The sequence below is a fragment of the Mobula birostris genome, chromosome 11 (assembly GCF_030028105.1).
Source record: "Mobula birostris isolate sMobBir1 chromosome 11, sMobBir1.hap1, whole genome shotgun sequence".
NCBI classification, from domain to species: domain Eukaryota; kingdom Metazoa; phylum Chordata; class Chondrichthyes; order Myliobatiformes; family Myliobatidae; genus Mobula; species Mobula birostris.
This window is the reverse complement of record NC_092380.1, coordinates 34,002,678-34,291,035: the sequence shown is the minus strand read 5'-3', so window position 1 is coordinate 34,291,035 and position 288,358 is coordinate 34,002,678. Positions and strand designations below refer to the sequence as shown.

Below are 288,358 nucleotides of genomic sequence, written 5' to 3'. Positions count from 1 at the left end.
TGTACACAGACCTGTGTCTCTCAGGGGGAGATCTGTACACTGACCGGTGTCTCTCAGTGGGAGATCTGTAGACTGACCGGTGTCTCTCAGAGGGAGATCTGTACACTGACCGGTGTCTCTCAGGGGGAGATCTGTATACTGACCGGTGTCTCTCAGGGAGATCTGTACACTGACCGGTGTCTGTCTGTGGGAGGTCTGTACACTGACCATTGTCTCTCAGTGGGAGATCTGTACACTGACCAGTGTCTCTCAGTGGGAGATCTGTACACTGACCGATTTCTCTCAGGGGGAGATCTGTACACTGACCGATGTCTCTCAGTGGGAGATCTGTACACTGACCAGTTTTTCTCAGGGGGAGATCTGTACACTGACCGATGTCTCTCAGTGGGAGATCTGTACACTGACCAGTGTCTCTCAGTGGGGATCTGTACACTGACCGGTGTCTCTCAGTGGGAGATCTGTACACTGACCGGTGTCTCTCAGTGGGAGATCTGTACACTGACCGGTGTCTCTCCGGGGGAGATCTGTACACTGATCTGTGTCTCTCAGTGGGAGATCTGTACACTGACCGGTGTCTGTCAGTGAGATCTGTACACTGACACCCGGTGTCTCTCAGGGGGAGATCTATACACTGACCGGTGTCTCTCAGTGGGAGATCTGTACACTGACCGGTGTGTCTCAGTGGGAGATCTGTACACTGGCCGGTGTCTCTCAGAGGGGATCTGTACACTGACCGGTGACTCTCAGTGGGAGATCTGTACACTGACCGGTGTCTCTCAGTGGGAGATCCGTACTCTGACCGGTGTCTCTCAGTGGGAGATCTGTACACTGACCGGTGACTCTCAGTGGGAGATCTGTACACTGACCGGTGTCTCTCAGGGGGAGATCTGTACACTGACCGGTGTCTCTCTGGGAGAGATCTGTACAATGACCGGTGTCTCTCAGGGGGAGATCTGTACACTGACCGGTGTCTCTCAGGGGGAGATCTGTACACTGACCTGCGTCTCTCAGTGGGAGATCTGTACACTGACCAGTGTCTCTCAGTGGGAGATTTGTACACTGTCCAGTGTCTCTCAGTGGGAGATCTGTACAGTGACCGGTGTCTCTCAGGGGGAGATCTGTACACTGACCGGTGTCTCTCTGGGAGAGATCTGTACACTGACCGGTGTCTCTCAGGGGGAGATCTGTACACTGACCGGTGTCTCTCAGGGGGAGATCTGTACACTGACCGGTGACTCTCAGTGGGAGATCTGTACACTGACCGGTGTCTCTCAGTGGGAGATCTGTACAGTGAGCGGTGCCTCTCAGTGGGAGATCTGTACACTGACCGGTGTCTCTCAGTGGGAGATCTGTACACTGACCAGTGTCTCTCAGGGGGAGATCTGTACACTGACCGGTGCCTCTCAGTGGGAGATCTGTACACTGACCGGTGTCTCTCAGTGGGAGATCTGTACACTGACCGGTGACTCTCAGTGGGAGATCTGTACACTGACCGGTGTCTCTCAGTGGGAGATCTGTACAGTGAGCGGTGCCTCTCAGTGGGAGATCTGTACACTGACCGGTGTCTCTCAGTGGGAGATCTGTACACTGACCAGTGTCTCTCAGGGGGAGATCTGTACACTGACCGGTGTCTCTCAGTGGGAGATCTGTACACTGACTGGTGTCTCTCAGTGGGAGATCTGTACACTGACCGGTGTCTGTCAGAGAGATCTGTACACTGACCGGTGTCTCTCAGTGGGAGATCTGTACACTGACCGGTGTCTCTCAGGGGGAGATCTGTACACTGACCGGTGTCACTCAGGGGGAGATATGTACACTGACCGGTGTCTCTCACGGAGATCTGTACACAGACCTGTGTCTCTCAGGGGGAGATCTGTACACTGACCGGTGTCTCTCAGTGGGAGATCTGTAGACTGACCGGTGTCTCTCAGAGGGAAATCTGTACACTGACCGGTGTCTCTCAGGGGGAGATCTGTATACTGACCGGTGTCTCTCAGGGAGATCTGTACACTGACCGGTGTCTGTCTGTGGGAGGTCTGTACACTGACCGTTGTCTCTCAGTGGGAGATCTGTACACTGACCAGTGTCTCTCAGTGGGAGATCTGTACACTGACCGATTTCTCTCAGGGGGAGATCTGTACACTGACCAATGTCTCTCAGTGGGAGATCTGTACACTGACCAGTTTTTCTCAGGGGGAGATCTGTACACTGACCGATGTCTCTCAGTGGGAGATCTGTACACTGACCAGTGTCTCTCAGTGGGGATCTGTACACTGACCGGTGTCTCTCAGTGGGAGATCTGTACACTGACCGGTGTCTCTCAGTGGGAGATCTGTACACTGACCGGTGTCTCTCCGGGGGAGATCTGTACACTGACCTGTGTCTCTCAGTGGGAGATCTGTACACTGACCGGTGTCTGTCAGTGAGATCTGTACACTGACACCCGGTGTCTCTCAGGGGGAGATCTATACACTGACCGGTGTCTCTCAGTGGGAGATCTGTACACTGACCGGTGTGTCTCAGTGGGAGATCTGTACACTGGCCGGTGTCTCTCAGAGGGGATCTGTACACTGACCGGTGACTCTCAGTGGGAGATCTGTACACTGACCGGTGTCTCTCAGTGGGAGATCCGTACTCTGACCGGTGTCTCTCAGTGGGAGATCTGTACACTGACCGGTGACTCTCAGTGGGAGATCTGTACACTGACCGGTGTCTCTCAGGGGGAGATCTGTACACTGACCGGTGTCTCTCTGGGAGAGATCTGTACAATGACCGGTGTCTCTCAGGGGGAGATCTGTACACTGACCGGTGTCTCTCAGGGGGAGATCTGTACACTGACCTGCGTCTCTCAGTGGGAGATCTGTACACTGACCAGTGTCTCTCAGTGGGAGATTTGTACACTGTCCAGTGTCTCTCAGTGGGAGATCTGTACAGTGACCGGTGTCTCTCAGGGGGAGATCTGTACACTGACCGGTGTCTCTCTGGGAGAGATCTGTACACTGACCGGTGTCTCTCAGGGGGAGATCTGTACACTGACCATTGTCTCTCAGGGGGAGATCTGTACACTGACCGGTGACTCTCAGTGGGAGATCTGTACACTGACCGGTGTCTCTCAGAGGGGATCTGTACACTGACCGGTGACTCTCAGTGGGAGATCTGTACACTGACCGGTGTCTCTCAGGGCGAGATCTGTACACTGACCGGTATCTCTCAGGGGGAGATCTGTACTCTGACCGGTGCCTCTCAGTGGGAGATCTGTACACTGACCGGTGACTCTCAGTGGGAGATCTGTACACTGAGCGGTGTCTCTCAGGGGGATATCTGTACACTGACCGGTGTCTCTCAGGGGGAGATCTGTACACTGACCGGTGTCTCTCAGGGGGAGATCTGTACACTGACCTGCGTCTCTCAGTGGGAGATCTGTACACTGACCAGTGTCTCTCAGTGGGAGATTTGTACACTGACCAGTGTCTCTCAGTGGGAGATCTGTACAGTGACCGGTGTCTCTCAGTGGGAGATCTGTACACTGACCGGTGTCTCTGAGTGGGAGATCCGTACACTGACCGGTGCCTCTCTGCGGGAGATCCGTACACTGACCGGTGTCACTCAGGGGGAGATCCGTACACTGACCGGTGTCTCTCAGGGGGAGATCTGTACACTGACCGATGTCTCTCAGTGGGAGATCTGTACACTAACCGGTGTCTCTCAGTGGGAGATCTGTACACTGACCGGTGTCTCTCAGGGGGATATCTGTGCACTGACCGGTGTCTCTCAGTGGGAGATCCGTACACTGACCGGTGCCTCTCAGGGGGATATCCGTACACTGACCGGTGTCACTCAGGGGGAGATCCGTACACTGACCGGTGTCTCTCAGGGGGAGATCTGTACACTGACCGGTGACTCTCAGTGGGAGATCTGTAGACTGACCGGTGTCTCTCAGTGGGAGATCTGTATTCTGACCGGTGTCTCTCAGTGGGAGATCTGTACACTGACCGGTGACTCTCAGTGGGAGATCTGTACACTGACCGGTGTCTCTCAGGGGGAGATCTGTACACTGACCGGTGTCTCTCAGGGAGAGATCTGTACACTGACCGGTGTCTCTCAGGGGGAGATCTGTACACTGACCAGTGTCTCTCAGGGGGAGATCTGTACACTGACCGGTGACTCTCAGTGGGAGATCTGTACACTGACCGGTGTCTCTCAGGGGGAGATCTGTACACTGACCGGTATCTCTCAGGGGGAGATCTGTACACTGACCGGTGCCTCTCAGTGGGAGATCTGTACACTGACCGGTGTCTCTCAGGGGGAGATCTGTACACTGACCTGCATCTCTCAGTGGGAGATCTGTACACTGACTAGTGTCTCTCAGTGGGAGATTTGTACACTGACCAGTGTCTCTCAGTGGGAGATCTGTACAGTGAGCGGTGCCTCTCAGTGGGAGATCTGTACACTGACCGGTGTCTCTCAGTGGGAGATCTGTACACTGACCAGTGTCTCTCAGGGGGAGATCTGTACACTGACCGGTGTCTCTCAGTGGGAGATCTGTACACTGACCGGTGTCTCTCAGTGGGAGATCTGTACTCTGACCGGTGTCTCTCAGTGGGAGATCTGTACACTGACCGGTGATTCTCAGTGGGAGATCTGTACACTGACCGGTGTCTCTCAGGGGGAGATCTGTACACTGACCGGTGTCTCTCTGGGAGAGATCTGTACAATGACCGGTGTCTCTCAGGGGGAGATCTGTACACTGACCGGTGTCTCTCAGGGGGAGATCTGTACACTGACCTGCGTCTCTCAGTGGGAGATCTGTACACTGACCAGTGTCTCTCAGTGGGAGATTTGTACACTGTCCAGTGTCTCTCAGTGGGAGATCTGTACAGTGACCGGTGTCTCTCAGGGGGAGATCTGTACACTGACCGGTGTCTCTCTGGGAGAGATCTGTACACTGACCGGTGTCTCTCAGGGGGAGATCTGTACACTGACCGGTGACTCTCAGTGGGAGATCTGTACACTGACCGGTGTCTCTCAGAGGGGATCTGTACACTGACCGGTGACTCTCAGTGGGAGATCTGTACACTGACCGGTGTCTCTCAGGGCGAGATCTGTACACTGACCGGTATCTCTCAGGGGGAGATCTGTACTCTGACCGGTGCCTCTCAGTGGGAGATCTGTACACTGACCGGTGACTCTCAGTGGGAGATCTGTACACTGAGCGGTGTCTCTCAGGGGGATATCTGTACACTGACCGGTGTCTCTCAGGGGGAGATCTGTACACTGACCGGTGTCTCTCAGGGGGAGATCTGTACACTGACCTGCGTCTCTCAGTGGGAGATCTGTACACTGACCAGTGTCTCTCAGTGGGAGATTTGTACACTGACCAGTGTCTCTCAGTGGGAGATCTGTACAGTGACCGGTGTCTCTCAGTGGGAGAACTGTACACTGACCGGTGTCTCTGAGTGGGAGATCCGTACACTGACCGGTGCCTCTCTGCGGGAGATCCGTACACTGACCGGTGTCACTCAGGGGGAGATCCGTACACTGACCGGTGTCTCTCAGGGGGAGATCTGTACACTGACCGATGTCTCTCAGTGGGAGATCTGTACACTAACCGGTGTCTCTCAGTGGGAGATCTGTACACTGACCGGTGTCTCTCAGGGGGATATCTGTGCACTGACCGGTGTCTCTCAGTGGGAGATCCGTACACTGACCGGTGCCTCTCAGGGGGATATCCGTACACTGACCGGTGTCACTCAGGGGGAGATCCGTACACTGACCGGTGTCTCTCAGGGGGAGATCTGTACACTGACCGGTGACTCTCAGTGGGAGATCTGTAGACTGACCGGTGTCTCTCAGTGGGAGATCTGTATTCTGACCGGTGTCTCTCAGTGGGAGATCTGTACACTGACCGGTGACTCTCAGTGGGAGATCTGTACACTGACCGGTGTCTCTCAGGGGGAGATCTGTACACTGACCGGTGTCTCTCAGGGAGAGATCTGTACACTGACCGGTGTCTCTCAGGGGGAGATCTGTACACTGACCAGTGTCTCTCAGGGGGAGATCTGTACACTGACCGGTGACTCTCAGTGGGAGATCTGTACACTGACCGGTGTCTCTCAGGGGGAGATCTGTACACTGACCGGTATCTCTCAGGGGGAGATCTGTACACTGACCGGTGCCTCTCAGTGGGAGATCTGTACACTGACCGGTGTCTCTCAGGGGGAGATCTGTACACTGACCTGCATCTCTCAGTGGGAGATCTGTACACTGACTAGTGTCTCTCAGTGGGAGATTTGTACACTGACCAGTGTCTCTCAGTGGGAGATCTGTACAGTGAGCGGTGCCTCTCAGTGGGAGATCTGTACACTGACCGGTGTCTCTCAGTGGGAGATCTGTACACTGACCAGTGTCTCTCAGGGGGAGATCTGTACACTGACCGGTGTCTCTCAGTGGGAGATCTGTACACTGACCGGTGTCTCTCAGTGGGAGATCTGTACACTGACCGGTGTCTGTCAGAGAGATCTGTACACTGACCGGTGTCTCTCAGTGGGAGATCTGTACACTGACCGGTATCTCTCAGTGGGAGATCTGTACACTGACCGGTGTCTCTCAGGGGGAGATCTGTACACTGACCGGTGTCACTCAGGGGGAGATATGTACACTGACCGGTGTCTCTCACGGAGATCTGTACACAGACCTGTGTCTCTCAGGGGGAGATCTGTACACTGACCGGTGTCTCTCAGTGGGAGATCTGTAGACTGACCGGTGTCTCTCAGAGGGAGATCTGTACACTGACCGGTGTCTCTCAGGGCGAGATCTGTACACTGACCGGTGTCTCTCAGGGAGATCTGTACACTGACCGGTGTCTCTCTGTGGGAGGTATGTACACTGACCGTTGTCTCTCAGTGGGAGATCTGTACACTGACCAGTGTCTCTCAGTGGGAGATCTGTACACTGACCGATTTCTCTCAGGGGGAGATCTGTACACTGACCGATGTCTCTCAGTGGGAGATCTGTACACTGACCGGTTTTTCTCAGGGGGAGATCTGTACACTGACCGATGTCTCTCAGTGGGAGATCTGTACACTGACCAGTGTCTCTCAGTGGGGATCTGTACACTGACCGGTGTCTCTGAGTGGGAGATCTGTACACTGACCGGTGTCTCTCAGTGGGAGATCTGTACACTGACCGGTGTCTCTCCGGGGGAGATCTGTACACTGACCTGTGTCTCTCAGTGGGAGATCTGTACACTGACCGGTGTCTGTCAGTGAGATCTGTACACTGACACCCGGTGTCTCTCAGGGGGAGATCTATACACTGACCGGTGTCTATCAGTGGGAGATCTGTACACTGACCGGTGTGTCTCAGTGGGAGATCTGTACACTGGCCGGTGTCTCTCAGAGGGGATCTGTACACTGACCGGTGACTCTCAGTGGGAGATCTGTACACTGACCGGTGTCTCTCAGTGGGAGATCTGTACTCTGACCGGTGTCTCTCAGTGGGAGATCTGTACACTGACCGGTGATTCTCAGTGGGAGATCTGTACACTGACCGGTGTCTCTCAGGGGGAGATCTGTACACTGACCGGTGTCTCTCTGGGAGAGATCTGTACAATGACCGGTGTCTCTCAGGGGGAGATCTGTACACTGACCGGTGTCTCTCAGGGGGAGATCTGTACACTGACCTGAGTCTCTCAGTGGGAGATCTGTACACTGACCAGTGTCTCTCAGTGGGAGATTTGTACACTGTCCAGTGTCTCTCAGTGGGAGATCTGTACAGTGACCGGTGTCTCTCAGGGGGAGATCTGTACACTGACCGGTGTCTCTCTGGGAGAGATCTGTACACTGACCGGTGTCTCTCAGGGGGAGATCTGTACACTGACCGGTGTCTCTCAGGGGGAGATCTGTACACTGACCGGTGACTCTCAGTGGGAGATCTGTACACTGACCGGTGTCTCTCAGAGGGGATCTGTACACTGACCGGTGACTCTCAGTGGGAGATCTGTACACTGACCGGTGTCTCTCAGGGCGAGATCTGTACACTGACCGGTATCTCTCAGGGGGAGATCTGTACTCTGACCGGTGCCTCTCAGTGGGAGATCTGTACACTGACCGGTGACTCTCAGTGGGAGATCTGTACACTGAGCGGTGTCTCTCAGGGGGATATCTGTACACTGACCGGTGTCTCTCAGGGGGAGATCTGTACACTGACCGGTGTCTCTCAGGGGGAGATCTCTACACTGACCTGCGTCTCTCAGTGGGAGATCTGTACACTGACCAGTGTCTCTCAGTGGGAGATTTGTACACTGACCAGTGTCTCTCAGTGGGAGATCTGTACAGTGACCGGTGTCTCTCAGTGGGAGATCTGTACACTGACCGGTGTCTCTGAGTGGGAGATCCGTCACTGACCGGTGCCTCTCTGCGGGAGATCCGTACACTGACCGGTGTCACTCAGGGGGAGATCCGTACACTGACAGGTGTCTCTCAGGGGGAGATCTGTACACTGACCGATGTCTCTCAGTGGGAGATCTGTACACTAACCGGTGTCTCTCAGTGGGAGATCTGTACACTGACCGGTGTCTCTCAGGGGGATATCTGTACACTGACCGGTGTCTCTCAGGGGGAGATCTGTACACTGACCGGTGTCTCTCAGGGGGAGATCTGTACACTGACCGGTGTCTCGCAGGGGGAGATCTGTACACTGACCGGTTTCTCTCAGTGGGAGATCTGTACACTGACCGGTGTCTCTCAGGGAGATCTCTACACTGATCGGTGTCTCTCAGGGGGAGATCTGTACACTGACCGGTGTCTCTCAGGGGGAGATCTGTACACTGACCGGTGTCTCTCAGGGGGATATCTGTACACTGACCGGTGTCTCTCAGGGGGATATCTGTACACTGACCGGTGTCTCTCAGGGGGAGATCTGTACACTGACCAGTGTCTCTCAGTGGTAGATCTGTACACTGACCGCTGTCTCTCAGTGGGAGATCTGTACACTGACCAGTGCTTCTCAGTGGGAGATCTGTACACTGACCGATTTCTCTCAGGGGGAGATCTGTACACTGACCGATGTCTCTCAGTGGGAGATCTGTACACTGACCGGTTTTTCTCAGGGGGAGATCTGTACACTGACCGATGTCTCTCAGTGGGAGATCTGTACACTGACCGGTGTCTCTCAGTGGGGATCTGTACACTGACCGGTGTCTCTCAGTGGGAGATCTGTACACTGACCGGTGTCTCTCAGTGGGAGATCTGTACACTGACCGGTGTCTCTCCGGGGGAGATCTCTACACTGACCGGTGTCTCTCAGGGGGAGATCTGTACACTGACCGGTGTCTCTCAGTGAGATCTGTACACTGACACCCGGTGTCTCTCAGGGGGAGATCTGTACACTGACCGGTGTCTCTCACGGAGATCTGTACACTGACCGGAGTCTCTCAGGGGGAGATCTGTACACTGACCGGTGTCACTCATGGGGAGATCTGTACACTGACCGGTGTCTCTCACGGAGATCTGTACACTGACCTGTGTCTCTCAGGGGGAGTTCTGCACACTGACCGGTGTCTCTCAGTGGGAGATCTGTAGACTGATTGGTGTCTCTCAGAGGGAGATCTGTACACTGACCGGTGTCTCTCAGGGGGAGATCTGTACACTGACCGGTGTCTCTCAGGGAGATCTGTACACTGACCGGTGTCTCTCTGTGGGAGATCTGTACACTGACCGGTGTCTCTCAGGGGGAGATCTATACACTGACCGGTGTTTCTCAGTGGGAGATCTGTACACTGACCTGTGTGTCTCAGTGGGAGATCTGTACACTGACCGGTGTCTCTCAGAGGGGATCTGTACACTGTCCGGTGACTCTCAGTGGGAGATCTGTAGACTGACCGGTGTCTCTCAGTGGGAGATCTGTATTCTGACCAGTGTCTCTCAGTGGGAGATATGTACACTGACCGGTGACTCTCAGGGGGAGATCTGTACACTGACCGGTGTCTCTCAGGGAGAGATCTGTATTCTGACCAGTGTCTCTCAGTGGGAGATCTGTACACTGACCGGTGTCTCTCAGGGGGAGATCTGTACACTGACCGGTGTCTCTCAGGGAGAGATCTGTACACTGACCGGTGTCTCTCAGGGGGAGATCTGTACACTGACCAGTGTCTCTCAGGGGGAGATCTGTACACTGACCGGTGACTCTCAGTGGGAGATCTGTACACTGACCGGTGTCTCTCAGATGGGATCTGTACACTGACCGGTGACTCTCAGTGGGAGATCTGTACACTGACCGGTGTCTCTCAGGGGGAGATCTGTACTCTGACCGGTGTCTCTCAGGGGGAGATCTGTGTACTGACCGGTGTCTCTCAGTGGGAGATCTGTAGACTGACCGGTGTCTCTCAGAGGGAGATCTGTACACTGACCGGTGTCTCTCAGGGGGAGATCTGTACACTGACCGGTGTCTCTCAGGGAGATCTGTACACTGACCGGTGTCTCTCTGTGGGAGGTCTGTACACTGACCGTTGTCTCTCAGTGGGAGATCTGTACACTGACCAGTGTCTCTCAGTGGGAGATCTGTACACTGACCGATTTCTCTCAGGGGGAGATCTGTACACTGACCGATGTCTCTCAGTGGGAGATCTGTACACTGACCGGTTTTTCTCAGGGGGAGATCTGTACACTGACCGATGTCTCTCAGTGGGAGATCTGTACACTGACCAGTGTCTCTCAGTGGGGATCTGTACTCTGACCGGTGTCTCTGAGTGGGAGATCTGTACACTGACCGGTGTCTCTCAGTGGGAGATCTGTACACTGACCGGTGTCTCTCCGGGGGAGATCTGTACACTGACCTGTGTCTCTCAGTGGGAGATCTGTACACTGACCGGTGTCTGTCAGTGAGATCTGTACACTGACACCCGGTGTCTCTGAGGGGGAGATCTATACACTGACCGGTGTCTATCAGTGGGAGATCTGTACACTGAACGGTGTGTCTCAGTGGGAGATCTGTACACTGGCCGGTGTCTCTCAGAGGGGATCTGTACACTGACCGGTGACTCTCAGTGGGAGATCTGTACACTGACCGGTGTCTCTCAGTGGGAGATCTGTACTCTGACCGGTGTCTCTCAGTGGGAGATCTGTACACTGACCGGTGATTCTCAGTGGGAGATCTGTACACTGACCGGTGTCTCTCAGGGGGAGATCTGTACACTGACCGGTGTCTCTCTGGGAGAGATCTGTACAATGACCGGTGTCTCTCAGGGGGAGATCTGTACACTGACCGGTGTCTCTCAGGGGGAGATCTGTACACTGACCTGAGTCTCTCAGTGGGAGATCTGTACACTGACCAGTGTCTCTCAGTGGGAGATTTGTACACTGTCCAGTGTCTCTCAGTGGGAGATCTGTACAGTGACCGGTGTCTCTCAGGGGGAGATCTGTACACTGACCGGTGTCTCTCTGGGAGAGATCTGTACACTGACCGGTGTCTCTCAGGGGGAGATCTGTACACTGACCGGTGTCTCTCAGGGGGAGATCTGTACACTGACCGGTGACTCTCAGTGGGAGATCTGTACACTGACCGGTGTCTCTCAGAGGGGATCTGTACACTGACCGGTGACTCTCAGTGGGAGATCTGTACACTGACCGGTGTCTCTCAGGGCGAGATCTGTACACTGACCGGTATCTCTCAGGGGGAGATCTGTACTCTGACCGGTGCCTCTCAGTGGGAGATCTGTACACTGACCGGTGACTCTCAGTGGGAGATCTGTACACTGAGCGGTGTCTCTCAGGGGGATATCTGTACACTGACCGGTGTCTCTCAGGGGGAGATCTGTACACTGACCGGTGTCTCTCAGGGGGAGATCTGTACACTGACCTGCGTCTCTCAGTGGGAGATCTGTACACTGACCAGTGTCTCTCAGTGGGAGATTTGTACACTGACCAGTGTCTCTCAGTGGGAGATCTGTACAGTGACCGGTGTCTCTCAGTGGGAGATCTGTACACTGACCGGTGTCTCTGAGTGGGAGATCCGTCACTGACCGGTGCCTCTCTGCGGGAGATCCGTACACTGACCGGTGTCACTCAGGGGGAGATCCGTACACTGACAGGTGTCTCTCAGGGGGAGATCTGTACACTGACCGATGTCTCTCAGTGGGAGATCTGTACACTAACCGGTGTCTCTCAGTGGGAGATCTGTACACTGACCGGTGTCTCTCAGGGGGATATCTGTACACTGACCGGTGTCTCTCAGGGGGAGATCTGTACACTGACCGGTGTCTCTCAGGGGGAGATCTGTACACTGACCGGTGTCTCGCAGGGGGAGATCTGTACACTGACCGGTTTCTCTCAGTGGGAGATCTGTACACTGACCGGTGTCTCTCAGGGAGATCTCTACACTGATCGGTGTCTCTCAGGGGGAGATCTGTACACTGACCGGTGTCTCTCAGGGGGAGATCTGTACACTGACCGGTGTCTCTCAGGGGGAGATCTGTACACTGACCGGTGTCTCTCAGGGGGATATCTGTACACTGACCGGTGTCTCTCAGGGGGAGATCTGTACACTGACCAGTGTCTCTCAGTGGTAGATCTGTACACTGACCGCTGTCTCTCAGTGGGAGATCTGTACACTGACCAGTGCTTCTCAGTGGGAGATCTGTACACTGACCGATTTCTCTCAGGGGGAGATCTGTACACTGACCGATGTCTCTCAGTGGGAGATCTGTACACTGACCGGTTTTTCTCAGGGGGAGATCTGTACACTGACCGATGTCTCTCAGTGGGAGATCTGTACACTGACCGGTGTCTCTCAGTGGGGATCTGTACACTGACCGGTGTCTCTCAGTGGGAGATCTGTACACTGACCGGTGTCTCTCAGTGGGAGATCTGTACACTGACCGGTGTCTCTCCGGGGGAGATCTGTACACTGACCGGTGTCTCTCAGGGGGAGATCTGTACACTGACCGGTGTCTCTCAGTGAGATCTGTACACTGACACCCGGTGTCTCTCAGGGGGAGATCTGTACACTGACCGGTGTCTCTCACGGAGATCTGTACACTGACCGGAGTCTCTCAGGGGGAGATCTGTACACTGACCGGTGTCACTCATGGGGAGATCTGTACACTGACCGGTGTCTCTCACGGAGATCTGTACACTGACCTGTGTCTCTCAGGGGGAGTTCTGCACACTGACCGGTGTCTCTCAGTGGGAGATCTGTAGACTGATTGGTGTCTCTCAGAGGGAGATCTGTACACTGACCGGTGTCTCTCAGGGGGAGATCTGTACACTGACCGGTGTCTCTCAGGGAGATCTGTACACTGACCGGTGTCTCTCTGTGGGAGATCTGTACACTGACCGGTGTCTCTCAGGGGGAGATCTATACACTGACCGGTGTTTCTCAGTGGGAGATCTGTACACTGACCTGTGTGTCTCAGTGGGAGATCTGTACACTGACCGGTGTCTCTCAGAGGGGATCTGTACACTGTCCGGTGACTCTCAGTGGGAGATCTGTAGACTGACCGGTGTCTCTCAGTGGGAGATCTGTATTCTGACCAGTGTCTCTCAGTGGGAGATATGTACACTGACCGGTGACTCTCAGGGGGAGATCTGTACACTATCTGTACACTGACCGGTGTCTCTCAGGGAGAGATCTGTATTCTGACCAGTGTCTCTCAGTGGGAGATCTGTACACTGACCGGTGTCTCCTCAGGGGGAGATCTGTACACTGACCGTGTCTCTCAGGGAGAGATCTGTACACTGACCGGTGTCTCTCAGGGGGAGATCTGTACACTGACCAGTGTCTCTCAGGGGGAGATCTGTACACTGACCGGTGACTCTCAGTGGGAGATCTGTACACTGACCGGTGTCTCTCAGATGGGATCTGTACACTGACCGGTGACTCTCAGTGGGAGATCTGTACACTGACCGGTGTCTCTCAGGGGGAGATCTGTACTCTGACCGGTGTCTCTCAGGGGGAGATCTGTGCACTGACCGGTGTCTCTCAGGCGGAGATCTGTACACTGACCGGTGTCTCTCAGTGGGAGATCTGTACAGTGACCGCTGCCTCTCGATAGAGATCTGTACATTGACCGGTGTCTCTCAGTGGGAGATCTGTACACTGACCGGTGTCTCTCAGGGGGAGATCTGTACACTGACCGGTGCCCTCTCAGGGGGAGATCTGTACACTGACCGGTGTCTCTCTGTGGGAGATCTGTGCACTGACCGGTGTCTCTCATGTGGTGATCTGTACAGTGACCGGTGCCTCTCGGGGGAGATCTGTACATTGACCGGTGTCTCTCAGGGGGAGATCTGTACACTGACCGGTGTCTCTCAGGGAGAGATCTGTACACTGACCGGTGTCTCTCAGGGGGAGATCTGTACACTGACCGGTGTCACTCAGGGGGAGATCTGTACACTGACCGGTGTCTCTCAGGGGGAGATCTGTACTCTGACCGGTGTCTCTCAGGGGGAGATCTGTGCACTGACCGGTGTCTCTCAGGGGGAGATCTGTACACTGACCGGTGTCTCTCAGTGGGAGATCTGTACAGTGACCGCTGCCTCTCGGGAGAGATCTGTGCACTGACCGGTGTCTCTCAGGGGGAGATCTGTACACTGACCGGTGTCTCTCAGTGGGAGATCTGTACAGTGACCGCTGCCTCTTGGGAGAGATCTGTACATTGACCGGTGTCTCTCAGTGGGAGATCTGTACACTGACCGGTGTCTCTCAGGGGGAGATCTGTACACTGACCGGTGACTCTCAGGGGGAGATCTGTACACTGAACGGTGTCTCTCTGTGGGAGATCTGTACACTGACCGGTGTCTCTCAGTGGGTGATCTGTACAGTGACCGGTGCCTCTCAGGGGAGATCTGTACATTGACCGGTGCCTCTCAGTGGGAGATCTGTACACTGACCCGTGTCTCTCAGTGGGAGATCTGTACAGGGACCGGTGCCTCTCGGGGGAGATCTGTACACTGACCAGTGTCTCTCGTGGGACATCTGTAACACTGACCGGTGTCTCTCAGTGGGAGATCTGTACACTGACCGGTGCCTCTCAGTGGGAGATCTGTACACTGACCCGTGTCTCTCAGTGGGAGATCTGTACGGTGACCGGTCCCTCTCGGGGGAGATCTATACATTGACCGGTGTCTCTCAGGGGGAGATCTGTACACTGACCGGTGTCTCTCAGTAGGAGATCTGTACACTGACCGGTGTCTCTCAGGGGGAGATCTGTACACTGACCGGTGTCTCTGAGGGGGAGATCTGTACACTGACCGGTGTCTCTCAGTGGGAGATCTGTACACTGACCGGTGTATCTCAGAGGGAGATCTGTACACTGACCGGTGTCTCTCAGTGGGAGATCTGTACACTGACCGGTGTCTCTCAGTGGGAGATCTGTACACTAACCGGTGTCTCTCAGTGGGAGATCTGTACTCTGACCGGTGTCTCTCAGTGGGAGATCTGTACACTGACCGGTGTCTCTCAGTGGGAGATCTGTACAGGGACCGGTGCCTCTCGGGAGAGATCTGTACATTGACCGGTGCATCTCAGTGGGAGATCTGTACACTGACCGGTGTCTCTCAGTGGGAGATCTGTACACTGACCCGTGTCTCTCAGTGGGAGATCTGTACAGGGACCGGTCCCCTCTCGGGGGAGATCTGTACACTGACCAGTGTCTCTCTGTGGGAGATCTGTACACTGACCGGTGTCTCTCAGTGGGAGATCTGTACACTGACCGGTGCCTCTCAGTGGGAGATCTGTACACTGACCGGTGTCTCTCAGTGGGAGATCTGTACACTGACCGGTGTCTCTCAGTGGGAGATCCGTACACTGACCGGTGCCTCTCAGGGGGAGATCCGTACACTGACCGGTGTCACTCAGGGGGAGATCCGTACACTGACCGATGTCTCTCAGTGGGAGATCTGTACACTGACCGGTGTCTCTCAGGGGGAGATCTGTACACTGACCGGTGTCTCTCAGGGAGAGATCTGTACACTGACCGGTGTCTCTCAGGGGGAGATCTGTACACTGACCAGTGTCTCTCAGGGGAGATCTGTACACTGACCGGTGACTCTCAGTGGGAGATCTGTACACTGACCGGTGTCTCTCAGATGGGATCTGTACACTGACCGGGTGACTCTCAGTGGGAGATCTGTACACTGACCGGTGTCTCTCAGGGGGAGATCTGTACACTGACCGGTATCTCTCAGGGGGAGATCTGTACTCTGACCGGTGTCTCTCAGGGGGAGATCTGTGCACTGACCGGTGTCTCTCAGGCGGAGATCTGTACACTGATCGGTGTCTCTCAGTGGGAGATGTGTACAGTGACCGCTGCCTCTCGATAGAGATCTGTACATTGACCGGTGTCTCTCAGTGGGAGATCTGTACACTGACCGGTGTCTCTCAGGGGGAGATCTGTACACTGACCGGTGCCTCTCAGGGGGAGATCTGTACACTGACCGGTGTCTCTCTGTGGGAGATCTGTACACTGACCGGTGTCTCTCAGTGGGTGATCTGTACAGTGACCGGTGCCTCTCGGGGGAGATCTGTACATTGACCGGTGCCTCTCAGTGGGAGATCTGTACACTGACCGGTGTCTCTCAGTGGGAGATCTGTACACTGACCCGTGTCTCTCAGAGGGAGATCTGTACAGGGACCGGTGCCTCTCGGGGGAGATCTGTACACTGACCGGTGTCTCTCGTGGGACATCTGTACACTGACCGGTGTCTCTCAGTGGGAGATCTGTACACTGACCGGTGCCTCTCAGTGGGAGATCTGTACACTGACCCGTGTCTCTCAGGGGGAGATCTGTACACTGACCGGTGACTCTCAGTGGGAGATCTGTACACTGACTGGTGTCTCTCAGAGGGGATCTGTACACTGACCGGTGACTCTCAGTGGGAGGTCTGTACAATGACCGATGTCTCTCAGTGGGAGATCTGTACACTGACCGGTGTCTGTCAGTGGGAGATCTGTACACTGACCGGTGTCTCTCAGTGGGAGATCTGTACACTGACCGGTGACTCTCAGTGGGAGATCTGTACACTGACCGGTATATCTCAGAGGGGATCTGTACACTGACCGGTGACTCTCCAGTGGGAGATCTGTACACTGACCGGTGTCTCTCAGGGGGAGATCTGTACACTGACCGGTATCTCTGAGGGGGAGATCTGTACTCTGACCGGTGCCTCTCAGTGGGAGATCTGTACACTGACCGGTGACTCTCAGTGGGAGATCTGTACAGTGACCGGTGTCTCTCAGTGGGAGATCTGTACACTGACCGGTGTCTCTCAGTGGGAGATCCGTACACTGACCCGGTGCCTCTCAGGGGGAGATCCGTACACTGACCGGTGTCACTCAGGGGGAGATCCGTACACTGACTGATGTCTCTCAGTGGGAGATCTGTACACTGACCTGTGTCTCTCAGTGGGAGATCTGTACACTGACCAGTGTCTCTCAGTGGGAGATCTGTACACTGACCAGTGTCTCTCAGTGGGAGATCTGAACACTGACCGGTATCTCTCAGGGGGAGATCGGTACACTGACCGGTGTCTCTAAGGGGGAGATCTGTACACTGACCTGTGTCTCTAAGAGGGAAATCGGTACACTGACCGGTGTCTCTCAGGGGCAGATTTGTACACTGACCGGTGTCTCTCAGTGGGAGATCTGAACACTGACCGGTATCTCTCAGGGGGAGATCGGTACACTGACCGGTGTCTCTAAGGGGGAGATCTGTACACTGACCGGTGTCTCTAAGAGGGAAATCGGTACACTGACCGGTGTCTCTCAGGGGCAGATTTGTACACTGACCGGTGTCTCTCAGGGGGAGATCTGTACACTGACCGGTGTCACTCAGGGGAGATCTGTACACTGACCGGTGTCTCTCAGGGGGAGATCTGTACACTGACCGGTGTCTCTCAGTGGGAGATCTGTACAGTGATCGCTGCCTCTCGGGAGAGATCTGTACATTGACCGGTGTCTCTCAGTGGGAGATCTGTACACTGACCGGTGTCTCTCAGGGGGAGATCTGTACACTGACCGGTGCCTCTCAGGGGGAGATCTGTACACTGACCGGTGTCTCTCTGTGGGAGATCTGTACACTGACCGGTGTCTCTCAGTGGGAGATCTGTACACTGACCCGGTGTCTCTCAGGGGGAGATCTGTACACTGACCGGTGTCTCTGAGGGGGAGATCTGTACACTGACCGGTGTCTCTCAGTGGGAGATCTGTACACTGACCGGTGTATCTCAGAGGGAGATCTGTACACTGACCGGTGTCTCTCAGTGGGAGATCTGTACACTGACCGGTGTCTCTCAGTGGGAGATCTGTACACTAACCGGTGTCTCTCAGTGGGAGATCTGTACTCTGACCGGTGTCTCTCAGTGGGAGATCTGTACACTGACCGGTGTCTCTCAGTGGGAGATCTGTACACTGACCAGTGTCTCTCAGTGGGAGATCTGTACAGGGACCGGTGCCTCTCGGGGGAGATCTGTACATTGACCGGTGCATCTCAGTGGGAGATCTGTACACTGACCGGTGTCTCCTCAGTGGGAGATCTGTACACTGACCCGTGTCTCTCAGTGGGAGATCTGTACAGGGACCGGTGCCTCTCGGGGGAGATCTGTACACTGACCAGTGTCTCTCTGTGGGAGATCTGTACACTGACCGGTGTCTCTCAGTGGGAGATCTGTACACTGACCGGTGCCTCTCAGTGGGAGATCTGTACACTGACCGGTGGTCTCTCAGTGGGAGATCTGTACACTGACCGGTGTCTCTCAGTGGGAGATCCGTACACTGACCGGTGCCTCTCAGGGGGAGATCCGTACACTAACCGGTGTCACTCAGGGGGAGATCCGTACACTGACCGATGTCTCTCAGTGGGAGATCTGTACACTGACCGGTGTCTCTCAGGGGAGATCTGTACACTGACCGGTGTCTCTCAGGGAGAGATCTGTACACTGACCGGTGTCTCTCAGGGGGAGATCTGTACACTGACCAGTGTCTCTCAGGGGGAGATCTGTACACTGACCGGTGACTCTCAGTGGGAGATCTGTACACTGACCGGTGTCTCTCAGATGGGATCTGTACACTGACCGGTGACTCTCAGTGGGAGATCTGTACACTGACCGGTGTCTCTCAGGGGGAGATCTGTACACTGACCGGTATCTCTCAGGGGGAGATCTGTACTCTGACCGGTGTCTCTCAGGGGAGATCTGTGCACTGACCGGTGTCTCTCAGGCGGAGATCTGTACACTGACCGGTGTCTCTCAGTGGGAGATCTGTACAGTGACCGCTGCCTCTCGATAGAGATCTGTACATTGACCGGTGTCTCTCAGTGGGAGATCTGTACACTGACGGTGTCTCTCAGGGGGAGATCTGTACACTGACCGGTGCCTCTCAGGGGGAGATCTGTACACTGACCGGTGTCTCTCTGTGGGAGATCTGCACACTGACCGGTGTCTCTCAGTGGGTGATCTGTACAGTGACCGGTGCCTCTCGGGGGAGATCTGTACATTGACCGGTGCCTCTCAGTGGGAGATCTGTACACTGACCGGTGTCTCTCAGTGGGAGATCTGTACACTGACCCGTGTCTCTCAGAGGGAGATCTGTACAGGGACCGGTGCCTCTTGGGGGAGATCTGTACACTGACCGGTGTCTCTCGTGGGACATCTGTACACTGACCGGTGTCTCTCAGTGGGAGATCTGTACACTGACCGGTGCCTCTCAGTGGGAGATCTGTACACTGACCCGTGTCTCTCAGGGGGAGATCTGTACACTGACCCGTGTCTCTCAGGGGGAGATCTGTACACTGACCGGTGACTCTCAGTGGGAGATCTGTACACTGACTGGTGTCTCTCAGAGGGGATCTGTACACTGACCGGTGACTCTCAGTGGGAGGTCTGTACAATGACCGATGTCTCTCAGTGGGAGATCTGTACACTGACCGGTGTCTGTCAGTGGGAGATCTGTACACTGACCGGTGTCTCTCAGTGGGAGATCTGTACACTGACCGGTGACTCTCAGTGGGAGATCTGTACACTGACCGGTATATCTCAGAGGGGATCTGTACACTGACCGGTGACTCTCAGTGGGAGATCTGTACACTGACCGGTGTCTCTCAGGGGGAGATCTGTACACTGACCGGTATCTCTGAGGGGAGATCTGTACTCTGACCGGTGCCTCTCAGTGGGAGATCTTACACTGACCGGTGACTCTCAGTGGGAGATCTGTACAGTGCCGGTGTCTCTCAGTGGAGATCTGTACACTGACCGGTGTCTCTCAGTGGGAGATCCGTACACTGACCGGTGCCTCTCAGGGGGAGATCCGTACACTGACCGGTGTCACTCAGGGGGAGATCCGTACACTGACTGATGTCTCTCAGTGGGAGATCTGTACACTGACCTGTGTCTCTCAGTGGGAGATCTGTACACTGACCAGTGTCTCTCAGTGGGAGATCTGTACACTGACCAGTGTCTCTCAGTGGGAGATCTGAACACTGACCGGTATCTCTCAGGGGGAGATCGGTACACTGACCGGTGTCTCTAAGGGGGAGATCTGTACACTGACCTGTGTCTCTAAGAGGGAAATCGGTACACTGACCGGTGTCTCTCAGGGGCAGATTTGTACACTGACCGGTGTCTCTCAGTGGGAGATCTGAACACTGGACCGGTATCTCTCAGGGGGAGATCGGTACACTGACCGGTGTCTCTAAGGGGGAGATCTGTACACTGACCGGTGTCTCTAAGAGGGAAATCGGTACACTGACCGGTGTCTCTCAGGGGCAGATTTGTACACTGACCGGTGTCTCTCAGGGGGAGATCTGTACACTGACCGGTGTCACTCAGGGGGAGATCTGTACACTGACCGGTGTCTCTCAGGGGGAGATCTGTACACTGACCGTGTCTCTCAGTGGGAGATCTGTACAGTGATCGCTGCCTCTCGGGAGAGATCTGTACATGGACCGGTGTCTCTCAGTGGGAGATCTGTACACTGACCGGTGTCTCTCAGGGGGAGATCTGTACACTGACCGGTGCCTCTCAGGGGGAGATCTGTACACTGACCGGTGTCTCTCTGTGGGAGATCTGTACACTGACCGGTGTCTCTCAGTGGGAGATCTGTACACTGACCCGTGTCTCTCAGTGGGAGATCTGTACAGGGACCGGTGCCTCTCGGGGAGATCTGTACACTGACCAGTGTCTCTCTGTGGGAGATCTGTACACTGACCGTGTCTCTCAGTGGGAGATCTGTACACTGACCGGTGCCTCTCAGTGGGAGATCTGTACACTGACCGGTGTCTCTCAGTGGGAGATCTGTACACTGACCGGTGTCTCTCAGTGGGAGATCCGTACACTGACCGGTGCCTCTCAGGGGGAGATCCGTACACTGACCGGTGTCACTCAGGGGGAGATCCGTACACTGACCGATGTCTCTCAGTGGGAGATCTGTACACTGACCGGTGTCTCTCAGGGGGAGATCTGTACACTGACCGGTGTCTCTCAGGGAGAGATCTGTACACTGACCGGTGTCTCTCAGGGGGAGATCTGTACACTGACCAGTGTCTCTCAGGGGGAGATCTGTACACTGACCGGTGACTCTCAGTGGGAGATCTGTACACTGACCGGTGTCTCTCAGATGGGATCTGTACACTGACCGGTGACTCTCAGTGGGAGATCTGTACACTGACCGGTGTCTCTCAGGGGGAGATCTGTACACTGACCGGTATCTCTCAGGGGAGATCTGTACTCTGACCGGTGTCTCTCAGGGGGAGATCTGTGCACTGACCGGTGTCTCTCAGGCGAGAATCTGTACACTGACCGGTGTCTCTCAGTGGGAGATCTGTACAGTGACCGCTGCCTCTCGATAGAGATCTGTACATTGACCGGTGTCTCTCAGTGGGAGATCTGTACACTGACCGGTGTCTCTCAGGGGGAGATCTGTACACTGACCGGTGCCTCTCAGGGGGAGATCTGTACACTGACCGGTGTCTCTCTGTGGGAGATCTGCACACTGACCGGTGTCTCTCAGTGGGTGATCTGTACAGTGACCGGTGCCTCTCGGGGGAGATCTGTACATTGACCGGTGCCTCTCAGTGGGAGATCTGTACACTGACCGGTGTCTCTCAGTGGGAGATCTGTACACTGACCCGTGTCTCTCAGAGGGAGATCTGTACAGGGACCGGTGCCTCTCGGGGGAGATCTGTACACTGACCGGTGTCTCTCGTGGGACATCTGTACACTGACCGGTGTCTCTCAGTGGGAGATCTGTACACTGACCGGTGCCTCTCAGTGGGAGATCTGTACACTGACCCGTGTCTCTCAGGGGGAGATCTGTACACTGACCGGTGACTCTCAGTGGGAGATCTGCACACTGACTGGTGTCTCTCAGAGGGGATCTGTACACTGACCGGTGACTCTCAGTGGGAGGTCTGTACAATGACCGATGTCTCTCAGTGGGACATCTGTACACTGACCGGTGTCTGTCAGTGGGAGATCTGTACACTGACCGGTGTCTCTCAGTGGGAGATCTGTACACTGACCGGTGACTCTCAGTGGGAGATCTGTACACTGACCGGTATCTCTCAGAGGGGATCTGTACACTGACCGGTGACTCTCAGTGGGAGATCTGTACACTGACCGGTGTCTCTCAGGGGGAGATCTGTACACTGACCGGTATCTCTGAGGGGGAGATCTGTACTCTGACCGGTGCCTCTCAGTGGGAGATCTGTACACTGACCGGTGACTCTCAGTGGGAGATCTGTACAATGACCGGTGTCTCTCAGGGGAGATCTGTACACTGACCGGTGTCTCTCAGGGGGAGATTTGTACACTGACCGGTGTCTCTCAGGGGGAGATCTGTACACTGACCAGTGTCTCTCAGTGGGAGATTTGTACACTGATCAGTGTCTCTCAGTGGGAGATCTGTACAGTGACCGGTGTCTCTCAGTGGGAGATCCGTACACTGACCGGTGCCTCTCAGGGGGAGATCCGTACACTGACCGGTGTCACTCAGGGGGAGATCCGTACACTGACTGATGTCTCTCAGTGGGAGATCTGTACACTGACCTGTGTCTCTCAGTGGAGATCTGTACACTGACCAGTGTCTCTCAGTGGGAGATCTGTACTCTGGCCAGTGTCTCTCAGTGGAGATCTGTACACTGACCAGTGTCTCTCAGTGGGAGATCTGAACACTGACCGGTATCTCTCAGGGGGAGATCGGTGCACTGACCGGTGTCTCTAAGGGGGAGATCTGTACACTGACCGGTGTCTCTAAGAGGGAAATCGGTACACTGACCGGTGTCTCTCAGGGGCAGATTTGTACACTGACCGGTGTCTCTCAGGGGGAGATCTGTACACTGTCCGGTGTCACTCAGGGGGAGATCTGTACACTGACCGGTGTCTCTCAGGGGGAGATCTGTACACTGACCGGTGTCTCTCAGTGGGAGATCTGTACAGTGACCGCTGCCTCTCGGGAGAGATCTGTACATTGACCGGTGTCTCTCAGTGGGAGATCTGTACCCTGACCGGTGTCTCTCAGGGGGAGATCTGTACACTGACCGGTGCCTCTCAGGGGGAGATCTGTACACTGACCGGTGTCTCTCTGTGGGAGATCTGTACACTGACCAGTGTCTCTCAGTGGGAGATTTGTACACTGACCAGTGTCTCTCAGTGGGAGATCTGTACACTGACCGGTGACTCTCAGTGGGAGATCTGTACACTGACCGGTGTCTCTCAGATGGGATCTGTACACTGACCGGTGACTCTCAGTGGGAGATCTGTACACTGACCGGTGTCTCTCAGGGGGAGATCTGTACACTGACCGGTATCTCTCAGGGGGAGATCTGTACTCTGACCGGTGTCTCTCAGGGGAGATCTGTGCACTGACCGGTGTCTCTCAGGCGGAGATCTGTACACTGACCGGTGTCTCTCAGTGGGAGATCTGTACAGTGACCGCTGCCTCTCGATAGAGATCTGTACATTGACCGGTGTCTCTCAGTGGGAGATCTGTACACTGACCGGTGTCTCTCAGGGGGAGATCTGTACACTGACCGGTGCCTCTCAGGGGAGATCTGTACACTGACCGGTGTCTCTCTGTGGGAGATCTGCACACTGACCGGTGTCTCTCAGTGGGTGATCTGTACAGTGACCGGTGCCTCTCGGGGGAGATCTGTACATTGACCGGTGCCTCTCAGTGGGAGATCTGTACACTGACCGGTGTCTCTCAGTGGGAGATCTGTACACTGACCCGTGTCTCTCAGAGGGAGATCTGTACAGGGACCGGTGCCTCTCGGGGGAGATCTGTACACTGACCGGTGTCTCTCGTGGGACATCTGTACACTGACCGGTGTCTCTCAGTGGGAGATCTGTACACTGACCGGTGCCTCTCAGTGGGAGATCTGTACACTGACCCGTGTCTCTCAGGGGGAGATCTGTACACTGACCGGTGACTCTCAGTGGGAGATCTGCACACTGACTGGTGTCTCTCAGAGGGGATCTGTACACTGACCGGTGACTCTCAGTGGGAGGTCTGTACAATGACCGATGTCTCTCAGTGGGACATCTGTACACTGACCGGTGTCTGTCAGTGGGAGATCTGTACACTGACCGGTGTCTCTCAGTGGGAGATCTGTACACTGACCGGTGACTCTCAGTGGGAGATCTGTACACTGACCGGTATCTCTCAGAGGGGATCTGTACACTGACCGGTGACTCTCAGTGGGAGATCTGTACACTGACCGGTGTCTCTCAGGGGGAGATCTGTACACTGACCGGTATCTCTGAGGGGGAGATCTGTACTCTGACCGGTGCCTCTCAGTGGGAGATCTGTACACTGACCGGTGACTCTCAGTGGGAGATCTGTACAATGACCGGTGTCTCTCAGGGGGAGATCTGTACACTGACCGGTGTCTCTCAGGGGGAGATTTGTACACTGACCGGTGTCTCTCAGGGGGAGATCTGTACACTGACCAGTGTCTCTCAGTGGGAGATTTGTACACTGATCAGTGTCTCTCAGTGGGAGATCTGTACAGTGACCGGTGTCTCTCAGTGGGAGATCCGTACACTGACCGGTGCCTCTCAGGGGGAGATCCGTACACTGACCGGTGTCACTCAGGGGGAGATCCGTACACTGACTGATGTCTCTCAGTGGGAGATCTGTACACTGACCTGTGTCTCTCAGTGGGAGATCTGTACACTGACCAGTGTCTCTCAGTGGGAGATCTGTACTCTGGCCAGTGTCTCTCAGTGGGAGATCTGTACACTGACCAGTGTCTCTCAGTGGGAGATCTGAACACTGACCGGTATCTCTCAGGGGGAGATCGGTGCACTGACCGGTGTCTCTAAGGGGGAGATCTGTACACTGACCGGTGTCTCTAAGAGGGAAATCGGTACACTGACCGGTGTCTCTCAGGGGCAGATTTGTACACTGACCGGTGTCTCTCAGGGGGAGATCTGTACACTGTCCGGTGTCACTCAGGGGGAGATCTGTACACTGACCGGTGTCTCTCAGGGGGAGATCTGTACACTGACCGGTGTCTCTCAGTGGGAGATCTGTACAGTGACCGCTGCCTCTCGGGAGAGATCTGTACATTGACCGGTGTCTCTCAGTGGGAGATCTGTACCCTGACCGGTGTCTCTCAGGGGGAGATCTGTACACTGACCGGTGCCTCTCAGGGGGAGATCTGTACACTGACCGGTGTCTCTCTGTGGGAGATCTGTACACTGACCAGTGTCTCTCAGTGGGAGATTTGTACACTGACCAGTGTCTCTCAGTGGGAGATCTGAACACTGACCGGTATCTCTCAGGGGGAGATCGGTACACTGACCGGTGTCTCTAAGGGGGAGATCTGTACACTGACCGGTGTCTCTATGAGGGAAATCGGTACACTGACCGGTGTCTCTCAGGGGCAGATTTGTACACTGACCGGTGTCTCTCAGGGGGAGATCTGTACACTGACCGGTGTCACTCAGGGGGAGATCTGTACACTGACCGGTGTCTCTCAGGGGGAGATCTGTACACTGACCGGTGTCTCTCAGTGGGAGATCTGTACAGTGACCGCTGCCTCTCGGGAGAGATCTGTACATTGACCGGTGTCTCTCAGTGGGAGATCTGTACACTGACCGGTGTCTCTCAGGGGGAGATCTGTACACTGACCGGTGCCTCTCAGGGGGAGATCTGTACACTGACCGGTGTCTCTCTGTGGGAGATCTGTACACTGACCAGTGTCTCTCAGTGGGAGATCTGTACAGTGACCGGTGTCTCTCAGTGGGAGATCTGTACACTGACCGGTGTCTCTCAGTGGGAGATCCGTACACTGACCGGTGCCTCTCAGGGGGAGATCCGTACACTGACCGGTGTCACTCAGGGGGAGATCCGTACACTGACTGATGTCTCTCAGTGGGAGATCTGTACACTGACCTGTGTCTCTCAGTGGCAGATCTGTACACTGACCAGTGTCTCTCAGTGGGAGATTTGTACACTGACCAGTGTCTCTCAGTGGGAGATCTGTACAGTGACCGGTGTCTCTCAGTGGGAGATCTGTACACTGACCGGTGTCTCTCAGTGGGAGATCCGTACACTGACCGGTGCCTCTCAGGGGGAGATCCGTACACTGACCGGTGTCACTCAGGGGGAGATCCGTACACTGACTGATGTCTCTCAGTGGGAGATCTGTACACTGACCTGTGTCTCTCAGTGGGAGATCTGTACACTGACCAGTGTCTCTCAGTGGGAGATCTGTACTCTGGCCAGTGTCTCTCAGTGGGAGATCTGTACACTGACCAGTGTCTCTCAGTGGGAGATCTGAACACTGACCGGTATCTCTCAGGGGGAGATCGGTACACTGACCGGTGTCTCTAAGGGGGAGATGTGTACACTGACCGGTGTCTCTAAGAGGGAAATCGGTACACTGACCGGTGTCTCTCAGGGGCAGATTTGTACACTGACCGGTGTCTCTCAGGGGGAGATCTGTACACTGACCGGTGTCACTCAGGGGGAGATCTGTACACTGACCGGTGTCTCTCAGGGGGAGATCTGTACACTGACCAGTGTCTCTCAGTGGGAGATCTGTACAGTGACCGCTGCCTCTCGGGAGAGATCTGTACATTGACCGGTGTCTCTCAGTGGGAGATGTGTACACTGACCGGTGTCTCTCAGGGGGAGATCTGTACACTGACCGGTGCCTCTCAGGGGGAGATCTGTACACTGACCGGTGTCTCTCTGTGGGAGATCTGTACACTGACCAGTGTCTCTCAGTGGGAGATTTGTACACTGACCAGTGTCTCTCAGTGGGAGATCTGAACACTGACCGGTATCTCTCAGGGGGAGATCGGTACACTGACCGGTGTCTCTAAGGGGGAGATCTGTACACTGACCGGTGTCTCTAAGAGGGAAATCGGTACACTGACCGGTGTCTCTCAGGGGCAGATTTGTACACTGACCGGTGTCTCTCAGGGGGAGATCTGTACACTGACCGGTGTCTCTCAGTGGGAGATCTGTACAGTGACCGCTGCCTCTCGGGAGAGATCTGTACATTGACCGGTGTCTCTCAGTGGGAGATCTGTACACTGACCGGTGTCTCTCAGGGGGAGATCTGTACACTGACCGGAGCCTCTCAGGGGGAGATCTGTACACTGACCGGTGTCTCTCTGTGGGAGATCTGTACACTGACCAGTGTCTCTCAGTGGGAGATCTGTACAGTGACCGGTGTCTCTCAGTGGAAGATCTGTACACTGACCAGTGTCTATCAGTGGGAGATCCGTACACTGACCGGTGCCTCTCAGGGGGAGATCCGTACACTGACCGGTGTCACTCAGGGGGAGATCCGTACACTGACTGATGTCTCTCAGTGGGAGATCTGTACACTGACCTGTGTCTCTCAGTGGCAGATCTGTACACTGACTGGTGTCTCTCAGGGGGAGATCTGTACACTGACCGGTGTCACTCAGGGGGAGATCTGTACACTGACCGGTGTCTCTCAGGGGGAGATCTGTACTCTGACCGGTGTCTCTCAGGGGGAGATCTGTGCACAGCCCTGTGTCTCTCAGGGGGAGATCTGTACACTGACCGGTGTCTCTCAGTGGGAGATCTGTACAGTGACCGCTGCCTCTCGGGAGAGTTCTGTGCACTGACCGGTGTCTCTCAGGGGGAGATCTGTACACTGACCGGTGTCTCTCAGTGGGAGATCTCTACAGTGACCGCTGCCTCTTGGGAGAGATCTGTACATTGACCGGTGTCTCTCAGTGGGAGATCTGTACACTGACCGGTGTCTCTCAGGGGGAGATCTGTACACTGACCGGTGCCTCTCAGGGGGAGATCTGTACACTGACCGGTGTCTCTCTGTGGGAGATCTGTACACTGAACGGTGTCTCTCAGTGGGTGATCTGTACAGTGACCGGTGCCTCTCAGGGGAGATCTGTACATTGACCGGTGCCTCTCAGTGGGAGATCTGTACACTGACCGGTGTCTCTCAGTGGGAGATCTGTACACTGACCCGTGTCTCTCAGTGGGAGATCTGTACAGGGACCGGTGCCTCTCGGGGGAGATCTGTACACTGACCAGTGTCTCTCGTGGGACATCTGTACACTGACCGGTGTCTCTCAGTGGGAGATCTGTACACTGACCGGTGCCTCTCAGTGGGAGATCTGTACACTGACCCGTGTCTCTCAGTGGGAGATCTGTACGGTGACCGGTCCCTCTCGGGGGAGATCTGTACATTGACCGGTGTCTCTCAGGGGGAGATCTGTACACTGACCGGTGTCTCTCAGTGGGAGATCTGTACACTGACCGGTGTCTCTCAGGGGAGAATCTGTACACTGACCGGTGTCTCTGAGGGGGAGGTCTGTACACTGACCGGTGTCTCTCAGTGGGAGATCTGTACACTGACCGGTGTATCTCAGAGGGAGATCTGTACACTGACCGGTGTCTCTCAGTGGGAGATCTGTACACTGACCGGTGTCTCTCAGTGGGAGATCTGTACACTAACCGGTGTCTCTCAGTGGGAGATCTGTACTCTGACCGTTGTCTCTCAGTGGGAGATCTGTACACTGACCGGTGTCTCTCAGTGGGAGATCTGTACACTGACCAGTGTCTCTCAGTGGGAGATCTGTACAGGGACCGGTGCCTCTCGGGGGAGATCTGTACATAGACCGGTGCATCTCAGTGGGAGATCTGTACACTGACCGGTGTCTCTCAGTGGGAGATCTGTACACTGACCCGTGTCTCTCAGTGGGAGATCTGTACAGGGACCGGTGCCTCTCGGGGGAGATCTGTACACTGACCAGTGTCTCTCTGTGGGAGATCTGTACACTGACCGGTGTCTCTCAGTGGGAGATCTGTACACTGACCGGTGCCTCTCAGTGGTAGATCTGTACACTGACCGGTTTCTCTCAGTGGGAGATCTGTACACTGACCGGTGTCTCTCAGTGGGAGATCCTTACACTGACCGGTGCCTCTCAGGGGGAGATCCGTACACTGACCGGTGTCACTCAGGGGGAGATCCGTACACTGACCGATGTCTCTCAGTGGGGGATCTGTACACTGACCTGTGTCTCTCAGTGGGAGATCTGTACACTCACCAGTGTCTCTCAGTGGGAGATCTGTACACTGACCAGTGTCTCTCAGTGGGAGATCTGTACTCTGGCCAGTGTCTCTCAGTGGGAGATCTGTACACTGACCAGTGTCTCTCAGTGGGAGATCTGAACACTGACCGATATCTCTCATGGGGAGATCTGTACACTGACCGGTGTCTCTCAGGGGGAGATCGGTACACTGACCGGTGTCTCTGAGGGGCAGATCTGTACACTGACCGGTGTCTCTCAGGGGGAGATCTGTACACTGACCGGTGTCTCTCAGGGAGATCTGTACACTGACCGGTGTCTCTCAGGGGGAGATCTGTACACTGACCGGTGTCTCTCAGGGGGAGATCTGTGCACTGACCGGTGTCTCTCAGGGGGAGATCTGTACACTGACCGGTGTCTCTCAGTGGGAGATCCGTACAGTGACCGCTGCCTCTCGGGAGAGATCTGTACATTGACCGGTGTCTCTCAGTGGGATATCTGTACACTGACCGGTGTCTCTCAGGGGGAGATCTGTACACTGACCGGTGCCTCTCAGGGGGAGATTTGTACACTGACCGGTGTCTCTCTGTGGGAGATCTGTACACTGACCGGTGTCTCTCATTGGGTGATCTGTACAGTGACCGCTGCCTCTCGGGGGAGATCTGTACATTGACCGGTGCCTCTCAGGGGGAGATCTGTACACTGACCGGTGTCTCTCAGTGGGAGATCTGTACACTGACCCGTGTCTCTCAGTGGGAGATCAGTACACTGACCGGTGTCTCTCAGTGGGAGATCTGTACACTGACCTGTGTCTCTCAGAGGGAGATCTGTACACTGACCAGTGTCTCTCAGTGGGAGATCTGTATACTGACCAGTGTCTCTCAGTGGGAGATCTGTACACTGACCAGTGTCTCTCAGTGGGAGATCTGTACTCTGACCAGTGTCTTCTCAGTGGGAGATCTGTACACTGACCAGTGTCTCTCAGTGGGAGATCTGTACACTGACCGGTATCTCTCAGGGGGAGATTGGTACACTGACCGGTGTCTCTCAGGGGGAGATCTGTAAAGTGACCGGTGTCTCTCAGGGGGAGATCGGTACACTGACCGGTGTCTCTGAGGGGCAGATCTGTACACTGACCGGTGTCTCTCAGGGGGAGATCTGCACACTGACCTGTGTCTCTCAGGGAGATCTGTACTCTGACCGGTGTCTCTCAGGGGGAGATCTGTACCCTGACCGGTGTCTCTCAGGGGGAGAGCTGTACACTGACCAGTGTCTCTCAGGGGGAGATCTGTACTCTGACCGGTGTCTCTCAGGGGGAGATCTGTACACTGACCGGTGTCTCTCAGGGGGAGATCTGTACACTGACCGGTGTCTCTCATTCTCTCTCTCTCAGGGGTAGATCTGTACACTGACCGGTGACTCTCAGTGGGAGATCTGTACAATGACCGGTGTCTCTCAGGGGGATATCTGTACACTGACCGGTGTCTCTCAGGGGGAGATCTGTACACTGACCGGTGTCTCTCAGGGGAGATCTGTACACTGACCAGTGTCTCTCAGTGGGAGATTTGTACACTGACCAGTGTCTCTCAGTGGGAGATCTGTACAGTGACCGGTGTCTCTCAGTGGGAGATCTGTACACTGACCGGTGTCTCTCAGTGGGAGATCCGTACACTGACCGGTGCCTCTCAGGGGGAGATCCGTACACCGAACGGTGTCACTCAGGGGGATATCCGTACACTGACTGATGTATCTCAGTGGGAGATCTGTACACTGACCTGTGTCTCTCAGTGGGAGATCTGTACACTGACCAGTGTCTCTCAGTGGGAGATCTGTACTCTGGCCAGTGTCTCTCAGTGGGAGATCTGTAGACTGACCAGTGTCTCTCAGTGGGAGATCTGAACACTGACCGGTATCTCTCAGGGGGAGATCGGTACACTGACCGGTGTCTGTAAGGGGGAGATCTGTACACTGACCGGTGTCTCTAAGAGGGAAATCGGTACACTGACCGGTGACTCTCAGGGGCAGATCTGTACACTGACCGGTGTCTCTCAGGGGGAGATCTGTACACTGACCGGTGTCACTCAGGGGGAGATCTGTACACTGACCGGTGTCTCTCAGGGGGAGATCTGTACACTGACCGGTGTCTCTCAGTGGGAGATCTGTACAGTGACCGCTGCCTCTCGGGAGAGATCTGTACATTGACCGGTGTCTCTCAGGGGGAGATCTGTACACTGACCGGTGCCTCTCAGGGGGAGATCTGTACACTGACCGGTGTCTCTCTGTGGGAGATCTGTACACTGACCAGTGTCTCTCAGTGGGAGATTTGTACACTGACCAGTGTCTCTCAGTGGGAGATCTGTACAGTGACCGGTGTCTCTCAGTGGGAGATCTGTACACTGACCGGTGTCTCTCAGTGGGAGATCCGTACACTGACCGGTGCCTCTCAGGGGGAGATCCGTACACTGACCGGTGTCACTCAGGGGGAGATCCGTACACTGACTGATGTCTCTCAGTGGGAGATCTGTACACTGACCTGTGTCTCTCAGTGGGAGATCTGTACACTGACCAGTATCTCTCAGTGGGAGATCTGTACTCTGGCCAGTGTCTCTCAGTGGGAGATCTGTACACTGACCAGTGTCTCTCAGTGGGAGATCTGAACACTGACCGGTATCTCTCAGGGGGAGATCGGTACACTGACCGGTGTCTCTCAGGGGGAGATCTGTACACTGACCGGTGTCTCTAAGAGGGAAATCTGTACACTGACCAGTGTCTCTCAGTGGGAGATCGGTACACTGACCGGTGTCTCTCAGTGGGAGATCTGTACACTGACCTGTGTCTCTCAGAGGGTGATCTGTACACTGACCAGTGTCTCTCAATGGGAGATCTGTATACTGACCAGTGTCTCTCAGTGGGAGATCTGTACACTGACCAGTGTCTCTCAGTGGGAGATCTGTACTCTGACCAGTGTCTTCTCAGTGGGAGATCTGTACACTGACCAGTGTCTCTCAGTGGGAGATCTGTACACTGACCGGTATCTCTCAGGGGGAGATTGGTACACTGACCGGTGTCTCTCAGGGGGAGATCTGTACAGTGACCGGTGTCTCTCAGGGGGAGATCGGTACACTGACCGGTGTCTCTCTGTGGGAGATCTGTACACTGACCAGTGTCTCTCAGTGTGAGATTTGTATACTGACCAGTGTCTCTCAGTGGGAGATCTGTACAGTGACCGGTGTCTCTCAGTGGGAGATCTGTACACTGACCGGTGTCTCTCAGTGGGAGATCCGTACACTGACCGGTGTCACTCAGGGGGAGATCCGTACACTGACTGATGTCTCTCAGTGGGAGATCTGTACACTGACCTGTGTCTCTCAGTGTGAGATCTGTACACTGACCAGTGTCTCTCAGTGGGAGATCTGTATTCTGGCCAGTGTCTCTCAGTGGGAGATCTGTACACTGACCAGTGTCTCTCAGTGGGAGATCTGAACACTGACCGGTATCTCTCAGGGGGAGATCGGTACACTGACCGGTGTCTGTAAGGGGGAGATCTGTACACTGACCGGTGTCTCTAAGAGGGAAATCTGTACACTGACCAGTGTCTCTCAGTGGGAGATCGGTACACTGACCGGTGTCTCTCAGTGGGAGATCTGTACACTGACCTGTGTCTCTCAGAGGGAGATCTGTACACTGACCAGTGTCTCTCAATGGGAGATCTGTATACTGACCAGTGTCTCTCAGTGGGAGATCTGTACACTGACCAGTGTCTCTCAGTGGGAGATCTGTACTCTGACCAGTGTCTTCTCAGTGGGAGATCTGTACACTGACCAGTGTCTCTCAGTGGGAGATCTGTACACTGACCGGTATCTCTCAGGGGGAGATTGGTACACTGACCGGTGTCTCTCAGGGGGAGATCTGTACAGTGACCGGTGTCTCTCAGGGGGAGATCGGTACACTGACCGGTGTCTCTCAGGGGCAGATCTGTACACTGACCGGTGTCTCTCAGGGGGAGATCTGTACACTGACCTGTGTCTCTCAGGGAGATCTGTACACTGACCGGTGTCTCTCAGGGGGAGATCTGTACCCTGACCGGTGTCTCTCAGGGGGAGATCTGTACACTGACCAGTGTCTCTCAGGGGGAGATCTGTACTCTGACCGGTGTCTCTCAGGGGGAGATCTGTACACTGACCGGTGTCTCTCAGGGGGAGATCTGTACACTGACCGGTGTCTCTCATTCTCTCTCTCTCAGGGGCAGATCTGTACACTGACCGGTGTCTCTCAGTCCCTCACTTTCAGGGGGGATCTGTACACTGACCGGTGTCTCTCAGTCCCTCGCTTTCAGGGTGGATCTGTACACTGACCGGTGTCTCTCAGTCCCTCTCTCTCAGATGCAGATCGGTACATTAACTGGAGTCTCTCAGGGGGAGATCTGTACACTGACCAGTGTCTCTCAGTGGGAGATCTGTACACTGACCAGTGTCTCTCAGTGGGAGATCTGTACACTGACCAGTGTCTCTCAGTGGGAGATCTGTACACTGACCAGTGCCTCTCAGTGGGAGATCTGTAGTCTGACCGGTGTCTCTCAGTGGGAGATCTGTACTCTGACCGGTGTCTCTCAGGGGGAGATCTGTACACTGACCAGTGTCTCTCAGGGGGAGATCTGTACACTGACTGGTGTCTCTCAGGGTGAGAGCTGTACACTAACCAGTGTCTCTCAGGGAGATCTGTACACTGACCAGTGTCTCTCAGGGAGAGATCTGTACACTGACTGGTGCCTCTCAGTCCCTCTCTCTCAGAGGGAGATCTGTACACTGACCGGTCTCTCTCAGATCCTCTCTCTCAGGGGGAGATCTGTACCAGTGTCTCTCAAGGGGAGATCTGTACACTGACCCGCGGTCTCTCAATCCTTCTCTCTTGGGGAGATCAGTACACTGACCAACGCTCCTGTTTGTCTTGAACAGCTGACCTTAAATATCCTGGCTCGGTACTCCATTGGTTTTTTCTGCTCTCCAGAAGCTTCTGGATGTTTTCAATCAGTGGCTTGATGTGACTCAGCTTGTGGATGTTCTTCTGGATCTGGTCAAATGCTGAAAACATCTTCTTTGAGCTGAAATCAGAGAGGGGTGAAAGGGCCAGAACATATCGGAGAGGCGGTAAGACATCGTAAGGGTCTGTATCCTGTTCCCTGTGTCACTGACACACACAAACGCAGAGAGGGTCAGCTTTGGCACCTTGTCATGTGGTAAAGATTGCATCAGCCGTCAAGGAAGATGACACAAGACCGTGTCTGTGCCTTCAGGAAACACAAGAGATTCTGCAGATGTTAGAAATCTTGATCAACATGCACAAAATACTGGAGGAACTTCTCAGGTCAGGCTGAGGAAGGATGTCAGTTTGAAATATTGACTGTTTATTCCTCTCCATAGATGCTGCCTCACCTGCTGTGTTCCTCCAACACGGTGCTTATAAGAAAACATCTGGACTGGTTAAAGAGGAAGTTTTTTTAAGGAGGATTGTAGGGGAGGAGGGAGAGAAGGAGAGAGGATTTCAGAGGGATTCCTCATAATGGTCCTTGCACATTTTGTCTGCCTGTGCTGTACTTTCTCTGTAACTGTAACACTATGTTTTGCACCACGTTATTGCTTTTCCTTTTGTACTCTCTCGGTGAACTTGTGTAAAGAATGATATGTATTAATGACATGGAAATAAAGCTTTTCCTGTACCTAATAAAGTGACTACTGAACTTAGAAATGCTCTTCTGCACACCACTGTTTTAACAGTGGTTATTTGAGATATAGTTGCCTTCCTGTCAGCTTGAACCACTCTGATCACTCTCCTCTAACCTCAGTCATTACCTAGGCGCTTTCGCCCACAGAACTGCTGGTCGCTGTATGTATTTTCTTTTTTGCACCATCCTCTGTAAACTCTTGAGATGATAGTTGAGGCCATCAGGACATTCTGAACACCACAGTAGCTGAGGAGATGTTGGAATATGTATAATTGGGCACTTAGCAAGGGCCAATAAAAAGTAGTTAGGTTTAAGTGGAGCGGCCATTGTAGGGACGGGCTACTGTTAGAGTGGAGTGTTCAGGCTTTGGCTCATAAAGTCTCATAGAAGCTTTGGTAAGGAGAGGCAGAGGCTGCAGGTAGATTTTTTTTTCCATTTAATTTCCTTTGTTTTTTTCTCATCACACAGTTAGAGCAGTGGGGATGCCAGATAGGATAGTGAAATGCTCCTCTTGCAGGAAGTGGGTAGGCAGGGAGATCTCCAGTGTCCCTGATGACCATACCTGCAAGAAGTGAATCCAGCTGTAGCTTCTTTTAGACCATGTTAAGGATTTGTAGCTGGAACTAGATGAACTCCGAATCATTTGGGAGGCTGAGGAGTTGATCAACAGGACATACACGGAGGCAGTTACACCCGAGGTGCAGGACAACAGGGTGACCATCAGGAGGGGCAAAGGGAATATGCAGCCAGTACAGAGTACCCCAGTGGTCACCCCGCAACAACAGGTATACGGTTTTGGATGCTGTTGAACTTAAAGAGGGGTAACTTTGAAGGTATGAGATGTGAATTAGCTAAGATAGACTGGCAAATGACACTTAAAGGATTGATGGTGGATATGCAATGGCAAGCATTTAAAGGTTGCATGGATGAACTACAACAATTGTTCATCCCAGTTTGGCAAAAGAATAAATCAAGGAAGGTAGTGCACCCGTGGCTGACAAGAGAAATTAGGGATAGTATCAATTCCAAAGAAGAAGCGTACAAATTAGCCAGAGAAAGTGGCTCACCTGAGGACTGGGAGAAATTCAGAGTTCAGCAGAGGAGGACAAAGGGCTTAATTAGGAAGGGGAAAAAAGATTATGAGAGAAAACTGGCAGGGAACATAAAAACTGACTGTAAAAGCTTTTATAGATATGTAAAAAGGAAAAGACTGGTAAAGACAAATGTAGGTCCCCTGCAGACAGAAACAGGTGAATTGATTATGGGGAGCAAGGACATGGCAGACCAATTGAATAATTACTTTGGTTCTGTCTTCACTAAGGAGGACATAAATAATATTCCGGAAATAGTAGGGGACAGAGGGTCCAGTGAGATGGAGGAACTGAGCGAAATACATGTTAGTAGGGAAGTGGTGTTAGGTAAATTGAAGGGATTGAAGGCAGATAAATCCCCAGGGCCAGATGGTCTGCATCCTAGAGTGCTTAAGGAAGTAGCCCAAGAAATAGTGGATGCATTAGTGATAATTTTTCAAAACTCTTTAGATTCTGGACTAGATCCTGAGGATTGGAGGGTGGCTAATGTAACCCCACTTTTTAAAAAAGGAGGGAGAGAGAAACCGGGGAATTATAGACCAGTTAGCCTAATGTCGGTGGTGGGGAAACTGCTGGAGTCAGTTATCAAGGATGTGATAACAGCACATTTGGAAAGCGGTGAAATGATCGGACAAAGTCAGCATGGATTTGTGAAAGGAAAATCATGTCTGATGAATCTCATAGAATTTTTTGAGGATGTAACTAGTAGAGTGGATAGGGGAGAACCAGTGGATGTGGTATATTTGGATTTTCAAAAGGCTTTTGACAAGGTCCCACACAGGACATTAGTGTGCAAACTTAAAGCACATGGTATTGGGGGTAAGGTATTGGTGTGGGTGGAGAATTGGTTAGCAGACAGGAAGCAAAGAGTGGGAATAAACGGGACCTTTTCAGAATGGCAGGTGGTGACTAGTGGGGTACCGCAAGGCTCAGTGCTGGGACCCCAGTTGTTTACAATATATATTAATGAATTGGATGAGGGAATTAAATGCAGCATCTCCAAGTTTGCGGATGACACGAAGCTGGGTGGCAGTGTTGGCTGTGGGGAGGATGCTAAGAGGATGCAGAGTGACTTGGATAGGTTGGGTGAGTGGGCAAATTCATGGCAGATGCAATTTAATGTGGATAAATGTGAAGTTATCCACTTTGGTGGCAAAAATAGGAAAACAGATTATTATCTGAATGGTGGCCGATTAGGAAAAGGGGAGGTGCAACGAGACCTGGGTGTCATTATACACCAGTCATTGAAAGTGGGCATGCAGGTACAGCAGGCGGTGAAAAAGGCAAATGGTATGCTGGCATTTATAGCGAGAGGATTCGAGTACAGGAGCAGGGAGGTACTACTGCAGTTGTACAAGGCCTTGGTGAGACCACACCTGGAGTATTGTGTGCAGTTTTGGTCCCCTAATCTGAGGAAAGACATCCTTGCCATAGAGGGAGTACAAAGAAGGTTCACCAGATTGATTCCTGGGATGGCAGGACTTTCATATGAAGAAAGACTGGATGAACTGGGCTTGTACTCGTTGGAATTTAGAAGATTGAGGGGGGATCTGATTGAAACGTATAAAATCCTAAAGGGATTGGACAGGCTGGATGCAGGAAGATTGTTCCCAATGTTGGGGAAGTCCAGAACGAGGGGCCACAGTTTGAGGATAGAGGGGAAGCCTTTTAGGACTGAGATTAGGAAAAACTTCTTCACACAGAGAGTGGTGAATCTGTGGAATTCTCTGCCACAGGAAACAGTTGAGGCCAGTTCATTGGCTATATTTAAGAGGGAGTTAGATATGGCCCTTGTGGCTACGGGGGTCAGGGGGTATGGAGCGGGGTTCTGAGTTGGATGATCAGCCATGATCATAATAAATGGTGGTGCAGGCTCGAAGGGCCGAAGGGCCTACTCCTGCACCTATTTTCTATGTTGTGGGGTTGACCTAGCAGAGGAAAGCCACAGCTATCAGGTCTCTGGTATTGAGTTTGGCTCTGTAGCTCAGAAGAGGAGGAAGAGATGAGCTGTAGTGATAGGGGATTCAGTGGTTATGGGAACAGACAGGAGCTGTGATTAGCCTCACAGTCATCAGTATAACGTGAGGCAGGAGGCTAAGCCAGATGGCCTTGTGATGCTCCTGTGATTGTGGAGGAAACATTGTGGCCAATCTGAACTGACTGGGGATAGCAAGTGAGGAAATCCAGGATCCAATTGCACAAGGAGGTATTGAGGCCCAGGACTTCAATCTTACTGACTAGGTTTGAGAGGATGATGGTATTGAATGCCAAGCTGTAGTTGGTAAAGAACATCCTGACATATGCATCTTCATTGCCCAGATGTTCCAGGATTGAGTGAAAGTACTGGAGGAACTCCTCAGGTCAGGTGGTATCTATGGAGACCCTGGTGAAGGATCTCAGCTAGAAATGTTGACTGTTTATTCCTCTCCATAGATGCTGTGGCATCTGCTGTTGACTTGTTGCTCTGGTAGACAAATTGGAGTGGATCCATTGCTTCTCAGGCAGGAGGTGATATGTTTCATCACCAACCTCTCAAAGCACTTCATCACAGTGGATGTAGCTGCTGCTGGACGACAGTCATTGAGGCAGGTCACCACGTTTTTCTTAGGCACCGGTGTAACTGAAGTCTGTTTGAATCAGGTGTCGAAGTGAGAGGTTAAAGATACCGGTAAACACTCCAGCCAATTGATCAGCCCAGGCCTTTAGCATCTGGGCTGGATGCTTTTGGTGCGTTGACCCTCCTGAAGGATGTTTTCACATTGAACTCAGAGACTGAAGTCACAGGGTCATCGAGGAGCTGTGGGAGTTCATGAGAATGCCTCCATGCTTTGATGGTCAAAGTGAGCATAAGAATCATTGAGCTCATCTGGGAGTGAAACCTTGCTGGGGATTTTAAACTAGAGATGCAGTGGGATAGTAGTCAGAATGCTAGGATGTGATAAAGGGGGAGGGATTGCATTACTGGTCAGGGAAAACGTCATAGCAGTGCTCTGTCAGGACAGACTGGAGAGCTTGTCTACTGAGTCTATATGGGTGGAACTGAGGAAAAAGAAATGGATGACTACATTAATGGGATTATAATATAGATCACCGAACAGTCCACACGATTTAGGGGAGCAAATTTGTAGAGAGATCGCAGACTGTTGCAAGAAACTTAAGATTGTGATAGTAGGTGATCTTAACTCTCAACATAAACTAGAGGGAGTGCGATACTAGATCTCCTACGAGACAAGGCAGGCGAGAAGTTTATGTAGAGCAAAACTCTGCATCTATTGGTCATAATACCATTAGTTTCAAGATAATAATGGAGAATAGGTCTGGTCCTCGTGTTGAGATTCTATATTGGAGAAAGGCCATTTCTGATGGTTGCAGAAAGGACTAGGTCAGTATGGATTGGAACATGATGTTTTCTGGCAAAAGTGCACTTGGTAGGTGGGAGGCCTTCAAAAGTGAAATTTTGAGAGTACGGCATAAACACAGGAGGTTCTGCAGATGCTGAAAATCCAGAGTGACACATACAAGTGTGTTTGAGAGTATAGTTTGTAAGTTTCTGTCAGAATAAGAGGCAAGGATAACAGGTTTAGAGAACCTAGGTTTTTGAGAGATATTGAAGCCCTGGTTAAGAAAAAGAAGGAGGTGTATACCAGGTTTAGGCAGGAAGGAGCAAATGAGGTGCTTGAGGAGTAGAAGAAATGCAAACGAACACTTAAGAATGAAATCAGGAGGGTGAAAAGAAGACATGAGGTTGCTCTAGCAGACCAAGTGAAAGAGAATCCTAAGGACTTCTATTAAGAGCAAAAGGATAGCAAATGATAATATTGGTCTTCTGGAAGATCAGAGTGAATCCAAAAGAGATGGGCAAGGTCTTAATTGCAGTTTTTGCATTTGTATTCACTAGGGAGATGGACACAGAGTCTATAGAAGTGAGGCAAAGCAGCAGTGATGTCATGGACCCTATACAAATTACAGAGGAGGACGTGTTTGTTGTCTTGGGGAAAATTAGGGTGGATAAATCCCCAGGGCTTGAGAAGGTGTTTCCTCTGACCCTGTGGGAGGCAAGTGCAGAAATTGCAGAGACATTTAAAACATCCTTAGCTGGGGAGAGGTGTTGGGTGATTGGAGGATAGCTAATCTTGTTCAGTTGTTAAAGAAAGGCTCGAAGAATAAGCCAAGAAGTTGTAAGCCATTGAGCCTGACATCAGTAGTGGGAAAAGTTATTGGAAGGCATTCTAAGGGACCAGATATATAAGTATTTGGATAGACATGGACTGATTAGGGATTGTTAGCTTTGTGTGTTGCGGGTCATAGAAGAATGAGGGAAGATTTTCCCTATTCTGATGTTTGGTCTGACCAGCAACTAATCCTTTTGACCATGTCTGCATGCTTTTATGCATTGAGTTGCTGCTACATGATTGGCTGATTTGATATTTATATTCATGAGCAGGTGTTCAGGTGTACCTAATAAAGTGGTCACTGAGTGTATCTCAACAAATGGCAGTATTAAACCAATGATAATAATTTGAGTTGACTGAATAGCAACCGGAGGGAAATGACCATATTCCCCAGGGAGCTGATGCAGTCCCATCTCGGCACCGAGGGAGCAATGGAGGGTAGGACACTCACTTATTGGCGATACTGTCTATCTCCATCCTTAAGTCTCGCAGCATCTGGGTGGTGTGGCGATGCTCCTGCTGTGTCCACTCCCATTGCAGGCTGAGGGTCTCGAATTTTCCCTGGAAATCGCTCAGGGTCCTCACCTCCTCGTGCTGAAGGGAAGCTTTGCTTTGGTAACTGCTCTCCCTGTGTGTGAACACCGACACAAGCCATCACCCCACAGGAAGCTCCTCCCAAGGAGCAGCCTGAGCAGAAATAAAACCTCAGGAGCAGGGATGTGGCGCCACCACCAAGCTCTCTGGAGTTGGATACGGAGACCACTCAGCCCCTCAGTTCTGCCCAGCATTTACTTTGACATGTTTGATCTGTGTTCAAACCAGGCCTACACTGGTCATGTGTGTTATGGAGGGTTGTGTTCAATGCCTATCCGTGATGTATGTACATGTCTGTGTGTTTGTATGTGTGCAGCGTGTACATATGTGTGTTGCATATATGTATGGGTAGGTGTTGTTTGGTGTGTGTGTGTGTGTGAGAGAGAGAGAGAGAGAGCGAGGGAGAGATGTCATAGTCATAGAACTCTCCAGCATGCAACCAAGCACTTTGGCCAAATTTTTCCATTCTGACCAAGTTGTCTGCCTGCGTTATTTGCCTGCATTTGGCCTATATCCCTCTAAACCCTTCTTATCCATGTACCTGTCCAAGTGGCTTTTAAACATTGAGATTGTGCCCACCTCAACTACTTCCTCTGACAGCTCTTCCATACCCCCAATATTTATCCCAAGTTTCACTTTGGTAGGGCACTGAAGAGTGTGGTAGAACAGAGGGATCTGGGAATACAGATCCAGAATTCCTTGAAAGTGACGTCATGGATAGATAAGATTGTAAAGAAAGCTTTTGGTATGTTGGCCTTCATAAATCAAAGTACTGTCTACAGGAGATGGGATGTTATGTTGAAGTTGTATAAGACATTGGTGAGGTCTAATTTGGAGTAATGTGTGTAGTTTTGGTCAACTACCTACAGGAAAGATATGAATAAGATTGAAAAAGTACTGAAAAAAATTACAAGGTTATAGGATGGGCAGCTTGCAGTAAATGAGGTGCTCGAGGAATATAGGCAGCTTGGAGTAAAATTGGAGTAAATGAGGTGCTCGAAGAACATAAAGAATGTAAAAAGAATCTTAAGAAAGAAATTAGAAAAGCTAAAAGAAGATATGAGGTTGCTTTGGCAAGTAAGGTGAAAATAAATCCGGAGGGTTTCTACAGTTATAGTAATAGCAAAAGGATAGTGAGGGATAAAACTGGCCCCTTAGGGAATCAGAGTGGACAGCTATGCGCGGATCCAAAAGAGATGGGGGAGATTTTGAACAATTTCTTTTCTTCGGTATTCGCTAAGGAGAAGGATATTGAATTGTGTAAGGTAAGGGAAACAAGTAAGGTAGTTATGGAAACTATGATGATTAAAGAAGAGGAAGTACTGGTGCTTTCAAGGAATATAAAAGTGGATAAGTCTCCTGGTCCTGACAGGATATGCCCTAGGATGTTGAGGGAAGTTAGTGTAGAAATAGTAGGGGCTCTGACAGAAATATTTCAAATGTTATTAGAAATGGGGATGGTGCCGGAGGATTGGCGTACTGCTCATGTGGTTCCATTGTTTAAAAAGGGTTCTAAGAGTAAACCTAGCAATTATCAGCCTGTGAGTTTGATGTCAGTGGTGGGTAAATTAATGGAAAATATTTTTAGATAATTATCTGGATAGACAGGGTCTGATTAGAAACAGTCAACATGGATTTGTGCATGGAAAGTCATGTTTGACAAATCTCATTGAATTTTTTGAAGAGGTTACTAGGAAAGTTGACGAGGGTAAAGTGGCGGATGTTGTCTATATGTATGCAGATGATACTAAGATAGGTGGCGTTGTGGATAGTGAAGTAGGTTTTCAAAGCTTGCAGAGAGATTTAGGCCAGTTAGAAGAGTGGGCTGAAAGATGGCAGATGGAGTTTAATGCTGATAAGTGTGAGGTGCTACATTTTGGTAGGACTAATCAAAATAGGACATACATGGTAAATGATAGGGCATTGAAGAATGCAGTAGAACAGAGGGATCTAGGAATAATGGCGCATAGTTCCCTGAAGGTGGAAGCTTTTGGTATGCTGGCTTTTATAAATCAGAGCATTGAGTATAGGAGTTGGGATGTAATGTTAACATTGTACAAGGCATTGGTGAGGCCAAATTTGGAGTATTGTGTACAGCACCTAAGTTACAGAGAAAGGTTGAACAAGTTGGGTCTTTATTCTTTGGAGCGTAGAAGGTTGAGGGGGGACTTGATAGAGGTGTTTAAAATTATGAGGGGGATAGATAGAGTTGACGTGGATAGGCTTTTTCCATTGAGAGTCAGGGAGATTCAAACAAGAGGACATGAGTTGAGAGTTAAAGGGCAAAAGTTTAGGGGTAACACGTGGGGGAAGTTCTTTACTCAGAGCAGTGGCTCTGTGGAATGAGCTTCCAGTAGAAGTGGTAGAGGCAGGTTCGATGTTGTCATTTAAAAAAAAATTGGATAGGTATATGGACAGGAAAGGAATGGAGGGTTATGGGCTGAGTGCAGGTAGATAGGACTAGGTGAGAGTAAGCATTCGGCACGGACTAGAAGGGTGGAGATGGCCTGTTTCCGTGCTGTAATTGTTATATGGTTATATGGTTATTGCTGGGACTTGAGGACCTGAGCTATAGGGAATGGTTGAATAGGTTTTGGACCTCATTCCTTAGAATGTAGAAGATTGAGGTGAGATTTGATAGATATATACAAAAGTTATGAGGAGTATAGACAGGGTAAATGCAAGCACATCTTTTCTGCTGAGGTTGCGTGAGACAGCAACTAGAGGTCATGGGTTAAGAGGGAAAGATTAAATGTTTAAGGGAAACATGAAGGGAAACTTCTTCACTCAGAAGGTGGTGGTAGTGTGGAACAAGCTGCCAGCTCAAGTTGTGGACGTGGGGTCAATTTAAACATTTAAGAGAAATGTTTGGATAGGTACATGGATGGACTAGATGGGCTGAAGGACCTGTTTCTGTACTGTAGTGTTTTATGACTATGACTATATGACGCTATCTTTCAGATCCTCTTTAAATCTCTCCTCTCTTCTCTTAAACCTGTGATCTCCATCTCCATATCTATCCATAATCTATCCTGGATTATTCCTCCTATCTACAGTATGCATATATAATGTATGTGTATATTTCGCACCCACCTGACTTCACCTATCACCTTCAATAGTGGAGGAAAGGATCCCCCGTTCTTTGAAGAAGGTAATCTCTGATGACCTGGAAAGCATACCCTCATCCTGGGAACAGATGTTGGGAAATGAGGGAACTGAGAAAAGGGAATAGCATTTTTGTAAGAGGCAGGGTGGGAAGAAATAGTCAAGATAGTCGTAGGAATTGGTACGTTTATAAAAGATGTTGGTAAACAGTTTGTCTCCAAAGATAGACACAGAGAGTTGGACAAAGGAGCGAGATGTGTTACAAATGGACCAAGTCAATTTAAGGGCAGGGTGGAAGTGAGCTCATTATGGGGGCATGAAGCAGCAGCAATACAGTTGTCAATGTAGTGCAGAAAGATTTGGGGAGCATTACCAGGGAAGGTTTGGAACACAGACTGTTCCACACAGCCAACAAAAAAGCAGGCATACAATAGCTGGGGCCCACGGCTACCCCTTGAGTCTGGAGAAAGTGTGAAGAGCCAAAGGAAAAATTGTCAAGGGTGAGGACCAGTTCTATCAGACAGAGGAGGGTGGCGGTGGAAGGGAACTGGTTGCATCTTTTGTCAAGAAAGAAGTGGAGTGCTTTATGGTCTTCGTGATGGGGGATAGAAGTGTTCAGGGACTGGTTCCCCATTAGGGTCCCCATTTAGAAAATAAACTACACCTTTATTCCTTGAATCAAAGTCCATGACCATACACTTCCCTACATATATCTGAGTGTGTGTTGGGGGGGGGCGCGGTGGGAGAGAAGTGAGGACTGTGTTTGACACCAGCAGTGTGCCAGAGGTCTATGAGTGTCAGGGAGCAGGAGTGAGTGCCATGTTATTACAAAGGAAAAAGTGCAAGGCAAACTCAAATATCTTAAGGTGGACAAGACATCTGGACCAGATGGGCTACATCCTTGAGTCCTGAGAGAGGTTGATGAAGAGATGACGGGTGTATTGGTCATGATCTTTCAAGAATCACTTGACTTTAGCGTGGTCCCAGAAGACTGAAAGATTGCAAATGTCGCTCCACTCTTTAAGAAGGGAGGAAAGCAAAAGAAATGAAATTAGAGACCAGTCAGCCTAACCTCAATGGTTGGGAAAGTGTTGGAGTCTATTATTAAGGATGAAGTCTTGAGGCACTTGGAGACTAATGATAAAATAAGCCAAAGTCAGCATGGCTACTGTGAAAGGAAATCTTGACTGATAGATCTGTTAGAGTTCTTCGAGGAAGTAACAAGCAGGGTGGACAAAGGAGAGGTTGTGGATGTTATTTACTTGGATTTTCAGGAGGCATTTGATAAGGTGCCACACATGAGGCTGCTTAACAAGATAAAATCCCATGGCATTACAGGAAAGATACAGGCATGGATAGCGGAATGGCTGACAGGCAGGAGGCAGCGAGTGGGAATAAAAGGGGCCTTTTCTGATTGGCTGCCAGTGACTTGTGGTGTTCCTCAGGGGTCAGTATTGTGACCACTACTTTTCACATTGTTTGTCTTTGATTGGATAATGGAATTGATGGCTTTGTGGCAAAGATTATGGTTGATACGAAGATAGGTGGAGGGGTAGGTAGTGCTGAGGAAGTGATGTGATTGCGGAAGGACTTAGACAAATTGGATGTATGAGCAAAAAAGTGGCAGATGGAATACAGTGTTGGGAAATGTATAATAATGTATTTTGGTAAAAGGAATAATATTGCAGACTATTATCTAAATGGGGAGAAGGTTCAAACATCAGAGGTGCAGAGGGACTTGGGAGTCCTTGTGTAAGACTCCCAGAAGGTTAATTTACAGGTTGAGTCTGTGGTAAAGAAAGCAAATGCAATGTTGGCATTTATTTCAAGGGGAATAGGATATAAAAGCAAGGAGATAATGCTAGTCAGGCTACACTTGGAGTATTGTCAACAGTTTTGGGCCCCATATCTTAGAAAGGATGTGTTGTCATTGGAGAGAGTCCAAAGGAGGTTCATGAGAATGGTTCCTAGGAATGAAGGGGTTAACATATGAGGAGCGTTTGGCAGCTTTGGGCCTGTGCTCACTAGAATTTAGAAGAATGCCGGCAGGGTGGGGGGGGGGTGGAGGGGGACTGATTTCATTGAAACCTACCGAATGTTGAAAGGATTAGATAAGGTGGATGTGGAGAGGATGTTTCCTATGGTCGGGTATCCAGAACTAGAGGGCGCAGCCTCAAAATTGAGTGACGACCTTTTAGAACAGAGATAAGGAGGAATTTATTTTTAGACAGAGAGTAGTGAATCTGTGAAATACTCTTCCACAGACTGCGGTGGAGGCCAAGTCTGTGGAATATTTATGACAGAAGTCGATAGTTTTCTGATTGGTCAGGACATCATAGGATATGGTAGGTATATGGGGTTGAGTGGGATCTGGGATCAGCCATGATGGGACGGCAGAGCAGACTCAATGGGCTGAATGGCCTAATTCAATTCCTATGACTATAGTCTTACGGATATACAAGTATGGGGGGCTGATGTTCAATATTTCTTTCTTAGAGAGTCACTTCTGGTGTCTTTGCTTTCAGAACATCTATCAGAGACAGTCTACAGAGCTCCCATTGCTTTTCCACATCACGTTTGTAGGAGAGAATCCAAGAGCCTCTCCCTGTCCATCAGAAGTGAGCTCGTTTACCATGCCAAGTGCAGACACACAAAGACATTGACACACATGCACATGCGTACACACACACATACATATGCACACAAATGCACACACAGGCACACACACACACACACACACACACACACACTTTTGCACATATGCACACATATTTATACAAGTTCACACATGCACACAAATATACACACGTGCAAACACGTGCACATACTCACGTGCACACACATGCGCATGCACACACACACACACACATGCGCATGCACACACAAACACAGACAGACAGACAGACAGACACACACACACACACACACACACACACACACACACACACTCTGATATACAAAGGCCTCCCAGCAGGTTTCACTTGCAGCCCTCACTGGTACCTAATACAAGCCTTTGCTTCAAGCGTCCCTGGAGAGGATCTCTCTCACTGGCATCACATACAGAACCTACCTCACATTAACCACCTGAAGTGGCACTTTCCCCTCAAAGTCCATGGAGGTGGCTGGGCTGCCAATTCCCTTCATCTCGTTTAGCTGGGACGTTAGTACCTGTCTCAGGTCGCTCATTGACTGTGCTATCTGTACCAGCAATTGCTTCTGAGAGTTGCCCGGCTCAAGCTGCCTTCCTATCTTCAGCTCAGAAACGCTGGTGATCCTGTCTTCCAATTCCCTTGTCAGGATGTTTTGTCACTGCATGTTATTCTTCTTAATCTTCTGGCACAGGTTTTTTAGTTTCTCCTGAGAGCAGAGAGGGGGTCAATATTGTCAGAAGTATGGGTATTGGTACTGGCTTTATCATTGTGCTGTGTACCAAGATACAGGGAAAAGCTTGTCTGCATATTATTCTTATAAATGAAATCATTAAGGAATCAAGGATCAACTTTATTCCCCATATACACCTACATGTATTAGGAATTTGCTGTGGCGTGTTGATGCAACATGCAACAAGAATCAAAAGATCCAATAGTTATAAAGAATAAAGAATGATATAAAATATATATAGATAGACAGATAAAATGTGTATGAATACATAAATACCAGCATGCACTTACAAAGTAAACAGCATTATTAAAAGTGGTTTAAAATGTTTACTGTACAGTCATGGGCCAAACTACAGTAAAACAATAACATTGCAGAGTAAAATGTGAGAGGCACAGGTAAGGTGCAATGCAGGCAAATGATTATGTGCAAAATCATAATGAGGTAGATTACGAGGCCAACAGTTCATCTTATTATAAAAGGCATCCATTCAAGAGTCTGATAGATTTGGGGAAGAAGCTGTCCCTCAGCGTGGCGGGACGTGTTTTCAGGTTTTTGTATCCTCTGCCCGATGGCGGGGGGGTGGGGTGGATAAGACAGAATGTCCAGGGTGGGGGGAGTCTTCGATTATGCTGGCTGCTTTACTGAGACAGTGAGAAGTGTACAGAGCTGATTCCTGTAATGTGTTGAAACTTTACAGAAAAATTAAAGCTCTCCAATCCAAATCAAGGTCAGGTTTATTTTCTACATATAAGACCACAAAGCCATAAGAAACAGAGCAGAATTAGGCCATTTGGCCCATTGCGTCAGTTCTGCCGTTTCATCATGGCGGATCCAATTTCCTTCTCAGCTCCAATCTCCCTATTTCCCTTCATGCCTTGACCAATCAAGAATCTATCAATCTCTGCCTTAAAAATACATAAAGATTTGGCCTCCACAGCTGCCTGTAGCAAAGAATTCCACAGATTCACCACTCTCTGGCTAAAGAAATTCCTCCTCATTTTCATTCTAAAAGGACACCCCTCTATTCGGAGGTTGTGTTCTCTGGTCTTAGACTCTCCCACCACAGGAAACATCCTCTCCACATCCACTCTATCAAGGCCTTTCACCATTCCATAGAAAACCATAGAAACTACAGCACAGAAACAGGCCTTTTGGCCCTTCTTGGCTGTGCCGAACCATTTTCTGCCTAGTCCCACTGACCTGCACACGGCCCATATCCCTCCATACACCTCCCATCCATGTATCTGTCCAATTTATTCTCAAATGTTAATAAAGAACCCACATTTACCACCTCATCTGGCAGCTCATTCCACACTCCCACCACCCTCTGTGTGAAGAAGCCTCCCCAATGTTCCCTTTAAACTCCACCTCCCCTCACCCTTAACCCATGGCCTCTGGTTTTTTTCTCCCCTTGCCTCAGTGGAAAAAGCCTGCTTGCATTCATATTTGATAGGTTTCAATGAGGTGATCCCTCATTTATCTGAGTTCCAGTGAATACAGGCCCAGAACCATTCAATGCTCTTCACATGAGAAGCCATTCAATACTGAATCATTTTCGTGAACCTCCATTGAAACCTTTCCAATGTCAGCACATCCTTTCTAAAATAAGGGTCCAAAACTGCTCACAATACTCTAAGTGAGGCCCCATCAGTGCTTTATAAAGTCTCAACATTATATCCTTACTTTTATATTCTAGTCCTCTCGAATTGAATGCTAACATCACAATTGCCTTCCTCACCGAGACTCAGTCTGTAAATTAACCTTTAGGGAATCCCACACAAGGACCCACACGTCCCTTTACACCTCCATTTTTTTGTATTTTCTCTCCAGAGTAAATAGTCAACCCTTTCATTTCTTCAAATAAGTTGTGAAATTGTGAAATTTGTTGTTTTGTGGCAGCAGTACAGTGCAAAACATAAAATTTACCATAAATTACAAATAAATAAATAGCACAAAAGTGCATAACAAGGGAATTTTCATGGGTTCTGATGGCAGAGACAAAGAGGCTGTTCCTAAAATGTTGAGTGTTGCTCCAGGAAGCTGTGACACAACCAGTCTGAATGCTGTCCACCTGCACTGCAAACATTTCAAGTGCCCAGGTGCCTGCACTGTAGATTGGATTAAATCCAGTCCGGGACTGACGGGTTCCAGAGGTGGCTCAGCTTATGGAACAGGTAAGGTTCCAGTCGATCTACCTCAGCTGCTGGCTTCTGCTGGGGTGGGGGCGGAAGCTACTTGTGGTGAACACTGAGTGTGGTACAAAGCCCACTGTGGTGGAGGCGAGGAGCTGATGAATTACAGGAGAAGACAGTCACAGTGTGATACAGTACAACAGTAGGTCATTCTGTCCATTGTGTCCATGCTAACTATTGTGCTTATCTATGTGAATCCTATTTAACCTTCTATGCCATGGCGATTCAAGTGCTTACACTCAATGGCTACTTTATTGACCATAATACCATAAGACCTAGAAGAAGAATTAGGCCATTTGGCCCTTCAAATCTGCTGTGCCATTCCATCATGGCTGATTTATTATCTCTCTCAAACCCACTCTCCTGCCTTCTCCCTGTAACCTTTGAAGCCCTGACTAATCAAGAACCTACCAACTTAAGCCTTAAGTATACCCAATGACCGAGCCTGCACAGCTGTCTGTGGCAATGAATTCCATAGATTCAGTACCCCCTGGCTAGAGAATTTTTTCCTCATCTCTGTTCTAAATGGATGTTGCTCAATTCTGAGGCTGTGCCCTCTGGTCCTAGACTCTCTCACTATAGGAAACATCCCCTCCACATATACTCTAGACCTTTCAATATTCGATAAACTTCATTGAGTTACCCCGCTCCCCACCATTCTTCTAATGGCCCAGAGCAATCCTTTCATCCTGGAGTCATTCTCGTGACCCTCCCCTGGTCTTCCTCCAACGTCAACACATCCTAGGGCCCACAGCTGCTTACAATCCTCCAGGTGTGTTTTGATCAATGTGTTTAAAACCTCAGCATTGCATCCTCTTTTTAATATTCTAGCTCTCTCAGAACGAATGCTAATATTGTATTTGGCTTCCTTACCATCGATTCAACCTGGAAATTAATCTTTAGGGATTCCTACACAAGGACTTCCAAGACCCTTTGCACCTCTGAATTTTTTGAATTTTCTCCCTATTTACAAAATAGTCTACACCTTTATTCCCTCTGCCAAAGTTCAAGACCATACACTTCCCTGTATTCCATCTGCCACTTCTTTGTCCTTTCCCCCAATCTGTCCAAGCCCTTCTGCAGACTCCCTACTGCCTCAACACTCCCCTGCCCTTCCACCTATCTTCGTATCATCTGCAAAAGTGACCACAAGGCCATCAATTCTATCACTCAGATCATTGACATATAATGTGAAAAGAAGTGGTGGCAACGCCACCCCCTGTGGAACACCACAAGCCACCAGCAGCCAATCACAAAAGGCCTCCTTTATTCCCATTCTTTGCTTCCTGCCATTCAGCCAATCTTCCATCCATGTTAGTACCTTTTTCCATAATAGCATGGTGTCTTATTTTGTTAAGCAGCTTCATGTGCAGGACCTTATCAGAGGCCTTCTGAAAATCCAAATAAACAAGAACACCCACCGACTCTCTTTGTCTATCCTGCTTGTTATTTCCTCAAAGAATTCCAAAAGATTTGTCAAGCAAGGTTTCCCCTATAGAAAACCATGCTCACCTTAGGCTATTTTATCATGTGCCTCCAAGTACCATGAAATATCACCTTTAATAATAGATTCCAACATTTTTCCAACCACTGATGTCAGGCTAACTGGCCGTGGGTACTATCCTGTACCTAATAAAGTGATCACTGAGTGTACATTTGTGGTCTTCTGCTGCTGTAGCCCATCCACTTCAAAGTTTGATGTGTTGTGTGTTCAGAGATGCTCTTCTGCACACCACTGTTATAACGTGTGGTTATTTGAGTTACTGTCACCATCCTGTTAGCTGAACCAGTCTGGCCATTCTCCTCTGCCCTCTCCTATTAACAAGGTGTTTTCACCCACAGAACTGCCACTCACTCGATGTTTAGTTTTTTTTTTGTTTTTCACACTATTCTCTGTAAACTCTAGAGACTGTTGTGCATGAAAATCCCAGGAGGTCAGTAGTTTCTGAGATACTCAAACCACCCCACTTGACACTAAAAATCATTCCATGGCCAAAGTTCCTTAGATCACATTCCTTCCCCATTCTGAGGTTTGGTCTGAGCAATTGAATCTCTTGACCAGTCTGCATACTTTTATGCACAAAGTTGCTGCCACATGATTGGCTGAATAGATACAGATGTACCTAATATAGATGTAGATGCTTCTTCATGGTGTATACTCTGGAGTAAACTCACACGGGTATAAATTATAGGAAAGCTGTGATTGTATTGGGAAGAATGCAGAAGAGGGTACAAGGATGAGAAATAAAATACCGCAGATGCTGGAAATCTGAAATAAAAGCTAGTGGAAATGCTCAGCAATCCAGGCAGCATATGTGGAGAGGGAAATAGTTAATGTTTCAGGCGAGGTGTCACAAAGGGTCTTTGATCTGAAAATCTCACTCCACAGCTGCTGCCTGACCTGCTGAGTGTTTCCAGCATTTTCTGCTTTAAATTTCAGATCAATGAGAATGTTGTCAAGACTGGAGATGTGTGGTCAGGGGAGAAGATTGGATAGGTTGGGGGCTGGTTTGATTTGAATAGAGGGTCAGGGGAGACAATTAAGGAGGTTAAAAAGATGAAGAGTCTCCATAAAATAAATTGGAAAACCTATTTTCTAGGAGCAGAGGAATCAAAACGAGAGGCAGAGATTTCAAGTGTAGATTTAGAGAAAGAACATTATGCTGTGAAATATGTCATTTATTTTAACAACCTACACACCCAAGAATGTGTCATCACACACTCTGGTGTCAACATACCGTGCCTGCAATGTTCAGGTGAACAACACAAGCAACAACAACAAAACAAAACAATGACAACAACAGTGAAACAAACCCTTTCCCACCCTGACCTATCATTAATAGGACAGGGATTTACACTGGCAAACCAGCATTTTATTATTAAGCTCGATAGTCAATGATTTCTGCTGCATGATGTTACTCTCACTTTCTGCTCCCCCGCCTCTCCCTTCCTCTTTTCCCCACTATGATTCCTCTCTCCCTGCCCCCTTCCCACTCTCAGTCCACAATAGAGACCCATATCAGAATCAGGTTTATCATCACTCACATCTGTCATGAAGTCAGTTTTATTGTGGCAGCAGTTCAGTGCAATACATAAGATTAGGCACCCTAGCTGTATGTACGTGGCTAAGACTTTTGCACAGTACTGTACATTCTCACCTCCACTCCGTGTTGACAAATACAAAGGACTTAGGCACCCTAGCTATATCTACGTGCCTACAATTTTACACAGACATGGAGTCTGGTGATACATTGCTAAGGACGCATTGAATGTGGCAAGTATTACAACATAGAAATAGGCCCTTCTGCCCAACTCATCCATGCCGACTAAGATGCCCAACCAAGCTCAACTCCTTTAGCCACGAGTGTGGACCAAAAACCACTTTATCCAATTACTTCAGACAAATTTTTCACACACAGGACAGGGAATCTTTGAAATTTTTTACCCAAGAAACTCAGTTATGGGAGAGCTGGGGAGAAGTTACCAGGTGGATAGAGGAAGTCTCTTTGAATCCCTCCTGGGAATCTCTGGTTCCTGACCTCTCAAGGTGGGGCTGGAAATTTCAGGATGGGATTGAGGGCCTTAGGCAGACAGGAAAGCTGTGTTAAATGTCTGTAGGTGTGTGCACCACCTCTCCAACCTCCAGTCCATTCTGTCACCCACCTGCAGAACTCCCAATGACATAGAACATAGAGCTCCCACAGAGACTCTTCATTTGGACGGAAACATTGACAGGCAATTTTCCTCCACCAGTGCTGTCTGACCAGCATTTTGTGTGTTTCACTTTGCAAGTGTATCTTGCCAAAACAACTCCAATTGGTGTAGCTGCCATTTTGGAAATTATTAACTCTCACCACTGGTGCCATCCTTTTAAATCCCCTCTTACACCTTCTCAACAAGTTACATCCTCTACTAAGAGGGAAACATGGACTGTACATATATCCACCCCACCATGTCCCAACCAACACCCTGCTCCGCATACTATACAATCCAGACACGAGACCCAGGGGATAAATCACCTACCTCCAGATCCTGAGTGCTCTCTTTCAGTGCACTCACAGAATTCCTGCCCCTCTCCATTCTCCCGACAAGGTCAGTACACTGCAAATCACAAAGGTAAAAGTTATTGTAGACAACACATTTCAAAGGCATCATGTAGGTTTTGGGCATCAGTTCCAGTCATTCTCATTCACAGAGGTCACAGACAGGAGTCTCACCATCAGTCCCTCACAGACAGGGACTCACACTGAGACCCTCACAGACAGGGGTCTCACAGTCTGTCTCTCACAGACAGGGGACTCACAGTCCGTCTCTCACAGACAGGGGGCTCACAGTCTGTCTCTCACAGACAGGGGACTCACAGTCCGTCTCTCACAGACAGGGGGCTCACAGTCTGTCTCTCACAGACAGGGGACTCACAGTCCGTCTCTCACAGACAGGGGGCTCACAGTCTGTCTCTCACAGACAGGGGACTCACAGTCCGTCTCTCACAGACAGGGGGCTCACAGTCTGTCTCTCACAGACAGGGACTCACAGTCCGTCTCTCACAGACAGGGACTCACAGTCTGTCTCTCACAGACAGGGGGTTCACAGTCTGTCTCTCACAGACAGGGACTCACAGTCTGTCTCTCACAGACATGGACTCACAGTCTGTCTCTCACAGACAGGGGACTCACAGTCTGTCTCTCACAGACAGGGACTCACAGTCTGTCTCCCACAGACAGGGGACTCACAGTCTGTCTCTCATAGACAGGGGACTCACAGTCTGTCTCCCACAGACAGGGGTCCCACACTGAGCCCCTCACAGACAAGGGTCTCACAGTCTGTCCCTCACAGACAGGGGGCTCACAGTCCGTCTCTCACAGACAGGGGTCTCACACTGAGCCCCTCACAGACAAGGGTCTCACAGTCTGTCCCTCACAGACAGGGGGTTCACAGTCTGTCTCTCACAGACAGGAACTCACAGTCTGTCTCTCACAGACATGGACTCACAGTCTGTCTCTCACAGACAGGGGACTCACAGTCTGTCTCTCACAGGGACTCACAGTCTGTCTCCCACAGACAGGGGACTCACAGTCTGTCTCTCATAGACAGGGGACTCACAGTCTGTCTCCCACAGACAGGGGTCCCACACTGAGCCCCTCACAGACAAGGGTCTCACAGTCTGTCCCTCACAGACAGGAGGCTCACAGTCTGTCTCTCGCAGACAGAGGTCTCACAGTCCGTCTCCCACAGACAGGGGACTCACAGTCTGTCTCTCACAGACAAGGACTCACAGTCTGTCCCTCACAGACAGGGACTCACAGTCTGTTTCTCACAGACAGGGGGCTCACAGTCCGTCTCTCACAGACAGGGGTCTCACACTGAGCCCCTCACAGACAAGGGTCTCACAGTCTGTCCCTCACAGACAGGGGGCTCACAGTCTGTCTCTCACAGACAGGGGTCTCACATTGAGCCCCTCAGAGACAGGGGTCTCACAGTCTGTCCCTCACAGACAGGGGTCTCACACTGAGCCCCTCATAGACAGGGGGCTCACAGTCTGTCTCTCACAGACAGAGGACTCACAGTCTGTCCCTCACAGATAGGGGGGTCACAGTCTGTCCCTCACAGACAGGGGGCTCACAGTCTGTCTCTCACAGACAGGGGGCTCACAGTCTGTCCCTCACAGACAGGGACTCACAGTCTGTCTCTCACAGACAGGGGGCTCACAGTCTGTCTCTCACAGACAGAGGACTCACAGTCTGTTTCTCACAGACAGGGGGCTCACAGTCCGTCTCTCACAGACAGGGGTCTCACACTGAGCCCCTCACAGACAAGGGTCTCACAGTCTGTCCCTCACAGACAGGGGGCTCACAGTCTGTCTCTCACAGACAGGGGTCTCACATTGAGCCCCTCAGAGACAGGGGTCTCACAGTCTGTCCCTCACAGACAGGGGTCTCACACTGAGCCCCTCATAGACAGGGGGCTCACAGTCTGTCTCTCACAGACAGAGGACTCACAGTCTGTCTCTCACAGATAGGGGGCTCACAGTCTGTCCCTCACAGACAGGGACTCACAGTCTGTCTCTCACAGACAGGGGGCTCACAGTCTGTCTCTCACAGACAGAGGACTCACAGTCTGTCCCTCACAGACAGGGGAGTCACAGTCTGTCCCTCACAGACAGGGGGCTCACAGTCTGTCCCTCACAGACAGGGGGCTCACACTGAGCCCCTCACAGACAGGGACTCACAGTCTGTCCCTCACAGACGGGGACTCACAGTCTGTCTCTCACAGACAGGGGTCTCACAGTCCGTCTCTCACAGACAGGGACTCACAGTCTGTCCCTCACAGGGAAAGTGAAGAGGTGATAGACAGGAGCTACAGGGAGGTAGTCACCCCTAGGCTACAGGAGTCAGTAGTCATCCCTAGGCTACAGGAGTCAGAACACTGGGTCACTGTCAAGAGAGGGAAGGGAAATGCCCGGATAGTGGAGAGCACCCCTGTTGCTGTCCCCCTCAGCAACAAATATCTTGTTCTGGATGCTGTTGAGGGGGATGACCTGACGGGGGACGCCCACGGTGACCGGGTCTCTGGCACTGAGCCTGGCGCTGTTGTGCAGGAGAGAAGGAGGGAGAAGAGAAATGTGGTAGTCGTGGGGGATTCCATAGTCAGGGGAACAGACAGGAGATTCTGTGAGCCCGACAGAGATACCCGCATGGTGTGTTGCCTCCCAGGTGCCAGGGTACGGGATGTCTCGGATCGGGTCCTGAATATTCTAAAGGGGGAGGGTGAGCAGCCTGTTGTCTTGGTACATGTTGATACCAGTGACATAGATAGGACAAAGGAGGAGGTCCTGAAGAGAGATTTCCAGGGGTTAGGAAGGAAGCTGAGAAGCAGGACCTCCAGGGTAGTAATCTCGGGATTGCTACCTGTGCCACGTGCTAGCGAGGGCAAGAGTAGTCGGATCAGGCAGATGAATGCCTGGCTGAGAGACTGGTGTAGGGGGCAGGGCTTCAGATTCTTGGATAATTGGGATCTCTTCTGGGGAAAGTATGACCTGTTCAAAAAGGACAGGTTACACCTGAACCCGAAGGGGACCAATATCCTGGCGGGAAAGTTTAATAGAGCTGTTAGGGAGGGTTTAAACTAATTTGGCAGGGGGATGGGAACCGGAATGATAGAGCGGAAGAAGGGGAAAACAGAAATAAATCTAAGATAGTGAACAGTAAAGATGTCAGGAAAGACAGGCAGGTGATAGGCCAAATGTGTAGCCATTGGGATGAGTTGAAGTGCAAAAAAGTTGCAGTGAAATCAAAGCAAAAAGTATCAAATACTGGTCTTAAGGTGTTATAATTAAATGCACGCAGCATAAGGAATAAGGTGGATGATCTTGTTGTACAGCTACAGATTGGCAGGTATGATATTATGGCCATCACTGAGACCTGGCTAAAGGATGCATGTCTCTGGGAGCTGAACGTCCAAGGATACACGGTGTATCAGAAGGATAGGAAGGTAGGCAGAGGGGGAGGCGTGGCTTTATTGGTAAGAAATGATATTAAATCATTAGAAAGAGGTGATATAGGATCGGAAGGTGCAGAATCTTTATGGGTTGAGCTAAGGAATAGCAGGGGTAAAAAGACCCTGATGGCAGTTATTTATAGGCCTCCAAACAGCTGCAGGGACGTGGACTGCAAGTTACAACTGGAAATAGAAAAGGCTCGTCAGAAGGGCAGTGTTGTGGGGGATTTTAACATGTGAGTAGATTGGAAAAATCAGGTCGGCACTGGATCTCAAGAGAGAGAATTTGTAGAATGTCTGCAAGATGGCTTTTTAGAACAGCTTGTTGTTGAGCCCACTAGGGGATCGGCAGTACTGGATTGGGTATTGTGTAATGAACCGGAGGTGATTGGAGAGATTGAGGTGAAGTAACCCTTAGGAGGCAGTGATCATAACATGATTGAGTTCACTGTGAAATTAGGAAAAGAGAAGCCGAAATCTGATGTGTCGGTGCTTCAGTGGAGTAAAGGAAATTACAGTGGCATGAAAGAGGAACTGGCCAAAGTTGACTGGAAAGAGACACTGGCAGGAAAGACAGCAGAGCAGCAGTGGCTGGAGTTTATGTGAAAAATGAGGAATGTGCAAGACAGGTATATTCCAAAAAAGAAGAAATTTTCGAGTGGAAAAAGGATGCAACCGTAGTTGACAAGAGAAGTCAAAGCCAAAGTTAAAGCTATGGAGAGGGCATACAAGGAAGCAAAAATTAGTGGGAAGACAGAGGATTGGGAAGTTATTAAAACCTTACAAAAGGAAACCAAGAAGGTAATTAAGAGAGAAAAGATTAACTATGAAAGGAAACTAGCAAATAATATCAAAGGGGATACTAAAAGCTTTTTCAAGTACATAAAGAGTAAAAGACAGGTGAGAGTAGATATAGGACCGATAGAAAATGATACTGGAGAAATTGTAATGGGAGATGAGGAGATGGCAGAGGAACTGAACAAGTATTTTGCATCAGTCTTCACTGAGGAAGACAGCAGGATACCGGACACTCAAGGGTGGCAGGGAAGAGAAGTGTGCGCAGTCACAATTACGACAGAGAAAGTACTCAGGAAGCTGAATAGGCTAAAGGTCGATAAATCTCCTGGACCAGATGGAATGCACCCTTGTGTTCTGAAGGAAGTAGCTGTGGAGATTGCGGAGGCATTAGCGATGATCTTTCAAAAGTCGATAGATTCTGGCATGGTTCCGGAAGACTGGAAGATTGCAAATCTCACTCTGCTATTTAAGAAGGGGGCAAGGAAGCAAAAAGGAAATTATAGACCTGTTAGCTTGACATCGGTGGTTGGGAAGTTGTTGGAGTCGATTGTCAAGGATGAGGTTACAGAGTACCTGGAGGCATACGACAAGATAGGCAGAACTCAGCATGGATTCCTTAAAGGAAAATCCTGCCTGACAAACCTATTACAATTTTTTGAGGAAATTACCAGTAGGCTAGACAAGGGAGATGCAGTGGATGTTGTATATTTGGATTTTCAGAAGGCCTTTGACAAGGTGCCACACATGAGGCTGCTTAACAAGATAAGAGCCCATGGAATTACAGGAAAGTTACATACGTGGATAGAGCGTTGGCTGATTGGCAGGAAACAGAGAGTGGGAATAAAGGGATCCTATTCTGGTTGGCTGCCCGTTACCAGTGGTGTTCCACAGGGATCAGTGTTGGGGCCGCTTATTTTTACATTGTACATCAACGATCTGGATTATGGAATAGCTGGCTTTGTGGCTAAGTTTGCTGATGATACAAAGATAGGTGGAGGGGCCGGTAGTGCTGAGGAAACGGAGAGTCTGCAGAGAGACTTGGATAGATTGGAAGAATGGGCAGAGAAGTGGCAAATGAAGTACAATGTTGGAAAGTGTATGGTTATGCACTTTGGCAGAAAAAATAAACAGATAGACTATTATTTAAATGGGGAAAGAATTCAAAGTTCTGAGATGCAACGGGACTTGGGAGTCCTCGTACAGGATTCCCTTAAGTTAACCTCCAGGTTGAGTCAGCAGTGAAGAAGGCGAATGCAATGTTGGCATTCATTTCTAGAGGAATAGAGTATAGGAGCAGGGATGTGATGTTGAGGCTCTATAAGGCGCTGGTGAGACCTCACTTGGAGTACTGTGGGCAGTTTTGGTCTCCTTATTTAAGAAAGGATGTGCTGACGTTGGAGAGGGTACAGAGAAGATTCACGAGAATGATTCCGGGAATGAGAGGGTTAACATATGAGGAACGTTTGTCCGCTCTTGGACTGTATTCCTTGGAGTTTAGAAGAATGAGGGGAGACCTCATAGAAACATTTCGAATGTTAAAAGGCATGGACAGAGTGGATGTGGCAAAGTTGCTTCCCATGATGGGGGAGTCTAGTACGAGAGGGCATGACTTTAGGATTGAAGGGCGCCCTTTCAGAACGGAGATGCGAAGAAATTTTTTTAGTCAGAGGGTGGTGAATCTATGGAATTTGTTGCCATGGGCAGCAGTGGAGGCCAAGTCATTGGGCGTATTTAAGGCAGAGATTGATAGGTATCTGAGTAGCCAGGGCATCAAAGGTTATGGTGAGAAGGCGGGGCAGTGGGACTAAATAGGATAAAATAGATCAGCTCATGATAAAATGGTGGAGCAGACTCGATAGGCCGAATGGCCTACTTCTGCTCCTTTGTCTTATGGTCTCACAGTCTGTCTCTCACAGACAGGGGTCTCAGAGTCCTTCTCTCACAGACAGGGGGCTCACAGTCTGTCCCTCACAGACAGGGGTCTCACACTGAGCCCCTCACAGACAGGGGTCTCACAGTCCGTTCCTCACAGATGGGGGACTCACAGTGAGCCCCTCGGGCAGGGGTCCCACTGTCGTGGCAGCTGGTGGACAATTTGGGTAAGTGAATAAATCTGGAATTTACGAAGTAGCTACTATAAAATGACTGAAATGTCATAGAGCTCCGTCTGAGTCAGTCCTGGACTATAGAGGAAACTTGCCATTCATCCCTGGTCCAGCCAACACCGGACTCCAGACCACCAGTGTGGTTGACTTTTCACTACCTCCTTGGTGGGGCAAGGGGCAAATGGGGATGGGCAATAAATACTGGCATTACAACAATATCGGCATAGATGATTAAATGAAGAACAATCCATAAAGACTGATAACTGAATGGTTTCCAGGATTTGTGATTAGAAAGTTACTATCCAAGGAGCTGGACTGTGCTTCTTGAACTTCCTCATAATGGATGGTTAGAGTAGTTAAAAGTAATGAGGGTGGATTATTGGCCAGGCTTGGAAATCGTCAACAAGGTTCAGGGAATATGAGGGTATGTCTGGTATACACAGGATTGGAAAAAGCTGCAGAAAGTTGTAAACTCAGCCAGCTCTATCATGGATACTAACCTCCCCAGCATCAAGAACATCTTCAAAAGGCAATGACTGAAAAAGGCAGCATCCATCATTACGGACCCCCATCACCCAGGCCATGCCCCCTTCTCATCAGAAAGAAGGTACAAGAGATTGAAGAGACACACTCAACGTTATAGGAACTGCTTCTTGTTGTCCGCCATCAGATTTCTGAACAGACAAGGAACCCAGTTTCTTTTCTCTTTTTTTTAAACTACTTATTTAATTCAATGTTTACACCTATTTCTTACTGTAATTTGTAATGTTTTTATTATGTATTTCAATGTGCTGCTGCCGCAAAACAGTGAATTTCATGACATACGTCAGCAATATCAAACCTGATTCTAATTCCAGTACAAATGTAGTCAAAATATCCAAAGGGATATCCAGAGGTCATTCCTGAAGCACCTGGTGCCACTTCCTGGGAAGGACATATTGGTTTTGAAGCAATTTCCTGGGGTAGTACTTGGACACAAACTGTTAGAAAAGCAGAACATTCTAGACAGGCAATGGGTCAGGCAGGTCCTATGAAGAGGGACAAAGAGTGCTTCAGACTGTTGACTTTACATATTTGAATAAAAGTTCATGATTAACACTTTCTTTCTCCAGAGAGGATGCCCTATTTAGGCCTGGAGATGTGGAGTTAGGTCAAGGTTCAGCCTGTCAGATGGCCCTTGGAGATGTCCACACTGCAAGAAATCTGACCTCTTGAAATTTCTGCATTCTCTCCCTTCGCAACAGGTGAGCCCACTGTTGGGTTGCTGGCAGTTTACTCTTTTGGAAATTCCCTGCACCTGGGGGACAAGGGGTGGCGTGGTAGTGTAGTGGTTAGCACAGGGCGTTACAGTGCCAGCTGTAAGATCAGGGTTCAATTCCCACTGCTGTTGGTGTAGAGTTTGTACAATTCCCACTGCTATTGGTGTAGAGTTTGTACAATTCCCACTGTTGTTGGTGTAGAGTTTGTACAATTCCCACTGCTGTTGGTGTAGAGTTTGTACAATTCCCACTGCTATTGGTGTAGAGTTTGTACAGTTCCCACTGCTGTTGGGGTAGAGTTTGTACAATTCCCACTGCTGTTGGTGTAGAGTTTGTACAATTCCCACTGCTATTGGTGTAGAGTTTGTACAATTCCCACTGCTATTGGTGTAGAGTTTGTACAATTCCCACTGCTGTTGGTAGAGAGTTTGTACAATTCCCACTGCTGTTGGTGTAGAGTTTGTACAATTCCCACTGCTGTTGGTAGAGAGTTTGTACAATTCCCACTGCTGCTTGTAGAGAGTTTGTACATTCTCCCTGTGACTGTGTGGGTTTCCTAACACTGCTCTGGTTTCCTCCCACATTCTAAGGACATATGGATTAGTAAAAGTTAGTAAGTTGTGGGCATACTATGTTGGGGCTGGAAGCATGGTGACACTTGCAGACTGCCTAACACATCCTCAATGCAAACACTGCACTTCGGCGTACGTTTCAATGTACATATGTCAAATAAAGCTAATCTTATTTTAATCTTATCTGACCTCCCCCACCCTCATCCCTATAAATGATCTGTAGATTGTGCCCTTTGACCCAGCCTTCGGTCATCCACCCCGGCATGTGGCACAGAAACAGTATCACTGCATAGTTCTATCATAGTAATACATAGCTGAGAGCAGGACATTTGGCCCTGTATGTTCCTGACAGCCAGAAAGAAGCTGCTGAGACTAAACTTTAAGCACTGCTCTGTAAGGTCTTTGTCCAGCTCCCTTTGAAGAGTAACTAGGTTGTCTCACCACCATAGCTTCTGTCTACAGCCTATTGGATGAGACAATATAATGTCATTTTCTTTGCAGTTTGGTTTACCTTTTTATGCTTGCTTGTATTTTATATAATTACCAATATACTGTTGGTATATATGTAACTGTTTAGTATGTTTCCTAGTGGTCTCAGCATGTATATGCAATTGTTCAGTGTGTCTACTGGTAGTTACAATACTATCTCTTTCAGAAAGCTTCTTAGGTATCGCATTATTTGAATAGGGTCTATCTGATTGGTTAACTCTTACCTATGGAATAAGAAGAGCAGAGCATGTTGGCTCACCATCTCTGCTTCTTCTCTTCCTTTCCCTCTTGTTACGTCCCATTTACGATTCCCTTTGTTCTATTAGCACTTAATAAAATGATCCCGAAGCAACAAATTTTGTGTCTCTTTTTTGACCTCCGAGTGTAACGTGAAGGGTTCTGTTACAGTACTGCGCAAAAATCTTAGGCACATGTAAAAAAAATCTGTAAAGCAAAGAAGCTTGCAAAAATAATGAGAAGTTTCTAAATATCAAAAAATTATGATAAAGAGTAATAAACAGTAAAAAACTAAAACAAATCAATACTTGGTGTGACCAACCTTAGCCTTTAAAACTGCATCAATACTCTTAGGAATACTGTCATGCAATTTTATAAGAACATCAGCTGGTAGGTTGTTCCAATCAACTTGGAGATCTTGCACAGTTGTTCTGCACACTTTGGCTATTTCACTCGCTTCTGTCACTGCAGGTAATCGCAAACAGTCTCGATGATGTTGAGATCAGGGCTCTCTGGAGACCATACTATCTGAAACCATATAAAAAATATCTAGGGTGCCTAACACTTTTGCAGAGTACTGTACCAGCCAGTCAAAAAGCCAATTCTGCTGTGCCAGTTGCTGACTGGCCTGTTTGAAGGATGTGGCAGCTCTCTCCTATTGGCTGGCTTTTGCTTCCGGTTCCCGGCATCCCAGGGATAGCTTGTGCAAGATCCTCAGCCTTTTTTCACCAGCGCTCCCCTTCAGATTGGGTCACGGCCATTGGGAAAATTTGCTGCAGACAGGTGTGCTCATGCACAAACTCAGATACAGTGAGTACCTGTTTGCTGAATGTTAAGTGTTGTTGTGTAACTTGGGTGGACTTAATGAAGCACTTGTTTGAGTTAGAAGCGATATTAAATATTTAGTGTCATAGTTTTGTAATGTATGGGGGCTTAGATGAGTACTTATTTGACTTGGATACTTGGTTGAGTGTTTCACTGTTTGTGCATAGTTAACGCGCTTACACGCAATCAGTATCTTCTGACCCACTTACTGAATCCGCAAATCTGCTTTGACAAAAGACCAAAAGACCTTGGATCAGAACTATCCAAATCCAACATCCCTCACAAATCTTTGCCTGAGAATCTTTCCACACCAATTACAAAATCATGTTAAGACATTATGAGGTGGGCTCAGGAGCAGGCCATTCGTCTCCTCCAGCTCTCCCCACCATTCAATATTATCATGGCTGATCTGGCCCAGCTGTCCTCTCTTCCCCTCAGTTCCCCAATCTTCCAAAAATCCATCTACCTTCTCTGGAAGTATCCCTAAAGATCTGTCCTCGACAACCTTCTGGGATAGAGAATGCCAGAGATTCCCCACATCCAAAAATCCATCTACCTTTTCTGTAAGAATCTCTAAAGATCCAGCCTCCACAACCCCCTTGGGTGCAGAATGCTAGAGGTTACCCACATCCAAGTTCTGGCACACTGCATATTTAAATAACCATCCTTCCAACCGCCCACTACCCCCCCCACCCCGATCTTGATATTATGTCCTCTTATTAAAGATTTTCTAATTTAGTGGAAAGATCTCAGTGGGTCATCTGCCCTCAGATGTATGTTTCTAAAAGATCACCCTGCATTCTAAACTCCAAAACACAAGGATCTAAATTCCTCAGCTGTTTGGGATAAGCGAACCCTCTCTTCTCAAGAGTTAGCCTGCTGAATATGTAGTCTGGGGATTTACTGTACATCTGAAGACTCTAACTAGTTTTCTGCAAGGCTCCTATCAAACCTCTTCCTGTGTTAAAGGTGATACATCAATGGAAATGTTGCTTTTGTTGAGGTTATTCAGCAGAATGGGTTCGGCACAGCTAAGCTTCCTGTAAGAACCTACTGGGCTGCCATCCAGTTGCCTTGTTGACCACAATGCTTTTGGATTCTCTGTTCCTGTGAGCGGAGACTGGAGTTTCTCGAAGTCCGAACTCTCACTGCTGTTGGACTCTTTATCATGGGATAAATTGAGGGCCGACACGTTGGTTGAGGCAGCAGAACGTCTCAGCTCAGGGCAGGAGAGCTGTGCTTCATTGATGATCTTATTGCATTCAGTCCTAGGGAAATGAAAACATAGAAACATAGAAAACCTACAGAACAATACAGGCCCTTCAGCCCACAAAGCTGTGCCGAACATGTCCCTACCTTAAAATTACCTAGGTTTACCCATAGCCCACTATTTTTCTAAGCTCCATGTAGCCATCCAGGAGTCTCTTAAAAGACCCTATCATTTCCGCCTTCACCACTGCCACCGGCAGCCCATTCCACGCACTCACCACTCTCTGCGTAAAAAACTTACCCCTGACATCTCCTCTGTACCTCCTTCCAAGCACCTTAAAACTGTGTCCTTTCGTGCTAGCCATTTCAGCCCTGGGGAAAAGCCTCTGACTATCCACACGATCAATGCCTCTCATTATCTCGTACACCTCTATCAGGTCACCTCTCATCCTCCATCGCTCCAAGGAGAAAAGGCCGAGTTCACTCAACCTATTCTCATAAGGCGGAAAGCTACTATTATGGACGAATATCTTCCACCAGTCCTCTTACATTCTGGGGAGTAAAAAATAGAGGAAAAATTGTCATCTAAGTATCCAAGCTGCAAGAATTCTAGGGACATTTAAGAGCCTCCTAGATAGGAACATAGATGAAAGAAAAATGGAGGATTATATGGGAAGGAAGTGTTAAGAGTAGGTTCAAAGGTTGGCACAACATCATGGGCCAAAGGGCCTGTACTGTGCTGTACAGTATTGTTGGCACAGCATGGTAGGCCAAGGGGTTTGTACTCTGCTGGACTGTTCTATGTTTGGGGTGGCATGGTAGTGTAGTGGTTAGCACAATGCTCTGTAGTATCAGTGACCCAGGTTTAATTTCTGCCAATGCCTATAAGGAGTTTGTACATTCTCCATGTGACTGTGTGGGTTTCCTCCGGGTGCTCTGGTTTCCTCCCACAGTCCGGAGATGGCATTAATTGGCCACTGCAAATTGGCCATGATTAGGCTGGGGTTAAATTGGGGGTTGCTGGGCGGCAGAGCTCGAAGGACTGGAAGGGCTTATTCCCAACTGTATGTCAATGAATAAAGTAAATAAACAAATGCTCTAATAAGCTTAAATAAAAATGGAAAATTCTGGAAATACTTTGCAGATCAGGCAGTATCTGTGGAAACAGAAGTGGCATTAACGTATAAAACATAGGACATAGAATAGTACAGCACAGTACAGGCCCTTCAGCCCACATTGTTGTGCCGACCCTCAAGCCCTGCCTCCCATATAACCCCCCCCCCACCTTAAATTCCTCCGTATGCCTGTCTAATAGTCTCTTAAATTTCACTAGTGTATCTGCCTCCACCACTGACTCAGGCAGTGTATTCCACTCACCAACCACTCCCTGAGTAAAAAACCTTCCTCTAATATTCCCCTTGAACTTCCCACCCCTTACCTTAAAGCCATGTCCCCTTGTATTGAGCAGTGGTGCCCTGGGGAAGAGGTGCTGGCTGTCCACTCTATCTATTCCTCTTAATATCTTGTCTCCTCTCATCCTCCTTCTCTCCAAAGAGTAAAGCCCTAGCTCCCTTAATCTCTGATCATAATCCATACTCTCTAAACCAGGCAGCATCCTGGTAAATCTCCTCTGTACACTTTCCAATGCTTCCACATCCTTCCTCTAGTGAGGTGACCAGAACTGGACACAGTACTCCAAGTTTTATAGCTCCTAACTCCTAACTAGAGTTTTATAGAACTGCATCATTACCTCGCGACTCTTAAACTCTATCCCTCGACTTATGAAAGCTAACACCCCATAAGCTTTCTTAAGTACCCTATCTACCTCAGACATCCCACCCTGCAAAAACAGATTTCAGGGAGGTAGCACCATCAATTTGCGGGAGACTTCCAGGAGAGGTGGGATGTCTGCAATAGAGTAGCTCCTTAGCAGCTAGCCAGCTAGTTTAAATAACGTTAGCTATGCTAATGAATGAATGACACCTGTTAAACTCACCTCAACATGTCTTTTACAGTCTTAACCCACCACGGGCAATAGAAAAGTCATTGTTGCAAACAGTGCAGCGAGCAACATAGTCATTATTTTGACCCCTATTAGGCAGGGGTACACTTTAGTGTAGTCTGGGGTGACGTACGTTTTATTTTTTTTTGGAACAGTCTGCCACGGTGCGCTGTCGCTCGCTCTCTCTCTCTCTCTCTCTCTCTTGTGGTCACTCGTGCACTCTCAAGCACTCTCACTTGCTTTCTCTCTCGCTCGCTTGCTTTCTCTCTCACTCTCTATCGTGCGCGCGCTCTCGTGGTCACTCCCGCGCTCTCTCTTGCTTTTCTCTCGCTCGCTCTCAAAAAAATTGATTTCCGTGATATTGTATATAATTTGCTGGCATCAGGGAGCAACTATTAATATGCGGAAGACTCCCGGAAGTTCTGGGAGAGGTGGAATGTCTGCTACCTGTGAGGTAACTTTCAGGGATCTGCGGACATGTACCCCCAGATCCCTCTGATCCTCCACACTACCAAGTATCCTGCCATTTACTTTGTACTCTGCCTTGGAGTTTGTCCTTCCAAAGTGTTCCACCTCACACTTCTCCGGGTTGAACTCCATCTGCCACTTCTCAGCCCACTTCTGCATCCTATCAATCTATCAATGTCTCTCTGTATCACAAACAAGAGAAAATCTGCAGATGCTGGAAATATGAGCAACACAGGAGGAACTCAGCAGGCCAGGCAGTATCCATGGAAAAGAGTAAACAGTCGGTGTTTCAGGCCAAAACTCAGCAGGACCCTTGATCCATAGATGCTGCCTGACCTGTTGATCCCCCAGCAGTTTATGTGTGTTGCTGTCATTAACATTCTATCTCTCAGGTGAAAATCTTCAAGTCAAGTTTATTGATGTGTAAACTTGTACATGTGGTATAAATACAATGCAAGCCTTGCTCTCAGTAACATCAGAGATACATGGCACAGACAACAAACAGAACATCAATTGTGCATGAATTGTACAAGATGGTAAATAAAAAATCTGCACAGCTGGGTGTTAGTCCAAGACAATTCCATGATAGTGCAATAGCTGTTCTGTTGCTGAGGTGCAGTTACATAGGGTTGTGCAGGTCAGTTCAGGGACCTGATGGTGGTAGGAAAGTAACTGTTCCTGAACCTGGTGGTGTGGGGTTTCTACCTAATGGTAGCAATGATAAAATGGCATAACCTGGATGATAGATGCTGCTTTCTTCAGTCAGTGCCTCCTGTGGATGTTGTCAGTGGTGGGGAGGATTGTGCTTGTGATAGATTGCCTGTATCCACTTTAATGTAAAATATTAAAATTTTCTCTCTCCACAGATGCTGCCTGGCCTGCTAAGTTTTTCTAGCATTTTCTTTCCTTATCACAGATTTTCAGCAGCTGCAGCTTTTAAATTTCCATCTTCCAAGAGGTTGGCAGAATTAGTGGGTCAACACTCAGGCAAGGTTTGACCAGTGTGAGAAAGGAAGTTGTAGATTCCAGCCCCGCCCCAGAGAGCTGGGTGCAGAAGATGAGGGTGAAACTCCATTGCCAAGCTGAGGAAGATTTCACACTGACAGCCTAGAAAGTTCCCTTACCCTAAAGGGTGTGTGGAAACAATTACACAAGAGCCTCATGTCACTTTTATGCGGAGCTGAGGGAGGGCTAGAACAGAAATCCTGGGCCTAAAATTCCACACGATGGTGGGAGCTCCTCTGTGCATTCCCTTCATACTGGATTGTCCTTGAGCACTGGGAGAGAGATGGGGTTGGGCACAAATTGCTGGGCGAAGGGGCCCAATCACAGTGTATGGAGGAGACTCTGTGTAGGATCAGAAAAAGCTTCAGAGGGTTTCAAACTCAGCCAGCTGCATCATGGACACTGCCCTTCCCAGTATTGAGGGCATCTTCGAAAGGCGATGCCTCAACAAGGTGACATCCATCGTTAAGGATCACCATCACCCAAGACGTACTTTTCTTATTACTACCATCAGGGAGGAGGTACAGGAGCCTGGAGACATACACTCAACATATTAGGAACAGCTTCTTCCCCTCGACCATCAGGTTTCAGAACCTGTGAACACTACTTCATGGTTTTGCTCTCTTTTTGCAATATTTACCAAATTTATTTTTTATGTTCAAAGTTCAAGGTTCAAAATAAGTTTATTACCCATGTACATACATGTCACCATATACGTACAATGTTGAGATTAATTTTCTTGTGGGCATACTCAATAAATCTATACAATAATAACGATAACAGGATCAATGAAAGACCCACCAACTAGGGTGTTCAAGCAGACTGCGGTAGGCAACAAATTATGTGAATACAAAAAGAACTATTAACAATAAATAAGCTATAAATACTGGGAACATGAGGTTCTGTGAAGAATGAACATTGAATCCTTGAAAGTGGGAATATTTCAATGATGAGGCAAGTGAAGTACAGTGAAGTTATCCCCTTTTGTTCAAGAGCCTGATGGTTGAGGGGTAGTTCTTGAACCTGGCAGTGTGAGTCCTGAGGCTCTTGTACCTTCTTCCTGATAGCAGCAGTGAGAATAGAGCAAGGCCTGGTTGGTAGGGACTCCTGATGCTGGATGCTGCTTTCCTACGACAGCATTTCAAGTAGATACATTCAAAAGTTGAGAGGGCTTAACCCTTGAGGGATTGGGCCATATCCACTGCTTTTTGTAGGATTTTCCATTCAAGGGCATTGGTGTTTCCATACCAGGCTGTGAGGCAGCCAGTCAATATACTCTCCACTACACATCTATAGAAATTGGTCAAAGTTTGACATGTCCGCAAACTCCTAAGGAAGTAGAGGCACTGATGCGCTTATTTGTAATTGCACTTACATGCTGGGCCCTGCTCAGGTCCTCTGAAATAATAGCACTGAGGAATTTAAAGTGCTGACCCTCTCCAGCTCTGATCCTCTGATGAGCACTGGTTCATGGACCTCTGGTTTCCTTCTCCTGAAGCCTATAATTGGCTCCTTGGTCTTGCTGATATTGAGTAAGAGTTTGTTGTGACACCACTCGGCCAGATTTTCAGTGTCCCTCCTGTACACTGATTCATCACCAGCAAATCTTAACATGGCATTGGAGCTTGGGCTTAGCCACACAGTCATAAGTGTAAAGTGAGTAGAGCAGGGGGCTAAGCACACAGCCTTGTGGTGCACCTGTGCTGATGGAGATTGTGGAGGAGATGTTGTTGCCAATCTGAATAATTGCACTAGGAGGTATTGTGACCAAGGTCTTGGAGCTTATTGATTAGGTTTGAGGGGATGACAGCATTGAATGCTGAGCTGTAGAGTGTAGAGAGCATCCTGATGTATTCATCTTTGCTGTCCAGATGTTCCAAGGCTCAATGAAGAGCCAATGAGATGGAATATACTATGGACCGGTTGCTCTGGTAGGCAAATTGGAGCAGATCTAAATCACAACTCAGGTAACAATTAATATGTTTCATCACCAACCTCTCAAAACACTTCATCACTGTGGATGCAAGTACTACTGGGTGATAGTCATTGAGGAAGGTCACCATGCTCTTCTTGGGCACTGGTAGAATTGAAGCCTGCTTGAAGCAGATGAGTACCATACACTGCCAAAGCAAGAGGCTAAGGATCTCAGTGAACACACTAGCCAGTGGAATAACACAGGTCAGGTACTCCTTCTGGGCTGGATGCTTCTCCTGGGTTCACCTTCCTAAAGGCTGCTCGCACGTCAGCTTCAGAGACTGAAATCACAGGGTCATCAGTGGATGTGGGAGCTCGTGATGCTTCCTCCATGTTTTGACTGTCAAGGTGAGCGTAGACGGTTTTGAGCTCATCTGCAAATGAATCTCTGCTGTCTCCTATCACGCTTGATTTAATATTGTAAGTGATGATAGTATGCAAGCCCTGTCGAGCATCCTTCGTTGATTTAAGTTTTGGTCCGGAATTGCCATTTCACCCATGAGATGGGTTTCTGGAGCTTGTATATGTCACCATATACTACCTTCAGATCCATTTTCTTGCAGGCGTTCACCGTAAAACAAAGAAACAGAATAGAATCAATGCACAAAGACCGACAAGCAACCAGTGTTCAAAAGGAGACAAAATGTGTAAACACAAAAGAAAAGAGTAAAAACTACTGATAATACAAGTTGTAGAGTCCTTGAAAGTGCGTTGATAGGTAGTGGAATCAGTTCAGAGTTGAAATTGCCAACTCAGTAACACTGTGAGACTGTACCAGCCTGTCAGTTTGCAAGAGGCACATCACCATTCAACAAGATCACAGTTCTGGTGGATCCAGTCAATCCGCTAGTACTAATTTCCTCCTGGACACCATTTATCCTGTAAATCAACATCTGCATCAAACGGTCATGATCACAAAACAGGTTGTGGGAACTTGCTGTGTGTAGTTTGGTTGATTTGGCAACAAAGCGCACACACTACTGGTTGAGAAACATTTCCTTGTGGATGCAAATATTTTCAGAACACACAACAATTTTTGATAAGACATAGGAGCAGAATTAGGCCATTTGGTCCATCAAGTCTGCTCCGCCATTCAATCATGGCTGATTTATTTTCCCTCTCAGCCCCATTCTCCTGTCTCTCCCGATAATCTCTGACTCCCTTACTAAATCAAGAACCGATCAATCTCCATTTTAAATATACTAGTGGCATACCCATCTGTGGCGTTGATTTCTACAGATTCACCATTCTCTGGCTAAAGGAATTCCTTCTCATCTCTGTTCCTATGGGATGTCCAGCTGTTCTGAGACTGTGCTTTTTGGTTCTAGACTCTCCCACTATTGGAAATATTTTCTTCATGTCCACTTTGTCTAGGCCTTTCAATAATCAGTATATTTCAATAAGATTCTCTCTCATTCTTTTAAACTCTAGCAAGTACAAGCCCAGATTTATCAAACATTCATTTTATTGTTCATTCTCCTAATCTGTCCAAGTCCTTTTACAGACTGCCCGCTTCCCCAGCACTAGCTGCTCTTGAGATAGGATGAAATTCAAAATGCCCATAAACCCGGAAGCCACTCCTCAAAGGCCCATCAAATTAAATCAAGAAACCATTTCTCACACTCACGGAAGGAAACTGACTTTTTCTGTTTGCTGAGCAGCCAAATCTTCTCCTGCCACCCGTGCTCGAGTCTGTCCCCAGGCAGGTCCTCACGGCACCCAGATGGCTCCTGGCCACCCTTCCCAAGTTGGCTCAGCTCTCCCGACTGCCAAATGGTCTTGAAGATGATCTCTTCCATTCTGCAGGTCCTTACCCCTGTCCCAGTATGGACCCTGAAGTTGGTGCTGGTGGCGGGCGGAGCAGAAATGGGGGGGTTGGGGAGGCAGGCCATTTGGGGACGGAGACGCTCGCTTTTGCCAGTCGCTTCAGTTGGCTCACATTTGGTGCTCTTGTTCCAAAACAGAGTGTCTCCTTCACCGGGACCCGATTGCAAATGGCACAGGGATTGAGTTATTCCAGTTGTACATAGAAGAACAGAGGAAAGGGTGTCACAATGGAACAGAAAGCACAAGAAGTGTTGTGTCACAAAAGCACTAAGACTTGTATATGATGTAATATGTGGATATTCTGTGAGCTTGTTCTAATGGAGTAAAGATGGTCATCAAAGTTCCGTGACACCATGGCAACCATCCAGACCCCATCTACACTCAGCCACAGTTTGCAAACTGTTCCCACATTCCCCCAAGATTCTCACCTATACATGGGGTAACTCGTAGTTCATCTGGCAAAATGCCTCATCGCCAGATCTCACCAAAAGGCACAAAGACCTCACCTGGCTGGCGGTGAGAGGGGCCCTCCCTCTCAGATCCCTCCTGTATGCCCGGAATGTCGTCTCCGCACCCCACTGCCCACGGGAGGAATGTAATGGGGTGGAGTCGGTGGCTCACCTCTTTGCACACTGTGGGTTCGCAAAGAAGGTGTGGAAGAGAATGGAAGGGACAGTACTAAGATTCATGCCCAGCAGCTGCATTACCGAGGACTCCGTGATCTACGGGCTGTTCCCGGGGACGCACACGGAGACAAACATCCGGTACTGCTGGCAGATCATCAATTCGGTGAAAGACGCGCTTTGGTCTGCCCGAAACTTGATGGTCTGCCAGCTGACGGAGATGTCCGTGACTGAATGCTGCCGACTGGCTCACTCTCACCTGCAGGAGTACGTGCTGAGGGATGCACTCAAACTTGGTGCGGCCACCGCGAAGGCCCGCTGGGGAAGGACCACAGTTTAACGTTCATCACCCGTAGGAGGGGGAGAGGTTGGGTGGGGAGGAGACCTACCCTCATCAGCGGTGTGGACAGATAATCAACATGGTGCCCAAGGAGTGGGTGGAAATGTTAATTTGGGAAAAGCATTAGAGCCAACGCCTGCCTTTATTGTTGATAATTTTATTGTTAATAAGTCTTAACTCTTGACCAAGGGTTGAGAATAAATGAACGGTTTATTGTAAACATCTTGCATTTGTAAATGAACAGAGAGTCAACGCTTAATTTTATTGTAAATAACTTTATTGAATAAGGACTCAGAGTCAACGAATGTTTTTTCTTATATGTAAATAACTTGATTTTGTAATACTTCTGAATAAAGTATTTTTGGAAGAAAAAAAAAGTCGTAGGTACCAATTAATTCACCAGCCCATATGTCCTATGGGAGGAGGGAGCAAGGCAGCACACACGAAGGAATAACACGCAGTCACGGGAAGAACATAGAACATAGAACATAGAAATCTACAGCATATTACAGGCCCTTCGGCCCACAATGCTGAGCCAACCATGTAACTTATTCTAGAACTGCCTAGAATATCCCTACTGCATAGGCCTCTAGTTTTCTAAGCTCCATGTACCTATCTAAGAGTCTCTTAAAGATCCTATTGTATCTGCCTCCACCACCATTGCTTGGCAGTGCATTCCACACACCCACCACTCTCTGTGTGAAAAACTTACCCCTGACCTCCCCCTTGTACCTATTTCCAAGCACCTTAAAACTATGCCCTCTCGTGTTAGTCATTTCAGCCTGTGAGAAAAGCCTCTGGCTATCCACACAATCTTTGCCTCTCATCATCGTATACACCTCTATCAGGTCAACTCTCATCCTCCGTAGCTCCAAGGAGAAAAGGCAAAGTTCACTCAACCTATTCTTATAAGGCAAGCTCCTCAATCCAGGCAACATCCTTGTAAATCTCCTCTGCTCTTGCTCTATAGTATCCACATCCTTCCTGTAGAGTGATGACCAGAACTGAACACAGTGCTCCAAGTGGTGTCTGACTAAGGCCTTATATAACTGTAACAATACGTGCAAACTCCACTTAGATGGGATTGAACCTGAGTCACTGAGATGTGGGGCATCCCTGCACTGCTGTGCCAACTGGGCAGTACAGTACTGTAGCAGTTAGTGCAATGTTTTACAGCACCACCGATCTCCGACTGGCGTTCAATTCCCACATCTGCCTTTAAGGAGTTCGTACCTTCTCCCCTTGACCGCATGGATCTCCTCCGGGTGCTCTGGTTTCCTCCCATGTTCTGAAGACATACTGGTTAGGGTTAGGTTTAGTAAGTTGTGGGCATGCTATGTCGATGTTAGAAACATGGCAACACTTGCAGGCTGCCCACATAACATCCTTGGACTGTGTTGGACATTGACACAAACAGCATATCTCACTGTATGTTTTGATGTTGCAATGTACATGTGACATTTAAAGCCAATCTTTATCGTTGTCTAACCTTTATCAATGTTTTATTAACAGGATTGTCTAACCTGGTTAGACCACATGTAGAATGTTGTGTTTATTTCTTGTCATCTCATTATAGGAAAGATGTGGAAACCTTAGAGAGGGTGCAGAGGAGATTTACTAGGATGTTGTCTGGACTAGAGGGCCTGTCTTATGAAGATGGGTTGAGTAAGCTTGGCCTTTTCTTTTTGGAGTGAAAAAGAATGAGACGTGACTTGATAGAGGTGTGCAAGATGATGAGAAGCATAGATTGACTGGACATCCAGACACTTTTTCCCAGGGGGTAGTGGCTAGTACCAGGGGTATAATTTTAAGGTGATTGGAGGAATGTAGGGGTGGAATATCAGAACCAGGTTTACTATCACTGGCATGTGACGTGAAATTTGTTAACTTAGCAGCAGCAGTTCAATGCAATACATAATATACAAGAGAGAAAAAAATAAAATAAAAATAATAATAATAATAAATAAGTAAATCAATTACAGTATATGCATATTGAATAGATTAAAAATTGTGCAAAAATACTGTATATTAAAAAAAGTGAGCTAGTGTTTAAGGGCTCAAAGTCCATTTAAGAATTGGATGGCAGAGGGGAAGAAGCTGTTCCTGAATCACTGAGTGTGTACCTTCAGGCTTCTATATCTCCTACCTGATGGTAACAGTGAGAAAAGGGCATGCCCTGTGTGCTGGAGGTCCTTAATAATGGATGCTGCCTTTCTGAGACACCACTCCCTGAAGATGTCCTGGGTACTTTGTAGGCTAGTACCCAAGATGGAGCTGACTAAATTTACAACCTTCTGCAGCTTCTTTCGATCCTGTGCAGTAGCGCGCACCGCCCCCCCCCCCCGCCCCCATACCAGACAGTGAAGCAGCCTGTCAGAATGCTCTCCACGGTACATCTATAGAAGTTTTTGAGTGTATTTATTGACATGCCAAATCTCTTCAAACTCCTATTGAAGTATAGCCGCTGTCTTGCCTTCTTTATAAATGCATCAATATGTTGGGACCAGGTTAGATCCTCAGAGATCTTGACACCCAGGAACTTGAATCTGCTCACCCTCTCCAATTCTGATCCATCTCTGAGGATTGGTATGTGTTCCTTCATCTTCCCCTTCCTGAAGTTCACAATCAGCTCTTTTATCTTACTGACATTGAGTGCCAGGTTGCTGCTGTGGCACCACTCCACCAGTTGGCATATCTCACTCCTGTACACCCCCTCATCACCACCTGAGATTCTACCAACTATGGTTGTATCATCAGCAAATTTATAGATGGTATTTGAGCTATACCCAGCCACACAGTCATGTGTACAGAGAGAGTAGAGCAGTGGGCTGAGAACACACCCCTGAGGTGCACGAGTGTTGATCGTCAGTAAGGAGGATATGTTGTCACCAATCCGCACAGATTGTGGTCTTCTAGTTAGGAAGTCGAGTATCTAATTGCAGAGGAAGGTACAGAGGCCCAGGTTCTTCAACTTCTCAATCAGGATTGTGGGAATGATGGTTAAAAATGTTGAGATATAGTCGATGAACAGCATCCTGACATAGGTGTTTGTGTTGTCCAGGTAGTCTAAAGCTGTGTGGAGAACCATTGAGATTCTGTCTGCCGTAGACCTATTGTGGTGATAGGCAAATTGCAATGGGTCCAGGTCCTTGCTGAGGCAGGAGTTCAGACCCACCACAATCCCCATCTGAGTCCTCTTGAATCAGACCCATCACAAACCCATCTGAGTCCTCTTGAATCAGACCCATCACAAACCCATCTGAGTCCAATGGAATCAGACCCATCACAATCCCCATCTGAGTCCAATTGAATCAGACCAAAATCCTCATCTGAGTCCCGTTGAATCAGACCCATCACAAACCCATCTGAGTCCAATCGAATCAGACCCATCACAAACCCATCTGAGTCCTCTTGAATCAGACCCATCACAAACCCATCTGAGTCCAATTGAATCAGACCCATCACAAACCCATCTGAGTCCAATGGAATCAGACCCATCACAATCCCCATCTGAGTCCAATTGAATCAGACCCATCACAAACCCATCTGAGTCCAATGGAATCAGACCCATCACAATCCCCATCTGAGTCCAATTGAATCAGACCAAAATCCTCATCTGAGTCCCGTTGAAACAGACCCATCACAAACCCATCTGAGTCCAATGGAATCAGACCCATCACAATCCCCATCTGAGTCCTCTTGAATCAGACCCATCACAAACCCATCTGAGTCCAATGGAATCAGACCCATCACAATCCCCATCTGAGTCCTCTTGAATCAGACCCATCACAAACCCATCTGAGTCCAATCGAATCAGACCAAAATCCCCATCTGAGTCCCATAGAATCAGACCCATCACAAACCCATCTGAGTCCCGTTGAAACAGACCCATCACAATCCTCATCTGAGTCCAATGGAACCAGACCCATCACAATCCCCATCTGAGTCCCATTGAATCAGACTATCACAATCCCCATTTGTGTCCAATGGAATCAGACCCATCACAATCCCCATCTGAGTCCAATGGAATCAGACCCATCACAATCCCCATCTGTGTCCAATGGAATCAGACCCATCACAATCCCCATCTGAGTCCAATGGAATCAGACCCATCACAATCCCCATCTGAGTCCAATGGAATCAGACCCATCACAATCCCCATCTGAGTCCAATGGAATCAGACCCATCACAAACCCATCTGAGTCCAATGGAATCAAACCAATCACAATCCCACCTGAATTCCGTTGATTCAGACCCATCACAATCCCATCTGAGTATAATGGAGTCAGACCCAACACAATCCCCATTTGTGTCCAATGGAATCAGACCCATCACAATCCCCATTTGTGTCCAATGGAATCAGACCCATCACAATCCCCATCTGAGACCAATGGAATCAGACCCATCACAAACCCATCTGAGTCCAATGGAATCAGACCCATCACAATTTCCATCTGAGTCCAATTGAATCAGACCCATCACAAACCCATCTGAGTCCAATGAAATCAGACCCATCACAAACCCATCTGAGTCCAATCGAATCAGACCCATCACAATCCCCATCCGAGTCCTCTTGAATCAGACCCATCACAAACCCATCTGAGTCCAATCGAATTAGACCCATTACAATCCCATCTGAGTCCAATCGAATCAGACCCATCACAAACCCATCTGAGTCCCATTGAAACAGACCCATCACAATCCCCATCTGAGTCCCGTTGAATCAGACACATCATAATCCCCATCTGAGTCCAATGGAATCAGACCCATCACAATCCCCAGCTGAGTCCAATGGAATCAGACCCATCACAATCCCACCTGAGTCCAATCGAATCAGACCCATCACAAACCCATCTGAGTCCCGTTGAATCAGACACATCATAATCCCCATCTGAGTCCAATGGAATCAGACCCATCACAAACCCATCTGAGTCCAATGGAATCAAACCCATCACAATCCCATCTGAGTCCCGTTGATTCAGACCCATCACAATCCCATCTGAGTATAATGGAGTCAGACCCAACACAATCCCCATTTGTGTCCAATGGAATCAGACCCATCACAATCCCCATCTGAGACCAATGGAATCAGACCCATCACAATCCCCATTTGTGTCCAATGGAATCAGACCCATCACAATCCCCATCTGAGACCAATGGAATCAGACCCATCACAATCCCCATCTGAGACCAATGGAATCAGACCCATCACAAACCCATCTGAGTCCAATGGAATCAGACCCATCACAATCCCCATCTGAGTCCAATGGAATCAGACCCATCACAATCCCCATCTGAGTCCCATTGAATCAGACTATCACAATCCCCATTTGTGTCCAATGGAATCAGACCCATCACAATCCCCATCTGAGTCCAATGGAATCAGACCCATCACAATCCCCATCTGTGTCCAATGGAATCAGACCCATCACAATCCCCATCTGAGTCCAATGGAATCAGACCCATCACAATCCCCATCTGAGTCCAATGGAATCAGACCCATCACAATCCCCATCTGAGTCCAATGGAATCAGACCCATCACAAACCCATCTGAGTCCAATGGAATCAAACCAATCACAATCCCACCTGAATTCCGTTGATTCAGACCCATCACAATCCCATCTGAGTATAATGGAGTCAGACCCAACACAATCCCCATTTGTGTCCAATGGAATCAGACCCATCACAATCCCCATTTGTGTCCAATGGAATCAGACCCATCACAATCCCCATCTGAGACCAATGGAATCAGACCCATCACAAACCCATCTGAGTCCAATGGAATCAGACCCATCACAATTTCCATCTGAGTCCAATTGAATCAGACCCATCACAAACCCATCTGAGTCCAATGAAATCAGACCCATCACAAACCCATCTGAGTCCAATCGAATCAGACCCATCACAATCCCCATCCGAGTCCTCTTGAATCAGACCCATCACAAACCCATCTGAGTCCAATCGAATTAGACCCATTACAATCCCATCTGAGTCCAATCGAATCAGACCCATCACAAACCCATCTGAGTCCCATTGAAACAGACCCATCACAATCCCCATCTGAGTCCCGTTGAATCAGACACATCATAATCCCCATCTGAGTCCAATGGAATCAGACCCATCACAATCCCCAGCTGAGTCCAATGGAATCAGACCCATCACAATCCCACCTGAGTCCAATCGAATCAGACCCATCACAAACCCATCTGAGTCCCGTTGAATCAGACACATCATAATCCCCATCTGAGTCCAATGGAATCAGACCCATCACAAACCCATCTGAGTCCAATGGAATCAAACCCATCACAATCCCATCTGAGTCCCGTTGATTCAGACCCATCACAATCCCATCTGAGTATAATGGAGTCAGACCCAACACAATCCCCATTTGTGTCCAATGGAATCAGACCCATCACAATCCCCATCTGAGACCAATGGAATCAGACCCATCACAATCCCCATTTGTGTCCAATGGAATCAGACCCATCACAATCCCCATCTGAGACCAATGGAATCAGACCCATCACAAACCCATCTGAGTCCAATGGAATCAGACCCATCACAATCCCCATCTGAGTCCAATGGAATCAGACCCATCACAATCCCCATCTGAGTCCAATCGAATCAGACCCATCTCAATCCCCATTTGTGTCCAGTCGAATCAGACCCATCACAAACCCATCTGAGTCCAATGGAATCAGACCCATCACAATCCCATCTGAGTCCTGTTGATTCAGACCCATCACAATCCCATCTGAGTCCAATCGAATCAGACCCGTCACAATCCCATCTGAGCCCTCTTGAATCAGATCCATCACAATCCCATCTGAGTCCAATGGAATCAGACCCATCACAAACCCATCTGAGTCCAATGGAATCAGACCCATTACAATTCTATCTGGGACAAGCTAACCCATAGCATGGCCTTGCATTCCCTTTGCTTATGTTGTCTACCCCACCTGAACAAGTTCAAGAGATGAATTTTGCAACTTGAATATGCTGCTAAACTACTAAAGGTAACAGTGAGAATTTGTAGCATCAAATCTCAAATCTGCAGATGGAGGATTATCCATCAAAACCAGGAGTCAATGGACGCCTCGTTAATGGTAGGGGCCAATGGCATATAAAAAGTGGGAACACTGATCTAAATGGAATGAACCTATGGTCAGAGACTCCTACATCACTTTATGGACATACAATCAATCTATGTATATATACACTCTCTGATGTGTTATTGTATTTTTCATTACTGCGTGCAATAAAAGAACAGCAGTTATAATGGGTGACTTCAATCTACATATAGATTGGGTGAACCAAATTGGTAAGGATGCTGAGGAAGAGGATTTCTTGGAATGTATGTGGGATGGTTTTTTGAACCAACATGTCGAGGAACCAACTAGACAGCAGGCTATTCCAGACTGTGTATTGAGCAATGAGGAAGGGTTAATTAGCAATCTTGTCGTGAGAGGTCCCTTGGGTAAGAGTGACCATAATATGGTGGAATTCTTCATTAAGATGGAGAGTGACATAGTTAATTCAGAAACAAAGGTTCTGAACTTAAAGAAGGGTAACTTTGAAGGTATGAGACGTGAATTAGCTAAGATAGACTGGCAAATGACACTTAAAGGGTTGATGGTGGATATGCAATGGCAAGCATTTAAAGATCGCATGGATGAACTACAACAATTGTTCATCCTAGTTTGGCAAAAGAATAAATCAAGGAGGGTAGTGCACCCGTGGCTGACAAGGGAAATTAGGGATAGTTTCAATTCCAAAGAAGAAGCATACAAATTAGCCAGAAAAAGCGGCTCACCTGAGGACTGGGAGAAATTCAGAGTCCAGCAGAGGAGGACAAAGGGCTTAATTAGGAAAGGGAAAAAAGATTATGAGAGAAAGCTGGCAGGGAACATAAAAACAGACTGTAAAAGCTTTTATAGATATGTGAAAAGAAAAAGATTGGTTAAGACAAATGTAGGTCCCCTACAGACAGAAACAGGTGAATTGATTATAGTGAACAAGGACATGGCAGACCAATTGAATATCTACTTTGGTTCTGTCTTCACTAAGGAGGACATAAATAATCTTCTGGAAATAGTAGGGGACAGAGGGTCTAGTGAGATGGAGGAACTGAGGGAAATACATGTTAGTAGGGAAATGGTGTTAGGTAAATTGAAGAGATTGAAGGCAGATAAATCCCCAGGGCCAGATGGTCTGCATCCCAGAGTGCTTAAGGAAGTAGCCCAAGAAATAGTGGATGCATTAGTGATAATTTTTCAAAACTCTTTAGATTCTGGACTAGATCCTGAGGATTGGAGGGTGGCTAATGTAACCCCACTTTTTAAAAAAGGAGGAAGAGAGAAACCAGGGAATTATAGACCGGTTAGCCTAACATCGGTGGTGGGGAAACTGCTAGAGTCAGTTATCAAAGATGTGATAACAGCGCATTTGGAAAGCGGTGAAATCATCGGACAAAGTCAGCATGGATTTGTGAAAGGAAAATCATGTCTGACGAATCTCAGAGAATTTTTTGAGGATGTAACTAGTAGAGTGGATGGGGAGAACCAGTGGATGTGGTATATTTGGATTTTCAAAAGGCTTTTGACAAGGTCCTACACAGGACATTAGCGTGCAAACTTAAAGCACACGGTATTGGGGGTAAGGTATTGATGTGGATGGAGAATTGGTTGGCAGACAGGAAGCAAAGAGTGGGAATAAACGGGACCTTTTCAGAATGGCAGGCAGTAACTAGTGGGGTACCGCAAGGCTCAGTGCTGGGACCCCAGTTGTTTACAATATATATTAATGACTTAGATGAGGGAATTAAATGCAGTATCTCCAAGTTTGCGGATGACATGAAGCTGGGCGGCAGTGTTAGCTGTGAGGAGGATGCTAAGAGGATGCAGGGTGACTTGGATAGGTTAGGTGAGTGGGCAAATTCATGGCAGATGCAATTTAATGTGGATAAATGTGAGGTTATCCACTTTGGTGGCAAAAATAGGAAAACAGATTATTATCTGAATGGTGGTCGATTAGGAAAAGGGGAGGTGCAACGAGACCTGGGTGTTATTATACACCAGTCATTGAAAGTGGGCATGCAGGTACAGCAGGCGGTGAAAAAGGCGAATGGTATGCTGGCATTCATAGCAAGAGGATTCGAGTACAGGAGCAGGGAGGTACTACTGCAGTTGTACAAGGCCTTGGTGAGACCACACCTGGAGTATTGTGTGCAGTTTTGGTCCCCTAATCTGAGGAAAGACATTCTTGCCATAGAGGGAGTACAAAGAAGGTTCACCAGATTGATTCCTGGGATGGCAGGACTTTCATATGATGAAAGACTGAATCAACTAGGCTTATACTCGTTGGAATTTAGAAGATTGAGGGGGGATCTTATTGAAACGTATAAAATCCTAAAGGAATTGGACAGGCTAGATGCAGGAAGATTGTTCCCGATGTTGGGGAAGTCCAGAACAAGGGATCACAGTTTGAGGATAAAGGGGAAGCCTTTTAGGACTGAGATTAGGAAAAACTTCTGCACACAGAGAGTAGTGAATCTGTGGAATTCTCAGTTGAGGCCAGTTCATTGGCTATATTTAAGAGGGAGTTAGATATGACCCTTGTGGCTAAAGGGATCGGGGGTATGGAGGGAAGGCTGGTTCAGGGTTCTGAGTTGGATGATCAGCCATGATCATACTGAATGGCGGCGTAGTCTTGAAGGGCCAAATGGCCTACAACTGCACCTATTTTCTATGTTTCTATGTTTCTGTGTTCTTCTTTTGGTGTTTTGTTTGTGCTGCATCAGATCCAGAGTAACAATTATTTTGTTCTCCTTTACAATTGTGTTTTGCAAATGACATTAAACACTCTTGAATCAAACGGTTAAGTTCAGTGTTCGTGCTTCACACCGCACCCCTTCCTCCTCCCATCACTTTCCATCCAACCCCATCATCCTTCTATTCCCACTGCCCTCCCTTACCATGACTCCAGTTCCGTGGTGCTCTTAGCTGTTGCCCGTGGGACTGCTCCCCGTGTTCCAATCAGCTTCTGGGGAAAGATGCACCAGGCTGCAAGTACTTGAATCTGAAGCTAAATAACAGCCTAATGGGGGAACCCAACAGGTCGAGTACCATCTGGGAGGGGAAGGAATTAGATTGTCATCTTGATTTCCCCTCCCACAGATGCTACTTGACCCACTGAGTTTTTCCATCAGGTTGTTTATTTCTGGGGAGAGAACTTATCTCGAGTTCATTCCTGGCTGTGGTGGGAGCTATCTTTGTTTATAGGCTCTAGCTCTATGTCAACCACATGTAGTAAGATGCTCTCCACACCTACATTCGTGGAGTCATACAGCACAGAAACAGGCCCTTCAGCCCATTCATACCGATCCCATTTTCCAGCATGTTATGACTGTGCTTGCCTCCACCATCTTCTCAGGAAGTGAGTACTTGGAAATATATTCAAACCTCCAGTGCGAATCCCAAAAGCCTTCCCCAGGATAAAACCCAAACTGTTCAGTCTTCCTAGTCAGAATTGGCAATACAACGCCATTGCACCCATGTGCTGGGACTAACTTTGAATGGATTTATTCATATTCTGACAGGGTTCTGAGTGCATGGGCAAAGGAGCAGACTGAGCAGGGAAACCAGAACTTTATTAAGCTTGCTGTTGGCTTAGACTGTCACTTAGTCAATGTGCTCAGATCAATGTACCAAAATTTACAGAGCTCTCCAAGCTTACAATGCAGGTTACCAATACCCAATTTAGCAGAGAACAAGCTCCCATAATGCCATTGAATTTAAAGGTCTGACGCACACACTGTAAATACATTTGTTCTTACAAATGGCAGAACTAGTTTCCTCTCTTCTCTCCACTTATATTTCTTTCTTATCAGTCTTTTGATGCCATTCGTTACAACACCTACCAGATCGAGTGATTTTTGTGTATTTCCTGATTTATAGACAAAATCGACTTAAGAAGGGAAACCACCTTCTACCTGGGTGGGCCTGTGGGAGCACGGGATACCCTGCTCGCTTTGTATACTTTATCCTTTTGCCACTCGGATTCGGAATAATCCCTACTGCTCTGCGTTCTCCTTACACAAAAAACATGATGAAAACCGAGCAGCAGTTGCCATTGTGTCCGTCTTTACGGGACGAGAAATATAACAGACATCAGCTCCAGGCTTCGGCCCACTGGATCCAAGTACAGCCTTTGTTGATAGGGTGTAGGTCAGGATCTTGGCTTGTACAGTGCATCTTCATCCAGGACGTGATTAATACTGGTGAAGCAGTTCTCTCTTTCTGGTAATTATGGCTTTGAGTCCATTTTATGTGCTGAATCTGTTGAGAGAGATAATCAGTATAACTAAAGATCAATACGGCAAGAGCTGTTGAACCAAAGAAATTAGGTAGAGTTAAGAGGTAGTTAATATCGGTTAACATCCTGTAGTTCCTATGAGTTCAATAACACGAGAGATTCTGTAGATGCTGGAAATCTAGAACAACACATACATAAGACACTGGAGGACCTCAGCAAGTCAGGAAGCATCCATAGAGGAGAATAAACAGTCAGGATTTCGGGCCAAGGCCCTTCATCAGGGACCACACATCAAGTGTTTATTCTCCTCCCTAGTTGCTGCTAACTTGCTGGATTCCACCAGCATTTAGTGTGTGTTGCCCTATGAGTTCACTGTGATTAAACTCATCAGAAGGAAGTCTGATCATCATTGTGAAATGTGGGTACCACCTTCAATGTACAATGCAATGTGTAGACCACCTGCTCCTAGGTAGACCACCTCACCTTCAATAAGACCCTTCCCTTGGTAAAACCACTCCTGCCTTAGTCTCCAAGGATAACCTCTTTTCCCTGTTCATACAGTACTGTTCAAAAGTCTTAGGCACATATATATAGTTAGGGTGTCTAAGACTTTTGTACAGTACTGTAGTAAGATTATGTATTGCACTGTACTGCGCTACAAAAAAATCATGACATATGATAAATCTGATTCTGATATGGGTCTCTATTGTGGACTGAGAGTGGGAAGGGGGCAGGGAGAGGGAAATCATGGTTGGGAAAAGGGGAAGGGAGAGTGGAGGGAGTGGGAAATACCAGAGAGACATTCTGTAATGATAAATAAACCGATTAAGAACAAAGAACATAGAAAACCCACAGCACAATACAGGCCCTTCAGCCAACAAAGCTGTGCCGAATATGTCCTTACCTTAGAACTACTTAGGCTTACCCATAGCCCTCTATTTTCCTAAGCTCCATGTACCTATCCAGGAGTCTTTTAAAAGACCCTATCATATCCGCCTCCACCACCACCGCTGGCAGCCCATTCCACGCACTCACCACTCTCTGCGGAAAAAACTTACCCCTGACATCTCCTCTGTACCTATTCCAAGCACCTTAAGACTATGCCCTTTCATGCTAGCCATTTCAACCCTGGGAAAAAGCCTCTGACTATCCACATAATCAATGCCTCTCATTATCTTGCACACCTCTATCAGGTCACCTCTCATCCTCAGTCGCTCCAAGATGAAAAGGCCGATTTCACTCAACCTATTCTCATAAGGCACGCTGCCCAATCCAGGCAACATCCTTGTAAATCTCCTCTGCACCCTTTCTATGGTTTCCATGTCCTTCCAGTAGTGAGGCGACCAGAATTGAGCACAGTACTCCGTGGTGTCTGACCAGGGTCCTATATAGCTGCAACATTACCTCTCAGCTCCTAAACTCAACTCCATGATTGATGAAGGCCAATGCACCATATGCCTTCTTAACCACAGAGTCAATCTGCACAGCAGCTTTGAGTGTCCTATGGACTCAAACCCCAAGATCTCTCTGATCCTCCACACTGCCAAGAGTCTTACCATTAATGCTATATTCTGCCATCATATTTGACCTACCAGAATGAACCGCCTCACATTTATCTGGGTTGAACTCCATCTGCCACTCTCAGCCCAGTTTTGCATCCTATCAGTGTCCCGCTGTAACCTCTGACAACCCTCCACCCTATCCACAACACCCCCAACCTTTGTGTCATCAGCAAAAGATTGTTCAGAATCAAATGGCCATGCCTGGAGTTGCAGTGCTGGGTATGTATGCTCCTGTGTTACCACCCCCACCCCACCCCAGCATTCCTTCTCTGCCACCTGTTTGTCATCTATGTCAATGATCTGGATGTTAACATGGTTAACTAGATCAGCAAATTTGTGGATGACACCAATATTGGGGATGTAGTGGACAGCGAGGAAAGCTCTCGAGGCTTGCAGAGGGATTTGCATCAGCTAGAAAAATGGGCTGAGAAACGGCAGATGGGATTTAATGCAGACAAGTATGAGGTTTTGCACTTTGACAAGACCAGCCAGGGTAGGTCTTACACAGTGAACGGTAGGGCACTGAGGGGTGTGATAGAATAAAGGGATCTCTGAATACAGGTCTGCAATTCATTGAAAGTGGCGTCACAGGTAGATAGGGTTGTAAAGAAAGCTTTTGGCACATTGGCCTTCATACATTGACTTACGAAGGTACTGAGTACAGGAGGTGGGATTTTATGTTGAAGTTGTACATGACATTGGTGAGGCCTAATCATTGGTGAGGTATTGTGAGCAGTTTTGGTCACATACCTACAGGAGAGATGTAAACAAGGTTGAAAGAGTGCAGAGAAAATTCACAAGGATGTTGCTGGGTCTGGAGTACCTGAGTTACAAGGAAAGATTGAAAAGGTTAGGACGGTATTCCCTAGAATGTAGAAGATTGAGAGGAGATTTTATAGAGGTATACAAAATTATGAGGAGTATAGATAGGGTAAATGCAAGCAGGCTTTTTCCACTAAGGTTGGGTGGAACTTGAGGGTATGGTTTAGGGGAGAAAGGTGAAAAGTTTAAGGGGAACATGATGGGAAACTTCTTCACACAGAGGGTTGTGAGAGTGTGGAATGAGCTGCCAGCACAAATGGTGCATGTGAGCTCAATTTCAATGCTTAAGGGAAGCTTGGATAGGTACATGGATGGTAGGGATATGGAGGGCGATTGTCCCAGTGCAGGTCGATGGGAGTAGGCAGTTTAAACAGTGGGCATGGACTAGATGGGCTGAAGGGCCTGTTTCTGTGCTATACTTTTCTAGAACTCTTTGACCCTGTCTCACACCCCTCCCACGACACTCCACCCTTACTCAGTACTGAGTAAGAGTCTAGTTGTAGTGTATATATGTAGCTAAGACTTTTGCACACTACTGTAGATCAGCCACCTATAGGTGGATCACCCACATGGATGGACTTCCTTCCCACAGCAAACAATGTGGACAATTTCATCAATGGGTAGGTCACATTTGTGTGGCTGGACTATCTCCCCTGATATAGACTAGCTCCTAACGAGTAACCTACTACCCTTTCCTTGGGTAGGTCATCTCATTGTGGGTAGATCACCCCTCTGTTAAAGGAGATCTCCCAGCGGGTAGTCCACCTCCAGATACTTTCTGCACTTCTCCCTTGGGTAAAACATCTTTCCTTTCATTCTGTGTAGGGTGGTTGTGACACCCACTCCAGATGACGACGACCTCTAACCTGGAAGTATTCCTCCTGCTATTGTCACATGTCTGTCCACTGTACCAGAAGTGATAGTCCAGCCACAAAAATGTGACCTGCCCATTGATGCGACTATCCCCATCATGTGGTTTTCTGCTAAAGGAGAGGAAACCCATCCTTGTGGCTGATATATCCTGGTTTTTATACCAATTGCAATGCTTTGACATTTGACTGGATTAGTTTTGATCTCCTCTGTGTCTCCAAGACTTTAATATATAAAAATAAGATTAAGGAAAAACTGCCATCTTATTTTCAATGTGTCCACTGCCTTTTATGCTTTATCTGCAGTAGATATGTTAAAACAGAGTGGCCCACTGGTCTATTTAAGAATTCACTATGCTGTAGGATCCACTATGCTCTCTCATCCTTCTATCAGCTACAGTTAACCTGGCCCCACTCCAGTTTTTGACCCCTTTGCTAAAGGAAATGGGCCACTCCTTATGTAATAATTGTCAGCAGGTTGTAATTTTATACTGCTAAATTAAGTCTCCTCTCATCCATGACTTTTCTGAAGTAAAGAACCCCAGGCTGTCCAATATTTCCTCATTTTCCATCCTGGTAAACCTCATCTGCACCTCCTCTGGTCACATCTCTTTTGCAATGTGATGCCAGGAACTGTGGTTGAACTCTTGCATGCAGTGTCCCCATCTAACTCAGGTAGGATCAGGTGGGAAGAGGTGTGAATTCTGTACCTGTAAATGTGGGTGGAGCCTTGGCATTCTTTACAAGGTCACTTTGCATTAAGGATTCCACTAACCACGTTAAGGCTTCACTGCAGTAATCCACCTGCAAACACAACATGCATTTAGGTAGCGCCGTTAATTTAGTAAAACATACCTACAGCCTCCCGATATCCCAAAGGGCTTTACAGGCAATGAAGTAATATTGATGTAAAGTCACTATTGAAATGTAGTGTAGAGCAACCAAATTGTGCACAGGAAATTCTCACAAACAATATTAAGATAATTTTAGTGTTTTTAGTATTATTGGTGGAGGGCTAATTATTGACCGAGACTTTGGGAGACACTTCTACACTCCAAGATGGTATCATGAGGTCTCTCACACCAATCCTCGGCAGTCTGACCTCCTTCCACCCTTCTCCGGATTCCTCACCAACATGTAACCCTGCGAGGGAACTCTGGGGAACTGGAGCATTGTCCTTATTTATGGTGGTTGCTGGGAATTGGAAGACCCACTAGAAACCTTCCAGGAAAGACAAGATTGGAATATTGGGCATCTGTACCTTTTTCAGTAAGTTTGGTGTTAAATTTAAAGATAACACAAAATTAGGTGTAATACGATAGCATAGTGGTTAGCATAGCACTATTACAACAACAACCAGGGTTCGGCTCTGCTGCTGTCTGTAAGCAATTTGTATGTTCTCCCCATGACTGCGTGGGTTTCCTCTGTGTGCTCCAGTTTCCTCCCAAGTTCCAGCAATGTTCATAGGTCACACGGGTGTCACGGCTCGATGGGCCAGAAGAGCCTGTTACCATGCTGTGTTTCTAAATAAACTAAATAAATGAGTAAACAAGACCCTCACAGAAGTGAGCCCCATCACCACTGCAGTCTCCTCGAAATCAGTAAGGTCAAGCAGCATCAATGTAGGGCATGAACAAGCAGGTTTGAGGGGACTGCAGTGTAATATTGAGAGAGTAAATGCAACTGATTTCAGCTGGGAGGAATTGAACTAAGGCTCCATTTCATCTCCTCAGGAGACAAAGAAACGCTGGGGCCTCACGGACAATGACTAAAGGTGAAAACCAATGCATGAGGATTGGTGTTCCTTGCAGGTTTATGAGAACATAGTATTGTGTTTGCTTTTCTTTCAAAGGGGAAGATGTTTTATTATGTGTAGGTAATAAAAACTTCAGTTCCCAGTGAACAATGCGAGGGGTTCAGCCGGAACCGGAAGCTACAAAGGTGACGGAGTTGAGCAGCAGTTTAGTAATAAAATATTCTGATGTAAACCCACGCCAGGATTGTCTTTATTAAGAATAAATATAACAATATTTATGTCTTGTGTGATGTACCTATGTATATACTGTATATAACACACACACATACATGTATAATTATAAACAATGTACAGACACACCACAAGTATGCATAACATACACACACACATACACAAACACATGCACGTATACAAAACATAGACACACACACATAATCATATGCAGATGGCCACACAAATGCCCTCTAAAATTCTCACACCCATGACACTAACACGTGTGTGCATACCACTCCTGTGTGCACAGACATGTGCTTACAGAGATAAACTTGAAAAATGGGGAGTGAATTTCCATTTTCCTTGGGAAGTAACTGTTGGTGATGATGCTGTACACAGGAACATTTGCAGATTTCCCGTCGGGTCAGTTCACAGTTCAGCAAGTGGAGGAGCTCAGCACCCTCAGGCGGCTTTGCTAGAGTTGGAATGCTGGGTGCCTCGGTGTGACCGCTGACTGTGTTGTTTGGTCACAGTTTGTGACACCAACCTTACCTGTTTTTCAACAACTCTCAGGCGCCTGTCATGCTCTCTGATGTTGGCTATACAATTCAGAACGCTGTCCACCCTGGAAGACAAGAGGAGACACCACATTAACTGGGGACTCCAAGGTCTCCCCATAGACCTGCTTCACTGAGATGTATAGATGTCTCTCCAACATTCCACCCCTTTCTGCCTGCTCTGGCAATTCCAGCTTTCATGTTCCATATTGCCTATCCTGTTGAATGGGATAGTGATTGGTTTTTCCTGGGCTAACAGCCAGAATTCTGAATGGTTAGCATCCAGGGATGTGTTCAAAACACACCCAGGTAGGTGCAGTTGAGGGGAGCGCTCTGGGATTTTATTCCTCTGGCTCTTCAGATAAGTGTGAGCTGTTGCAACTTGGAAAGTCAAATCAAGATAGGGCGTTCACAGTTGGACTTTGGGGAGTGTTGTAGAACAAACGGACCAAGGAGTTTAAGCAATCTTCCTGGGCACCATGGTAGTATAGTAGTTAGCGTGATGCTATTACAGTTCGGGGCATTGGATTTCAGAGTTCAATTCTGGTGTCTTCTGGAAGCAAGTTTGTAAGCTCCTTCCTGTGGGTACATGGGTTTCCTCTGAGTGTTCTGGTTTCCTCCCACAGTCCAAAGACATTGTAAATTGCCATGTGATTAAGCTAGGGTTAAATTGGTGGGCTGTTGGGTGGTACACCTCGAAGAGACAGAAGGACTTGTTCAGCACTTTATCTCTAAATAAATTAAAATATAATATAGTTCTCTGAAAGTAGAGTTACAAGTAGACAGGGTGTTGAGGAAAATCTTTTGTACACTGGTCAGAATATTAAAGTTTGGTGCTTCTGATGTGTTTGTACAAGATGTTGGTGATGCCATACGTGGAGAATTTGGTTTAGTTTTGGTCACCTTGCTATTGGAAAGATGTCATTAAGCTGGAAAGAGTGCCAAGAAAATTTACAAGGATGTTACCAGGATTCATGGGAGAGATTGGACAGGCTAGGACCTTTTCCTTGGAGTAAAAGGGACAGAGCGATGATCTTATAGAGACATATAAAATCATGAGGGGCATAGATAGCATGAACGGACTCTGTCTTTTTCCCAGGACTGTGAAATCAGGTACTAAAGTGTTTAAGATGAGAGGGGAGAAATTTATAAGGAACGACTTAAGGGGCAACTTTATTTTTTTTACATAGAAGGTACCCTGTGTGTGGAATTAACTGCCAGAGGAAGTGGTTGAAACAGGTACAATAAGAACATTTGAAATACACTTGGACAGGTACATGAATAGGACAGGTTATGGGCCAAATGTGGGCATATGTGGACTAGCATATGTGGGCATATTGGGCTAGCATATGTGGGCATATTGGGTTGGCATATGTGGGCATATTGGGTTGGCATATGTGGGCATATTGGGTTGGCATGAATCAGTAAGCCAAAGGGTCTGTCTCTGTGGTCTATCACTCTGTCATCCTTCTACAGAAAACATGTCTTTCTATTTATCTATCTCAGCCCTTTAAGGTTCTCCTCAGCCTCCTCAGTTCCAAAGAAAATGACCACAAGCTGTCCAATCTTTCCTCTAAACTAGTTTTTTAGTCCTGGGACTCCTTGTAAATCTCTTCAGTACCCTCACTGGTCCAGTCATATCTCTTCTATAACAGAATGACCAGACTGTACTTAGTGCTCAGTCTGTGATCTAACTGCTGTTGTAGACAATTCCTGTTTGGTGCAGTTGCCATGTTCTGCTAGTTGGTATGAAAGTTATTGGTCTTAAATCTGAGATTAACGTCTTTTTGCTAACTGAAGTGATATTGGGAAAGGCTGCTCTATGAAGCAAGAGCACAGATTATTCACAACGCCACGGGAGAGTTGAACATGATAAAAGGATTGAAGAGCTTCCTCCTGCGGCTGTTCCTGTTTTCGAGGCTGCCTGATTATGTTCCCTGAAATGAGAACAGAGACGAGTGTGTCCTTACTTCTGCACCGTTCTCTTCAGCAGCTCCATGTTGCTCTCTCTCTTGGCCCTGTTGCGGCACACGAGATAATTCTCTTTCTGCACTGCCTCCCACGTCATCAGCTTGCTGGTCACCGACTCCGGGAAGTTCATCACTGCAATGCAAAGGAGACTGTCAGTCCTCTTGATGCAAGCGCTGGAACAGCAGCAGATGAGGACGAAACGTCCAGTCAAGTGGTTAGGCCTGGAGTTCCATGCTTCTCCTGGAGTCACTGAGAATTTAAGGTTAAGTTCCTGGTCACTTCTGTGAACAACAGACAGGGAAATGTCAGCCATTGTGTGGTAAACCAGAGGGTTTTTTCTCAGTTTCTATCCTTTTGTCGATTGATAGAGTTCTACATAAACAGGCCGTTCACCCATTGAATTCATGTCAACAGGCAACGGGTAGGTTTGCTAGAGCTGCTCAGGAGGCTTTGAACTAATTTGTCAGGAGGATGGGAGCCGAGTGATAGTGCTGAGGAAGGGGTAGTTGGCTTGCAAACATAGGCAGTGTGTAGTGAGACTGTTAGCAAGTAGAGGCTGATGATAGAGCAAATTGCAATCAATGAGTTGCAATTTAAAAGGCAAACAAAATTGAAAAGGGTGAATATAGGACTGAAGGTGATATATTTGAATGCAGGCAGTATATGGAATAAGGTAGATGAGCTTGTACCACTGTTACAGATTTTAGGCATCACTGAATCATGGCTGAAAAAAGATTATAGCTGGGAGCTTAATGTCCAAGGATACATGTTGTATTGAAAGGACAGGCAGGAAGGCAGGTGGGTTGGCTCTGTTGATAAAAAATGAAATTGAATTATTAGAAAGAAGGGATATAGAGTCGGAAGGTGTAGAATTGTTATGGGTAGAGCTAAGAAAGCGCAAGGGTAAAACGACCCTGATGGGAGGTTTATACAGACCCTCAAACAATAGTAAAGATATGGTCTATAAATTACAATGGGAGATAGAAAATGCATGTCAAAAGGGCAAAGTTATGATAGTCTTGGGAGATTTCAATATGCAGGTAGATTGGAAAAATCATGATGGTGCTGACTTCAAAGATGGGGCACTTCTAGAATGCCTATGAGATGGCTTTTTAGAGCAGCTCGTAGTTGAGCCCATTGGGGGATCAGCTATTCTGATGTTGTGCAATGAACCAGAATTGATCAGACAGCTCAAGGTAAAGGAACCCTTAGGGGTAAGTATTCACAATATGTTACAATTCATCCAGCGATTTAAGGAGAGGCTGAAGTCAGATGTATTAGTATTACAGTGGAATAAAGGGAATTACAGAGGCAAGAGAGAGGAGCTGGCCAAAATTGATTGGAAGGGAACACTGGCAGGGATGACAGCAGAGCAACAATGGCTGGAATTTCTGGAAGCAATTCAGAAGGCACAGGATATATACATCCCAAAGAGGAAGAAGCATTCTAAAGCCAGGATGATACAACCATGGCTAACAAGGGAAGTCAAAGCCAACATAAAAGCCAAGGAGAGACCGTATAATAGAGCAAAAATTAGTGGAAGTTAGAGGACTGGGAAGCTTTTAAAAATCAACAGAAGGCAACTAAGAAAGTCATAAAGAAGGAAAAGATTGAATATGAAAGTAAGCTAGCCAATAATATTAAACAGGATACCAAAAGTTTCTTCAAATATATAAAGTATAAAAAAGAGGCAACAGTAGATAACGGACCACTGGAAAATGACGCTGGGGAGGTGGTAATGGAGGACAAGGAAATGGCAAATGAACTAAATAAGTATTTTGCATCAAGTTTCAATGTGGAAGACACTAGCAGTATGTCTGAAGTTTGAGGGGGTTAAGGGTCAGTAGTGTATGAAGTTATCACTACGAGGGAGAAGTTTCTTGGGTAACCGAAAAGTCTGAAAGTAGATAAGTCACTTGGACCAGATGGTCCTCACCCCAGGATTCTGAAGAAGACTGAAGAGATTGAAGAGGCATTGGTAATGATCTTTTAAGAACCAATAAATTCCAGAGGACTGGAAAATTGCAAATGTCACTCCACTCCCAAGAAGGAAGAGAGGCAGAAGAAAGGAAATTATAGGCCAGTTAGTCTGACCTCAGTGGTTGTGAGGATGTTGGAGTTGATTGTTAAGGATGTGGTTTTAGAGTACTTGTAAGCACATGATAAAAAAGCCATAGTCAGCATGGTTTCTTTAAGGGAAAATCTTCCCTCACAAATATATTGGAATTAATTGAAGAAATAATGAGCAGGATAGATAACGGAGAATTGGTGGATGTTTTGGATTTTCAGAAGGCCTTTGACAAGGTGCCTCACATGACACTGCTTTACAAGTTAAGAGCCCATTGTATTACGTGAAAGGTACTAGCATAGATATAGCATTGGCTGATTGGCAGGAGGCAAAGAGAAGGGAATAATGAGAGCCTTTTCTGGTTGGCTGCCAATGACTAGTGGTGTTCCTCAGGAGTCTGTGTTGGGATTGCTTATATGTCAATGATCTGGATGATGGAATTGGTGACTTTGTGGCCAAGTTGCGGACGATGCAAGCATAGGTTGAGGAGCAGGTGGTGCTCAGGAAGCAGAAAGGCTACAGAAGGACTTAGACAGATTAGGACAATGGACAAAGAATTGACAGATGTCATAGAGTGTTAGGAAGTGTATGGTCATGCACTTTGGTTGACGAATATAAGTGTAGACTATTTTCTTTACAAAAATCTGGGGTGCAAAGGTGACTTGGGAGTCCTCATATAGGATTCCCTAAAGGTTAATTTGCAGGTTGCGAAGAAGGCAAATGGGATGTTAGTGTTCATTTTGAGAGGACTAGGATATAAAAGCAATGATGTAATGTTGAGGTTTTATAAAGCACTAGTGAGACCCAACTTAGAAGATTGTGAACAGTTCCACAAATTCACACTCTCCGGCTAAAGAAATTCCTCCTTATCTGTTCTAGAAGGATGCCTCTCTATTCTCAGGCTGTATCCACTGTATTTAGACTCTCCCAGCATAAGAAACATCCTCTCCACATCCACTCTATTTCACCATTTGATAGGTTTCAATGAGGTCACCCCTCATTCTTCTGAACTCTAGTGAACACGGGCCCAGAGCCATCAGATACCCTCACACGACAAACCGTTCAATCCTGGAATTATTTTTGTTAACCTCCTTTGAACCCTCTCCAGTTTCAGCACATCCCTTCTAAGGCAAGGGGCCCAAAGCTGCCCTACTCAATATGTTTCAAAAGAGATTTCACCCCCCTCCACACTTATTTTTCTAAACTCCATCAACAACGGGGCAAGAGCCATCAAATGTTCAAATATTCACCCTCTCATTCCCAGGATCATTCTTGTGAACCTCCTCTGGGCCCTCTCCAATGCCAGCACATCCTTTCCTAGATAAGGGCCCCAAATATGCTCACAGGCTAATTGATGTTGAATTTGTTGTCCATGGAGAACAATCTAACTCAGGGGTCCCCAACCTTTTCTGCACCACAGACCAATTTAATATTGACAATATTCTTGCAGACTGGCCGACCGGGGGGGGCGTGGGGGGTGGGGGTGGTGGTTGTTCAAGTAGGGTTAAACTCACCTCAGCATGTCTTTTACAGTTCGGGTTGCCAACTTTCTCACTCCCAAATAAGGGACAAAAGTAGCAGTCAAATCCCGAGACACTTGTGTTTACCCCAGGAAAAACTACCGTGACCATGAAGTCTTGTGTGGGCACCTGTGTGCACATATGTTCCGTGCGCATGTGATGTGTGCATGCGCGTACGTGCCACTTTTTCCCCACAAATCGGTTTTGCCTTCATCACCCCGACTATACTGTACATACATTATTTCTACTTTATCTCAGCTGTGTATTTATCATATCATTCCTGCTTTTACTATATGTTAGTGTTATTTATTTTCGGTTTTATGTGTTATTTGGTAGGTTATTTTTTGGGTCTGGGAACGCTCAAAAGTTTTTCCCATATAAATTAATGGTAATTGCTTCTTCACTTCACGCCATTTCAGCACGAAAGGTTTCATAGGAACGCTCTACCTTAACGGGGGAAATATGGGACAAACCAATTTAACCCAATGTACGGGATGTCCCGGCTAATACGGGGCAGTTGGTAACCCTATGTTCAAGTTCAACAGTGTGTGACAGGGAATGAGGAAAGGTGCAGCTGACTCATATTGTTTCCTCACGGCCCGGTAGCACATGCTTTGCAGCCCGGTACCGGTCCGCAGCCCAGTGGTTGGGGACCGCTGATCTAACTGGCTGCATCACTGTTTGGTTTGGGGATGGGGTGGGGCCACTGCACAGGATCGAAATAAGCTGAAGAAAGTTGTAAACTCAGCCAGCTCGATCATGGGCACCAGCCTCCCCAGCATCCAGGACTTCTTCAAGGAGTGATGCCTCAAAAAGGTGGCATCCATCATTAAGGATGCCCATCACCCAGGACATGCCCTCTTCTCATTACTACCATCAGGGAGGAGGTACAGAAGCCTGAAGGCACACACTCAACGAGTCAGGAATAGCTTCTTCCCCTCTGCCGTCAGATTCCTGAGTGGACATTGAATCCATGAACACTATCTCACTACTTTTTTTTGCACTGCTTATTTAATTTATCTTTTTAAATATATATACTTAATTTACAGTTTTTATTATTATATATTGTAATGTACTGTTGCAGCTAACAAATTTCACGACGTATGCCAGTGATATCAAATCTGATTCTGAATAGTGCCTCACCAAAGACCTTGCTCTTCACTGATGGGACTCTTCTGATATTCCTCTTGATGAAAATGTTGAGGTGACTGAAGATAATGAAGGGCGGGGGCAATGCAGGCCGCTTGTGGTATTCCACAATCAGCTTGTAGCGTTGGAACTTCCAATAGATGTCACTGTTCTCCTGAACTTTATTGAAGGTGTAACTGGAAGGAGCAATGAAGAGGAGGGTGAGGCACAGACTGCACAAAACATCGGCCACTAATTTCAAGCTCTACTTCCAGCTGCAATCTTTCAGTGATAACCAAAAAATAAATGAAAAATTCCATCTTCTGAATAAAATTTAGGCTAATTGATGCTGAATTTGTTGTCTTCAGTATTTGTAATTTCAACCAGAGAAGAGGAACACACACAAAATGCTACAGGAACTTAGCAGCTCAGGCAGCATCTATGAATGGGAATGAACAGTCAATGTTTCAGGCTGAGACCCTTTATCAGCACTGGAAAGGAAGGGGGCAGAAGCCAGAATTGGAAGGAGGCAGGAAGGAAGGAGTACAAGCTGGCAGGTGATAGGTGAGAGCAGGTGAGGGGGAAGGTGGGTGGCTGTGGGAGTGGGGATGAATTAAGAAGCTGGAAGGTGACAGGTAGAAAAGGCTAAAGAAGAAGGAATCTGAAAGGAGAAGACTGTGCACCATGGAAAGAAGGGAAGAGGGAGGAGAGGAACCCGAGGGAGATGATGAAGAGCGGAGCCAGAAATTGAATAAAAAGAGAGAGAAGTTGGTGGGGAAGAAATTAGAGAATTCAATGTTCATTCCATCAAGTCAGACATAATCTGAGCTGTTGCTTCTCAAACCTGAGTGTGACAGCATTGTGACCATTGAGGAGACCATGTTGGAAAGGAAATGGAAAAGATGTTCTTTTACACAGACTGAGATAATCTACCTGTAGTGATTTACAGAGAAATAAACTGGTATGTGATCTGCAAGGAGACAGGGAAACAGAAACATAGAACACAGAAAAGAACATAGAAAATCTATAGCATATTACAGGCCCTTCAGCCCACAATGCAGTGCCGACCATGTAACTTACTCTAGAAGATGCCTAGAATTACCCTACTACATAGCACTCCATTTTACTAAGCTCCATGTACCTACCTAAGAGTCTCTTTAAATACCTATTGTATCCAACTCTACCACCTTTGCTGGCAGCCCATTCCACACACTCACCACGCTCTGCATAAAAAACTTACCCCTGACATCTCATAGAACACAGGACATAGAATAGTACAGCACAGTACAGGCCCTTCAGCCCACAATGCTGTGCCGATCCTCAAACCCTGCCTCCCATATAACCTCCCACCTTAAATTCCTCCATATACCTATCTAGTAGTCTCTTAAATTTCCCTAGTGTATCTGCCTCCACCACTGACTCAGGCAGTGCATTCCATGCACCAACCACTCTCTGAGTAAAAAACCTTCCTCTAATATCCCCCTTGAACTTCCCACCCCTTACCTAAAAGCCATGTCCTCTTGTATTGAGCAGTGGTGCCCTGGGGAAGAGGCGCTGGCTATCCACTCTATCTATTCCTCTTAATATCTTGTATACCTCTATCGTTTCTCCTCTCATCCTCCTTCTCTCCAAAGAGTAAAGCCCTAGCTCCCTTAATCTCTGATCATAATGCATACTCTCTAAACCAGGCAGCATCCTGGCAAATCTCCTCTGTACCCTTTCCAATGCTTCCACATCCTTCCTATAGTGAGATGACCAGAACTGGACACAGTACTCCAAGTGTGGCCGAACCAGAGTTTTATAGAGCTGCATCATTACCTCGCAACTCTTAAACTCTATCCCTCGACTTATGAAAGCTAACACCCCATAAGCTTTCTTAACTACCCTGTCTACCTGTGAGGCAATTTTCAGGGATCTGTGGACATGTAACCCCAGATCCCTCTGCTCCTCCACACTACCAAGTATCCTGCCATTTACTTTGTACCTACTTTGTATCTCCTCTGTACCTACCTCCAAGCACCTTAAAACTATGCCCTCTCATGTTAGCCATTTCAGCACGGAGAAAAAGCCTCTGACTATCCACACAATCAATGCCTCTCATCATCTTATACACCTCTATCAGGTCACCTCTCATCCTCTGTCACTCCAAGGAGAAAAGGCCAAGTTCACTCAACCTATTCTCATAAGGCAGACTCACTGTCATGGTTGGGATCGGGTTCCCTTTAAATTTACTTTGTTTGTGTTACAATCCAGACCGTTGACTTCTTATTTCCCTTTAATTCCCTGTTTTCCCATGTCCCCCGGGCTTGTTGATTAAGGACAATTTAGTCTCAACTGAACTGGCAGTTTATAATTCTCCGGCTTTCAGCCGTTCTCCGCGAGAGCGTTAATGAAGTCACCAAAGCTAGTGAGAGCCAAAGTCATCTTGCTGGAGCCAGCTAAGTTTCTTACTGGAGCAAGCCAAGTCTCCTCCCAAAGCAAGTGCCAGCAAGCCGCCTTCCCTTGCCAGAGCGGATTTGTCAAAGTTAACCCACTGGGGTGAGTCAAGAGCTCACCGCTGCTTGGAGCAAACTTGTGTCCAGATAAAGAACTGTCTATCATTGTGTTGGGAACTGTCTCGTCATGTTCAGCATTCTGTGTATGAGTCCCAGCCCTACGTCCTGTTCCCAAGGAGGGGTCCCGGCTCTGTGTTCTGCGTATGAGTCCCAGCCCTACGTCCTGTTCCCAAGGAGGGGTCCCGTCTCTGTGTTCTGTGTATGAGTCCCAGCCCTACGTCCTGTTCCCAAGGAGGGGTCCCAGCTGTGTGTTCTGTGTATGAGTCCCAGCCCTACGTCCTGTTCCCAAGGAGGGGTCCTGGCTCTGTGTTCTGTATATGAGTCCCAGCCCTACGTCCTGTTCCCAAGGAGGGGTCCCGGCTCTGTGTTCTGTGTATGAGTCCCAGCCCTACGTCCTGTTCCCAAGGAGGGGTCCTGGCTCTGTGTTCTGTATATGAGTCCTGGCCCTACGTCCTGTTCCCAAGGAGGGGTCCCGGCTCTGTGTTCTGTATATGAGTCCCAGCCCTACGTCCTGTTCCCAAGGAGGGGTCCCGGCTCTGTGTTCTGTGTATGAGTCCCAGCCCTACGTCCTGTTCCCAAGGAGGGGTCCCGTCTCTGTGTTCTGTGTATGAGTCCCAGTCCTACGTCCTGTTCCCAAGGAGGGGTCCCGGCTCTGTGTTCTGTGTATGAGTCTCAGCCTTACGTCCTGTTCCCAAGGAGGGTTCCTGGCTCTGTGTTCTGTATATGAGTCCTGGCCCTACGTCCTGTTCCCAAGGAGGGGTCCCGGCTCTGTGTTCTGTGTAAGAGTCCTGGCTCCATCCTGTGTCCAAGGAGGAGCCCTGGCTCAGTGTTTCTTGTCCTCAACTCCACAGGGTAGGCCTGGCCGTCTGCCACTACCCTGAGTTAGGATCTGTCTCTTCGTGTCCAAGTCCAAGTCCAGGTTTCGTGGATCAAGTCCAAGCTCTGAGATTCAAGTATCCAGTCCAAACTCCAAGGTTCAAGTATCAAGTCCATGTCTGGGTCCCGGGTTCCAAGTTCCAGTTCCAAGTCCAAGTCCAAGTCCAAGTCAAAGTTTTGTGTTCTCGTCCTGTGCAGGAGCTCCTCGTCCAGTCCTGTTGCCTTTCCACATCTTGTCCTCGCCTTGATCCAGAGTCCGACCCGAGTCAAGACCCAGGTTCCGGGACCCTGTCCAGTCTCTGGCTCGGAGTCCTTGTCCAGGTTCCAAGTTCCTAGTTCCTCGTCCAGGTCCTGCTTTCCTAGTCTAGTTCTAGCCCAGGCCCTGTATCCTAGCCTCGTCCAGGGCCTGTGTCTTGCCCAGCATCATTTCTTCCCCACTTCCCTGCTTTCTTAACACACTTAGTCCTGTTCCTAGTCCATTACACTTATTCCCACTTCCACTTTGCTCTCTCCTTGATTTCTCTCTGTTCTATCCTTGAGTCATAGCTTTCCTTGTAATTATTAATAAACTCTATTTAGTTAACCCTACAAGACATGTTTCTGTCCTGAACTGAACACAGTACTGCAAGTGGGGTCTAACCAAGGTCTTATATCGCTGTAACATTACCTTACGGTTCTTGAACTCAAATCCCTGGTTGATGAAGGCCAGCACACCATATGCATCCTTAACAACACTGTCAACCTGCATGGCAGCTTTGAGTGTCCTATCGACATGAACCCCAAGATCTTGCTGATCCTCCACACTGCCAAGAGTCTTACCATTAATATTGTATTCTGTCTTCAAATTTGACCTACCAAAATCACATTTATCTGGCACCATCTGCCACTTCTCAGCCCAGTTCTGCATCCTAGCGATGTCCTCTGATAACCCTCCAAACTATCCACAATACCCCCAACTTTCTTATCATCAGCAAACTTACTAACCCGCCCTCTACTTCCTCATCCAGGTCATTTATAAAAATCGCAAAGAGGAGGGGTCCCAGAACAGAACAGATCGCTGTGGAACACCACTATTCACTGACCTCCATGCAGAATATGAACTAACCACAACCACCCTTTGTCTTCTGTGGTCAAGCTACTTCTGGATCCACAAAGCAAGGTGTTCTTGGATCCCATGCCTCCTTACTTTCTGAATGAGGCTGGCATGGGGAATCCTATCAGATGCCTTAATGAAATCCATGCACACTACATCCACTGCTCTACCTCATCAATGTGTTTTGTTACATCCTCAAAGAATTCAATCAGGCTCGTAAGGGACAACCTGTCCTTGACAAAGCCATGCTGACTATCCCTAATCAGATTAGGTCTCTCCAAATGCTCATAAATACTGCCTCTCAGGATCTTCTCCCACAACTTGCCCACCATCTGGCTTATAATTTCCTGGCTTATCTCTACTCCCTTTCTTGAACAAGGAAACAACATTTGCAACCTTCCAATCCTCTGATACTTCTCCCATCCCTATTGATGATACAAAGATTATTGCCAGGGGCTCAGTAAGCTCCTCCCTCATGATGGAGTTACTCTATAAAGAGCAGGCACTGATACGATGGGTCAAATAGCCTCCCCTGTGAGTCTAATTGATGAGTGCTTAGCTGACCCTGTTACCTGAACATGGCGATTAGCAGGTTGACCAGCAGAATGTTGGCCACCAGCAGGAAGATGGTCAGTAGCAGAATGACCAGCCAGTTGGCGTATGTGTTGGTGCAGGGGGGCAGATCCTCCATGAAGATGGCAACCGGGTCGTCCGTGCAGTTGGAGTTTGAGATCTGAGCAGCTAACAGAAACAGACAAGGACAGAGCATTTAGATAGCACCTTTTACATCACTCCAAATCGTTTTTGCAGCCAATGAAAGCTGTTTGAATCACAGCCATAACTATAATGTGGGCAGCACAGCAAGATCCAACAGCCAGCAACCTGACAACAATCCGATGATCTGATCCCATGTTAATTGGAGGATAGATGTTGGCTAAGACACCAGGAAATCTCCCCAGAGTAGGTGAATAGGATCTTCTGCCCCTTGCAGAGAAAACAGATGGGCTCTGGTTTAATTTGTTTCTGGTTCCATCAGCACAGATCGCAGAACACTTTGATTGATGGTGTGAGTATCGAATCCTCTGAGACACAGAATGATTAGGATTCGGTATATAGGATCAGAGAGAGTCCATTCAGCCCTGAGACTGTTCTGTCCGTCAAAAATTAGCTTTATTTGTTGTTGGACTCAGCTGGTGGCGTAGTGGCATCAGTGTCGGACTTCGGGACGAAAGGTCCCGAGTTCGAATCCAGCCGGCTCCCCTGCACGCTTTCCATCCGTGCTGGGTTATGAGCTGGTGATCTCTGTGGAAACTCACCCGGCAGAAGGCAATGGCAAACCACTGCTGTAACTTGCCTCGTAAGCGGTTCCCCACTATGTCAGAGAGGCGTGGAAATCGTCCGCTAACCTGAGAAACTCCGGATGCGACATACCTTTCCTTTTCCTTTATTTGTTGTATATACAGTACATTGAAACCTGTGCTGTTTCGCGTTAGCGACCTATACAGTCCAAAGGTTTGCTGTGGACAGCCGGCAAGTGTAACCATGTTTTCAGCATCAACATCGCATGCCTACAACTTACTAACTCTAAGCTGTACATCTGTGGAATGTGGGAGGAAACCGAGCACCCGGAGGAAACCCACACTGTCACAGGGAAAACGTATAAACTCCTACTGACAATGGTGGAAATCAAGTCAAGTCAAGTTTATTGCCATTTAACTATATACATGTATATAATGTATATAGAAATGAGACAACGCTTCTCTGAACCAGGGTGTAAGGCACAGTAACACACACAACACACTATAACTTACGAAGTTAAGGATAAAATCTACAGATGATTCACACATAAAAAACAAACCAAAGTGCATTAATATTAAATATTGTAAAGTACAGAACAGACTAACCAGTGACACTTTGAATGCGATGTGGCAGGGAGCTCAGAAGCCTAATGGCCTTGGGGAAGAAACTGTTCCCCAGCCTGACTGATCTTGTTTTTATGCCCTGATCAGTGACCGCTGGTGCTGTAAAGCCTTGCGCTACTTTGCCACACTCATGGCTTCAACTTCCCATTGTCCCACGTTCTTCAGACCCTTTACTTAACCAACTAGTATGTTCGAATTCTTCATTTGACCACCAGTTTCCTTGGTTAAGAACGTTCTAGAATTTCTCACTGTCTTCCATGCCATAAAGATCTTTCTGGCATCACCCCATCCATCAGCACAAATTTCAGGGCAACATCCCTCACATCTCCAACCCCCACCCCCACCAGTCCTGCAACCTAACCCCCATTATCAGTATCTTCCATCTGCCCTGCCAAGTTCTTCAGTCATCTGAAATCCTTCCCAAATGGGAGACTTATCCATGAAACCCATCCTCACACCCCACTCCAATGTCATTAGGGTCATTCTACACTACACTCAATTCTGGCCTACACAGAGTAAGATAAAGATTTATAAGTATTGGCCAGACTGTGAGCAGTGTAGGGACCCTTATCTAAGAAAGAAATGTGCTGGCACTGGACAGGTTCCAGAATAATCTCAGGAATGAAAGATTTAATATGTGAGGAGCCTTTGATGGATCTGGGCATTTACGATTCTGGATTTTAGAAGAATGAGGAGGGATCCCATTGAAACTTGCCAAATATTGAAAGGCCTAGATAGAGTAGATGTGGAGAGGATGCTTCCTATAGTGAGAGGGTCTAGGACCAGAGGACACAGCCTCAGAATAGAAGGACTTCCCTTTAGAACAGAGATGAGGAGGAATTTCTTTAGCCAGAGCCAATATGCAATTCATTGCCACAGATGGTTTTGGAGGCCAAGTCATTGGGTATACTTGAAGTGCAGATTAATAGATTCTTGATTAAAAAGGGTATCACAGATTACAGGGAGAAGGAAGGATCATGGGTTGTGAGAGATAATAGATCAGCCATGATCAAATGGTGGAGCAGACCTGAAAGGAAGAATGGCCTAATTCTGCTCCAATATCTTTTATTCTCATAAGTGGGTTGCCCAGTTAAGGCAGAGATGAGGAGGAAGTTCTTAGCTCAGAGAGTGACCTGTGGACATGGAGACATTGAATATATTCAGGGTCAACGCAGACTTTAGGGAGGAAGGGGTTATGGGGAACAGATAGAAAATGGCACTGAGGTCAATAATCCAATTGGCTGAGCTGCTATTGAATGGCAGGGGTAGGCTGGAGAGGCCAAGAGACCAATGAGGCAGATGCACAGACAGACAGACAGACAGACAGACACACACACACATACACACACGCACGCACGCACGTCCTTGCATGGGTAGATTCATTTAGTGGAAGAGCTGATCTCACCATCGAGCTCGTTGAGTGGGATCTGGCCGAAGATCTGGAGGTAGGGTCTGTAGAAGACCCTGCGGAAGATCCAACTGATCCTGGTCTCTGTGTGGTGTAGCAGTCCCTGAGTGGCCACTCCGTAGGCCATGAGCCAGACACCCAGGAAGAACAGGAAGAAGAAGACATCCTTGATCTAGAGGGGATATGGCAGATTGTTATGAGTACTGGGCATGTGTCCCAGCTTTCCCAATCCCTCACTGTTCCAACAAACATTCTGATAGAACAACTCAGCACAAGGAACATGCATCTGCTGGAAATCACACCCGCCCCCCCCCCCACAGATGGTGCTTAACCTTCTGAGTTTATCCAGATTCCAACATCTACTGAGCCCTGTGTCCTCTCATCTGTAACCCAAACCCATCCAATATACCACTTTAAAGCGGTCTTCTCTATCGCTGAAACCCTGCAATATTAGATACAGGTGTTGTCTCACATGTTTCTAGTGTCATAATTTTCTTACAATGAAAGAGACTCTTTGGCCCTTGATGTCCATTCTGGATTTCAGAGCAATCCTATTAGACCCATTCCCTCTTTACTCTCCTGTAACTGTCCTCTCTCCCTTGTTTTCCCACCTTCCATTTGCACTAATGGGTTGTTTACAGTGGTCACTGAACCTTTTTATGGGATGTGGGAAGATGCTGGAGCACCCTGGGGAAGCCACATGGCAACAGTGGGAACGTGTGAATGCCATACCGTACCTGAGGTCAGGACTGAACCTGGATCGGGGGAACTGAGAGGCAGCAGCACTGACTACTGTGCTGCCAAGCTCTGCCCAGAACTATCTTTCCATCCTTGTTATAATCTCTAGTGTATTTAATATTTCAGTAATGTAATATTTGAGTAATATTGTAAATATACGGTTTGATTAAACGTTGTTTGCTTACACAATTTGTATGGGTTATATGTAAGAAGTATGTGAATGATATGCCACTATGTCATATGTGAGTGCTTCACTAAAAGTTAAACTAAGAGTAGACCTGTATCCCCCAGCTCCTGTGTTTTTCTTTCAATCAGTTTCAGAAACACAAAACATAACAGTAATACCTGTAACAAACTATTACTCTTGAGTACCCCCTGTGCAACACTAATATATCCCATCCACTCCCTGTGTAATGTGGATACATCTCCTCCTACGTCATGGTAACACAGATACACACACTCTCCTCCCTTTGAGATGCAAAGGGACTGGGGAGTCCTTGTGCAGGATTCCCTAAAGGTTAATTTGCAGATTGAGTCTGTGGTGAGGAAGACAAATGAGATGTTAGCATTTATTTCAAGAGGTCTAGAATATAAAAGCAAGGATGTAATGCTGAGACTTTATAAAGCACTAGCAATGTCTCAGTTGGAGTATTCTGAGCAGTTTTGGGCCCCGTATCTTAGAAATGATGAGCTGACACTGGAGAGGATTCAAAGGAGGTTCGTGAAAATAATTTCCACGATTGAATGGCTTGTCATATGAAGAACATTTGATGGCTCTGGGCCTGTATTCTCTGGAATTCAGAAGAATGAGGGGTAACCTCATTGAATGGTGAAAGGCCTTCATAGAGTGGATGTGGAAAGGAATATTTCCTATTGTGGGAGAATCTAAGACCAGAGGACACAACCTCAGAATAGAGCGGTGTCCTTTTAGAATGGAGATGAGGAGGAATTTCTTCAGCGAGAGAGTGGTGAATCTGTGGAATTTGTTGCCACGGGCAGCTGTGGAGGTCAAGTCTTTATGTATATTTAAGCTAGAGGTTGTTAGATTCTTGATTGGTCAGGGCATGAAGGGATACGGGGAGAAAGCAGGAGCGTGGGGCTGAGAGTGAAAATGGATCAGCCATGATGAAATGGTGGAGCAGACTTGATGGGCCAAATGGCCTAATTCTGCTCCTATGTCTTATGATCTTATAACACTGATATTGTATGCACCTTTCTCTTCCCTCCCAGAAACACTGATATTCCTCCTCCCCCACCTGCTCCATGATCCTCCTGCCCCCTCAGGTCTTCCCACAGCCTTCGCACTCACCATTTTCCCCACAATGATGATTTTCGGTCCCAGCTGTTTGTGAACGGCGAAGATATGGACCAGGCGGAAACAGAAGACCATGAAGTCCAGGCAGAGGACCACCCGACCTGTTTCGTACCACCCCCTGAACATCCTGTAACAGGAGAAGGCAAAATTCAGAGACTGCCCCTCACTGGCAATGCCAGAATGTTCAGTGGTCAAACATTGAGGACCCATGCTGATCCTATGGCTGCCTAACAGAGCCAGTTTCAGCCTGACAGCAGTAGGCAGAGAGAAAAGGGTGAGGAGGGAAGAGAGAGATGCACGGGAGGGAGAGATGATGGAGGGAGAAGGTTGTGGAGAAATGGGGGGAGAGGATTGGGGAGAGATGGAAGAAGAGAGGTTGGATTGCAAAGGGACAAAGAGAGTGGGCAAAGAGAGTGAGAGAATGAGAGTCAAGGGGGTGAGGGAGGGAGTAGCAAAGGTTGGAATGGAGTCTGAGTAAGAGGATGAGGGAAAGAGAGGATGGAGGGTGGAAAAGGAGAGTGGCGTTTGGAGAGAGGGTGGGGACGAGTGGGAGAGCAGGTAGATAGGTAGGTGGGATGCAGATGGGGAAGGAGGGTCGAGATAGAAAGGACACGTAGAGGGAGAGGGAAGAACGAGAGAGGTGAGGAGTGGAGGGATGGAGGGTAGAGGGACACTGGGGGTCAACAACCAACAACACGACGACTAACCTTGCAGAGACCCCAACCATGAAGAGGCCAATGGCTAGCACATCACAAATGTTCCACATGTCCTGGAAGTACAGCTTCACCTTCCTCTGCACGGGGATGTCCATGCTGACAAAGAATGTCTAGGCAGAGAGTACAGGCTTCAGTGCCAGAATATTACCCCAAAACACTGCAGACAGTCAGCCCCTGAACTGGGCAGAGGTTTAACAGCTGATTATACTAGCGAGTTTGGAGTCACATACAGGCAGACAGGGCAACTCACTCTCTCTGACTTTTCTGTTTACTATTTACTTATTGCTGTGCTAAAACAATCACCTGATTACACTTCAAATAAACCCTGACAAAGGGTCTCAGCCTGAAACATTGACTGTTTATTAATTTCCATATATAATACCTGACCTACTGAGTTCTTCCAGTATTTTAAGACCATAAGATCATGGGACATAGGAGCAGAATTAGGTCATTCGGCCCATTGAGTCTGCTCTGCCATTCCATCATGGCTGATCTATTTCTCTCTCAACCCTATTCTCCTGCCTCTGCCCTGTAGCCTTTCAAGCCCTGACTAATCAAGAACCTATTAACCTCCGCCTTAAATACACCCAATAACTTGGCCTCCGGAGCCACCTGAGGAAATGAATTCCACAGATTCACCACCCTCTGGCTAAAGAAATTTCTCACCCCCGTTCTAAAGTGACATCCTTCTATCCCGAGGCTGTGCCTTCTGGTCCCAGACACCCCTACCATAGGAAACATCCTTTCCACATCCACTCTACCTAAGCTTTTTGTGTGTGTTGCTCTGGATTTCCAGCATCTCCAGAAACTTGTTCTTAAAGTTTAAAAAAGTAGCCTTACTTGTCACATGTACATCAAAATATACAATGAGATATGTTGTTTGCTTAGATAACCAACACCATCGGAATATCTGCTGGGGGCAGCCTGCAGGTATCACCACACTTCTGACATCACCATAACATACCCACACCTTACTTACTAACCTTAAATGGACATCTTTGGAATGTGTGAGGAATCCTACTTCATCTCTTATGAAGTGGGACATTCTGAAACAGTGAAAGACGCTATCTAAATGTGGGTCCTGCTGAATTAGAACTTCTGTCTTTAGTGACGGTGACACTTTCAAACATTCAATGCCAGTTCACCAGCCCTGCTATAACTACAAGACTATGTGAATAGTACAAAATAGAGGAATAATGAGGTGGTATTCATGGGTTGATGGACCGTCCAGTAATCTAATGTCAGAGGAGAAGAAACCGTTTCTGAGTCGTTGAGTGTGGGTGTTCACCAGTCCTGCTCCTCAACACCTTGCTGAATGTCTAGACGTGTGGCATAATGGAAGTTCTCTTTGAGTGCTGGATAGGGTACATTTGGGAGGATGCCTTCTCCAGCTGAGGGATCAACGTCTCAGACTAGAAGACAGAGATCAGGAGAAATTTCTTCACTCAGAGATCGGGGAAGCTGAAATTCTCTGCTCTGAAGAAATGTGATGATTTAGCCACTGACTTCGGAGGTCAGTAGAATTCTGGATGTACAGGGAATGAAAGGATATGGGAATAATGAGGTTGAGTTTATTAGGAGTTGTTATGTCACTGATTATTTTTACACAGTTTTACAAGAATATTAAACAAATCTCTACAAATGTACAGTGGGGAGCATTCTGCTTGGAGGCTCCAACGCACAAGATCAAAAGAGGGCTGTAGACTCAGCTAGCTCCACTAGCGAGGACACCTTCAACTGGCAGTGCCTCAAGAGGGAGGCACCCATCACCAAAGACCCTCACCCTCTGTGACATACCCTCTCCTCAGTACTGCTTCAGAGAGGAGGTGCAGGAGTCTGAACCCACACTCAACCACTCAGAAACAGTTTCTTCCCCTCTGACATCAGATTTATGAATGGTCCATGAACCTGTGAACTCTAGCTCATGGTTTCTTTATTTTCCATTATTTATTTTGTCTCCTATCTATGGCAATTTTGTGTTTTTGCACTGTACTGCTACAAAACAAATTTTGTGTCATATAAGTTGATAATAAATCTGATTCTGTGTTTGATTTTGACTAGTCATGATCTAGACAAGTAGCTCAATGTCTCTACTCCCCTCCTGGTCCTCAGTCGTCTTTGTGACTGATCCATTACCGTGAATGTTGTTTTCTTATTTTGTCCCACCACCTGCGAATCTTTCTCATGTCCATAATTGTATTAGCTTTGAATGCACCTATGTGGCATAGTCTGGAATTCACTGTAAATAGTTTCCAAAAGGAAGCTGGCAAGGAATAATTTGCAGCGCTCAGGGGAAAAGATGTGCTGGCGTTGGAGAGGGTCACGAGAATGATCCTGTAAATGAAAGGGTTAACATACTGTGGCGAGCATTTGGTCCATAATGACAGATGAGGAAGCTCATTAAACTCAATAACAGTTTTATTGTTATAAACACAAAACAGACCAGGCACCATGACCCAGAGAAAAGAACCACTCAGTCTTATACAGATGGGGGAGGTGCCCATCAGGGTGACCCACAAATACTCAACTGTATAACCCAAGCCAAAACGCAACAATAAGTGAACTGGAACTCCCCACCATAATCCTACAGAAGCATTTTAACACAAGAACAGACCATTCCCCCCCTCCCCCGAGCATCACAATATGAAGAGTGTTTAATGGCTCTGGGCCTGTGCTTGCTAGAGTTTATAAAAATGGGAGGAAGGGAGGAATCTTATCAAAACCCATCGAATGTTGAAAGGTCTAGATAGAGTGGACATGGAAAGGATGCTTCCAGAAGTTTAGAACCAGAAGACACAGCCCCAGAATACAAGGAACAGGAGGAATTTCTGTAGCCAGAGCGGTGAATCTGTGGAACTTGTTTCCACAGGCGGCTCAGGAGACCAAGGCATTGGGCATATTTAAAGCAGAGATTGATAGGTTTTAGAGTAGTAAGGTGTCAAAGGTTAAGGGGAGAAGACAGGGCAATGAGCCATGATAGAACAGCAGGGCAGACTTGATGGGCCGAATTGCCTAATTCTGCTCCTATGTCCGATGGCCTTATGGAAGAGTGGAGGAATAAGACTGGTGATTCTTTCATGGGGAGCTATCATGCGTCAGATTCAGATTCATTTACTTATCACAGATAAATTGACACATACAGTGAAATGCAGGGCATGCAGGGGGCAAGCCACAAGCGTCGCCACAGATTCCGGTGCCAACATAGCGTGCCCACAATACTGGGCATCGGGTAGGTGTAGGATAGTTAAAAAAAAACGGTGGCAAGAACAAAAGCACAATACTGAACTCAACAAGGTGCTTTGGTACAAGAAGATCTTTGTGTTCTTGCATGTGAAATACAAAGTTGGTGTGCCGACATAAGCAATCAGAAAAACAAACAGGTTCTATTGTTGAATCAAATTTGTAGTGGCTATTCTATTGCCAAGCGCCTGGAGTATACAAATAGGGAAATCTTGCTACAAGTGTGGCATTCCAACTGGGCATTGTGTACAGTTTTGGTGATGGGCTGATAACCCTCTTTCTGTGCTGGAAGCATGAAATCACACTAAAATTGTAGCTCCTGGTTGTGGGCTGGTGAGGATTCTGACTGAAATGGATTTGACAAAAGCCAGTACAGTTCCCACTGAGTATGGAGGCAGAATGCAGACTGAATTCCTCACTCAGAGGGTCTGCAGGCCAGTTTGCTGGTGGAGAAGTTGTGAGTCCCCCCCCTCCCACCCTTAAAATCAGAATCAGAATGTTCCTAAAATATTGAGTATGTGTCCTTACACATCTGGAGAAGAAGGATGCTTAGGTGAGAATGCTGTTCTTGGACTACAGTTCAGCATTCAACACCATAATTCCATCCAGGCTCAACAAGAAGTTCAGAGACCTCGGCCTTGACCCTACCTTGTGCAGCTGGATCCTGGACTTCCTGTCAGATCACCGACAGGTGGTAAGGGTGGGCTCCCTCACCTCTACCCCTCCGACAATACAGGAGCCCCTCAGGGCTGTGTACTAAGTCCCCTCCTTTTCTCCCTGTATACCCATGACCGTGTCACCACCCACAGCTCCAATCTGCTAATTAAATTTGCCAACAACACTACATTGATTGGCCTTATCTCAAACAATGACAAGGTGGCCTACAGGAAAGAAGTCATCACCCTGACACAGTGCTGTCAAGAAAACGACTTCTCCCTCAATGTCGCAAAAACAAAGGAGCTGGTTGTGGATTACAGGAGGAATGGAGACAGGCTAACTCCTATTGACATCAATGGATCTGGGGTTGAGAGGGTAAACAGCTTCAAGTTCCTCGGCATCCACATCACCGCAGACCTCATGTGGTCTGTACATACCAGCTGTGTGGTGAAAAAGGCACAACAGCACCTCTTTCACCTCAGACAGTGGAGGAAGTTTGGTTTGGGCCCCCAAATCCTAAGAACTTTCTACAGGGGCACAATTGAAAGCATCCTGACTGGCTGCATCACTGCCTGGTACAGGAACTGTACTTCCCTCAGTCGCAGGATTCTGCAGAGAGTGGTGCGGACAGCCCAGCGCATCTGTAGTTGTGAACTTCCCATGATTCCATGATTCAGGACATTTACAAAGACAGGTATGGAAAAATTGGGGATCACTGGGGACCCAAGTCACCCCAACCACAAACTGTTGTTACCAGTTGCTACCATCTGGGAAATGGTACCGCAGCATAAAAGCCAGGACCAACAGGCTCCGGGACAGTTTCTTCCACCAGACCATCAGACTGATAAACTCACACTGATTTGAAAGTATTTCTATGTTACATTGACTGTTCTATTTATTATAAATTTTTATAAATAACTATGATTGCACATTGTACATTTAGATGGAGACATAACGTAAAGATTTTTACTCCTCATATACGTGAAGATTGTAAGAAATAAAGTCAATTCAATTCTTTAGGCTCCTGTATCTCCTCCCTGATGATAGTAATGAGAAGAAGGCATGTTCTGGGTGATGAGGGTCCTTAATGATAGATGCCACCTTCTTGAGGCATCAAAATCAGAATTAGAATCGAGTTTATTGTCACTGTGGCAAAGGTACAGTGCAATACATAATAACTTACAATAAGAAATATAAAAATTAAGTAAGTAGGGCAAAGAGAGAGCAAAATGTGAAGGTAATATTCATGGATTCATGGTCAATTCAGAAATCTGATTCTTTTCAGAGGGGAAGATCTGTTCCTAAAATGTTGAATGTACATTTGTATGTTTTCAGGTTCCTGTACCTCTCCTCTGCTGGTAGTAATGAGAAGAGGGGCATGTCCTGGAGGGTGAAGGTCCTTGATAACAGATAATGCCTTCTTGAGGTATCACTGTTTGAAGATGTCCTCGTTGAGGCTGGTGCCCATGATTGAGATGCCCTTTGCAGCCTTCAGTAACAGAGGATTACCCCCCTCCCCACTTCCCAATGTTGACATCCCTTGTGGCTAAGGAGGGGGTGAATGTTTTGCCTGAGTAGGTAACAGTCTGTCTTGTCAGAGAAAGATTCCATCCACCACCTAAGACTGTGGCACAGAGAGAGCTGGATTCTCAGAGGTGATCAAACCTTGTCCGTTGTCTCAGGTGAAGGTGCAAGATGCATGCTCTCAAAGAAGAGAAGGGAGATGTCCCTGACATCTTGGCTAATATCTACCCCTCAACCAACATCGGTATCAATATAGAAGTAGCAAGACAGTGTAGCGGTTAGTGTAACATTATTACAACGCTAATGATCTGGGTTCAGTTCCCGCATTGTCTGTAAGGAGCTTTACATTCTCCCCAGACAGTATGGGTTTCCTCTAGGTGTTCCAGTTACCCGCCACATCCCAAACATGTACATGTCAGTGGGTCAGTTTCATGTCTCCTATAACGAGGGAGCCTAGGACCAAAGAGCGGAGTCTCTGAATAGATACGTGTCCCTTTTGAACAGAGATGAGGAGGAATTTCTTTCGCCGGGGTGGTGAACCTGTAGAATTCATTGCCACGGATTGCTGCAGAGTCTAAGTCATTGGGTATGTTTAAAGTGGAGGTTGGTAAGTTCTTGACTAGTCAGGGCATCAAGGGTTATTAGGAGAAGGCAAGAGAATGGGGTCAAGAGGGATAATAAATCAGTTATGAAGGACTGCCAGAGCAGACACAATGGGCTGAATGGCCTAATTCTGCTCCTATGCCTTACAATCTTACTGGTGTGACTGGGTGGAGCAGGCTCATCAGGCTGAAAGCATCTGCTGCCACACTGTATAACTAAATAAAAGAAAAATCAAACCAGATGCTAAGTCATTATCACATTGGTGTTTTGGGATTTTGCTGTGCACTGTGGGTATCATGTTTATAAGAGTGAATATCCTTCACAGGTATTTCATTAGCTAGAAGACTGTAAAACCATGAGCTATAGGAGCAGAGTTAGGCCATTTGGCCCATTGAGTCTGCTCCGCCATCTCATCATGGTTAATCCATTTTCCCTCTCAACCCCAATCTCCTGCCTTCTCCCTGTATCCCTTCATGCCCTGACTAATCAAGAATCTATCAGCCTCTGACTTAAATATAGCCAGTAACTTGGCCTCCACAGCCACCTGTGGCAATGAATTCCGCAAATTCATCACGCTCTGGCTAAAGAAATTCCTCCACATCTCTGTTCTAAAATTCTGACGCTGTGTCCTCTGATGGTAGAATCTCCCACCACAGGAAACATCTTCTTCACATCCACCCTATCGAGGCCATTCAATATTCTATAGGTTTCAATCAGGTCATAGAGACATAGAAAAGTACAACACAGAAACAGGCCCTTTGGCCCATCTAGTCCATGTCAAACCATTTAAACTACCTACTCCCATCAGCCTGCACTGGTACCATAGCCCTCTATAACCCTACCATCCATGTAACTAGCCAAATTTCCTTTAAATGTTGAAATCATTGGCGGGAGGAGAAGATGGCGGCACGCTTGCGGGTGCGCAGCCCTCCGGTGAAAAATGATATTGTATCTGTTAAATAGGGGCCGTGGACAATTCTGATTTGATGGAGAATGGACGTGAAAGTACAGAGGAACATCTGGAGAAATTTCTGAAACGCTCGTACGCTGCTGTCATTACTGCGTGGTCGGGAATCTTTCGGAGGGTAGGTCTCAAAATCCCCGGCCTTGCCTGCTTTTGGCGACCGAGAAGGAGGTCGAATCGTTCGGACAGAGGTGGTGCTCAGTACTTGGTGTCGGAGAGCTGATCAAAGCTTGAAGTTTTCGGATGACTCAGAGTCGGATTGTGGTCGGCATGGCAGGGAGAGTTTTTCTTCCTTCTCCCGTCTATGTGACATGTAGGACATTTGAGAAACTTTGAACTTTTCTGTGCTCATGGACTTCTTCATCAAGTTATGGTATTGTTGCACTGTTATAACTATATGCTATAATTATGTGGTTTTGTCAGTTTTTTCAGTCTTGGTCTGTCCTGTGTTTTGTGATATTACACCAGAGGAAATATTGTATCATTTCTTAATGCATGCATTACTAAATGACAATAAAAGATAATCATAATCTAAAAAAAAATCGAGCTCACATGCACCCCTTGTGCTGGCAGCTTGTTCCACACTCTCACAAACTTCTGAATGAAGTTTCCTCTCATGTCCCCCTTAAACTTTTCACTTTTCACCCTTAACCTATGACCTTTGGTTGTAGTCCCACCCAACCTCAGTTGAAAAAGCCTGCTTGCATTTACCCTATCTTTACCCATAATTTTGTACACCACTATCAAATCTCTGCTCGATCTTCTACATTCTAAGGAATATAGTCCTGACCTATTCAATCTTTCCTTATAACTCATGTCCTCCAGACCCAGCGAAATCCTTGTAAATTTTCTCTGTACCCTTTCAACCTTGTTTACAACTTTCCTGTACGTAGGTGACCAGAACTGCACACAAAACTCCAAAATAGGCCTCACCAATGTCTTATACAACTTCAACATAACATCCCAACGCCTGTATTCAATTCTTCAATTTATGAAGACCAATATGCCAAAAGTTTTCTTTACGACCCTATTCACATGTGACACCATTGTCAATGAATTATGGACCTGTATTTGGGTATCCCTTTGCTCTACCACATTTGTCAGTGCCCTATCATTCACTGTGTAAGCCCTACCTTGGTTGGTCCTACTGAAGTGCAACTCCTCGCACTTGCCTGCATTAAAATCCATTTGCCATTTTTTAGCCCATTTTAGCTGGTCCAGATCCTGTTGTAAGCCATGATAGCCTTCCTCACTGTCCAGTACACCTCAAATCTTAGTGTCATCCACAAATTTGCTGATCCAGTTAACCACATTATCATCCCGATCATTGATATAGTTGACAAACAACAGACCCAGCACCGATCCCTGTGGCACAGGCCTCCAGTGCACCCATCTACTACCACTCTCTGACTTCTCTCACAAAGCCAATGACTAATCCAATTTACTACATCATGCTGAATGTTGAACGGCTGAACCTTCTTGACCAACTTCCCATGTGGGACCTTGTGAAATGCCTTGCTAAAGTCCATGTGGACAACCTCCATTGCCTTGCCTTCATCAACTTTCCTGGTAATTTCCTCAAAAATCTCTACAAGATTGGTTAGACATGATTTACCATGCACAAATCCATGCTGACTATCCCTAATCAGTCCCTGTCTATCTGAATACTTGTATATCAGGACCTTCAGAATACCCTCCCATAACTTTCCCACCACTGATGTCAGGCTCACTGACCTATAATTTCCTGGTTTATTTTTAGAGCCTTTCTTGAATAGTTGAACAACATTAGCTATCCTCCAAACCTCTGGTAGCTCACCTATTGCTGAGGATGTTTCAAATATCTCTGCTAGGGCCCTGGCAATTTCTGCACTTGCCTCCCATAGGGTCTGAGAAAAAACCTTGTCAGACCCTGGGGATTTATCCACCTTAACTTGCCTCAGGACGGCAAGCACCTCCTCCTCTGTAATCTGTATAGGATCCATGAAATGGATGCTGCTTTGCCTCACTTCTATAGACTCTGTGTCCTTCTCCTGAGTAAATACAGATGCGAAAAGTTTATTTAAGATCTCCCCCATCTACTTTGGCTCCACACGCGGATTACCATTCTGATCTTCCAGAGGACCAATTTTGACCCTTGATATATTTTTGCTCTTAACATATCTGTAGAATCCCTTGGGATTTTCCTTCACTCCTCATTCTTCTGAATTCCAGTGAATGGAGGCCCAGAGCTATCAAACACCCCTCATATGATTGGCCTTTCATCCCAAAATCATTTTTGTGAACCGTGTTTGAACCTTCTCCATTTCAGAAGGCTATTTTAGAAGGTTGCAAAAAGCGTTCCTCCCATAACTCTTGGTCTCAGCAAACCCCAAGCATTTTGGCCTTACCTGTCGAATCTCCTCAAACACAATTGTGAGGACCCAGATGTACAGAATGAGTTCCATGTTGGATGGGCCCAAGGGAATTAAATCCATGATTAAGATATAGGCAAAGAGGAACAGGAAGGCAAAATACATGATGACGTTCCCAAAGAATGAGGCCACTGGGGTCCCCCAGAACTGCTTCCACCGGATCATACAAAATGGCCTCTTATTTCCAGATTTAGTTTTGACGTCCACCTCATTGTCTCTGCCACAGAAAGAAGGAACATAGTAACATTTGATGTCTAAGTGATATCTAGCCACCAATCCTTCTGCCACACATTTATCGGCCAAATCATAGAAACATAGAAACATAGAAAATAGGTGCAGGAGTAGGCCATTTGGCCCTTCGAACCTGCACCACCATTTATTATGATCATGGCTGATCATCCAACTCAGAACCCCGCCCCAGCCTTCCCTCCATACCCCCTGATCCCCGTAGCCACAAGGGCCATATCTAACTCCCTCTTAAATATAGCCAATGAACTGGCCTCAACTGTTTCCTGTGGCAGAGAATTCCACAGATTCACCACTCTCTGTGTGAAGAAGTTTTTCCTAATCTCAGTCCTAAAAGGCTTCCCCTTTATCCTCAAACTGTGATCCCTCGTTCTGGACTTCCCCAACATCGGGAACAATCTTCCTGCATCTAGCCTGTCCAATCCCTTTAGGATTTTATACGTTTCAATCAGATCCCCCCTCAATCTTCTAAATTCCAACGAGTACATGCCCAGTTCATCCAGTCTTTCTTCATATGAAAGTCCTGCCATCCCAGGAATCAATCTGGTGAACCTTCCTTGTACTCCCTCTATGGCAAGGATATCTTTCCTCAGATTAGGGGACCAAAACTGCACACAATACTCCAGGTGTGGTCTCACCAAGGCCTTGTACAACTGCAGTAGTACCTCCCTGCTCCTGTACTCGAATCCTCTCGCTATAAATGCCAGCATACCATTCGCCTTTTTCACCGCCTGCTGTACCTGCATGCCCACTTTCAATGACTGGTGTATAATGACACCCAGATCTCGTTGCACCTCCCCTTTTCCTAATCGGCCACCATTCAGATAATAATCTGTTTTCCTATTTTTGCCACCAAAGTGGATAACTTCACATTTATCCACATTAAATTGCATCTGCCATGAATTTGCCCACTCACTCAACCTATCCAAGTCACCCTGCATCCTCTTAGCATCCTCCTCACAGCTAACACTGCCACCCAGCTTCGTGTCATCCGCAAACTTGGAGATGCTGCATTTAATTCCCTCATCCAAGTCATTAATATATATTGTAAACAACTGGGGTCCCAGCACTGAGCCTTCACGGTACCCCACTAGTCACTGCCTACCATTCTGAAAAGGTCCCGTTTATTCCCACTCTTTGCTTCCTGTCTGCTAACCAATTCTCCATCCACATCAATACCTTACCCCCAATACCGTGTGCTTTAAGTTTGCACACTAATCTCCTGTGTGGGACCTTGTCAAAAGCCTTTTGAAAATCCAAATATACCACATCCACTGGTTCTCCCCTATCCACTCTACTAGTTACATCCTCAAAAAATTCTATGAGATTCGTCAGACATGATTTTCCTTTCACAAATCCATGCTGACTTTGTCCGATGATTTCACCGCTTTCCAAATGTGCTGTTATCACATCTTTGATAACTGACTCCAGCAGTTTCCCCACCACCGACGTTAGGCTAGCCGGTCTATAATTCCCCAGTTTCTCTCTCCCTCTTTTTTTTTAAAATCATCCTATTCTTACCCTCACTGGCACGTGGCACAGGCAGCAATACAGAGGTTACTACTCTGGAGGTCCTGCTTTGCAGCTTTCTGCCTAGTTCCCCAACAACGCTCTTCAGGACCTCTCCCTTTTCCCATCTATGTCATCGGTACCAGTATGTACCACAGCATATAGTTGTTCACACTCCCCCTTTAGAATGCTGTGGAAACCCTTAATAGCAACGATCTGCTAAGTGAACAGTTGTTAACTAGAGAAAAGCTGTATCCAGTACCGTACAGCCTGACTGTAAACTCACATCAAGCAGCATCTATGGAAGGGAATTAACAGTCAATGTTTCAGGCCGAGACCCTTCATCAGGTTTGGAAAGGAAGGGGGCATGTTAGAATCTATCCCTCTATAGATGTTACCTCATTTGCTGAGTCCCTTCAGCATTTTGTGCATGCTGTTTACTATTTCCAGCAGCTGCAGAATCTCTTGTGGAAATGAGGATTTATGTACATAGTTTGCAGGTCATATTGAGGGAATAATTCACACAGTAGATAATGACCAGATATATTAAATGCAAAAAGGGGGAGATTATGCTGAAATTTTATGAGGCCACAACTGGAAAACTGTGTCCATTAAATATCCTTCTATCCTAATCCCTTTAACTTGGTCTGTTGCCTTCTCAGTGCTGATCATTGAAATACTATTTAAATGCTGTGAGAGACTCTGTTGTCATTGGGTGGTGGCAGGGATATTTACTAGAACAGTTCCTAGGACGAAAGGATCAACTGGAGAGGCAAGCAGAGTTGGGAGGTGAATGGATAAAAGAGTCCAAGCTTTGGATAGGGGAGACAAAGTAGAGCTGCGTCCATTAGCTGACGGTTCTAAGGGTTGACAGATTGAAGGTGGTTGGCAAGAGATACAGAGTAATAACTGTGAGAAGATATTTTCAATCTCTTATTGCTATAGTTAGGAGTTCCCACCTGCTTCAAAAGGACAATAATCATACCAGTGCCCGAGAACAGCAAGTCCTCTCATCTACTGTGATGAAGTGTTTTGAGAGGTTGGTTATGGCTAGAATCAACTGCTGCCTCAGCAAGGACGTAGACCCACTGCAATTTGCCTATCGCCACAATTGGTCTACAGCGAATGTGATCTTGCTATCTCTTCATGATGCCTTGGATCACCCGGACAATACTAATACTTACATCAGGCTGCTGTTTATTGACTATAGCTCAGCATTTAACATAATCATCCTACAGGTCTGATCCAAAAAGCTCCAAAACCTGGGCCTCTATACCTCCCTCAGCAACTGGATCCTCAACTTCTGCACCGGAAGACCACAGTTTGTGCAGATTGGAAGCAACACCTCCACCTCACTAGTAATCAACACTGATGCACCTCAAGGATGTATGCTTATCCCTCTGCTCGACTCTCTCTACATCCATGACTACGTGGCTAGGCACAGCACAACTGTCATCTTGCTGACAACACAGCTATTGCTGGTAGAATTACAGATGGTAATGAGAGGCCACAGAGGAGCAAGATATATCAGCTAGTTGAGTGGCATTGCAGCAACAAGCTTACATTCAATGTCAGTAAGCCCAAAGAATTGATTGTGAACCTCAGAAAGGGTAAGAAGAGGGAACACACAGCAGTACTCAGAGAGGAATCAGAAGTGGAAAGGGTGAGCAATTTTAAGTTTCTGGGTATCAACATCTCTGAGGATCTATCCTGGGTCCAACATATTGATGCAATTACAAAGAAGGAATGACAATGGCTATATTTCATTCAGAGTTTGAGGAGATTTGGCATGTCACCAAATACACTCGCAAGTTTCTACAGATATACCATGGAGAGCATTCTAGTTGGTTGCATCACCGTGAGGTATAGGGGGTAGGGGAACACTGCACAGGATTGAAATAAGCTGCAGAAAGTAGTAAACTCAATCAGCTCCATCATGGGCACCAGCCTCCCCAGCATCCAGGATATCTCCAAGGAGCAACGCCTCAAAATGGTAGCATCCATCATTAAGGACCCCCATTACCCAGGACATGTCCTGTCCTCATTGCTACCATCAAGAAGGAGGTACAGAAGCCTGAAGGCACACACTCAATGATTCAGGAACAGCTTCATCCCCACTGCCATCAGATTTCTGAATAAACATTGAATCCATGAACAACACCTCACTATTTTCTTTCCCTTTCTTTGGACTATTTATTTAACTATATATATAAAATGAAATTCACAGTTTTTATTATTGCGTATTGCAATATACTGCTGCCGTGTAACAACAAATTTCATGATGTATGCCAGCGATATTAAACCCAATTCTGATTCTAATTCACTGTTTTATACAATGAGTGATAATGACCAGGATTTCCATGGAATTTCCTGCCCATCAGAATGGTACATGCTCAGATTTCGTGCTTTTCACACTTCCTCATAATATTAAAGGAACTACTGAGTCCACACCAACACTCAGAGAGAGCCTGAAGTTCCTAGGAATGCATATTACGAATAGCCTGTCCTGGTCCGACTATGTAGAAGACACAGCCAAGAAAGATCTCAAAGATATGTACAAAAGGAGGGAGATTATGCTGAACTTTTATGAGGCCACAACTAGAAAATTGGGTCTGGAAGTTACCACTGTTTGGTAAGGACCTGAAGGACATGGAGTCATACAGCACCTCTACTACCTCAGGAGGCCAATGAAATTTGGCATTTCCTCTTTGACCTTCACCAACTTTTACCGATGTACCATAGAAAACATCCTACCTGGATGCATCACCACTTGGTATGGCAACTGCTCTGCCCCTGACCACAGAAACTACAGAGGACTCTCGATGACCTCTGTCAACACCTCTCATTGCTTCGGTAAAGCAGACAGTATAATCATTCTCTCTTCCTCCCCCTTCCATCGGGTAGAAGATTCAAAAGTCTGAAATCACACACCATGAGACTCGAGGACAGATTCTATCAAACTGTTCCCTAGAATGATAAGATGGAATCTTGACATCATGACCTACCTTGTTACGGCCTTGTACCTAAACTGCACTTTCTCTGTAAGTGAAACATTTTATTCTGCATTCTGTTATTGATTTCCCTTGTACTCCCTCAATGTCCCGATGTGTTGAAGTGAACTGTATGGATGGCATGCAAAACAAAGTTTTTCACTATACCTCAGTACATAAAACCAATTTGTCCATCCCATTTCCTCACTACCAGCATCATCATCATTGGGTGATCATGGTCTCATGACCCTGATTGTTCTTGGCAAATTTTTCTGCTGAAGTAGTTTTCCATTGCCTTATTCTGGGCAGTGTCTTTATAAAATGGGTGACCCTCGCCATTATCAATACTGTTTAAAGATCATCTGCCTTGTCAGTGGTGGCATAACCAGGACTTGTGATATGCACCAGGTGCTCATAGACCATCCACCACCTACTCCCGTGGCTTCACATGACCCTAATCGGGGTCTAATCCAGTGCTACACCTTGCCCAAGGGTGATCTGCAGGCTAGCAGAGGGAAGGAGCACCTTACATCTCCTTTGGTAGAGATGTACTGTATCTCCACCCCACCCTCACCATTCAGTTTAAATTCCATGTAACCTATCCTTTCTCAGATGCCCACCAATGCTCCAATTTTCTTACTACCAATATATACTGTAGATAATTTACAGCAGCTAATTAATCTCCAAACCTACACCTCTTTAGGATGTGGGGAAAAATTGGAGGATCTGGTCATAGAGAGAACTTGCAAACTCCAATCAGGGAGCAGCAGAATCTAGGATCGAACTTGATGCACCACTACTACAACTATCAACAAAGTAGAGGGAGGAGAGGATGGCAGCGTGACCCAGCGCGCACGGCCTCTCCGGTGAAATGATATCGTATTTGTAAGTAGGATGCCATGCACAATTGTGATTTAATGGAGACGGACGTGAGAAGCACAGAGGAACACCTGGAGAAACTTCTGAAATGCCCGGTTCGCTGCCACTGCTACTGTGCGATCGAGAATCTCCGGAGAGGAAGGCCCCAAATCCTCAGCTTTGCATGTTGCTGGCGGCTGGGGCTGGGGTCAAAGCGCTCGGCAGAGATGGTGCTCGGTGCTCGGCGTTGGAGGCTCGAAGTTTTCGGACGGACTGAGTGTCGGACTGTGGTCAGATGCTTCCAGGATGCTGCATCGGCAAGTTTGCGGTGCTGGAAGCGCATGGCAGGAAGAGTTTTCTTCCTTCTACCGTCTGCATGAGATGTTGGGACTTTCAAGAGACTTTGAGATCTTTTCTTACCGTGCCCATGATCTGTTCTTCTATCAAGTTACGGTATTGCTTGTACTGTTGTAACTATATGTTATAATTATGTGGTTTTTGTCAGTTTTCCAGTCTTAGTCTGTCTTGTGTTTCTGTGATATCACACTGGAGGAACACTGTATCATTTCTTAATGCATGCATTACTAAATGACAATAAAAGAGGACTGTGTGTCTTCATAATCTAAACTAAACTTAAAGCACAATCCAAAGCTGGAAAATAAACATGACAGAAATAATGTTGCAGGTTACAGGGTAGATTGCTCTACAGAGAGCCAGCAGTGTTTTGATGGGCTGAATGTCCTTTAGCAAATTACGTGAGGTGGTCCGTTAGCAGGGTGGTTAGCTTAATGGTATTAAAGTGCCAGACACCCAGGGTTCAATTCCGCTGCTGTCTGTAAGGAGTTTGTACGTTCTCCCCATGAATGCATGGGTTTCCTCCAGGTGCTCAGCTTTCCTCACATATTTCAAAATGTACAGGTTAGGGTTAGTAAGTCATGGGCATGTTCTGTTGATGTTAGAAGTGTGGCTACACTTGTGGGCTGCCCCAGCACATCCTCGGACTGGGTTGGTCATTGACACAAATGACACATTTCATTGTATGCTTCAAAGTTCAAAGATCAAAGTCAATTTATTATCAAATTATGTCTATGTCATCATGTAACGCCCAAAGATTCACCTCATTTTATTGAGCTTCAATGAGCATATGAAAAACAAAGCTAATCTTTCATCTTTATCTATCCAAGAATAAGAATCAGGTTTATTATCACCAGCAAGTGTTGTGAAATCTGTTAACTTGGCAGCAGCAGTTCAATGGAATACATGATAATATAAAAAGCAAAAAAATAATTAAGTAAATCAATTCTCTATTGGCTCACAAATAGAGAAAGCTTGGAGACAGTGCGAGAGGGAGGATAGGCAGATGATAGAGAAGGGACACACTCAGACCGATGGTTTGAGATGTGCCTATTTTAATGCAATGAGTATTATGGACAAAGTGGATGAGCTTAGAACCTGGATCAGTACTTGGAGATATGATGTTGTGGCCATTACAGAGACTTAGATGGCTCAGGGGCAGGAATGGTTACTTTGAGTGCCGGGCTTTAAATGTTTCAGAAAGGACAGGGAGAGAGGCCAAAGGCTGCAGAATAGGAGAAAGACATGGAGGGATTGTCTACAGAGTATCTGTGGGTAGAAGTTAGGAACAGGAAGGGGTCAATAACTCTACTGGTTATTTTTTATAGACCACCCAATAGTAACAGGGACATCGAGGAGCAGATAGGGAGACAGATTCTGGAAAGGTGTAATAATAACAGGGTTGTCATGGTGACAGAGTTTAATTTCCCAAATATCAATTGGCATGTCCCTAGAGCGAGGGATTTAGATGGGGTGGAGTTTGTTAGGTGTGTTCAAAAAGGTTTCTTGATACAATATGTAGATAAGCCTACAAGAGGAGAGGCTGTACTTGATCTGGTATTGGGAAATGAACCTGGTCAGGTGTCAGATTTCTCAGTGGGAGAGCATTTTGGAGATAGTGATCACAATTCTATCTCCTTTACCACAGTGTTGGAGAGGGATAGGAACAAACAAGTCAGGAACGTGTTTAACTGGAGTAAGGGGAAATATGAGGCTATCAGGCAAGAACTTGGAAGCATAAATTGGAAACAGATGTTCTCAGGGAAAGGTACGGAAGAAATGTGGCAAATATTCAGGGGATATTTGCATGGAGTTCTGCATAGGTACGTTCCAATGAGACAGAGAAAGGATGGTAGGGTACAGGAACCATGGTGTATGAAGGCTATTGTAAATCTGGTCAAGAAGAAAATAAGAGCTTACAAAAGGTTCAAAAAATTAGGTAATGGTAGAGATCTAGAAGAGTATAAGGCTAGCAGGAAGGAGCTTAAGAAAGAAATTAGGAGAGCCAGAAGAGGCCATGAGAAGGCCTTGGTGGACAAGATTAGGGAAAACCCCAAGGCATTCTACAAGTATGTGAAGACCAAGAGGATAAGACATGAGAGAATAGGACCAATCAAGTGTGACAGTGGAAAAGTGTGTATGGAACTGGAGGAGATGGCAGAGGTACTTAATGAATACTTTGCTTCAATATTCACTATGGAAAAGGATCTTGGTGATCATAGGGATGACTGACAGTAGACTGAAAAGCTTGAACATGTAGATATTAAGAAAGAGGATGTGCTAGAGTGTTTGGAAAGCATCAAGTTGGATAAGTCACCAGGGCCAGACAAGATGTACCTCAGGCTACTGTGGGAAGTGAGGAAGGAGACTGCTGAGCCTCTGGTGATGATCTTTGTATCATCAATGGGGACGGGAGAGGTTCCGGAGGATTGGAAGGTTACAGATGTTGTTCCATTATTCAAGAAAGGGAGTAGAGGCAGCCCAGGAAATTATAGAATAGTGAGTCTTACTTCAGTGGTTGGTAAGTTGATGGAGAAGATCCTGAGAGGCAGTATTTATGATCATTTGGAGAGGCATAATATGATTAGGAATAGTCAGTATGCCTTTGTGAAAAGCAGGTCGTGCCTGATTGAATTTTTTGAGGATTTGACTAAACACATTGATGAAGGTAGATGTAGTATATATGGATTTTAGCAAGGCATTTGATAAGGTAACCTATGCAAGGCTTATTGAGAAAGTAAGGAGGCATGGGATCCAAGGGGACATTGCTTTGTGGATCCAGAACTGGCTTGCCCACAGAAGGCAGAGAGTGGTTGTAGACGGGTCATATTCTGCATGGAGGCCAGTGACCAGTGGTGTGCCTCAGGGATCTGTTCTGGGACCCCTACTCTTCGTGATTTTTATAAATGACCTGGATGAAAAAGTGGAGGGATAGGTTAGTAAATTTGCTGATGACACAAAGGTTGGGTGTGTTGTGGATAGTGTGGAGGCTGTCAGTGGGACATTGATAGGATGCAAAACTGGGCTGAGAAGTGGCAGATGAAGTTCAATCCAGATAAGTGTGAGGTGGTTCACTTTGGTAGGTCAAATATGATTTCAGAATATAGTATTAATGGTTTGCTTATCGGGCAAATAGGTCAGTGGACGACGCCGTCAACATGGGACTGCATTACATAATACAACGCCTCGACAACCCAGGAACTTCTGCGAGGGTCCTGTTTGTTGACTTCAGCTCGGTATTCAACACCATCGTCCCAGAAATCCTCCAGTCCAAACTCACCCAGCTCACTGTCTCCCCCGCCATCTGTCAGTGGATCATAAGCTTCTTGACTGACAGGGTGCAGCAGGTGAGGCTGGGGAGCATCATTTCTAGCACCCGGACAATCAGTACCGGTGTCCCCCAGGGCTGTGTGCTCTCCCCACCGCTCTTCTCCATTTACACTAATGACTGCACCTCACAGGATCCATCCGTTAAACTCCTGAAGTTTGTAGACGACACAACTGTCATTGGCCTTATCCGAGACAGTGATGAGTCTGCATACAGATGGGTGGTGGAACGGCTGGCCCCCTGGTGTGGTCAGAACAATCTGGAGCTAAATACACTCAAGACTGTGGAGATGACAGTGGACTTCAGGAGGAGCCCCACAATACTCCCCCCACTCACTATACTCAACAGTATTGTGTCTGCTGTGGAGACCTTCAGGTTCCTGGGTGTCACAATCTCCCAGGACCTGAAGTGAACACCCAACACGGACACTCTTATCAAAAAGGCTCAGCAGAGGTTGTATTTCCTACGTCAACTCAGGAAGCACAACCTGCCTCAGGAACTGCTGATTCAATTCTATTCAGGAATGATCCAGTCTGTTCTCTGTTCGTCCATCACTGTCTGGTTTGGATCAGCTACCAAATAAGACAAGAATAGACTCCAAAGAACCGTCAGGGCTGCGGAAAGGATTATTGGTGTGAAGCTGCCCTTGATCCAGGACTTATATGCATCTAGAGTCAGGAAGCGAGCAAGCAGCATCATTGTAGACCCATCACACCCTGGACTTCACCTGTTCCAACTCCTTCCTTCTGGTAGGCGCTTTAGATCACTGTATGCCAGGACAAATAGGTACAAGAATGGTTTCTTTCTGTATGCCATCAGTCTTATGAGCACTTGAATTTTAGTCTATTATAAACCAAGTCCACCTGTACAGACACAGGTATACCTCATTGTATATAGTTCACCATTATTTGCACTATTGTTTTGTTTGTTTTTGATTCTGTACAGCGAGAGCTCAGGGAAACCGGCATCAAATTCCCTGTATGTATCCACTTACTTGGCAATAATAAAGGATTCTGATTCTGATTCTGATTCATGAGATTGGGGAGCATGCCTTATGAGAATAGGTTGAGTGAACTCAGCCTTCTCTCCTTGGAGTGACAGAGGATGAGAGGTGTCCTGATAGAGGTGTATAAGATGATGAGAGTCATTGATCGTGTGGATAGTCAGAGGCTTTTCTCCAGGGCTGAAATGGCTAACATGAAAGGGCACAGGTTTAAGATGCTTGGAAGTAAGTACAGAGGAGATGTCAGGGGTAAGTTTTTTTACACAGAGAATGGTGAGTGCGTGGAATGGGCTGCCGGCGATGGTGGTGGAGGCGGATACGATAGGGTCTTTTTAGAGACTCCTGGACAGGTACATGGAGCTCAGAAAAATAGAGGGCTACGGGTAACCCTAGGTAATTTCTCAGGTAAGGACATGTTTGGCACAGCTTTGTGGGTTGAAGGGCCTGTATTGTGCTATAGTTTTTCTATGTTTCTATGTTTCTAATTCTATATATTAGTTTCTATATATATATATATATATATAATTCTATATATTCAAAATAGTGCAAAAACAGAAAACATATATATTTTTAAAAAGTGAGGTAGTGTTCATGAGTTCAATGTCCATTTCGGAATCGTATGGCGGAAGGGAAGAAGCTGTTCCTGAATTGCTGAGTGTGTGACTTCAGGCTGCTGTACCTCCTTGCTGTGGTAGCAATGAGAAGAGGGCATGTTCTGGGTGATGGGATCCTTAATGGACATGCCTTTCTGAAGATGAAGATGTCTTGAAGCTAGTACCGAAGACGGAGCCGCCTAATTTTACAACTTGCTGCAGCTTCTTTCGGTCCTGTGCAGTAGCCTCCACCCGCCCCCCATGTCAGACAGTGAAGCAGCCTGTCAGAATGCTCTCCACAATACATCTATAGAAATTCTTAAGTGTTCTAGGTGACAAACCAAATCTCTTCAAACTCCTAATGAAGTAAAGCTGCTGTCTTGCCTTCTTCACAGCTGCATCGATATGTGGGACCTGGTTAGATCCTTAGAGATCTTGGCACTCAGGAACTTGAAATTACTCACTCTCTCCACTTCTGATCCCTCTCTGGGAGCACTTCAGCTTCCTGAACAAGGCATGACAAATCCTACTGTGGACTTGTCGTTTGATGAATGACTACCCCGCAACTCCCTCTCCAGTTACACCCTCACTACACAGACAGTGGCAGCTCAGTTAGGCACTTGATCACCATCCATTGTGGGGCAAAAAGGGTCATCGATTTGTGATGGTAGGGGGTTTGCTGTCCATGAAGTTCTGAACTCCATGATGTTAAATCCTGTCCGTTATAGATAGGCACGGGCGCCCTCACTAAAGAGAGGTTATACTGTAGCTACCTACCCTTGAATGGTGAGATCACTACAGCCACAGTGAGTTTAGCTGTTAATATCCACTATTTGAGTGGTCAGTCTCCCATCCCCGTCAAGGAAATTCTTCCAGCTAACAAAGTCATTTAAAACAACTCATTTATATGTAGTAATACAAACTTAGATAAAATTCTTAAAACTCACAGAGGATAAAAAGTTTTCCAAATTACAAAGCATAGGTACAATTCCTATCAGCTAAAATGACATACCAATGAGTAGCAGGTCCATCGCAGAAGTCAAAGCCAGAGGACGGTCACCCTGTCTTTCTGTCATTTCTCTCGTCTTTCCTTGATCATTCTTAATAAGTCTGACTACTGTGCTCTGCTACTTGGTAACTTCATAAATATGTGATATTTTTTTCAGATATCTTTTCACACAAATGGTCTAAAAGCTCCTGGGGACAGAGATCCCAGACGTCCAAAGTTAACATTGTGAGGGATGACTCTCTGAGTACACAAATCTCTAAATTATTGATACCCAAATTTTCATGTGCTGAGTGATAGTCTGGGCGAAAAGCTTCCTTGAACTAAATAACTTAGAGTTGTCTGGTTTGGTGCTGGACAATGAACATAACCCCGCTGTTTTACAGTATGTCTCCTGAGCAGCCAGCCCCATGCTGTGGGCCAGCATTCTGTGGGCCAGCATTCTGTGCTATATAGACAGCGTTGTTTGTTTGTAACGCTGTCCTTTTAACTTCAGCCTGATTGGTTGATGAACTGAAAACTGATTCTTGTTTACAACAGGAAGCTGAGCAAAGAATATTGGTTGGGAGTTTAACTTACTCAAAAACAATTCTCCGATGCCTGGAAGTGTTTGCTGCTGTATTAGAAAGCTGAACACAGCCCTAAACAGCGAATATCCATCTCAGGTTGCCCATGTGTGTCAGGGACAGATTGTTATAGTCCAGGCCAGTGCCCAGTGCTTGTGGAGGTACACGGAGCGTGAAGTAAGGAGCAAGTTAAGTACAAAATATGTCACTCACCGAGAGCCCTCTAAAGCCTCAAGCAGCGTGTCATTCTCATTAGATTCCAGCTCAGACGCTGAGCATTCTGTCACCTGCTCTTCTGTGTTACTCCTGTATACCAAACAGAATGTCAGAATATATCTCTGTAACTAAACCTAAAAGCATCGATGTAACCAACACCAAAACCTGGGAGAGAATGGCCTCATCGAACAAGCTGGTACAGCTCACGGCTCCCCTACGGGGATGGAGGAATGAGAAGATTGGGCAAGAGGGAGGTACTGGTGAGGGATGTGGCAGTGGCCACAGGAGCATGGATGAGATTCACACTCCCCAGCCAACGCTGCCAAACATGAGGAACAGCTTTCACCTAAGTTAAGTGCAGAAAATATCAGCAGGTCAGGAAGCATCTGTGGAGGGAGAAGTGGAGTCAGCCTTTTACCTGAACTTGATGAGGTTGCTGTATATGAAAGGTGGGCAGAAGAAAGCGAGTATTAGCTTCCAGATCTCAGTGTTTCTGTCCATCTCGCCCCACCAGATCTGACTCAGGAAGGCCTGTTGAAGAAAGGAGGGAGTAAGAGGGAGATGGAGATTAGTTCACCCAACACCACACCCTGTCTGCTGCGAGAATCACCAAAGTGTGGCTTGGACCATCGTTCAGTTTATTGCCCTCTTAGACCCCAAACGTTCACATCTGGTTGGTGGATATACACTTATTAGGTACACCTATACACCTGCTCATTAATGCAAATATCTAATCAATCAATCATATTCCCCGCTCTCAGGACTGGGCCTTGCTGCCTCAATTTGGCCTATACATGTCACGCTGCAACAGCCCTGCACCTTCAGGACTTCAATTCACACCGCAAAACATGCCAGGTTGTACAGGCAGTTCAAAAGCTCAACTCCGAAAGGGAAATTACAGGTTAAATATTACAGTGATCATTTTCGAGAAAAAGGTGTGATTAATAAAGCAATTAGTAGTTTTGTTTGCTGCCAGCAAGTCATCACTGCGTTTCACTAGAGCCATCTTGAACCGGAAGTTTAAGATGGCGCTGTTGAAGTATCCACAGCTTAGTAGTATTCTCAGCTCAACTGGTGTTTAGCTCACTGCTCTCAACTCAAGTTTGAACAGCATTTCAAAGTTAGTAAACTGAAGCCTGCAAATATCCAACTAAGAACTTATACTGGAGAAAAGATATCTTCTGTGGAAATGACATCTGTAACAGTGAAATACAACATTGGGCTTGTAGAGAAAACCGTAGGGCCAGCATTCTTGGGACGTGATTAGCTGAGGCAACTACATCTTGTTTGGAGATCCATCCACCATTTGCATGCAACGTCCTCTGCAATAGAGTGAACTGAACGCGAGTTATGAAAGGTACCGGATGATGCCACAACTGCCTCCACGCTGAATACCATGTACCATTGTCCAACAGAGGACAAACAGGTATTGGTGCCAGCCTCTGTGCGTCTGGTTGGAATGCACACTGGACTGAGAAATGACCATGCTGTTCAGAGTGATTGTGAAAGTGACGAAAGCAGTGGTCCGACTACAAGAATGTTTGAATGAACACATCTGAGAAAGCTTCTGTAAGCTAATCAGGCAGTTATCTGTGAAATGTGGCTTGGTTTTAAGCTGGAAGAGAGTTCAACAAGCTTCAGGAAAGTTACAAGCATTTTCAACTTTTGTGAGCTTAATGAACCAAAATCTACTCTGCGTGCATTAAGTTTATCGCATGAACTTCAAGTGGGAGACCAAAGCTGTTTGTAAAAGTAGATGCAAAGACCGAAGTCCAGTTAGGTGAATGGAAAATGAAAAAGAAACAAAGGAGTCAATGGGGTACGAAAACAGAGGATTCGTCAGATGTTGTTGTGGATGAGGAAACTGTGATGGGGAGCAGTCAGTAAATGCACTCTCTACACATGTCCATTTAAACACAGTCACATGTACACACACACAGGTACACACAGGCACAGACACACACACACACACAAACACAGAATTGTGATCCCAAGTCAGGAAACCCCGAGGCTAAAAGTGAAGCAGGTGTCTGGGGGTCAGTGGAGACCGCAGAAGAGGAAGAATTTCAGTCCAGAGCTAAATTCTCTGAACCCTCACTGGAAAAGCTGTTCTGAGGCTTATTGTTGGCCCAGCAGAGGAGAGATGGGGCTTCTATGAAGGAATTCCAAAGCCTGCAGAAGGGTCCCAGAAGGCCATCTTATCAACAAGGTGACATATCTTGAACTATCTCCTTGGGTTTCAGAGGATGGCCCGGATATGGCAATGGCCAGAGAGGGAAAGGGCCTGCCAGCTAGTGCCACCACTGATGGGTAAAGCTCTGAAAGCCTACACTGCGATGGATGAAGAAAGGTCCAACAACTATCCTGACTTGAAGAAGACACTGCTGGTTACATTTGATATCTTGTCAGGAACCTATCGTCAATGTTTCCATTCCTGTACTGTCCCACCAGGAGAGTCACCCACTGAGACGTATCAACAACTGAAAGGTCTCCAGTGATGGATTTGTCCAGAGCAGAAGTCCAAGGTGGAGATTGGTGAGGCCATTACTTTGGGGCAGCTGCTGCAGGTTCTTCCTCCAGACACCAGAATAGGGGTCCAGGAGCACAAGCCGGTGGGTGGACTCACTGCTTGCCCTGTAGTACATCAATGTCCACAAGGGGGCGTATTCATTGCCATTATTCCGAAGCGACATAGACCCTAACGCTCCAAGGGATTCTCAGAGTAACGCTGTGGAATTGTGGAGTGGGAGAAACGAGGGTAAAGGACCATTGGTCGGTGGTTCTAAGACCTTTCATTTGTTACCATTGTCAGCAGCCAGGCTATAAGTCCTCTGTGTGTCCTCCCAAGAGGCCCAAGTTGTCAGATATGTGCTTTGTACCAAGGAAGGGGGATTGTGATGATGCTGATAATGACTGTAATGATTGTGAGTATTGTAAAGGAAAACAAGCAGATTGTGAGGAAAAAAGCCCATGTTTATAATAGTCAAAGTTAATGGAACAACACACATCAAAGTTGCTGGTGAACGCAGCAGGCCAGGCAGCATCTCTAGGAAGAGGTGCAGTCGACATTTCAGGCCGAGACCCTTCGTCAGGACTAACTGAAGGAAGAGTGAGTAAGGGATTTGAAAGTTGGAGGGGGAGGGGGAGATCCAAAATGATAGGAGAAGACAGGAGGGGGAGGGATGGAGCCAAGAGCTGGACAGGTGATAGGCAAAAGGGATACGAGAGGATCATGGGACAGGAGGTCCGGGAAGAAAGACAAGGAGGTGGGGGGGGGGGGGGGACGCAGAGGATGGGCAAGGGGTATATTCAGAGGGACAGAGGGAGAAAAAGGAGAGTGAGAGAAAGAATGTGTGTATAAAAATAAGTAACAGATGGGGTACGAGGGGGAGGTGGGGCATTAGCGGAAGTTAGAGAAGTCGATGTTCATGCCATCAGGTTGGAGGCTACCCAGACGGAATATAAGGTGTTGTTCCTCCAACCTGAGTGTGGCCTCATCTTTACAGTAGAGGAGGCCATGGATAGACATGTCAGAATGGGAATGGGACGTGGAATTAAAATGTGTGGCCACTGGGAGATCCTGTTTTCTCTGGCGGACAGAGCGTAGATGTTCAGCAAAGCGGTCTCCCAGTCTGCGTCGGGTCTTGCCAATATATAAAAGGCCACATCGGGAGCACCAGACACAGTATATCACCCCAGCCGACTCACAGGTGAAGTGTTGCCTCACCTGGAAGGACTGTTTGGGGCCCTGAATGGTGGTAAGGGAGGAAGTGTAAGGGCATGTGTAGCACTTGTTCCGCTTACACGGATAAGTGCCAGGAGGGAGATCAGTGGGGAGGGATGGGGGGGACGAATGGACAAGGGAGTTGCATAGGGAGCGATCCCTGCGGAATGCGGGGGGTGGGGGGGAGGGAAAGATGTGCTTAGTGGTGGGATCCTGTTGGAGGTGGCGGAAGTTACGGAGAATAATATGTTGGACCCGGAGGCTGGTGGGGTGGTAGGTGAGGACCATGGAAACCCTATTCCTAGTGGGGTGGCGGGAGGATGGAGTGAGAGCAGATGTACGTGAAATGGGGGAGATACGTTTAAGAGCAGAGTTGATAGTGGAGGAAGGGAAGCCACTTTCTTTAAAAAAGGAAGACATCTCCTTCGTCCTAGAATGAAAAGCCTCATCCTGAGAGCAGATGCAGCGGAGACGGAGGAATTACGAGAAGGGGATGGCGTTTTTGCAAGAGACAGGGTGAGAAGAGGAATAGTCCAGATAGCTGTGAGAGTCAGTAGGCTTATAGTAGACATCAGTGGATAAGCTGTCTCCAGAGACAGAGACAGAAAGATCTAGAAAGGGGAGGGAGGTGTCGGAAATGGACCAGGTAAACTTGAGCAACACACATCAAAGTTGCTGGTGAACGCAGCAGGCCAGGCAGCATCTGTAGGAAGAGGTGCAGTCGACGTTTCAGGCCGAGACCCTTCGTCAGGACTAACTGAAGGAAGAGTGAGTAAGGGATGCAGGGTGAAAGTTGGAGGCAAAGTTAATAAAGTCAACGAGTTCTGCATGCGTGCAGGAAGCAGCGCCAATGCAGTCGTCGATGTAGCGAAGGAAAAGTGGGGGACAGATACCAGAATAGGCACGGAACATAGATTGTTCCACAAAGCCAACAAAAAGGCAGGCATAGCTAGGACCCATACGGGTGCCCATAGCTACACCTTTAGTTTGGAGGAAGTGGGAGGAGCCAAAGGAGAAATTATTAAGAGTAAGGACTAATTCCGCTAGACGGAGCAGAGTGGTGGTAGAGGGGAACTGATTAGGTCTGTTAAAGCTCTTTTAGATTCTGGTAACTCACTTCCATATATTAAAAAAAGTCATGCCCTGCCTTTGGTGTTAACTACAGTCACCAAACACTTACCCAACATGTCCATGGTGATTGGAAGTCTGAGCCTCTCACAGAACTCACAATTGAGCTGGATAACCACAAGTATTTGATGAACATGGGGGTGCCAGAGAAACTGCCCGATGACATGATTCTGGGCAGAGATTTGCCTGTATTACATGAGATACTGAGGAAGGGAATTAGCCAATCAAGTCACGCTGCCAATGGCATTGTGGGAAATATGCTGGCTCATCTGCTCCTGTTGATATTTGTAGCAGATGATGACGCATTGATGATGACTCAGTAGGGGTTGTGGAGGCCTGGAAGGGACCTGGGATGGTTGATGTCTCCCATATTGATGGCCACCAACCAGTGGAGCTGCAGGGGGTGTTTGCAGATTTTCCACAGCTGTTCCAGTAGAGACCAGGGCTAAAAAATTTCCTAAAACATTCCATCAGATCAGAGCTGACCAGTAACACTGCTACAAGGTACCAGAGTGACTTGTGGGAGCCCTGAAGAATGAGATTCTGACCGTGCTAGGAGTCATTGAGCCTTCAAATAGGCAATGGAGCAGTCCTATCCTTCTCGTCCTCAGGAAGGATGGTACCCTGAGGGTGTGTATTCATTTCCATAGGTTGAATGTCATTTCTTGATGCTTATCCTATGCCCCACATTGAAGACCTACTAGAAAGGATTGAACAGGCAAATGACATTACTACACTGGACCTTTTTAAAGGCTACTAACAGGTTCCCCTGGATGACCAATCAAAATCCCTCACTGCTTCCATATAGCCTTGAGGCTGGATGAATGCACAGTAATGCTCTTTGGTCTCAAGGTGCACCAGCAACCTTCCATCAGCTGATCGACCGGGTGTTACAAGGCTGTGAGGACTGCAGTGCGGCCTACCTAGATAACGTGGTTGTCTACAGCCAGACATGGTCAGAGTACCTGGACTATCCACACAAGATCCTGAGGATTATTCATGCTGTCGGTTTCACGCTCAATCTACCAAAGTGTGAGTGGACATGAAGGGAGATGAAGAGGTGGACAAAGTGGAAGCAATTACAACAGTCCTCGACCTTGCACCAAGGAGGAAGTGAAGTCCTTTCTGGGTCTGGTAGGGTGGTATTGCAAGCTCATTCCCAAACTTGCCACTCTTGCTGCTCCTCTGACTGATCTTACTGGGAGTGGAGAGAGATTGAGCTGCCGGGAGTTCACTTTGGAAATAGTGAGGAGTTGTTTATTGTACTCTCTGGTAGATATCTTTTTGTAAATATTGGAAGTTTTCTTTTCACTATTTTTGGTAATTTTTGTATGTTTCATTTTTTGATGCACCAAATAAACACCCTTGCACAAATGTGCTAGTTGACTGCAGCCATTCAGTTCTTTGGTCAAAACCCATGTATTGTAACACATTATCTGAGAAGAATAAGAAATCCTCCACAGCAATTAAATCTTTAGGCCTGAATGGGACAATTAAAAAATGTACTATGCTTGGATGTCTGTATATACTTATATTTTATACTTTATTGTTGCCAAACAATTGGTACTAGAACGTACAATCATCACAGCGATATTTGATTCTGCGCTTCCCACTCCCTTAATTACAAATATTAAATATTAAAAATAGTAAAAATTAATAAATACTAAAAATTTAAATTATAAATCATAAATAGAAAATAGAAAAATGGAAAGTAAGGTAGTGCAAAAAAACAGAGAGGCAGGTCCGGATATTTGGAGGGTACGGCCCGGATCCGGGTCAGGATCTGTTCAGCAGTCTTATCACAGTTGGAAAGAAGCTGTTCCTAAATCTGGCCGTACGAGTCTTCAAGGTCCTGAGCCTTCTCCCGGAGGGAAGAGGGACGAAATGTGTGTTGGCTGGGTGGGTCGTGTCCTTGATTATCCTGGCAGCACTGCTCTGACAGCGTGTGGTGTAAAGTGAGTCCACGGACGGAAAATTGGTTTGTGTGATGTACTGCTCCGTGTTCACGAACTTCTGCAGCTTCTTTCGGTCTTGGACAGGACAACTTCCATACCAGGTTGTGATGCACCCTAGAAGAATGCTTTCTACGGTGCATCTATAAAAATTAGTGAGTGTTTTAGGGGACAGGCCAAATTTCTTTAGTTTTCTCAGGAAGTAAAGGCTCTGGTGGGCCTTCTTGGCAGTGAACTCTGCTTGGTTGGACAAAGTCAGGTCATTTGTGATATTGACCCTGAGGAACTTAAAGCTTTTGACCTGTTCCACTTGCGCACCACCGATGTAAATTGGGTCGTGCAGTCCGCTACTCCTTCTGAAGTCAACAACCAATTCCTTCACCTTGTTGATGTTGAGGGATAGGTTATTGTCTTCGCACCATGCCACCAGGTTCTTAATTTCCTCTCTGTACTCAAACTCATCATTACCCGAGATACAGCCTACAATTGTGTCATCAGCAAAGTTATATATAGTAGTTGTATATATAGAATATTGTGTACATAGTTGAGATGCATTCTCTATTGGGTTAGAGTTTATAGCTAAAAAGGGAGAAGTTTTGTGTATTTAGTATTTCAGTAATATTAGAGTAATATTGTAAATATATTGCTAGATTAAGAACTCTTGTTCATTTAAATACTTCATTACAGACTATATGTGAATTCCATACATCAGATGCGCACCTCACTTAAAGTAATGTTATCTCTCGGCTCCCTTTATTCTCCTGGATTAATTTTATGTTTGGAGTTACACAACATAACAGAATGTACCTTTGCAGAGCAGGAGTTCCAGGGTTGAGTGAAGAGCCAATGAAATGGCATCTGCTATAGGCAAATTGGAGCGGATCCAAGACACTTCTCGGGCAGGAGATAACATGTTTCATCACCAACCTCTCAAAAGCACTTCATCACAGTGGGTGTAAATGCTACTGAATGATAATTGAGGAAGCACTCACAGCATGCTGGAGGAACTCAACAAGTCGGGCAGCATCCGTGGAAAAGATTGGCCGACATTTTGGGCCGGAACCCTTCGTCAGGACTGTAGGGGGAAGGGGCAGGGTCCCTATAAAGAAGGTGGGGGAGGGTGGGAAGGAGAAGGCTGGTAGGTTCCAGGTGAAAAACCAGTAAGGGGAAAGATAAAGGGGTGGGGGAAGGGAGACAAGGAGGTGATAAGCAGGAAAGGTGAAGAAAGGATAGGGGAAAACACAATGGGTAGTAGAAGGAGGCGGAACCATGAGGGAGGTTATAGGCAGCTGGGGGAGGGGGCAGAGTGACATAGGGATAGGGGAAGGGAGGGGGAGGGAGTTACCGGAAGCTGGAAGGTATATGAGGTGTTGCTCCTCCAACCTGAGTTTAGCCTCATCATGGCAGTACAGGAGGCCATGTATGGACATATCTGAATGGGAGTGGGAAGCAGAATTGAAGTGGGTGGCTACCGGGAGATCCTGTCTGTTGTGGCGGACGGAGTGGAGGTGCTCGACGAAGCGGTCCCCCAATCTGCGTCGGGTTTCACTGATGTAGAGGAGGCCGTACCAGGAGCACCAGATGCAATAGATGACCCCAACAGACTCACAAGTGAAGTGTTGCCTCACTTGGAAGGACTGTTTGGGGCCCTGAATGTTGGCAAGAGAGGAGGTATAGGAACAGGTGTAGCGCTTGTGCTTACAGGGATAAGTGCCAGGTGGGAGATCCATGGGGAGGGACGTGTGGACCAGGGAGTCGTGGAGGGACCGATCCCTGTGGAAAGCGGAGAGGGGTGGAGAGGGAAAGATGTGCTTAGTGGTGGGGTCCTGGTAGCGGAGGGCTTTGAGCCCTTCTTGATGGGGAATGGAGGTGTATAGGGATTGGACATCCATAGTGAAAATGAAGCATTTGGGACCGGGGAACTGGAAGTTATTGAAGAGGTGGAGGGCATGGGATCAGAAAACTATCAACTTCAGTCGTAAATATTCCACAGACTTGGCCTCCACTGCAATCTGTGGAAGAGTATTTCACAGATTCACTACTCTCTGTCTAAAAAAAATAAATCCTCCTTATCTCTGTTCTAAAAGGATTGTCACTCAATTTTGAGGCTGTGCCCTTTAGTTCTGGATACCCGACCATAGAAAACATCCTCTCCACATCCATCTTATCTAATCCTTTCAACAGTAGAAGGGTATGAAGATGCTGGTCAAGGGCCCAGAAATCTTGACTCTTATCTCCTTAATAACCTGGTGTAACAAGGGGACGTATCCACCTTAATACTTATTAGGAGGCCCAAAACTTCCTCCTCCTTGACCTCTAAACTCCCTAATGTATTTATACGCTCAGCAGATTGTGGGCCTCATGGCTTATCCAGAACAAGCGGGAGGAACTCAGCAGGTTGGGCAGCATCCGTGGAAACAATCAGTCAACTTTTCAGGCTGGAACCCTTCATCAGATGCTTTGACCCCAGCATCTGCAGAGTATTTTGTGTTTATGGTTCATCCAGGGCTTCGGGTTGGGGAAGACTGAATAATCTTACGGGGACACATTCGTCTACAACTGTTCATATAAAATCCGTGACTACTCTGGTGTATTTGTTCAGATCCTCTGATGAGACCTTGAACATGGCCCAGTCTACTGACTTGAAGCAATCCTGCAGCTGACCCTCTGCCTCCTGCAAACACCTCTTTGTTGTCCTTACCTCTGGAGCCTTTACTCTTTAGCCTCTGACTGTATGCAGCTAAGAGGAAGACAGCCAAGTAATCAGATTTCCTGAAGTGTGGTCTAGGCATGGAACAGTCAGCATTCCTGATCATAGTGTAACAGTGGTTGAGTGTGTTGGGATCCCGGGTGCTGCAGGTGATATGCCAATGATAATTGAGCAGAGATTTCTTCAACAAAGCTTGATTGACCAAACATCAGAATGGGGGAAGAAATGTGATCTAAGTGACTTTGACTGTGGAATGATTGTCGGTGCCAGACAGGGTGGCTTGAATATCTCAAAAACTGCTGACCTCCAGGGATTTTCTCACACAACAGTCTCTAGAACTTACTGAGAATGGTGTGAGAAACAAAGTGAGTGGTAGTTCTGTGGGAGGAAATGCCTTGTTAATGAGAGATTATCCAGCCTGGATCAAGCTGGCATCAAGGTGACAGTAACTCAAATAACCGAGTGTTACCGCAGTGGTGTGCAGAAGAGCATCTCTCAGTGTACAGCATGTTGAACCTTGAAGTGGTTGGGCTACAGCAGCAGAAGACCACAGACATACACTCAATGGCCACTTTATTAGGTACAGGAGGTACTTTATAACGTGATCGCTAAGTGTAAATCAGGCATTTTCGGGCCAGAGTGAGACAATGCTCTCCCAAAAGTACATTAATGAATGATATGCATGGTTTACAATTGGCTAGTTTTGGAGTTAGAGATGCACCACACTAAACAGGCCCTTTATCCACCGAGTTCCTGACAAACCTGTTTCTACACCAATCACATCTTTATTCTCTCTGCATTTTCACCAGCTCTCTGCAAATGTAACCAGCCAATTGATCAGATTTACATAACATAAGAACATAAGAAACAGGACAGAAGGAAATCTGCAGATGCTGGAATTTCAAGCAACACACATAAGAATTGCTGGTGAACGCAGCAGGCCAGGCAGCATCTCTAGGAAGAGGTACAGTCGACGTTTCGGGCCGAGACACTTCGTCAGGACTAACTGAAAGAAGAGCTAGTAAGAGATTTGAAAGTGGGAGGGGGAGGGGAGAGCCATGATAGGAGAAGACAGGAGGGGGAGGGATGGAGCCAAGAGCTGGACAGGTGATTGGCAAAAGGGATATGAGAGGATCATGGGACAGGAGGCCCAGGGAGAAAGAAAAGGGGGAGGGGGGGAAAACCCAGAGGATGGGCAAGGGGTATAGTGAGAGGGACAGAGGGAGAAAAAGGAGAGAGAGCAAAAGAATGTGTGTATATAAATAAATAATGGATGGGGTACAAGGGGGAGGTGGGGCATTAGCGGAAGTTTGAGAAGTCAATGTTCATGCCATCAGGTTGGAGGCTACCCAGACGGAATATAAGGTGTTGTTCCTCCAACCTGAGTGTGGCTTCATCTTTACAGTAGAGGAGGCCGTGGATAGACATATCAGAATGGGAATGGAACGTGGAATTAAAATGTGTGGCCACTGGGAGATCCTGCTTTCTCTGGCGGACAGAGCACAGGTGTTCGGCGAAACTATCTCCCAGTCTGCTCGGGTCTTGCCAATGTATAGAAGGCCACACTGGGAGCACCGGACGCAGTATATCACCCCAGCCAACTCACAGGTGAAGTGTCGCCTCACCTGGAAGGACTATCTGGGGCTCAGATTGGTGGTGAGGGAGGAAGTGTAAGGGCATGTGTAGCACTTGTTCCGCTTACAAAGATAAGTGGTAGGAGGGAGATCGGTGGGGGGGGGGGGACGAATGGACACGAGAGTTGCGTAGGGAGTGATCCCTACGGAAATCGATGATTTTAAGTTCCCTGGCTCCCACTGCTTTATTTTCACCATGGATGTCCAGTCCCTACATACTTCCATCTCCCATCAGGAAAGTCTCAAAACTCTCCGCTTCTTTTTGGATTCCAGACCTAACCAGTTCCCCTCTACCACCACTCTGCTCCGTCTAGCAGAATTAGTCCTTACTCTTAATAATTTCTCCTTTGGCTCCTCCTATTTCTTCCAAACTAAAGGTGTAGCACCCGTATGGGGCCCAGCTATGCCTGCCTTTTTGTTGGCTTTGTGGAACAATCTATGTTCCAAACCTATTCTGGTATCTGTCCCCCACTTTTCCTTCACTACATTGACGACTGCATTGGCACTGCTTCCTGCACGCATGCTGAGCTCGTTGACTTCATCAACTTTGCCTCCAACTTTCACCCTGCCCTCAAGTTTACCTAGTCCATTTCCAACACCTCCCTCCCCTTTCTAGATCTTTCTGTCTCTGTCTCTGGAGACAGCTTATCCACTGATGTCTACAATAACCCTACTAACTTTCACAGCTATCTGGACTATTCCTCTTCTCACCCTGTCTCTTGTAAAAACGCCATCCCCTTCTCGCAATTCCTCCGTCTCCGCCGCATCTGCTCTCAGGATGAGGCTTTTCATTCCAGGACGAGGGAGATGTCTTCCTTTTTTAAAGAAAGTGGCTTCCCTTCCTCCACCATCAACTATGCTCTCAAATGCATCTCCCCCATTTCACGCACATCTGCTCTCACTCCATCCTCCCGCCACCCCACTAGGAATAGGGTTCCCCTTGTCCTCACCTACCACCCCACCAGCCTCCGGGTCCAACATATAATTCTCTGTAACTTCTGCTACCTCCAACAGGATCCCACCACTAAACACATCTTTCCTTCCCCCCCTCTGCTTTCCGCAGGGATCGCTTCCTACGCGACTCCCTTGTCCATTCATCCCCCCCATCCCTCCCCACCGATCTCTCTCCTGGCACTTATCCTTGTAAGCGGAACAAGTGCTACACATGCCCTTACACTTCCTCCCTTACCACCATTCAGGGCCCCAGACAGTCCTTCCAGCTGAGGCGACACCACCTGTGAGTTGGCTGGGTTGATATACTGCGTCCGGTGCTCCCGATGTGGCCTTCTATACATTGGCAAGACCCGACATAGACTGGGAGATCGTTTTGCTGAACACCTATGCTCTGTCCGCCAGAGAAAGCAGGATCTCCCAGTGGCCACACATTTTAATTCCACGCCCCATTCATGAAGCCACACTCAGGTTGGAGGGACAACACCTTAAATTCCGTCTGGGTAGCCTCCAACCTGATGGCATGAACATTGACTTCTCAAACTTCCGCTAATGCCCCACCTCCCCCTTGTACCCCATCCATTGTTTATTTATATACACACATTCTTTTTCTCTCTCTCCTTTTTCTCCCTCTGTCCCTCTCACTATACCCCTTGCCCATCCTCTGGGCTTTTCCCCCCCCCCTTTTCTTTCTCCCTAGGCCTCCTGTCCCATGATCCTCTCATATCCCTTTTGCCAATCACCTGTCCAGCTCTTGGCTCCATCCCTCCCCCTCCTGTCTTCTCCTATCATTTCTGATCTCCCCCTCCCCCTCCCACTCTCAAATCTCTTACTAGCTCTTCTTTCAGTTAGTCCTGACGAAGGGTCTCGGCCCGAAACATCGACAGTACCTCTTCCTAGAGATGCTGCCTGGCCTGCTGCGTTCACCAGTAACTTTTATGTGTGTTATAAGAAACAGGAGTAGGAGTAGGCCATCCGGCCCATCGAGCCTGCCCCGCCATTCAATAAGATCATGGCTGATCTGTCTGTAAACTCAGCTCTATCTGCCTGCCTTTTCCCCAGAACCCTTAATTCCCTTACTATGTAAAAATCTATCTAACTGTATCTTAAATATATTTAGTGAAGAAGCCTCAACTGCTTCCCTGGGCAGAGAATTCCACAAATTCACCACTCTCTGAGAAAAACAGTTTCTCCTCATCTCCGTCCTAAATCTTCTGCCCTGAATCTTGAGACAATATCCCCTAGTTCTAGTTTCACTTACCAATGGAAACAACTTTCCTACTTCTATTTTATCTATCCCTTTCAAAATGTTGTATGTTTCTATAAGATCTCCTCTCATTCTTCTGAACTCCAGAGAGTATAGTCGCAGGCGACTCAATCTCTCCTCATAGGTTAACCCCTTCATCCCTGGAATCAACCTGATGAACCTCCTCTGAATGGTCCATGAACCCATGAACACACCTTCACTATTATGCTTGCTTTTGCAATATTTTTATACATTCCTATGGTAATTCATAGTAATTTTACGCATTGCACTCGATGCCTGCCACAAAACAACAACTTCCACGACGAATGTCAGTGGTAATAAACTTGATTCTAATTCTGATCTTTAACATCCTCCCTATCACACGGACTTTGAGAGATTATCATCAATCCTTTGTCAAGGTAGAGTAAATCCTGGGGTCCTCTCTCTAACAGCAGAGGGCGCACGTTCACTGCATACATAGCAGTGGATCAAGAAGGAGTCTCAATTTAAGATATGATCATAAGAAGACCATAAGACACTGGAGCAGAAGTAGGCTATTTGGCCCATCAAGTCTGCTCTGCCATTCCAGCATGACTGATTTATTATCCATCTCACCCCCCATTCTCCTGAATTCTCCCCATAACCTTTGACACCCTGACTAAACAAGGAGATATCAAGCTCCGCTTTAAATAAACCCAATGACTCGGCCTTCAAAATGACTAGAATATAAAAGGAAGGATGTAATATCGAGATTTTGTAAAGCACTGGTGAGGCCTCACTTGGTGTACTGTGAGCAGTTTTGGACCTGTTATCTTAGAAAGGATGTTCTGAAACTGGAGAGGATTCAAAGGAGGTTCATGAAGATGATTCCAGGATTGAATGGTTTATTATATGAAGAGCATCTGATGGCTCTGGTCCTGTATTAACTGGCATTCAGAAGAATGCGGGGTGACCTAATTGAAACCTCTCAATTAGAGTGGATATGAAGAAGATGTTTCCTATGGTGGGAGAGCCTAAGACTAGAGGACACAGCCTCAGAATAGAGGGACATTCATTTAGAACGGAGATGAAGAGGAATACCTTTAGCCAGAGAGTGGTGAATCTGTGGAGTTATTTGCCATGGCAGCTGTGGAGGCCAAATCTTTACGCATATTTAAAGCAGAGGTTGATAGATTCTTTATTGGTCAGGGCATGAAGGGATACGGGAAGAAGGCAGAAGATTGGGGCTGAGAGGAAAATTGAAGCAGCCATAATGAAATGGCGGAGCAGACTCGATGGGCCAAATGGCCTAATTCTGCTCCTATATCTTATGGTCTTATAGTCTTATGGTCATAACAGCTCTCTGTGACGATGAATTCCACAGATTTACCACCTTCTGGTTGAAGAAATTCCTCCTAATCTCTGTTCTAAATGGAGATTTCTCTATTCCGAGGTTGTGCCCTCTGGTCCTAGACTCTGTCACTATAGAAAACATCCTCTCTACATCCACTCTATCTAGGCCTTTCATTATTCAAAACATTTCAATGAAATCCCACCTTCATTCTTCTAAACTCCAGCGAGTACAGGCCTAGAGCCATCAAATGCTCCTCATTTGTAAATAATAATAATAATAATAATAACTTATTTATAGAGCACTTTTCATACAGAGGATGTGGTTCAAAGTGCAAACATGAAAATAAAATACAAAATAAAATTTAAAGAACCATGAAAGTAAAAGCCATGCCCATTATCTTTTGAGAGAGATTGTTTAAATTAAAGAGACAGGCAGAGGAAGACCTGAGAGCTCAATCAGGAATGTAAGATGACAATACTTCTGTGATGTAGTCTGGTACAAGACCATTAAAAGCTTTAAAAACAAGTAAATATGTTCCCTCATCTTGGTTTTGTTTAAAAGTCTAGCAACTAGATTCTGAATGGGTTGTAGTTTGTCAATAGATTGCTTTGGATTGCTTTGGAGTAGAAAGTCCATTGCAGAAATCTAGTCCATTCGATACAAAGGCATGAATTAGTTTTTCAGCATCAATACGTGACAGAAAGGTGTAGTGACTCTTATAAGGGTGTATTATAGACCACCTTATGGGGACCGAGAACTGGAGGAGCAAATTTGTAAGGAGATAGCAGATATTTGCAGTAAGCACAAGGCTATGATTGTGGGAGATTTTAATTTTCCACACATGACTGGGAAGCCCATTCTGTAAAAGGGCTGGATGGTTTGGAGTTTGTCAAATGTGTGCAAGATAGTTTTTTGCAGCAATACATGGAGGTACCAACTAGAGAAGGGGCAGTGTTGGATCTCCTGTTAGGGAATGAGATAGAGCAGGTGACAGAGGTATGTGTTGGGGAGCACTTTGGGTCCAGTGACCACAATACCGTTAGTTTCAATATTATTATGGAGAAGGATAGGACCGGACCCAGGGTTGAGATTTTTGATTGGAGAAAGGCTAAGTTTGAGGAGATGCGAAAGGATTTAGAAGGAGTGGATTGGGACAATTTGTTTTATGGGAAGGATGTAATAGAGAAATGGAGGTAATTTAAAGGTGACATTTTGAGGGTACAGGGTCTTTATGTTCCTGTTAGGTTGAAAGGAAAGGTTAAAAGTTTCAGAGAGCCATGGTTTTCAAGGGATTTGGAAACTTGGTTCGGAAAAAGAGAGGGATCTACAATAAATATAGGCAGCTTGGAGTTAATGAAGCGCTCGAGGAATATAAAGAATGTAAAAAGAATCTTAAGAAAGAAATTAGAATAGCTAAAAGAAGATACCGGGCTGCTTTGGCAAGTGAGGTGAAAATAAATCCAAAGGGTTTCTACAGTTATGTTAATAGCAAAAGGAGAGTGAGGGATAAAATTGGTCCCTTAGAGAATCAGAGTGGACGGCTATGTGTGGAGCCAAAAGAGATGGGGGAGATTTTGAACAATTTCTTTTCTTCGGTATTCACTAAGGAGAAGGATATTGAATTGTGTAAGGTAAAGGAAACAAGAAGGGTAGTTATGGAAAGTATGATGATTAAAGAAGAGGAAGTACTGGCGCTTTTAAGGAATATAAAAGTGGATAAGTCTCCGGGTCCGGACAAGATATTCCCTAGGATCTTGAGGGAAGTTAGTGTGGAAATAGCAGGGGCTCTGACAGAAATATTTCAAATGTCATTAGAAACAGGGATGGTGCCGGAGGATTGGCGTATTGCTCATGTTGTTCCATTGTTTAAAAAGGGTTCGAAGAGTAAACCTAGCAATTATCGGCCTGTGAGTTTGATGTCAGTGGTGGGTAAATTGATGGAAAGTATTCTTAGAGATGGTATATATAATTATCTGGATAGACAGGGTCTGATTAGGAACAGTCAACATGGATTTGTGCGTGGAAGGTCATGTTTGACAAATCTTATTGAATTTTTTAATGAGGTTACTAGGAAAGTAGACGAGGGTAAAGCGGTGGATGTTGTCTATACGGACTCAGTAAGGCCTTTGACAGGGTTCCACACAGAAGGTTAGTTAGGAAGGTTCAATCGTTAGGTATTAATATTGAAGTAGTAAGATGGATTCAGCAGTGGACGGAAGGGAGACGCCAGAGAGTCGTGGTGGATAACTGTGTGTCAGATTGGAGGACGGTGTGTAGCGGTGTGCCTCAGGGATCTGTACTGGGTCCAATGTTGTTTGTCATATATGTTTATGATCTGGATGATGGGGTGGTAAATTGGATTAGTAAGTATGCAGATGATACTAAGATAGGTGGCGTTGTGGATAATGAAGTAGGTTTTCAAAGCTTGCAGAGAGATTTAGGCCAGTTAGAAGAGTGGGCTGAAAGATGGCAGATGGAGTTTAATGCTGAAAAATGTGAGGTGCTACCTTTTGGTAGGACTAATCAAAATAGGACATACATGGTAAATGGTAGGGCATTGAAGAACGCTGTAGAACAGAGGGATCTAGGAATAATGGTGCATAGTTCCCTGAAGGTGAAATCTCATGTGGATAGGGTGGTGAAGAAAGCTTTTGGTATGCTGGCCTTTATAAATCAGAGCATTGAGTATAGGAGCTGGGATGTAATGTTGAAATTGTATAAGGCATTGGTAAGGCCAAATTTGGAGTATTGTGTACAGTTCTGCTCTCCGAATTATAGGAAAGATGTCAATAAAATTGAGAGAGTACAGAGGAGATTTACTAAAATGTTGCCTGGGTTTCATCTCCTAAGTTACAGAAAAAGGTTGAACAAGTTGGGTCTTTATTCTTTAGAGCGTAGAAGTTTGAAGGGGGACTTGATAGAGATGTTTAAAATTATGAGGGTGATTGACAGAGTTGACATAGATAGGCTTTTTCCATTGAGAATGGGGGAGATTCAAACAAGAGGACATGAGTTGAGAGTTAAAGGGCAGAAGTTTAGGGGTAACATGAGGGGGAACTTCTTTACTCAGAGAGTGGTAGCTGTGTGGAACGAGCTTCCAGCAGAAGTGGATGAGGCAGGTTTGATGTTGTCATTTAATGTTAAATTGGATAGATATATGGACAGGAAAGGAATGGAGGGTTATGGGTTGAGTGCAGGTCGGTGGGACTAGGTGAGAGTAAGAGTTTGGCATGGACTAGAAGAGCCGAGATGGCCTGTTTATGTGCTGTAATTGTTATATGGTTATATATGGTTATGGTTAAAAGAATATGCTTTTGCAATATTTCTTAAGTGTAGAAATGCTTCTCTTGTCACTTTTTTCGCGTAGGATTTAAAATTCAAATCTGAGTCAAGGATAACACCTTTTGGCTTTGGAACCAACCAAAAATATTTTGGTTTTAAATTATTGCAGCCATACCAGTCAGAGAAGACAGAGTGCTATCGTCATCAGGCGGAACCGAGATATACAATTGTGTGTCATCAGCATTACCGTGGAAATGGAGTTTATTTTCTTTAATGATGTCTCCTAAGGGGAACATGTATAAGGAGAAGAGTAGGCAACCAAGACAGCTTCCCTGAGCAACATCAAAAGGTACATCGTATCGCTTAGAAAATAATTAATTCTTTCATTCCCAGAATCATTCTCGTCAATCTCCTGTCCAATGCCAACACACCTTTTCTTAGACAAGTGGCCCAAAATACTCACAGCACTACTAGTGCAGTCTGACCAATGCCTATTAAAGCCTCAGCCATACGGTCTTGCTTTTATATTCTAGCTTTCTCGAAATGAATGCCAACATTGCTTTTCACTGACTCAGCCTGCAAGTTAACCCTGAAGGAATCCTGCACAAGGACTCCCAAGGCCCTTTGCACATCTGATTTTTCTCCCTGTTTAGAAAATATTCTACACCTTTATTCCTTCTATCAAAGTGCATGACCATACATTCCCTACATACATTCCCTTCCATCTGTCACTTCTTTGCACATTCTCCCAATCTGTCCAAGTCCTGCAGACTCCACATTACCTGCTCCTCCACCTATCTCCATACCTCCTGCAACTTAACCACAAAGATATCAATTGCATCATCCAATTCATTGACATATTATGTGAAAAGCAGTCCTAACACTGTCCCCCTGCGGAGCACCACTGGTCACCAGCAGCCAGCCAGTAAAGGCATGCTTTATTCCCACTCTGCCTCCTGCCAGTCAGCCAATCCTCTATCTACGTTGGTATCATTCCTATAGTACCATGGGTTCTTATCCTATTAAGCAATCTTATGTGCGGCACCTTGTCAAAGGCCTTCTGAAAATCCAAGTAAACAACAGAATTTCCTTTGTCTATCTTACCTGCTTGTTATTTCCTCAAAGAATTCCAACAGATTTGTCAGGGAAGAATAAGAGTAACCATGCCCACTTTGGCCTATTTTATCATGTGTCCTCAGACTACCCCGAAACCTTATCCTTAATAATGGACTGCAAAGACAGGCAGTAAGTTCTCCACCTATTGCTGACCCAACCTCTGGCAGTCTATCTCCAGGGTACCCAGGGAATTTTTACCATTATTGCTACTTTTAGTCAAGTGTTGGTTACTGGCCACGTGGCCAAGTGTTTAAGGCGTTCATCTAGTGATCTCAGGGTAGCTAGTTCGAACCTCAGTTGTGGCAGTGTGTTTGTGTCCTTGAGCAACGCACTTAATCACACATTGCTCTAGTCTGTGCGAGGAGTGGCGCCCCACACAGACTTCCAATCTGCAACTTGTAAGGCATGAAAATGCCCGACACAGGCCTCTCATGGTCTGAGTCGACGTTCCCCCACCCCCGTTGGTTACTGGGGTGCCTCCAAGCAACTCCAGAAGGTAGCAAGCATTTCCCACTGACCTGGACTCCGTCGTGAGCGAGGAAGTTGCGTGCGTCAGCCTCGGTGGCCAGCTGGAGGCAGGTGGCTCGGCCCCACACGGGACATTGGTGCACCAGCAGCTGAAAGGCCCGCTTCTCGCTGTGCCGGTAGCACTCATTAAAAACATCTGCAGCCACAAGGGGAATAAGTGTCGGGTCAATCCGGGCAAGCTGCCAACTACTACTACCCAGCCCCACCAACGAAGCACGTGCTTGGCTGAGGAGCAGGAGGTGTGAAGTTACCGCCCATGAAGTGTGACTGCACGCCTTTTGGTCAGAGTGGCAGCTAACTGTTCAGCGCTGACAGTTGACCCAGGAAAGGCTATTCATTTCTCAAAGCCGGTGCTGCTAATTTCTCTCTGAGTGGTTGGGTATGTTGGTGCAACAGATGTCCGTGAGGATAGAAGCCAGCATTTTTGGGGAAACAGTAGAGAGTGTGGAGGGAGACAAGTAGAATTTGGGGCAGTATGGTGGTGTAGCGATTAGCATTACCCCATTACGGTGTTAGCAACCCGGGTACAATTCCACCGCTGTCGGCCAAGAGCTTGTATACTTTCCCTGTGAGTGTGTGGGTTTTCTCCCAGTGCCCAGTTCCCTCCCACGTTTCCAGAGATGGAGGTTAATTGCTTACATGGGTGCAATGGGATGGTGAGGGCTCATGGGACCAGAAGGGCCTGTTACCGTGCTGTGTCTCTAAAGTAAATAATTTATTCACTTGGATGATGCACATTGATGGGTGACCTGATACCTATCAAGAATATGAGGGGCAAAGAGTGGGTGAAAACACATAATCTTTCAGAAGCCAGATCAGTAGTGCTTTTAAAATGGAGGTTGATAGGTTTTTGATTAGTAAGGTTATAGGGAGAAGGCAGGAGAATGGGGTTGAGAGGGATAATAAATCAGTCATGATGGAATGGTGGTGCAAACTCAATGGGCTGAATATCCTAATTCCGCTCCTCTGTCATATTGTGTTTTTCTCAGGGAGGTTTTACAGGGACATCGGAGGCAGCTTCTTCACACAAAGGATGATGCATATTTTGACTGAGCTGCTGGGAAATAGTTATTAGGACAGGAACACTAGCAACATTTAAAGGCTGTCTAGATAAGAATATATAGTCGGTGCCGCACCCAGAGTTCGCTCAGCAGAAGATGAGCTGTACTGTGTTCAACTGCAGACTGCTACAATATTCATGGACTCTGGGTCTTGGACATTTTTTTGTGTGTGACTGTATTTTACTGATATCTTACACGTGCTGAATATGCCTTGTGTTGTGTGACTCTTGGTACTGTGCATTGCACCTTAGTCCCCGGAGTAATGCTGTATCGTTTGGCTGTACGTGTGGGTATTCCTATATGGGTGAATAACAATTAAGCTTGAGCTTATGGATAGGAGAGGTTTAGAGAACTATGGGCCAAATGCGACAGAAAGGACTAGCTTACTGGGCAACTGCATTGCCATGGACAAATTAGGTCAAAGGGTCTGTTTTCTTACTACAAGACTCTATGACTCTGTGAGTGGGTAAGTAAGACTAGGGACGGATTAGTTGTGATGGCAGTGGGGGTTAGGCTATGTCGAGTGAGGTGAGTATTGCTTCAAGTAGTTGGATGATGGGTAGGGTATTGGAAAAGGGATTGGGATATTGGCCCAGGGTGAATGGTGGTAATGGTTAAAGCTGAGTGGGGCGTTAGGGTCAGTGCTAAAAAAATCAAAAATATCACATTTAGAATATGCAGGTATTGTAAATATAAAGACTTCTGCAAGGAGCTTAATGTTCTGACCGGCACTGACATAGATCTAGGAGATTTAGTGCAACACATACAAAATGCTGGAGAGAGTCAGCAGGTCAGGCAGTACTTATGGAAAAGAGTAAACAGTCGACATTTCGGGCCCAGACCCTCTTTCAGAGAATTTAGTGCCAACATGGACATTACAGTCCATCAAGATCAAAATCACCAGACAGTCCCCGCCTAACATGGAGGTGGCTCGCACGTCCCTTTCAGTGAGTTTATTGTTAATTTTTGACAGATAGGTAACAATAGTTTGCAAAGGTTATTCAGGAGATTCAAAGGACAACAGATTCTGGAATATGGAGTGAATGAACTTAGCAAGTCGAGGAGTGACTGTGGAAGCAGTGGGCTGGTCGACATTTTGGGTTGAGAACCTGCTTGTGGGTTGGTACTGGGATATTGAGCAGGTTCAGTCAAGCTTTACCGCCCTACTGAATAATGATGGCTGTCCCACCCCCACCCTCCACTGTACCCAGATCCCCAGTACTTCTCCTGCCGAATCACTGGGTTCCGTACCTACGGCCAGTTGCTGAAATGTGGAAGCCATTTCCTTTATGACCTGGGCTCCTTCGGCTTCCGTCTCCAGGCGGGACATTTCCCTCAGGAGCCGGCAGGCACCGAGACCGGAGGAAACTGACTCTCCACCCTGGGGAGGAAGAAAAGAAAGAAAAGGTGAAAAACTCCTTCCTTTTTGTCTCATCCCCACTGCTTGACCTGTTTAGAAATCAGAGTTGCAAACAGACCTCAGAGTCCTAGATGCAAACAACAGGAATTCTGCAGATGCTGGAAATTCAAGCAACACACATAAAAGTTGCTGGTGAACGCAGCAGGCCAGGCAGCATCTGCAGGAAGAGGTGCAGTCGACGTTTCAGGCCGAGACCCTTTGTCAGGACTAACTGAAGGAAGGGTGAGTAAGGGATTTGAAAGTTGGAGGGGGAGGAGGAGATCCAAAATGATAGGAGAAGACAGTCGCGTAGAGAGCAATCCAACATATTATTCTCCATAACTTCCACCACCTCCAACGGGATCCCACCACTAAGCACATCTTTCCCTCCCCCCCTCTGTCTGCATTCCGCAGGGATCGCTCCCTACATGACTCCCTTGTCCATTCGTCCCCCCATCCCTCCCCACTGATCTCCCTCCTGGCACCTATCCGTGTAAGCGGAACAAGTGCTACACATGCCCTTACACTTCCTCCCTTACCACCATTCAGGGCCCCAAACAGTCCTTCCAGGTGAGGCAACACTTCACCTGTGAGTCGGCTGGGGTGATATACTGCGTCCGGTGCTCCCGATGTGGCCTTTTATATATTGGCGAGACCCGACGCAGACTGGGAGACTGTTTTGCTGAACATCTACGCTCTGTCCGCCAGAGAAAGCAGGATCTCCCAGTGGCCACACATTTTAATTCCACATCCCATTCCCATTCTGACATGTCTATCCACGGCCTCCTCTACTGTAAAGATGAAGCCACACTCAGGTTGGAGGAACAACACCTTATATTCCGTCTGGGTAGCCTCCAACCTGATGGCATGAACATCGACTTCTCTAACTTCCGCTAGGCCCCACCTCCCCCTCGTACCCCATCTGTTACTTATTTTTATGCACACATTCTTTCTCTCACTCTCCTTTTTCTCCCTCTGTCCCTCTGAATATACCTCTTGCCCATCCTCTGGGTCCTCCTCCCCCCGCCGTCTTTCTTCCTGGACCTCCTGTCCCATGATCCTCTGGTATCCCCTTTTGCCTATCAACTGTCCAGCTCTTGGCTCTATCCCTCCCCCTCCTGTCTTCTCCTATCATTTTGGATCTCCCCCTCCCCCTCTCAAATCCCTTACTCACTCTTCCTTCAGTTAGTCCTGACGAAGGGTCTCGGCCTGAAACGTCGACTGCACCTCTTCCTACAGATGCTGCTTGGCCTGCTGTGTTCACCAGCAACTTTGATGTGTGTTGCTCAGAGTCCTAGCGCAGGACTCTCGAAAGATTAGCTTGCAGGAATAAGAGAAATGCAATGTTGGTGTTCATTTCAAGAGGACAAGAATATGAAAGCAAGGATGTAATGATGAGGCTTGATAAGGCACTGGTCAGAACACACCTGGAGTATCGTTAGCACTGTTGGGCCCCTTATCTCAGAAAGATGTGCTGGCATTGGAGAGTGTCCAGAGAAATTTTGTGAGAATAATCCCAGGAATGATATAGTTAACATATGATATAGTGTTTGATGGCTCTGGGCCTGTACCCACTGGAGTTTAGAAGAATGACGGGGGCCTCTCATTGAAACCTACCTAATAATGAAAGACCCTGATAGGGTGGATTTGGAGAGATGTTTCCAATAGTAGGAGAGATGGACCAGCGTGTCATGGTCCCTTCTGGCAATCCCCTTCCTTACTATTTACCTCAGGAACTGGGCCCCAATCCCCTTGTTTAATTTCCAATCATTCCCAGGTTCCACTAACTACACACACCTGCTTTCCATCAGAAAATGCAGGATAAAGACTCTGTGATCACAACAAGGACCTGCCAGTTCGTTGGTTGACTCTGGTGTGAGTAACCTTGCTTCATGGTTCTTAGGACTGTTAGTTCTAAGCCTAGCATTGCTCCTGGATTCTCTCCAAACCCAAGACTTCGGGTAAAGACTCTCCTGGAAACTGATTCCATGCTCACTATGGCGATAATGTCTCCTGACTCTGCCCCCGCGCCCATGTTCTGCACTTGGGTTTGTCCACCGCCATGCTTGTGTAACACAGCGGGCACAGCCACAGGATACAACAATGTCTCTTTAGAACTGAGATGAGGAGGAAATTCTTTAGCTTGGGGGTGATGAATCTATGGAACTCATTGCCACAGACAGTCATGATGGAATGGTGGAGCAGACTCAATGGGCCAAATGGCCTAATTCCTTCATGAGATTCAGTGCAATACATAAAATATACTATAAATTACAATATTATATAGCTGTACATATGTGTATACATACACAGGTATATAATAGTGTATATTTTATGTATTGGACTGAACTTACTGGCATGGGTCAGTGATAATGAACCTGAACCAGATTCTGATTCTAATGACCCGCCTTGGAATCGCTGGACCTGAGTGGCTGATTCCATCTCTGGAGAAATGAGATGAACAAGTTGCAACGTCTGGGTCAAAACCGACGACAATGTGAAGTGACCTAGATTCCATCTGCTGCTTTCTGTCTGGTGTTTGCATATTTATTTACTTATTGAGATGCTGTACAGTGCAGAATAGGCCCTTCCAGCTCTGCAACCACCTAGTTAACCCAAGCTCAATCACGGGACAATTCACGGTGACCAGTTAACCTATCAACCAGTACATCTTCGGAATGTGGGAGGAAACTGGAGCACCTGGAGGAAATCCAAATGGTCGCGGGGAGAACATACAGACTCCTTACAGGCAGTAGCGGAATTTGAAGTAAAGTTGCCCGGTGGGTTAATGGTTTCCTCTGGCTACTCTGGTTTCTTCCCACATCTCCAGCTTTGTGCACATTGTAGGTTAACTGCAAATTGCTCTACACGTGTAGGTGAGTGGCAGAATTGGGGGGGAGAGTGTAGTTGATGGGAATGGGAAGGTGGGGAGAATACATAGACACAAGAGATTCTGCAGATGATAGAAATCTTGAGCAACACACACACAAAACGCTGGAGGAGCTTAGTGGGTCAGGCAGCAGCTACGGACAGGAATAAACAGTGATGTTTTGGACTGAAACTCTTCATCAGGAAAATACATGGCAGGGAAAATTAGTGGGTTGCCCCCAGCACATCCTCAGACTGTGTTGGTTGTTGATGTAAACGACACACTTCACTGTCTGTTTCAATATACATGTAACAAATAAAGCAACAGTAATCTCTTTATTTCTTCTAACAGCAAGAAGGAGCAGGGGGGTCCAACTTGGGTAAACAAACACAGCCCTCTTCTGAAAAAGATCTCACCATTTCCCAGAAGTAGGTGGCCATCTTACGGCGCTTTTGAAGGACAGCCCAGATGAACAGGTCAGCCCACGGGTTCACACATTTCTTCTTTCGATAGGAATCCTCCTGGGGATTTGGCAACTGAAACAGAGACATAATTGGGTCTGGCGGTCAGTCTGGCACTCACCCCTTTGAGACAGAAAGATACAGGAGGCCCATTCTCCCTCAGTAGGAGCAGGGGAGTGAGTTTGCCCTCTCCGCGTGACATTGTGGAAGTGTGGCATAGCTGAAGGCACTGGTGTTTTGATAGCCAGGATACTAATCTTGCTGTTCAACTGGATGCCAAAGATCCAGCAGCAAAATGAAAGGAAACTCGTGGAATCCTACAGGTTCTGGGAGACTCCTTCCTCTCACCCAACTCCACGATTCAAGTGTCCCATCAGCGAAGGCTGGTCCAGAGCACCACACACAAAATGCTGGAGGAACCCCCCGGAAAGGCCGTGACCCTTCATCAGAACTGGAGAGGGAGGGGGAAGAAACCAGAATGAGGTGGGGGGAGGAATGAAGTGATGAAGTCAGAAGCTAGAAAGTGATCGGTGGAAGAGGTAAAGGGATGAAGGAGAAGGAATCTGATAGGAGTGGAGAATAGAATCATGGGAGAACAGGAATAAGGAGGGACACCAGAGGGAGGTGATGGGCAGATGAGGACAAGAGAAGGGTTGAAAGGGGAGCTAGAATGAAGAACAGAAAAAATAGAAGGGGGAGGAAGGAGAAATTACTGCAAGTTAGAGAAATCAATATTCATACCATTAGGTTGGGTGCTATCCAAATGAAATATGAGAAGTGACCTCATGGTGGCAGTACAGGAGGCCATGGACTGACATATTGGAAAGGGAATGGGAAGTCAGATTGTCTCCCACAGGTGACGACTACACATTTAAACGCAAAGCCGGGGGAGGCTAGGCGGTGGTAAAGCTGCTTACTTTTCTCCCTGTTGCTCATTAGTGGGGGAAAGACCAGGCACTTCTCTACGGAATGAATAGTGGAGTCATCTGTTACCATTGGATCAATCCAGGATGCCGCCTGGATTGGACAGCATGCCTGTTGAGCAAAGGCTGAGCAAGCTAGAGTTTTCCTCTTTGGAACAAAGGAGGATGAGAGGTGACTTGATAGGGTTGTACAAGATGATAAGGGGTATAGATCGAGTAACAGCCAGAGACATTTTGCCCAGAGTGGAATTGGCTAATACCAGGGTGGCATAATTTTAAGGGATTGGAGGGATAGGGGATGTCAGAGAGAAGGTTTTTACATCAGAAAGTGGTGAGTGCCTGGACTGCACTGCCAGGGGAGTGGTACAGAAACTGCCATTGAGACATTGGAGACATTTAAGAGACTCTTAGGCATCTGGATGAAAGAAAAAAGAGGGCTACATCTGTGGGAGAAAAGGGTTAGATTGATCTTAGCATAAGTTGAAAGGTTGGTACAATATTGTGGGCCAGGGGGCTTGTACTGTGCTGCAGTGGTCTATGTTCTATGTAAATTTCAGGTTGCACCTCGACTAGAGAGTTGCAACTCAGACTTAAGCTCTGCCTCGCTGGAAGCATTTATCTGTCTCTAAGGGTCTGCAGGTTAGGCAGAACAGAAAGGACCAGAGTTTACAAGAGAGGTTGTAGGCTCTCGTACCTGCTTTAGTTTGACATTTCTATACATTAAAGGGGTCTGAGCATTATTGACAATGCACACATCCCCAGATGCCCCAGGGAAACCATTGAGGTTTCAGATCGACCACAATTGAGGTGAACAGCCATTGGACTTGAGGGACCAAATGACCTTGTGTTCATTAACTGATCTGAGCTGCTTATGAACCTACAGAAGAGAAATCCCAGTTTCCAATAAAATAATAGAACTACATAATTCCAAAAGCCAAAACTCAATGTAATTCTCACCGATTTCACTTTCCAGGAGCTGGCCATCTGGAAGAGTTCACTGTAGAGTGGATCACAAACATCTCCCAATAGGTCATTTAGCACCTTCAGCACCTCACAGAGCGTGTAACTCCGCCGACCCTCATCCCGGTCCGTGCTCCCTAGGGGAGGCTTCGACCCCTTCCCCTGGGAGAACCACCTCTCCTCCTGCTTCTTGCGGAGGAGGGAGTTGAGGAGGCAGTTCTCAGCCACCGAACTGTAGAGTTCCTCCAGCCGCCCATAGGAGAGGTACTCCACCATGTTGGTGCCATTGTCGATGAAGAGCTTGACAAATTCTGGTTTGTTGTTGACCAGAGCTGCTGTCATGGGATCTTCCAAGTCACAGGTCTGGCAGGGAAACAACAAGAGAAACCTATGATCAGAATGACCTTAAATCCTAACACTGCCTGACCAGCTGAATGCCTCCATCATTTTGTGTGTATTGCTTTGGATTTTCAGCATCTGCAAACCTTCTTGTGTCTATGACCTTTATCCTATTTTATTTAGAGACACGGCACTGTAACAGGCCCTTCTGGCCTCATGAATTATGCCCATGTGACCAGTTAACCTACTAAGCATACATTTTTGGAATAAGGGAGGAAACTAGAGAAAGGATGTAATGCTGAGGCTTTATAAGGCATTAGTCAGACCACACAGACTAATGTGAGTAGTTCTGGGCCCCATACCTAAGAAAGGATGTGTTGGCATTGGGGAGGGTGCAGAGGAGGATCACATGAACTATGCTAGGAAAGAAAGAGTTAACATATGAGGTGGGGTTTGAGGGCTCTGGGTCTATACTCACTGGAGATTAGAAGAATGAAGGGGGATCGCTTGGAAACCTAGCAAATATTGAAAGAGTGAACATGGAGAGAATGTTTCCTATAGTGCGGGATTCTAGGACAAGAGGACACAGCCACAGGACATAGAAGAAAGAGAAAGTTTTTTAGCCGGGCTGGGGGGGGGGGGTGAATCTGTGGAGCTCGTTGACACAGATGGTTGTGGAAACAAAGTCATTGGGCCTATTTAAAGTGGAGATTGATAGAGTCTTGATTAGTCAGGGTCAAAGGTTACACGGAGAAGACAGGAGAATAAGGATGGGTGGATTAATAAATCATCCGTGATGGAGGAGATTTGATGTGCTGAATGGCCTAATTCTGCTCCTATGCCTTCTGGTTTTATGGAAGCCCATGTGGTCATGGGGAGAATATACATATACCTTATAGACATTCATGGAATTGAACCTGGGTTCCTAGCACTGTAATATTGTTACACTAATGGCTGCCCACTCAAGGTCCATCACCTCTGGCTTCTGCTTGTCTGATGGTCATGTTTCTCTTCCAGTAATTTACTCACTGTTTTCTTCCAAGTCAAACACTCTGGGTCAACAGTGCAAGGGTTTACAAAGGGGCTCCTTCCTTTAACCCAGTCTCTGCAGCCAATCAGGAACATTAAAAGGGTGTGTTGTCACTGGATGAGGTGCACACGCGGCTCCGGTGAGAAAGGGTCAAATGTGACCTTGGATGTTGTCCGTGCGAAGTTTCTGTGCTTTCCCTGTGACTACACACCTCAAAGACCTGCTCAACAATGGCTGCTGTAATTTACCCCTCTGTGTGTGGGAGTGGTAAAGTAATGTAATTAAACGTAGGAGCAGAATTATGCCATTCAACCCATCGAGTCTGCTCTGCCATTCCATTATGGCTGAGTTATTAACCCTCCCAACCCCATTCTCCTGTCTCCTGCCCCCTACCTGTAAACATTGACACCTTACCTATCAACCTCTATTTTAAATATACTCAATGACTTGGCTTCCACAGCTGCCTGTGGCAATGAATTCCACAGATTCACCACTCTCTGGATAAATAAATGACTCTTCATCTTTGTTCTAAAGGGACATCCTTTTATTCTGCAGATGTGCCCTCAAGAATCTGGGCTTGTTGGTGGGAATGTGTGAGCATAGGCTTGGTGTAATTGGGTGGTTGACTTAGTGAGGCTGTTTCTGTGCTGGGTGACTTTGTTAATCTATGAGTCTAAAAGCCTGGAGGTTATGATGACCTCCATATAACATTCATAAAACTTATTAGAAGCCTTGCAATTTGGGTCCCACATGTATGCACAGACACAAACACAAACACAAACACAAACACACGCTCACTCTCTCACACTCACTTTCTCACACACTCTCTCTCAGAAACACACACACACTCTCACACACTCTGTCAGAAACACACACACACACTTTCACACACTCTGTCAGAAACACACACACACACTCTCACACTCTCTCAGAAACAAATACGCACTCACTCTCTCACACTCACTCTCTCACACACTCTCACACTCACTCTCTCACACACTCTCTCCCTCACTCTCTATTTCAGAAACACTCTCTCACAGAAACACACTCTCTCTGAAACACTCTCTCTCTCTCAGAAACACACACACTCTCACACACTCTCAGAAACACACACACTCTCACACACACACACTCACGCATACTCTCACACACACTCTCACACACTTTCTCTCTCTCTGAAACACTCTCTCTGAAACACTTTCTCTCTGAAACACACTCTCTCTCTCAGAAACACACGCACACTCTCACACACTCTCAGAAACTCACACTCACTCTCTCACACTCTCTCACACACACTCTCTCTCTGAAACACATGCTCTCTCTCAGAAACACACGCATACTCTCACACACTCTCAGAAACACACACACACTCTCACGCATACTCTCACACACACTCTCTCACACACACTCTCACACACTTTCTCTCTGAAACACTCTCTCTGAAACACACACTCTCTCTCAGAAACACACGCACACTCTCACACACTCTCAGAAACACACACACTCTCACGCATACTCTCACACACACTCTCACACACTTTCTCTCTCTCTGAAACACTCTCTCTGAAACACACACTCTCTCTCAGAAACACACGCACACTCTCACACACTCTCAGAAACACACACACTCTCACACGCTTTCTCTCTCTCTGAAACACTCTCTCTCTGAAACACTCTCTCTGAAACACGCACTCTCTCTCTGAAACACACGCACACTCTCACACACTCTCAGAAACACACACACTCTCTCACACTCACTCTCTCACACTCACTCTCTCACACTCTCTCACACACACTCTCTCTGAAACACTCTCTCTCAGAAACACACGCACACTCTCACACACTCTCAGAAACACACACTCACTCTCTCACACACACTCTCTCTGAAACACTCTCTCTCTGAAATGCACTCTCTCTCAGAAACACACACGCACTCTCACACACTCTCAGAAACACACATACACTCTCACACACTCTCTCAGAAACACACACACACTCACACACTCTCTCTCTCTCAGAAACACACACACACACTTACACACTCTCTCAGAAACACACTCTCACACTGTCTCCCAGAAACACACACACATGCTTACACTCTCTCAGAAACACACACACACCCTCACACACTCTCTCAGAAACACACACACATACTCACACACTCTCTCTCTCAGAAACACACACACACACACCCTCTCAGAAACACACACACACTCTCTCACGCTCTCTCTCTCAGAAACACACACACACTCAGAAACACACACACACACTCTCACAAAATTTCACACACTCTCTCAGAAACACACACACACTCTCACACTGTCTCCAGAAACACACACACACTCTCTCAGAAACACACACACACTCTCACACACTCTCTCAGAAACACACACACACTCACACACTCTCTCAGAAACACACACACTCTCACACACTCTCTCTCTCAGAAACACACACACACTCAGAAACACACACACACTCTCACAAAATTTCACACACACTCTCAGAAACACACACACACTCTCACACACTCCCTCAGAAACACACTCTCACACTCTCAGAAACACACATACACTCACACACTCTCTCTCAGAAACACACACACACTCTCACACACATACACAGATAAAGACACAAAAGCACACTCAGAAACACTTGCCTTCCACAGGATTTCTCCATTAAATAATTGTCTCTTGGCAATGTCAACTCGACTCCATGCTACTGCCAATTTCAGCTCATCCAAGTACGCCAGAGCATTGATACTCTTCTTCTTACAGACTGTGCGGGGGGGGGGGGTATAGTTGGCAGAGGCAGAGAGTGAGCACAACCTAGAAATGCACAAAGCAGACCTCCACCAAATTCAAATTTTAAAGTTTAAAGTAAATTTAGTATCCAAGTATACATAGGTCACCATATACAACTCTGAGATTTATTTTCTTGCGAGCATTTTCAATAAATCCATAATAAAATAATTCCCATAACAGAATCAATGAAAGACTGTGCCAACTTGGGCATTCAACTAGTATGCAAAAGACAACAAAATGTGCAAATACAAAAAGAAAGAATTGATAATAATAAATAAATAAGCAATAAATATTGAGAACATGAGATGAAGAGTCCTTGAAAGTGAGTCAATTTCAGTGATGGGGCAAATGAAGTTGAGTGAAGTTATCCCCTTTGGTTCAGGAGCCTGATGTTTAAGGGGTAATAACTGTTCCTGAGCCTGGTGGTGAGAGTCCTAAAGTTCTTGTACCTTCTTCCTGATGGTACCTGGGTGTTGCGAGGGTGTCTCTGATGATGGATGTTGCTTTCCTGCAACAACGCTTCGTGTAGCATGCTTAATGTTTGGGAGGGCTTTACCCATGATGGGCTGGGCCATAACCACTACATTTTGTAGGATTTTCTGTTCAAGGGCATTGGTGTTTCCATACAAGGCTGTGATGCAGTCAGTCAATATACTCTCCTGTACATATCTATAGAAGTTTGTCAAAGCTTTAGATGCCATGGCTACAGGAGTCGGGAGCTGGGAATAATCGGGGTGGACAGGATTCATGCAGGTGGGAGCTTGTTGCTAGAATGACTACCAAGGATCCGTCATTAATGGAGGTTTCACTTTTCCCCATGGAGGTAGGGACATTGGATTAATAATATTGGTGACATTTAAATGGAATAAATAGACCATAAGACCATAAGACAAAGGAGCAGAAGTCGGCCATTCGGCCCATCCAGTCTGCTCCGCCATCTTATCGTGAGCTGATCCATTCTCCCATTTAGTTCCACTCCCCCGCCTTTTCACCATAACCTTTGATGCCCTGGCTACTCAGATACCTATCAATCTCTGCCTTAAATACACCCAACGACTTGGCCTCCACTGCTGCCCGTGGCAACAAATTCCATAGATTCACCACCCTCTGACTAAAAAAATTTCTTCGCATTTCTGTTTTGAATGGGCGCCCTTCAATCCTTAAGTCATACCCTCTTGTACTAGTCTCCCCCATCATGGGAAGCAACTTTGCCACATTCACTCTGTCCATGCCTTTCAACATTCGAAATGTTTCTATGAGGTCTCCCCTCATTCTTCTAAACTCCAAGGAATACAGTCCAAGAGCGGACAAACGTTCCTCATATGTTAACCCTCTCATTCCCGGAATCATTCTAGTGAATCTTCTCTGTACCCTCTCCAACGTCAGCACATCCTTTCTTAAATAAGGAGACCAAAACTGCCCACAGTACTCCAAGTGAGGTCTCACCAGCGCCTTATAGAGCCTCAACATCACATCCCTGCTCCTATACTCTATTCCTCTAGAAATGAATGCCAACATTGCATTCGCCTTCTTCACCACCGACTCAACCTGGAGGTTAACCTTAAGGGTATCCTGTACAAGGACTCCCAAGTCCCATTGCATCTCAGAACTTTGAATTCTCTCCCCATTTAAATAATAGTCTGCCCGTTTATTACTTCTGCCAAAGTGCATAACCGTACACTTTCCAACATTGTACTTCATTTGCCACTTCTTTGCCCATTCTTCCAACCTATCCAAGTCTCTCTAACAGACTCTCCATTTCCTCATCACTACCGGCCCCTCCACCTATCTTTGTATTGTCAGCAAACTTAGCCACAAAGCCATCTATTCCATAATCCAAATCATTGATGTACAATGTAAAAAGAAGCGGCCCCAACACGGACCCCTGTGGAACACCACTGGTAACCTGCAGCCAACCAGGATGGGATCCCTTTATTCCCACTGTCTGTTTCCTGCCAATCAGCCAACGCTCTATCCACGTACTTAACTTTCCCGTAATTCCATGGGCTCTTATCTTGTTAAGTAGCCTTATGTGTGGCACCTTGTCAAAGGCCTTCTGAAAATCCAAATATACAACATCCACTGCACCTCCCTTGTCTAGCCTACTGGTAATTTCCTCGAAAAATTGTAATAGGTTTGTCAGGCAGGATTTTCCTTTAAAGAATCCATGCTGAGTTCTGCCTACCTTGTCATATGCCTCCAGGTACTCTGTAACCTCATCCTTGACAATTGACTCCAACAACTTCCCAACCACTGATGTCAAGCTAACAGGTCTATAATTTCCTTTTTGCTTCCTTGCCCCCTTCTTAAATAGCGGAGTGACATTTGCAACCTTCCAGTCCTCCGGAACCATGCCAGAATCTATCGACTTTTGAAAGATCATCGTTGATGCCTCCGCAATCTCCACAGCTACTTCCTTCAGAACACGAGGGTGCATTCCATCTGGTCCAGGAGATTTATCTACCTTTAAACTATTCAGCTTCCTGAGTACTTTCTCTGTCGTAATTGTGACTGCGCACACTTCTCTTCCCTGCCACCCTTGAGTGTCCGGTATACTGCTGATATCTTAACAGTGAAGACTGATGCAAAATACTCATTCAGTTCCTCTGCCATCTCCTTACCTCCCATTACAATTTCTCCAGTATCATTTGCTATCGGTCCTATATTTACTCTCACCTGTCTTTTACTCTTTATATACTTGAAAAAGCTTTTAGTATCCTCTTTGATATTATTTGCTAGCTTCCTTTCATAGTTAATCTTTTCTCTCTTAATGACCTCCTTAGTTTCCTTTTGTAAGGTTTTAAAAACTTCCCAATCCTCTGCCTTCCCACTAATTTTTGCTTCCTTATATGCCCTCTCCTTTGCTTTAACTTTGGCTTTGATTTCTCTTGTCAACCACGATTGCATCTTTTTTCCATTTGAAAATGTCTTCTTTTCTGGAATATACTTGTCTTGCACCTTTCTCACTTCTCGCACAAACTCCAGCCACTGCTGCTCTGCCGTCTTTTCTGCCAGTATCCCTTTCCAGTCAACTTTGGCCAGTTCCTCTCTCATGCCACTGTAATTTCCTTTACTCCACTGAAATACCGACACATCAGATTTCGGCTTCTCTTTTTCTAATTTCACAGTGAACTCAATCATGTTATGATCACTGCCTGCTAAGGGTTCCTTCACCTCAATCTCTCCAATCACTTCCGGTTCATTACACAATACCCAATCCAGTATAGCCGATCCCCTAGTGGACTCAACAACAAGCTAAAAAGCCATCTCGCAGACATTCTACAAATTCTCTCTCCTGAGATCCAGTGCCGACCTAATTTTCCCAATCTACTCGCATGTTAAAATCCCCCACAATTATCATAACACTGCCCTTCTGACAAGCCTTTTCTATTTCCTGTTGTAATTTGTAGTCCACATCCCTGCAGCTGTTCGGAGGCCTATAAATAACTGCCATCTGGGTCCTTCTACCCTTGCAATTTCTTAGCTCAACCCATAAAAATTCTGCATCTTCCGATCCTATATCACCTCTTTCTAATGATTTAATATCATTTCTTACCAATAAAGCCACGCCTCCCCCTCTGCCTACCTTCCTATCCTTGGACGTTCAGCTCCCAGAGACATGCATCTTTTAGCCAGGTCTCAGTGATGGCCACAATATCATACCTGCCAATCTGTAGCTGTACGACAAGATCATCCACCTTATTCCTTATGCTGCGTGCATTTAAGTATAACACCTTAAGACCAATATTTGGTACTTTTCCCTTGATTTCACTGCAACTTTATTGCACTGCAACTCATTCCAATGGCTACAAATTTGCTCCATCACCTGCCTGTCTTTCCTGACATCTTTACTGCTCACTATCTTAGATTTATTTCTGTTTTCCCCTTCCTCCGCTCTATCATTCTGGTTCCCATCCCCCTGCCAAATTAGTTTAAACCCTCCCTAACAGCTCTATTAAACTTTCCCACCAGGATATTGGTCCCCTTCGGGTTCAGGTGTAACCTGTCCTTTTTGAACAGGTCATACTTTCCCCAGAAGAGATCCCAATTATCCAAGAATCTGAAGCCCTGCCCCCTACACCAGTCTCTCAGCCAAGCATTCATCTGCCTGATCCGACTACTCTTGCCCTCGCTAGCACGTGGCACAGGTAGCAATCCCGAGATTACTACCCTGGAGGTCCTGCTTCTCAGCTTCCTTCCTAACTCCTGGAAATCTCTCTTTAGGACCTCCTCCTTTGTCCTATCTATGTCATTGGTATCAACATGTACCAAGACAACTGGCTGCTCACCCTCCCCCATTAGAATATTCAGGACCCGATCCGAGACATCCCGTACCCTGGCACCTGGGAGGCAACGCACCATGGGTATCTCTATCAGGCTCACAGAATCTCCTGTCTGTTCCCCTGACTATGGAATCCCCCACAACTACCGCATTCCTCTTCTCCCTCCTTCTCTCCTGCACAACAGTGCCAGGCTCAGTGCCAGAGACCCGGTCACCGTAGGCGCCCCCTGTCAGGTCATCCCCCTCAACAGCATCCAGAACAAGATATTTGTTGCTGAAGGGGACAGCCACAGGTGTGCTCTCCACTATCCGGGCATTTGTTCAGGGTGTCAGATGTGGGAATCCTGGGAGAAATAGGAGGAAAGGATAAAGTGACCATCAAAAAACAATGATGCTTAAAAATAGAAAATGCTGGAAACACTCAGCAGGCCTGGCCACACCTAGGCAAGGGGAAGAAACAGGGTCAATGGCTCATCTTGAAGAAATTTCATTACAACTGTGACAGAGAGACAATAAATAGATTTTAAGTTGCAGAGAGGGTGGGGAAGGATGGAGAGAACAAAGCCAACCAAAGGGAAGGGTGGGGACAGAGTGACCTAGGATGGAGCAATTTTCTTATTTCAAAAATAAAAATTATTCATAATAAGAATGTACATTTGTTGTTCAGTCGTTAGCAACTCTTCATGACCCATGGACAACAGGGTTTTCATGGCTAGGTATGCCAGGCCTTCCGTCCGCATAGACACTGCTGTTGCCCAGGTTGGGACCCGGCTGGGTTTGAACTCAGGACCTTCTGCCTTGATGTCCAGTGCTGACGCCACTACACCACCATCCAGCCCAGAATTCCCAAACAAGGAATTCTGCAGATACCTGAAATCCCAGGCAACTCACAGAAAATGCTGGAGGGACAAAGCAGGTCAGGCAGCATCTATGAGAGGTAACGAACTGTCGATGTTTTGAGCTGAGACCCTTCGTCGGGACTGGAGAGGAAGGGGACAGAAGGCAGAATGAGAAGGTGGGGGGAGGGGAAGAAGTACCAGCTGGCAGGTGGTAGGCAAGACCAGGTGTAGGGGGAGGTGGGGGAATGAAGTAAGAAGCTGGGAAGTGATAAATGAAAGAGATAAATGGCTGAAGAAGAAGGAATTGAATAGGAGAGCAGAATGGGCAATGGGAGAAAGGGAAGCAGGAGGGGAACCAGAGGGCTGTGAAGGGCAGATGAGGTGAAGAGAATAGGCAAGAGGGTAACCAGGGTGGGAAATGGAAAAAGAGTGAAGGGGAGAGGAGAAAAGTCATTGGAAGTTAGCGAAATAGGTGATCATGCCATTAGGCTGAAAACTACCTAGATGGAATATGAGGTGTTGTTCCTCCAACCTGTGTTTGGCCTCATCATGGCATTGGATGAGGCCCTGACCAGATATTTTGGAATGGGAATATGAAGTCAAATTGAAATGGGTAGCCACCAAGAGATCCTGATTTCTGTGAAGGACAGAACAAGAGTTCTTGACAAAGTGGTCCCTCCAGTCTGCATCAGGTCTCAATGTAGAACAGGCTGTACTGGGGACACTTGCTTTATACTTATGACTGTGAGGCTAAGCACAGTCCCAACACCATATTTAAGTTTGCTGGTGATACCACGGTTGTTGGTTAAATCTAAGGTGACAAATCAGCATATAGGAGGGAGAGTGAAGGTCTAGCTGAGTGGTGCTACGGCAACAACCTCTCATTCAATGTCCACAAAACCAAAGAGCTGATTATTGACTTGAGGAGAAAGAAAACAGATGTCTGTGAACCAGTCTTCACCAGGGAATCAGAGGTGGAGAGGGTCAGCAACTTTAAATTTCTTGGTGTTAGCATTTCAGAGGATCTGTCCTGGGCACAGTACACATGTAAATGCCACTACAAAGTAAGTATGGCACCACCTTTACTTTACTAGAAGCTTGGAAAGATTTGGGATTTCATCTAAAACTTTGACAAACTTCTATAGATGTGTAGTGGAGAGTATATTGACTGGTTGTATCACAGCAGATATGGAAACACCAATGCCCCTGAATGGAAAATCCTACAAATTACTGGATACAGCCCAGTCCAGCACAAGTAAACCCCACCCCACCACTGAGCACATCTACAGAGCGCTGTTGCAGGAAACTAGCATCCATCATCAAGGACATCCATGATCCAGACCATGCTCTCTCTCTTCTCACTGCTGCCAACAGGATGAAGGTACTGGATCCTCCTCACCAGCTCAGAAACAGTTATTACTCAACCTTCAGGCTCTTAAACCTGAGGGGATAACTTCATGCAATTTCACTCAGCCCGTCACTGAACCGTTCCCACAGCCTATGGACTCACTTTCATAAGTCAACAAGACCAAAAAGCATTGGAGCAGAATTACGCTATTTGGCCCATTTGATCATGGCTCAGTTATTTTCCTCTCAACACCATTCCCTTGCTTTCTCCCCCTAGCCTCTCATGTCCTGACTTTTTTTTCTTTTGTATTTGCAGTTCGTCTTTTGTACGTTGGTTGTGGACTTCCTGGCATAATTTACATATTACTATTTAATTATTTATGGTTTTATTAATATTTAATTATTTATGGTGCAACTGTAACAAAAACCAATTTCCCCCAGGATCAATAAAGTATGACTATGACTATGACTATGACTTACATCTGTTGCCACACCCTATTAGCAAATCTGCCATCTACAACAATTTGTTAAAGTAAAGATTAACTTTACTTGTCATGTGTACATCAAAACATACAGTGAAATGTGTTATTTGTGTCAACAATCAACACAGTTCAAGGATGTTCTGTTAGCATTGCCATGCTTCTGGTGCCAACATAGCATGCCCTCACTTACTAACACTAACCCTACATCTTTGCGATGTGAGAGGGTACAGGAGCACCCTGAGGAAACCCACGTGGTCAGAGGGAGAATGCTCTGACTCTTCACAGGCAGCAGTGGGAAATGAACCATGATCTCAGGTGATTTAAAGCTTCTCTACTGCGCCACTCTGCAAAGAGGTGGGTGACTGTCAGTACTCCATCACAGCCAACCGAACCACAATGTACACTGTGGTGAGATTTCTTCAGTACAGGAAGGACGTGAGTGGGAAGCCCCCTTTCAGCATTCGCACCCCCGGTGCTTGTTCACAGACCAGGGACTGGTGATGTAGTACAGTGAGTGGCTGAGGAACAACAAAGGCCAGAGAGAGGGAGCCAAGGGATTCACCCATCTGGGTGTTACGGTATTGTGGGACATCGGGGACTGGAAAGATCAGTTTGATTAGTGAAACTATGTTCACCTTCATTGTGATAAATGAAACAACTTTCCTCTTGGACCATGGCGTAAAACACGGTACATATATCACTTACGGCACATCAAATATTATTAACTCAATAATATTAACATAATAAAAAATATTCTATAGATGTACAGGTGACAAAAAGAGCATATACGACATATAGTTAAATATACAACAGGGGTGTATGGGGTGTCAGGGAGGGGTAGCACCTCTGGCGGGGTAACATGTCGCATCCTTTTCAAGGCGGTTAGTCCACCTTTGATCCCCACCTGGCACTCAGCTCTCACCTGTGGCTCCCCATAGCTGTTTGCATGCGACAGCGGCCACACCCCGGGCTACGGCTTCGACAAGCCGGCTAAACCAGATGAGGGTAGCTGACGGGTCTCAAACCCTTGGTGAGATAGGGAGTTGTCTATCCCAGCATGTGAAGACAGACTCCGGCGGATTGAGCGGACGAGACCAATGGAAGGTCCAACGGTCAAGAAGGCGGTCTCTGCAAGCGTCGTGGAACGTGTAGAGCAGGACAAGACACAGAAGACGTCCTGGTCATCCACTGCGCCTAGTCCCATCTCCAGCCATCTCGACTCTGTCTTGCCACTGGATCCAGATGGGAATTGGGAAGAGAGAGTGAGGCTGACGCTGCGCAACTCTCCCTTACTTAAATCCAAGTCTCGCGCTAGTCTCGACACCATCAATAATGGTGTCGAGGTCCTCATCGACGTACGATGGACGAACAACAACAAATATACAACAGCATAATAGTACTGCCGCTGTCATAAATATTGTGTATTGGGTGGTAACAGGGTGTTCAGAAGTCTCACAACCATGGGGAAGAAGCTGTTACCCAGCCTAACAAACTTTACAACTCCTCTTCCATACTCCTTGCCCACAAATTGTCCAGAAAATGAAAATAAACAGAAAGCTTTGGGATTGGGCCAAGGGATCTGTTCCACACTGTATCTCTAAATAAAGTAAATAAAGCAAAATAAATATTACCTTTGAACAATGCTTGCAAAATAATTGTGTCAAACTCCTCCACTCCCTCCTGGTCAGCATTGTAGACTGTCATCAAATGCTTGTTTTCAACAATCTTCTCCACCTATGAGTTAGAATACATCTTTAATTTATCCAGGACCGCTCAGATTACGTTCTGTGCCCATTCAGAGTCCTCCAAGATCCCATCATGCCTTGTAGCAATCAGCTCCATAGTGACACCTTGAACCCCCACCCCTGATGAGATCACCAACCAAGAGAGTTATGATCTTCTCAATCCTAGCAAAGGGACAGCCTTGTTCATTTGGTATGAGGCTGATGGGTGAAACACACAACCCAAATATGCTCAACTGAGGAAGGAAAGAGAGAGACTAGGAGAGTCAAGCATTTTAATTGTCGAGGAGCAGAGGACGATGAACCAAGTGCAGGTAAATTGGTTTAGTATAGATGGGTACTCATTGCCCTTAGACTCAACAGGATGTACAGTGGAAAAGTGGGTGCTTCAACCCAACCTGTCCATGCTGACCACGATGGCCATCTTCTTTCTGTCCAAGCGCCTTTTGAATGCTATAATTATACTTACCCCTACCATCTCCTCTGGCGGTTTGGTCCTTATTCCCACCACCCTCTGTGTGACAAACTGGCCCCTCTGATCCCAGCGTGAATATGGTGGGTGAGGAGCCTAATTCTGTGATGCTGTCTTTGCGCACAGGGGTGATATAGGAAAATAGGGGAAGAGAGTATGGGGAAAGAAATAGAATGGAGAAAAGAAAAAGATAAAGTAGGGAGAAGAGGAAAATAGAACAGAGACCACCTCTCCTTTGTCACAAACGATGAAATCCTTTAAGCCTACCCTGGTGAGCTGATGGTGCCATCGTTTAACATCCAAGATGGTACAGCAAATCCTACCATTGATGCTGCCCTCACTTGAATCTTTTCCATTTCCCAGACAGCTGTGTTCATACCATCTTTCCACCACCTTAACGGGTTAGAGTTCCTTTTGTCCTCACCTACCACCCACCCCACAAGCCTCCACATCCAGTTCATCATTCTCCGCAGCTTCCGCCATCGTTAATGGGATCCTACTAACAAAACATCCTTACTTCCTCCCCCACCCCCCACAACCCTCCACTTTCCACAGGGATTGCTCCCTCCGTAATTTCCTTGTTAATTCACCCCTCCCCACCAATTCTCCCTCCAGACAGAAATGCTACACATACCTATACATCTTTTCCCTCACCTCCATTCAGGGCCTCAGACAATCCTACCCGGTGAGGCAGCACCTCACCTGTGAATCTGTTGGGGTCGTCAGTTGTACTCGGTGCTGCTGATGTAGCCTCCTCTGCACTGGTGAGACCTAACGCAAATTGGATGTCGAGCATCTCCGCTCCATCTGCCAAAAGTGGATTTTACAGTGGCCAACCATTTTAATTCTTATCCCTATTCACGTTCCGACATGTTGGTCCTCTTCTGCCATGTTAATGCCACTCTCAGGGCAGAGCAGCCACACCTCATGTTCCGTCTAGGTAGCTTCCACCCCATCAATGTCGATTTCTCCTTCCAGTCCTCCCATTTCCCTTTTCTTCTGTTCCCCCTACTCTGGCCTCTGATCTCTTCTCACCTTCCCCGGTGACACTCCTTTGCTTTCTGTCATGGTCCACTCTCCTCTCCTGTCAGATTCCTTCTTTTTTGGCCTTTTACCTTTCTCACCCACATGGCTTCACCTATCACCTTCTGGCTTGTCCTCCTTCCCCCTGGCCCCCATCTTTTTATTCTGGCTTCTTCCCCCCTCCTTTCCAGTCCTGATGAAGGGTCTCAGCCCAAAAGGTCAACTGTTTATTCATTTCCATTGTTGCTGCCTGACCTGCTGAGTTGCTCCAGCACCTTGTGTGTATTGCTTGGGTGTTTTGGTTGTTGACACATATTTCACTGTATGTTTTGATGTACATATGATAAATAAATCTGAATATACAAATGCCCTGTTGAAAATATCCTGATTGGTTGTATCAAGCCCTGGTATGTACACAGGAAAGCAAGAGGTGCTTATCTTTTTTCTTTACCGGCATGTATAATTTGTGTATAATTTCTATGCTATGACCCTACCTGCATGTGATGTTGCTGAAAGCAAGTTCTTCATTGTACCTGTACCTCACCATACCTGTGCACATGACAATAAACTTGACCTAACTTGGTGTTTGTATCCACTGATACAGTTAAGCCCCAGCTGACGGCTTGAATATTGAAAGGCCTAGGTAGAGTGCACTTAGTAGAAGGAATAAATGCATAGATTATTTTCTAAACAAGTTACAAATTCAAAAATCGGAGATGCAGAAGGACTAATGAGTTCTGATTTAGCATTCCCTAAAGGTTGGGAATTGCAGGTTGAGTCAGAAGTAAGGTAGGAAAATGCAATATTAGTATTCATTTCAAGCAAACTAGAATATTAAAACAAGGAGGTAATGATGAGGCTCCATAAGGCATTGGTCAGACCACACTTGGAGTATTGTGAGTCAGTTGTAGCTACCTTATCTAAGAAATGATGTGCTAACATTGGAGAGAGTTCAGAGGAGGTTTACTCGAATTATCCCGGGAATGAAAGATTAACACAAGGAGCATTTGGTGGTTCAAAGAATGAGGGGGAGTCTCATTGAAACCTATTGAATATTGAAGGACCTAGTTAGAGTGGATGTGGAGGGAACGTTCCCTATACTGGGGAGTCTAGGACAGGAGGGCACAGCCCCAGAATACAATGATGTCCCTTTTGAACAGAAATGATGAGGAATTTCTTTAGCCAGAAGGTTGTGCAGCTATGGAATTTATTTCCACAGGTGGCTGTGGAGGCCAAGTCTTTGGGTCTATTTAAAGCGGAGGTTGATGGGTTCTGAATTAGTAAGGCTGTTAAAGGAGAAGGCTGGACATTTGGGGTTGAGAAAGATAATAAATCAGTCGTGATAGAATGGTGGTGCAGACTTGTTGGGCTGAGTAGCCTAATTCTGCCCCTATGACTTATATTTTTATGGCTCCTGCCCATGAACTTGCTCCCCATCTCACACTCCCCAGACACCCTCACCGCTGACTTACCAGCTTCACCAGGCCAGGAACATCTTCAGGAGCAGCAAGTTTTTGCAACCACTCTTCCGTGTGGCATCTCAAAGTTTCTGCTGTGAACGATTCCACTATGACCTCAGCCAAGAAATTTGCAATCCCTCCCGAACCTGCCAGGATGAGCCAAGGAATGTTGTTCTTTGTGGCTTCATATATTCTCTAGTACAACAAGGGAATATTAGTCAGATAAGACACTACTGCTCAATGCACAGACCACCCAGCTGTTCTTTTCCTCACAACTACTTTTACCCAGTACATGCACTCTTTTGACACTGGCGAACAGTCAACCAACTTGAAGTGAAGACAGCGGCTAACGCAGCATTTATGACATATCCCTTGGTTGCCTAAGACATATCCCTTTCCTCTTCTTTGAAAGTCACTTCCATCCATTGTTATTCTCCCTACTCAGTCCTCCAAACCAAATTCACACTCCCAGTCCTGCCCTGCTGTCCTCACCCCCAGAAAACGCCTTTAGAGAAACAGAATGGAGTCCATCTCACCTCCAACATGTTGATCCCTCCTTGAATCAGCACACACAGCACTGGGATCTCAATGCTCCCTCTCCCTGAGGAGAAACATAGACAGATGCAGCACAAACCTCTGACATACACAAGGAGTTAATGGTTGCCATGCTGGATGTCATTGTTTGGGAGATTGTTGTGCACCGCATTTGTGGATTAAAGTGTCTGCACTCTGGGAAAAGTGCCCAGGTATCATCACCAGTTTTCTCTTTACTATTTGCCACCTGTGTCCTTGTCAATCATGGTCAGTACATGTCCTGCGATGTTGCTATGGATAATAATGCCCAGAGGGAAGATTGACAACTGACATGAGATTCTGGGCAGCATGGTAGCATAGCAGTTATAGCATCATGCTCTATAGAGCCAGGTATAAAATCAGGGTTCAATTCGCACGACTGTCTATAAGGAGTTTGTACGTTCTCCTCATGATAGCCTGTGTTTTCTCTGGGTGCCGCATCCCAAAGACGTACAAGTTAAGGTTGCTGAGTCATGGGCATGCTATGTTGTTGCCGGAAACATGACACACTTATGAGCTGTCTGTCAGAGACCTTGCTGATCTGATTTAATTTGACACAAGTGATGTATTTCACTGCATGTTTCAAAGTGCTCGTGACAAATAAAGCCAATCTTTAACCTTGCCTGACTCCTTCAGGCCACTGGGTCACAGGGTCATGGAGTTAGGCAGCATAACACCAGGCTCTTTGGCCCAACAGATATCTACCTGAGCTGGTGCCATCTGGCCCATATCCCTCCAAACCTTTTCCACCCATGTACTAGTCCAGACGTCTTTTAAACATTGTAATTGTGCCTGCCTTTAACACTTCCTCTGGCCATTATTCTGAATACCCACCACCCTCTGTGTGAAAAAACTGCTCTTCAGGTCTACTTTAAACCTTTCCCTTCCCCGCCTTAAATCTGTGCCTGCTAGTTTTAGACTCTCCTATTCTGGGAAAAAGACTCTGACCTTTTACCTTATCAATGCCCCTCTTGATTTCCTGTAAGGTCACCTCTCAGTCTCATGAACTCAGGTCCTTAGCCTATCCAATCTCTCCTTCTAACTCAAGTCCTCCAGTCACAGTAACATCTCTCCAGCTTAATGATGCCCTTGGAACAGAGTCACACTGCACAGATTTCTCGTTGGCTGAGACTGACTCAGTGTGCCATCGAACAGCAGTTTACACCAGTCCCGCACTAACCTGGCTTCTATTTAATTGTGAAGTGTTGCAATTCTGATCTGTCCTATGGGTAAAGTCTGTCTTTTGTGTTAAGGGTGTAGCATGGTACATCTTAAGGTTGTGTTGGTTATTAACACAAGTGGTGCATTTCCCTGTTTGTTTCAATGCACAGGGGATTAATAAGTGAATCGGGATCTCAATCTGATATGTATTTTGTGTTGCGTCATGTTTGTCATCTGTTTTGTAACATCAGGCATGTAATGTGACACGTGCAGAGTGTAATCAGCCTGAAGAAATTCAACATTACATCTAAAAACTGGGAAGACTGCACTCAATAGATCCACCTGGAGGAAATCTGTTCAAGAGGGAGCTGTGCTATGAGATCGACCTCCACAGTACCGCAGAGGACCAGTGGCAGCTGAGAAAGGAGAGACTGAACAACCAAAAGATCCAACAACTAACCAGAGTCACCACTTACTCTTGCCTATACTCTTACATCAGAATACGTGGATCCTGGATCAGCCTCCACAGCTACCTGTGGACCTACCAACTGGCAACTCTTTAGGAGAACATCATAGTCGACTTGAGTGATTACACTTGTACTACTGCTAGTGTGTAATGTCTAATCTGCAATGTGTTGTATGGTGTTTAGTGAGGAACATTTGGCATTTGAAGTCTGGTCTTTGAGACCTGGTGTGTCCCATCAAAGCGTGACATCAATTACATAACAGTATACGTGTGTGTGTGTGTGTGTGTGTGTGTGTGTGTGTGTGTGTGTGTGCGCGCGCGCGCGTGTGTGGCATCTAGTACGTGATCTCAGTTGCATAATACCCAACAGTGTAATCAGCCTGCCTGCAATGTACGAAACAGCACAGGCTTTTCAGTTCATGATGTTGTGCTGACCCTTTAACCTGCTCTCAAATCAATCTAACCCTTCCTATAGTCCTCTACTTTTCTTTCATCCATGGCTTATTGAAGAGAATTTAAATGTCCCTAATGTATCTGCCTCTCCAGCAGGGTGTTCCATCGACCCATCGTTCTCTCTGTAAAAAACCTACTTGTGACATCCCCCCATCTATTTTCCTCCAAAAGTTATGCCCACTCATTTTAATTCAAGTTCAAACTTGTTGTCATACAAGCAAATGAAGAACAGAGTGCCCCAACAAGACATATATCACACACAGCACATAAACCAAGATATTATTATAAATAAGTTAATAAATATCCTTTAGAGTACATGTAGCACGCAGCACAGGTAAACAGCTCACTGTCCTAGTGACGAGATCTCGGTGGTGGCTGAGTAGTGATTAGACTTTGTCACTCTGAGAATGAAGTCTCTGGCTGCCCACCCAATCTATGCCTATCTATGATTGTAAATCTGACCGTGCATTATACTTTGCCGACGTTACCCATGGTAAGCACGTTCAGAAAATCAGGAGGCACGGATCCAGAAAAACCTGGCTGTGTGGATTCAGAATTGTCTTGCAGAAGGTGTTGGTAAAAGGAGCAGATTCCATCTGGAATGCACCTCTTTTTACTACAAGTGCAAATGGTGAATTGTGCGTATGCTGGTGACCAGCTAGCACAATCGCTTTACAACGCCAGTGATCACTGATCGGGGTTCAAAACCTGCAACAGCATAGGTTTCCTCCGGGTGCTCCGGTTTCCCCCCACGTTCCAAAGATGTACGGGTCAGAGCTACTGAGTTGTGGGCCCGAAGCGTACTGCCCGCAGAACGTCACAAATAATGATGCAAAAGATACATTTGACTGTATGTTTTGATGAATATAGCTGATGCTTTTTTTTTTTAGCGTCTGATGTCTCATTTGGAATGCCCTGTGTGAGAAGTAGGCTAGGGGTACATGCTTCTGTCTCACCATGAGGGTTGGCAGTTTCAGAGTTCCTGCATGACCTTCGGGAAGTGAAGGTTGGTTCAATATCCCGGAATCTCCTGAAGGTGACGAGTGAGAGTGAGGGAGGGCGATTCTTAGGGTTTTGTCTATTATCCCTTGCATGGTGAGGCAATTTATGGTGATGTTGAAAATGGAGAAAGACTTGGAGAAAACAAGAAGGAAACGGACTGTCCCAGCAGTCAAGGGGAGCAGAACAAATTGCCTCATAATGACAATACGTACCGCCAATTCCTGTCCTCTGGGTCAGTATATGTTTCTCCAGACGAGCTTGGAATTGGGTCTCACCACCCATCTGATTGTTGGTGCCATTGTCCACCAGAAGGAAGGCAGAGTAGTTGTCATCCAGTGCGTACTGTGCCTCTGTGTCGTTGCTGACCGTGTACCTCACAGGAAAGGAGCCCTGGGCAGGTGAGAACCAGAGAGCCTTGGAGATACACTGCCAATCACACTTACTCCCACATTCACACTCACACACACTCAAACTCACACACCCATTCCAACTCACAATCATAAACATGAGAATCCAGAGCAACACACACAAAATGCTGGAGGAACTCAGCAAGTCAGGCAGCATCTATAGAAAAGAGGAAATAGTCAACGTTTCGGGCCGAGACCCTTCTTCAGGACCGAGAAGGAAAGGGGTAGATGCTAGGATAAAAAAAGGTGGGGGAAGGGGAAAGAGACTAGGTGAAGCTAGTGGGAAGGAATCGGATTTGTTTACTGGAACGATAAACTGATATTCATACCATCAGGTTGGAGGGTACCCAGACAGAATATAAGGTGTTGTTCTGCCACCCTGCGAGTGGTCTCCTCTTGTGCCAAGATGAATAATAAACAAAACCCAAGGAATCACCCCCTCACTCTTACTCATCACATTGCAACAGGGATGGGAAGGGGAATTAAAATGTTGCGGAGGTGCTCGATGAGGCGGTCACCCAATTTACAACGGGTCTCACCAATGTAGAGGAGGCTGCATCAGGAGTGCCGAACATAACTGGACACACCGGACACAGTCGGGAGCACCGGACACAACTGATGACCCCAGCAGATTCACAGGTGAGGTGTTGCTTCACCTAGAAGGACTGTTTGGGGCCCTGATTGGAGGTGAGGGAGGAGGTGAATGGGCAGGTGTAGCACTTAATCCACTTGCAGGGATAAGTGCCAGGTGGGAGAATAAAAGGGAGGGATGAATGGACAAGGGAATTATAGAGGGAATGATCCCTGCAGAAAGCGAGGGGGAAGGTAAAAATATGTTTAGTAGTAGGATCCCTTTGGAGATGGTGGAGGTTGTGGAAGATAGTGTGTTGGATGCGAAGGCTGATGGGGTGCTAGGTAAGGACAAGAGGGTCTCTATTGCTATTAAGGTGAGGGAAGATGGAGTTAGTGCAGATGTTTGAGAAATGGAGGAAAGGTGGGGGAGGGCAGCATCAATAGTAGAGGGAGGGAACTCCCTTTCTTTAAATATCTCTAACTTCCTGGAAAATCATGTCCTGGGAACAGATGCAGTGGAGGCAAAGAATTTGAGAAAAGCAAACAGCTTTTTTACAGGAAATAGGGTGGGAAGAAATAACCATGGGAACCGTGGGAATTTAAGGATAGGGTGGAAGTTAGAGGCAAAGTTGATAAAATTGACAAGCTCAGCATAGGTGCATGAAGCAGCACCAACACAGTTTTCAATGTAGCGAAGAAGAGTTGGGAAGTATAACTGGGGAAGGCTTCAAACATAGACTGTTCTACATAACCAACAAAGAGATAGGCATGGCTGGGCCCATGGCTGTTCCTTGAGTCTGGAGAAAGTGTGAGGAGCCAAAGGAAACATTTTTCAGGGTGAGGACCATCTCCTGCCAGATGGAGGAATGCGGTAGTGCTGGGGGATTGGTTGGTTCTTTTGTCAAGAAAGAAACAGAGAGCTTTGAGGCCTTCATGATGGGGGATAGAACTATATAGGGACTGAACGTACATGGTCAAGATAAGATAAGGCAAAAGGTCAGAGAATTGAAAGTTACTGAGAAGATTGGCCATGGGAAGTGTTGCAGATGTAGGTTGGAAGAGACTGATCCAAGGGGATAGAATGGAGTTGAGATATGGGGACATGGGTTCAGTAGGGCTGGAGCAGCAGAGACAATAGACCTGCTCGGACAGTCCAGTTTGTGGATCTTACACACACACACACACACACACACACACACACACACACACACACACACACACACACACACACATTTACTGTGCTAATCTTACCTTGGGGTTCACAAGACAATTTTTATTGTACACTATTCCCCATGGTGCGATTCCCATGGCAATCACCTTGGTGGCTGTGCGTGTGCTTGCGGTGGCGTGATCACGCACTGCCTCACCGACGTATTTGCCAATCCCCATCTGGAGCCCACTCGTCATGATCCAGGCTCCTGCCAGACAGAGTACAAACAGGAGACAAGAGTGAGTGACAGAAAAGGACAGAGTCAGACTGAGAACTGCAGAACACTGCAACAATCCACAGCAAACGACAGAGACGATCATTTCCATTTACTGTACATTGCATCTTTGGTTCTAAAACCCTTCATAGCTGCTGCAAAACACCAATAAACTGCTCTCTCATCATTTGAATGTACTGACAGTTCAGAATCAAATTTATTTGTCCCCTTTCCATGCTGCCCTTAAACACAGTGGGACCCATACCTTGTAAACTCTCTGAGGCACTTACTAAATTCACTTTAAATTCCACAAGACCATAAGACATAGGAACGGAATTAGGCTATTTGGCTTATCTAGTCTGCTCGGTGATATATTTTCTGACACAATTCCATTGCCTTGCCTTCTCCCTGTAATATTGACACCCTTACTGAACAAGAACCTATCGAACTCTGATTTAAATATACCCAATGACTTGGCATCCACAGCCGTCTGTGACAATGAATTCCACAGACTTACCACTCTCTGGCTAAAAAATTCCTCATCTCTATTCTAAAGGGATGTCCTTCCATTATGAAGCTATGCCCTCTAGTCCTAGATGCTGCCACTGTTGAAAGCATCGTCTCCATGTCCCCTCTAGATCATTCAATATTCGATAGGGTCCAATGAGATTGCCCTTCATTCTTCCAACTTCCAGCGAGTACAAGCCCAGAGCCCTCAAATATGTCTCATTTGTTAACCCTTCCATTCCTGGGACCATTCTGATAAACCTCCTCTGGACCTGCTCCAAAGTCAGCACATCCTTTTTTAGATAAGGGGCCCAAAACTGTTCACAATGATCCAAGTGAGGTCTGACCAATGTCTTATAAAGCCTCAGTATAACATCCTTGCTTTTATATTTCAGTCCTCTCAAAATCAATGCCAACATTACATCTTCCTTATTACCTACTCAACCTGCAAGTTAATCTTTAGGGAATCCTGCAGAGGGGCTCCCAAGTCTCTTTGCACCTCTGATTTTTGGGAATCCTGCACTAGGACCCAAGTCCTTTTGCACCTTTGATTTCTGTATTTGCTTCCCATTTTGACTTACACCTGTATTCTTTCTTCTCACTGGAAGACCAGACACTTCCGTACACTGTATTCCATCTGCTTCTTCTTTGCCCATTCTCCTGATCTGTCTAAGTCCTTCTGTAGACTCTTTGCTTCCTCAACTCTACCTGCCCCACTTACTCAGATTCCTGAAAAATTTATTAAACCGCCGTGTAACATCTAACAAATGTGAAATATACAATCGTCTGGAAATTCTGTCAACAAACTGTCACATTTTTTTTAGTCAATAAACAACTTGTAAAGTGTTGCCTGTGTTGTGGTGGAGGAACGATGGCAGCTAATACGTGCACAGCAAGCTCGCACGGTAGCCTGAGTGAAGGCACACCCTGCAGCTGGGGTGTTTCAATGACAGCGGGAGACCAATAATCACAATGAGTCAGAAACGCGATGTTACGTTGCAATTGTACAGAAGTTAGCAAGGCCACTTTTGGAATATTAAGTGCAGTTTTGGACAGTCTGCTACAGGAAAGCTGCCATTGAGGTGAAAAGAGTGCAGACAAGATTTACGAGGATGTTGCCGGGACTGGAGGGACTGAGTTATGGAGAGAGGTTGAGGGGGTTGGGACTTTATTCAGTAGAGCATAGGAAAATGAGGGGTGATCTTACAGAGGTGTATAAAAACAAGAGGAGCATAGGTAGGGTGGATGCACATAGCCTTTTCCCAAGGGTTGGGGAATCAAGAACCAAGGGACATGGGTTTAAGATGAGAGGGGAGAGACTTAATAGGAACCTGAAGAACAACATTTTCACTCAGAGAGTGGTCCAAATGCGGAATGAGCTGCCAGAGGAATCGATTGAGGCAGGCACATTAATAACATTTACAAGCACTTGGAAAGGTTGAGAGGAATATAGGTCAACTGCAGACAATGGGACTAGGTTAGATAGGAAAGCTGGTCACCATGGATCACTTGGGCTGTACAGCCTGTTTCTAGGCTGTATGATAAAGAGCTAATTGTCTGCCTTGGACCAAAACCTTCTCCCGAGATGATGAGGTCACACCAAATTTTGCCCATTTTCTTGGTGGTGAACTGCTTATCAATTTGCATTTTGAAGAGCGACAATGCTAGGAGGAACCAGCGGTAAGAGATGGCCTCACCGGTACTTTGTGCAGCCTTGACTAGACCCTGACGAAGAATGTCCTTCAACCAGGCCTTCATCTTCAGCTCCGCATCTCCACCCACCACAGAGACGACCAGGTTGGGAGGGGTGAACTTCCAGGACTGTGTGATCAGGTTGTAGGCAATGGCCGGATCTGTGTCCGAAGAAAGTCGTACAAACTGTGAATGAGACAGGAAATTAATAATGTTTATATGTTTGTAGCATCGTTCTCATCTCTGGATGCTTCAAAATCAATGCTGTTCTTCTCAACTATGGTCACTACCAAAAAGCAGGGAATATGACAGCCAGATTTATGCACAGCAAGCTCCCGCAAACAGTGTGGTAATCATAACCAGGTAGACTCCAAGATGATGTAAGAGAAGAGTGAATCTGAATCTAAGTCCAAATCTGAATTCTGGCTACAAGACTTCAGCAAAAACTCCTCTTCAAGATGTCCCTATTTAATTAAGGGTTGGCACAATGGCACAGCTGCCTCACAGTGCCAGAGACCTGGGTTCAAACCTGCCCTCTGCCACTGTCTGTGTGAAATTTGCGTGTTTTGCCTATGGATAAATATGTTTTCTATACCCCTCAGATATCCGAGTTAGTGGGACTAATTGGCTGCTGTAAATTGACCTTAGTGCGTAGGTGAGTGGCAAATTCTAGGTGTATTGAATAGGAACGTGGGAAGGATAAGATATGGGATTAAAATATTTATTTTATAGTAACAGTAACAGGCCCTTCACACAACGAGGCTACACCACCCAATTATACCTGTAACGTTGTCACCTCAGCTCACAACAAATTAGACTTGTTAGCTTCCTCTGAGTAACAGCCACATACACTCAGCAATGCATGGGTAATGGTGAGACAGCCATCTCCAATAAACAACAACACTCACAACACGCTGGAGGAACTCAGCAGGTTGGGCCGCATCCGTGGAAACGATTGGTCGACGTTTCGGGCCAGAACCCTTCGTCAGGACTGAAGAGGCCCTATAAAGAAGGTGGGGGAGGGTGGGAAGGAGAAGGCTGGTAGGTTCCAGGTGAAAAACCAGTAAGGGGAAAGATAAAGGGGTGGAGGAGGGGAGGCAGGGAGGTGATAGGCTGGAAAGGTGAAGAAAGAATAGGGGAAAACACAATGGGTAGTAGAAGGAGGGGGAACAATGAGGGAGGTGATAGGCAGCTGGGGGAGGGGGCAGAGTGACATAGGGATAGAGGAAGTGAGGGGGAGGGATTTACCGGAAGTTGGAGAATTCTATGTTCATACCAAGGGGCTGGAGACTACCTAGACGGTATATAAGGTTTTGCTCCTCCAGCCTGAGTTTAGCCTCATTATGGCGGTAGAGGAGGCCATGTATGGACATATCTGAATGGGAGTGGGAAGCAGAGTTGAAGTGGGTGGCTACTGGGAGATCCTGTCTGTTGTGGCGGATGGAGTGGAGGTGCTCGACGAAGCAATCCCCCAATCTGCGTCGGACTTCACCGATGTAGAGGAGGCCGCACCGGGAGCACCGGATGCAATAGATGACCCCAACAGACTCACAAGTGAAGTGTTGCCTCACTTGGAAGGACTGTTTGGGGCCCTGAATGGTGGCAAGAGAGGAGGTATAGGGACAGATGTAGCACTTGTGCTTACAGGGATAAGTGCCGGGTGGGAGATCCGTAGGGAGGGACTGATCCCTGCGGAAAGCAGAGAGGGGTGGAGAGGGAAAGATGTGCTTAGTGGTGGGGTCCTGTTGAAGGTGGCAGAAGTTGCGGTGGATAATGTGCTGGATCCGGAGGCTGGTGGGGTGGTAGGTGAGGACAAGGGGAACTCTGTCCCTGTTGTGAGTGTTGCTTTGACCCCAGCATCTGCAGATTATTTTGTGTTTCCAATAAACAACACACGCTTAGGGTCGGTGCGCTTCGGGTTCAACACAAACATAAAAGTTGGAATGTTCCACTGAGAGAACGAAAGCTATGGTGAATGCTGTATAGATACTGCCCCGTGCAAAAGTTATTGTTCACCAGGAAATAACAGAATTCACAATGGCATAAACTTAAAGTGGAAGTATATTTACAAATTTTTCAACTTTAACAAAGAGTTAACAGAAAAAGGGCCCATTATGGTTAAACCCATCTATAATGTGCACATAAATGTTGGGGCTCATTGCTGGGTAGTCAGGTTCTTCGCTTTAATTACTCATGACGCTGGACCCACATTCTGCATTAAAGACACCAGTCACAGTTTGAACTTCCTTCGAATTCCGCTACGAACTAACTGGCTGATTCAGAAGTATTGGCCTTCCTCCTTGGAACCATTTGTCTGCACAAAAAACTTCTTCCAGTGGTGCTTGTCCTTCGAGCAGGGTTCTGCAAGCATCTTGCTTTGTGCTCTTCTCTGCTCTTCACTTCTCCCCCAACTTGTACAGGAAGACCCAAAACCAACCCACACTCTCCTAGAAATTTGATGCCACCAATCTCTCTCGAATGTTCCATGGCATCCCATTGGCCAGAATGTTATCAAGACAAACCTGATTGGCTGACACAACATTCCTAAGTGGATCAAATGACTCCCTATCTTAACAGAAACCAAAATACTGGGCTGTAAAGTTTGATTAACAGAACGCACTGCATTTTACAGCAAAGTTGAAGAGAGTAAAATACCCAACAGTATAACTGTAGTAATACAATAAAACATTTTCTTAACCAGGGTATTAAATTCACACCCCCCCCCAAAACAAAAATAATCATGTTCTCATGACTTTGAAACTTATTACACCATTATTAATAACATAGTATTCAAATGAATGTTGTGATTACAGAACCTCCAATCCATTTGTAAATGGAAGTAACATATCTCACCACTGGGAATAACACAACACTCTGTTTCCCAGACATATCACTTGCCAGCCCGTCTGGAGGTTTCCTGCCTCTCTGAAACCTTCTCATCTCAATTTCAGCTTCTTCAGTCTCAGCAGCTCCCTGTGACTGTTCCTCTTAACTTGGAAATGCCTCACCCTGTCTATCACTCGTACCTTCCTGCAGCTCAGTTCCTCCTGACCCCTGACTGAATTCAGCTTTTAATCCAATTATATTTGAGCCCAGTTCCCCTTCACTGTCCAATATCATGTCTGGCTGTCTCCCTCCCCCCCACTAGATCAGGTCCAGACTGGAAGATTTAGACATCTCTTCATCAACTTTCCGGAAGTTTGCATAAGGTAAGGCATACCACATGCCCACTTCTTCATTCTCTGAGTCTGTACAGGCTTCAGTGGGCTCATTTGGTTTCTTTTAAGATCTTTCCATTGAAATCACTCTATTGTCTGGCTTATCCTCAGCTTATTGCCTTTCTTTTCTCCTTCTCCTTTGCAGAGTTCTTTCACTAGATGTAGGTTCCATGTCAGACTCTGGGTCATGTGCACTCCCTGCCCTAGGGGTAAAAGGTGATACCGATGAAGAATTTTGACAGGGCTATTCCCATCTTCTGGCTTCAACTGGAAAACTGACAAATTTGGCATCTGGCTCTCCACTACGTAAGGCATAGAAACCCAGTGGTTGGCCAACTTATGCTTCCCCTGTGGTCCCAAATTTCTTATTAGAACTCTATCTCCAGGTATCAGTTGAGTGAACTTGATCATTTGATCATATCTCTTCTTCTTTACTTCGTTTTGTTTGGTAGCTGAAACCACTGCTAGCTCATAAACTTTTGGCATTTCTTTCCTTATGTCAGACACATGCTTGAGATACATCTTCTGCGGTAAGTCCTTCCACTGTTTCCAAAGCAAAGATCCACAGGTAACCTCATTTCATCTCAGAACATCAGATAGTATGACGAGTAGCCAGTGTCTTCACTCTGAGTGCAGTTATAACAGTGTACCAAATGTCCAATATGTCGGCTCCACTTGCTCTTTTTGTTGGCATCCAGAGTTCCTGTTGAATCTCTTAGGCTGAGGATCACCTTGTGGGTGATATGGCATAGTCCTTGACTTCTCAACTCCAAGCATGCTCAGTAACTCATGCATGAGCCAACTCTCAAAATCCCTTCCCTGATTACTGTGTATCCTTCTCAGGAGGCCATAATGAATAAAATATTTCTCCTATAACACTCTTTCAACTGTGGGTGCTCTCTGATCCTTTGTGGGAAGGCCTGAGCGCATCTGGTGTAGTGGTCAGTGATGACCAAGACATTCACAGTATTACTAGAATGAGGCTCTATGGAAAGGAAATTCATACACTCTAAATCAAGTGGTCCCATGCTTTGTAGATAGACAAGGGAGCAACTCTTCTACGTAGCGTCTTTCTCTGAATACAACGGATACACAACTTACAGAAATCTTCAACCTCAGGCTTCATTTGTGGCCAATAGAACCGATCTCAGACCAATCATAGGTCTTGTCAAACCCCAAATGCCCTGAGTCATTATGAAGTGACCTCAGTACAATCTTCCGGTACTTCTCAGGCAAAACCATCTGGGAACATCGAGTTCTGTTTGGAGGAGACGCAACCCTGTATAGAACTTTGTTCCTCAACTCCTTTCCCTCATCAGTAGGGGTATGTTTGGGGTGTATGGGATGTCAGGGGTAGCACTTCTGGTGAGGGAACATGTTGCATCCTTTTCAAGGCAGTTTGTCCACCTCTGGTCCCCACCTGGCACTCAGTTCTCACCTGTGGCTCCTCGTAGCTGTTTGCATGCGACAGCCGGCTGAACCAGGTGAGGGTAGCCGACAGGTCTCAAACACACGGTGAGATAGGGAGTTGTCTATCTCAGCACGTGAAGATCCCAGCATGGGCAGATTGAGCAGATGAGACCAATGGAAGGTCCAACGGTCAAGAAGGCGGTCTCTGCAAGCGTCGTGGAACGTGTAGAGCAGGACAAGACACAGAAGATGTCCTGGTCATCCACTGCGTCTAGTCCCATCTCCAGCCATCTCGACTCTGTTTTGCCATTGGATCCAGATGGGAATTGGGAGGAGAGAGTGAGGCTGACGCTGCGCAACTCTCCCTCACTTACAATATGATAAGTGGGTGAGTAGACTTATTTTTCTTGTTTCATTCATGTAGAATTAGATAGCATGCCTGCAGGGTTAGTGCTTTGTTCAGGGTGTCAGATATGGGAATCCAGGGAGACTTCCAGCCTCCCTGATGGCCACATCTGCGCCAGGTGCACCGAGTTGCAGCTCCTCAGAGACCGTGTTAGGGATCTGCAGCTGCAGCTTGATGACCTAGTGCTTATCAGGGAAAGTGAAGAGGTGATAGACAGGAGCTACAGGGAGGTAGTCATCCCTAGGCTACAGGGGTCAGAAAGCTGGGTGACTGTCAAGAGAGGGAAGGGAAATGCCCGGATAGTGGAGAGCACCCCTGTGGCTGTCCCCCTCAGCAACAAATATCTTGTTCTGGATGCTGTTGAGGGGGATGACCTGACGGGGGACGCCCACGGTGACCGGGTCTCTGGCACTGAGCCTGGTGCTGTTGTGCAGGAGAGAAGGAGGGAGAAGAGAAATGCGGTAGTCGTGGGGGATTCCATAGTCAGGGGAACAGACAGGAGATTCTGTGAGCCCGACAGAGATACCCGCATGGTGTGTTGCCTCCCAGGTGCCAGGGTACGGGATGTCTCGGATCGGGTCCTGAATATTCTAAAGGGGGAGGGTGAGCAGCCAGTTGTCTTGGTAATGTTGGTACCAATGACATAGATAGGACAAAGGAGGAGGTCCTGAAGAGAGATTTCCAGGAGTTAGGAAGGAAGCTGAGAAGCAAGACCTCCAGGGTAGTAATCTCGGGATTGCTACCTGTGCCACGTGCTAGCGAGGGCAAGAGTAGTCGGATCAGGCAGATGAATGCCTGGCTGAGAGACTGGTGTAGGGGGCAGGGCTTCAGATTCTTGGATAATTGGGATCTCTTCTGGGGGAAGTATGACCTGTTCAAAAAGGACAGGTTACACCTGAACCCAAAGGGGACCAATATCCTGGCGGGAGAGTTTAATAGAGCTGTTAGGGAGGGTTTAAACTAATTTGGCAGGGGGATGGGAACCGGAATGATAGAGCGGAAGAAGACGAAAACAGAAATAAATCTAAGATAGTGAGCAGTAAAGATGTCAGAAAAGACAGGCAGGTGATGGGGCAAATGTGTGGCCATTGGGATGAGTTGCAGTGCAATAAAGTTGCAGTGAAATCAAAGCAAAAAGTATCGAATACTGGTCTTAAGGTGTTGTACTTAAATGCACGCAGCATAAGAAATAAGGTGGATGATCTTGTTGTACAGCTACAGATTGGCAGGTATGATATTGTGGCCATCACTGAGACCTGGCTAAAGGATGCATGTCTCTGGGAGCTGAACGTCCAAGGATACACGCTGTATCGGAAGAATAGGAAGGTAGGCAGAGGGGGAGGCGTGGCTTTATTGGTAAGAAATGATATTAAATCATTAGAAAGAGGTGATATAGGATCGGAAGGTGCAGAATCTTTATGGGTTGAGCTAAGGAATAGCAGGGGTAAAAGGACCCTGATGGCAGTTATTTATAGGCCTCCAAACAGCTGCAGGGATATGGACTACAAATTACAACTGGAAATAGAAAAGGCTTGTCAGAAGGGCAGTGTTATTATAATTGTGGGGGATTTTAACATGCGAGTAGATTGGAAAAATCAGGTCGGCACTGGATCTCAAGAGAGAGAATTTGTAGAATGTCTGCGAGATAGCTTTTTAGAACACCTTGTTGTTGAGCCCACTAGGGGATCGGCTGTACTGGATTGGGTATTGTGTAATGAACCGGAGGTGACTGGAGAGATTGAGGTGAAGGAATCCTTAGGAGGCAGTGATCATAACATGATTGAGTTCACTGTGAAATTAGAAAAAGAGAAGCCGAAATCTGATGTGTCGGTGCTTCAGTGGAGTAAAGGAAACTACAGTGGCATGAGAGAGGAACTGGCCAAGGTTGACTGGAAAGGGACACTGGCAGGAAAGACAGCGGAGCAGCAGTGGCTGGAGTTTATGCGAGAAATGAGGAATGTGCAAGACAGGTATATTCCAAAAAAGAAGAAATTTTCGAGTGGAAAAAGGATGCAACCGTGGTTGACAAGAGACGTCAAAGCCAAAGTTAAAGCTATGGAGAGGGCATACAAGGAAGCAAAAATTAGTGGGAAGACAGAGGATTGGGAAGTCTTTAAAACCTTACAAAAGGAAACCAAGAAGGTCATTAAAAGAGAAAAGATTAACTATGAAAGGAAACCAGCAAATAATATCGAAGAGGATACTAAAAGCTTTTCCAAGTATATAAAGAGTAAAAGACAGGTGAGAGTAGATATAGGACCGATAGAAAATGATACTGGAGAAATTGTAATGGGAGATGAGGAGATGGCAGAGGAACTGAACAAGTATTTTGCATCAGTCTTCACTGAGGAAGACAGCAGGATACCGGACACTCAAGGATGGCAGGGAAGAGAAGTGTGCACAGTCACAATTACAACAGAGAAAGTACTCAGGAAGCTGAATAGGCTAAAGGTAGATAAATCTCCTGGACCAGATGGAATGCACCCTTGTGTTCTGAAGGAAGTAGCTGTGGAGATTGCGGAGGCATTAGCGATGATCTTTCAAAAGTCGATAGATTCTGGCATGGTTCCGGAGGACTGGAAGATAGCAAATCTCACTCCGCTATTTAAGAAGGGGGCAAGGGAGCAAAAAGGAGATTATAGACCTGTTAGCTTGACGTCAGTGGTTGGGAAGTTGTTGGAGTCGATTGTCAAGGATGAGGTTACAGAGTACCTGGAGGCATATGACAAGATAGTCAGAACTCAGCATGGATTCCTTAAAGGAAAATCCTGCCTGACAAACCTATTACAATTTTTCGAGGAAATTACCAGTAGGCTAGACAAGGGAGATGCAGTGGATGTTGTATATTTGGATTTTCAGAAGGCCTTTGACAAGGTGCCACATATGAGGCTGCTTAACAAGATAAGAGCCCATGGAATTACAGGAAAGTTACATACGTGGATCGAGCGTTGGCTGATTGGCAGGAAACAGAGAGTGGGAATGAAGGGATCCTATTCTGGTTGGCTGCCGGTTACCAGTGGTGTTCCACAGGGGTCCGTGTTGGGGCCGCTTCTTTTTACACTGTACATCAACGATTTGGATTATGGAATAGATGGCTTTGTGGCTAAGTTTGCTGACGATACGAAGATAGGTGGAGGGGCCGGTAGTGCTGAGGAAACGGAGAGTCTGCAGAGAGACTTGGATAGATTGGAAGAATGGGCTGAGAAGTGGCAAATGAAGTACAATGTTGGAAAGTGTATGGTTATGCACTTTGGCAGAAAAAATAAACGGGCAGACTATTATTTAAATGGGGAAAGAATTCAAAGTTCTGAGATGCAACGGGACTTGGGAGTCCTCGTACAGGATTCCCTTAAGTTAACCTCCAGGTTGAGTCAGCAGTGAAGAAGGCGAATGCAATGTCGGCATTCATTTCTAGAGGAATAGAGTATAGGAGCAGGGATGTGATGTTGAGGCTCTATAAGGCGCTGGTGAGACCTCACTTGGAGTACTGTGGGTAGTTTTGGTCTCCTTATTTAAGAAAGGATGTGCTGACGTTGGAGAGGGTACAGAGAAGATTCACGAGAATGATTCCGGGAATGAGAGGGTTAACATATGAGGAACATTTGTCCGCTTTTGGACTGTATTCCTTGGAGTTTAGAAGAATGAGGGGAGACCTCATAGAAATATTTCGAATGTTAAAAGGCATGGACAGAGTGGATGTGGCAAAGTTGTTTCCCATGATGGGGGAGTCTAGTACGAGAGGGCATGACTTCAGGATTGAAGGGCGCCCTTTCAGAACAGAAATGCGAAAAAATTTTTTTAGTCAGAGGGTGGTGAATCTATGGAATTTGTTGCCACGGGCAGCAGTGGAGGCCAAGTCATTGGGTGTCTTTAAGGCAGAGATTGATAGGTATCTGAGTAGCCAGGGCATCAAAGGTTATGGTGAGAAGGCGGGGCAGTGGGACTAAATAGGATAAAATGGATCAGCTCATGATGAAATGGCGGAGCAGACTCGATGGGCCGAATGGCCTACTTCTGCTCCTTTGTCTTATGTTCTTATGGTCTTAAATCCAAATCAAGTGCTAGTCTCGATACCATAGCCGGCTGGTGGCGCAGTGTCATCAGTGCCGGACTCTGGAGCGAAGGTTCCCAAGTTCGAATCCAGTTGGGCCGCTCCCAGACACCCTTTCCATCCGTGCCAGGTTGAGTGTCGAGCTAGCAACTCGACCTCGTAAGAAGTACTAATGGTGTCGAGGTCTTCATCGGTGATGATGGACGAACCTTTTAAGGGGTAAGTTAGGTTGTTTCGTCTTCTCAACTTGGGCCATATCCCCTTTGAGAACAGATGACCAAGTTGTCACCTACACAAGGGTCATCTCACTCTGCTCCTGTCAATTCAGCAGGACTCAAGGCTGGCAACTGCTTCGTGTTCAGCACAGTCAGCTTGCAATATGCTTGTGGAATGGATTGGCTAGAAGCTCCCAAATGATCAGCAGCTCTATCAGGCCAAAGGCTTTGCTCTGATTTTTCAACTGTGTGAAGCTGACACATTGCCTTAACACCAAAGGCAGGAATGTCCTCCCACTCTCCGTTTGTTGCTGGCATCTTATGAGAGCATCGTGACAATGCATCCATATCAATGTTCTGACTTCCCAGACAGTATTTAAGACTTAAATCATAAACAGACAGTGCTGTCAACCAGTGATGATCTGTGGCATCCAATTTTGCTAAGATCATAATATAAGTTAGTGGATTGTTGTCGGTCCTCACCATGAACTTGGCAACATATACAGTAGATATTCACTTAAATTGTCTACCACTGCCCATTTCAATGCCAGAAACTCCAATTTGTGAACAGGGTAGTTCTATTTGGATGGTGACAAACTCCAGCTGATGAAAGCAACAGGTCTCAGCACTTTACCTTGATCCCGATATAAAATGCCACCTAAACCTTCATGGCTAGCATCTGTATGTAGTACATATGGCAACTGGGGGTTTGCAGAGGCAAGCACAGGTGCTTTAGTCAGTAAGCCTCTTCGCACTTTGCATCTCATCTTTCCCCAAAAGACTCTGAAGGTCTAAGATAAACCTTGGCTTCTTCTCCCTTTGTTCTCCCTTTCTTTGCTGAGGGAGGGTAACCACACAGGAGTTGATTCAAAGGGTGGCTTACTCTGGAATAGTCCTTTACAAATCTCCAGTAGTAGCAACAAAACCCAAGGAATGAATGTAGGGGACTTACATTCTTGGGCCTTGACCACATGGCTCCTGCCTCTATCTTAGACGGATCCATAGCCACTCCATTCTGCGAGACTATGTGTCCTACATAGTTGACCAACATCTTACAGAACTGGCACTTGTCCAAAGACAGTTTTAAACCTTCAGTTCTCAGGCAGTCTAACATCCTCAGTAGTCTTGTCTTATTCTCCTCAAGTGTTGATCCCAACACCATGAGATCATCCAAGTATATCAGTACCTCAAGTAGGTTCATGTCTCCAACAGTCTGTTCCATGACATGTTGGAAAGTAGCAGGTGCTCCTGATATGCACTGAGATATGCTTTCATACTGGAAAAATCCAAGCAGACATATGAATGCCATCTTTTCTTCTTCACTCACGGGTTTTTGATAATAGCCACTTATTAGATCCACACACTGAACCATTTGCTTCCACTTAAGTAGGCCAGAGCATTCTCAATCCATGAAACAGTATATCGGTCTGGGACCGTACGTCTGTTCAATGTTTGATAATCAGCCCACATTTGTACCTTCCCATTCTTTTTCCTCACAACAAATATGGGTGATGAATGGGGACTTCTCAACCGAGTGGTAATTCCAACTTCCTTTAGTTTAAGCAGGTGCTGCCGAACATCTTCAACTTCTGCTGGTGCCAGCTGCTGAGACCTCTCTCGGAAAGATGTGTCCTCTGTCACTCTAATAGTGTGTTGGAGGAACTAACATCAAGCTTGTCAGTAGGAAAGGCATCTTCACATTCCAACATCTTCTCAGTTAATCTCTTTTCCCATTCCTCGGGTATCGGTGAGTCACCAGAGTTGAATGATTTCAATGTCAACTTACCCAACCCAGGAGACTGTCTCCTTTCCATTCTCCTCACCAGAAAACTAGACATGCTGTCACAGGAAAAAGATGTACAATTTGCATCCCACGTCGGAGAGTAACATCTCTTCTTGAGATATTCCTGACAATCACTGTAATCTTGTTTGCATAGACAGCTGAAGATCTCTGCAGTTCAGGTCTCACCAGCACTCCTGCAGGTAGGTTTGACTCTTCTTCCTGATCATCCAGGGATTCCACCAGGAAGGCCAAGGTGTTGGGCAAATCTGGGGGTTCCTGTCACTCTAGCTACTCCTCCAGAATGTAACATGACAAGGTTATACTGGGTATTCCACACAGTTTCTCATTTATGCTCATCATCTGGCTTAGGAGGAATTTGTACCTTCTCAAAAGCAGCTCTGACCATAGGATGAATGAACAAGGTTTTCAGACAATTCTCTCCACTCCTCTCCTTGCATGCTCCCATGAGACTTCTCTCAGTGGAAGTATTTGTTCTCACATGTATGGAAGCTGCTCCTTTTTTTGACCAGATCAGGGCAGACCAACACTAATGAATCAATAGTTTCAGCTACTCCAACATCTGCTTCCAAAACAAGAAGTAACCATCATATGAGTACTCATCAGCACTAAGCCCCCAAATCTCAAGGGCAGTGAGAGGCGTCAATGGCAAATGCATCAAATACCAGTTGTAAAAGGATCTGTGCAGTAAAGTAACTGAGAATCTGTGTCATGTAAGGCTCTAGCATAAATACCTTCAATCTGTATATGGATACATCAGAGTTTGTAAACTTACAGGAGTAGTGTTTTGCACTTTAGTATTTGTGGTGATACACTGATTAGAATGTGTTTGCTCCAGGACATTATGTCATTCCGTTACTGGGTCCCTCTGTAGTTTTGCCTCTTCTTTTTCCTAACTGATTAACCACTGATTTACTTTTCAAAGATTTTCCTGTCACAGTTTCTCTTGAAATGTCCACCTTCTCCACAGTTGTTACAGAAACTATCAGTCATCTCCCAATTCCAAAGACTGTCTTCAGCAGCATTCCTCTGCTTAGTAAGTCCTAAAGGTGGGCTGGGTTTCCTAGTGGACTTGTCATGTTTAGCTGCAGTATTAGCAGATATCAACCAAGATACCTCGGCATGGACGTTTTCACTTCTTTTTGCAAAACCTCTACTTGTGTGGCATCAGGGGTCACTTTAGCAGTAGGGGCTACAACTGAAGACATTGCCCAACTGTTGGAATTATTCTGATTCTCCATAATATTTTCCTCCTCTCTTGCTCTCTAAGTAACTGAGTAAAAGATGGAGGAGGGTGAGGATGGACCAGTTCAAAATTTAAATCAACAGCTGAAGGACCTATTAGACTTTTAACATCAGACAAAGTCTTCTCCTCACTCCGTAGAAATAAAGAATTTGCCTTTAAAATCTTCACCTTCAGAATTTTCACCACACTCAGTTACATTCTCAGCAACTTTAAAGATATGAACTGGCCGTGGCCTGCCTCTCCAGGTACCCCTATGCTATCAGGCAGTGTGAACTCAGTCATGTCACCGGTGGTGTGTACTAGCACAACATTTTTACAATTGATTTATCTAAATGCCAATCAGTGTAACTTTCCCCAATACTTTACAGAACTCACCATTCCATATAACATGTCATCAATAATTCTGGCAGAAACCTCACTCAGAACGCAAGTATTTCGAGTGGATAATCCCTTCTTGTTGCACCAGACCTTAATTTTCATGGTATCTATATTAAAATACCTTAATTATGTTACACTTAAAACACCAATTTAAATACAGGCTTAAACAAAAAAAAACGCTTCACCAATCCTTATACAGCAGTCATACAGCATTCTATCCCGGATGAGCCCCCAAATATGTAACCCTTTCACTGCAGCTCATAACAAATTAAGTTCATTAATATCTCTGGCTAACAGCCACGTGATTCAGCAATGCATGGGTAATGGCGAGACAGCCACCTCTAATAAACAACACATGTCTACGGTCAGTGTGATTCGAGTTCAACCAAACAGAAAAGTTGGAATGTTCCATTGAGGGAACGAAAGTTATGGTGAATGTCGTATAGATACTGCTCCATACACAAATTACTGTTCACCATGAAATAATGGAACTCACACTGGCATAAACTTAAAGTGGAAATATATTTACAAAGTTTTCAACTTTAACAAAGCGTTAACAGAAAAAGAGTCCATTATAAAAGAACCCATCTATAATGTGCACATGAACGTTGGAGCTCATTGCTGGGTAGTTGGGTGCTTTGCTTTAATTACTCACAGCGCTGAACCCACGTTCTGCATTAAAACACCAGCCACAGTTTGAACTTCCCTCTAACTGGGAAACTCAGAAGTATTGGCACTTCCTCAATGGAACCAATTGTTTGCACAAAGAACTTCTTCCAACGGTGCCTGTCCTTCTGGCAGGGTTCTGTGAGCATCTTCCATTGTGCTCTTCTCCGCTCCTCATTTCTCCCCCAACTCCTGCGGGAAGACCCAAAACCAACTCACGTTCTCCTAGAAATTTAATGCCACCAATCTCTCTCGAATGTTCCATAGCATTCCATTGGTCAGAATATTATCAAGGCAAACCCAATTGGCTGATATAGCATTCCTAAGCGGTTCAAATGACTCCTTATCTTAACAGAAAGCAAAATACTAGACTGTAAAGTTTGATTAACAGATCACACTGCGTTTTACAGAAAAGTTGTGGATAATAAAATACCCAACAGCATAACTGTAGTAATACAATAAAACATGTTCATAGCTGTATGAACAATTGACATACTAACTCTTCCATCTTTGGAATATGGGAGGAAACTGGAGCACCCAGAGGAAAGCTACACGTCACAGGGAGAACATGCAAACTCCATACAGACAGCGGCGGAATGGAACACGTGTCACTGGTGTTGTAATAGTGTTATACTAACCACTACATTACTGTGCCACCCCAGTAAGTAGGATTGATGCAAATAGTAAAGTAGGATTAGTGGTTAATAGATGTATGGACTTGTTAGGCTGAAAAGTCTCTTTCTTTGCTGTCTCTCTATGACTCTACAACTTGGTGCTACATGATATTACTTCCTCCCATTGGAGAGAACAGGCTCTCTTGGTTCCTCCAGAATATAATACCCCTGCGGGTGCAGGTCTCTCTCAGTCCACCAGGATTTTGGTGTGGAGTTGTCTGGTGTCCAAGATGAATCAGGAATTTCCTAAACAACAGGAATTCTGCAGATGCTGGAAATTCAAGCAACACACATAAAAGTTGCTGGTGAACGCTAGACGAAGGGTCTCGGCCTGAAACGTCGACTGCACCTCTTCCTAGAGATGCTGCCTGGCCTGCTGCGTTCACCAGCAACTTTTATGTGTGTTTCAGGAATTTTCTAGCTGGGAGATGAGATTGCAACTGTAACAGAGATTCCTCAATGTGGATAACCTCCATCCCTTCACTGCAGTAGTTGCTTCCCTCCTCTGTGTCCACAGTATAGAACGGTAACGGTTAGTGCAATTACTTTACAGCAGCCAGCCGTAACTTCGGGGTTCACAGTCCGAAGGGAGTTTGTACATTCTCCCTGTGTTCGTGTGGGTTTCCTCTGGGTGCTCCAGTTTTCTCCCACATTCCAAAGACCCATGGTTCGGGTTCATGAGATGTGGCTGTACAATGTTGGAGCCTGAAGTGTGGCCAACACTTGAAAATGTCCTGCAAAATCTTGGCTGATTTGATTTTATGCAAAGACTGTATTTCACTGTCCCAAGAGATCCTGCAGATGCTGGAAATCCTGCAAAGCAACACACACAAAATGCTGGAGGAACTCAGCAGGTCAGGCAGCATTGATGAAACTGAGTAAACAGTTGATGTTTCGGGCTAAGACTCAGCTTGAACTGTTTATTCATTTCCATAGATGCTGCCTGACCTGCTGAGTTCCTCAGCCTTTTTTGTGTGTTGCTGATGGATTTCACTGTACGTTTTGATGTACATGTGACAAATAAAAGCTAATCAATAAATCTTTTCTCAGCTTTTGCCTCCCTCCTGGAGGGAGCTGACATAGGACTTCGAACTTACCACCATACCCGCCCAGGGCCAGGAGAAGCAGGTCAGCTATCATCCTTTCAGGCTGCAGAGTAGGCTCAAGGCCCTCACCAGTGTCTATTTTACAGGAATCAACAGAGACTTGGAGGGACGTTTCAATTGGCCCGTTGCAAAAGAGTGGGGGCAATGGGTTAAATTGGCGAACATGTTCATAGGGCTAGCCCACACGGGTTGGACAGAATAATAACTGATCTGTAAAATTTTTGGTGTTAACTTTTCACGGGCTACGCTTACGGTCAGCATTAATTACCATCCCAATTGTGCTTGAACTGTGAGTTACTGGACTACTTTGGAGAGCCCGCCTCTGGGTCTGGAGTCACTTACATATCCGCAAAGTCCTTCACCAAAGGCTTTACTGAACTAGATTGAGTACAAACAGCAATCTGGTAGTTGATTAATTCATTGGTCTGAAGATAAAATTAGAACTTAAACAAATGGGGAGCAGGAAGGTTCAGCAGGTAGTGCTACTGCTTTCTAGCTACAGAGACCTGGGTTCAATCCTGACCTTAGGCGCTGTCCGTGTGAAGTTTTCACGATCTCCCTGTGGGTTTCATCTGGTTTCCTGCCACATTCCAAAGATATGTCTTGAGGCTAATTGGCCTCCGTAAATTAGTTTAGGTATGTGTTTAAAGGATCAAGGATTTTTTGTGAGCGCTGTGTGAGAGAAGATGGGTTTTTAGGGGTGCAGAGCAATGACAGTGGGGATGGGAATGATGGGAGTCAGCATGATCGAATGGGCTGAATGGCCTCCCACATTGTGAAGACGTACAGTTTAGAGTTAGTCAGTTGTGGGCGTGCTATACTGGCACTGGAAGCATGGTGACACTTGTGGGCTGCTCCCTGCATATGAGGCAAATGCCGTATTTCACTGTTTGCTTGGATGTTTTGATATACATATGACAAATGGGTAATGAGTGAAGGTCGTGCATTTCCCTCTCCACTGGTCGGACATCTGAAGCTGATTCTGTGAAAATGATTCCGGTTTTATTTCTCCAGTGGCTGTGGCAGAGTTTAAATTCAGCCTCCAAGGTCACTGTTTTAATCACAAAGTCTCTGTGGCCCTCCCCTTAGCCAGAGGCAACTTCCTGCTGTTGTTCGGCAGGTGAATCACACACACTTTTGGAGTGTTACTGAACTGTTCCCTTTTCCCTCATTATGCTATCATCAACTTGTTCATTCAAGGAAAATCAGTCAAGGCCTGGTGACATGCTCAGGCAGCCCTCAGCTGACTACTGACTGCGATGAGGCTGTTCTTCTTTTCTTAAGGATCCAGGAATTGCCTAAAGAGCCAACAGTGACCGTCTGTCACTCGCTGCCTTGGAACTGGGTGAGAAGGGAGAACACAACTGACACCATTACTTGAAGCATTCCACATGCAGCTTGCCTCTGGATGCCTCCCACATTCCACACACCCTGCTCTTTCGTCTTTCACCACCTGAAAGCACAAGCTAAGTTTGTGAAGCAGGTCTCCATCTGGACACATTCCAACCTTTGGGACTCAATCCTGAATTCAACAATTCCAAATACCCAGCCTTTCCTGTTTATGTTGAACTGGCCAGTCCTGCTAGGAAGTCATCAGATTTTCCTCAGCATTTCCTTTTGTTTCAATTTGCCATGTTGTGTTCTGTGTCTCACTGTTCCAACATGTCCCCTTGTTTTTCTATCTCACACAGATTGCTTTCAGCAGCCAAAACACTACGTCATCTGGACAACCCTCTCACAAACACCCCTCTCTGTTCTCTCTGCAACTTCAAAATCCAACATTCAGGATTGTTTATTGTCATTCTTCAAGACACACATGTAAAGGAGAACAAAGTGATTGTACTGTGGATCTGAAGCACCATTAAAAAACACAATAAACATAAAGAACACAATATAAACAGAAAAGTGATGCTATCAAACACATTGTACATGTAACTGTATGAGTGAATTATGAAGAATCTGAATTTGAAACACACGTGTCTTCTCATTTCTCTAGTTCTGAAAAAGGTCCATTGACCTGAAACATTAAGTCTCTCCACAGACCCTGCCTGTCCTGCTGACAGTTTGAGTCTTTATTTCAGGATGTACAGTTTAAAAAAAATCTTTAAAACAGCGCAAACACCAATTCTGGTCAAATACGCAACAGTGAGTATTCACAGAGAGTTTACTGGCAGGTTAGAGAGGAAAGGTTCAAATCCCACTCCAGAGACCTTTGTATAAGACAAACACCTCTGTGCAGTACTGAGAGTGTACTGCGCTCTCTTTTGGAGGTGACATTTCAACTGTGACTCTCCCTGCTGTTCTGTAAAATAGAATGTTTACAGCATTTACAGAAGGAAAATTGGGGTGGCATAGTAGTGTGACAGTTTGCACCAGGTTATTACAGCACCAGTGACCTGGGTTCAGGTTTTAGTTCCACAATGCTCTTTGTAAGGAGTTTGTACATTCTCCCCGTGACCACGTGGATTTCCTCTGAGTGCTCTGGTTTCCTCCCATCTGCAAGAATTTCCCTTGTTTGGGTTGGTAGGTTAATTGGTCACATGGGTTTCATTGGGCAGAGGGGGCTTGTTGGGCTGGGAGTGCCTGTTACCAGCTGTATCTCTAAATCAGGGGTCCCCAACCTTTTTTACGCATGGACCCCCTACCATTAACCAAGCAGTCCATGGTTCTAACTCAAATATACAGCGGATTCTGGTTAACTGGGATACATCAAGACCAGTACATTTTGGCCCAATTAAGTGCTGCCCAATTAGCAAAAGTTTCATGGAAATAGTTAAAAAGATATTAAAAAAAGACATATTACTGTTTAACTGAGTAAATGATGTATTTAAATAAAACATAGAACAAATTAGAACACTACTAATACAGTACTATAAAATTATGTATTCGTTCTTAATAGTTATCGATGGAGGAATTCATCCAGTGTACACTACAATGTTCTTTTGAATAACTGTAAATGAACAAAACCAGCACAGACACCTAGTGCAGATAATGGACTGCCTTCATGCAATACTTTCAATGATTGCATCCTCCAAATCTTCATTTTCATTGTAACATTCAAGATAATTGTCAATGCTTTCAAATGCTTTGTGGTCACTAATTTGTTGAACTAGTGAAATCGTTTCATTTTCACTCCCGGCTGTTTCTGGCATCTCCAAGTCTGAATGCTGAGACTAGTTAGATAATTTCCTCAGAGCAGCAAAACCAGAGACCTTGGTTTGAGCTGTAAGGTTCACGGTTAGCTCTTTTTGTCCTGAACACAGTCACAGTGGGGTGGGGGTGGTGGAGGGTGGATATCCCCTACCTTTCCATGTCTCCGGCCTTTCCCAAAAAACTCAACATCCCCGAAGGCGTCTGTTGGCTCCTCTGTTGTGTGCTCATCTGTGTTCCACCTGCTGATAATGGCGGCTCCAAAGTTGTCCTCCGTTGCCACTGCACGGTGGTGCTCCTTCAGGGAACCACATTGGCAGATTTGCTGCTTGCTGGGCAGGGAAATGGAGAGATGAGTTAGCTGGGCTACGGAGATAGACACCAGTGATGTGAGGAGCAGGGTGGGATGGAGCGAAAGGGAATTAGAGGAGGCAGGAGGAGATGGATGGATGGGAGAGACAGTGAGAGGGAGGGAGGATGATAGAGGAGGTCATCGATGGCTGAACTGACCACTAACTTACCCTGGTAGTGGGGAGGCCATGTGTAAAAACAACAGTTTCCCAACCAGAGGTGGAGAAAGAGAGTGAGAGAGAGAGCGAGAGAGAGAGAGAGAGAGAGAGAGAGAGTGAGTGAGAGAGAGAGAAAGAGAGAGAAAGTGAGAGAGAGCGAGAGAGAGGAGAGACATACAGAGTGGGGGGTGGGGGGAGAGAGAGAGCGAGAAGAAGACACACAGAGTGGGGAAAGAGAGAGAGACAAATGGAGGAACAGAGAGAGAGGGAGAGAGAAACAGAGAGAAAGAGGAGAGAGAGAAACAGAGAGAGAGGTGGGGAGGTGCAAAAGGAGGGACAGTGTGTTGCAAACTTGAAGTATCTTCAGATTCCATCTAAATCTCTATTCTTTGCCTTCAATCTATGCCCTCTGGTCACAGATGCATCCCCTAAGGAGAGATGTTTCTCACTACCTACCCCATCTATGCCCCTGATCATCTTGCATGTACTCAGGTCCTCCCTCGGCTTCCTCCGCAGAAGGGAAACGAACCTAACTATCCTATGTCTCCTTGTAAGTGAATCTCCTCTGCACCCTCCCCAGTGCAATCTCATTCTTTTGATAATGTGGCAACCAGAACTTCATCCAGTCCTCCTGCTGTGGCCTAACCAACTGCTTATGAAGTTGTAGGCATGACTCCTGCTCTTACGACCATATAACAATTACAGCATGGAAACAGGCCATCTTGGCCCTTCTAGTCCGTGCCGAACTCTTACTCCCACATAGTCCCACCAACCTTCATTCAGCCCATAACCCTCCATTCCTTTTCTGTCCATATATCTATCCAATTTAACTTTAAACGACAACATCGAACCTGCCTCAGCCACTTCTGCTGGAAGCTCGTTCCACACAGCTACCACTCTCTGAGTAAAGAAGTTCCCCCTCATGTTACCCCTAAACTTTTGCCCTTTAACTCTCAACTCATGTCCTCTTGTTTGAATTTTGCCCACTCTCAATGGAGAAAGCCTATCCACGTCAACTCTATCTATCCCCCTCATAATTTTAAATACCTCTATCAAGTCCCCCCTCAACTTTCTACACTCCAAAGAATAAAGACCTAACTAGTTCAACCTTTCTCTGTAACTTAGGAGCTGAAACCCAGGCAACATTTTAGTAAATCTCCTCTGTACTCTCTCAATTTTATTGACATCTTTCCTACAATTCAGTGATCAGAACTGTACACAATACTCCAAATTTGGCCTCACCAATGCCTTATACAATTTCAACATTACATTCCAACTCCTATACTCAATGCTCTGATTTATAAAGGCCAGCATACCAAAAGCTTTCTTCACCACCCTATCCACATGAGATTCCACCTTCAGGGAACTATGCACCATTATTCCTAGATCCCTCTGTCCTACAGCATTCTTCAATGCCCTACCATTGACCATGTATGTCCTATTTTGATTAGTCCTACCAAAATGTAGCACCTCACATTTTTCAGCGTTAAACTCCATCTGCCATCTTTCAGCCCACTCTTCTAACTGGCCTAAATCTCTCTGCAAGCTTTGAAAACCTACTTCATTGTCCACAATGCCACCTATCTTAGTATCATCTGCATACTTACTAATCCAATTTACCACCCCATCATCCAGATCATTAATATATATGACAAACAGCATTGGACCCAGTACAGATCCCTGAGGCACACCGCTACACACCGTCCTCCAATCTGACACACAGTTATCCACCACTACTCTCTGGCGTCTCCCATCCAGCCACTGCTGAATCCATTTTACTACTTCGATATTAATGCCTAACGATTGAACCTTCTTAACTAACCTTCCGTGTGAAACCTTGTCAAAGGCCTTACTAAAGTCCATATAGACAACATCCACCGTTTTACCCTCATCAACTTTCCTAGTAATCTCTTCAAAAAAATCAATAAGATTTGTCAAACATGACCTTCCATGCACAAATCCATGTTGACTGTTCCTAATCAGACCCTGTCTATCCAGATAATTATATATACCATCTCTAAGAATACTTTCCATCAATTTACCCACCACTGACGTCAAGCTCACAGGCCGATAATTGCTAGGTTTACTCTCCGAACCCTTTTTAAACAATGGAACAACATGAGCAATATGCCAATCCTCCGGCACCATCCCCGTTTCTAATGACATTTGAAATATTTCTGTCAGAGCCCCTGCTATTTCCACACTAACTTCCCTCAAGGTCCTAGGGAATATCCTGTCCGGACCCGGAGACTTATCCACTTTTCCATTCCTTAAAAGCGCCAGTACTTCTGCTTTCTCTTATAATAAGAACACTTCAAAGTCTCTCAGATTGGCACATGGGTGTAAGGAAACTTGATGCTATGGGCTGTGTAGGAGGGAAGGGTTAGGTTGTTTGTCGAGCCTGTTTAGATTGGTCAACATGGCATTTTGGGTCGAGCTGTGTTGAGGTTGAGAGGGTTGAGGATTTCAAGTTCCGAGGTGTGACTATCATCGATAGCATGTCCTGGTTCAACTACATGGATGTCATGGCCAAGAAAGCTCACCAACTCCTTTATTTCTCTGGTGCGGGTGGGGGGGACTAAAGAAATCTGGCATATCCCTGTTGACCTGAACCAATTGTTATCGAAGCACCATAGAAACCATTCTGTCTGTATACATCACAGCTTGGCATGGTAACTGCTCTGCACGTGACCATAAGAAACTGGAGAAAGTTGCTTGTGGACACAGCTCAGCACATCACAGGAACCAGCCTCCATTCAATGGACTCTGTTCGTACCTCTTGCTGCCTCAGTAAAGTAGCCATAATAGTCAAAGACCTCCCCCATCCCAGATATTCTCTCCTCTTCCCTCTCCCATCCCAGGCATACCCTCCTTTTCCCTCTGAGGACGCAATTGCCTGAAAGGATGTTCCAGGCTCAAGTAGAGCTTCTATCCCACTGTTTTCAGACTCTTGAATGGAATTCTTGTATGATAAAATGGACTTTAGCCCTCACAACTCACCTCAATATGATCTTACACTTTATCGTTTACCTGCACTACACTCTTTCAGTGGCTGTTACACTTTATTCCATATCAGTATTGTTTTACCTTGTTTACCACAATATAATGTACACTGATCTGTATGAACAGTATGAAAGACAACCTTTTCACTGTATCTCATTACATATGACAATAGTAAACCAATACCAAGACAAACATCCCTCTGCTTCTACGCCACACTCTCCCCTTGTGTATCCCTATACTCCTCACGTGTCCAACATTTGCCTGGTGACACTCAATGTTTTCCCAAAATATCCCTCCTGTGTATCCCTCCATTTCCCAGAGTATCCTCCATGCCCCAACGGTTGTATCTCCTCTGGGCCACCAACCATGCCCCTTTAACCTGCCTGAGCGCACACAGTCCTTTACCTTTGGTCACTTGTATCCTCAAGGAAGGTGGAGCATGTTTTCTTTTTAATCACCTTGGGTATCCAGCTCTGTTAGATGAAAATACATAGATATCAGTGGAGATTGGTGCCTTGTGGAGTATATTGGGCAATGAACAACTAGCGACGACCTAGTAACACTGCGGCCCCAAAATGATCAATAAAGAAAAAGCTTGATATGAACATAGCACCTCTGGACTTGTGATGAGACACAGTGAGGCAGCAAACTTATTCTTAGGGGTTTTCTTACCACATTGGCCATCCTCCAGTCCTCTGGCACCTCACCTGTGGCTACGGACATTTTAATCATCTCTGCTAGGGCCCCTGCAATGTCTGCACTAGCATCCCACAAGGTCCAAGGGAACACCCTATCAGGCCCTGAGGAGTTATCCAGCCTAATTTGCCTCAAATCGTGGCAATCATGCCAGTGCCGAGGAAGATCAGGGTAAGCTGCTTTCAGTACTATCACCCAGTGGCATTCACATCCACTGTGATGGAGTGCGTTCTGGCCAGAGTCAACTCCTGCCTGGGCCTGCTGTATTCGCTGCAATAGGTCTACAGTGTATGCAATCTGACAGGCTCTCACTTTGGCTGTGGATCACCTGGGCACAAATAACAATACTGTGGATCAGCCTGCTGGCTGTTAACTACTGCTCAGTGTTCGACACAATCGCCCTCAGTTCTAATCAAGAAGCATCAATACCTGGGCCTCTGCAACTGGATCCTTGACTTCTTCACTGGCTGACCACAGTCTGTACGGATTGGAAATAAAATCTCCTCCTCACTGACAATCAACATTGGTGCACTTCAAGGATGCATGCTTAGGCGACTGCTCTACTCTCTTTACACCCATGACTGTGTGGCTAGGGACAGCTCAAGTAGCATCTATAAATTTGCAAATGACACAACCATTGTAGGCAGAATTTCAGATGGTGACAAGGAGGCGTACAAGAGTGAGATAGATCAGCTGGTTGAGTGGTGTCTCAGCAAAAACCTTGCATTCAACGTCAGTAAGACTAAGGAATTGATTGTAGACTTCAGAAAGAGTACATCGAGGGATCACACACCAGTCCTCATCGAGGGACCAGCAGTGGAAAGAGTGAGCAGTTTCAAGTTAAGTTCCTGGGTGTCAACATCTCTGAGGATCTATCCTGGGCTGAACACATTGATGCAATTATGGAGAAGGCACGGCTGTGGCTATATTTCATAAGGAATTTAAGGAGAATTGGTATGTCACCAAAGACACTTGCAAATTTCTACCGTGGAGAATATTCTAACGAGTTGTATCATCATCTGATATGGAGGGGCCACTGTAAATGATCAGAAAAAGCTGAAGAACGTTGTAAACTCAGCCAGCAACATCATGGACACTAGTCTTCCCAGCATCCAGGATACCATAAAAAAGGCAATGCCTCAAGGTGGGAGTATCCATCATTAAAGACCCCCATCGCCCAGGACACACTCTCTTCTCATTGCTACCATCAAGGAGAAGGCACATGGGCCTGAACACACACACTCAACGTTTCTGAGACAGCTTTCTCACCTCTACCATCAGATCTCAGAATGGACAAAGAACCCAGGAACACTTCTTCAATAGTTTTTTCTTGCATCTCTTTTTTGCACTGCTTATTTAATTTATTTTACTGTTTCCATACTTATAGTTTTTATTATATTATGCATTGCAATGTACTGTTGCCACAAAACAACAAATTTCACGACATGTGACAGTAATATTAATCAACATCCACAATACGCTGGAGGAACTCAGCAGGCCAGGCAGCATCTATGGAAAAGAGTACAGTCGACGATTCAGACTGAGACCCTTCGGCAGGGCTGGAGAAAAAAAGCTGAGGAGTAGATTTAAACGGTGGGGGAGAGGAGAGAGAAGCACAAGGTGATCAGTGATAGGTGAAAGCTGAAGGGGGAAGAATGAAGCCAAGAGCTGGGAAGTGGACAGAAGGCCATGGAAGAAAGAAAAGGGGGAGGAGCACCAGAGGGAGGAGATAGGCGGGCAAAGAGATAAAGTGAGAGAGGGAAAAGGAGATGGGGAATGGTGAAGGGATGGGTGGGGGGTCGTTACTGGAAGTTTGAGAAATCAATGTTCATGCCATCAGGTTGGAGATTACGCAAACGGAATATAAGGTGTTGTTCCTCCAACCCGAGTGTGGCCTCATCACAACAATGGAGGAGGCCATGGATAGATATATTGGAATGGGAATGGGAAGTGGAATTAAAATGGCTGGCACTGGGAGGTCCCGCTTCTTCTGGTGGACAGAGCATAGGTGCTCGGCAAAACAGACTCCCAATCTACGTCAGATACACAGGAGGCCACATCAGGAGTACCAGACACAGCATATGACCCCAACAGACTTACAGGTGAAGTGTCACCTCACCTGGAAGGACTGTTTAGGGCACTAGATGGTAGTGAGGGAGGAATTGTAGGGGCAAGTGTAGCACTTGTTCTGCTTGCAAGGATAAGTGCCAGGAGGGAGATCAGTGGGGAGAGATGAATGGACAAGGGAGTTGCGTAGGGAGTGATCCCTGTGGAAAGTAGAAAGTGGAGGGGTAGGGAAAGATGTGCTTGGTTGTGGGATCCTGTCGGAGGTTTATGTGCTGGACGCAGAGGCTGGTGGGGTGGTAGGTGAGGACAAGAGGAACCCTATCCCTGGTAGGGTGGCGGGAGAATGGTGTCAGAGTATGAACATTGATTTCTCAAACTTCCGGTAATGTCCCCTCCACTTCACCATTTCCCATCCCTGTTTACCTCTCTCTCTCCTTATCTCCTTGCCCACCCATTGTCTCCCTCTGGTGCTCCTCCCCGCTTTTCTTTTTTCCATGGCCTTCTGACTGTCCTATCAAACTCTCCCTTCTCCAGCCTTTCAGAAATCAACTTCCCAGCTCTTAACTTCATCCCTCTCCCTTCAGGTTTCACCTATCACCTTGTGTTTCTCTCTCTCCTACCCCCACCTTTTAAATCTACTCCTCAGCTTTTTTTCTCCAGTCCTGCCGAAGGGTCTTGGCCTGAAACGTTGACTGTATTTTCTTCCACAGATGCTGCCTGGCCTGCTAAGTTCCTCCAGCATTTTTGTGTGTTGCTCAGATTTCCAGCATCTGCAGATTTTCTCTTGCCAGTAATATTAAACCTGATTCTGATTGAAGAAAGCAAGCACCTCCTCCTCTGCAATCCATATTACGGCCCATGACCTCACTGCTGTTTTGCATCAGTTTTATAGACTCTGTGTCCACGTCCTGAGTAAATACAGATGCAAAAAATCCATTTAAGGTCTCCGTCATATCTTTCAGCTTCATGCATAGATAACCACACTGATCTTTGTGGTCCAATTTTGTTCCTTGCTATCTTTTTGCTCTTCATATAGCCATAGAAGCCCTTGAGATTCTCCTTCACCTTGCCTGCTAGAGCAACCTCACACCTTCTTTTAGCCCTCCTGATTTCCCTATTAAGTATTGTTTTGTATTTCTGATACTCTTCAACCACCTCATTTGTCCTTTCTTTTTAATCATGGCCTCAATATGTCTCAAAAACCAAGGTTCCCTGAACTTGTTATCCTGAACATAATAATTTTGCAGATGCTTATTCTGACAGGATCATACAAACTCTGAACTCTCAAAATTTCACTTTTGAAGGCCTCCCACCCTACCAAGCACACTTTTGCCAGTAAACTACCTGTACCAATCCACACTTGTCAGATCCTTTCTGATACCACTAAAAATTGGCCTTCTGTTAGGTAAAACCTCAACCTACCCCGGTGTACTTACAGCATGTAAGGATTTCATCTGTCTGGATGTCGTGCAAATGGAAGTTTTCACATGTGACAATAGTAAACTGATTATCATTTACCAATTAAAACAGAACTCTTATTATGCTGTCTCACCTACAGTGGGAGCCTGGCCTACAATGGCAGAGAAGACAGGTGCACCCCTCTCCCCACATAGACCAGTAGGTCTTCCCCCTGTCTGAAGCCTCCACACCTGTGAGTTAGCGAGGCACGGTAACACTCCAATTATTCATCACTCTTGGGGCTTTGATCATGCCAGCCTGACAGATTTTTTGGAGTGGGACTGTGTGTCTCAGTTATGCGGAGAGATGGATAGATTGGACTAATTCTCCTTGGAGGTGAGGTGGCTGATTGGGGACCTGTTAAAAGTGCACAGAACAATGAGGGGCATAAATAGGGCAGACAGAACGAAAGTGCTCCCCCCCCCATGGCAGAGTTGTCCATAACCAGATTCAGGTAAGCAGTCGAGGTTTGGAGTGGGGATAAGGACAGGATTGTTCACCCCAGAGAATAGTTGGAATCTGGCTGAAAGGATGGTGGAGTAAGTGACTTCTTCAACATTTAAAGAATACCTGGTGAGCACTGGGGTCACCATGGCAATGGAGAATATGGACCAAGTGTTGGTAAATGGAATTAGTATACAGAGGTGGGTGCAGTAGTCAGCATGGACATAGAGGCTTGGAGAGCCTTTTTCCATGCTATATGACTCCATTAATGTTACTCCTATTACACAAACCTACTTTTAATTCAGAGGCACAGGAGACCGAGATGCTGGAATCTCAGGGAACACGCAGTCTGCTAGTGAAACTCAACGGGTTGACCGGCATCAATGACAGTAAAAGGAATTGTCAATGTTTTGAGTTAAAATCCTGCACCAGGACTGAGAGACAGGACTTAGTCCTCAAAGTTCAAAGTTCAAAGTAAATTTATTATCAATTACATATATGTCACCATATAGAACCTGAGATTTATTATCTTGCAGGCATACTCAATAATTTCATAATATGAATATAACCATAATAGAAACAATGAAAGGGTGCAGCAACTGGGCATTCAACTAGTGTGCAAAAGACAACAAACTGTGTAAATACAAAAAGAAAGAAATAATAAATAAATATCGAGAACATGAGATGAAAAGTCCTTGAAAGTGAGCCCATAGGTAGAGGGAACAGTTCTGTGATGGGGTGAGTGAAGTTATCCTCTTTGGTTCAAGAGCCCGATGATTGAGGGGTAATAAATGTTGCCGAACCTGGTGGTGTGAGTCCTGAGGACCATGTGCCTGATGGCAGCAGTGAGGAGACAGCATGACCTAGGTGCTGGAGCCCCTAACGATGGATGGTGCTTTCCTGCGACAGCACTCCATGTAGATGTGTGCAGTTGGAGGGAGGGCTTTACCGCTGATGGACTGGGCTGTATCCACTACAATTTGTAGGATTTTCCATTCAAGGGCATTGGTGACTCCACACCAGGCTGTGATGCAGCCAGTCAATATACTCTCTGCCACACATCTATAGAAATATGTCAAAGTTTCAGATGTCATGCTGAATGCTCAGGAAGTAGAGGTGCTGCCGTGCTTACTTTGTAATTATGCAGGGCACTGAGACAAAATGTTGACAATTTCTGCATTTTCACTCAAAGAGTTGAACTGCACGTGCATGTAACAAGAGCATCTTGGACCTCCAGGTGGTCCACAGCAGAGGTGATTGATATGTTTGTGGCCTAAGGTAGAAGGGGATGAGTTATACAGCTCTTGTTACATGCACGTGCAGTTCAACTCTTTAAGTGAAAATGCAGAAAGTTTGAAGTTAATAACTCATCTCCTTCTACCTTGGGCCACGAACTTATCATTCACCCCTTCTGTGGACCACTTCTGGAGGCCCAAGACGTCGACCTCTACAAAGAAGAGATCTGTATGCTCCACGACTGCTGGACTAAGTGTATAGATGTAGGAAAAATAAATGTGCTAGGTTTTCTAAAATTGACTCCTTTTACCTCAGGCCACAAACTTATCAATCACCCTTCGTAAAATGGAAAAAATGAAAGCTGCAATTCTACTCCAGATAATGGGTTACGACACAATTGAGGTATACAACAATCTTACTTTTGAAAATGGAGATAATTTGAACGTAAAAGCAATAATGGACAAATTTGATGCAGTTAGTATGCCGAAGCACAATGTGACGTATGAGCGATATAAGTTTTTCACATGTAAGCAGAAAGTGGGTCAAATGATTGATCAATTTGTTACGGAGTTAAGGAACCACAGTAAAACATGTGAATTTGCAGAACTGACAGACTCTCTCATTAAAGACAGAATTGTTTGTGGCATTCGGGATAATGATCTGAGAGAAAGACTGATTTAGAAAAAGCTTTGATGCTCTGCAAAGCTTCGGAAGCTGTGACATTGCAGGCTAATGAACTTTTCATTAAAAACTACAACATAGACGCTGTGAAAAAGTGCGAACATATTAGAAAAAATAATGAAGTGACAACGAAACTGACAGAAAGCAAGACGTCATCTGAAAGAAAAAAATAATGTGATCGCTGTGGGCGGCAGCACCGACCAAAAAAGTGTCCAGCGTATCGGAAAATGTGCAACGACTGCGCTAAGAGTAATCATTTTTCATGCTGTTGCGGAAGTAGAAAGAAAATAAAACAAGTAAATGCAGTGCTTGAAAATGAACGTGAGGAGTTTTATATAGATGTGCTTTGTGAAAACAAAGTAAGAAACTTTGTCACATGGTGTGAGCAGAATTATCTGCAGCTTAATGAGAAAAAGACTAAGGAGCTGGTGGTAGACCCGACGACAGCTAAGGTTCTGGTGACCCCTGTTTCCATCCAGGGGGTCAGTGTGGACAAGGTGGAGGATTACAAATACCTGGGGATACGAATTGACAATAAACTGGACTGGTCAAAGAACACTGAGGCTGTCTACAAGAAGGGTCAGAGCCGTCTCTATTTCCTGAGGAGACTGAGGTCCTTTAACATCTGCTGGACGATGCTGAGGATGTTCTACGAGTCTGTGGTGGCCAGTGCTATCATGTTTGCTGTTGTGTGCTGGGGCAGCAGGCTGAGGGTAGCAGACACCAACAGAATCAACAAACTCATTCGTAAGGCCAGTGATGTTGTGGGGATGGAACTGGACTCTCTGACAGTGGTGTCTGAAAAGAGGATGCTGTCCAAGTTGCTTGCCAACTTGGACAATGTCTTCCATCCACCACATAGTGTACTGGTTGGGTACAGGAGTACATTCAGCCAGAGACTCATTCCACCGAGATGCAACACAGAGCGTCATAGGAAGTCATTCCTGCCTGTGGCCATCAAACTTTACAACTCCTCCCTTGGAGGGTCAGACACCCTGAGCCAATAGGCTGGTCCTGGACTTATTTCTTGGCATAATTTACATATTACTATTTAACTATTTATGGTTTTATTACTATTTATTATTTATGGTGCGACTGTAACGAAAACCAATTTCCCCCAGGATCAGTAAAGTATGACTATGACTATGACTAAGAATGACTGGACTATTCCATTGCAAGTGAACCAAAACAACATACTGTTTAAACTTGATACTGGAGCACAAGTAAATGTTCTTGCAGAACCTGAGTTTAATACAATAAAGCCAAGACCAAAGTTACATAAGACAAATATAAAAGTGCCTGGGTAGTTAGGTGCAGACATTCCAGTTAAAGGAACATGTGTGGCAAAAGTATCACATAAAAATATTGTGCACACGCTTTCATTTGTGGTTATGCCAAAAAATGTACAGTCAATACTGAATTCATCTGTCTATGAGAGACTGAATTTGGTGAAAAGAGTCTTAGTCCTGGACAGTGACACAGAGTCAGAATACAGTGACTTGATGAAAGAGTATGAAGTCATATAGAGACCAAACTTGCCGGTACAGTACAATACTGATCTGAAGCCAAAGAGTGACAAGAATCAGGATCCAATTGAAGAAGTGAAAGCACAAGTGAAGGAATTGAGAGGTTTTATTGAAGTGATGTAGTCTCAGCATGAAAAAGAGATTACACAGTTAATGAATGAATCGCGATTTCTTCTCAAAAACCTCAAGAAAGAGAAAACTTCGGAGTTTCAGTTAACTGAAGCAGACCAGACAAAGCATGAAAATAACAACAAAACACAAGACTCACAACATGCTGGAGGAACTCAGCAGGTCGGGCAGCATCCGTGGAAACAATCAGTCAACATTTTGGACCAGAACCCTTGTTCTGGCCCAAAACATTGACTGATCGTTTCCACGGATGCTGCCCAACCTGCTGAGTTCCTCCAGCGTATTGTGAGTGTTGCTTTGACCCCAGCATCTGCAGATTATTTTGTGTTAACGAAACACAAGAACTGTGTGAACCACTTAGAAGGTCTACTCGTGTTTGTAAACCCCCAGAGAGACTGATAGAGACAACTTAAATTATGTATTTGTTCTGATCAATGTTGCTAATTGTTTTTCTTTTTAAAGAAAGGAAGATGTGGTGATATCACGTGTCATGAGTAGGAACATGATTGGACAGAGTTCAGAGCATGCGCAGAGATGACAGACTGATTAGAAACTTGTATGGTGAAAACGTGCTTGCCGTTTGCTGTTGTAAATAAAAGTTCTAGTTCTTTACTTCCAGAATATGGTTTGATCTTAGTAACCCACGGTACGTATAAAGAACACAACACTTTCCTGGCATATATGATGAATATACTTGGGCTTCCAGCCAATTGATTATAACTAGTAATGCCAAACTTTGCCATTATCATCGGGGATGATGCCTGGACATCTCTAGTCTAGTGGTATTTATATCCCAGTAGTCCATTCCTCCTGATTAGTTAGTCCGCATCCAATCAGGCTTCCGCTGTCCCACCTTGTTTATAATTGAATTCCAGTTCGCTCTTAGAGCAAGGCTTTCGAGTTTGCTAAAATTCATGACACAGTAGTTTTGTGCAATCAAGGTCAATTCCTATGGCCATCCCAAATGCAGTGTTCTGCTACCACAGATTTCTCCGGACAACCAAAACAGATTAGATTAGATTATGAGGACACTCAGTCCTCGTTTATTGTCATTTAGAAATTCATGCATTAAAAAATGATACAATGTTCCTCCAGTATGATATCACAGAAACACAAGACAGACCAAGACTAAAACTGGCAAAAACCACATAATTATAAACATATAGTTACAACAGTGCAAAGCAATACCGTAATTTGAAAAGAGTCTTAAAGTCCTGATAGCCCCAACATCTCATGCAGACGGTAGAAGGGAGAAACTCTCCCTGCCATGAGCCTCCAGCACCGCAAACTTGCCAATGCAGCATCCTGGAAGCACCCGACCACAGTCCGACTCTGAGTCCGTCCAAAAACTTTGAGCCTCCGACCAGCCCTCTGACACTGAGCACCAAGTACCACCTCTGCCGAGTGCTTTGACCCCGCCCCGGCCGCCGAGCAACAAGCAAAGCAGAGGATTCGGAGCCTTCCCCTCCGGAGATTTCGGATCACACAATAGCGGCAGCAACGAAACAGGCATTTCAGAAGTTTCACCAGATGTTCCTCCATGCTCTCACATCTGTCTCCATCAAATCAGAATTGTGCACAGCATCCTACTTGACAGATAACAGATATTCATCACCGGAGAGGCCACGCGCGCTGCGTAGCGCCGCCATCTTCTCCTCCTCCTTGTGTTACATCTCCTGTTCTCCTTAATGAAGGTCTCACTCTAAATAAGAACTGGAATTTGATTGCAAGCAAGGTATGGGAGCAAAGCCTGTTTGGATGAGGAATGGACTGCTGGGGTATAAATACCACTGGACTAGACATGCCCAGGCATCATCTCTGATGAAGATGGCAGAGATTGTCATTAAAACGTTGGTTGTAATCAGTCTCTGTAAGCCCGATAAGCATTTATTTCACTTCTTTTCAGATACTTACTACACAACGCAATAATTTTCCAGTGAATTGTGTGAGGTTAAAGAATGCACATGAAATGATCCTCAGTGTGTTTAAACAGTGTAGTAAAAGAGCCTCTGAGATTAAATGTTTGTGGCTGTGACAGATCCTGGACCATTGGGATCAAAGTCAAGGTCTACCTTGAGATTCATTTTCTTGCAGGCATTTATAAAATAAGGAAATACGATACAATCTAGGAAAAACTATAAGCAAAGACTGACAAACAACCAATGTGCAAAAGAAGACAAAATGTACAAATAAGAAATAATACTGAGAACATGGGTTGTAAAGAGTCTCTCAACTGTTACCAGAGTTTATTGTACAGAACTCAGCTCAACAGGGAACTGATTCCATAAAGTATTGTCTCACTTTCAACAACTTGACAAGTTCTCAGTATATATTAATTAATCAGTGATGTTTGTCACTTGATTGTGCCTGGGTAAGTAATCAGATTGAGTTAAATTGCTGCAGGATCCTGTAATGTGTTGTATTGTTTCTGGTTTCTCATGGCATCTTCTGCATTTATCATCCTGAATTATGCATTTTTGATCATTTTTGTCTTAACCACCTGGCCCTGTATTGCCACAAGAAACCCTTCTGCTTCTGGGAAGAGTTCTCCAGCTCTGAGCCAGGCGTTCAATGCTTCCTTGTCGACATCGAGTCTGCTCAGAACTTGGGGAAGTCTTCCATGCAGGGTCATGCTCTTTCTTTGGTTAATTTTTTTCTGTAGTGATTATGTCTTCATTTTTGTGGCTTGTGCTTTCATTTAGGTCTAGTGGTGTGTATTTCTTATCAGAATTGCATATGCTCGCATGGAGTCCTGTTTTTGTTGATGAAAGAATATCCTTAGAAATTTTATCTGAGAGCTGTGTAAATTTTTTTATGTCCTCTTCCTCCTTCTGTCCTAGGTAGTGCTTTTGAATGTACACAGTGTTTTCTAAAATGTGTCATTTCAGTTCTTATTTTTCTTTGTAACTTTTCCAGATTGGTTTCGGAACCAAGATATTATGCCAAAAGAATGTGTTAATCTGGGTATAGTGAAAGTGTTTATTGCCTTTGTTATATTTTTACTATTGAGCTCTGTTTGGCAGATTTTCTTAAATCTTGAAGTTAATTCTGTTGAAAGTTTTCCCCCTTTATCACAATATGATCTATTTTCTTTGCTTGTTGGTATTCCGGCTACTTATACAGTATATTTCATATTCATTGGATGTATTGTATCCTGCTGCTCTGTTAGCTCTCTTGCACCTTTATTTATGTTTAATGTTCTGCGCTTAACTAGTGCAGAGTTCATGTTTATATCTTCAAAAATAGTTTCATTGTTTGAATTAATTTCTTCAGCTTCACTGATGAAAGAGTGTATGATTTCAAAGGTGTGTTAAAGTATAGTTCATTTCATTGTTTCTGATTTGATACCCAATTTCTGTCTGATTCAGTAAATTAGAGAGTGGGTTTAAAGCTAGACAAAACCATAGTGGTCTTAGAGAGTTGCACTGGCAAATGCCTCGGTTTATTTTAATAACATTGGTTGTTCTTTTCTGTTTCATCAGATGTTGCAGAAGTTTCACAAGTATTGATTGGGTGTATTTTATATATATTAAGAATTTCCATTAACCATGAGAGTGGAACAAAAACAAATGTTTTTTGGTAGTCAGTATAACAACATGAAGGATTTCTGTTTTTCCACCGGGCTTGATTTAGAATTACAGAATCTATTATTAGTTGCTCTTTACATCCTTTCATACCCTCACGGCATCCCTTCTGCTCTTCTGGAAGTACATTGTGGGTATCTAAATGAGTGGTGATTAGTTGTGAGATACATGATGTTACAATTTTATATATAGTTGGTAAACAAGAAATAGGACAATATTTTGATGGTTCATTGGTGACTTCTCCTTTAGGTAAGAGATATGTTCCAAGGTTGTCAAGCCGAGGAGTGGTAGTGGGGACAAGCTCCCACTACCTAAAATTGCTCCTCACAGCATGCGCCTCAAATAGCCTCTGACAACCAAGTCCAACTCCTGGCCTTCATGTGTGGCTTAGCCTCTAAGCCCGGCAAAACTGTTTCTACTGACAGGAGATGGGGCAAAGGTGGGTCCTGGTGCCTTAAAACCAGTGCTTCGGGTCGATGGAGCTTGTCAGCCTGGGAAGCCAGTCCATCTAAAAGAGGGAAAACTCTGATTTCAAACCTCCGCTGCCTTGCGGCCATACCCCCTCATGGGAAAGGCTTCGGGAGTAAACCGAGGACAAATCCGGAGCTGGAGTCCCTAAGGCAGTCCTTCAACCTCGTTCTGGCAACTCCTGTGGTGACACTGGTGCCAAGCTGTATCGGCCCTTGCCCTTCGCTTAGACAACATTGGTATCGTGGAGAGGGGAGACTTGCTGCATGGGCAACTGCCAGTCTTCCGTTCACAGATCCATGGTCTCGCGAGACTAATGGATGCCACCAATCAATGCATTATTCTCTGTCAAAAATTCAGGCACTTTTTGAGGATTTTTAATAAAATTGTTGATATATATTAATAGATACAGATGAAGGCAAGTAATCTTTCATACCAGTAATTATGAATATTATAGCCGCTGGTATTTTTCCAGTTGTGGGTATTTTTATAACCACTTATAGTATTTCCATTGTAACTTTAGGTATTTGCATCTCTTCTATTGTTTTGTAAGTTTCCTCAAATAAAACAGAGTGAGGCGTTTTATGTTTAATGAAACCCGAAACACATTCTATTGAACTCCTAAACCTACACAACAAACGTATGCTTAGAACCTTTTACATAATTATGTCATCACATCAGACCAGCCTCTTAAAGCAAAACCCAAACTTAATGTTGATGGTTGTGAATTATGTACATTTCACCCAATTGTGTTACCCACAGTGTGTGTGTTCTTTCTCCTCCCTAATCCAGCTTGCTTCTTGATTGTGTGTCACCCTGTTTGAACATAATAGTAATAAACACCACTACAGTAGTCTGAAAGTTCCTAGCAATTGAGAAGTGAGTGTGAGTGTGAGTTCCTAGCAATTGAGAAGTGAGAGTACTTGGCTATGCCTGTACCTCAGGTTTTACTAGCTTGAGCTGAGAAAAAAAATTAATTATTATTATTATAATCTTGTATTTTTAGTTTGTCTTCTTTTGCATGTTAGTCTGTGTTTGTGTATAGTTTTTCATTGATTCTGTTGTATTTCTTTCTTATACTGTGATTGTCTGCAAGAAAATGAATTCCTGGGTAGCATATGGTAACATATACATACCTTTACATAAATTTACTTTGAACTTTGAAATGTGGTGGGGTCGGGGGATCAGTTGAAGGTTCAAACTCTCTCTGGCTATGGCAGAAACCATATCCAGTCAGCCAGTGGTATGACAGGACTTCGCAAGGGTTCTGAGAGGGGCTGAAGAGTTATCGAGCGGGAGGCCTCAGAAGAGGAGATAAGGGATCGGAGGAGGAATTAGGTGGTTCCCCAGAGGTGTGAGTCACTGTGGAGAAAGATTTGCCACGCCTTTCCTATGAGGAGTCACTTTAAAGAGGGAGCTTGAATGCACGCACAAAGCTTTAGAACTGTTCACTGTGTCAACACTCAGAGCAGTGACAGCCAAGCCAAAGTGTTAACAAATGAAAAGTAAATATCCTCCTCAAGTGAATTCATCAGTAATTCAAGGTACATGTGAAAGACCACAGGCTCCTGCGTATCTCTGACCAACACAGGAGGAAGAACCCCTCATGGTGGCCAACACACTGCCATTCCCAGGGTCTGTGAAGAAACATATAACTACAGCAACACACACAAAATGCTAGAGGGACTTAGCGAGGCAGGACGAGTCTATGATGGAGAATGAACAGTCGACATGTCAGACCGAGACCCTGACCCTTCATAAGGTCTCAGCCCAAAACATTGACTGTTCACTTCTTTCCATAGATGTTGCCTGACCTTCTGAGTTCCCTCAGCATTTTGTGCATGCTGCTCTACATTTCCAGCATCTGCAGAATTTCTTCTGTTCAATATACACTCAGTGGCCACTTTATTAGGTACACCTGTACACCCACTTGTTAACGAAAATATCTAAGCAGTAAGTTGTGTGGCAACAACTGAATACATAAAAGCATGTCGACATGGACTAGAGGTTCAGTTGTTGCAGACTCAGCCAACTGCATCATGGGCACTAGCCTCCTCAGCACTGAGGACACCTTCAAAAGTCGATGCCTCAAAAATGTGACATCCATCATTAAAGACCCCCTCCGCCCAGGTCATTCCCTCTTCTTATCACTATAATCAGAAAGGAAGTTCAGGAGAGTGAAGGCACATTCTCCTTGTTTTAGGAACAGCTTCTCCCCTCTGCCATCAGATTTCTGAATGGACAATGAACCCATGAACACTACCTCACTATTTTTGCTCTTGTTTTGCACTACTTATATATATTTTGGGTGGTGGAGTGAAGATATGTCTCTACAAAGGAGGTGTAAGGCGCTCCTTCCCTCTGCCAGCCTGCAAGTCACCCTTGGGCAAGGTGTAGCACCTGCTCAGCCCCCCAATCCGGGTCAGGTGAAGCCGTGGGACCATGATCACCTGTGTCATACGACACGACCTATAATGATGGTGATGATACTACATGAAGGTGACTATGACTAAATACGAATGCCACCATTAGCTGATCTCAGGCAGACTGTCTGGCGGAGGCTTTCTAGATGCTAGGAGCTGATAAGTGATGTTTATAAAGTTGTTTAAAATCCATTTTAATTTCCTCGACACCACAAACAAAACATCGAGAACAAAATTTCATTCAGGGAGATAAAAAAAAAACGAGAGGAAAACAGTGAAAGACTATTACTAAAAAATCAGAACAAAATTAAGTCCTTAGTTAGACTTTAGTCATTTTGTTGTTTGCTTCCCGGTCGGATATCCAAAGCCACAACAAGTAGAAACAAATGCTTATATTTCATGGTTTATAAATCCAGCTTCAAGAAACATACCTGGTCCCGCTGCAGATTAGTGACCATAGTTTTCATGAGCTTCTTGACACAGACTCGTCCTGTAGACCAGTTGCACTCCTCCTGTTTCTTGAAGGAGGAAAGCCCTTGGTTACACAGGAATGCAGCTGGGGCGTGTGCTCAAGATTGACACAGACCTCGCCTAAGCTGAGTTACAGCCTGCCGTACTGCGGGAAGGTAAAGTGCCTGTCTGACGGGAGGCTCAGCTTAGCAGAGGGACAACATAATAAATGAATGCTCAAAGGTCAAAGGTCCAAGGCACTGAAGGAAAATGCCCCTTCACACAGTGATCTAAATTACTTGATTGAAAGAGCAATAGGGGGGTGCATTTAGTGGTGGCGCTCGAGGGGGAATCAGGCACACACTGTTATAAATGGATGCCCCTCTATTCTGAGGCTGTGCTCTCTGGTCCTAGTCTCCCCCACTGTTGAAAACATCCTCTCCACATCCACTCTACCTAGGTCCTTCAACATTCGATAGGTTTCAATGAGATCCCCTCTCATTCTTCTAAACGCCAACCATTAAACACTCCTCCTATGTTAACCCTTTCATTCCTGGAATCATTCTCATGAACCTTCTCTGCACCCTCTCCGCACCCTCTCCAATGTCAACACATCCTTTCTTAAATAGGAGGACCAAAACTACTTACAATACTACAAGTGATGCCTCACCAGTGCGTTATAAACCCTCAGCATTATATCCTTGTCCTCTCAAAATGAATGCTAACATTGCTTTTGCCTTCCTTACTGGACTCAATCTGCAAGTTAACCTTTTTGGAATCCTGCACAAAGACTCCAAAGTCTCTCTGAACCTACGATTGTGGAATTTTTTTCCCCATTTAGAAAACAGTCTATGCATTTATTTCTTCTACAAAAGTGTATGATTTTATTCCTACATTCCATCTGCCAACTCTTTGTCCATTCTCCCATTCTGTCTAAGTCCTTCTGCAGACTCCCTGCTTCCTTAACACTACCTGCCCCTACACCTATCTTCATCTCATCTGCAAACTTGGCCGCAAAGCCATCAATTCCTTCATCCTTCATTCCTTCATTGATTTGTAACGTGAAAAGAAGCGGTCTATCACAGACCCTTGCGGAATACCACTAGTTACTGGCACCCAACCAGAAAACACCCCCCATATTCCCACTCTTTGCCTCTAGCCAGCCAGCCAATCTTCTGTCTATGCTGGTATCTTTCCTATAATATCATGGGCTTTTATCTTGCTAAGCAAACTCCTGTGTGGTACCTTGTTAAAAGCCCTCTGAAAATCCAAGTAAACAACATCCACTGACTCTCCTTTGTCTATCCTTCCTGTTATTTCTTCAGATTTGTCAGGCAAGGTTTTGCCTTAAGGAAACCATGCTGACTTTGACCTATTTTGTCATGTGCCTCCAAGTTCCCTGGAACCTCATCTTAAGAATAGACTCCAACAACTTCCCAACCACTAAAGTCAGGCTAACTGGTCAATAATTTCCTTTCTTCTGCCTCCCTGCCTTCTTAAAGAATGGAGGAAAGTGGCCGGAGGGTTTCGGCCCAAAATGTCAACTGTACTTTTTTTCATACATGTTGCCTGACCTGCTGAGTTCCTCCAGCATTTTATGTGTGTTACTTGGATTTCCAGCATCTGCAGATTTTCTCTTGTTTGTAAAGAGTGGAGTGATACTTGCAATTTTCCAGTCGTCTGAAACCATTCCAGAATCTGGTGATTCTTGAAAGATCACTACTAATGCCTCTGCAATCTCTTCATCTACCTCTTTCAGAACCCTGGTGTGTAGTCCACTTACCTTATAGAATCTACTTTCAGACACTGCAGCTTCCCAAACACCTTCTCCTCAGTAAAAGCAACTACACTCATTTCTGCTCCCTGTCACTTTTGAATGTCTGTCATACTGCTGCTGTCTTCCACAGTGAGAACAGAGGCAAAATACTTGCCTGCCATTACTACCTCTCCAATGTCGTTTTCCACAGTCCGATATCCACTCTCACCTCTCTTTTACTCTTCATATATCTGAAAAGTTACTTACCTCATTGCCTCCTAGTTTTTCACTTCCCTGCTGAAGGAATTGATTCATTTAATTTTAATTTAATGGATCTTTGGAGAAGATTTTCATAAATTCACATTGGGAGAAGAAATTGCTCCTCATCTCCTTCCTAACTAGGGAGCTCCTTATCCTGAAACAGCCCACTTGCCTTAAACACCCGAAAATAAGGGGAAACATCCCTTAGCCATTAATGAAGACAAATGTAGACAGATAAAGAAGATAAAAGTAGAAGACCGGTGGACTGAGGATGGGTGAAATGTGATGGGCAGACGGAGCCAGGGAGGGGAGGAATGGGAGAAAGAAGGAAGTGGTTGATGGATGGAGGCAGAGAGAGAGAAAGAAGAAAGGCAGATGGAACCTTTAGGGGAGAGGAGGGTGAGGGTGGAGACAGCTGCTGGAGGGAGATAAGCAGCAACACAAAGGGCTACAAGTGCTGGACAAGTGCTAAGTGAAGGAGCTGAGAAGGGGAGCCATTAGGGGAGAGGTGTATGGTAGAGGGTACCAGTACCAAACGTGGGAGGAGTGGGCAAACTATGTGTGAAGGAAAGGGAGCGGGTTGAAAGATCAGATGATGGGGTTTTGACTGGGGAATTGGAAATTGGACAGAAACGAGAGGCCTGGAGGAGAATTGGTGGTGGAAAATGTGGAAAATACACTGGGGGGAGGGATTACTAAAACTGGAAAACTCTAATACTGTATGAGCAAATAAAGAGAGATTGGACAGACTTGGGTTGTTTTCTCTGGAGAGTCAAAGGCTAAGGGGAGACCTGATAGAGGTTTATAAAATTATGAAAGGCACAGACAGCCAGTCAGTCTTTTTTTCCAGGATTGAAATCCCAAATACTAAAGGGCGTATCTTTATGGTGAGAGGGTAAAAGTTCCAAGGGGATATTTGGGGCAAGATGTTACTTTGTGCTGTAGGTGTCTGGAATGCACTGGAGGCAAATACAATAGTGACATTCAAGAGGCCTTTGGATAGAAATGAGAAAATGCAGGGAGTGGAGGGAAATGTGCAAAACGAAGGGATTATTTTAATTATTATTATTATGAATATGAGGACATGCAGTCCCCTTTTATTGTCATTTAGTAATGCATGCATTAAGAAATGATACAATGTTTTTCCAGAATGATATCACGAAAACACATGACAAACTGACTTAAAAACTAACAAAAACAACATAATCATAACATATAGTTACAACAGTGCAAAGCAATACTGTAATTTGATAAGAACAGACCATGGCACAGTAAATGTCTCAAAATCTGTCGAAAGTCCCATCATCTCACGCAGACGGTGAACCTCCAGCGCCGCAAACTTGCCGATGCAGCATCCTGGAAGCATCCGACCACAGTCCGACTCTGAGTCCGTCCGAAAACTCTGAGCCTCCGACCACCTCTTCAACACCGAGCACCGAGCACCATCTCTGCCGAGTGCTTCGACCCCGGCCCCAGCAACAGGCGATACGCAAAGCCGAGGATTTGGGGCCTTCGTCTCCAGAGATTCTCGATCGCACAGTAGCAGCGGCAGCGAAGCAGGCATTTCAGAAGTTACTCCAGATGTTCCTCTGCGCTTCTTACGGCTGTCTCCATCAAATCTGGATTGTACACGGCCCCTAGTTACACATAATCAATATTCATTCGGAATGGCCGTGCGCGCTGCGTCGCGCCGCCATCTCTCCTCCCTCCTTAGACATCATACCTTGCACAGGTATTGTGGGCCCAATGGCCTGATCTTGTGCTGCCCTGTTCTACGTCCTATGTTGAAAGTTTATGCCATTGGGTTGCAAACCACCCAGCAGACTATGAGCTGTTTTTGCGGTAACGTTAGACTGATGTTTTGTCCAGGGAGCAGTCAAGGGGTATGGAGAAGGTACGGGAAGAGTTGCAGAGATGTGGTTTTTGAGGAAGATGCAGAGAATAGACAATAGACAATAGGTGCAGGAATAGGCCATTCAGCCCTTTGAGCCAGCACCACCATTCACTGTGATCATGGCTGATCATCCACAATTAGTACCCTGTTCCTGTCTTCTCCCCATATCCCTTGACTCCGCTATCTTTAAGAGTTCTATCTAACTCTTTCTTGAAAGAATCCAGAGAATTGGCCTCCACTGCCTTCTGAGGCAGAGCATTCCACAGATCCACAACCCTCTGGGTGAAAAAGTTTTTCCTCAACTCCGTTCTAAATGGCCTACCCCTTATTCTCAAACTGTAGCCTCTGGTTCTGGACTCCCCCAACATCGGGAACAAGTTTTCTGCCTCTAGCGTGTCCAATCCCTTAATAATCTTATATGTTTCAATCAGATCCCCTCTTATCCTTCTAAATTCCGGTGTATACAAGCCCAGTCGCTCCAATTTTTCTACATATGACGTTCCCGCCATCCCTGGAATTAACCCAGTGAACCTACGCTGCACTCCCTCAATAGCAAGAATGTCCTTCCTCAAATTTGGAGACCAAAATTGCACACAATACTCCAGGTGGGGTCTCACCAGGGCCTTGTACAACTGCAGAAAGACCTCTTTGCTCCTATACTCAACTCCCCTTGTTATGAAGGCCAACATGTCATTAGCTTTCTTCACTGCCTGCTGTACCTGTATGCTTACTTTCAGTGACTGATGAACAAGGACACCCAGATCTCGTTGTACTTCCCCTTTTCCTAACTTGACACCATTCGGATAGTAATCTGTCTTCCTGTTCTTGCCACCAAAGTGGATAACCTCACATTTATCCACATTAAACTGCATCTGCCATGCATCTGCCCACTCACCCAACCTGTCCAAGTCACCCTGCATTCTCATAACATCCTCCTCACATTTCACACTGTCACTCAACTTTATGTCATCTGCAGATTTGCTAATGTTACTTTTAATCCCTTCATCTAAATCATTAATGTGTATTGTAAATAGCTGCGGTCCCAGCACCAAGCCTTGCAGTACCCCTCTAGTCACTGCCTGCCATTCTGAAAATATCATGGACGAAATGAATATCTAATGAGGATGTCATGAACAGAGCAAATACAAAAAGAAATAATGTATGAGATCATGAAGAGGCAACGTAACTTCATTGGACATGTGATTAGAAGAGAGGAGTTAGAGTGCACGGTAATTATGGGAAAGATTGAAGGGAAGAAAGCAAGAAGAAGACAAAGACAAATGATGATAGAGACAGCAACCAGAGAACTGGAAGTGAATACCAATGAATTGATCCACTTGACAACAGGAGTGTGTAGGCCACTGCAGTCAAAGCTCAAACTGGGCATGGCACCTGATGATGATGATGATGATGATGATGACAGGAAGAGCCAAAGCCAAGATCACATTAACCATTATACTGTGGAAGAGCAGGACAGACTTGATGGGAGAATGGTCCATTGAAACTCCTGTTTATTGTGTTCTTATTTTGAAATCACTCTCACTTTCTTCTCTCACTCACTTTCCCTGGCTCCTTTTCACATCCATCTGTTATCCACCTCTGAATTCTCTCCCCATTATTTCTATCACCCCCAAATCTTCCTCCACCATCAAGACCTCTCCCCTCTCTCAACCTGTTCCTCCTCCCTTCTCTCATCCAGTGATGTAATACTGAGGCTTTGTGAGACTTTGGTCAGACTAAACTCGGAATATTGTGAGCAGTTTTTGGCTCCTTATCTAAGAAAGGATTTGCAAGCATTGGAGAGGTTCCAGAGGAAGTTCACAAGAATAATCATACCAATGAAAGGGTTAATGTATGAAAAGTATTTAAGACCACGAGGCCATAAGACATAGAAATAGAATTAGGTCATTTGGCCCATTGAGTCTGCTCCACCAGTTTATCATGGCTAATCCAATTTTTCCTGTCAGCCCCATCTCCTAACTTCCCCCCATATCCCTTCATGCTCTGACCCATCAATAATCTATCAACCTCTGCCTTAAATATGCATACAGACTTGGCCTCCACATTTGCCTGTTGCAACGAATTCCACGGATTCACCACTCTCTGGCTAAAGAAATTCTTCCTCATCCCCGGTTTAAAAGGACACCCCTCTATTCTGAGACTGTGTCCCCTGGTCTGTGTCCCAGCACATCCACTCTATCAAGGCCTTTCATCATTCAATAGGCTTCAATTCAGTCACCCCTCATTCTTCTGAATTCCAGTGAATACAGGCCTAGAGCCAACAACACTCTTCATATGTCAAGCTATTCAATCCTGGGATCATTTTTGTGAACCTCCTTTGAACCCTCTTCAGTGTCAGCACATCCTTTCTAAACTGCTCACAATATGCCTAGTGAGGCCTCATCAGTGCTTTATAAAGTCTCAACATTACATCCTTATTTTTATATTCTAGTCCTCTTGAGTGAATGACTATACACTTCCCAACACTGTATTCCATCTGCCACTTCCTTGCCCATTCTCCTAATCTATCTAAGTTTTTCTATAGCCTCCCTACTTACTCAAAGCTACCTGCCCCTCCACCCATCTTCATATTATCTGCAAACTTTGCAACAAAGTTTGAGGCCGAATCTGGAGTATTGTGTTCAGTTTTGGTCACCAAATTACAGGAAGGATATAAATAAGATTGAAAGAGTGCAGAGAAGGTTTACAAGGATGTTGCCAGGACTTGAGAAACTCAGTTACAGAGAAAGGTTGAATAGGTTAGGACTTTATTCCCTGGAGTGTAGAAGAATGAGGAGAGATTTGATAGAGGTATATAAAATTATGATGGGTATAGATAGAGTGAATGCAAGCAGCTTTTTCCACTGAGGCAAGGGGAGAAAAAAATCAGAGGACATGGGTTAAGGGTGAGGGGGGAAAAGTTTAAAGGGAACATTAGGGGGGGCTTCTTCAGACAGAGAGTGGTGGGAGTATGGAATGAGCTGCCAGACGAGGTGGTAAATGTGGGTTCTTTTTTAACATTTAAGAATAAATTGGACAGATACATGGATGGGAGATGTATGGAGGGATATGGGCCGTGTGCAGGTCAGTGGGACTAGGCAGAAAATTGTTCGGCACAGCCAAGAAGGGCCAAAAGGCCTGTTTCTGTGCTGTAGTTTCTATGGTTTCTATGGTAAAGCCATCAATTCCATCATCCAAATCATTGACATATAATGTAAAAAGAACTGGTCCCAACACAAATACCTGTGGAACACCACTAGTCCTTTATTCCCACTCGTTGCCTCCGACCAATCAGCCACTGCTTTATCCATGCTAGAATCTTTCCTGTGAAACCATGGAATCATAGCTTGTTAAGCAGCCTCATGTGTGGCACCTTGTCAAAGGCCTTCTGAAAATCCAAGAACACAACATCGACCAATTCTTCTTTATCTATCCTGTTTTTTTCTTCAAAGACCTCTAACTGTTTTCAGGCAAGATGTTCCCTTGAGAAAACCATGCTGATTACAGCCTATTTTATCATGTGCCTCCAAGTACCCTGAAGCCATATCCTTAGTAATTGACTCCAACATCTTCCCAACCATTGAAGTCAGACTAACTGGCCTATAATTTCATTTCATCTTCCTCTCTCCCTTCTTGAAGAGTGGAGTGACATTTGCACTTTTCCAGTCTTCCGGAACCATTCCAGAATCTAGTAATTCTTGAAAGGTCATGACTAATGCCGCCATGATCTCTTTAGCCACCCCTTTCAGAACCCTGGGGTGTACACCACCTGGTCCAGGTGTCTTATCTACCTTCAGACCTTCCAGTTTCCCAAGAGCCTTCTCTTTAGTAATGGTAACTTCACACATGCAGTGACCGCAACACTTGGAACTTTAAGCATACTGCATCATTTTCCATTGGTCCGATATACACTCACCTCTTTATGTATCTGATAAACTTTTGGTATCCCCTTTAATATTATTGGCTAGCTTACTTTCATATTTCATCATTTCCTTCATAATGACTTTTTTAGTTGCCATCTGTTGGTATTTAAAAGCTTCTCATTCCTGTAACTTCCCATTATTTTTTGCTCTATTATATGCCCTCTCTTTGGCTTTTATGTCGGCTTTGACTTCCCTTGTTAGTCATGGTTGTGTTGTCTTGCCTTTAGAATACTTCTTCCTCCTTGGGATGTATATATCCTCTGCCTTCTGAATTACTTCCAGAAATTCCAGCCATTGCTGCTCTGCGGAAATCCCTGCCACTGTTCTTTTCCAAACAATTCTGGCCAACTCCTCTCTCATTGCTGTGTATTTCCTTTTACCCCACTGTAATACTGATACATCTGACTTTAGCTTCTCCTTCTCAAAATTCAGGGTGAATTTGACCATATTATGATCACTGGCCCATAAGGGTTGCTTTACCTTAAGCTCTCTAATCAATTCCATCCAGATCCCATAGTGGGCTCAAACATGAGCTGCTCTAAAATGCCATCTTGTGGTATTCTAGAAATTCTTCATACAAAATGGTGGAGGAACTCAGCAGGTCAGGCAGCATCTACAAAGAGGAATAAGCAGTCAATGTTTCAGGCTGAGAGTTTTCCTTGGAGTTTCTGGGAGATGGTATGTTCCCTCCCGGGTGCCAGGGGCCAGGACATCAAGTCCTCAGCATTCTTAAATGGGAGGGAGAGTGAATAGCCAAAGATCATAGTCCACGTAGGTACCAATGATGTAGATAGGAAGGAGGACGAGCTTCTGCAAAAAGAGTTCAGGGAGTTAGATGATAAATTAAAGGGCAGAACCTCCAGGGTTGTGATCTTAGAATTGCTACCTGTGCCATGTGCTGGTGAAACCAGAAATAGGAAGGTTATACAGTTTAATACATGGCTAAGGAGTTAGTGTAGAAGGGAGGGAATAAGCTGTTTGGATCATTGGGCTCTCTTCCAGGGTGGTAATCTCAGGATTGTTACCTGTGCTACGTGCCAGTGAGGGTAAGAATAGGATGCTCTGGAGGATGAACAAGTGGCTGAGGAACTGGTGTAGGGGGCAGGGTTTCAGATTTCAGGATCATTGGAACCTCTTCTGGGGCAGGTGTGACCTGTACAAGAGAGACGGGTTACACTTGAACTACAGGGGGGACCAATATCCTTTCAGGGAAGTTTGTTAGTGCTATTGGGGAGGCTTTAAACTAGATTTGCAGGGGGATGGGAACCAGAGTGCCAGAGCTGACAGTGTGGCTGGGGTGAAAATAAATGATGTTAAAAGTTCAAGCAAATCCGCTAATAGAAAGGTTGTGAGTGGTGGTAAAAATCTTCTGAGGTGTATATATTTCAATGCTAGGAGTATTGCGGGGAAGGCGGATAAGTTGAGGGCATGGATTGACACATGGATTTATGATGTTATAGCAATTAGTGAAACTTAGCTACAGGAGGGGCAGGACTGGCAGCTTAATATTCCAGGGTTCCGATGTTTCAGATGTGATCGAGGCAGAGGAATGAAAGGTGGGGGAGTAGCATTGCTTGTTAGGGAAAATATTACAGCAGTGCTCAGGCAGGACAGATTAGAGGGCTTGTCTACTGAGTCCTTATGGGTGGAGCTGAGGAACAGGAAAGGTATGGCCACATTAGTGGGATTGTATTACAGACCACCCAATAGTCAACGAGAATTGGAAGAGCAAATCTGCAGAGAGATAGCAGGCAACTGCAGGAAACATAAAGTTGTGGTGGTAGGGGATTTTAATTTTCCATATATTGATTGGAACTCCCATACTGTTAGGGGTCTAGATGGTTTAGAGTTTGTAAAATGTGTTCAGAAAAGTTTTCTAAATCAATATATAGAGGGACCAACTAGAGGGGCTGCAATATTGGATCTCCTGTTAGGAAATGAGTTAGGACATGTGACGGAAGTGTGTGTAGGGGAGCACTTTGGTTCCAGTGATCATAACACCATTAGTTTCAACTTGATCATGGACAAGGATAGATCTGGTCCTAGGGTTGAGGTTCTGAACTGGAAGAAGGCCAAATTTGAAGAAATGAGAAAGGATCTAAAAAGCGTGGATTGAGACAGGTTGTTCTCTGGCAAAGATGTGATCGGTAGGTGGGAAGCCCTCAAAAGAGAAATTTTGAGATTGCAGAGTTTGTATGTGCCTGTCAGGATTAAAGGCAAAGTGAATAGGAATAAGGAACCTTGGTTCTTAAGGGATATTGCAACTCTGATAAAGAAGAAGAGGGAGTTGTATGACATGTATAGGAAACAGGAAGTAAATAAGGTGCTTGAGAAGTGCAAGAAAATACTTAAGAAAGAAATCAGGAGGGCTAAAAGAAGACATGAGGTTGCCTTGGCAATCAAAGTGAAGGATAATCCAAAGAGCTTTTACAGGTATATTAAGAGCAAAAGGATTGTAAGGGATAAAATTGGTCTTCTTGAAGATCAGAGTGGTCGGCTATGTGTGGAACCAAAGGAAATTGGGGAGATCTTAAATAGATTTTTTGCGTCTGTATTTACTAAGGAAACTGGCATGAAGTCTATGGAATTAAGGGAAACAAGTAGTGAGATCATGGAAACTGTACAGATTGAAAAGGAGGAGGTGCTTGCTGTCTTGAGGAAAATTAAAGTAGATAAATCCCCGGGACCTGACAGGGTGTTCCCTTGGACCTTGAAGGGGACTAGTGTTGAAATTGCAGGGGCCCTGGCAGAAATATTTAAAATATCGCTGTCTACAGGTGAGGTGCCAGAAGATTGGAGAGTGGCTCATGTTGTTCCGTTGTTTAAAAAAGGATCAAAAAGTAATCCAGGAAATTATAGGCCAGTAAGTTTAACGTCGGTAGTAGGTAAGTTATTGGAGGGAGTACTAAGAGACAGAATCTACAAGCATTTGGATAGACAGGGACTTATTAGGGAGAGTCAACATGGCTTTGTGTGTGGTAGGTCATGTTTGGCCAATCTATTGGAGTTTTTCGAGGAGGTTACCAGGAAAGTGGATGAAGGGAACGCAGTGGATATTGTCTACATGGACTTCAGTAAGGCCTTTGACGAGGTCCTGAATGGGAGGTTAGTTAGGAAAATTCAGTCGCAAGGTATACATGGAGAGGTGGTAAATTGGATTAGACATTGACTCAATGGAAGAAGCCAAAGAGTGGTAGTAGAGAATTGCTTCTCCGAGTGGAGGCCTGTGACTAGTGGTGTGCCACAGGGATCAGTGCTGGGTCCATTGTATATCAATGATCTGGATAATAATGTGGTAAATTGGATCAGCAAATTTGCTGATGATACAAAGATTGGAGGTGTAGTAGACAGTGAGGAAGGTTTTCAGAACCTGCAGAGGGACTTGGACCAGCTGGAAAAATGGGCTGAAAAATGGCAGATGGAGTTTAATACAGACAAGTGTGGGGTATTGCATGTTGGAAGGACAAACCAAGGTAGAACATATAGGGTTAATGGTAAGGCACTGAGGAGTGCAGTAGAACAGAGAGATCTGGGAATACAGATACAAAATTCCCTAAAAGTGGCGTCACAGGTAGATAGGGTCGTAAAGAGAGCTTTTGGTACATTGGACTTTATTAATCAAAGTATTGAGTATAAGAGCTGGAATGTTATGATGAGGTTGTATAAGGCATTGGTGAGGCCGAATCTGGTGTATTGTGTTCAGTTTTGGGCACCAAATTACAGGAAGGATATAAATAAGGTTGAAAGAGTGCAGAGAAGGTTTACAAGGATGTTGCCGGGACTTGAGAAACTCAGTTACAGAGAAAGGTTGAATAGGTTAGGACTTTATTCCCTGGAGCGTAGAAGAATGAGGGGAGATTTGATAGAGGTATATAAAATTATGATGGGTATAGATAGAGTGAATGCAAGCAAGCTTTTTCCACTGAGGCAAGGGGAGAAAAAAACCAGAGGACATGGGTTAAGGATGAGGGGGGAAAAGCTTAAAGGAACATTAGGGGGGGCTTCTTCACACAGAGGGTGGTGGGAGTATGGAATGAGCTGCCAGATGAGGTGGTAAATGCGGGTTCTTTTTTAACATTTAAGAATAAATTGGACAGATGCATGGATGGGAGGTGTATGGAGGGATATGGGCCGTGTGCAGGTCAGTGGGACTAGGCAGAAAATTGTTCGGCACAGCCAAGAAGGGCCAAAAGGCTTGTTTCTGTGCTGTAGTTTTTCTATGGTTTCTATGGTATACAGAAGGGACGGTTTGCGCCTGAACTGGAGGGGAAGTAACATCTTAGTAGGAAGGTTTGCTGGTGCTACACGGTGGGTTTTAAACCGGAGATGCAGGGGGATGGGAACCAAAGTGCCAGAACAGGTGGTGGAGAGGCTGTGGAGACAAAGTCAGGAATCAAATGATTGCATATAATGAGACTAGTGTCCGGAGCTGCGTATATTTCAATGCAAGAAGTACTGTAGGAAAGCCGAATGAGCTCAGGGCATGATCAACTACTGGCATTATGATATGGTAGACATTAGTGAGACTTGGTTGCAGGAGGGGCAGGACTGGCAGCTCAGTATTCTGGGGTTCCATTGTTTTAGAGGCGATAGAGAGGGAAGGATTGAAGCGGGAGGGGTGGCACTATGAGTCAGGGAAAATGTCATTACAGTGTTCAGTCAGGACAGTCTGGAGAACTCAATTAGTGAGGTGTTATAGGTGGAACTGAGAAATAAGAAAGGTATGACCACATTAATGGGGCAATATTACAGACCACCCAACAGTCCAAGAGACTTAGAGGAACAACTTTGTGGAGAGGTCACAGACTGTTACAAGAAACATAAGGTTATTATAGTTGGTGATTTTAACTTTCCAAATATTGACTGTGACTCCCATACTGTAAAAAGACTAGATGGGATAGTGTTTGTCAAATGTGTTGAGGAAAGTTTCCTTCATCAGTGTGTAGAAATCCCAATGAGAGAACATATGACACTGGATCTGCTATTAAGGAATGAGACAGGGTAGCTGACAGAAGTTTGTGTAGGGGAACACTTTGCAGCTAGTGATCACAATGCCACTGGTTTCAAAGTAAATATGCAAGGAGATAGGTTTGGTCCATGGGTTGAGATTCTAAATTAGAGAGAGGCCAATTTTGATGGTATCAGAAAGGATCTGGCAAGTGTGGATTGGGACAGGTTGTTTTCTGGCAAAGATGCACTTGGTAAATGGGATGCCTCCAAAAGTGAAATTTTGAGAATACTAAGTTTGTATGCCCTTGTCAGAATAAAAGGTAAAGATAACGAGTGTAGGGAATTGTGGTTTTCAAGAGGTGTTGAGGCCCTGGTTAAAAGGAAGAGGTACAGAGTGGGTACTGACAGGTAGGAACAAATGAGGAACTTGAGGAGAGTAAGAAATGAAAGAGAACACCTATTAAAAAAATCAGGAGGCCTAAAAGAAGGCATGAGTTTGCTCTAGCAGACAAGGTGAAGGAGAATCCTAAGGATTCTACAGATATAAAAAGAACAAAAGGATTGCAAGGGAGAAAATTGGTCCTCTGGAAGATCAGAATGGTAGTCCATGCGTGGAGCCAAAATAGATGGGGGAGATCTTAAATAATTTTTTTGTATCCGTATTTACTCAGGGGAAAGACACAGAGTGAGGCAAAGTGGCATCAACTTCAAGGACCCGATACAGATTACAGAGGAGCAGGTGTTCGCTGTCCTGAGGCAAATCAGTTTGGATAAATCCCCAGGGCCTGACAATGTGTGCCTCGGACCCCACAGGAGGCAATTGGAGAAATTGCCAGGGCACTAGCAGAGATATTTAAATCACTCTTAGTGACAGGAAAGGTACCAGAGGACTGGAGGATAGCTCTGCTGTTTAAGAAAGACTCTAAACATAAACTAGGAAACTATAGGCCAGTGGGTCTGACATTAATAGTGGGAAAGTTATTGGAAAGTATTCTAAGAGACCGGATATATGAATACTTGGTTAGACATGGACAGATTAGGAATAGTCAGCATGGCTTAGTGCGTGGTAGGTCATCTCTAACCAATCTTGTAGAGCTTTTCGAGGAACTGACTAGGAAAGCATCATCACGTTAAGGACAATTCATAATGAAGGCAAGGCATGGACTTTAGCAAAGCATTTGATAAGGTCCCACGTAGGCGGTTGGTCAACAGGTTCAGTTGCTCGGTATTTAAGATCCAGCCCTCCAGCACCTCGTGTGTGAACCTTGGGAAGGAGTGGAGTCCTTTATATTGCCCTTAACAGGATGATGCTGAGCCGTACCTTGACTGGAACCAGTGTGGCCTGGTGGTGAAGTCCACCCTCAGTGCTGCTGTGTGGGGAATTCCAGGATTCGTTGCCAGTGTTGCTGCTGGGACAGTGACATATTTCAGGATGGTGAATGATTTGGTAAGTTGTGTTTCCTGTTTCTGACAGCCTGGGTATTAGACCTCAGAGATTTGAGAGCAGCTTGTTGGAGTGAGATAGATCAGCTTACAGTAAGATGGCGGGGTGTTTGATCGCAGTGACCTCTACATTGTCAAGCCCAAAGTTGTTACTGTATTTTTTAAATGTATTATTTACAATCGCAAAACCCTGCTGGGCATTAAGAGCTTAAAGTACCATAGGCCTACCTCATCAGCGAGTTGCTTATTGGTGGAGAAACTGAAGGAGCTGAACTTGGTGTGGATCCTGAGACAGAGAGGCGTTGGAGGAGTCAATGTGTGAAGGCCGTCTGCAGTCTAACCGTGATTGATTGCCTTAATCACTTTCCTTTGATCACAACCCTTTTGGACATTACGAATGTGGAATGCTGCAACTCTGATTCACTGATTTATTGGCAGACAGCAGGGGTGTCATGTGGCCTCAGTCGTTGTGAGGACCTGCCCTCAAGCCGTGGTGCCACCCGTTTATAGCTGCCCAGGAGAGAGGTGTTGGCGTCGGTGTGCTCCGCCAGAGGTGGTGTGGCGCAGCGCCCAAGCTGCAGATGGTGCTGCCCCCCAGTGTTCACTTGGCAGAAGACAAGCTGTATTACATTCGACTGCAGATTGCTGCAGTATTCTTGGACCATATATTGTTTCGTATGACTGTAGTTTACTGATATCTTATATGTGCTGTTTTATTTGGCTGTATTCATGGGTTTTCATGTGTGGCTGAATGACAATTAAATTTGAACTTGAACCTTGCACTCAGTAAGATTGTGGGCTTTAGGATGGTGAAGTTTGGACAACATGCACCTGTTTTCCTCAAAGGTCTGCAGCTTCAAATTCCTGCATGTCAACATCTCTGAAGATCTATCCTGGGCCCAACATACTGACGTAATTACAAAGAAGGCATGACCGCGGCTATATTTCATTAGGAGTTTGAGGGCTGGAAGGCCCTGTCACCATGCTGTAATCTCTAAATGAGAATAAATAGTAAAAATTGGTAGTAAAAAGGGGCCAATGCATGGGATCAGAAAAAGCTGAAGAGGGTTGTAAATTCAGCAAGTTCCATCATTGCCTCAAGCTTCCCCACCCTCGAGAACACCCACCACCTGGAACATGCTCTCGTCTCACTGTCAGAGAGGAGGTACGGGAGCCTGAAGAAGCACACTCAACGTTCTAGTTACGGCTTCTTCACCTCCATCACTAGATTTCAGAACGGACGATGAACCCACAAACACTTCTTAGTCTCGTTTTGCACTTATTTATTTTTATTAGGTATTTCTTATTGTAATTTGGTTCCTTAAAATTTTTATAGCCGGGGGTGGTAATGGGGACAAGTTCCCACTACCTTTTAAATGCTCCCAATGGCATGCGCGTCAAATAGCCTCTGACAACTGAGCCTGACTACTGGCCTTCACATCTCTGAGCCCAGCAGATCCATTTCTAGTGACAGGAGAAGGGGTAAAGGCGGATTACTGGCACTGTAAATCCAGTCGCTTTGGGTAGACGGGACTCACCAGCTGCATTTGGCAGTGAGGGGAACTCACTGAAACCTACTAAATGTTGAAAAGACTAGATAGGATGGGTGTGGAGAGGATGTTTCCTATGGTGGGGGTATCCAGAACTCGACGGCACAGCCTCAAAACTGAGGGGCGACCCTTTTGAACAGAGGTAAGGAGGAATTTTTTTCACCAGAGAGTAGTAAATCTGTGGATGCTCTGCCACAGACTGCAGTGGAGGCCAAGTCTGTGCGTATATTTAAGGCAGAAGTTGATTATATCCTGATCGGTCAGGGCATCAAAGGATATGGTGAGAAGGCAGGTGTATGGGGTTGAGTGGGATCTGGGACCAGCCATGATAGAATGGTGGAGCAGACTCAATGGGCTGAATGGCCTAATTCTGCTCCTATGTCTTAGGGTTTTATGATCTAGGAGAAGGAAAACTCTGATCTCAAATCTCTGCTGCCTTGCAACTATACCCACTCATGAGAAAGGCTTCGGGAGTAAACCCCGAGGGAAAAATCCGGAGCTGGGGTCCCTAAGGCAGTCCTATGTTAAGTTCAATGCTGACTGGCAACTCCTGCGACATAGCTGGTGCCAAACTGCATCAGTCTCTGCCGTTCCTTTGGGTTCATCAGATGTGTGGAGAGGGGGAGCTTGCTACATGGGCAACAGCTTGCTCTCCATATCATACAGCCCTGGCTTGCGTATCTAGACAGCTAGGACGCAGCATCCATGGTTGACCCCAGCCGACGGAGGCCTCTTATTGTAACTTAGAGCATATTTTATGTACTGTAATGTATACAATATGTCACTGTATTGCTGCTGCAAAAGCAACATGTTTTATGACATATATCAGTGATAATAAACCTGTTTCGGATTCTGAGCAGCCTCGGCAGGTAACAACAAACTAGAGTTGGTAGACACTGTCCATGTTGGCGGTAATAAATGATCAGAGCAGTGGGTGGAATGTTCATCTTGCAGACTTGAGGAAGGTTGAGAAAAATGAGTTGTATACAGAGTCTGGAACTCAGCACTCGAACTCAATGCAACAGAAATCTGCTGGAGGAGCTCAGCACGTCAAGCAGCATCTATTTATTTACTTGTTTGCTTGCTTTTATTGACAAAACAGCGCGGAAGAGGCCCTTCAGGCCCTTCAAGCCACACTGCCCAGCAACCCCGATTTAACCCTTGCTTAATCACAGGACAATTTACAATGACCAATTAACCTACCAATCAGTACGCCTTTTGACCATGGGAGGAGACCGGAGCACCCAGAGGAAACCCACGCAGGTCACAGGAAGAACGTACAAACTCCTTACAGTGCATCTGTGGGAGGAAAGGAGCAGGTCAACGTTACGGGCTGGAACCTGTATCAGTCTCATAGATGGTGCCCAACCAGCTGAGCTCCTCCAGCAGCCTGTGTGTTCCTCCATTTTCCAGCATCTGCAGACTCTTGTATTCACTTGAGAAACTGTAATACAGAGCGCCTGAAGTCAAGGGTTAGAGTGGTTAAGATGGGCTGAATGGCTTCCTTTTCTACCTTCAGTGATTCCATGATTTTCTTTGAGCTTCAGTATTGGCAAAGATCTGCACCCAAACCATTAAATGTTATATCAGGAGCAGAACCTGTGAGCTCAACAGATAATGACACTCTGGAATAACTGGGAATGAAGAGTCATCAGAGTTGCAATGTTGTCCAATCACAGGAGGCTGGCGTCAGCCAGTTGGAATCTGGAATCTTCCTGGCCCACGAACCATCTGGATCAGGTTTCTAAGTCCCAGCAATTCCTCATCAGCAAGAAGCTGGCGGCTTGGAAATCTATACACACACAAGAATATAAATCGCACCACAGCATCAGCACATTGTTTAAGTCAAAACTCAGCAAGGGTGAGGTTTAGAATTTATTAGTTGCTAATTTATTATATTAATGGGTGGTTATTTTCACAATGTGTCAAGAAAGCCAATGTGAGGACATTGAACATAGAACATTACAGCCCATGATGCTGTGCCGTCCTTCTACAAGATGAATCTAACTCTTTTCTCCCAGTAACGCTCCATTTTTCCATCATTCATGTGCCTGTCTAAGAGTTTCTCAAGTGTCCCTAATGTATCTGTGTCTACCACCACCCTGGCAGCACGCTCTACACACTCACCACTCAGTATAAAAATTACATACCTCTGACATCCCCCTATACCCTCCTCCGATCTCCTTAAAATGATAAACATGAGAAATTCTGCAAATCCAAAGCAACACTCACAAAATGCTGGAGAAACCCAAGAGGTCAGGCAGCATCTGTGGAGATGAATAAGCAGTCGATATTTCAGGCCAAGGCCCTTCGTCAGGACTGAAAAACAAGGGGGAAGATGACAGAATAAAGAGATGGGGTGAGGGGAAGGAAGATAGTTAGAAGGTGAAAGGTGGTCAGGTGGGTTGGGAAGAAGGAATCTGATAGGAGAGGAGAGTGGACCACAGAAGAAAGGGAAGGAGGAGAGTGCCCAGAGGAGAGAGAGGTGATAGGCAGGTGAGAAGAGGTAAGAGGCAAGAGTAGGGAATAGAAGAAGAGGGGAGGGGGAGGGAATTTTTTTTACCGGAAGGAGAAATCATCATTCATGCCATCAGGTTGGAGGCTACCCAGATGGAATACCAAGTGTTGCTCCTCCACCCCGGCACAAGAGGAGGCCATGTTGGAATGGGAATGGGAATCGGAATTAAAATATTTGGCCACCAGGAAGTAATGCATTTGCGGATGGAACCCTAAAATAATGCCCTCTTGTATGAGCAAATAAAGAGTCCTCTTCCCTACACTGGGCACATTGATTCAGTGAGGGCAGTTAGTGCCTCTATTTCTCATCAAGCACCCCGAATTCTTGCCCCTCTCTTATGGTCCAAGATTATTACCTTCCGAGATCCCCTTGCTCCTTTGGTCCTGGTTTCTTGCACAATTTATCGTGACCCCTTTTACCTTCTGTTCTAATGGCTTGGTGTGAAATTTCTCCCTGTGGAAGCAGTTCTGAAATTTTCAAAAATAAACATTATTCATAATAAAAATATACAGTAAATACAAGAGTACAAAACTCTTTACTCTCTTGGTCTCGTTTGATCCTTATACTCAGTAGTTTTAGAACACATTTTTTACACATTGCAGAGGACCCCTGTGAGGTATTACCCCTCTCCATTGCTCGAGGGGCTTCCCGCCACACAGTGTCCCTCAGTGTCCAGTAGAGGAAGATCCCCACACTATGGACGTCGAATCATACAACATGGGAACAAACCATTTGGGCCAACTTATCCATGCTGAATGAGTTATTCCCATCTGCCCTGGTTTTTCAATGTCGCTGTGCCCTCTGGTCCTGGACTTCTCCACTATTGGAAACATCCTCTGAACATCCACTCTATGACTTTCAATATTTGTTAGTTTTAAATGAGACCTCCCACTTATTCTTCTAAATTCCAGCAGGTATCCATCAAAGGTAGCTCCATTTGGCCATGTTTGGCTCATATCTCTTCAACTTTTCAAAACAGCTGAACAATTACTTCCCTCCAGGGCTATCAAATTGCAAGAAGAGACAACCATCACATTACCACAATTCGTTACTGAATGACAAAGACAATAAAAGACAACTTTGCTGAAAACAGGTTGAATTGAGCTCTAACACCCACCTGACTCAAACTTCTTACTGTGCAGACTTCTTAAATAATAATCGTTACTTGGTGACAAACCAAATAAGTCTGCATCAACAGCGATAAAAACTTACAGAAAGTTGAGGATTAAACAGGGATCGTTGCACACCAAAAGCATTCTTCGATAACAAGGTGATTTAGTTTGCATTGTTCTGTAATGCATCCCTTTCCTGACTCTCAGCTCTGACCTAAAATCATTTATGGGTGGTAGGTCCAAGCTGAGAAGCGATTTACGGCCAACTACTTTCTCTGACACAAAAACCCAGCTATTGTTAGAACTGACTGTGAGGTTTGATGGTGAAGGAGGTGTTTTCTAGTGATTGACACACAGACCAGCTCGGTAAATGCAAGATAAAAAGATCTTTAAATAATCAGCCAATGACAAGGCACCGCAACTCCCATTCGAGGAGATGGAGCCTCTGTGAATGACCTATGGCTTGTGTGGACGCTCAAATATGGCAATGTGATGCCAGAGCCTTATCACAGCTGCTATATTAGAAGCCCCATGACTCAACAAGAGATTCATTTGCTTCTGCTACTGGAGAGGAAGTGTTGCAAGACAACATACCACCCGGTGTTATCAATCAAGCGTTCACACCATTTTGTGGACTACAGTCCTGAGGTCGTTGTTCCTCAATACTTTCTGCTGTTTTGGACCTACCTTCGTGTTCTGCACGCCACACTTTTCTCACGGGAGTTCCTAGTGGACTTATTTGCTGAATTGAGTCAATCTGATGCCAGCATGACTTCCCAAAGAGTTTGGCTTCTCTGCCTGCTGCTAACTTTTGTGTGTTCCATACACGTCAACGTCATCACTGGCTTCACTGGAGCTGCTGCAGCAGATGATGATGACAGCAATGAAGGAGGTCACAAAGATTTGAAAGATGTAGGAGCAGGGAAGGATGATGACGATGATGATAGCGATGATGATGATAAAGGCAACAATGATGATGATAAGGACGATGATGATGATGATGATGAGGATAAAGATGATGACAATGATGGGGATGATGATAAGGATGATGATGAGGACGATGATGATGATAAGGACAATGATGACGACGATGATGATGACGATGATGATGACGATGATGATGACAATGATGATGATGACGATGATGATGATGACGATGATGATGATGACGACGACAAGGACAAGGATGATGACGATGATGATGATGACAACGAAGATGACAAGGATGACGATGACGATGATGATGATGATGATGATGACGATGATGATGACAATGATGATGATCAAATAGTTAGAAAGGATGATGATGATGAAGATGACAATGATGATGACAATGACAAGGATGATGATGATGATAATGACCACCATCATAAGGAGCATAAACATGATGATGACAATGGTGACGATGATGATGACGATGATAATCATCATGATGATGGCAAGAAGGAAGATGAGGAAGGTAACAATAAATAAATAAGAAAACAAAGTACTTGTATACTGCACTAGCGATCATTACTAAGTTACTTCCTTAAAGGCCATCATTCAGCTGGCAGACATTCTATTAAACCTCTCCCGTAAGGAATAGAAGCATTACTCTAGCAACACCAATGGAAAATAACGGAGTGACTTTAACGTCTAATGCATGGAGCCTTGTGGAACTGTGTGACATTGTACCACCTTCTGAATTGGATGAAATCTGGGGCAGCAAGTCATTTTTTTAAAGTCAGCTCAATTAATTGGGCTTTTGAACACTGAAACATTGAAATCATCTAAAATTGGTCTGTCTGCTCCTTGATCATTGCAAAATTATTGAAACCTTTTTTTTTTAATCAAACATCTTGCAATAAAACCAAATTATAATTTATGCAAGTGGTCACTCCAATTTATTTCCTTGCATGTTAGTAGGGTGTACTGCGAGCTGGATTGTGTTAGGGAGTTGAAAGTGCTGGTGTGGTTCTCTTTATACACGTGAAAGAAACAAAAATAGCTCAAAATCAAAAGTGTGGTGATAAATTGGAAGGAGAGTGATATTTTTAATGTGTTGGGAATGGAATAAAGAATAGAAAATCTCTCTGTCTTATATCAAAATTATTATCAATATTTTTAACTGATGTCAGAAAAAAATCTTGCAGCAAGTTTGCTTTGGACTTAAATCAATAGAAGTGGTTTGAAAAGGGAAGGAGGGAGGGGTGCTGTACCCTGGCAAAGGTTGCTCCTCCTGCTGGTCTTGCCCTTTAAGAAAGACAACATAGTCTTGCTGTACCCTATGTCTCTCCCAATGTAATGCCCTGAGCTGGCTTGAGGGTGGCATCTGACACATGGTGCTTGCTGAGTGTGCTGGGGAAGGGTTTCAATATATTAACTCTCAGTTCCAATCATCGACCTCCCTCGGCAGTTCTGGGGTTTGGAAACTTTACCTGCTGTGACTGTGGCTGGATATTGGGAGGTAATCAGTGATATGGGTGAGACACTGGAATGTACACACTGCCAAATCTTCCCAGCACGGCACTACCTTTACTATATTTAATTCCTCCCTGTTTTTTGTTCTTTCACTCCTCATCCTTCCTTCAGAGAGAGAAGGAGGTCCTTCAGCCCGCTGAATCTATGACAGCCTTCAGGGCAATCACATCAACCTCATTCCCCCATTTATGGGCATAGAACATTAAACAGTGCAGAACCTTCAGCCCACGATATTGTGCCAACCTTTTAACCTACCCTAAGATCAATCTCACACTTCCCTTCCACATTGCCTTCCATTTTTCTTTCATCCAGGAGTCTCAAAATGTCCCTAATGTATCAGTCTCTACCACTAACACTGACAGCACGTCCCACATACCCACCACACTCTGTGTAGAAAACTCACCTCTGACATTGCCTCTAGGCTTTCGAAATGTATCTCCCTTTAATTATTCTATCTCATAATCTCGCCTCTGATTCTTCCACCACGTATCTGCACTAAGGATAAAGTAGAGTAGCCATTTAACCACTAACCCACATGTGTTTGGGATGTGGGAGCTCCCAGGGAACCCTAGGAAGCATGTGCAAACTCCACAGAGACATCACCCAAGGTCAGAATCGAACCCGGGTTCCTGGAGCTAAGAGGCAGCAGCATTACATGCTGTGCCCCTCTGATGCCTGACCTTGAACTGAAGTTGGCAATCACTGGCAGCTAAACTTTTTCAGTTGGTTTGTTCATTGGACTCCACGTGAAAACCGGCAGTGGATTCCAGTCCTGCTGGGATTGAACTGGGGAAACACTGCCCAGTTCCTACACCAGGCCTGATCTGGTACAGGATTTCTGATTCTGGGCTCGAGGATTAATAGGTGTACAAGAAGGTGAGTAACACTTAGCAAACAGTTCACTTTTACTTCAGAAGTGCAAAAGAGGTCTTGGGAGTCTTTGTGCAGGATTCCCCAAAGGTTAACTTGCAGGTTGAGTCAGTAGTGAGGAAGGTAAATGCAATGTTAGCATTCATTTCAAGAGAACTAGAATGTGATGCTGAGGCTTAATAAGGTATTGGAGCAATTACGAGGCTCATATCTAAGAAAGGACTGGTAGCATCGGAGGGGACCAGAGGGGGATTATGAAAATGATTCTGGGAATGAAAGGATTAACTGCTAAGGAGCGTTTGATGACTCTAGGCCTGTACTCGCTGGAATTTAGAAAAATGAATTGAAAACAATGGATTGTAAACTATTGAATATTGAGAGGCTTAGATAGAGTGGACATGGAGAGGATGTTTCCTATAGTGGGAGTCTGGGATCAGAGGACACAGCCTTAGAACAGAAGGACCTCCCTTTAGAACAGAGAAGAGGAGGAATTTCATTAGCCAGAGTATGGCAATCTGTGGAATTCATTGCCACAGATGGCTGTGAAAGCCAAGACATTGGGCAGATTTAAAGTGGAGGTTGATAGGTTCTCGATCAGTGAGGGAGTCAAACATTACAGACAGAAGGCAAAGTAGTGTTGAGAGGGATAAATCAGATATGATCGAATGGTGAAGAACACTCGATGGGACAAGAGGCTTAATTCTGCTCCTATCCTTATGGTCTTATGGTTTTAATTGTTTCTGCACTAAGCATTTGTTTTTTTTGTGTACTCCAAGCCAAATGATGGCTCTGAAGGAAGAACCCATGGTGCAGCTGGTAGAGCTGGTGCCTTAAGTCCAGAGATCCATAGACCACACAACCATAAGATATAGGAGCAAAATTAGGCCTTGGCCTGTCAAGTCTGCTCCGCCATTTCTTCATGGCTGATCCAATTTTCCTCTCAGCCCCAATCTCCCGCCTTCTCCCTGTATCCCTTCAAGCCCTGACTAATCAAGAATCTATCAACCTCTGCCTTAAATATACATGAAGACTTGGCCTCCACAGCTGCCTGTGGCAAAGAATTCCACAGATTCACCACCCTCTGGATAAAGAAATTCCACCTCATCTCCATTCTAAAAGGACACCCCTCTATTCTGGGGCTGTGTCCTCTGGTCTCAGACCTTCCCACCACAGGAAGCATACTCTTTACATCCATCCTTTTAAGGTCTTTCAACATTTGATAGGTTTCAATTAGGTCACCCCTCATTCTTCTGAATTTTAGTGAATACAGGCTCAGAGCCATCAAATGTTCTTCAAATGACAATCTGTTCAATGCTGGAACCACTTTCATGAACTTCTTTGAACCCTCTCCAGTTTCAGCATATCCTTTCTAAGATAAAGGTCCCAAAACTGCTCACAATACTCCACGTGAGGCCTCACCAGTGCTTTATAAAGTCTCAACGTTACATCCTTGCTTTTATATTCTAGTTCCAGGTTCGAATCTGACCTAGGGTGGAGTTTGCACATTTTCCCATGGCCTATAGGTTTCCTTTCAGGTGCATTGACTTCTTCCCACATCCCAAGGACTTGTAGGTTGCCGGGTTAATTGGCCACTGTAAATTGGATAGAATCTGGGGATGGGGGTTAGGTGTTCTGAGAATGGTGGGAGAATAAAATGGGTCTTGGTAGCACTGGTGTAAATGATGGTGCAGAACTTGTTTCTGTAAGGTACCGCTCTCTGAATCAATAACTCCACTCATTTACTTCAGTTTATGAAGGTGAGAGTGGGTAAGGTCAGAGAAGTGTGCAGGGCACGTACTTTATGCAGAGAGTTGTGGGTGCCTGGAATGTGCTATCTGGAGTGGTGGCAGAGGCAAATGTGATGGCGGGCATTCCGGGGTCTCTTGGACAGGGACACGAATAGAAGGAAGTGGACATTGCGTAGGCAGAGGAATCAGAATAGAGTGACACATTGCTTAGTGCAATCGTTTTACAGCACCAATGATCACTGATTGGGGTTCGATCCCTGCCCCTGTCTGTAAGGAATTTCTGTGACCACGTGGGTTTCCTCCAGATTTGGTCCCACATCTCAGAGACATGTGTTAGGGTAGTGAGTTGTGGGCATGCTATGTTGGCACCAGAAACGTGGCGACATTTGCATAATCCTTGCTGATTTGATTTGATGCAAGACTTTGAATTTCACTGCATGTTTTGATACACACGTGACAAATAAAACCAATCTTTATCGTTATTTCTAGGTGGTGGTTCACAACCTGGCCCAGTGGCTCAGTGGGTGTACTTTGATCTCTGAAGTAGCAGGTCATAGGTTCGAAACCACTGAAGGGTTTGAGTATGACCTCAGTTGGCTTGGCATTGAATGAATGGGATGAGAGTTTAAAAACGCAAACACGAGGAAATCTGCAGATGCTAGAAATTCAAGCAACACACACAAAATGCTGGTGGAACACAGCAGGCCAGGCAGCATCTATAGGAAGAGGTACAGGTGACATTTTGGGCCCAGACCTGACGATGGGTCTCGGCCTGAAACGTCGACTGTACCTCTTCCTATAGATGCTGCCTGGCCTGCTGTGTTCCACCAGCATTTTGGGATGAGAATTTTTACCCTTTTGGCTGAGGTGCAGAGGAACTCTTCCAGAGGTACTGGCATTATCCAGTGGTTACTAGTCTGAGTCGGACGGTTATGGGTTCAAGACCCACTCCAATGACTAGAACAAGTGCACAGAGAGTCACCCTGAGCTTCTCCACAACATGATCGGAACAGCATTGGGAATGCAACCTTGGTTCAAGTAATTGAATTGAAATTTTAACCCATCACATAGACTAATAATTTATTATACGGTTGCATAGCGGTTAGCACAGTGCTTTACAGTACCAGCGACCTGGGTTCAATTCCCGTCACTGTCTGTAAGGAGTTTGTATGTTCTCCCCATGACCTGCGACAGTCCAGAGACATACCGGTTGGAGGTTAATTGGTCACTGTAAATTGTCCCTTGATTAGGCAAGGATTAAATTGGTGATTTGCTGTGCCTCAAAGGGCCAGAAGGGCCTAATGGATGACGTATCTCAATAAGTAAGTAAGTAAATAAATAAATAAATAAATAAATAAGTAAGTAGGTAGATAGATAGATAAATAGATTACAGAATTCAGAAACAAAATAACATTTCATATTAACCACGATGATTCACTTTCACAGTGGTGGGAAGAAAAACTTTGCCAGCAGATATCGGAATAAAAGCCTTCAATATCTCCAGGGACGTTCTATAATTTCTTGAATTGGTTGGCATGAACACAATGGGTTAAATAGCCTCCTGGTAGGTCAGATGAGAATTCACGCCATCCTGAGGGAGGCCTACACTGCTCAGATGAGTTAATCCCAGGACCTCTCAGGCAGATCCACATGAAAACAAAAATAGAATTCCCAATGACTTTCCATCAACACTGCTGACTTAATTATTTCATTGTGGTCAGTGAGACCTTCCTGATTAACTGTCGTTATTTCTTATAAAGAGCAGAGGGCAAAAGAACATGTTCTTAATGAGCCTTGGTATGACCAAAGGCAAGACAGTGATTGCAAAAGTACACATTCTCAGTTATTGGGAAGGTTTCACACTTTAACACACTTGTGTCTCTGCTATTATAGACAAATGTGTTAAAGTATGAGTGCTTGAAATACTCAGCTGGTTAGGCTGGAACTGGAGCAACTCTTTCAGATTGATGAATTTTCTGATTTTATATCCATTATTGTGTTCAGTTCTGGCCTCCTCATTGTAAAAAGGATGTGGAAGTTTTAGAGATGGTGCAGAGGAGTTTTACTAGGATGCTCCCTGGATCCGAGAGCATGTCTTATGAGGACAGGTTGAGCAAGCAATGGCTTTTCTCTTTGGAGCGAAGGACGATGAGAGGAGACTTGATAGAGGTGTACAAGATGATAAGAGGCACAGATCAAATGGACAGCAGAGATTTTTCCCAGGATGTAAATGGCTATACAAGGGGTCATAAATTTCAGGTGTTGGGAGGAAAGTATAGGGGGATGTCAGAGGAAGTACTCTTACACAGAGTGTAGTGGGTGAGTGGAACGCACTGCCGGGGTGGTGGTGGATGCAGGTACCTTAGGGACATTTAAGAAACCTGAGAGCAGTGGAAGTTGAGGGGAGATCTGAAAGAAGTATAGAGAGGTATAGAGAGTGTAGACAGACATTATATTTTCCTCAGGGTGAAAGGCCTAATACCCGAGGGCATGCATTTAAGGTGGGGGTGGGTAAATTCAGGGGAGATGTGCAGGACAAGTTCTTTACACACAGAGTGGTGGATGCCTGGAATGCACAGTCTACGGTGGTGGTGGAGCTAGATATGACAGGGGTGTTCAAGAGACTCGTACAGGCACATAGAAGTGCAGGAAATAGAAAGTTATGGACATTATCTGGCGGGATGGATTGGAAGAGAGTGACACAGTAGTGTAACAATCACTGATCAGGGTTCGATTCCCACCACTACCTGTAACGAGTTTGTACATTCTCTGCAAAACTGCGTGGGTTTCCTCTGAATGCTCTGGTTTCCTCCTATATCCCAAAGATATACGGTTAGGGCTAGAGTGAGGATTAATAAGTTCTGGGCAAGCTATGTTGGTTCCCGAAGCACGATGGCCCTTGCAGGCTCCTCCAGCATAATCTTCGCTGATTTGATTTAATGCAAACGATGCATTTCACTGTATGTTTCAATGTACATGTGACAAATAAAGCTAATCTTTAGATCTTTACATCTTTACTTCAGTTGCACACTTGGTTACTAAGTTAAGTAGGTTGGCACAATGAATGGCATGTTGCTGTGTTGTAAGTTGTGTGATACCCAATCTGCCAAGACCTGACGACTAAAGTTCAATAAAAATCATTCATCCAGAATGAAGGGAGCGAACTTAGAATGAAGTTCACAAATCCCTGAGAGTAACAAGACAGACAGATAAGTTGATTTAGGAACCACGTGGGATATTATTGACAAAGACATGGAAAGTTAGACCTGGGAGGTTATGCTAGGACGCTGCACAACGCCACAGCTGAAGTAGTGAGTGCAGTTCTGCTCATTTCAGAAGAGATGCACTGGAGAGGATGGCAAGGGTGTTTCTGTGAATGCTGCCAGGATTGGAGACCCATTATGAAGAGCGGCTGTCGGGCTAGGGCTCTTCTTTGCAACAAAGGAGGCTGAAGGGAGATTTAACTGAGGTGTAAAAAAAAGGAGAATAAAAAAATTAAGGAGGCTTTAATACTTCACATATTTGAGGCTAAAGCCTACATATCTGATAGGCTTTAAGGTTTCCCATATTTGTACAACCGCTTATTGTATTATAATGGTGCCAGTAACATTATACTGTCTTACAGAAAGATGCACCCCACACTTCATGTCAACCTGTCAATCTTCAGGCCTTGTCACTCAGGGACTTATACTAATACAGTATTATTTTGTGCTGGATTGTAACTGTATGTGCTGTGAAAAAGATCTTAGTGCTTTCCCAGCATATATGACAAATAAACTCTTCTCGGGCTTCCAGCCAGGTACGGGTATTGGTTTTTACCGATGTTTCAGTGACAAACTCTGCCATCATCCCTGATGAAAGTGGTAGAGTTTGTCATCGAAACGTTGAGTAAAATCCATTCCTCTACCCGATTGGAAGCCTGAGAAGAGTTTACTTGTATATGTGCTGTGTCTGACTATATGTACTGTTGTTTTGCACCTTGGCATCAGAAGAGCTATCTTTGATTTAGCTGTACACACGTGCCTGGTTGATGCAGTTGGAGGGGGTGTTAGTGAGGCCACATCTGGAATAGAGAGAGCTGTAAAAGCATGACGGAGTAACACTGGAGACAGTACAAAGGCAATTCACCGAGATGACAAAGCTGTCCTACCAGATCGTTTGGGCCTTGAATTGTTTGGAGTTCAGAAGAAAGTAGTGGGGAGGGGAGGGGATGCTCAACAGGGAAGAGGTTGGGACAACAGATGAGGTTCATTTCCCTTGGCAAAGCTGTTTAGTAAGTAGGAACCTTAACCTAAAAGATTAAATAGAAGAATTATCCCCATAATCTTTGATATCCTCCACTTTAAATATACCTCATGACTTGGCCTCCACAGCCATCTGTGGCAGTGAACTCCATCGATTCAGCACCCGCTAGCTAAAGAAATTCCTCCTCAATTCTGAGGCTGTGCTCTCTGGTTCTACACTCCCTCAATACAGAAAACATCCACTCCACATCCATTCATTCTAGGCCTTTCAATAATTTTGAATGAGATTCCCCTGTCCCCATTCTAAATTCCAGTGAGTACAGGCCCAGAGCCATCAAACACTAACCTTTAATTTCGGAAATCATTCTTGTGAACTCCTCTGGACCTTCTCGAGTGCCAGCACATCTTTTATATATGAAGCTCAAAACTGCTCACAATATTCCAAGTGCGGTCTGACCTCAGCATTACATCCTCACTTTTATATTCTAGTCCTCTGGAAGTGATTGCTAACATTGCGTTGGCCCTGTAGTTCCTTGCCAAGGCAACACTGAGAACTCCTCAAACCCATGAGCTCTATTGCCAGGGCTGGGATATTTATTTCATTTGGTGATACAGCGCGGAGGAGGCCCTTCTGCCCCTTTGAGCCAGACTTCCCCAGCAACCCCATAACCCTGATTTACCCTAATCCAATCACAGGACAATTCACAATGACCAGTTAACCTACCTGATAGGTCTTTGGACTGTGGGAGGAAACCAAGGCACCCAGGGAAAACCCATGCATTACAGATAGTGTCGGAATTGGCCCCGAATGCTGGATGCACTGAGCTGTAAAAGCGTTATGCTAACAGCTACACTACCATGGCACCCACTAACATCACTACCTGCATGTTCCCCTCCAAATCACACATTAGCCCAGAGTAGAGGGTAAAAAAAAGGAATGCGATGTCAGATGAGGAGATGAGAAACAGGAGAGGAGGAATGAATACTGGGATTGTTCAGATGGGATGAATGGCCTCCACTTGTGTCATAACATATTGAAGGAGAAGATGGCGGCGCGACGCAGCTTGCGTGGCCACTCCGGTGAATGATATCTGTAATCTGTCAAGTAGGGGGCCGTGCACAATCCTGATTTGATGGAGAGACGTGAGAGAACGGAGGAACATCTGGAGAAACTTCTGAAATGCCTTTTTCACTGCTGTTGTTACTATGTGGTCCAGAATCTCCGGAGGGGAAGACCCCAAATCCTCGGCTTTGCTTGTTGCTCAGCGGCTGGGGCAGGGTCGAAACGCTCGGCAGAGATGGTGCTGGGTGCTCGGTGTCGAAGGGCTGGTCGGAGGCTCAAAGTTTTCGGAAGGACTCAGAGTCGGCTGTGGTCGGGTGCTTCCAATGCATTGATAGTTGTCGGTGCCTGGAGGTTTATGGCAGAGAGAGTTTCTCCCTTCTGCCACCTGCTATCGGGGGCTATCGGGAGTCGATCAGAACTTTGAGACTTTTTTTTACCGCTCCCATGGTCTGTTCTTTATCAAATTATGGTACTGCTTTGCACTGCTGTAACTATATGTTATAATTATGTGGTCTTGTCAGCGTCAGTCTTTGGTTTGTCTTGTTTTTTTTGTGTGATATCACTCTGGAGGAACATTGTATCATTTCTTAATGCATGCATCCATTTCTAAATGACAATAAACGAGGACTGAGTGTCCTCATAATCTAATCTAATCCAGTCTAAAAAATAAACAAATTCTGGCTGTGAATGCAGAGAAAAGCAATTCCCATACAAAATACTGGAGGGCCCGACAGATCAGACAGCGTCAATCGAGGAGAATAAACAGTGGATATTTCTGGCTGAGACCGTTCATCAGGACTGGAAGGGAAGTGGGGAGAAGCCAGAATAAGGAGGTGAGACAAGGGAAAAGAGTGCAAGCTGTAAGGAGGAAGGTGAAGCCTGGTGAGAGGGAAAAGGTGGTTGGGTGGGGAGAGGGGAATGAAGTGAGAAGTTGGGAGGAGATAGGTAGAAAAGGTAAAGGGCTGAAGCAGAAGGAATCTGATAGGAGAGGAGAGTGGACCATGGGAGAAAGGGAAGGAGGAGGGTCACCAAGGGGATGTGATAGGCAGGTGAGGAGACGAGAGATGGTGAGAGGGGAGCCAGAATGGAGATAAGGGGGTAATTTACTGTCCAGTAAAATCTGTATCTTTAAAGTAAATATTAAAATCTGTATATATTTTTGCAAGTGGACGTAATGGTGTGTATTATGACAGAACTATAGGACCTGTGTGCGTGTCTGTGTATGAGACAGACTGCATTAAAATCTGTGTATATTATTGTAAAAATAGAATTTGTGTAGTGTAGAGTATAACCTGTATCTATTATAACAAATACAATCTGCTTATATTATAGCAATTTTGGAATGTGAAGTATAGAATTATGGTAGAATTGTGTATGCTGGAACGACAAAATGTATGTTATAATGTATTGTTGCTTATCATCTTATCCTCCTGCTGACTTCCCTCTCACCCCTTCTCTTCTCCTCACCTCCTCCTTCCCTTTCTCCCATGACCCCTCTCCTCTCCTATTAGGTTCCTTCTTCTTCAACCCTTTATCTTTTCCACATAACCCTTCCCAGCTTCTCACTCCAACTCCCCCTCTCATTCACCCACCTTCCACCCTCACCTCACTTGGCGTCACATCACCTGCTAGCTCATACTCCTTCCCCCCCCCCCCGCTGCTTTCTTATTCCTGCACCTGTCCTCTTTCTTTCCAGTCCTGATGAAGGGTATCAGCCCAAAATGTTGACTGTTTATTCCCCTCCATAGATGCTGCCTGACCTGCTGAGTTCCTCCATCATTTTGTGTGTGTTGCTTTGTATTTCCAGCATCTGCAGATTTTCTTGTGCTCATGATTGCAGAGAAAATACTGGCCAGGAATTTGGGACCAAGGGGCTTAACATCTCCCTGACCTTCCTTTTGGATCTGGGAGCTTTGGTCTACAATACTAGGAGCAGTCTGCAGGATTGTCAGTAAGCGACTGATAAACTGGAATAGGTCACTGCCTCCTCAATCAAGATACCGGAAAAAATGGGAAATAATAGACTTTACTCTTTTGCACATCAGTGCATATTGCAGATCATTTTAGGATATTTCTGGAGCTGTTGGCTTCGTTGAGCTGTTTTAAGAATTCCTTTGTGCCAAGTCAAGAGTGATCAGCCAGGATGTTCGATGTGAGAGTGACTCCATCAGCACTGTAATATTGGGGGGGGTCTCGAATATTGAGTTTATATATTATATATTGGGGGGGTTTATATATTGTGTGGCAGATCCTTGATACACTCAGTGGCTACTTTTATTAAGCACGTCCTGTACCTAATAAAGTGGCCACAGAGTGTGTATTGTTGCACGTCAAAGATGTTCAGCTGTAATATACGGGGTTTATTTACCAGATGATTCAGGAAGATCTATGAACTGTGTATAGCAACAAGATATATTTTATTAGAATCTGTATGTATGCATTTCAAAGGTTCAAAGGTTCAAAGTTTCATTTTATTGTCAAAATATGCATGCACAATACAACTCTGGTATTCGTCTTCTCCAGATAGTCATTAAATACAGGAAAACCATTGGGGGTGTTGAAAGAAAATACATCAGCCCCACCCTCCGCATGAAAAAGAAAAAGGATAACAAAAAGAAACAAAACTAGTAAACCCCAAACACCCCCACCCCTTCCCTCAGACAAAAAACTAACAGATCATCCACCCAGAAGACAGTAGCTAGAATCCCCAGCCCCCTTCTTTGCATAAAAACTAACAGATTGATCACCCAGATATTGGCAGCTAGAATGACAAAAACCACAAATCCCTCCCGCTCAAAAAATAGCGACGATAACATAAAGCCCCCAACCCCTCTCTCACACATAAAAAACTAACAGATCACCCACACAGATTTTTTTTATTATGGGCATCCGTTAGTCTCGTGAGACCATGGATTTGCGACTTGGAAGGTTTCCATGGCGTAGGCCTGGGCAAGATGGTATGGAAGACTGGCAGTTGCCCATGCTGTAAGTCTCCCCTCTTCACGCCACCAATGTTGTCCAAGGGAAGGGCACTAGGGCCGATACAGCTTGGCACCGGTGTCGTTGCACAGCAATGTGTGGTTAAGTGCCTTGCTCAAGGACACAACACGCTGCCTCATCTGAGGCTCAAACTAGCGACCTTCAGATCACTAGACCAACGACTTAACCAGTTGGCCACGCGCCACACAGATAAATGTTATACAATACGGTAAATGATGATGGTGTATACATATTGTAGCTGACCGTCACCGGTGTATATTATAGCAAATGGCAGGGCCTCTGTACATGACAGCAAACTGTCCAACCAGTTATAGATTACAGTAAAATTTGTCTCTCTAAAGTAAAAGTGCAATCTATACATATTCTAGTGAATGGTAGAATTTATGTCTATTACAGCAGGCACTAAAACTAATATTTATTGTGACAGACAGCATATTAGGTCAGAGAGTCGAAGTTAATTTCACACAGTGGTCAGTAGCAGCTGTTGATATTATAACAAGGCAGTAAAACTTGTGTCTATTATGGCAGTCTGAAGAATCCATAGGTATTACAATGGACAATAGGATCACTGTGTACAGCAATATCTGTGCATTTAAAGAAAACCATGGAATTGCCGTACATTTTTACAAACGTGAATTATAACAGACTACAAGACCTGTATGTATGTATGTGTGTGTGGTGTGTGAGAGAGAGAGAGAGACAGTGGACACTAAATCCTGTGTGTATTATTGTGGAAATAGAATCTGTGTAGGACATAGTGTACAGCAGAACCTGTTTCTATTATATTATAGCAGATAAGGTGCAATATTATATTTAGATTATCATTATTATATATTGTTAATATTCATGCTATTATATATTACAGCAAATTATGTGGTATTTTATAACGAGCAGTGTAAACATTTGTATTATAGCAGATAGTGGTAGAATTTGTGTGCTGTAGGGCAACACAATGAATGTGACAATGTTCAGCAGAGTCTGTGTATTTAAAATGAACTCTGGGATTGGTAACACACTGAAGAATCGCTTTTCCAGTTCTCCAGTTTTAGAATATATATTATTGGGAGGAGGAAATGGGTACATTTTTATTTAGGTTTTTATTTTGAATATATTCAGAATCACATTTATTAATCACATGTACATTGAAACATACAGGGAAATGTGTCACTTACATTAATAATCAGCACACCCAACGATATGCTGTGGGCAGCTCGCAGGTGTCACCACACATTTTGGCGCCAACATAGCATGCCTACAATGTCCAGTAAACAACATAAGCAGAAACAACAGCGACAAAACAAACAAGCCCCTTTCTCATCTCTCCATCCACCCACCCAGTCCCACACTCAGACCAGACAGGACAGGACAGGCTGTATCCGGGCCTCCTGTCCTTGTCCTCGGATTCCCAGACTCAGGTGTATAACACTGCAACTCTGTTGGCACTGTGAGACTATTCAGTTTATATGCAATTATGTAGTCTTTGCTCATTTGTGACCAATATTTTCTCAATCAGTATTGATGGGGGTTGTAGCATTGCAGCTTTATAGATTAGTATTGTTTGAAGCTGCTATTAACACACTGTTTCTGCTCGATATCGCTTATTCAGTGGCTGAACGTGCTGCCAGCCAGTTTACAGGGAACATACTTGCTCACCAGGAGAAGGCATGATGATCACACTCGTGGCCACTTTATTGGGTTCAGCTGTTCACCTGTTGGCCGGCGTCCATCTGCCTCAAAGGACAATCATCATCACAAGCCTGGGCAGCAGATATGGAGATCCTGAAATGTCCAATCATTAAGATCCTCCTCTCAGCCTTACCGGTGTAGTCCAAAGGAAAGCTTATGACGCAATACATTTGGCTCCAGTTTGACTGCAGGTGCTGACGGAAGGATGTTCGATAACGTCCAGCTGCCTTTGGGGCTTCACTCCAGATCTGCTGTCTCCGTTTAGTCCTGTAGCCTCATCTGCCCACAAGGCAGTGGGGCTATTTACCCATAGCTGGGGATCTGGTTCATGAGCACCGGGGCATGTCCACACACCGGTGGACCTGTGTACTACATGTGCATGGGCCAGACCTCCTCCCCGTCCTCAGTAGTTCAGCCCGAAAGGAGTTCAGTTTACGTGAGTCTCCAGTGAGGAGGCAATGCATGAGGCTTTCTGTTGGAGAGGCTGTGTACTGACAGCGAGAGACTTACACATTCAGCTCTCCTTTTCCCAAGAGTGCTAGCCACCGGTGGAAGCTGAAAGTGAGAGCAACAAGCACTACCCCCTACACTACCACATCAGGTGCATCACAGCAACCCTTTCGACACAGGGTACACCTGTACTCCAGCTTATTAATGCAAATATCTAATCAGCCAATCATGTAACAACAGCTTACTGCATAAAAGCATGCAGGTATTGTCAAGAGGTTCAGTTGCTGTTCAGACCAAACATCAGAATGGGGAAGAAATGTGATCTAAGTGACTTTGACCATGGAATGATTGTTGGTGCCAGACAGGGTGGCTTGAGTAGCTCAAGTTCACACACAACAGTCTCTAGAGTTTACAGAGAATGATGTGAAAAACAAAAAACAATCCAATGAGCAGCAGTTCTGTGGGTGAAAACACCTTGTTAATGACAGTAGTCAGAAGGGAATGGGCGGACTGGTTCAAGCTGACAGGAAGGTGACAGTAACTCAGATAACCAGGCATTACAACAGCGGTGTGCATCTCTGAATGCACAACACTTCGAATCTTGAAGTGGGTGGGCTACAGCAGAAGAAGGCCACAGACGTGCACTCAGTGACACCTAATAAAATGGTCAGTGAGTGTACAACACTTCAACAATCCTGAAAGCAATGGCAGAAATTACTTTTTGACCCCACACACAATACTGAGTTTGGAAAATTAGTCCCAATGAGGGGTCTCAGCCTGAAACGTCGACAGTTCATTCCTCTCCATAGATGCTGCCCAACCTGCTGATTTCCTCCAGCGCTTTGGATTTCCAGCATCTGCAAATACCTTGTTCTTTTCAAATGAACTCTGGTTCACAAGAGTTGAAAAATCCTTGACACTGAACTCAACAGGGAATCAGAATCAGAATCAGGTTTACTATCACCGGCATGTGTCATGAAATTTGTTAACTTAGCAGCAGCAGTTCAATGCAATACATAATATAGAAGAAAAAACAAAATAATAATAATAAATAAATAACAATTGCAGAATACGTATATTGAATAGATTAAGAATCATGCAAAAAAACAGAAATAATATATATTTAAAAAGTGAGAGAGTGTCCAAGGGTTCAATGTCCATTTAGGAATAAATGTCCATTTAGTGATAAACACAGTCAATAATTCACTGATAAGAACTCTGTGAGACAATTCTTGACTTGGTTCTTCACGAATTGAGTTTTTGGGTATGCATGTGGCTACTTGTTAGTCCTAGTTCCTTTTATTCACTTTAATCAGAGCCTGGTTGACTGGTCCAGCATCTATTGCCCTTGAGAAAACGGTGAAGAGCTGCCTTCCTAAGCCACTGCAGTCCGACTGCTGACGGAATTTCAGCAATGCTGGGAACAGAGTTCTGAGATTCAGTCGGTAAATTTCTTTACTATCATTGTATGTACTGAGTTACAATGAAAAACTTTGTTTAACAACCCATCCATACAGATCATTTCAGGACAGCAACACACTGAGGTGGTACAATGGAAAAGCGGTAACGCATGCAGAATGTACACTCAGTGGAAACTTTATCAGGTACATATTCAATAAAGTGGCCACTGAGTGTATGTTCATGGTCTTCTACTGCTGTAGCCCATATACCATTAACAAGGTGTTTTGGTTCACGGAACTGCTGCTCACCGGGTTGTTTTCTCTGCACCATTCCCTATAAGCTCTAGAGCAGGAGTTCCCTTTTTTATACCATGGACCCCTACCATTAACCAAGGGAACCCCCACTTTAGAGACTGTTGTGCATGAAAGCCCCAGGAGATCAGCAGTTTCTGAGATACTCAAGCCACCCTGCCTGGCACCAACGATCTCTCCACGGTCAAAATCACTTAGATCACACCTCTTCCCCAATCTGATGTTTGGCCTGAACAACAAATGAACCTCTTGACCATGCTTTTATGCATTGAGTTGCTGCCACATGATTGGCTGATTAGATATTTGCATTAACAAGCAGGGGTGCCTAATAGAGTGTTCGCTGAGTGTAGAGTTCCATTTAGAGAGAAGGTGCAGTACAGCTAGACAATAAGGTGCAAGGCCATAATGAAGTAGCTTGGGAGGTCAGCAGTTCACTATATCGTACTAGGGGGCTACTCAGTACTTATAATGGCAGCATAGAACCTATCCTCCTTGAGCCTGGTGGTATGTGATTTCAGGCTTTTCTATCTTCTGTCCAATGGGAGAGAGGAGAAGACAGAATGTCGGGGGTGGGCTGCTTTACTGAGGCAATGAGAAGTGTCGACTGAATCCATGGAGGGGTTGGTGGTTTCTGTGATGAGCTGAGCTGTGTCCACAACTCTGCAGTTTCCAGAGACCTTGAGCAGAGCAGTTACCATACCAAGACATGACAAATCTGGATATGATATGAAAACCATTACATTTTATGCATTGCTCCAATCCTTTTCCTTCTGTTCCTTGGCAGGCAAGGAAGGTGAAGAAGATGAAGAGGAATACAAGGATGGCAGTATCTGCAGTTACTGTGCTTTCTGTGAGGTGAGAGACTTCTGCCAGCTGACTGGGAGACCACCGCCAGGGCATTTCTGATGCACCGATAAGAGGTCCTCAGCCTGGAAGGAAAGCACCATTGCAGTTCAAACATTATAGAAACTGTCTCATTCTTACTTACAATGAGCTCTGATGTCAGTGGTAAAACCCCCACAGTGCAGAAACTTTAACCTGTAACCTCAAGAGTGAATTGTGGACATTATATTTTCTCATTCTGGCATTGGAGAGGGTTCAAAGGAGGCTCACGAAAATGATTTCGGGATTGAAAGGCTTATCATATGAGGACCATTGTTGGCTCTGGGCCTGTACTTGCTAGAATTTAGAAGAATAAGGGGGGCAATTCATTGAAACCTATCAAATGTTGAAAGGCCTAGATAGGGTGGATGTGGAGTGAATGTTTCCTATAGTGAGGGAGTCTAAGACCAGAGGGCACAACCTCAGAATAGAGGGACATCTCCTTAGAATGGAGATGAGAAGGAATTTCTTTAGCCAGAGCTTGACCAATCTATGAATTGGTTGCCATAAACACCAGGTCACTGGGTGTATTTAAAGCAGAGGTTGATAGATTCCTGGTAAGTCAAGACATGAAAGGTTCCGGGGAGAGGCAGGAGAATGGGGTTGAGAGACAAATGGATCAGCAATGCCAAATTGCAGAGCAGACTCAATGGACTGAATGGTTTAATTCTGCTCCAATGTCTTATGGACTTTTGGTCTTAACTGTCTACAGAAATTTCAGATCACATTCTTTAGCTCACTATTTTTTTTATCCCTATTCGGATTCCTGGAAGTTCCCTCTCCTGCTGCATAGAGATTTACAGTACTGAAACTTCAGCTCATCTAGTCTGATGAACTATTAATCTTCCTAGTCTCATCAGCCTGTACCCAGACCACAGCCTTCCATACCCCTCCCGTCCGTGTACTTATCCAAATTTCTCTTCAATGTTGAAATTGAAACTGCATCCACCACTTCCACTGGCAGCTCATTCCACACTCTCACTGCCCTCTGAGGGAAGAAATACCCCCTCATTTTCCCCTTAAACATATCACCTTTCACCCTTAACCCATGACCTCTAGTTGTAGTCTCACTCAACCTCTGTAATAAAAGCCGCTTTCATTTACCCTCTCTATATAGTTTTGTATTCCTCTATGAATTCTCCCCTAATTCTCCTACCATCCCTAAAAAAATAGAGAAATGGCACTGATTACTCAACCAGTAATACAGCGCACAGCCCACAGCCCCTCCTCACACACACATATCTACACCCTGTGACTGTCGTCTGTACACAGTGACCTTGCCTTTGTCATTATGTAGTAAAAACAATGAGTCACCACGCTATTACTAAGAACAGGCACAATAGTGAACTTGCACACCCAGAGTCTGACAGTATTCATGTTGAAATCAGGTTACACATTAATTGGCCACATTTTAACTACAGTTCCATTGTACTACAGCACTGTGTGATGTGAATCCCCCATCCTCGCGCCCTCCACGGGGTTTTCTGGGGTCAGGGAGACTCCTTTTCTGACGCTTACATCACTCAGGGTAACTGTTGTCTCCTCTTCCCACAGCATTGTGGAGAATGTGACAAGTGCCCCTGCGAAGAAGGAGACAAGAGTGAGCATTGCGAAGACTGCAAGGTAAGAAGTGTGACCTGCCTCCTGCCACTACACCACCTCATCAGGGTTGGACTCTCTGAGAACTATGCGCATTCCAGGATTCCCGTCAACATGGAAAAATCAGGATAGTGTTTGGGCCACAATCACACCAGGAGGAGACTGATCGGATCAGTGCTAACGTTTAGAGTGTCCCACCCTCCATCTCCATTCCAGCATTACCTGCGGACCCACCACCCCTTCATGTGTACCTGTCCCATCTTCCCAATCCTCTACACCCCCTCCCTAATCTACCATTCAAATCTTACGTGAAGGAGCAAGCCATTACACCTATTGTGCTCATGATAGCCTTTTAACATAGCTCCTCCTTCCCTTTCTCCTATGGTGACTCTCCTCTCCTATCAGATTCCTTCTTCTCTGCCCTTTATATTTTCCACCTATCATCTCCCAGCTTCTTACTTCAACCACCACCCCCACCCACTAGGCTTCACCTATCACCTTCTAGTTTGTCATTCCTTCCTCCCTCCTTTCCCTTCACCTTCTCCTCCCTCCACCCACTTATTCTGACATTTACCTATTCAGTACTGATGAAGGGTCTCAGCCCAAAACATCGACTATTTATTCCCCTCCTGACCTGCTGTGTCAGGCTTCCTCGGGCATTTTGTGTGGTAGCATAATGGTTAGCACAACACTTTACAGTAACAGTGACCGGGGTTCAATTCCTGCTGCTGCCTGTAAGAAGTTTGTACTTTCTCCAGTTTCTGCTCACAGCTCAATGACGTACCATAGAACCATAGAAACTACAGCACAGAAACAGGCCTTTTGGCCCTTCTTGGCTGTGCCGAACCGTTTTCTGCCTAATCCCACTGACATGCACACGGACCATATCCCTCCATACACCTCCTATCCATGTATCTGTCCAATTTATTCTTAAATGTTAATAAAGAACCCACATTTACGACCTCATCTGGCAGCTCATTCCATACTCCCACCTCTCTCTGTGTGAAGAAGCCCCACTAATGTTCCCTTTAAACTTTTCCCCCCTCACCCTTAACCCATGTCCTCTGGTTTTTTTCTCCCCTTGCCTCAGTGGAAAAAGCCTGCTTGCATTCACTCTATCTATACCCATCATAATTTTACATACCTCTATCAAATCTCCCCTCATTCTTCTATGCTCCAGGGAATAAAGTCCTAACCTATTCAACCTTTCTCTGTAACTGAGTTTCTCAAGTCCTGGCAACATCCTTGTATACCTTCTCGGCACTCTATCAACCTTATTTATATCCCTCCTGTAATTTGGTGACCAAAACTGAACACGATACTCCAGATTCGGCCTCACCAATGCCTTATACAACCTCATCATAACATTCCAGCTCTTATACACAATAGAAACATAGAAACATAGAAAATAGGTGCAGGAGTAGGCCATTCGGCCCTTCGAGCCTGCACCGCCATTTATTATGATCATGGCTGATCATCCAACTCAGAATCCCGCCCCAGCCTTCTCTCCATACCCCCTGACCCCCGTAGCCCCACTTTTTAGGGAATTTTGTATCTGTATTCCCAGATCCCTCTGTTCTACTGCACTCCTCAGTGCCTTACCATTAACCCTATATGTTCTACCTTGGTTTGTCCTTCCAATGTGCAATACCTCACACTTGTCTGTATTAAACGCCATCTGCCATTTTTCTGCCCATTTTTCCAGCTGGTCCAAGTCCCTCTGCAGGCTCTGAAAACCTTCCTCACTGTCTACTACACCTCCAATCTTTGTATCATCAGCAAATTTGCTGATCCAATTTACCACATTATCATCCAGATCATTGATATAGATGACAAATAAGAATGGACCCAGCACTGATCCCTGTGGCACACCACTAGTCACAGGCCTCCACTCAGAAAAGCAATTCTCTACTACCACTCTTTGGCTTCTTCCATTGAGCCAATGTCTAACCCAATTTACCACCTCTCCATGTATATCTAGCAACTGAATTTTCCTAACTAACCTCCCATGCGGGACCTTGTCAAAAGCCTTACTGAAATCCATGTAGACAATATCCACTGCGTTCCCTTCATCCACTTTCCTGGTAACCTCCTCGAAAAACTCCAATAGATTGGTCAAACATGACCTACCACGCACAAAGCCATGTTGACTCTCCCTAATAAGTCCCTGTCTATCCAAATGCTTGTAGATTATGTCTCTTAGTACTCCCTCCAATAACTTACCTACTACGAACGTTAAACCTACTGGCCTATAATTTCCTGGATTACTTTTCGATCCTTTTTTAAACAACGGAACAACATGAGCCACTCTCCAATCCTCCGGCACCTCACCTGTAGACAGCAACATTTTAAATATTTCTGCCAGGGCCCCTGCAATTTCAACACTAGTCTCCTTCAAGGTCCAAGGGAACACTCTGTCAGGTCCCGGGGATTTATCCACTTTAATTTTCCTCAAGACAGCAAGCACCTCCTCCTTTTCAATCTGTACAGTTTCCATGATCTCACTACTTGATTCCCTTAATTCCATAGACTTCATGCCGGTTTACAGACGCAAAAAACCTATTTAAGGTCTCCCCCATTTCCTTTGGTTCCACACATAGCTGACCACTCTGATCTTCAAGAGGACCAATTCTATCCCTTACAATCCTTTTGCTCTTAATATACCTGTAAAAGCTCTTTGGATTATCCTTCACTTTGACTGCCAAGGCAACCTCATGTCTTCTTTTAGCCCTCCTGATTTCTTTCGTAAGTATTTTCTTGCACTTCTTATACTCCTCAAGCACCTGATTTACTCCCTGTTTCCTATACATTTCATACAACTCCCTCTTCTTCTTTATCAGAGTTGCAATATCCCTTAAGAATCAAGGTTCCTTATTCCTATTCACTTTGCCTTTAATCCTGACAGGAACATACAAACTCTGCAATCTCAAAATTTCTCCTTTGTAGGCTTCCCAACTACCAATCACATCTTTGCCAGAGAACAACCCGTCCCAATCCACGCTTTTTAGATCCTTTCTCATTTCTTCAAATTTGGCCTTTTTCCAGTTCAGAACCTCAACCCTAGGACCAGATCTATCCTTGTCCATGATCAAGTTGAAACTAATGGTGTTATGATCACTGGAACCAAAGTACTCCCCTACACAGACTTCCGTCACATGTCCTAACTCGTTTCCTAACAGGAGATCCAATATTACATCCCCTCTAGTTGGTCCCTCTATATATTGATTTAGAAAACTTTCCTGAACACATTTTACAAACTCTAAACCATCTAGACCCCTAACAGTATGGGAGTCCCAATCAATATATGGAAAATTAAAATCCCCTACCACCACAACTTTATGTTTCCTGCAGTTGCCTGCTATCTGTCTGCAGATTTGCTCTTCCAAGTCTCGTTGACTATTGGGTGGTCTGTAATACAATCCCACTAATGTGGCCATACTTTTCCTGTTTTTCAGCTCCACCCGTAAGGACTCAGTAGACAAGCCCTCTAATCTGTCCTGCCTGAGCACTGCTGTAATATTTTCCCTAACAAGCAATGCTACTCCCCCACCTTTCATTCCTCTGCCTCGATCACATCTGAAACATTGGAATCCTGGAATATTAAGCTGCCAGTCCTGCCCCTCCTGTAGCTAAGTTTCACTAATTGCTATAACGTCATAATTCCACGTGTCAATCCACGCCCTCAACTCATCCGCCTTCCCCGCAATACTCCTAGCATTGAAATATATACACCTCAGAAGATTTTTACCACCACTCACAACCTTTCTATTAGCAGATTTGCTTGAACTTTTAATATAATTTATTTTCACCCCAGCCACACTGTCAGCTCTGGCACTCTGGTTCCCATCCCCCTGCAAATCTAGTTTAAAGCCTCCCCAATAGCACTAACAAACCTCCCTGAAAGGATATTGGTCCTCCTGTAGTTCAAGTGTAACCAATTGGTACATTAATTGGTCATTGTAAATTGTTCTGTGATTAGATCAGGATTAAATCCAGGTGTTGCTGGGAGGCACGATTCAAAGGCCGAAAGGGCCTATTCTGCGCTGTATCTGGATAAATAAATAAATAATGTATGTTCCTGCTTTTCTGCTTCACTGCTCCACTCCTTCCCCAATCACCAGCTTTCCCCCATCTCATACTCTTCCCAATATCATGCCTTCGGTCTCCACCTTGGCCATTCCCCTCCACCTGCCCATCATCTTTCGACCTTCCTCGATCCACCAACCTCAATAAATAAATAAAATAAAATCACCTACCAGCCCCTGCCTCACCACTCCCTCTCGTCTCTCTATACTGGTTACCTCTCCCTCCACTCTCAGCCCTAAACCAGGGTTTAAACTCGAAACAGCGGCTCGTCTTCCCCCACCGCAGGTGTTGCTCGAGGCACTGGGTTCCTCCATCTGATTGTTTACTGCTCCACATTCCAGCACAGCACCACTGTCTCCAAAGTTCAAAGCTCAAACTAATTTTATTATCAATGTCTCGTGGGGATACAGAGTAAATCCATAATAGAATCAGTGAAAGACCGCACCAACTTGGGCATTCAACCGGAGTGCAAAAGACAATGAACAGCGCAAATACAAAAAGAAAAAAATAATAAATACATAAATAAATAAATAAGCAACAAATGTTGAGAACATGAGATAAAGAGTCCTTGAAAGTGAGTCCGTAAATTGAGGGAACATTTCAGTGATGGGGCGAGTGAAGTTATTCCCTTTAGATCAGGACCCTGATGATTGAGGGGTAATAACTGTTCCTGTCCAAAGAGAATACAAGTATTTGATAATATTTTGGCAGATATTAACTCCAGAAGTAGGCTTCAGTCTATCCCTATAACTTCAGCTGAAGCTGTTATCCCTAAAGCAACACACACAAAACATTGGGGGAGCTCAGCAGGTCAGCCAGCATCTATGGAAATGAATAAACAGTCAATGTTTTGGGCCGAGACCCTTCATCAAGACTGGAAAGGAAGGGGACAGAAGGTAGAATAAGAAGGTGAGGGAGGTGGAAGCGTACAAGCTGGCAGGTGACAGGTGAGTCCAGATGAGAGGGAAGGTGGGTAGTTGGGAGAGGGGGAGATGAAATAAGAAGCTGAAGAAAAATGAATCTGATAGGAGAGAAAAGAGAATGGACCATGGGAGAAAGTCAAGGATAAGGGGGACCAGAGAGAGGTGATGGGCAGGTGAAGGGAATGGGGAATGTAAAGAGAGAAGAGAGGGGTATTACAGTACGTTCGAGAAATTGGTGTCAATGCCATCAGGTTGGAGGCCACCCAGATGGAAAGTGAGGGTTTGCTTCTCCACCCTGAGTGTAATCTCATCGTGACAGTGGCGGAATGGGAAGTTGAATCGCAATGGGTGGCCACCATGAAATCTCTCCTTTTGTGATGGGCAAAGCGAAAGTGCTCTATGAAATGGTCCTCCAATCTATGTCAAGACTCACCTTACAACAAGTCCCCCTCAATGTACATCTTAAACCATCATGGGAAGGGACTCACAGACCAGACTTTCAGTTCATCTGTGATAAAGCAACAGACAGAATTGTCTTCCTGATGCTTCCAGAACACTGGTCCCAATCCATCCATTTTCCTCCACCTGTCCCCAGTGTTGTTTCTCCTTCAGCCTAAATGCTGTTGCTCAGAAACTCTTGCCCCCTCCTCTCATGCCAGGATTTTCTCAGCTTAGCATGGTCAAAAGTTGTTCCCACGTCCTCTTGTGGCCCATCCAGCTTCTTATGTTTGTGTGCCTGGGATATACTGTGACTGTGGCCTCCATCAACGCTTGTGTTCATCTTCACCTCAGTCAGCACAGTCAAGCTTGCTGGCTCCGCGGAGCATGTGGGTCAATCCCTACGGCTGGCGGAATTACAGCCAGCCAGCTAACTTGTGGGTCTTTCACCAGGTGCCACACCAGGAAACACAATTCTCCTTTCCCTCTTGTTTACATTGATTGTCACCAATAGTAAAAGTCAACGCTTTGAGTCTGCTTCTCCTTTTTCTTCCCCACAGTACTGTCAGTTCTGCTACGTCTGCCCTGTAATATGTGAAACTGTTTGCAAACCAGGTAAGGGGGAACGATGTGTAGTCCTGCAGCCATCTAAGAGCTGTTTAATTCATCAGCTTGGCATTTCATCAGATTGCCATTTCAACAACTAATTCTCACTCTTTCTCTTGCACTCAGGGAGCTACATAGATGAATTCTCATCAACAATATATCAGTGAGTAAAAATTCTTTGTTAAAAGGTGACTTTTTTAGACAATGATGAGGAAAATGCTTCAATTGCTGACTCAATGTCCCCTATTCATCTCCTTTCGGCTTAACTACAAGCCCAGTGCTTAATTCTGCTGCCTGCTTCAAAGCTTTGCTATCATTTTCCCAAACTTCCCCAGTGCTTTAACCTTGGACCACAGCATTACGACTGTAATGCGAAGCTGAGGCCAAAATCAGATCTGTAGCGGTCCTCCTCAGCAGTGGGCCGGTGAAGGGTCCTGTGACTGATACCGGCTCCTGGTTCTGTCCTGTAAATGCTGTAAGTACTCAACACATTTAATAAATTAACAAAGAGCCCCTCCCTCGTGAACTAACCATTCATTGCCACTGATCACTGTTCAATTCACATAAGGGGATAGAACGTAGAACAATACAGCATGAGAACATGACCTTTGACCCATGATATCTGTGCTGAACATGATGCCAAATTAAACTAAAACCTCTTCTGTCTGTACATGAACTATATCACTCCATTCCCTTCAAATTCACGCCCTTTAAAGGGGGCGGCACAGTGGTGTCGCGGTTGGCACAACAATTTACGGTACCAGTGACCTGGGTTCATTACCCACCCGCCGTCTGTAAGGAGTTTGTACGTTCTCCCTGTGACCCCGTGGGTTTCCTCCCACAGTCTAAAGACATACCTGTGGTTAGGTTAATTGGTCATTGTAAATTGTCCTGTGATTAGGCTAAGATTAAATTGGGGGATTGCTGGGCAGTGTGGTTCGAAAGGCCCATGTTCCTTTCCCATGTTGTATCTCAATAATTTTTTTTAAAAAAGCTGTTATCGTATCTGCTTGCACCACTAACCCTGGCACTCACTGCGCTCGGTGTAAAAATCATGCCCCACTATATCTGGTTAGTCAAGGGTATGGGGAGATGGTAGGAGAATAGTCAAGTCACGTCACTTTTTATTGTCATTTCGACCACAGCTGCTGGTACAGTACACAGTAAAAACGAAACAACGTTTTTCAGGACCATGGTACTACATGAAACAATACAAAAACTACACTGAACTATGTAAAAAACAACACAAAACTACACTAGACTACAGACCTACCCAGGACTACATACAGGATTGAGAGGAATAATAAATCAGCCATGATTGAATGGCAGGGCAGACTTGATGGGCCGAAGGGTCTGGTCTGCTCCTATGTGTTTTGGTTTTATGGTCTGATATTCTTCCCCTCGCCTCAAATGCATGTTGTCTAGTATTTGGTAGTTCTACCTTTGGACAAAGATTCTGGCTCTCTACCCTATCAATGCCCTCAGAGTGTTATAATCTTTAATCAGGTCTCCCCTCTGCCCCTGACGCTGCAGGGAAAACAACCTAATTGTCCAACCCTCCTTACAGCTCACGGCCTCTAATCCAGGCAGCATCCTGCTCGTCCTCTTCAGCAGCCCCTCCAAAGCCTCCATATCCTTCCTGTAATGGGGTGACGAGAAATGCGCAGAGGTGAGTGGGGGGAGGAGTAATGTGTGCAAAGAGGTTATGACGAAGTAGTAGAATCTTCAAGGACCCTATCTGGAATCTCTCTGATTTAGACTCACTGGTCCCTGGGCCTCCTTTGCTTGAGTATCCTTGTGTCGTTTTGTGGGCTCCGTTTCTCGTTTCAGGATGTTCTCTCTTTCAGATCCATCGCAAATGTCTTCGATCAACCGGAGCATTAGATGTGATGACATGTGGTCAGCGTGTCGAAGAGTTGGTCCCCAACACCCGGAGACGGAAGGCACCTCACTGACAACCGCGTGTTTGAAGCTTTGTGTCATTGATAGTCTGTTGTTCCTATTTTATAAACTCCTGTGTCCCCTGCCCTTAGGAATTGATGCAATTCAGCATCACTACTTCCAGGGATTCCTTGCAAGGTCAAGGCTTGGTTCCCTGAACACCTCTTTGTCTCTGGCCTTCATTTCCTCCTCCCTTTCCTATTTCCCTGCCCTCTTCACTGACTGCTCTCCCTTCCTGCACCTCTGTCCTACCTCCTCCCTCCTACTTCTCTCTGATTGGTTGGATTGAGAAGGTCAAAGTGAGCTCATTGGTCGGCTCCCCTCTGCAGGTCCAGGGCACTACCCTGCAACCAATGGCCTGCTGATCAGACCCTTCCTCCAGACCCCATCCGTCCTGTCAAGGCCTTGGGGAGGGCAAGCCGGTGTGTGCCTCACTGTAGAACGTGGTCCTGGGCAAGGCCTGGCTCACTCATCTCACTTCTCTTCACCACCGGATCTGCAGCCCTTCCTGGGATGTGAATTCAGGACGGCTCGAATTATTGATGACCTGTCTTGGAAATGTACAGGAATGGTGAAGAGAGAACTCAATCCTTGGCTCCAGCCCTGTCTGAGAGCCAGACTCTGTCTCATCTCCACCTGTTCCACGGCAACCTGGGCCTCTTGTGAGGCAACCTTCCCTCACAAGAGGACAATAATCCCCTTGCAAACCAAACCTCCTGTCAGTTTACACCTTTTGCTTTGAATTAATTAATAATCTGTTAAAAAGGAGGATGAAAGGCCAATTCTGAGGCGGCCAAAATGGCCTGGCCTTTAGGAATTTGCCCCCCCCACCTTGCATTCTCCACAACAATCCTATCTTCCCCTCCTAACCCTCACCTTTACTTCCTTTTCAGTTCTCTTGCATTACAGGGAGTGGGCCCCCTTACTAAGGCTCTAAGGATGAAGCTATCTGGCTAAGTTCACCCTCAGTGCTGATTGTTTGTTCCTGTCCTCACTCTGGTACTTATTTAAAAGATGCTTATGTCCCCGTTCTGTGAGGGTGCACGTCCTGGCCTCTGCTCCCCTTCTGAGTACAAGTGATTAAAGTGGGGGCCTGCTCCCTTCTCGCTGTTCTCTCGTCTTTAGTCATTTCTTTCACCACTTCCGAAAAAAAAGGCTTGGAATTTCTTCACATCTTTCATGATTTCCAGACTTCCCGAGGCTTTTCCAGTGGAACATGCTTTCCAACATGGAGTAAATATAGGGGGAGTCGTAGCACGAAGCAGGCCATTTGGCCCAACCGGCCCATGCTGGTCAATACCTCAGATACCCATCTCAGCCGACCTATTCACAGGCTACATAGGATTTACAGTCCTATTTAGAATCTAAATCTTTCTTATCCATCCAAATGACTTTTAAATGTGATTATTGAAGCTGCCTCAACCACTTCCTCTGGCAGCTTGTTCGTATATGTACAACTCTCTGTGAAGAAGTTTTATCATCAGATCCCTTTCAATCTTTCTCCTATACCAGAAAAGAGGTAAGCTATTTTACACAGCAAGATCCCACTAGGCATGATTAAGCAAACTTGTATTTTGTTGTGTTCTCTCAAGAATAAATATTGGCCTGTACCCCAGGGAGAACTCCTCTATCCTTTCTCAAAACAATGCCATTTTCATTTGTCTTGGAAGCCACTCAGCCCATCAATTCCATGTCAACTCACAGAGCAATGGCATCAAGCTCTTTCTTCAACAACCTATTCTGTGGCCTAATACCCTGGTTTAATTGACACCATTCCCTAATACCCTGGTTTCCCATACTAACATTCCCTAATACCCTGATTTCTGTACACCATTCCCTAATACCCTGGTTTAATTGAAACCATACCCTAATACCCTGGTTTCCCTAATATCCTGGTTTCCTTGAAACCATTCCATAATACCCTGGTTTTCCTGACGCCATTCCCTAACACACTGGTTTCCCTACACCATTCCCTAATACCCTGGTTTCCCTACACCATTCCCTACTACCCTCATTTCCCATATACCATTCCCTAATATCCTGTTTCCCCGACACCATTCCCTAATACCCTGGTTTCCCCGACACCATTCCCTAATACCGTGGTTTCCCTACACCATTCCCTACTACCCTGGTTTCCCTATGCCATTCCCTAATACCCTGGTTTCCCTACACCATTCCCTAACACCCTGGTTTCCCCGACACCATTCCCTAATACCCTGGTTTCCCTACACCATTCCCTACTACCTTGGTTTCCCTATGCCATTCCCTAATACCCTGGTTTCCCTACACCATTCCCTAACACCCTGGTTTCCTATGCCACCCATCCACTCTGGGGCAATTTACTCTGGCTATTTACCTTGCGAAAATGGGAGTGAGCTGGAGTACCCACAGGAAACTGAGGTGGTTACAGGGAGGTCCTGTAAAATCCACACAGATAGCATCCAAGGGCCAGATCAAACCGGGTCTGTCGTGCAACAGTACCAGCACGTTGTCTTAACTGTGTGTCCGAGAGAGCAGATGGGACCCTGTTTTGGTGTTACTCCTGGAAGGTGACACCTCGAACACCTCGAACCTCCTCTTGTTCTGCTCCAGGCCTTGGGGGTGCTACCTAAATGCATCCTCCTTTTTTCCTATTTGCCTGTTCAACCTTTGGCATAGAAGGTACAGGATGAAACCTCTGTCCCTGACTCTCCCATTCAGAGGAGAGAAGGGCTGAGCGTGACTGTTCACACCAGAGTCTCCACCACTAGTGGAGGGCGGCTCCTCGGAGTGTCTGAGCTAGACAGACGCCGGGAATGCTCAGAAGTCAAGGGCACGGCTCTTACAGGAAAGGACAAAGGGTTCAGTCTGAATTCACCATCAGCTAAAGCAGGAGTCACTAGGAAGTTCCAGTCAAATAAATGAGGATTCAATGCAAAGCATTTACTGAGTGTGTGACTAGTGTGTGTGTAAGTGTGAGCAAGTGTGAGAGTGGAATGTGTGTGTGTGTGTGTGTGTGTGTGTGTGTGTGTGTGTGCATGTGTGTGAGTGTGAGTGTGGGAGTGTGTGTGAGCATGTGTGAGTGTGAGTGCACATGAATGTGAATTTGTCTATGATTGAATACCTTTGTGTGTAATTGTGCAAGTAAATGAATCTGTGTGTGAGAGTATGAGTGACAGTGTGTGAGAGAGCGGAAGTGTTTGAGTGTGAGAGTAATAGTTTGTGTGAGATTGGGAGTGTGTGTCATTGTGTATGAGTGTGTATGAGTGTGTATGAGTGTGTATGTGTGTGTTTATGTGTGTGAGAGTGTGTATGAGTGTGTGTGTGTGTGTGTGTGAGAGAGTGTGTATGACTGTGTGAGATTGTAGGAGTGCGTGTGAATGAGTATGAGTGGGTGTGAATGTGAATGTATATGAGTGTGTGTGTAAATGTGTGTAAGAGTGTATGTGTGAGTGTGTGAATGTGTATGGGTGTGTGAGCGTGTGTGAGTGTGTGTGAGACTGTGTGAATGTGTGCAAGTGCATGTGAATGAGTGTGAGTGTAGCTGAATTTGTATAAGTGTGTGTGAACGTGTGTAAGTGTGTGTGAATGTGTGTGATCGTGAGAGTGTGTGAATGTGTATGAGTGTGAATGAGTGTGAGTGTGTGTGTATGAGTGTGTGTGAATGTGTGCAAGAGTGTGTGAATGTGTGTGAGAGTGTGTGAACGTCTGTGAGAGTGTGGGAATATGTATGAGTGTCTGTATCTGTGTGAGTGTGTGTGAATATGTGTGAATGTGTCTGAGAGTGTGTGAGTGTAGGAGTATGAGTCAGAGTGGGTGAGAAACAGACACAGAGCCGAGGAAAGATTGGGACCAGGGTTTGCCCTCACTCGGTCCCAGGCCCCCTGTGGGGGTGAGAGTGTGTGTGTAAGTGTGAATGTGTGTGGGAATGTGAGAGTACTGAGGAAAGATTGGGACCAGGGTTTGCCCTCACTCAGTCCCAGGCCCCCTGTGGGGGACTGGGCCGCGGGCAGGAGATTTCGGCAGTTGCTGCCCAAGCATGAGGACGTGGCAGGCTGGGTCTATTTTAGGCCTGTGTGCAGGTGGCTGCTTCTCATCGGCCAGGTCCTGTGATCAGCACAGTCACTCGAAACCAAACTAATCCACCCCCAGCTATTAATAGAGGTCTGAGTATCTAATAACAGACACTTAGACCTCTGCAGTGTTGGAGTAACAGACACCCTCCTCCCTCTCAGCTGCTGACAGTGCAAAGAAACCCATCTGTCAAGCTGTACACCTCTCTACCATCCACTGACCTCCTTCCTTCCCCCTCTCACATTCTTTCCCCACTTCTTCCTTCCTTCTCTCACAATCTGCCCCTGGCTGCTCTGATCTTGTCCGCACCCCCCCCCCCCCCGCAGCCACCTGGAGTACAAGATCTCCCTCCCCGTAGCGTCAGCACTAGCGGGGCACCCAGATACTCACTCCCTCCTGCGGGAGTACATGAAAGGTATACCCCCTCCCCAACCCCTCAGATGGACATGAAGGAGCTCCCTCTACTTCTCAGGGAACAACCCCTAATTCCCAGTCACTTCCAGGATGCCAGGGATATTCCAGACAGAGGTTGAGCTATGAAGGGAATATGGGATTTATGTGAAAGAGCGTTGAAGAGATGCCAGGTCAACCACAACATTATTGATCCGTAGATGGGTGTGGAGGCCAAACTACTCTCGCAGGCCCTTCAGCCCATCTACTCCATGCTGACCAAGATTCCTATCCATGCTTGTCCGATTTGCCTGCATTTGGCCGGTTTCTCTCTGAAGCTTTCCTGTCTACATATATGTCCAAGTACCTCTTAAATGTTGTTATTTTACCTGCCTCAACCATGTCCTCTGGCAGCTTATTCCAATTTAAAGATAAAAAATTATCCTTAAGGATAATTTAAAGATAAAGATTGACTTTATTTGTCACACATACATCAAAATATACAGTGACATACGTCGATTTTGCATCAAATCAAATCAGTGAGGATTGTGCTGGGATTGTCACCACACTTCCAGCAAATACAGACAGACAAATTCAGCACGGTGTGGACCGAGTGGCCTGTTCTGATGCTGTACTCTTCTATGTTCTATTTGGAAAGATTGAGACCAGTGTTTACCCATGCTCAGCCACAGGCCCCAAAGAGGGAGTTAGCCTCGTGCAGGAGGTGTGAGGTCTTCATTGGCAAATGGATTTTTGGGATGTTCTGGAAGGTTCTATAGAACTGCAAGTCCTTTTTACTGTTTGTTTCATCCACAACCTGCCTTCCATCATGAGTCAGATGTAGAGATGTTCTCTGACGATTGAACAGAGTTCAGTTGCATTCACAGCTCCCAATAAGTATGTCAGCAATAACCTCCTGGATGACAATCAGGTACAGGCTGATGTGGTGGGTAAGATTCGTGCCTGGAAGTGCCAGGCAGTGCCCGTCTCTAACCACCTACCCCTAACAGCACCTCCGCTCCATCCGCCACAACAAACAGGATCTCCCGGTAGCCACCCATTTCAACTCTGCTTCACATTCCCATTCGGATATGTCCATACATGGCCTCTTCTACTGCCATGATGAGGCTAAACTCACTTTGGAGGAGCAGCACCTCATATACCGTCTGGGTAGTCTCCAGCCCCTTGGTATGAACATTGAATTCTCCAACTTCCAGTAATTCCCTCCCCCTCCCTTCCTCTATCCCTATGTCACTCTGCCCCCTCCCCCAGCTGCCTACCACCTCCCTCATGGTCCCACTTCCTTCTACTACCCATTGTGTTTTCCCCTATTCTTTCTTCACTTTTCCTGCCTATCACCTCCCTGCCTCCCTTCCCCCACCCCTTTATCCTTCCCCTTACTGGTTTTTCACCTGGAACCTACCAGCCTTCTCCTTCCCACCTTCCCCCCACCTTCTTTATAGAGCCTCTGCCCCTTCCCTCTACAGTCCTGACGAAGGGCTCCACCCCGAAACGTCGACCGATCTTTTCCACGGATGCTGCCCGACCTGCTGAGTTCCTCCAGCGTGTTGTGAGTGTTGCTTTAACCCTTAACAGTCAACAGCAGTACCATCACTCAGTCCCCACTTGTGAATTTGTGTCTCCAGATCTCTGCCTGTGATTTCACCCTCATAGCTAGCCCCGTAAACATTGGCTGCATGGTGCATCTTAAACAGCCAATAACCATCTCTGACCACCAGTCCCAAACATTTGATTTACTTTACTTAGAGAAACAGCTCCAGCCCAACAAGCCAGAGCTATCCAATTGCTCCATTGTGACGAATTAACCTGCTAACCCATACATCAAATACAAAGTAAATTTATTAGCAAAGTACGTGTTTATATGTCACCATGTACTGCCATGAGATTCACCTTCTTGAAGGAATTTACAGGAAAATAAAGGAACAATAGAATTTATGAAAAACTATACATAAACAAAGACTGACAAATAAGCATTGTCCAAATACGGGGGAGGGAACCAGAGAACCCCAATCATTCAACAGCTTTACCAGCCCAGACTCTCCCACCATCATCATTCTGAGCACCAACACCACTGGTCAGTTATCAAACTCTATTCACAAGGGCAGATCCGGGGCTGAGGATTTTGTCTTCAGTAACTCACCTTCTGACACCCCAAGGCCATTCCATTTCCCACATGGCACCAGAATGATGGATGTTCTCCACTTTCCTGGACGAGTGCAGCCCAACAACCCTCGAGATGTTTGACAGCACACAGGATAAAACAGCCCGCTTGATTGGTCCCCACATCCACCCAACCCCCCCCCAAACATTCACTCCCACCCCACCACCACCACTGGCACGCAGTGGCTGCAGTGTGTCCCATCTACAAAACACACCACAGAGACTCACCCAGGCTACTAGACACCACCGCCCAGACATACCACCTCTCCCACCCAGGGCGACAAAGGAAGCAGGCACGGGGGAGCGCCACCACCCACAGGTTCCTCCTTCCAGGCTTGGAAACATATTGCTGTTCCTTCATCGTCACTGGGTCTAAATCCTGGAACTCCCTCCTCCAACAGAACCATGGGAGCATCTTCCCCAGAAGAACCATATTCCTTCAAGAGGTGTCTCACCTCCACCTTCACAGGGATAATTAGGGATGGACAATAAATGCCTGCCATCCCAGTGTTTAAACTCCTATTCCAGTTCATTCACTTATCACAACATGCAGTGAGATGTGTCGTTTGTGTTAACAACCAACACGGCCGATGGATGTGCTGGGGGCGGCCCGCAAGTGTCTCCACACATCTCAGCACCAACAGAGCGTGTCCACAATGTTCAGCGGAGCAACACGGAAGTGGGCGAACTTGGGCTGTTTTCTGGACCGGCAGAGGCTGAGGGGAGAGCTGATAAAGGTTCATCAAATTATGAGAGGCATGGAATGGAAAGAGAATATCTGTTTCCCAATGTGGACATGTCTAGTATAGAGGGCATGCGTCAAAGGTGAGAAGAGGTAGGTTCAAAGGGGATGTGAGGGGCAAGTAAGATGCCTGGAATGCCCTGCCTGGTACGGTGGTAGCAACAAATACATTTTAGACTTTTAAGAGACATTTAGATGGGCACATGAATACGAGGACAGTGTGTTGGTAGGAGGGATTAGTTTTTGGGTGGTTTTGATTTTCATTTTAGCTGGTTCAGCACAACATTGTGGGTTGAGTGGCCTTTTCTATGTTCTATAACACAACTAAACAGAACACAACAGGCCAAAAAGCTACAACAGCAAAACAACCCTTTTCCTCACTCCCTCCCAGCCACCCACTCACACACACAGACGTCCTTCAGCCCCAGGTCAGTTCTCCAGGCCTCCAGGCTACCATGGACTCAAACACTTGCAGACATTAGGCCTCTGACTTCCCTTGTGCACTCTCAAACCCATAGTCCCAGGACTTCAGCTTGCTGATTTCCAGTGTTGTCCAGATCCCCAAAAAAAGGATAAGGAAATCGAAGGATACTTGTGGAATGTGAGAAATATTGAAGGACAGAACAGAGTTTTCTGAGGTGGAGAAGGAGCTTGTAGCTTTTTAATGAAATTGCACAGAGTGTGAGGAGACCTCTCTCAAGTTCAAATATATTGCTGTGTGCAAACAGACCCAGGGTATAGAGACCACAGAAATTTGCTTTGTGCAGCAGCAGCACAGTACATTACAACACACACAGTGGCCAATTTATTAGGTAAACCTGTACACATGCAAACCTCTGATCAGCCACACAACACATACAAAATTCCAGAGGAACTTAGCAGATCTGGCAGTATCCATGGAAATGAATAAACAGTCAATGTTTCGAGCCGAGACTGTCATCAGGACTGGAAAGGAAGGGGCAAGAAGCCAGAATAAGATGGTGGAAGAGGGGAAGGAGTACAAACTAGAAGGTGATAGGTGGAAAACGTAAAGGGCTGGAGCAGAGGGATGCTGATAGGAAAGGAGAAAGGGAAGGAGGAGAGGCACCATTGACAGATGAAGGGAAGAGAAGAGGTAAGGGAGGCAGAATGAGGAAATTGCGGAAAAGAGAAGGGGAAGGGAGAAAATTTACCAGAAGTGGGAGAAATCAATAGTAAGATTAGAGGCTATCCAGACAGAATATGAGGTGTTATGCCTCCAGCCATCATGGCAGTAGGAAAGGCCATGGACCAATATGTCAAGATGGGACTGGGAAATCCACAGCAGCACGAAGAGAGCATGGCCAGGATGGTGGGGGACCTTGACGATGGATTCTGCTTTCTTGTGACAGCACCCCGTGTAGATGTACTCAATGGAGGGGAGAGCAGACATGGTCAACAGGTTCTGTTGTCCTTCGGACCAAACATCAGAATGGAGAAGAAATGTGATCTAAGTGACTTTGACCATGGAATGATTATTGGTACCAGACAGGGTGGTTTGCGTATCTCAGCAACTGCTGATCTCCTGGGATTTTCACACACAACAGACTCCAGAGTTTACAGAGAATGCTGTGAAAACTTTAAAAAATCCTCTTAGCGACAGTTCTGTGGGTGAAAATGCCTTGTTAATGAGAGAGGTCAGAGGAGAATGGCCAGACTGGTTCAAGCTGACAGGAAGGCGACAGTAACTCAAATAACCACACATTACAACAGTGATGTGCAGAGGAACATCTCTGAATGCAATACACTTCAAACCTTGAAGTGGATGGACTACAGCAGTAGGAGACCATGAACATATACTCAGAAGCCTCTTAATTAGGGACAAGAAGTACCTAATACAGCAGCCATTGAGTGTACATCCCACTATAATTAGCTTTTTTGCAGCAGCAATTCCTCACATTACAAATATGACAAACATAAATTATACATACATAACTTACACAGAAATTAAACAAAATTAGATATTATGACATTAGTACAAGTTAAAGGAAATAGAGTATGGGGTACAATTAGGGTTCTTCATTCCCTTTTCTCGGTTCCTTCATCTCTGCTGCATCTGTTCCCAGGATGAGGTTTTCCCTTCCAGGACATCAGAGATGTCCTCCTTCTTCAAAGTACAAAGGCTCCCTTCCTCCACATTAATGCTGCCCTCACTCACGTCTCCTCCAGTTCCCGGTCATCCATACTCACTCCATCTTTCTGCTACCTCAACAAGGATAGAGTTTGTCTTGTCTTCACCAACCACACCATGAGCTTTCACATCCAACACACCATCCTCTTTGGTTTCTACCATCTTCAACAGGACCTTACCACCAAGCACGCCTTTGCCTCGCCATCCCACCCACCCCCACTCTCCACTTTCTACAGGGGTCATTACCTCTATGATTCCCTTGACCATTCTCCCACCCCACTAATCTCACTCGTGGCACTTTTCCCTGAAAGCACACCTGCCTATTCACCTCCTCTCTCAGCTCCATTCAAGGCCCCAATCGGTCATTCCAAGTGATACAACACTTCACCTGTGAATATGCTGAGGTAGTCTACTGTACCTAGTGCACCTGATGCAAGCTCTTCTACATGGGTAAGACCCAAAATAGATTGGGGGACTGCTTTGTTGAGCACCTCTACTCCATCTGCTCAAAGTGCAATCTCCTGGTGGATAACCATTTTAATTCCTATCCCCATTCCCATTCTGACATGTCAGTCCGTGGCCTCTTCTTCTGCCATGATGAGGCCACTCTCAGTTTAGAGGAGCAACACCATGTATTCTGTCTAGGTATCCTCCAACCTGATGGGACGAACATCGATTTCACAACTTCCAATAATTTTTCCTCTCCCCTTCCCTCTTCTTCATTCCCTGCTCTGGCCTCTTAACTCCTCACCTTCCCATCACCTCTTTCTGGTGCCCCTCCTCCTCCTTCTCTCCCATAGTCCACTCTCCTCTCCTATCAGATTCTGTCTTCTCCAGCCCTCTATATTTTCCACCTATCACCTTCCAGCTTCGTACTTCATCGACCCTCCCCACCCACCTGGCTTCACCTATCATCTTCCAACTTAACCTCCTTCCCCTCTCCTCACCTTATCCTGTCATTTTCCCCCTTACTTTCCAGTCCTGGTAAAGGGTTTCAGCCTGAAACATCAACTCTTTAATCATTTCCATAGATGCTGCCTGACCTGCTGAGTTCCTCCAGCATTTTGTGTGTGTTACTCTGGACTTCTAGCATCTGGATAATTTCTCGTGTTTATAATCTGTAGAAGTTTGTCACAGATATCGATAATATGTGGAATCTCCCCAAACGTCTAAGAAAGTAGAGATACTGGCTTCAGAACTGCATATGTGCTGGCCCAGGATCGATCCTCAGAGATGTTGACACACAGGAGCTCACCCTTTCTACTGCTGACCACTCAATGAGGACCAGTGAGTGTTTACCTGACTCAACTCATCCTTCCTGTGCTGTGGAAGAACCCCTTTACCTACACAATTTTCTTCCATTTCCCTTTGAAAGCCCTTAGAACGTAAAACAGTACAGGCCCTTCTGTCCACAATGTCTGTGCCAAACATTATGCTAAATTCTCCGTGGATTGCCACCTTGTCATGGTGGAGAAGCTTGTGTGGTCCTGTGATCCTGAGACCAATGCCGTCTGGAGCTATGCTCCTGGTAGGGTCACCCATGGTTGTAAGGTCAAGGGTGAGATCCCTGACAAAGAACAACCCAACCAAGATCTCAACGGTGGAACAGACAGACGAAGTTACTTCGAACTCAACGGCTGTGAAGACAGATGAAAGCTGCAACGAATCCATCAGCTCCAATTGTCATGGTTTCCATGCCATTGGAATCAGTTGGTTGATTTGTGAAGTATCGTGTGCTTCTTGGAGTGCAACATCAAGTACACGTTAAACAAATACATGCACAGGCGTCTTCACTCTGTGGGCCACTTCTTCAGAATGAAGACCATCATCCTTGACCTCGAGGGATAGCCATGACGATGACAGCTAAATTAAACTAGTACCTTCTGCCTGTTCGGTGACGGGGTGGAGATACATCTCCATCAAAGGAGGTGTAAGGCACTCCTTCCCTCCAGGTCACCCTTGGGCAAGGTGTAGTACCTGCTTAGCCCCCCAATCAGGGTCACATGAAGCCATGGGAGCAGGTGGTGGATGGTCGTATGAGCAGCCTGTGCATATCACAAGTCCTGGTTATGTGACCACTGACGCCAGGTGGACAATCTCTGAAGAGTATTGATAATGCTGGGGTCACCCATTCTTGTGAAGACACTGCCCAGAAGAAGGCAATGGCAAACCACTTCTGCAGAAGAATTTGCCAAGAACAATCATGGTCATGGAAAGACCATGATCACCTATGTCATATGACACAGCACATAACAAATAAACTTTCATTAAAAAAAACTTGCCCAGTGCATCTCCTTCAAATTTTCTCCCTCTCACCTCAAAGCTATGTTCTCTAGCTGCCATGTTCTCTATCTAGCCTGTCTATACCTCTCATAATTTTATAAAATTCTATCAGGACCCCCCCCCCCCCCCAGTCTCCCATGCTCCAGAGAAAACAGCCCGTTATAGCTCATATGCACTCCTCATGCCCTGCAATCAGGGCAGCATCCCGGTGAACCCTCTCCTGCACCGTCTCCCAAGCCTCCACATCCTCCCTATAATGGGACATCCTGTGACGAGAGAACTTGATGTCTCTTTCAGAATGGTTTGGACCTGAGTGCTGGGGTACCTGAGGCTGGAATCAAGACACCGTATCGCCTGGAATGAGAACAATAGACAATAGGTGCAGAAATAGACCATTCGGCCCTTCGAGCCTGCACTGCCATTCTGAGATCATGGCTGATCATCTACTATCAATACCCGGTTCCTGTCTTGTCCCCATAACCCTTGATTCCCCTATCCATAAGATACCTATCTAGCTCCTTCTTGAAAACATCCAGAGAATTGGCCTCCACTGCCTTCTGAGGCAGCACATTCCACACCTCCACAACTCTCTGGGAGAAGAAGTTCTTCCTCAACTCTGTGCTAAATGACCTACCCTTTATTCTTAAACCATGCCCTCTGGTACTGGACTCTCCCAGCATCTGGAACATATTTCCTGCCTCTATCTTGTCCAATCCCTTAATAATCTTATATGTCTCAATCAGATCCCCCCTCAATCTCCTTAATTCCAGCGTGTACAAGTCCACTCTCTCTAACCTCTCTGCGTAAGACAGTCCGGACATCCCAGGAATTAACCTAGTGAACCTACGCTGCACCTCCTCCACAGCCAGGATGTCCTTCCTTAACCCTGGAGACCAAAACTGCACCCAATACTCCAGGTGTGGTCTCACCAGGGCCCCGTACAAATGCAAAAGGATTTCCTTGCTCTTGTACTCAATTCCCTTTGTAATAAAGGCCAACATTCCATTAGCCTTCTTCACTGCCTGCTGCACTTGCTCATTCACCTCCAGAGACTGATGAACAAGTACTCCTAGATCTCTTTGTATTTCTCCCTTACCTAACTCCACACCATTCAGATAATAATCTGCCTTCCTGTTCTTGCTCCCAAAGTGAATAACCTCACACTTATTCACATTAAACGCCATCTGCCAAGTTTCTGCCCACTCACCCAGCCTATCCGAGTCACCTTGAATTCTCCTAACATCCTCATCACATGTCACACTGCCACCCAGCTTAGTATCATCAGCAAACTTGCTGATGTTATTCACAATGCCTTCCTCTAAATCATTGACGTAAATCGTAAACAGCTGTGGTCCCAGTACCGAGCCCTGTGGCACCCCACTAGTCACCACCTGCCATTCCGAGAAACACCCATTCACTGCTACCCTTTGCTTTCTATCTGCCAAACAGTTTTCTATCCATGTCAATATCCTCCCCCCAATGCCATGAGCTCTGATTTTACCCACCAATCTCCTATGTGGTACCTTATCGAATGCCTTCTGAAAGTCAAGGTACACCACATCCACTGCATCTCCCACGTCTATCTTCCTGGTTACATCCTCGAAAAATCCTGAACAGAGCAAAAACAGCACACTAGGTGAAATCTCTCGTTAGCCTTATGATTGAACACCAAACCTGTCTGTCTGTCTGTATCTTGTTTTACGGCGGTCGGCATCCAGCTTAATGGTGCATTACCGCCACCCTCTGCTCCAGAATGTGCACTAGACCACACACACAACCCTCCCATCTTTGACCATCCTAGTACCCTATTCCTGTTTATCCATCATATCCTATAAAAAACCCCTGTACCCCTGAACACCAAACCTCAGTTCAGGTGCTCCTTAAGTACTCAATTCTTGGCACCCAAAACATGATTGTCAATTAGTGGGACCATCCTGAACCCTTAAAGGGGCCTCACCAGCTATCCAGATTCCAGAGGGTTAGACCGTCTAAAACCCGGAAGCTGGCATGGTTGGGAGCATCTTGATACAGGACCCCTCCACTACGGCCGACTCCTGACAGCCCTGGCTGCTCGGAGAGGTGGTGATGGTAGTCACAGATGAAAGCCAGATCCAAGATGTCTCTTTCAGGCTCCTCTCTCAGGTCTGAAGCCTTCCCAGTGCACAAGGTATTGCCAAACACCCCGAACAATACCTGAGTACAAAAGTCTCACTGTGAAGACCTGTTCCCTATCGATATACCTGAGTGGCGGTGGGGCTGAGGGGCTGGTGCAGGCAGGTTTGAATTTAGAGATGTGGAAGGTGGGTTTTATCTTTAGGGTCTTGGGAAGCTGCAAGCCACTGTGTTTACTTTCTGCAGGATTTTGAAGAGTTCAGTGAATTTGGGTGCCAACTTTCTAGGTTCCACCTAGAGAGGCAAATCATGAGTGGACAGCCAGACCTGTGCCGAGGCAGTAAAACGTGTCCTTGTCTTCTCCTTCAGTTTGCTTTAATCTCCAGCTTCTGAGTAGACTCCAGCAAAATCTATCTTGCCCTAATCCATTTTTGCTTGCAGCATTGGATGAAATCTTTGGCTACAGGGACCCCAACCTCAGCTCCCTGTTCTGGAAGGAATGCCGGAGGATAACCAAACTGGCACTGAAACAGCTGAATACTGTAAGGTGTTGTGGGCGACCCATGCCCACATTAAATGGTCGCACCACTCATTAGGTCTTTCTGAGGCCAGACATCTTAGGGTACGTTCTAAATCTCTCCATCTGGCCGTTGGACTGTGGGTGAAACTCTGAGGAAAAGCTTGCCGTTGCCCCGATCAGCTTTCAGAACACCCCCCAGAAATGTGCCATGAATTGTGGACCACAATCTGAGACAATATCCACCAGCAAACCATGGACTCTGAAGACCTGCTCCAGGACAATTTTGGCTGACTCCAAGGCAGATCTGCAGGTCTTTGAAAATTGATCGACAACCATTGTGACGGACTTGTTCCAGGAAGGTGGAAGACCCGTGACAAAGTCCACAGAGATGTCTGTCCAGAATAGGCAGAGGATGGAGGAGCCCTTGAGGTTGGGTATGGGGCTCCTTGTTCCATGAACACACCCTGCATGTCTGCACATACTATTGAACCTCTCTCACCATTCCGGTCCACCAATACATTCTCTTGAGGAACTCAAGGGTCTTGGCAATCACTGGGTGAGTGGTCATTCCCCACTGGAATACCTGTGACCTGACAGAGCTTGGGACAAACAGTTGACTCAGAGGACCATCCTTAGGAGTCTCCCCTTGTGCCTGGGCCTTGCGAACAAGCTCATCGATTCTCCAACAGATTGGCACTATCAAATTCGCTCGGGGCAAAATGGTAGTAAGTTGCTTCCCTCCTCTGAAAAGGTAAGGCATCTGGTTTTCAATTTTTTGACCCCAGTCGATAGGTCAGGACAAAGTTAAAGAGGTTGAAGAAAAGAGACCACCTGGCCTGCCTCAAATTCAGTCTCTTGGCCTTCTGAATATAAGCTGGGTTTTTGTGGTCTGTCCAAACAGTAGAAGGGTTCTTGGCCTCCTCAAGCCAGTGACGCCATTCCTCCAATGCCAACCTAACTGCTAATAGTTCCTGATTGCCGATGTTGTAGTTTCTCTCTGCCGGGGATAGCTGCTTGGAGAAGAATGTACATGGATGCAGTTTACCGTCAGAAGGTGATCGTTGAGGCATCCAAACAGTAGCCAGGATGTGGGTTATAAATAACAAAGGGGGATAGAAAATGTATGTCAAAAGAGCAATGTTTTGATAATAATGGGGGATTTCAAGATGCAGTTTGATTAGGAAAATCAGGTTGGTGCTGGATCCCAAGAGGGGTAATTTGTAGAATGTCTACAAATGTCTTTTTAGATCCCATTAGGGGATCAATTGTTCTGGGCGTTGTGTAATGACTGGATTTGATTCGGGAGCTTAAGATAAAGAAAGTCTTAGGAGACAGTGATTATAATATGATAGAATTCATCCTGCAATTTGAGAGGGAGAAGTTAAGGTCAGATACATCAGCATTACAGTGGAGTAAAGGGAATTACAGAGACATGATAGAGGAACTGGCCAAAGTTGATTGGAAGGGAACACTAGCAGGGATGATGGCAGAGCAGCATGACTGGACTTTGTGAGAGTAATTCAGGAGATGCAGAATAGATACATCCCAAAGAAGAAATAGTATTTTAAAGGCAGGGTGATGCAACGATGACTGGCAACAGAAATCAAAGTCAACATAAAACCAAAAGAGAGAACATAAAATACAGCAAAAATTAGTGAGAAGTTCGAGGATTGGGAAACTTTTAAAAACCAATTGAAGGCACAAGGGGGAAAAGATGAAATATGAAGGAAAACTAGGTAACAATATCAAAGAGGATACTAAAAGATTATTCAGATATATGAATACTAAAAGAGAGGTGAGAGTAGATATTGGACCATTAGAAAATGATGCTAGAGAGATAGTAATGGGGGCAAAGAAATGGAAGACGAACTGAATAAGTATTTTGCATCAGTCTTCACTGTAGAAGACACTAGCAATATGCTAGAAGTCAGGGGGAAGAATGAGTGCAGCTGCTATTACGAGGAGTGATTGATAAGTTTGTGGCCTAAGGTAGAAGGAGTCGATTTTAGAAAACCTAGCACATTTATTTTTCAACATAGTCCCCTCCTACATTTACACACTTAGTCCAGCAGTCATGGAGCATACGGATCCTTTCTTTGTAGAAGTCGGCATCTTGGACCTCCAGAGGTGGGTCCACAGCAGGGGTGATTCATAAGTTCATGGCCTAAGGTAGAATGAGATGAGTTATTAACTTCAAACTTTCTGCATAATCACTCAAAGAGTTGCACTGCACGTACATGTAATGAGAACTGTATAACTCATCTCCTTCCACTTTAGGCCACGAACTTATCAATCACCCTTGCTGTGGACCACTTTCTGGAGGTCCAAGATACTGACTTCTACAAAGAAGGGATCCGTATGCTCCTCGACCACTGGACTAAGTGTGTAAATGTAGGAGGGGACTATGTTGAAAAATAAATGTGCTAGGTTTTCTAAAATTGACTCCTTCTACCTTAGGCCACAAACTTATCAATCAACCCTTGTACTATGGAGAAGGTGTTAGGCAACTGAAAGGTCTGAAGGTAGATAAGTTACCAGGACCAGATGGACTACACCCCAGGGTTCTGAAAGAGGCAGCTGAAGAGATTGTGGAGGCATTTGAAATGATCTTGCAAGAATCACTAGATTCTGGCATGGTTCCAGAGGACTGGAAAATTGCAAATGTCACTCTACTCTTAAAGAAGGAAGGGAAGCAGAAGAAAGGAATTTATAACCCAGTTAGTCTGACCTCAGTGTTTGGGAAGATGGTGGATTCTGCTGTTAAGGATGTGGTTTCAGGGTACTTGCAGATACGATAAAATAGGTCAAAGTCAGCATGGTTTCTTTAAGGTAAAACCTTGCCTGACAAATCTGTTAAATTCTTTGAGGAAATAACAGGCAGGATAGACAAAGTGGAATCAGTGGTTGTTGTGTACTTGGATTTTCAGAAGGCCTTTAACAAGGTGCCACATTTGAGGCTATTTAACAAGATAAAACTCAATGGTATTACTGGAAAGATACCAGAATGGTTAGAACATTGGCTTACTGGCGGGGACAAAGAGTGGTTGGTTGCCGGTGACTAGTGGTGTTTCCAAGAGGTCAGTGTTGGGAGCACTTCTTTATACATTATATGTCAATGATTTGGATGATGGAATTGGAGACTTTGTGACCAGGTTTGCGAATGATATGATGATAGGTGGAGGGGTAGGTAGTATTGAGGAGGGAATATAGGGAGTTGTCTATCCCAGCATATGAAGACAGACTCCGGCGGATTGAGCGGACGAGACCAGTGGAAGGTCCAACGGTCAAGAAGGCGGTCTCTGCAAGCGTCGTGGAACGTGTAGAGCAGGACAAGACACAGAAGACATCCTGGTCATCCACTGCGCCTAGTCACATCTCCAGCCATCTCGACTCTGTCTTGCCACTGGATCCAGATGGGAATTGGGAAGAGAGAGTGAGGCTGGAAACTCTCCCTCACTTAAATCCAAGTCACGCGCTAGTCTCGACACCATCAATAATGGTGTCGAGGTCCTCATCGACGTACGATGGACGAACAACAACAACAGTATTGAGGAAGAAGGGAGGCTGTATAAGGACTTAGACAGATTAAGAGAATGGGCAAAGAAGTAGTAGCTGAAATCCAGTGTCAGGAAGTGTATGGCCATGTACTTTGGAAGAAGGAACAAGGGTATAGACTATTTTCTAAACAGGGAGAAAATTCAAAAATCCAAGGGACAAAGGGACTTGGGAGTCATCAATGTAGGATTCCCTGATGGTTAATTTGCAGATTGAGTTGATGGTGAGGAAGGTAAATGCAATGTTCGCATTCATTTTAAGAGGACTAGAATATAAAAGCAAAGATGTAATGTTGAGACTTTATAAAGCACCGATGAGGCCTCACGGAGAACTGTGAACTGCTTTGGTCCCCTTATTTGAGAAAGAATGTGCTGACATTGGAGATGGTTCAGAGGAGGTTCACAAGAATGATTCCAGGAATGAAAGGCTTATCGTATGAGGAGCGATTGATGGCTCTGGGTCTGTACTTACTGAGATTTAGAAGAATGATGGGTGATCTCATTGAAATCTATCGAATGTTGAAAGGCCGAGTCAGAGTGGATTTGCAGAGGATGTTTCCTATGGTGGGGGAGTCTAAGACCAGAGGGCACAGATTCAGAATAGAGGGACATCAATTTAGAACAGAGATGAGGAGGAATTTCTTTATCCAGAGAGTGGTGAATCTGTGGAATTTGTTGCCACAGGCAACTGTGGAGCCAAGTCATTGGGTGTATTTAAGGTGAAGGTTGACAGGTTCTTAATAATTCAAGGCATGAAAGGTTATAGGGAGAAGGCAGAAGAATAAGGTTGAGAGCGAAATGGATCAGCCATGATGAAATGGCAGAGCAGACTCGATAGGCCGAATGGCCTAATTCCGCTCCCATGTCTTACGGTCTCAACATCTGCAGGATTTTCTTTCTGGGAGAAACAGTCAGCCAGGGTGACAGAACAGGAGAGCAGGTGAGGGGATTTGGGTTTGGAAGAATTAGAGAAAGTACTACAAAAGGAATACAGCCAGGAAGAAGCCCATTCAGCCTTGCAAATCCTTGCCCGCTCAATGCAGGAGAAATACAATTGGTCTCACTTCCTCCCCACTCCTTGCAGTCTTTATCTTTGGACTGTCCCAGATCCTGTCTGAACATTACAATTGAATCTGTCCCACCACACCTGTGGTAGTAACTCCAGAGGACATTTAACATTTCAGAAAATTGCTCACAAATGTTTTCTACTGATATACCGTGGAGAGCATTCTACCTGGTTGCACCCTCATCTGCATGGAGGGGTCACTGCACAGGGTCAGTAAAAGCTGCAGAGGGTCGCAAACTCAACCAGCTCCATCAAGGACACCAGCCTCCCCAGCGTCGAGGACATCTTCAAAAGACAATGCCTCAAAAAGGTGGCATCCATCATTAAGGACCCCATAACCCAGGACATGCCCTCTTCTCATTGCTACCATCAAGGAGGAGGGACAGGAGCCTGAAGACACTCACTCAACATTTCAGGAGCAGCTCCTTCCACACGGGGTATAGTAGGAACTGGGTAGATCAGGAGGAGAGAGAAAAGGAACAGAGAGGGGAGTAGTTTACCTGAAATCGGAGAAATCAATGTTCATACTGTAGGGTTGCAAACTACCCAGACGGAATATGAGATACTGTTCCTTTTTAATTATAATCTGCATCTGTACCTGCGATTACTGGTCAGACACACTAACACCAGTGTGCTGGAGGAGACCAACATGAAAAGTGTTTCCACCGTGATAAAGCAACACCAACTCCAATGGATAGGTCCTGTCATCTGGGTACCTAACTCACGTCTCCCCGAACAGATCGTTTACTCCCAGTTAAGGAAGGTCAGCAAGCAAAGGAAACGCTTCAAAGATGACATCAAAAATCAGTCTGAAGAAATTAAAAGGGACATCTAAAAACTGGGAAGACATTGCAAGAGGGAGCTGCGCTACGAGATCGACCTCCGCTGTGCTGCAGAGGACAAGCGGCAGCTGTGAAAGGAGAGGCTGAACAACCAGAAGACCCAACAACTCACCACAGTCACCATTTCCTCTTGCCCCACACTGCGTCAGAATATGTGGATCCCACCTCCAACAGACAACCCCTTCGCAGAACATCATACTGGAGGACTCATCATATTACCATGGCTACTCGTCACCCATGGAGAACCTTCCAATGCCGTGTGATGGTGAGTAGTGGCCACAAGGGGAAAAAAGAGGTTGACACTTGACTGCTTCTAGATTTCTTTTGACCTCATGTGCCACAAGGCACAGACTGGTAGACGGGAGCCTTCTGTGGGGTGTTGATTTCCTCTGGAGCCAAGTGTCTCTGGTTTTGTACTATGATAAAAAGCAGTAGTGGAGAGGCGGTACTGCAGAGACCCCACTGTCGTGTGGTGTCCAGCAGCAGAATTGTCCCAGTCCCCTCCCTCCCACGATCACTCAGTGAACAATCTAACATCACTCACTGTGCCTGGGCTCAGTGTAACAGCTGACTGACTTCCAGGGGTTACCAGTTCCAATAGCACCACAGAAGGCCATTCTGCCCAGTGTACTCCTGCTGGCTCTTTGATTTAGTCAAATGGATAAAGGAAGCTAAAATCAGAACAAGTCCATAAAGAATATGTCTGGGTTGCATGGTAGCATAAGGCTATTAAAGCAGCAATGAACCATGCTCAATACTTGCTGCTGCCTGCAAGGAGTTTGCACGTTTTCCCCATAATCACGTGGGTTTCCAGTTTCCGCCCACATTCCAAAGACACTAGTAGGTTAATTGGTCACACAGGTGTAATTAGGCAGGGTGAGCTTAGTGAGCCAGAAGAGGCCTGTTACCATGCTGTAAAAATAAAGTAAAGAAAGCAAGAAAAGCAACTCAAAATGAAGAATGAGGAGGACCCAAGGGTCCATGAAATGTCCTTGGTGAGTTGAGTTAGAGACAAAAGAGTAGCGAAGGTGAAGGTTGTACCAATTAGGGATAAAGGACAGAATTTATGCCTGGGGCCAGAGGAAGTGAGTGAGCTACTAATCGAGTGCATCTCATCCAGATTCACCAAGGAGAAGGCACGGGAGAGGCAGATATCTATGTGAGGTATGTCAATCATCTAGCTAGCAAATGCTGAGATCCAGAAGGAGGGGGTGTTGGGCCTATTGAAGGACTTCACTAATGTGGATAAGTTCCCTGGGCCTGATGGGATCTATTCCAAGTTATTGAGAGGGCCAAGAGGACACTCAGTGGATTTTGGATGTCCCAAGTTGGTGGGTCCCGGGATTGGAGCAGGAACCAGGAAGACTGACGGTGGTGAGATTGAGCCAGGAGTTTAGGGTCTTGTCATCATCTAGCCTGGGGATTGGTGTTGAAGATTGAAGCCCCAAGGTTGACTGGAGTTGGAAAATTGAAGACTGATGATGAATGATTGGAGACTGGAGTCCCAGAGGCCTGTCCGTGTGTGACGTTGGGAGGGAGGGAGGAATGGGGCTAGTTTTGCTGTTGTTGTTTTGTTGCTTGTTGTGTTCTGTGTTGTAGGCATTCTATGATGGCGCTGAAATGCATGGCGACTCTTGTGGGCTGCCCCAGCACATCCTCAGACTGTGTAACGCATTTCACTACATGTTTTGATGGACATGTGATAAATTAATCTGAATCTGAATTTGAAGAGAGGAGCTGGCAGGAGCCTTGACAGAGATCTTTGTGACCTCTCTAGCCACAAAACTAGAGAAGAGCCAGAGTTGTCCTGCTGTTTAAGAAGAGTAATTGAGACTAACGCAGACAATTATAGGCTAGTGAGCCTCACATCAGAGGTAGGGATGCTAGTGGAGAAGATTTTTAGGGTTAGGATTAAATCTTATTTGGAAAAGCATGAGTTTATTAGGTACAATCTGCATGGTCATGTCTTATAAGCTTGGTTGAGTATTTTCAGGAGGTGGCAAAGATAATTGATGAAGGTAGGATGTTGTTTACATGGACTTGACAAGGTCTCTCATTATAGGTTTGTCCAGAATCAGAATCACTAGCTACAGCCTGTACCTAACCGAGTGGCCACTGAGTGTATGTCCATGGTCTTCTGCTGCTGTAGCCCATCCACTTCAAGGTTTAACGTGTTGTGCATTCAGAGATGCTCTTCTGCACACCACTGTTGTAATGTGTGGCTATTTGAGTTACTGTCGCCTTCTTGTCAGCTTGAACCAGTCTGGCCATTCTTCTCTGACCTCTCTCACTACCAAGGCGTTTTTGCCCACAGAACTGCTGCTCACTGGATGTTTTTTGTTTGTCACACCATGCTCTGTAAACTCTAGAGACTCTAGTGCATGAAATTCCCAGTAGATCAGCAGTTTCTGAGATACTCAAACCACCATGTCTGACACCAACAATCATTCCATGGTCAAAGTCACTTAGATCATATTTCTTCTCCATTCTTATGTCTGGACTAAATAACAACTGAATGTCTTGACTATGTCTGGATGGTTTTTTTAGTTTTGGAACACCATAGCACAGAAACAACAGAAACATGTCCTTCAGCCCACCTACTCCTTGCCAAACCATTAATCTGCCTAGTCCCATTAACCTGCACCTGGACCACAGTCCTCCATACCTCTCCCACGTACCCATCCAAATTCCCCTTCAATATTGAAATCGACCCCACATCCATTGTATTTGTGCAAGCACGAGGAATTCTGCTAATGCTGGAAATTCAAGCAATACACATCAAAGTTGCTGGTGAACGCAGCAGGCCAGGCAGCATCTCTAGGAAGAGGTACAGTCAACGTTTCAGGCCGAGACCCTTTGCATTGAGTTGCTGCAACATGATTGGCTGATTAGCTATTTGTATTAATAAGCAGCTGCACAGGTGTACCTAATAAAGTGGCCGCTGAATATGCACTCCCTAACAAGAAATAACATTTCCCAGAAGAGAACATACTATCTTCTGTGAACTAGAAACGTTAATGAGGGCATCAAACTAAAAGAAAATAGCTGGGTCAGAAAACTGAACAGAATCTAAAAATACACCAAAGAATGTTTAAAAGATAATCAGAGAGAGAGTCTGGAACAATACCAGCCAGAATTATAAAAACAAATATTAAAAGTTTCTATAGATATTTAAAGAAGGACAGACTAACAAAATGAACACTGGTTCTTAAAAGAAAGTGAGGCTGGGGAATTAAATCACATCCTAGATTAGTAAGACTAATGGCTGATTATTTTCCCTCTCAACCCATTTCTCCTGCCTTCTCCCCATAATCTTTGACACACTAACTCATCAAGAACCTATCAAGCTCCATATTAAGTACACCCAATGACTTGGCCTCCATAGCCGTCTGTGGCAATGAGTTCCACAGATTTACCACCCTCTAACTAAAGAAATTCCTCCTCATCTCTCTTCTAAAGGAACATCCTTCTATTCTGAGACAGTGCCCTCTGGTCCTAAATGCTCACACTAAAGG

General features: G+C 46.0%; 2 protein-coding genes and 1 long non-coding RNA gene across 4 annotated transcripts; 1 reads left to right on the top strand and 2 right to left on the bottom strand.

Moving 5' to 3' along the window:
- Positions 1-84,208: 84,208 nt before the first annotated feature.
- Positions 84,209-217,871, bottom strand: LOC140205474 (transient receptor potential cation channel subfamily M member 4-like). The gene is made up of 26 exons (XM_072273082.1): positions 217,818-217,871; positions 203,080-203,147; positions 199,317-199,494; positions 180,847-181,027; positions 178,470-178,636; positions 176,451-176,628; positions 173,120-173,184; positions 172,596-172,778; positions 169,518-169,620; positions 160,792-160,910; positions 156,761-157,126; positions 154,836-154,955; positions 151,403-151,532; positions 149,081-149,226; positions 129,905-130,017; positions 129,484-129,576; positions 116,794-117,034; positions 107,410-107,528; positions 106,697-106,829; positions 104,647-104,821; positions 101,892-102,060; positions 96,811-96,992; positions 92,079-92,211; positions 90,104-90,176; positions 88,293-88,386; positions 84,209-84,352 (listed from the first exon to the last, which is right to left on the bottom strand). The coding sequence occupies exons 1-26, from the start codon at positions 217,851-217,853 to the stop codon at positions 84,321-84,323; spliced, it is 3,597 nt and encodes a 1,198-aa protein (XP_072129183.1). The 5' UTR covers positions 217,854-217,871; the 3' UTR covers positions 84,209-84,320.
- Positions 217,872-233,344: 15,473 nt separating this feature from the next.
- LOC140205473 (uncharacterized) lies at positions 233,345-237,520 on the bottom strand. Its single transcript, XR_011887853.1, has 4 exons — positions 237,344-237,520; positions 236,487-236,598; positions 235,846-235,932; positions 233,345-235,405 (listed from the first exon to the last, which is right to left on the bottom strand). It is a non-coding gene; the product is annotated as an uncharacterized lncRNA (long non-coding RNA).
- A 289-nt stretch (positions 237,521-237,809) lies between these two features.
- On the top strand, positions 237,810-266,554 carry LOC140205472 (uncharacterized). Of its 2 annotated transcripts, XM_072273080.1 has the most exons (6): positions 237,810-238,702; positions 255,261-255,331; positions 256,913-256,981; positions 262,965-263,019; positions 263,137-263,173; positions 264,858-266,553. In XM_072273080.1, exons 1-6 carry the CDS (start codon positions 238,012-238,014, stop codon positions 264,892-264,894), a joined length of 960 nt encoding a protein of 319 aa, XP_072129181.1. In that variant the 5' UTR covers positions 237,810-238,011; the 3' UTR covers positions 264,895-266,553. The 2 variants fall into 2 exon arrangements, with proteins under 2 accessions (XP_072129181.1, XP_072129182.1); XM_072273081.1 differs by lacking the exon at positions 262,965-263,019 and having other exon boundaries at positions 264,858-266,554.
- Positions 266,555-288,358: the final 21,804 nt, after the last annotated feature.

What these genes read in the sequence shown, in the direction of transcription:
- LOC140205474 (XM_072273082.1), bottom strand. Translation starts at nt 217,853, where the DNA reads ATGAAAACTATGGTCACTAATCTGCAGCGGGACCAG. An exon ending in ATGGAGAAATCCTGTGGAAG is followed by an intron (nt 157,127 to 160,791) that starts GCAAGTGTTTCT and finishes TTTCCCTGCCAG; the next exon opens with ACCTGTGACTTGGAAGATCC. An exon ending in CTGAAGAGAACGGTGCAGAA is followed by an intron (nt 90,177 to 92,078) that starts GTAAGGACACAC and finishes CTTGTCTTCCAG; the next exon opens with GGTGGACAGCGTTCTGAATT.
- LOC140205472 (XM_072273080.1), top strand. Translation starts at nt 238,012, where the DNA reads ATGACTTCCCAAAGAGTTTGGCTTCTCTGCCTGCTGCTAACTTTTGTG. An exon ending in GTTACTGTGCTTTCTGTGAG is followed by an intron (nt 255,332 to 256,912) that starts GTGAGAGACTTC and finishes CTCTTCCCACAG; the next exon opens with CATTGTGGAGAATGTGACAA. An exon ending in TTCTCATCAACAATATATCA is followed by an intron (nt 263,174 to 264,857) that starts GTGAGTAAAAAT and finishes TCTCTCTTTCAG; the next exon opens with ATCCATCGCAAATGTCTTCG.